The 246,506-nt window shown below is 51.4% G+C and overlaps 12 protein-coding genes and 1 long non-coding RNA gene across 45 annotated transcripts; 6 read left to right on the forward strand and 7 right to left on the reverse strand.

Moving 5' to 3' along the window:
* Positions 1-7,240: 7,240 nt before the first annotated feature.
* TNFRSF6B (TNF receptor superfamily member 6b) lies at positions 7,241-14,970 on the reverse strand. Of its 3 annotated transcripts, none has more exons than XM_049817145.1 (5): positions 14,914-14,970; positions 14,328-14,497; positions 13,395-13,773; positions 11,151-11,348; positions 7,241-8,164 (listed from the first exon to the last, which is right to left on the reverse strand). In XM_049817145.1, exons 2-5 carry the CDS (start codon positions 14,367-14,369, stop codon positions 7,887-7,889), a joined length of 897 nt encoding a protein of 298 aa, XP_049673102.1. In that variant the 5' UTR covers positions 14,370-14,497; positions 14,914-14,970; the 3' UTR covers positions 7,241-7,886. The 3 variants fall into 3 exon arrangements, with proteins under 3 accessions (XP_049673102.1, XP_049673103.1, XP_049673101.1); XM_049817146.1 differs by lacking the exon at positions 14,914-14,970 and adding an exon at positions 14,648-14,663; XM_049817144.1 differs by lacking the exon at positions 14,914-14,970 and having other exon boundaries at positions 14,328-14,641.
* A 7,910-nt stretch (positions 14,971-22,880) lies between these two features.
* Positions 22,881-75,089, reverse strand: RTEL1 (regulator of telomere elongation helicase 1). Of its 8 annotated transcripts, XR_007508071.1 has the most exons (37): positions 74,799-74,906; positions 74,534-74,651; positions 73,171-73,369; positions 72,709-72,802; positions 71,681-71,762; positions 71,007-71,067; positions 70,683-70,758; positions 69,886-69,970; positions 68,655-68,720; positions 66,670-66,823; positions 66,293-66,331; positions 65,563-65,641; positions 64,766-64,863; positions 63,384-63,439; positions 59,677-59,751; positions 58,701-58,782; positions 54,550-54,682; positions 54,277-54,390; positions 50,732-50,772; positions 49,558-49,643; positions 48,693-48,770; positions 47,900-47,977; positions 45,796-45,939; positions 44,796-44,911; positions 43,856-43,979; positions 42,600-42,753; positions 40,943-41,097; positions 37,962-38,057; positions 36,540-36,750; positions 35,137-35,274; positions 34,478-34,594; positions 32,327-32,569; positions 30,554-30,730; positions 29,789-29,974; positions 29,171-29,274; positions 28,862-29,059; positions 23,751-23,813 (listed from the first exon to the last, which is right to left on the reverse strand). XR_007508071.1 is itself a non-coding variant. In XM_049816363.1 (36 exons), exons 2-36 carry the CDS (start codon positions 74,633-74,635, stop codon positions 23,739-23,741), a joined length of 3,918 nt encoding a protein of 1,305 aa, XP_049672320.1. In that variant the 5' UTR covers positions 74,636-74,651; positions 75,052-75,089; the 3' UTR covers positions 22,881-23,738. The 8 variants fall into 8 exon arrangements, 7 of the variants coding, with proteins under 7 accessions (XP_049672320.1, XP_049672319.1, XP_049672318.1 ...); XM_049816363.1 differs by lacking the exons at positions 28,862-29,059; positions 74,799-74,906 and adding an exon at positions 75,052-75,089 and having other exon boundaries at positions 22,881-23,813; XM_049816362.1 differs by lacking the exon at positions 28,862-29,059 and having other exon boundaries at positions 22,881-23,813; positions 34,493-34,594.
* Positions 75,090-80,941: 5,852 nt separating this feature from the next.
* Positions 80,942-94,094, forward strand: STMN3 (stathmin 3). Its single transcript, XM_049816373.1, has 5 exons — positions 80,942-81,214; positions 90,621-90,716; positions 91,187-91,362; positions 92,191-92,382; positions 92,905-94,094. Exons 1-5 carry the CDS (start codon positions 81,196-81,198, stop codon positions 92,962-92,964), a joined length of 543 nt encoding a protein of 180 aa, XP_049672330.1. The 5' UTR covers positions 80,942-81,195; the 3' UTR covers positions 92,965-94,094.
* A 2,444-nt stretch (positions 94,095-96,538) lies between these two features.
* Positions 96,539-103,163, reverse strand: LOC126045359 (uncharacterized). The gene is made up of 3 exons (XR_007508072.1): positions 103,078-103,163; positions 100,474-100,704; positions 96,539-98,632 (listed from the first exon to the last, which is right to left on the reverse strand). It is a non-coding gene; the product is annotated as an uncharacterized LOC126045359 (long non-coding RNA).
* On the forward strand, positions 103,061-121,257 carry GMEB2 (glucocorticoid modulatory element binding protein 2). 4 transcript variants are annotated; one of them, XM_049816370.1, is made up of 11 exons: positions 104,137-105,067; positions 105,221-105,747; positions 106,066-106,257; positions 111,042-111,139; positions 111,946-112,073; positions 113,530-113,633; positions 115,814-115,971; positions 117,670-117,741; positions 118,298-118,435; positions 119,000-119,122; positions 119,320-121,257. In XM_049816370.1, exons 3-11 carry the CDS (start codon positions 106,127-106,129, stop codon positions 119,964-119,966), a joined length of 1,599 nt encoding a protein of 532 aa, XP_049672327.1. In that variant the 5' UTR covers positions 104,137-105,067; positions 105,221-105,747; positions 106,066-106,126; the 3' UTR covers positions 119,967-121,257. The 4 variants fall into 4 exon arrangements, with proteins under 4 accessions (XP_049672325.1, XP_049672327.1, XP_049672328.1 ...); XM_049816368.1 differs by lacking the exons at positions 104,137-105,067; positions 105,221-105,747 and adding an exon at positions 103,061-103,147; XM_049816371.1 differs by lacking the exons at positions 104,137-105,067; positions 105,221-105,747; positions 106,066-106,257 and having other exon boundaries at positions 111,041-111,139; positions 111,951-112,073.
* A 4,531-nt stretch (positions 121,258-125,788) lies between these two features.
* On the forward strand, positions 125,789-154,160 carry HELZ2 (helicase with zinc finger 2). Of its 11 annotated transcripts, none has more exons than XM_049816491.1 (21): positions 125,789-126,084; positions 126,291-126,889; positions 133,713-134,857; positions 134,984-135,167; positions 135,569-135,676; positions 136,332-136,855; positions 137,214-137,846; positions 138,902-139,685; positions 140,129-140,204; positions 141,580-145,090; positions 145,941-146,026; positions 146,420-146,551; positions 146,798-146,965; positions 147,233-147,374; positions 147,835-147,951; positions 148,528-148,720; positions 149,470-149,604; positions 149,854-150,072; positions 150,391-150,547; positions 150,994-151,161; positions 151,672-154,160. In XM_049816491.1, exons 3-21 carry the CDS (start codon positions 133,851-133,853, stop codon positions 151,794-151,796), a joined length of 8,469 nt encoding a protein of 2,822 aa, XP_049672448.1. In that variant the 5' UTR covers positions 125,789-126,084; positions 126,291-126,889; positions 133,713-133,850; the 3' UTR covers positions 151,797-154,160. The 11 variants fall into 11 exon arrangements, with proteins under 11 accessions (XP_049672448.1, XP_049672445.1, XP_049672443.1 ...); XM_049816486.1 differs by lacking the exons at positions 125,789-126,084; positions 126,291-126,889 and adding exons at positions 126,910-127,204; positions 127,291-127,339; XM_049816484.1 differs by lacking the exons at positions 125,789-126,084; positions 126,291-126,889 and adding exons at positions 127,588-128,145; positions 130,819-133,574.
* Positions 154,161-155,286: 1,126 nt separating this feature from the next.
* Positions 155,287-161,758, reverse strand: FNDC11 (fibronectin type III domain containing 11). Its single transcript, XM_049816494.1, has 2 exons — positions 159,652-161,758; positions 155,287-156,867 (listed from the first exon to the last, which is right to left on the reverse strand). Exon 2 carries the CDS (start codon positions 156,847-156,849, stop codon positions 155,917-155,919), a length of 933 nt encoding a protein of 310 aa, XP_049672451.1. The 5' UTR covers positions 156,850-156,867; positions 159,652-161,758; the 3' UTR covers positions 155,287-155,916.
* A 6,855-nt stretch (positions 161,759-168,613) lies between these two features.
* Positions 168,614-192,310, reverse strand: STK35 (serine/threonine kinase 35). The gene is made up of 3 exons (XM_049817422.1): positions 187,135-192,310; positions 180,403-181,150; positions 168,614-173,376 (listed from the first exon to the last, which is right to left on the reverse strand). The coding sequence occupies exons 1-2, from the start codon at positions 188,684-188,686 to the stop codon at positions 180,438-180,440; spliced, it is 2,265 nt and encodes a 754-aa protein (XP_049673379.1). The 5' UTR covers positions 188,687-192,310; the 3' UTR covers positions 168,614-173,376; positions 180,403-180,437.
* Positions 192,311-192,960: 650 nt separating this feature from the next.
* Positions 192,961-197,859, forward strand: PDYN (prodynorphin). Of its 8 annotated transcripts, none has more exons than XM_049817484.1 (5): positions 192,961-193,151; positions 194,197-194,307; positions 195,996-196,010; positions 196,177-196,324; positions 196,620-197,859. In XM_049817484.1, exons 4-5 carry the CDS (start codon positions 196,196-196,198, stop codon positions 197,193-197,195), a joined length of 705 nt encoding a protein of 234 aa, XP_049673441.1. In that variant the 5' UTR covers positions 192,961-193,151; positions 194,197-194,307; positions 195,996-196,010; positions 196,177-196,195; the 3' UTR covers positions 197,196-197,859. The 8 variants fall into 8 exon arrangements, 7 of the variants coding, with proteins under 7 accessions (XP_049673441.1, XP_049673440.1, XP_049673443.1 ...); XM_049817488.1 differs by lacking the exon at positions 192,961-193,151 and adding an exon at positions 193,918-193,979; XM_049817483.1 differs by lacking the exon at positions 195,996-196,010.
* Positions 197,860-198,886: 1,027 nt separating this feature from the next.
* LOC126045855 (tyrosine-protein phosphatase non-receptor type substrate 1-like) lies at positions 198,887-223,424 on the reverse strand. Of its 4 annotated transcripts, XM_049817437.1 has the most exons (9): positions 223,303-223,419; positions 210,690-210,783; positions 203,598-203,948; positions 203,029-203,343; positions 202,544-202,894; positions 202,184-202,285; positions 201,679-201,700; positions 201,198-201,237; positions 198,887-200,453 (listed from the first exon to the last, which is right to left on the reverse strand). In XM_049817437.1, the coding sequence occupies exons 1-9, from the start codon at positions 223,381-223,383 to the stop codon at positions 200,199-200,201; spliced, it is 1,611 nt and encodes a 536-aa protein (XP_049673394.1). In that variant the 5' UTR covers positions 223,384-223,419; the 3' UTR covers positions 198,887-200,198. The 4 variants fall into 4 exon arrangements, 3 of the variants coding, with proteins under 3 accessions (XP_049673394.1, XP_049673392.1, XP_049673393.1); XR_007508158.1 differs by having other exon boundaries at positions 200,395-200,453; positions 201,679-202,285; positions 223,303-223,424; XM_049817435.1 differs by lacking the exon at positions 198,887-200,453 and having other exon boundaries at positions 201,138-201,237; positions 201,679-202,285; positions 223,303-223,424.
* A 1,806-nt stretch (positions 223,425-225,230) lies between these two features.
* Positions 225,231-228,133, reverse strand: LOC126045869 (uncharacterized). Its single transcript, XM_049817479.1, has 5 exons — positions 228,020-228,133; positions 226,862-227,212; positions 226,506-226,740; positions 226,079-226,121; positions 225,231-225,816 (listed from the first exon to the last, which is right to left on the reverse strand). Exons 1-5 carry the CDS (start codon positions 228,090-228,092, stop codon positions 225,688-225,690), a joined length of 831 nt encoding a protein of 276 aa, XP_049673436.1. The 5' UTR covers positions 228,093-228,133; the 3' UTR covers positions 225,231-225,687.
* Positions 228,134-228,192: 59 nt separating this feature from the next.
* Positions 228,193-231,276, forward strand: LOC126045863 (tyrosine-protein phosphatase non-receptor type substrate 1-like). The gene is made up of 6 exons (XM_049817468.1): positions 228,193-228,332; positions 228,680-228,819; positions 229,173-229,523; positions 229,779-230,093; positions 230,228-230,578; positions 230,954-231,276. Exons 2-6 carry the CDS (start codon positions 228,741-228,743, stop codon positions 231,055-231,057), a joined length of 1,200 nt encoding a protein of 399 aa, XP_049673425.1. The 5' UTR covers positions 228,193-228,332; positions 228,680-228,740; the 3' UTR covers positions 231,058-231,276.
* Positions 231,277-231,591: 315 nt separating this feature from the next.
* On the forward strand, positions 231,592-238,828 carry NSFL1C (NSFL1 cofactor). Its single transcript, XM_049817474.1, has 9 exons — positions 231,592-231,729; positions 232,419-232,516; positions 233,508-233,582; positions 234,757-234,922; positions 235,268-235,360; positions 235,992-236,101; positions 236,552-236,689; positions 237,210-237,374; positions 238,434-238,828. The coding sequence occupies exons 1-9, from the start codon at positions 231,628-231,630 to the stop codon at positions 238,594-238,596; spliced, it is 1,110 nt and encodes a 369-aa protein (XP_049673431.1). The 5' UTR covers positions 231,592-231,627; the 3' UTR covers positions 238,597-238,828.
* The last annotated feature ends 7,678 nt before the right edge of the window (positions 238,829-246,506 follow it).

Below are 246,506 nucleotides of genomic sequence, written 5' to 3' on the forward strand. Positions count from 1 at the left end.
TGTATTTCACTCGAGATTTTGCTGGGTGCCCCCGTTCTGTGACCGAAGCCCACTCATTCACATGGGCTTTTCTATCAGGGGACCGACATGACCTGTGAGATCCCGAGGGTTATTCTGCCCTCTTGAAAGACTTTGCTCCTCTGACACAAACAAAGCTTTTTTTTACATTTGACCCTATGCGTAATACCCACGTATATTGAACACCACGCTTTTAGCAGAAGTTTTTTGCCCGGGAGATGAAAGCAGTGGGAGCAAAAAGGCGGCTGGCCACCTGTGGAAGGGGGAAGCAGCTGATCCCACCCAGCCCTGTCCTCTGCAAGGATTAAGCTCTCCTAAGTCTGCACCCACATCCTCAGTGTGGTGGAAATTTTGACAGCTCATCTCCGTGCCACGAGAAGCGGCAGGATCACAGGATAGTCTACGCCACAGGCTGTGAAAGACCTATTAAACCGTTCTCCGTGAGTACGACAGTTGTATCAAAGGGCAAGGGCTCTCTGTAAAGCAGAATTGCTGAATCACAGGCTAGGTTGTTCCTGCGTGACGTCATGTCAGTGCACGACACACGAAACTGGGTGAAAGAAGAACTTGGGTTTGATCTCGCCAGGGCTGATTTGTTCTTTCAGGTTCAGAGTCACGAAGTGGGGAATGTACGCTCCTATTCTTATCTTCCAAGTTTCCCAACTAAATAGGCCTTGTCTTAACTTCTGGGAAGACTGAGAGAAGTCCAAAAAAAAAATAAAAAAAATCGCCCACTAAGCTCCAGTATTGCAGAAGGAAGTACAGAGACAGAAATAGAAACCAGCATCAGGGAAACTCTATAATCTGACTGAGGCTGAACAAGCACATCAGCGCGTGTCCCTGAAGCCTATCTGAACTATCCAAACTTTTAGCTAGTCCCTTATGCTTCTTAGTCAAAAACGCCCTTAAGTCCCCATGCCCGAGGCTCAGCAGCAGTACCCAGACTGCCCAACGCACAGCCTCGCTGACCTCATTTCTTCATAGCGATAGCTGCGACATCATCATTCCCTGCTCTTCCATAGAAAAACGATCAAGTCTCCCAGCTCCACTCCCCTGTGTTACAGCTAAGTCACGGCACAGCTGGAGCTCTGCTATGTTCAAAGCAGCTGGAAAAGCCCCAAACCGAGCATGGGACACTGCTGGCACCTCGTGCTTCGGCTGCCTGAGGCTCTTCCTCGGGTGAGCAGCGATAAGGGACAGCGCACGCAACGACCGCGGCCTCGATTCTCCCCCTCATACATATAGCGATACGAGGTCTCTGATTTACAATCCTGCTTAGTCATTTAGGCACAGCAGGCTGTTCTAGCCTTCTCCCTAAACGTTGTGTAAGATGGAAAATGCCATTGTTTTTAAAGGGTAAGCAGAGCTGCTTTGGGAAGACTCCTGGTTTATGCTGACCCGGATCATAGTACATAAAGTGCTTGTGGTTGTCAACAGTGAGGGTGTTGTGTAAGGGTAGTATAGCTGTAGTCATTGCAAGCTTCCTGACCATGTTTCCCAGAAAACTAATGTAAGCAAAAGGGCATCAGAAGGTTTATTAATAAATTTTAATTTTGTTCAAGCTAAGAGGAGGCAGTGCCCAGACCTAATAAGTACCTTGGCAGCAAATTTGGGGGAGCCAAACAAGGGCTTGTTCAGAAGAAACACAGAAGAAACATGCTTCAGTTGTGACCCTGGTTACTGGATGAATTCCTGTAAGTGACCTTTTAGGCCTCTCAGAGCAAAAGCAAGCTTTTCTGTAAAGGATAACTGTTCTCCTCCCAACACTTGCTTGGAAGCAAACACTGGAAATATAAGTGAAAACTAGCGTTGTGCTCTGTAACCGCCACAAGAAACCAGATCCAAGGTTTTGTTAAAAAAGACAATTTCATGCTAGTATTTCTTTAGGTCCCTTTTTAACTATTGACTCGGTGCTACAGCACTATCTGAACAAGTCTTCTGCGTACTAAGTAACTGAATCTACTTAGGGAGATCGTGGATGAAAGCTACTGTCCCCTGTTCTTGCCTTACTCAGCGGCAGGCAGCAATAATTTGCTTTATTGGTACACGCTTACTGCAAAGACCTCCAAACACCTTTGAAATGTGGACCCTAGAAAGCTCATCATGTTTTACACGGGGGGAAGAAGGGCCCTTTGGGGACCCACGCAGGCAGCTGGGCAGTGAGGGAAGGAGTGGGGGGCAGCGACCCTCCAGCACCCTGAGAGCGGCCGCGGCTCTGAAGCGGGGACCCTTCGGCAACACTCGTAGGGTCATCGGGCTGCCAAAGTGTTTGAATTTCTTTAATAGGAATAATACTGACAAACCAAACTTCTGTCTTTTCATTGCTGTTTTTCATTGAGGTTTTCGTATTTTCATTAAAAGGATTTGTCAGAGTCTGGTTTTGGTTGACACAAGGCAAAAATTCTCATGTCATTAAAAGAAAAATGAGGAGAAGAGATTAGGAGGCAGTTTCACCCACCTCTAGCCAGCTGCTGGTTATGAGCCACGCTCACCCAAGAGTCCTCGGTCCGTCTCCTCCCCCGGCATGCTGAACCGATGCCGAACCGACACCAACCCGCCGCGGGGCTGCCTGGTCCTCACCTCTCGGTTCCCCTGTGTCCGACCGGCCACCCAGGCTGGGAACGGGTCCCATCTGCTGTGCCGCCTCTCGCTTGCTCTTTGAGACATCCCACTCTCAGGCAGCTCCTTGAACACAGAAGGGAACAGAAATTATAAACTGAGGAGGGGAAGTAACGAGGGCAGGGGAATGAAGTGAGACCCCGTGGGAGAAAAGCACCTCACCGGTCCCACACGTGTGGCCGAGGCTGGTGGTGCTGGAGCCCGGCCGTGGTGCTGCGAGAGGAGACCTGCTGCAGGCAAAGCGGCCGAGCTCAACGCCCCGGCGCAGCCAGCGTTGGAGCCGGTCAGCGCACCTCAGTAACCGTTTTCTGCAAAAAACAGGGATGCAACTTCTTCTGCTTGTTTTGAGACTTCACCCCCTGAAAGCCACAGGAGGTTCGGGCAGAAAGAAACGCGTACGAAGAGCTGCAGCAAAGGAGGACTGGAAAGTAATAGCAGGGTGAGCGAAAGCTGGTGCTGCGTCGCGGCAGGTCTGGATCTGGCCCGGCAGCACCACCAGTGCTGCGATACCAGCTGGCAATGGCTTTGTCCTGAGCATCGCGGCCCAAGTCAGGGGTCTCCTCTCAGGTCACATTCCCTGGTACCCCAGTTCAGATACCCCTGAGCTGAGCACAGGTTGGTTTGCCCTGCACGCTTCGGCTATCTCTCTGCTCCTGCCCTTGGACACGATGGACTTTGTCAGTCTCACTTCTGCTTCCCCGGCACGGCTGGCACTCTCCACCTGCAGCAGGAGCTTGGTCCCATCGTCGGGTCGCTGCAGAAACGGCACGTGCAGCAGCGAGGGACGAGCGTCAGCAGGGAAAGCCTGGGCACGCAACACGGGGCACCCTACAATCAGAAGAAAAAAAAAGATGCACGCTTCAAAAGAAGATCAAATCGGTACCTCTTTGGAATAGCGATGGGCAAATTCAAACGAGTTCAGTCTGTGTTAGCACTTCCCGAGTCCTCTCCCACAGGGTCTGCAGGGCTCAGGCCACCGTCAACCGCTGAGCGACACGGGAGGGCAGAGAGCGAAGAATCGTCTCTAGCGAAACAAAACCATGGGGAAATCTGCAGGCAGAAGAGTGACTTTACCTGTCTTGTGACTCGGTTGCCACCCCAGGGCCAAGGGTGGCTGGAGTCTGTTTTGACAAGCAGGACTACAAGTCTGCACTGGTCACATCCCCTCTGCACCCCTCGAAAAATTCCCCCTCGGTTTCCTCTAGCAATCCCGGCTCTCTGCGCTTGCGACGTCGAGGCGTGAGCCAGCTACGTATGACCTCACTAGAAAAACTCCCACTGACTCCTTAAACTAACGTTAATCATTTACCTAACCCTGTTTCAAACCCTCCAGCGCTGGGCCAGCGCACATAGCGCCCTCGTTGCGTTAAAGCGTAAACGTGTCGGAACCGCTCTCGCGGGGAGCAAGTCGGCTCCTGCCGACGGCGGTTTCGTGGGTTTGAGGAGCCGCTGCCGTCCTGAGTCATTGCCACACCTTGCCACAGCGAGAGGCATCGGAGTCAGCCCGTGGCACAGCCATAACACGTGGCCGTGCCTCAGCAGTTTATTTAAACTGGTGGGGTTGTGGGGTTTTTTTTCGTTTTAAGTATTTAACGGCCATCGGGTGATAGGGAAACCTGACTCGGAGAACAGTGTGGGCTTGGGGTTTTGATGTAGTGTTCTTAGTGTTTGGGGAAATTGTCTTCTGTGGACTAAATATCTGAGTCATTCCTAGGAGGGAGCTACATCCATCTTTAAATGTTACCATGTACTTGTCCTTAGCCGCAGCTTATAAGGAAAGAAGTCATTTAAATGATCAGGAAAAAGCTCATGTGCCAACTGTTCCTCTTCTCTCTCTGGGCTTTGGAAACTTCAGTGAAAACCAAACAGGGTTTTCATCCTCTTATGTTATTTCATCTTTTCAACTAATTAAACTTACCATCAATCCCCCAGTTCCCCACTGTCACATTACCCGTGAGCCCATGTGAGGAGAAACTTCACTCTGCAGAAATTCCAACTAACGTGGCACGAGGGGACCCGGCTCGGGGAAGACTGCGGACTACAGCACCAGGGAGAGCCGGGGAGAGGTCTAGCACTGCCGATAAACCACCTGCAAACGGCACCGGTGCCCAAACCGTTACCTGCCTGGAAAGCTCCCAAAGGGACGCTCCAACCTGCCCGTGGTGGGTTGTAAAACACCAACACCCAAACACAGAGCGAGCCACCGGCAGGTCAAAACCACCTCGGCGGAGCAAAACAACACGTGGGCGCTCATGAAATATCTTGGAAGACCAAGTCGTGCTGGGGAGCTGCCGGATGGCGCGGGGCATCACCTGCCTTCCCCAGACCCTCGGTCCTGGTTGCACTGGCCGACCGATGGCCGAGGGAACCCGGCAGTGCAGAGCCCATCCAACGTGGGCTGGGCGATCCCCAGTTATTCAACCATCCTCTCCTGCTCCAGCAAGCCGAGGTCTGCAGCCCCCCCACTGCAATCTGGCACGGCACACGGGTGACGGACGCCCATCGTCTCCCCTCCTGGGGGGGTCAGACGTGGTGGACCCATGCTCAGTGCTGGGGGGGCCACGGGCGCTCAGCAAGGCAACATTTCTTGGGAGAAGAGGATGGGAAGAAGCCGTCCGGCTCTCCTCTCTCCTGCACCACCTACATCTAAGGGTGTTTGACCCCTCAGAGTCACAGCGGTGGGACCTAAACCGGGACCCTGGGGACCCGAGCTGGCTGCCAGCGGAGGGAAGCCTCCAGCCCGCACCCCGGATTTTGCCTTGTTGGTGAGAAGGGCAACAAGCTCCAAGGACAACCCGAGGTGTCCCAAGACACCGAGCTCAGCCACAGTGCCCCATGGGCACTTCCATCTCAGGACTGAGGTCTTGTATCCTAAGAAGTATGCAGAAAAGGCACCTCTTTTTCTGGAAAAATCACCCAACTAAACCAGTGTCCAAGATAATGATTACCAGCTTCTCACCAATAATATTCTCATTTTCTCTCCCTCACCCCCCCCGCCCCATCTCTCATGGTAAATACATATTTGAAGAAGCCAGGGTGGTGTGGACAAAGAACCGGAGGCAGTTCCTACACTGACAACCCTCTAACTCCCGTTTTCTGTTAGACCAAGGACACTGAATCCTTAGTGCTGAGTCAGGACTAGCTGCAATGCAGCAGGACAGGAATCCCTCGAGGAGCCGTGGCCGATGCCGGAGGCTCCGGCTGCTCCAGCCTTCAACCCATCAGCGCCGGGTGTCCTGCCTTGCCCTCTGCCTCGGAGAAAAGCACCGCGCTGCAGCAGCGCTTCATTTCTCACAGGAGACTGATGGAAACCCTCCTCGCCTCCCGCCCTAGCTGCTCTTGGACCGTGCCGTCGGCACTTCGCTACTGCCAAGGGACTCGGAGTAAGTCACGCTTGGGGACTGAGCTGCAGCCCACTGGAATAAAGCAGCTCAGAAGGGCAGAGATTAGACGTGGTGATAACTGAGCATTGGAAAGGGGAGCTACGGTCCCTCGCACGGCCTCTTTTGTAGGATCTCGAGGCCAGGCTCGACAAAGCTGCGAGGGGATTGCCAGGATCAGTGCTGGCTCAATGCAGCGGTGCGAGCGAGGGGTCCCCTCTGCTGCTTTTCAGCCGTTTGCTTCTCTTTGTCTCTGGCTGAACTGACCCAGGGCAATGTCAGGATCACTGAACTTCTTCATTCCCAGAGCCCAAAACCAGGGTGAGCTGGTTGCAAGTCTGGGATGCTCAGCTGCAAGTCTGCATCACCAAGCAGACGCGAGCAGACACCCAGGGACTCCGGAGCTAGGAGGAGCTGCAAAAAAGCAAGCGCTGCCCCCAGCACCAGCCCCATTCATCCAGCCTGCCACGGGTGAAAAACTTGTTGTTGCAGCAGGAAGAGCCCAGGACATGTCTGCGGGCAGCAAGGGGAGGTTAAAATCCCCTCGTGTGCTGGGTTATGTCAGCCTTCCGCCCGTGGGGGAAGTGTGGGGACGCTTCCACATAGCACATGTTTTAGAGTGCTTTTAACAGCTCCTAGCTGCAGGAAAATATTCGTCTTTTGACCCACAAACTATTCCTGGCAACAACTCAGCTAAAAAAGAGCTATAAAAAAGTCAAACTCATTCAAGGCAGAACACGTAGGCTGTGTGTCATCATTGCTACAGGCTGAAAGATGCCCGAGAGGGTCATCCTTGTTGACTTCCCTAAGTGACATCTGCAAAGCTTAAAAAAACCCCCTGCCTGCAGTCAGCACAAATGCCCCAAGACACAGCTCTTGACCGATTAAGTGCCTCTTCGCATGCCACGGGGTCTGGTTGACTCTGGGGACAGACCTGGGGCTCAAGGTGACAAGGTTGGCTTGACCCAAGGGATGTGAGCTTCACCCTGGCCGCACCGGAGGCAAATCCCGATGCAGACAGGCTATATCCCACGTGCAGCCTTGCCGTGGCTCACGGAGGCTCGTTTTGGTGGGCTGTTGTGTCGTGTGGATGGCTGATGTCGTGTGATCTCGGGGTGCAGCACGGGCAAAAAGCGAGCAAGGGTAAGCGGAGTCAGAAGAGGATGGTCTGGGAGTCGCGAGACCACCTCTCTCCTCCAAATAAGACTAGGAAAGGACTCTGGTGACAGAGAATTGTATAATAAAATAACTTCTTTGGTTTCTTTAGAAAACACCTCTCGCACAGTATAAAAACAGGTAGTTTAGAAATAAATCTAAAGCTGGCTGTACCAGTGACAGCAGTTACTGGTACTGAGACTGAGAGCAGTCCCAGCACTAAACTCCTTTCTCAAAACAAAGCATGACAAACAAATGCAAGTGAATCCTCTGTAGGAAATACTGTTAAATAACTGAAAAAACACCCCAACAAAAACAAAACCACGCAGTTTAAAACAAAGCCAGTTTTCTAAAGAGGGAGAGCTGGGTTCTTCCCCAGAAAAAACAACCCTGGCCGCATGTTTCTCTTCTGATAAAATATTGACGCTTGCTGAGTGCTGGAAAAATCAGGGGCCAGCACCCAGGGAGCCCCCGGGAGCTGCACCGGCTGCGGGCGCAGGGATGTTGCCGCTCACAGCATCCCGTCCTGGAAGCAGCGTTGCAGCCGCACGCAGAGCGGGACCCGCTGCAGCTGCCACAGCACGGTTTAATTCTGACCCATCGCTCATCTCTAGTGCTGCATTTCAAGTTAGGTTTGGGAAGAGTAATAAATTAACGAAGCCACAGAAGAAAAAAATCAAACCAAAAACCACCCGTAAAGTTCAGTTCGTGTTCTCAGGACAGGAGGAAGCGTTCGCGGACCTTCTCCTCGACGGAGTGCAGCTTGGCAGCTCGCAGCGCGTCCAGCAGCTCCTTGGTGACCTCGTAGTGCCCCTCTTTGAGGTGGGTGAGGAAAGCCCTGAACTTCTCCTGCATGGCTGCCCTGGTCCCCAGCGCCGGCTTCCTTGGCGAACCCTCCAGGATTTGCTGCAGGCGCTTCAGCTTTCTGACGGGGATGTTCTGGTACGCCACAAAGTCTATCATGGCTTGCTCGCAGTCGTCGTCTCCTAGAGCTGGTGGGAGAAAAACACCCGGAGATTAGAGGGAAGGGGACTGTGGGACACGGGGAGAGCAGGTCACAGCCCTAACCGAGCCTCTCGGTGGGACATCTGCCCAGAGAGATGGCTGATGCCCCAACCCTGGAAACGTTCGAGGGCAGGTTGGACGGGGCTCTGAGCAACCTGATCTAGTGGAAGCTGTCCCTGCTCACGCTGGGGGGGGGTTGGATTAGATGACCTCGAAAGGTCCCTTCCAACCCAAACCATTCTATGATTCTGTGACGTTGTCCTCACCTGGGCTCCGTTCTCCAGCCACGGCTCGGACCAGGGGTCCCAGCCCAGTGAGCCCAGCCAGGACATCTGAGTCTCACAAGCCATCTTCCAGATTCACGAGGGTATTTTAGCTCACACGGCCACGTACATCCACGAACACGAGCTGGGGACCGCCTGCCCGCCTCTGCCCACGCACGCGGGTGCCCAGGCAGAGCGCGGGTCCCTGCCCGAGGATGCGGCAGCACCTGGCTTGCAGCAGGGTCATCCTTTGCCTGAGTCAAAGGGGCAAGAGGGAGGGCAGCCGGCTTGTGCTGCTGGCACGTGGGTGGTGGAACATGCAGGTCAGAATAAGCATTTTGCAAGTAGAAAAAATGAGGTTAGAAGGAAGGAGGAGAAAAGCACCAAATACGGCATCATTAACTGGCCAAGGCCCATCTCTGCTAGCTAACTGTCCTGGAAGGCTGAGCCCGGCCCTCGCCACAGGCTGGATTTCCCAGCAGCAGCCCATCATATACAGGGCAGTTAGAAAATAATGTGTAAAAGTTCCTGTAATTCTGAAAAAAGTAAATATACCTCTTCCATGCTCCTCCCTGCCGTGGAATAGGGGAAGAGTGAAACTCCAGAGGAATCTGAAGTAACTGCAGTAAGTCTTTACACATGTTATTTTTCCTGAAAGTTTCTATTCTCCCATGCAGATTTTTTACATCTGGGGACAGGACCAGCTCCAAGTGCTGCCCAGATTGGGGCTTTTGGACAGACCCAGTCCCAGCTGGCTAAAGCACCACTGGAGCTTGTCCAGTGTAAGGAACAAAATCGGAACGAATTTTCAAGAGACCGAAGACAAACGATTACTCAATCAGGGAGAGACTAGCCCAGTTTTGTGCCATTGTAAACCGAGAACGGTTTCGCTGCTGACAGTGGGGTGGGTCGAGCCCCCTTGCCCAGACTCTGCCTCTCCTGCAAACCCAGGGTTTATAGGGAATTGCTCCGGCGACTGCCGTCGCAGCAGGGAGGAAGGCAGGTGCCCGTGCGCCTCCAGAGTGAAATCATGATGAACCAGAGTTAAAAATACTCCTTGGTTCCCATTGCTCACGAGCCTCCTCTGGCTCTATAAATAGCTGAAAGGCTGGTCTGGCCGCGGGTGCCGTTGCCTAACCAGCGGCAGCACACGTGCTGCTGACGCAGCCCTCACCTGACCACCCCCCTATCCCTGGGACCGCATCCCGCTGATGACAGAGCTTTCCATCTGCTCTCTCCGGCGGGATCACGCTCCTGGCAAGGAGCTCGTGGCATGAGTCAGGCTTCGTAAGGAGAAATGCCCTGCGTTGGCAGTGCCAGGAGAGGATGGAAAGGCAAGAGTTTCTCTCACGCGCTGCTGGCGGGGGGACAGTCTCCTTGCTCCGTCACTGCAGAGGAGAAGATTTCTCTGAAGCTCTTCTATCAAGCTTTGTCTTGATGGAAGAAAGATTTTTATTTTTTTTTTATACCGGAACAACCTCTGCAGGGATGCGGTGGAGTCCCATCGCTGGAGGTTTCAGGATGTGGCTGGACATCGTGCTGGATGTTCTTATCCAGGCTCCCTTTCCCATGAAAGTTTGGATCTGATGAACTTTCAAAGTCCCTTCCAGCCTGGGCTGTTCTATAGCTCTATGACTGATTTTTTGGGTTTTGGGGTTTTTTTTGGTTTTTTTGAAGTTTAAGGGTGCAGGTTCACTACCACCCAGATCAGTCACGTTGAATTTGTCTCCCATGTATCTTGGCTGGATGCTCAGGGCAGAGGGGGTGATTTGAAACAGCTGCCTGTCTCACCTCGACCGACATCAGGCCCTTGAGATGCTTTTCGGTCCCTTTCTCATGCCCTAACTTGATGGGGTGCATGTTACAAAGCACCCCCAGAGCCAGCCCATTCCTCCCCTCCACTCCTTTGCCCTCTGCTTTTGCCAAGAACGGTCGGACCAGACGATCCTTGAGATCCCTTCCCACCTGGTATTCTACGATCTGTGCCCGCTGGTGGCTCCTGCCCAACCTTCAGCCTCCCCTGAGGCTCAGCGCTACGTTTGCACCATCGCGGTGACACAGTTGACACCACGTCTCTACTTTTTCACCTAACAGGTCAAAAGCCACCCTACACTCGGCTCCAACGAACCATGGACTCTGCTCCATTTAACCTGCACGAGACAAGGTTGCGGCCACAACAAAAGCTTCCCGGAAAACAGGCTGCAAGCCCAGGAGAAGCGAGCGCAGGAGACACGCCAGGACCCGAGCTGGGTGGCACAGCCCTCCACACCGCGTCTGCTTACGTGACCGCCAGCCACCGGTTATCACCGCGAGCTATCAGTCAGGTACAGCCGAACAGCTGCCAAAACTGGCCTGGTGCCCCAGCAACCCCACTTATCACAGTCCCTGGTAAGGACGGGCAGGATTTCACTGCCAGCTCTTTGTTCTCGCCGAGCAAGGAGCCTGCACGGGCTCTGGCTGAGCAGAGGCTGTTGCTTAAGCCCTGCACCCTACCTTTGCCCTATGGGACCGACCCTGGAGGGGAAGAAAGGCAGACAGTCTATATTTTGTCCATAATTACGAATTATTACAGATGACTTCCTACTTTTACAAGCCGCTTCACCTCATTTCCCATCCAAGTAGGAAAAAGTCACCAGAAAGTTCACTCTCGCCGCGGCAGCCTCGTGGTCCCGGCATCCCGCCCCCAGCCCGCAGAGCCACGGCAGCTCACCTGGTCCCTGCGTGCTGTTGCTTCTCCCCAGTCTGCAGGAGGTGCAGAGGGTGTCGTGGTACTGGTTGCCCTGCACGTTGGTCACCTTCCCCTGCTGCTCGCAGTCTTGGTGCGGCTGGCACGGTTTGGTGCTGGAGTTGGAGGAAGAGAAGAAGCCGCGAGGGCAGGCGCGGCACTGGGTGTTCTCGAAGGGGGTACCTGCACATGGGGAGGCAAGGGGACCCTTAGCCCGGGGTGATAAGCTGGCAAAGGAGAGGGGCAGGAGCTGGGGACGATGCCGGCAGAGCGAAGAGTGCCAGACACCATTCGAGCACGAGGGTGAGGTTTTGGAAACGGTCATTGCTTGCAGCTCCCCTGGGCATCTCGTGTCCTCTTGTAGGGGACAGCAGTTCCCCGGTCATCTCCCAGGCCAAAGCACTTGGCACGTGCTGATAAATTGTCACCAGCCTCCAGCCACAAGAGGAGATCTCATCCGTTACTGAAAAGGGCCGCGTCCCGGGCGGCAGACGCCAGCTGGGACGACGGGTAAGCTGAGTGCCAAACCAGCCCTTTGATTCACAGCAGAGTCAGGAGGCTCCTGGCCAAGTGAAAGTAAAAGTCGCCACGAAGGTGAAAGCTCTGCTCGTTTCTGCAGCGCTGCAGTTTCCCACCCAGGCTCCGGGCCAGACCCACTGCCGTTTCACAGGGACGGTGCCACGTGAGTGAGATTGCACCAGGGTGACTTGCACGTTCCCGGGGAGAAGAGGGAATGGCCCTGATGGCAGCAAATTTCACACCCCTTTTCATCTCCTCGTCATATATCTAGATAAGAACAAGGTTTCTACCTTGTTGCAACCCACTTCAGGCCATAGCTTTGGATTTACCAGAAGTCCTAGCCAGCCCAGCCGATAACCCCAACACCCGAGTCAGTATTTGCAAATGGGAAAGCCAAAAAAAGCCCGCATCCCCAGAGGATCCACACACGGATCGAAGGACCCATCCAACCCGCACAAGAAGCCATTTATAAAAAAATAAATAACAACAACAACAAATGAGCTTCTCAAATGCCCCAGCTTGCTCGCATGGCTCCTCAGCCCTACAGCCAGCTCTCCAGCCAAATTTGATGTTTACTTTCAAAGGGCTTCCCTGCATTGCTTAGAGACCTAGTTCAGCTTTTGCTGCATTACCGCGTTTTATAACAGTCACATCCTATAGAAAAATTAAACCCCGAACCTCAGCCATAAGCATCAGCTAAAGACAACAGGTATTTCTCCTCTGGCCTGTGAGCCTGGAGCTCTTCTGTGCCGTGCATGGAAGGACTTCAAAAGCCTCCATGCTTCAAAGCGTGAAGCAAGATAACGCTGTTTTTGCTGATGCTGCCCACGCTGTTTTATTATACCCAGCTGTGGTTTCCAGGCAGAGCCCAGTTCTTGGTGATTCAGGGAAGAGTGAGAGGGAAACCCGCTCATAGGCAATTTGTATTTTTAGAAAGTATGCACGTGTGCAAATGGGGGCAACTAAGGGACCGGGCGAATTTGTGCTGGGGAAACAATGGGAAAACAACGCCCCTAAAATCTTTCGTGACTTAAGTCTCACCAGGGGGCAAAGTCTCAGACTCATGAATTGAAACAAGGCTGATTTAATAGTTTTGGAACCTGTCCACATAGCCATTTCATGTTTTGAATACACCCTCTCCCAATTGCTCAACAAAACCCACAAAACTCAGCCCCAGAGCTACACACGTTCATGCTGGTGAATGTGTCCTTGCATCATTAGCAGTCTGTTTCAGCCCAGATAATTAGTGCTTTGGCTACCTGCCCGCAAGGAGAAGGGAGCTGGCAGAGAAGCAGGAGCCCCTCAGACCCTTGCACCTGCCGAGAGCCCCGGCAGGGCGAGCCGCTGTGCCGGGGATGGGTAAATCTCTGGGTGAATCAACAGGTTCTGCCTGTGGTGGCAGGAGAAGCGGGTAACTAGGACTGCCATGTCCCATGTGAGCATGGTGCTGGGGGATTTTAAAAGGCCTTCAGAGCAAAAGCTGGGGAAAAACCAGACCAACCACTCCCTGGAAAAGAAGCCAGGAGCAGTTTCACACACCAGCAAAGGTGGCACTGTGCTGGCGAGCAAAAAGGGAGTAGGTCAGGCTACGGGCAATCATTGACCACTGTACTTCTCTGTGCTTTTTAGCTCCAGCGGAGATTTCGGGAGGCAACAAGAGCCTCAGGAGCACGCAGACCCCTGCCACAGCCGCCTGGCTCGGGTACTTACCCAGTTTCTCTACGCCGGAGCCCGGTGGGCACTTGGAGTGCCTGATGCAGAACTCCATCTCCGAGTAGTAGCCCTCCTGGCACTGACAGACACGGTTGTGGGTGGAATTGCACTGCTGCACCTCCACCTGCTTCTCCCCGCAGATGACATTACAGTACCGGCACTTCTCCAGGTAGTTCCAGTACTGCGTGTAGTGCAAATCCGGGCAGGGTTCGCACACCGTCTGTCCGTCCCTGGTGCAGTGCTGTGCCACGAAGGTCCCCGGCGGGCACTGCTGGCAGGTGAGCTTCTCGTTCGTCACAGCATCTTTCCATTGGTAAGTGGGCTGGGCGCTGCAGTCGAGCTCAGCCAGGAAAAGGAGGAGAGGGGCAAACATCCACTACGGCAAGGACAGCACAAAGAGCCCTTAGCTCGTCCTCTCGCGGAGGCAGGAGCAGCAAACAGGGCTGCTGCGTTACAGAATCCGTTACTGTTGTAGATGCAAGAAACTATTTTCCCACTTCATGCTCTCCCCAGCCCCAGGGGTGAAGCAACGGTGGTACCGGGGACCAGCCGCTGCCCCCCACGTGCCTCCCCATCGCCCTCCGCTTGCCATCCCGGGTGACGAAGCGTCCTTCCCCAGCGATGCTTCTCAAACCCACTTTGCGGTGCCTTCGCAACCCTATTTCCCTCCTTCAGTACTGAAAGCAGCTCCAGCACATCCTCCTCGCCTTTTCACCGCAGTCAGTTCCCCACCATTTGGGGTAAGAACTTTGCAGGTCAGGAAACAGAAGGGAAGTTCCCCAAACTAGCAAATACATAGCGTGCTCCATAGGAACTCTAAACTGTTTTGGAAACCCAGAACCTCGGTACAGGACTGGAGAATCCCCAAGTCTCGTTTATCTTTCCTTTGAAAGCACACGGACCCAACCTTAAGAGCAGATGGCACATTACCTTGGATGGATGCCTTAAATTTGGGACGTGGCAGGATAACATAGCACCGGGGGCTTCCGAGCGCTGCGATCACAAACCCGGGGTGACAGAGAGGGTTCCTCAGAGGCTGGCGCTGGCTCTGAGGACAGCAGCTGGGTTAGAGCTCCTCTGCAGCAGCAGGGCCGATCCGGCTTTAGAGCAGAGAGAGAGAGAGAAACGGGTAAGGACTCTTAGGAAAAGCTGAGTTTTCCCTTTTGCTTTTGAGACGGCCCTTCCTCCGAGGGAGATGCCGGTTGTCCCCAGCCCGGGGACAGCAGCAGACTCTTATAGCACCGGTTTACCGGTGGAAGGCTGCGACCGACCGTGCTCCTGACGCACCCATCGCCCCGATATGAGTAAGCTCTCGGGGCGGGGGGAGAAAATCACCCCCCCCCCAAGCCCGGGCGGGACCCACAGCAGCGGCTGCGGCCAAGGAGGGGGCAGAAGGGGGCGAGATGGTGGAGCAGAAGCCTTGGCCTCCCTCCCCATCCCATCCCATCCCATCCCTCCCCATCCCCCGGGAGCGGCTGCCCCCCCCCCCCCCCCCCCCCTGCCCCGCATCCCTTACCGCACCGCACCGCTCCTCTCCCCGGGCCGGGCAGCACCTTTATAAGCCCCAACCCCTGGGAAAGACCCCTTTTGCGCAAGCGGCCGGCGGCATCCCGGCCCGCCCGGCCCCCCCCCATCGCCCCCTCCCGGGCTGCCGCCGCGGCGGGCACCGGCTCCGCTTTCCCATCCAGCCCCGCCGAGCCCCAGCGCTCGCTCCTCCCCGGTCTCCTTTTTCCCTCCCGTTCCTGCTTTTTGCACGTCAAACAGCGGAACTCTGGAGGGAGGGGGGGGGTGGGGGGGTGGGGGGGAGAGTTTTTACCTGCGAGGAGGCAAAGGCGGGGGGAGGGAAAGGCAGGGAAATGTCCCTGCGAGCGCTTCCCTCCCCTGGCTGTAAATGCTAAATAACTTCGGAAGAAAAGCACTTGTCTCTCGCTGGTGAACCCCCCCAAGATGTGCCAACCCCCGTCCAGCCTCCCGCACGCTGCGAGGGCACAAATCCTGCTAAAAAAGCCCAGGTTTTTAGTGGTCCGGTAATGCACTGCTGAAGCCGGCTCAGAGCTTCAACCTTCTCCTTTCCGGAGCGCTGGGGATGACACTAACTCCAGCTGTAACGCTAAAACACTTCTATGGGCTAACAGCACCCAGCAGCTGAGCAGGTCAGCATTTAAATATCGTACAGGTGCCACTTTGCCATAAGTCTCGGACCCCAAGGAGTTCGGGGGGAACTGAATTTCGCCTTACACGTACAGTGCTTAGCAGAGCCACGCAGAGTGCGCGTACCGGTGCCTGCTCTCTCTGCGCTGCCCCTGCTTAAACACATCAGATTTTGTCCTCCTGCCCCAGATCGCCAGGTTCCCTCTGAAGGTGAAAAAAATCCACGGCCACCTCTGCAAAGTGCTTTAGGTGCTAGAAAGGCACACACGGTGGAGAGCTCACCGTCCGTTCCAGCTGTAGCTGCTCTGGTCCCCCCCTGCTCACAGGGGGAAGGAGAAAAAGCACAGAATTTACCTTCTCTTTGGTGTAAAAGCAGGAGAGCACCTCCCCGAGTCCATGAAGAGCATAGCGTCTCCTGTACCTGAAAACCTGCTTTTTCACGTCCTCCCCGACACCATCTCTCCTATCAGCAACGGTGCAACGAGGCAGAGAAGGGGAAAGCTGCAACCGATTCCAAATAGCGAGCTGACAAAAAAGTTTTGCTTTTTTCTCGTTTTTAAACTCTCCAATCAATAGAAGAGAAGAAAACACACCTACATACAAGTCACATCCTAACGCACAGAGCATTCAGCTGGGAAATCTGATCATTTTTGTACGACACCCCTGTTAATGTCACGGCTTGCCACCTGCATCTGTGAAAAGCGCAAGAGAGCGTGCCGTGATCTGCACGCTGGGCTGCTCCCACCGCCCGTCACATAAACGCTGCCGGTTCCTGGGTCACAAACTCCTCGTGCCCTCTCCCACCGGCACAGCTCGCAGCTCCTGGGACCCCCAGCGACCCCCCTGCCTCCGGCAGGGCTCTGCCATCCCTGGCTTGGCATGTTGAACAGGCTTATGACTAGGAAAAAACCCAGCTAGTAAGTTTTATACCAGTAAAGCACCACCACCAGTACTGTCTCTCAAGATAAAATAGGGCTAACAACCATCATGAGGAGAAGCCTTGCTTGTGCAGAAGAAAAACATGTAAGAGAAGTCTGAAAACAGTAGCTAATCCATAAACACACTCGCTTAAAATGCACAACTTCTCAAGCATCGCCATGTGGAGACACTGAAGGGCCTAAAATATCCTCCCACAGGTCATTTTCCATGGAACTGCTGTTTATAGCCTCGCTGCTCTCAGGTCAGGCTTTGCTGTCTGCTCTGAAGACCTCTGATGAAGAGGACACCAGCCGCCGCCTCGGAAAACAGCAGTACTCGCCTGCCCCATGCTGGGGCTCTGAATGCATTTCCCACCATTGTTTGGGCTGCAACAAAGGAATTCCACTTGGGAATGCAGCTGTCCACAAGGAATATAGACTGTTTTTATAAGCCAGCCCAACATCCTCTAAATAAGCTTCCCTGGCAGCTGTCACAATTTGTATTTTTCTCAAGTGTCTCCCATTCCCATGTATGTCCTCTGCCCCATCAAGTGAGCAGTTATGAGTATCAGACACCAAATACAGCATCGCAGAAAAATTTAGTTTGGAAAATTTTGTACTCTGTTCTGCACTGGGAGGCTCAACACCCCAATCCGTGGTGTTCCTTACATTTTTAGAGTTGTTACACGTATGACCAAGCTGTGGGTCTGAACTGCAATCCTACAGAGCAGTACCTTTCTTCCGTGAGAACTGGGCTCCTTATGTCCTCACATCTCAACACTCAGTGTTCCCAAATACTCTTTTCACACTTGTTCCCCCCGTGCATAGTCACATCTCTTACGTTAATATTATCCCACGCATACAGCCCAGGCACGAACACCCTGTTTACACCCAGACACTGTCTAGAAGGTGTCCTGAAGAGCAACCTGTGCCATACCTAGAGCAGACGCGTGGGCACTTGTGGGTGGGAAGGAGGAGCGGAGAGCTCGACCCCGACAGCCTCCCCTCATCCTCCAGCAACCCCCGAGGAGGAGGCGGCAGCATCTCATTCTCCAAGAGCCTCTCTGGACGGGCATTCGCGAATAGTCAAAACCAGATCAGGCACTCAAAAAAGCAAATGCAGAGTCTCTGGAAACGTGAAGGAGCCATAGTGAGGAGGTGAGAGGACGTGGAGGTTTTTCTCCTCAAGAGCCAGCAGCCAAATTATTTTGCATATTGTTACAGAGAATTAACATTTGAGCATTTGCCTTCCCCAACACCAGAATAAGCCTTTCCCTTCCAGCTGTCAGTCAGTGGATCTGCGGATGGTGAATCTCTTGGACTTTATTCTTAACACTGTTAAAGATCAAATCTACAAGAGCTAAACACATGATTTACAAAGAAAGAAAATCAAACCCAGTTTTCTGCTACCTGGAAGTAAACCCCCATAGTCAGAAGGAATCCAAAGCTCCTGCCAGTAAGATCAGTTTCTACCCATCGTGGTTAAAGAAAAAGCTCTGACTCCAGCTGGAATCGAAGGGGCTCAATGTTTTGGTCCGAGAGCGCTGTTGAGTAAGTGGAGGGCACAGCTGGGGGCCACAGGTTATTTGCGCTCTACACAGAACAGATGATGGGCTGATTTTCACGGGCCACTCTAAAATAGATTTTAATTCTACTGCTGGTTTATCTCAATCACTTGCAGCTCCCCAAAGTAATCCTGATGATTTGTAACGCCTTTTGACATAATCCGTGAGCCAAGGGCTGCTAGGGCTTTGCTTCGCTTCGTCAGTATGCATCATCTCAGTAATTAAAAAGTATCAATTAATCCTCCAGCACTCCCCTGGGACTGAGGCACATCCTCTTGAGGGTATTTCTTTTGGGTGAAACTCGCCCCTAGTCTGAATCAAGCGCGAAGCCCTGCACTGCAGCTTACCCAGCCAGAAAGTTTAAGCAAGATGTCTTTTGCCCGAGGCTCACCCCGGCCGAGAACAGCCTGGAATTTTGGAGAAGCCCTAGTGCAACAGCAGCACGTTTCCTTTTCTGGTAGGCAGAAGGCTGATCTCAGTTTTCCTACCGTGGTTTTCACATGGTTCTCTAGCCTGTTATCAGCCCTCTTGCTGACACATCTAGACTTTTCCAAGAAGTTGCAACAAAAATCAGGTCATCCAGCCTTTTGCAAGCTTGGGAGTCGGTTTGAAGCGATGAACAGTCAATACCACATTTTGATGTAAAAGGATTACTCAAAAGTAATCCGAACGGCTTCATTTCTTCCCTGTCTCCCTCGGTATTCCGCTTTGATTGAAAAAACCCCGTCAAACCTCATTAACACCCTTTCCTGTGCTGCCTGCTAAGAACACCTGACGGAGGAACCCACAAGACGTGTGAAGCGAATGTAGGTGGCATCTGCCGGATGGCACCTCATGGCAGTCCTGTGTCCTAGTCTCAATAAGTGCTGGGACGGACCTAATACGCCACGAAACTCTAAGCACGCAGCTCCTCACCATACCGCAGTGTAGCATCATCAATTAATTTTGTCCTGAATTAAAGAACGACAAAAAATAGTCAGATTGATATTGAGAGAGTGAAATACTACATCAATGGGACAGAAAGGGCTTCCCCAGGCAATCTCTGCCTTCTAGGGAGATAAGAGTCTGGGAGAACAACAACCTCCAATTAATCTTTTTTTCTGTCTGTTTTTTTACTTGCCCAATGAACCTCCCAGAAGGGGTTTACGGGGTCACTACCCGATCACTGGAAAGCAACAATTCGACTCACTACTGACTTTCTGACCCACGGAGGGAGCTTAGAAAAGGAATTCGGCATCATATTCTCATGGCTCTGATTTCACTTCCCCGCACAGGACATCATTTCACACTTGAGAGCTTCAGGCTGTCCAGAAGCACAGCTTTTCGAAACTACTCTTGCAAAATCAGGTTTCTTACTAATATTTAGAGAAAAATCCAAAAAGCAAAGAAATTCCTTGTTCTCCATCAGTAGCTGCTTCTCCAGGCAAAGACACAATTAATCTCTTTCCTCACACAAGAGTTGCTTTGTTATTTTTGGTCTCTTTCCCAAGTCCTTTCAGCTTTATTTGGGAAAAACAGTGGGAAAAATTTTTTTGATGACACGTCACTAAAATTGGAGACAATATTGCAGGTATAGTCATAGCACTGCAATGCAGAGGCAATAGAGATTAGTATCTACTTCCTTCATGATCCGTAATTCGTGTGTCATTTGCTTCCCAAAATCAGCTAGGAGTGTCTGTGATAGGTTTTCCTCTCCCTGAGCACTCAGTTTGGATCAGTTCCTCTACTCACATAGAAAAACATAGATTTTTCTGAAACAATTCTTATTTTCACTTTCTGGTCTTCATAAATAATGTACGATCTCCATCTGTCATTCTTGTAAATTCAAGTAGTTTCGAGATGACAGAAGACTGCTATCTGCAGCATGTCCCGACAGCTGGTTCCTGGAGAGCCTCTTCTTCAAGGTTTCAGTGGAAGCAGCAGCACTCTGAACACATTTAGGAGGACCATACTGAAGTCACCAAAGGTTTGGTGACACACGAGCCTCTGAACATTTCTTTGGAAGATGGGGAGTGGAAACACGTATGCACTGTCCTTGGTGAGAAGTGATTCTTGAGCAAGCTGCCATGGGGAACGTGTGGTTGACACAGTGCTCGGCTGCTGGGCAGAGGCTGGAGACCTGATCGCAGGTCAGATAACATCGCTGCCAGGCATCTGCCGTAAACCAGGGAAGGATGCCCTGGAAGCCCCCAGCATAAACACTCTCCTAACAGGTAACGGGGCTGCTATTTAGTGACACCAAGTGATCTACTAGAGTAGAGGCCTTAAGACCTGCCCTCAAGTTCAGAATCGTGTTCTCCCACAAGAGGAGTTCCTTCAGGTTTACTCCTTGGTGAAGGACAACACCACGTAAAAGCCTATTTGGTCACCACCGGTCAGGGGTGCAGCAGCTTGCTCCCTCCCCCCCCCCCCCAACTGACAGGCATAACTCTTCAGCAGACATCTCCAAGATAGGTCAGGAATGACAGAATCATTAAGTTCCGTTCATTATTAAAACTAAGTGATGAGCGGATAAGGCACAGACAAGGACAACCTCCTGCCGACTGGATGCTCTCCCGTCACCAGTACGCATTAGCGTCCATCTGTCCTGCCTGAGATGCCGACAGCAGGGAACCAAGGCTTCCAGACCTGCTACAGTGCAACCCCCACCCCTCCACAAAGCAGCAACAAACGCAGACCAGCTCCAAATCAATTCCCTCTGCACATGGCAGATTCACTGACGGGAACACTGAAGCGTTCCAGAGCTTGTCAGGGTGGGTTCAGCTAGTGAAGGCACATAACAGTAAATCTTTTCAGCAAGATGATCCAACTGCTTAAGAGTAAAAGAAGGAATGTGTGAATCTCTTGAAGGCACCGAGATATTTTTAACACAGTTCTCTGCCCTGTCTCACTAGCAACAGACCATTCCCAGGTAGGAACAGTCTCCAGACCTAAAACAACTCCAGTGGCAAGGACAAAGAACAGCTAGAAAACTACTCTAGTTGAGAGGAAAAAAGAGTGTAATAATTTTTGTCCCAGCAAATCACACATACCTTTTAAGTGCTTCATTCAGTCTTGCTGGATCTTACAGCATTTTTGCAGCCCATAGCAGATGATTTCTTAACAGGGAAACCTAAACAAAACCATCCTTTCACTGCCTCTCTGAAGATGTTCAAAGCTCATGTCCTGTGCTGTGGTTTCCCTCCAGTGGCATAAGCAGTAAGCTGCAGTTCTCCCCAAAGAAAAGACTTCACGGAGTAGACAAGGCACTGAACTATCTTACCACTAAGTAACCTTTTACTGTTCACTACTCCCAGCCTTCATTCAGCTCTTAGAGTTCCCATTCCACTCCTCGCCCAGGCTGAGAGAACGCACCAAGAATTCAAAATGAGCAGCCACAAGAAGTCACAGGGACCTGCTCAGAAGCAGCTGTGAGCCTTACCCCACACGGACAATTCAGATTGCCCCAAAGCTGCCAACTGCAAAACATCAGCATTGGCCTGATCGGCTTTCCCCCTGAGAACATCAGCTCCCCCCACCCACCCCCCTTTTTTGAACTTCTGTAATGCAATAGTTATTGCTATACTCGTTAAAAAAAGCAAAAGAGAACAAGTGATGATGAAGAACACTCAGGGCACAACTTGTGAAGGCGTGACCTCAACAAAAAACACTTGACCAGCAAATAAAGTGAAGCACCTTTCAGGTATGGAGTTGCTTTGTTTTTTGGGAAACAAAGCTGTCTTCTTCCATGTTTCTGGCTAGATTTCAGTCCAGCAAAATGTAGCTTTTCCATCATTAAACGTAACACAGTCACCAAGCTACAGAACTCGGAGTCCTTTTGAAGGACGAGAGTTTAACACTACCGTCTTCTTGACACCATTGCTCCAACCCTTTCTCTGTTCATTTTTACAACGTATATACACATACATACATTTTTCTGTAATTTTTCCCACTTAAAATTCAAATATCTAGGGCTTTCTCAGCATTATTTATTCTTGTTTTCAGATTCTAAACCGCTATCAGTAGTGCACTGAATAGATATGTGACAATAGATAGAAGGTAAAATTGATTCACAGATTTAAACGTGTCAGAATACGCTAGCCCCAAATTTCTAATTATCAGTTCAATGAAGTATGGGAAGTTCCTGTTTCACTGCCATTTAAGACCACCACTTTTCTTGTTCTTCAGATAGTCTGACCACAGTGAACCCCAACTTGATTATACACGTTACTCAACACCGTAATGCCTGAGAGGCACAGCATCACACACACTACTAGGTTGTTTCTATGTAAAGTGGATTCCAATCTGGAAAAAGAAATTTCTCAAGGAGGACCAATCTCCCAGCAACTATGAGATTTGAAGTGACGCTGGGTTTGAATTCTATAACGGGGGGAAATAAGAACCTTTGAAACTTTTGTTAAAATGCAACTCACTTTTCAATTTTGAGTTATCAATTATTAACATAAAATTTTCCAAAATTCCATTGGTATGAACTCCACCTACAGGCTGAGGAAAAAAGCACCCCTAAAACTATTAAAGAATATATTCTCCCAGAAAATTCTGAAAACATTTGCTATATGCAGTGTCTCTGTCATCACAGGAACTCCAAAACTAATTAGCAAGTGAGAATACAATCCTTTGCTCATTTCTGTCAAACAAAAACATTCAAGTGTCAAAAATCCCACAGTATAAACCTTTCCATTCACTCCTCCCAGAGCCATTGGGACTCAATATCCAATGTTTTTATATCTGGTAAAAATTAAAAACAAACCAAAAAACAACAACAAAAAAACCCCCAAAACCAAACCAACCAAACAAAAAAAACCCAAACCACCAAACATCAATTAAAACAAAAATGGTTTGATTTATATTTTAATTTACAGCAGCTACTGAAGACTTAAAATTGATACAATTTTTCAGGTTAACCACTTATATCTACTACTCAGAGAGTGGAAGTACTAAGGAATTTTTTTTTAACCCATCTAACTTGATTTATTTTAAAGTTTTAAATCAATTAGTTCCTTTTTCTTCTTGGAAAGTAAACATCAGATAACACAGGGACAGCAGAAATATCAGTACTGAGCAGAAAACAGAGCCTTCTTAGAAGCACGTTCTGAAAAATCCCAGCACAATGGAAAGAATCAGGCTTTGGGGTACACAGCAGATGCAAGGGAGTGTTTCTGCTCACTATCCAACCGCTGGAATTTGTTTTTGAAAAACATCCTTTCAGTGTTTTCTGCTATTGGAGACAGCAGCTGCTGCCAAACACCAGTGAATGTGAATCACTTTTTCCAGGAATACCAGTGCGATATGGATGGGTAGCCTGGCCTTCTTATTTAGTCAGCTCAGTTCCACTGCAGTAGCTAGGGCTCTGTGAGGCTCTGATATTACCTGATGGGCCCATGAATGACAGCCACCTCTAGGGTATAAAATTTCGGCCTAAGAGCAGCCCCAGTAGCATTTACTGGGTAAAATAAGGAAGAAATTAACCTTCTTAGTTCCAACAGAGGACAATATTCTGCTTTGCCTTCTGCTGGTGGTTGAAGAGAGAAACCTTTCAGACTTGATCACCTTTGTAGGAAGAAATGGTTTGAGTTTGTGCACAGCATGTAATCCAGAGGCAGGGGTCAGAGATATATAAATGAACCTTCATCCTGCTTCCATTCAGCTTGAGAGCCAGAGTGCAGTGATTTCTTTCTGCTGACATGAAGTACTGTCTGTCGGTGAGACTATGACCAGAAGAAAACTTGGATTAATCGCTGCTTCTTCACATCACTGTGGCACTCTGGGCATTTCTTCACCATCTATATAAATAAATGCACAAAATACATAGATAATATATTAAATTTCTCTATCAAGTTTGCAATTGTCCAATATGAACTATAAGCCATGCTAGTCATTTGACAGTCCCCAAGATACCCTATCTCTTATTTTTAAAGGTGGTGTTACCAGGCAGTCATTTAACTGCTAGTAATAAAAAAATAAAATGAGGAAAAAGAAAGCCTCCCAGTGAAGTAGCAACAAATTTTACAGCAGTCATCTCATTAATTACAGCTATGACATATCTGGAAGACTAAAATACAAGAATGAGGAAAATACAGAACTGCAAGAGCTGTTGTGAAGTACAGATGTACTTGTCATTAGTAAAATCCTATCAGATGGCTGGTGAGTTCCCTGAACTCCTGCTTCCTCTTGCACAGATGAGAAGGAAGTGATCTCCTGGGCATACCAGGATATTGGTGATACATGTGGTCATGACCAAGAGTTTTGTAGGGGAACCAAGTACATTTATTTCTTCCTACCACCCCACACCTTTCTTGGTTAACAGCAGAAGACTGGGTACATGAGGCAATAATTTCTCCACCCAGGTTTCAGTTTGCTTCTTTGCTAATCTGAAATTTTGAAGTTGGTCTTCAGCCATTTTTCCTACAGATGAACCCCAACTGTTCTTTTTATATTTTGCAGGTGACTGGTAAAACTAAAATGCTCCACTTATTTCAGACATGAGATAGTAAAAAAAAATTTTTAACAATTAATCTTTATGAAAAAATTGCCAGCTCAGTAGGCTAAACCGACGGTTACCTACATCAGTGGTGCTGCACAGGCTTCCCTACAGTATCAAAGTTAATCACTGCAACAAAAGACGTAGACTGCAAAGTAGGCTCAGGCAATAGTATTTTGATTCTAGAAATATTAATTGAAATACCATAAATTGAAGGGGAGAGGAAAACTCACTTTACCTCCCAGTAGACAGTGATTTGTCAAAGAGCTCTAAAATTTTTAAGTGTAATATAAAATTGTGAAATATTATATTATTTGCCCAAATAACAGATAGTCCAAGTGAGAATAACTCAGGCTCTCTGGAAGACCTGCAGAAAGAGCATGATAAGCGATGCATTTAAACACTGAAAAGCAGCAATAGACCTCTGCACAGAAAACTAAAACTAAAAGCAGCATATACTGGCACAATCTCTGCAAGGCTTCCCCTAATGCACTGAAAAATCATCCAACATGCACAAGCACTAATCCCTCTAATACCCCTCCAGCTGCAGGGAATTCTGTCTGCTCCTCCAAAAGCTACTAAAATGTTCCAAAATTGTTCACCGCCTCTCCCTACCACTAAGCTATTTCAGTAAAATAACAAATTGGAAGACATCACAATTTGCAAAACCCAAGTCATTGTATTTTGAATGATAGGCTGTTTAGTCACTTCCTCATAGGACAATATGCACAAAAAGTGCTTTTGAGCTAAAGAAACATAGTGAGTAACTTGTTAGCAAAGCAAAAAGCTGCTTTCAAATTAATCCCAGTCAGTGGTGACAAAACCCGATGCCATCTGATGAGAGTTCAGAGCTCAGACACAACAGACATGGTTGCTCATTTCCTGCTGGTAAGGATACCTCTATCACAAACAGCCCTTGCCACGAATGGAGGCAATTGGCTGCACAACCAGCCAACACATGGGTAGGAATGTGGATGGAAGTACTGGGAGATGGTTCCTCTGGGACTGGTTTCAGAGAAACGTGGAATAATAATCTTCCTGTTTGCAATCCTGTGCTCTCAAGCAAGCTGTTCTTCCTCCTCATCTGCGTGACTAGCAGAGAACAGTTCTGTCTCATCACTGGGAGAACTATCTCCCTCCATCAGTCCTCAAGGAATATCCCAAACCATAAGACAGTTGACTTTTCATTAACCAAACTACATTTGTATTGTATCATAAGCAAGCTAATGTTACTGTTACTGAGAACCATTCATCACTACAAAGGCATGTCACAAGTAAGGTAAAAAAAGGTGATGATACCATGTAGTTTCATGTTCTCCATAACAAAGGCTATAGATGCCAGTCATGCTGAACCTTGAGGGGTGCCTGAACAGTAGAGCAAAAGGTCTCAGCTGGTGAGAAGATGCTTCTTACATCCCCCACACCCAACAGTTTGTTGTTCAGAGCAAGAAAAAGAAAACTCAAAAAACCCCAAACAAAACATTCTTAGAAATAAGGACTTTGATGTATGTTGTCTATGGAGAAAGCAAATGGATCACATTGTTGGTGTATGTAGAAAGACTCCAAAGGTGCACTTATGAAGGACAGAGTATCCATGACGCGCTTTTCTTGAGAACAGGAAGAATATCTTGTTTGCCCTTTTCAAACAAGCTGGGCATTAAACTGAACTAGCAAGAAGCAGGTTCAAAATGACAACAAAAAATGAGACGGTTCTTCACATAATGTTTGGGTAAGCTGTGGAAGTGCTTGCCGTGGGATGTGGATGACAAGTTCCTTTGTTTTCAAAGGGAATTAGGCAATGTGGTGGAAATGCTTCAGAGGTTTCTGAATATCAGAAGCAACCTTTGGCTCAGGGAGTTCTTGCGCTGCAAATAGCTTCAGGGCTGAGAGATCACCTGCAAGAATTATCACTCATGCTTGCCATGTTCCTCTTTCCTAGGTGTCATTTTTTGGCCACTGTCAGAGACAGGCTGCTGGGTTGGACAGACCTGTACTCTAACTCAGTACCTCTGCTATTATGTTCCGATTATTTGCTTCAAACTCTGTCTTTCCCTATCTTTACAAATTATAAGACTGTATTCACCTCAGAGGGCTGTGCTATGCTACCACAAAGCAAAGCTCTGATTCACCTTGCTAAGAAAAACACAGATCTTTTCTTTCCCCTGCCACCACCTGGTACAACGTGGGATGAAGTTTCACTGTAACTAGCAAGATTATTCAAGGTAGTGACTCATTTCCCCAAATACAGTTTTGTATTGCATACCTGAATAGAACAGAAAGAATACTTCCAGTTGGAAGGGACCTACAATGATCACCTAGTCCAACTACCTGACCACTTCAGGGCTGACCAAAAATTAAAGCATATTATTAAAGGCATTGGGGCATCGACCACCTCTCTAGGAAGCCTGTTCCAGTGTTTGACCACCCTCTTGGTAAAGAAATGTTTCCTAATAGCTAGTCTGAACCTCCCCGGACACAGCTTTGAACCGCTGCCACACGTCCTGCCACTGGATCCCAGGGAGAAGAGATCAGCATGTCCTTCTCCGCATCCCCTCATTGGGAAGCTGTAGAGAGCAATGACGTTGCCCCTCAGTCTCCTTTCTCCAAACCAGACAAACCCAAAGTCCTCAGCTGCTCCTCGCAGGACATGCCTTCCAGCCCTTCCACCAGCTTTGTTGCCCTCCTCTGGATGCATTCAAATACCTGAATCTGAAATACAGTCTAATCTAGTAGATCAGACTATTTTAATCCCCAGTCTAAGAGATGTGCAATCAGATAAAGGAGTGATTAAAAAAAGATATAGACTGAGCAAGTTCTGTGATTTATCTATGGGCCATGAAAATGCACATTAACTTGGGGATTAAGGAGAAAACCAGACCTCAGAATTACCAATTTCAAGACAAAAACCACAGAACAGGGCTCTAAAATTGCTCAATATACAACAGTTCTAATTTTGTGGATTCATAATTGTTGTTTCTCAGCTTAAAAGTTACATGTTACTGGCAAAAGGAGAGAGTTTTTCCCCAGACACTTAAAAGATGAAAATTTATGAGCTGAGACAACATAATCTCCCTGTGGGATAATAAATGCTTGCCTAACCAAAAAAAACTCCCCAGGGAGCTCCTTCTGTTCCTTCATCAACTCAAGTCTCAAGCAGCAAAGATTATAAACACATGCTAGTAAAATTCTTGTCATGACTTTCCTAGAGTCTTTTCTGAAGTGGAGTATGCCAACTGTCAGATGTTCATCCCCGTATACTTTGTCATGAAAGGAAAAATTGACTATTCAGTGGTAATGCCTATTCAAGGCAATTGGTTTGACTGCCCAATCTGCAGCAAACATGAGATGCCTTCCTTTGGCTTTCTTGTACTTTCTTTCATATATTCCTTATAATCCAATACTTCTGGATTTTAACATTTTTAAAGAAATATGACATAGCAGACTGAGGATGAAATTTAGTCGAACAGCTATTCTGAATTCCCTTTAGGAGATACATGTCTGAAAACATCAGTCTGGACATTATTCTATATTTCTCTTGGACCAAGTCTGTCTTGATCACTGTATTTTATTTGGATGTTCATATACTGTTTATTTTCGACACTTAGCTGATGTAATTCAGTTCTTCTGGAGAAAAAGACCTTTCTCTGGAACTCAGAATGACTGATTATTTTGTACTTGCTTATAGATTCACAGGTTGAAGAAATTTCTTTTCCTTCTGTACTGTTTTTATAGGTTCCTGAGCTCCATTGATTAGTAGCCGCCTTCATCACCTATGAATGTTTAGAAATCACTCCACTCTTGTATTAGACTTCCATACCCAGGGTCACAGATTATTAATACCTGGCTGCCGAATCAAATGTTGGGCAAGAATCTACCAAACACATGCACTGTGGGATCAGTTACATCCTTGTACCTAAAGAATTTCAACCACCAATTTACTCATCCAGGAAAACCAAAGGACAGGATAACACAAGAGATATTTGAGCATAAATTTAGAGTCACAGATTCACAGAATTGTTTAGGTTGGAAAAAGACCCTTAAGATCATAGAGTCCAACAATTAACCTACCACTACCAAGTCCACCACTAAACCATGTGTCAGTTCTTTAATGAATGTTTGAGACATTGACTATAATTTGTCAGACTATCACACCATGGCCCTAAGCGCCACATAAATTTGTCTTAAATACCTCCAGGGATGGTGATTCAACTACTTCCCTAAGCAGCCTCTTCCTGATTTGCCTCATCTCATGATAGTGCTTTACAGTAGGTTTTTATATAGGGAAAAATATGAAACTAAGCAAGGAAAAAAAAATTAAAATAAAGGTTCAGATGTAAAAAGAAAACAAACCCAAACATTTTTCAAGATGACTCCACAGCTTGTTGCCTGTGTAGCTCTAGACAGGAAGACATGTGGAGGCAGCTCAGAAGAAGATGCAAAGGTTTAAAAACCACAGCATAAGGCAGAGGTCTGCCTCTAATCACATTGCAGAACATGGTAATTAATGAAATAAGTGGTAAATCTTCCATCAGGATTTGGGTGTTCTCCCTGTAAACAAAGGAATTCTGTTTCCAGGGCTATCCACATGGTTCTCCTGAAAAGCATTAAAAAAATTCACCAGCAGTTTCAGGAAAAACTGAAACCAGTAAACAAGATAACCTTTAAGAACTGTTCCCAGCATGTTTTGCAGCAAGTGAAGTCACATAATGGACATTTAAAAGGCACATCATCCTCAGATTTGCAGTCAGAGCACTGGAATCTTCCTAGAACAGGGGCAGGGAGAGGGGGAGAAAGAAAGAGAGGGAAGACATGACTAAATTCCAATAACGACGTGTGAAATTCTCATGCATACATGTTTCCAGTGCAGTCCAGAAAACAACCACAAGCTCTACAAACTACCTTAACTGTGCAGTACCTGGCCCTGTTACATTATTTCTTTCACGTGACCTCACTCAAGCCGTTTGGTGCTGCAGGTCCCCATTCAGAAACTGGGGTTACATCCTCGCTTTACAAGGAAGTTGTTGGAAAAGTCTGTAAGTTCTCAGGAAACTATTATACCATTGTGATAAAGACAGTGAAGTACTTTGAGAGAACATATGCAAGTGGCAGAAAGTACAATTCTATTGAGCAAACCACAACAATCATTATTGCACCTTAGCAAATATAGGCACGAACCAGTCATCATGTAATAGACCATCAGCATAATTCTCATTTCTATAACGTATCTTTTTTCCAGAATATTAGAGAATTACATCCAAAAATCTCACCTATACCTACCACACTCTGGCTCCATCTCCAGTGGAAAGATAGGCACAACTCCAGAGCCTGTGGGTGCTCTAATGTTACTGGTTTCTTTTGATACTTTGGTCTCTGGCAATTCAAGTTTGCTTTTCTGGTTAAAGTAGAAGGAAGAAATCTTCCTCTGAATTTCTTCTGGTGCCTCACCCTTAAAAGTGGCTGCATCTGATGATAAAAAAAACCCCAAACAAAAAACTCATACCAGCATACAAAACACTATAGTACAGAATACAATACACAGACTCCACAAAACACCATTAGCAGTAAGTTCATTAAGTTCTCATTGTATAAGAAGAAAAACACAAGTTGAATAACTATTTTTATATCATGCTGCTCGGTAACAGAAGTTTCTGATACTAACACATGCATTATTACTGAAAGCGACTCTTTATATTGAAGTAGTTCTGTGGAAATTCTTCCTAGACAGAGCAATCTCAATCCACTCCTGCTCCCACACCACTTAGATACAAAAATTCTGCCTTCACCCATAACGCACTTCACAGTTTAAAGAAGATGGCATTATAACAAATTTTTGTCTTGTTTCCTTGCACTGCCCCATCTCACATTGCCTTCTATCTTACACCTATTTTGGTTTTTTAACACAATTTGGACATGGCCAATTGCTTTGATCTTCCTTTACACACCCAGTGCAGGGAGGCCCTAGCCCACAGCTAAGGCAGCTGGACACCACCCATCATAATAATAAAGAAGATTCTAAACTTCAGACAAATGTTCCTTCCCAACCTTGTATGGGGCTGTCTTCTGCTTTAGGGCACCAGCTCTCCAAACTCAGAGGGCTCCCTTCACCTTGCACCTGCTGTTGCAGTTGCTTCTCTCCCTCGCCACAGATCATTCCAGTCAAATCTTTACACATCTGTTTGAACTGCTCTTTGTGATGAGGGCGCACAAACATGTAAAACCCTGTCCAAAAGAAAATACAGTCAAATGCATAGGAAAATAAATGCCTGACCATGGAAGACTCCTTGCTTTGGAGGGGATAAATTCTTTGGAAGCTGGACAATATTAGCCATATTGCTCAGAGTATTTTCAGGCTGGTGGAACACTTGATGTTTTTATTGATTTTACGATTATGGGGTTTTCCTTGCTAGAAGAAAGATGAGTAGTTAGTATTGAAATGATCTCAACTTACCTCAAAAGTCTTCTGTTCTCTACAGCTAAGCATAAATACCTGATCCAGCCCTTCACCTGACAACTGATCTACTGAAATCAGGTACACACACAATATCTGAAAAGACTTTCTCAAAAAGGACATTTCTTTTTACTGTTTGATTGACAAGGATTCACAACACATATACAGAAATTCTAAAAAATCCCAATTATGACTTACTGCCAAGCACAGACAATTCTACCACAAAGTCCTCTGAGATCAAAACTTTTGCTCAGTAAAGATGCTGACTCTGTGGTAAAGAATGCTCAGGGGAGATTATGACTCATGGGGCCACACAGTTCATTTCCCTCCCACTCTTCACTGTGTCAAGACTAATCTGACTAGTTAATACACCACAAAAAACCCACCCTATTTTCTAAAAATTTGAAGACTGTGACGTTTATTCAAGGTCAATGGAATACTTACTGTTATTTCCTAAAGACAACAAATGAAACTACATCGCATTTCCCAGCATACACTGTATGCATCATTTCCTGTGGAGGAGTTCACACCAGAGACACAGAAGAAAGTGAAATTGAGGTGCTACATAGCACAGGAAAAGATGGCTCCATCAAGGTGATCAAGACAAGCATATAATCCCCCCTCCTCCTCTTCTTTTTTTTTTTTTTTTTAAAACCAATAAAGCCTGATTTCAAATTTTGAAAACCTGTAGCTTCCTAAATCCTTCCGTCATTAAACCCATGAAAGGAAAAAACCAAACCAAACCACTTCTGAGAACATAAGTATCAGCTTGAAATTTCTAGAAGATTATTATGAATGATAAGGATACTGAATTATGACACAGTTCCATAACTATTCCCAGGTAAAGCTCTGTAGAAGAACAGTGAATCAAAAGTGTGACTGCTTATCCCAAAACCTGGAAGTGATCCAAGAGCTTAGCACCAGTGCAGCAATCAATGCTCATGAGAAAAAAAATTGTGTCAGTTCAATAGTCAGCACTGTCTGTTCTAAAGAGCAATCAGTTGTAGTAATTGAGGAGAAAATAGATAATTAAGCCATTTGACTGAAGTTAGCTTGACTGAAGGTTAGGACTGGAGTTACTGAGGTCTTACCTAATATTTTTAATGAACAATTTCTAACTGAACAGAGATCTCTGAATGACATTAATTTAACATATCTTTCCCGCTGCTCCATTTTTCTGATCTGCTAAACCAAAAGATGGGAGATGTGAAGTTTACCCATGCTAAAAGTTTTTTCCTAGAAGTGGAGAATTTGCAAACTAATGACTAGTGAAAGGTTTTTACTCACATGAGATCACAGCACCTACATCTTCTTTTCAACTAAATTAAAGTGATTAAATAAAAAACCAAAAAAACAAAACACCTTACTTTGCAGGAGATGAAAGTCTTCTGGCCTCTCAGTGGTGAGGGCTGCTATCACTGATATCATAGCATCATAGTTATCTGTCTTCTTGTAAGCTAACAACGCTTCATAGAAATGGCTGTAAGTGCTTTTGTTCAAAGCCCTTTTCACATCGTTGAGATAGGTAGTCCTGAGGCTCTGGTGGTGGTCTCTCCTAGAGCTTGAAGCTTTTTCAAAGTCTTTCCTTGGAGCTCGACTGGCATTGTGCCCTGAGAGACAAAGAATGCACGTGAGCAGGGCTTGGGGAGGAACAAACAGGTCACTCCTTTGTATCAACTTCTCTTTTCATTCAGAAGGGCGTTCCTGGACTACTTCAAAATGGTAAAGCCAACACATGGCCACACACCTCCCTCTGGCATGGTCTTGGGCAGAGCCAAGACCTGCACCTGGAAATGGCAGTGCAGCAAATTAATTCTCGGGATCACTTTTAGCATCTTCTGGAGGCTTTTTTGATCTTTTAAATGGAGAAAAGTGTCAGACAGTCACTAGGGAATGAGAAAAAGGTGACACAGAAGACACTGTGCATGGAGGTCAGCAATAAATCAGGTTTTGTGATATACTGAAGGAGAATAAGCATTTTAAACAGATGGCTTAACCAACTCTGCTGGCCTGACACATGGGCAAGTAAACAGTTGAGAGCAATTTTAAAGAATAGATTTCTCACCCCTTATTAATAAGAGGAGAAAAGGTGTGCGTGTGTTTCCCAACAGGAAAACAACGTCAAAAAAAAAACCCCCTAACCTGAAACAACACACAGGATAGCCCAAGAGCAATGTAGGAGCACAACAGAAGGTAGGAGCAGCTATGAACATCCTGCTAAACTCCAAGTGAACTTCTGTTCAAAATGTCAGTCTTTGATTTATGATATATTTTAGAGGAAAAAGTTCTCATGTGGATCTTGTAGGAATGCAAATATGGATGAAGTATATGATAAGAAACTGATTTAAATTAACCAGCCACATCTTTTGGTATTTAGATCTTTATTCTCTACTAAAGAACTTCAAAAGAAGTTAAAGAAAATAATTAAGTTTTAAAAGATGGGCTTAGTTCAATTCCCCGACAGAGGAAAAACTTGGGTGTGAATTTTATAATCAGTGTCTTTTACTGCATATCATACAGCTTTCTGACACTTTCACAGGAGCATACTCTACTTAAGGAGTGAGCAACAGAAATAATACACGCATTTATTGCTATTATTTTCTCAATTACTTTTAGTGGAAAAAAGTTTCTGCAAAAATCAATCTCATGGACCTCAGGACAAAATAATCACCAAAGATTCTATTCTGTTCGAATGTTCTTAAAATACAAAACAAAACAGGAAAACAAATCAAAAGAAATAATGTGGCTTTTCATACATGAAAAGCTTTTAAAGCCTTCCAGGAAACATTGGCGCTTTTTTTTTTTTTTGTTTAAAGAAAGGATTAGCCTTTGACTATTCTTTACCCTCTAAAGAAAGACTTCTAAGCTGTCCAACTATCCTACTCATTTCCTTGTGAGAAATACAAAAAAATTCCCAGCTGTTCTCAGGAAGATCTTTACTCAAATGATAACTGAGCCTTTGACTTCAAAGATAAATACTGGACAGTATGAGATTAGAAGGATGCATACAGAGATTACGTGCAATTGTGAGAATATGTTTGAGAGTCTGTTTCTGCAGAAAAAAAAAAAGACTATCCACATGAGGAGTGTCCACATTACCAATAACAAAACAGGAACTGTTTTCTTCTTCGTACCTGGATTCATATTGACCTAACCTAAAATGGCATTCCTTAAATGGCTGTCTTTCATGAGCCCTGGACAAACATGAAGCCCAGCAGTCTTGTGCTCAACTCACCCTTTCCCTCACTGACGTATGCCAGCTCATTCCCTAGTGCAGACTTCTGGCTTTAGTTGGTTTCCTTCATATCCACCTTGATTTAATTTATTGGCTTCTGTGTTTTGTTTTGTACAATGCTTGCTGAAAATTCTGAATTACCATCACTCCTACCTACAGATAGTGAGCCACTGTGCTAGGTGAACACAAAAATCATTGGTTCCCACCAGAATTTACAGTCAGTGATGAAATAAAACAACACGTATTACCATGGGACTGTGTTTTAATTTAACATGAAGGGTACCTGCACTATTCAGACCTGCTGTCAAGTGGGATCCTCCCCGGTTCAAGTGGAGGCCAGGGTTTAGCTGAGCATACCAGTCCTTTGAGAATACAGTTTTCTGCTGACTCCATTTTTCTTCTGTTAAATCAAACCAGTCTGTTAACAGTGAACTTAGGAAAGAATGAACATAGAATGGTGCATTTCAAAGCATGCCATTCTATGCTGAAAACACCAGAAGTTGTAGATGTATTTCTCTGATAAGAGGGGATGAGCTAATACACAACTGTTTTTTATTGTTCCAGGGTTTCAAAGATTTCACATGCTCTCTGAGGACATGATTACCCTCTATTCACAATTCTGGCTGCACTATGTGGGTAGCAAAGAGGACAAAGTTTTAAAATCCACAGACTAGATTCATGATTTAAAAAGATCTGTAAAATCCCCTTTTGAAATAAAATGGCATCATTACAAACTACACAGTGACTAATGCTCAGGCATCTGCATATGCTCACAGGAAGGCAGGCAAGAGGATCATGCAGAGCAGATACTTAGCTCAATATTGATTAAATTAAATTGCCTTTCATCCTTGCATTTCTACATTAGATGCATCTTGCTCCACAATTGGGTAATGTCCATCAAACCATACAGCTGCCTGCAGAGTGCTGAAACAAGCTCCTCACCTATTTTCTTGGCTAGTATCTCTCTCTCTTCCCGCAGGAGGCTGTGCTCAGGTTTGTAGCCACAGCCCACTCCAGTCAGATTGCAACATGCTTCATCAAACTGTTTTTTATGTTGAGGTCGAACAAACTGGTAAAATTCTTTTATTAGACAGAGGGAAGAAGGGAAAAAAGAAAAAAAAAATTAAAAAAATATCAGTCCACAACAGGTAATAAATGCCACAGAAACCTACAATGGCAGGACTTCTAGGTTAGGTAACATGAAGATAAAAAAGTGCAGCTAAATAACTTAAAATCTAAGTGTCCTTATCTAATATTTATACAACAAGCACACTTACAAGTTACACAAAGGTCAGCTATCATGCAAACTTCCAGCAATATTATTACCAGCAGGCAATAACTGTAATTTTTCACTGTAAATATGAAATAGCTTACCTCTTGGTGAAACAGGTACTTACAGCAAAAGGTCATAAACTGTGGGGTCAAAGTATCTGCTAGGCCGATACATTGAATAACTGACATACTGTTAATTTTTCACCTCATCTTACTTACCATAAAAAGCTTCCCAACCAAAAGCCTAAACATCAAATGAACTTTAGGTTTCAGGTGCCTGCCACTTTTGAAAACTAGACTTAGGTCTTAATTTGGCAATCAAATATTTTCTTATTTATATATATAGTAAGATCAGCAAATTAGGAAACAGACTGTGGCTACTATTAGTACTAAGTGGTCATACTGAGCTTCCCATTCCTTAATTTTAAACAATTTACAAGATGCATAACTATGTTTTTTTATTTTAGTAGATGAAAAAAGTCACAGAAAAATCTGCCCATTTGCTCACAAGTTGAGAAGGAAATTAAATTCATAGAGAAAACACTCTGTTAAACTAGAAGAGGTGTTGGTGGGAGTCAAGTTCCTGTCAATGCAGTTCTTAAAAGCCAAGAAAATACAAACTAAACCAATAAATACCCATGCTTGCTCAGATCACTTGCTTTATACTCAGCATTATTTAAATAGATAATTTCTCTAGATAGTCTGTCTACTTATTTACTGCTTTAACACTGAACCCTTATGAATGCATCTATCCAACTCACACAACCACACTCTTGATCTTACCTTCTAGATCACAGGGAATAAGCTATACTACTTTTAGGCAAAGTTTAAAATAACACGAGCTTCCATGGAATGTGATTTTTTTTCAGGCCTGTCAAGATGCAAACTAACATATGATAATTAGATTGAGAAGATTTTCTGTGTGATCTGGGATATAGAGTGATGAACGTTCATGATTATCATCCTGATTGACCTGTACTTCAAATCTAAAACACTTATCTCTGAAATACTGAAGTCTCTTAAAAAAAAGACAAAGGTCACGGCATATAAATATACTAGGGATGTCATCATACCTCGTAACAAGATATGCTTTTTTTCATCCTCTATAAAGAGAGCACTCATTTGGGATAACATAGCATGGAAGTCATCTGTCTTCTTGTAGTGCTGAAGAGCCTTAGAGAAGAGATCATAGTTCTGTTGGCTTAGGGTGTCCTTCACCGTTGCGATGTACAATGTAGCTCGGGCCTTCTTTGGCTCCGTCAGGTCTGCTTTCTTATCAGCTTGCTGCAAAGACAGGAGGACTTTTCAGTAAACAGTATGACTTGAGGAGTTACTCTCATGTGAATTCAGATAGGAGCAATATATTTATAATTCCATCAGCACACAGAACAATGAATGCTTTCAACTAACAAGTTAATGTCTCTTGCAATTATGGTAGTCACCCATATATCCATGTACTGTTTCCACTCCACCGCCCCCAAAAACCCCCTCAGCTTCAGTACCACAGAACAAACATATCTATTTTTAAAACATTAATCCCTCTAACGTTTGTGAGCGTTCATTCCCTCACAGAAGAACAATGCTACTCACGTTCTGAAAACTGACTGCTTCAGAGAAATATTCCTAGAGAAGGGAGCCAAGTCTCATTGCACAATTCTCTTCTTAGGAGACTTAATAAGAGAGATAGCATTTACTCCAAACCTTGAAGGCTAGGCTGACTCATCATGATATCAGATAGCAACAAATTGCAAACACAACTTTCTGCAATGAACCTGCTCCCTTCCTCACACCTTAGATATTAGCAGCTTCAGGATCTGTTACTACTTTTATTAGTTTCGTTTGCTAGGTGACTGGAAGTCTGACAGACAACACCCAGTTAGGACAGTACCTTGGACAACTACTGGCACACACAATCATCCAGGGGATTCTTATGAATTTATCATGACTCAAGCAACTAGCTGCATAATGAGCTAACTGAGTTTGGAGACAGGGCAAAACACTAATGTAGAACTGCAAACATAACACACAACAATGACGCACCACACGTGGTCTTAGGATGTGATCATTTACCCAAACAAAACCGGTCAGTTATACCATTTGAGGCTCTACCAGCAGCTAGACTAGATGATCATTGTAGGTCCCTTCCAAATGAACTATTCTATTCTATTCTAATAAAAAAAACCCCCAAACCAAACGAAACCACCTACCACACCTGATCAATGGGAGAAGATGTTCACAAGGTAGTCAATGCCAGAAAACAACTCTTTTCACCTACTAGCCCTACCTGGACATGTGCTTGATTGGGTCTGTGATGTCTAGATTTGAGAAAGAGTGTGACAGAAATAGATTTCAGATGTGCACTGACAAATATTTATAAAGTGGAGAAACAAACATAATTGTTCTGGCATCAGTTGTCTGTCTGCCTGGAAATTTCCAATTCAAATTAAGGCAGTCTACAGATCAAAGGGATGGCACATACACATGAAAAAACATACTGTATTGCTGACTAGCTTTATTTTCTTCCTTCCTCCTTTCTGCTCATCTGTTAACCTCTTCTCGTACTGAAGGGAAAGTGTTGACAGACGTTGTGCCTATGAAGATTAAAAGAAAAGAAGTTAAAAAAATGCTTTTCAAAGTTACTGTCCATTTAGTTTAGCCGTTTCCAGTAGTAAAGCTTGTTAACCCAGCTTGTGACACCATTCAAGAAAGTGAAAGAAGTCAACCTAAATTATTGCAACACAGCCTGGGACACATACGTATTTCTAGAAGGCAATCACTTAGTGGACAATTCAGAAGAGACCAAAACAGAGGAAATTAAAGACAAAATTAGCCTTGAGGGTGCAGATTCCCAATTAAGCAAAGCCGGACCTACAGCTAACTGTTTCAGGGTAGCCCTGGGAGTGTACACATACCTGTGTGTAACTGATGCCTCACGTGCCCCTTCACTTTCCTGGCTGGAAGTACTTAAAACCTGTATCAGGCTTTTTTGGGTTACTGAGAAAGGAAGCTTAGGCAGTCTTGTAGAAAATATCAGGGCAGGTAGGATGAGACAGTAGCAGAAACACTTGTGGCTTGACAAACTCTTTAGCCTCTCCCATTCCCAGTAACAAAGAATTGCGCTTGTACTGCAGTGACTGGGAATATTGGTATATACACAAAGCTCCAAAAGACAAGTGAGCAGGCATAAGCAAGAAGAGTGGAACTGCTTAATAGCAGAGTCTCCAATATTAGATCAAGCCAGTATCAACCACATTAAAAACAATCACCTAAGTAACAGAAAAGTCTGTGAGATAGCCCCATATTGCCAGTTGGTTTCTACATACCTGTTGAGAAAGCAGGTATGTGAACTGATTTATTTCTTTGCTCTTGGGCAATAACAGAATTTCATAGCAAGTATGTGACTATCAGTGCATTTACAGAATAGTGTTGCTGATTTGTGAGAGGAACCAGTGAAACATAACAGTACCCCTATATATTCCACTGTGACTTCTAAATATGTCTATTCAGATCACGAAGCTTCTGAGTCAAATTTAACTAAATACAACTAAAACAACAACACTAAAAATAAACAAAACCCTAACCCAATAACCTCAGATTCGCCAGTTTGTAAAGTCAGCTGCTGATACTCAGAAATACAACCTTCAGTGCACTCATAAAACTGCAAGAATACTGAATTCCAGAAAAGCCTGACCATGATTTAAATGCACATTTAAATGTATTTTATTTAAGCATCATGCAACAGAATGAAGAATTGGAATACAAGCAGCAAGTCAAACATTTATGATACATGCCATAAGTCAGAAAAATGAACAAAACCATTTTCTTAATCCTGGACTATATAAAGGCACCACTTTGAATAGCATGATCCAGAAGAAACAAGGCTTCTGAAAGACAAGTTTCCATAAGGCATATCTCACAAGGAGAACTGATTAAGGGGAACTATCAAATTATTCTTTAAATGGATTGAGAGACTATTTCTTGTATTTTGAGATAACAAAGGCTTCTTTTCTTCTTTTTCACCCCAAGCAAATTGTTTCAGAATGACAGCAGCTAAATTTCCATTATTTAGGGAACAAGGGTACAGTATAACCTTGATGAAAGAAAAAATGGTAACACAGATACTATGATAGATGGGGAAGAAAGATATGAAAGCACATCAACCCCATTATCAGTCCAAATTCAGTGCTTATTAAAATCAGCTCAGCGCTAGACTCAAGAGTGAAAGCTGGCTCCCTCAGAAGCACCGCATGTCTCAGGACTACACTCTGCACGTCTCTGGTGCCAGAGGTCATCAATTTAGGTGCAGCACATGATGACCACAGAGTTCTCTGCAAGCCACAGATGAGTAGTAAATACCAAATATAGAAAGCGGACACAAGCTGACTCACTGCCAAGCCATTAGGACCACCAACTTCTCTGACTTAAGGAGATGCAGAACTATGCTAAAAGCAGTGCAGCTGTGTTAACAAGATACTGCAGCTGAGTTACCGAGTCCCTGGAGATGTGCCAGGCTTTCCAAAGAATAAGTTCTGGTATCTATGACATGATGGCCCATGGGTGATGGAGCCAATTTCTCAATCAGCTGCACACAAGTTCAATATTCTCTATCCTTGTTCGTTTCTCCCAGTTTGTACATTCCCTCCGTTTTGCACATGCCTCCAGCCATCTCCCTTAGGCCTCCCTGGATATTTCCGAGATACTCCTTACACCTCCACGCTTTCCCTTAGGCATTCTTCCCCTAAGCCAACTGCTTAGGTATGTTGCAACAGGCATTCCTGGAGTCCACACACTTAGTTACCAGCCAAACTGAGTCTGCAAGCCAGGAGTTTAATATTCCTGCTGATGGTAGCCAGGTAAGGGAGCTACCCCACCAACAACTGTGAACAGGGATTTTGGGAAAGCAAGAAAAACACAGCCTAATCACTGATGTATTAAAAATACCAATCCAAGAGGAAAGAAAGTGAGCAGCACAGAGCAGCTTTGTTGATCTTAATGCAATAGTGGATTTTTGATTCAGATAAAATATTCTGCAAGTCTGCAATATTCACTCTCTGGAGCAAATCAAAGATTTTCACCTGAAAGTGCAATTTTTAATTCATAAGCCCTCCTCCCACCCTTTTTTTAATTCATTAGCTGGTCACATACCAAGTGCTGACAGATTCCACCCAGGAGGAACCTCTTCTTTGAGAGCTCTTTGCTCTCCAGAGAGCACCATTAACTTCCAGGAACCTACATGGTCAGCAGCTATAGAACACAGTACAGGCACGTACCTGTTGGTCACCTAGTTGAATGTGGCAAGAAAACCCTTTGATTAAGCTTAATTGTGAGAACTTGTAGTTACCAGTGCCAACTACAGTAAGTTTTTCTTGAAAGACAGTTGAACTGGTACTCTTAAATCAATGCCAAACTTACTTTGCTTTTGAGCCTGCAATTTTTACTTATGAGCAAGTAAATTTTGCTACACCATTGCCATTACCTTTTCCTCTCCTGACAAGTCACTTTCCTCCTCTGCATCTTTGCTGCTCTTCTCATTGCGCTCCAATGCATCCAAGAGCCCAACACATTGTCTTCTAGGTGAGATGAGCTCTTGTTCATATTCCATGCATAGGCTGGATGCTCCATCTCCATTTACTGGCATCACAGCATAATACAAATGACAAATTAACATTACACATTATCTCTTGCATTTTCTTTGACTTAGTAATACCTCAAAATCTTACACAGCAATCCACAAAGATGTACTGGTTTATTTCATCTTCCACATCTTGCAAAATTGCATTATATGACTTAGTAAGAAGACTGCTTTGGTTAATCACTCCCAAAATTGCTCAAGCATTTGTTCCATAACGTGGTGGACTTCTCTCAAACTTTTCCTTAAGTGGTGGTCACATTTACCCTCCAAATGGCTTAGGATCAATGGAAAAGAAAGGTCTTACTGCAATGGTTGTCTAACTACTTTAGCTTTATGGATTTCCCAAAAATTGAGTTCCTGTTTTTAAGAGATTCTGGAATGAAATATGATTTATTATTTTTAAACAGGACAAATTTTCTTTTTTTTTTTTTAAAGCCTACATTTCTCACAGTATCAATACCAATAAGACAGTCACCCTCAGGTCCCAAGAATGCATATTCTCACTACTTTGTGAAATCACTTCAACAGTCAGTCACTAAGAAAAGTTACTATCTTGAGAAGAATGGAAGTATATTACGCTATAAATTAAAAAGTCAGTACAAGAAACTCTTTAGCCAAAACTATGATTACATGTGCAGTTTGATGTTACAGATGATGCAATGCAATTGAAAATCTGTATCAGAAGAGGCAATGCAGCTTCTTCCCTTTACCTCCAGTCACACATTCCAGCCCATCCTCTGAGATGGATCTACCAGCCATGTGGATGAAAGGTAAATTGGTTCAGCAAGCTCTGCTTGCTCTGCAGCTGCACAATAGATGGATTCAAATCAAGGGAAAGAACATAAGCGCACGGTTGGAAATTGAGGGAGGAAAAAGTGGTGGCCAAAGTAATCTCTTTCAACGACAACTTGCAGTCACATTGGCTTAGATCTAATGTGAAATCACCCACACACTCAGTCATAACTGTTTTGGAACCACAGTTTTAAACACAACTTCATTGTTCTGTTCCAAAACAGCACGCAATCTAGAATGGAACATTCCGAAATAATATCTGACATGAGAAATACTTTATTCTTTGGCATTAGCTAACCACAAAATTTAAAATGCTGTTTTGTTCCAAGGTCAATGCCCTCTTTCTATTTTCTTAGTCAGGCTACTGTGTAAGAGTCATTTATACAACAGGATGGAAGAAGGACGTATGAAAGTCAGTGCTACTCAGAAACAGACTTTCAGTTCTTACTTTTTAAGCTACCTATGATATTCCACCAAATGCCTCCTGTTCTGCAGGACACTTTCAGGCCCCATCTGCCTCTTTGCTCTGTAGTTGCAACAGGTTCCCCCATTTTCTACTGCTGAGCTATGTCCCATCTGATCAGACTTTTACATCGGTCTTTGAGCTCTCCTTGCTTTCTCTCCCATTCCAGTTTCTAGTCTCTTGCTCCTCCTTTTTTGGTTCAGCTTAAGAAAAAAAAAAAGTTTATCTGCGAGGACCCAAACCTACCTTTTCTTTTCCTCTTCAAACTGGGAACATGGTCATCCAAGTTTTTGGCTTTTTTCAGGGAATGGATCTGCTCAGATGAAGTAGATGGTACTGTATCGCTTTCACTTAGGGAACCAGCAGAGCCAGAACGGCATTGTGGCAGGGGTGGGGGCATCTGCAAGCAGTTTGCAAAATGTTAGTAGGCAAAAGCTACTCTTCCACTCCACTTCCTTTGCAACCAAAAATCTCAGCAACAACCCAAAGACATCTCCTTTTTCCCAAATAACCCCCGAAGCAAGATTGTCAACGCATTCTGGCTTTATGTGCTTTTGAAAAAAGGACCCAATAACTAGGAAGTGACACAGACAGATGAAATTTAGAAAGCAGGCTTAGCGTTGACCTGTTTAACAAAAAAAAAAAAAGGTCATGACCCTGCTAAAGAACAATTGCTTCCTAACACTGTCCCTGCAACATAGCTCATTCTGGCAAAGCACATTGGGTTGTGATTCTTATTCACCATGAAACTCTCATTTATGATCAGAAAAGCTCATCAAGTCATCCAGTATTATCTATCTGTAACTTAATATTTTGAACAACTTGTATTTGGCTAAAGCATCTTCCAGGAAGCCAGCCAAGCTGGCATGTGAAATTTTGTTTATTTTAATCTTAATGTCTGTTCTGGGGACAAAGAACTCCTCATGCTGGCTTCCAGCCCATTTCTTCTTACGACTTTCTCCAGTCAATTAGAAGTCTTTTTACAATACTACTATTTAAATCAAGGAACTACTACTGAGAAAAAGAGCTTCTTAATGCTAAAAGAGAAGCCATATTAGTACAGATGACCCACTGATGAACTGTAATAACTGATGGGTTTGTCTTACTCTTTATACCAGTCAGCTTTGATTTAAATTTAAGGGTTTAACTGATTCTTCCACACATAAACCCTCTCCCTGAGGGTGAGGTAGAAAGCTTTTTGCTTCTGACTTTAGTTCCAGTATTTGCACACCATCCAATGAAAGCTGTGTTTATTTAGGAGGAACCAGAAGAGGAAATTATTTTTGTGACCTAACCTAATGAGTCGCCCAGCATGACAACACATCCTCTCCCAGCTCGCTCTTCAAAAAAGATGAGCTGTAGCTTTCCTGTAAAGCTGCCAATGTGTGGAAGTGACAAGTGACTGCGTCGCATCTCTCAACTGGCTAAGTATTTCCAGTTTCCAATACTATCAAGAAAATTTGTTGGGTTTTTTTGTTTGCTTGTTTTTTAAAACCACTTACAATTTCTTGAGCAGCACGAAAGAAGACAGAGACACTTCGGACTGCATGCCCAAAGTTGTCATAAACATTCACGTAAGGACGGACCCATGAAGGCAGCTTGCCTCTTACATCACTCGTTGTGAACCTGTGTAGGATTGGAAAAGGAGAGAATTATTTGCCAGCTTGGCCTAAATGAATTAAACAAATGCTAGATCAGGGTCCAAAATTACAAGGGAGGAGCAGCAAGACAACAAAAGATTGAAACAGTGCAGTAAATATAACAGGGTGATGTCTTCACTCAGGAGAAAAGGGCTTTGTTGATACCACGTACCATGCAATCAGCCAATTCCCTTCTTTCATCAACAAAGTCTTTAAATGTGCAACAGTAACAGTAGTACTGAACTGTGATGCGCTCACTGTCACCAGTTGAGCCTCAGCATTGAAGGCTATCAATTAAACTCTTATTGCCTATTATATACGCATCATATTAATGTTATATTACTGGTTATTATTGCAATATTAACATAATATATTAATTTAGATTCTATTTTTTCAGTAATATAATCTTTCCTCATTTTTATCCCCCTCCTCTCAAAAAATTGCAGTGCTTGTTACTGTCTTCTCAAATGAGAGATGGAGAAAATGCAAACCCATAAGTTATCACCACATAATTTCCAGTAGCATTACAAACATGAATTCAGCAAATTAGCTTATTTTGCATTAATAGCATTAATCGCTTTCTGCAGCTCCCAGACAATACATTTTGGGAGCAGAAGATAACAATCTAGTTACTTTCTTAAAATAGTGCAGTATTTATATAACCTGTTATATAAAATAAATTTAATTACTTATGAACTGTAGCTTTCCCCAAACAGTAATATCAGCACATTTATATACAAAATACCTGTGTTGGGATATAAAGATGTTGACGTATGTTTATGTTCCAGAACCAAGGTTTTACCTGTGGTCACAGAGGAAGATAGCACCATAGTCTTGGCGATGTCTGATGACCCTGCCGATCGCCTGATTAACAGCCCGGGAAGCTTGCTGACTGTACCACTCACGTCCAGATAAATACTGCAATAGGTGGGAGGAACAATCAACATTACTTACCAGGTAAAATGTAATCACCATGCTGTAAAGTCACTGTTTCTTTCTAAAGAAATAAAATAATAATAATAATAATAATAATAATAATAATAATAATAAAAAGTATCCAACAAGATCTACTGACAAATCTCTAAAAGCCTAGGAAAACCAAATATAGGTTGACTCAAATGTCACACCTGACTTATGGTGCACAGAAAACTCAAGTAGTAGTACCCAAGTACTACACCAAGTACCCTACCAAGTACCCCTCAAGTAGTACTTGAGGAGCTATTTAGTGTATGATGCACTGACAGCTTTGGTAGTTCAATAGACTCACCATATTATTTAAGACCTAACAGCTATCCTGCAGAACAATAAACTGAATTTATAATGCCACTCATTCTCATGCCTGAAGCAGCAGAAAAAACCCCAAACCCAACACAAACCAAACCAAAACCCAAAAACCCCAAACCAAACAACACCTGCCCCCCCCAAACCACCAAAACAAAAATCCCCAAACCAGCCAGCACAGGCAATTCTTCTTGCCCATCCTCTCTCTGGATGAAATAATTCCCTTCGAAAGACAGATGGATAATGCCTACAAAGATTTTGAATGAAATTTTAATTATACCATTTTTTGAGCCTATATTTGATTGAGGCCATGTCACCGGAGACAGAATTTAGAACCTTAACATTATTAAAAGGAAAAGGTGACTGTATTTGTGACAAACTCCCAAGGTTGTTTGACTTTTTCATATTCATGGTCCCATGAGGCTGGACGGGTAACAAAAGCCAAAATCCACAGAGACAAGAGGGAGAAACAATAACACAAACCTGCAAACAGCCAACAGTGAAAAGTTGTCCAGCATTACCTGTGCACCTGCACCAGTTCTTCTCATTTCATCCAGGAACTGCATCTTTAAAATGACTCTGGGCTCCATACGAGGAGGAAATGGAAGCCCAGTAATGATGACTCCTCGTCCATTTATGTCTGCAAAGTCCAAGCCTTCACTGGCCTGAAGAGACAGTTTTTTCCATTATCAACAGGATTCGAAGTGACAATTCAGAGCAATTCAGCAGTTATTGGCCTTTTTTTGCCATTAAATTAAATCCCTAGCCAAGCGTAGTTTATGAATATGTAATGAACAGTTTCAACTAGATTTGTTGCTTTTATTACCAGGACTTTAAACTTAGCTTTTTCCTCTAGGAGGTCCTGGACAAAGCATTCCTTAGCCAATGCCATTAATGCATGTCTTATTCCTGGATAAGCAGAATATCTGTATTCAGAAGATACCTTAAAAGTCAGTCAATACCTCTGTTTAAACCTTCCATACCCTGAATTGTTATACAAGACGTGATAAGAACACAGCAAACCTTATCTGACATTAAAAGTGAATAGAATCATTTCAAAGCAATAACGGAAAGCTATCAGGAATCTGCTCAGAATCATAGTGTTCATATTCAACCAGCAACACTGCTTATTTCCACTGAAGTATTTGTCACTTACGCCCCCTGTACATGGTCATGTCCCATGCTGTGCTGGCAAATCACTTTGTGAAATGAACAAAATCAGAGTTGAACAGACAGAAAAATAATTGAGGTGGGAGGCTAAAAAAAGTTGGTTTGTTTTTCAGCTGAATCAATTCTTCAATCTCATTTACCATGCCACACAAGCAGCTGTGATGGAATATAACATCAGGGATGGATGGGTGGGTAGAATGACCAACTCTACTCTGCTTTTAATGTCAGCGCTAGCTTAAGCTATCACAGCTTGCACTGTAATCCATCTGGAGCTAGCAATCATATAGTTGTATTTATGCACATTTTATCTTGGGCACAAAGGAAATTCCTCAGGCTCCTAAGAACCTGAGAAGACCAACCTTAGACAAAACCACCAAAACAAGCCTGCCTTTCACCCGCCCAAAACAGGAAAGAAAATTCCCATGAACTTTTAAAGACACCCCAGACCAAGATACAGCTAGCAAAAGAACTAGAGCAACCGGGACAGAATCTCCTCTTCATAAAAAGGACTGTTTTTTTAGGTTTCTTTGAGGGAACAGAGAACACAAAAAGCTTGCTAGAACCTACTGCCAATGTAAAAGCTCAGCAACAACCTGGGAGGGAATCTTGAAGTGATGGCTGAGAAGGGAGCTAGTTTTAGAGCTTTTGACAACATGACTCTCTTGGTTTATCTTCTCAAATATTTTTAATTTTGCAGTCATACTATTAAACCTGTGACAACAAACTGAACGGTCTATCCTTCAACTGCATGTTACTGCAAACCATGATCTCTCCACAGACTCTACTCCTCTTGGGGTAATGCACTATTGTTGGAAGGACAGGCATATTCAGCTGAGAGTCCCACCCAAAAAAGAACTACATCTTTTCTTCACTGATCCAACAGCCACTTTGGAGACTGGGACTGAAGGTTCAAAAGAAGTTGAATCTTCTCTTGGTACGCAGTAAGCAGCACAAAAGTGATTTTATGATTTTGCAAATATTTACACTGATAATCATACATCAATTTATCAGCACTGGAAAATGTAAACAAAAGGCCATCAAATGTGTTCAGAGGACCTGAAGTTAATGTAAATTTTTTAAAGGTAAGTAATAGTTTTGGTTTTCAGCAGTGGTGTTCTAACATGCTTGATTATAAATGTTTCTCTTTAGTTCTCCTCTAAAACAGTTGTTCTCATCTAATGGGTTGAGTTTTCAGTGAGCAGCTACCAGGAAATATAAGTATGATGCTCATCCCCTTTAAAGAACTCAAAGATGTATCCCTTTAATAAAAACAGGATTGAGGCATATGTAAACCTGCCATAATTCTGAAAAGACTTTAGGGCATCCTACTTCTCATGGTTTTTTTCCACATATAATTACAGCCAGATAACAGAAATGTACTGAAATCCAGAACAATGTTTTTTCCATCAACTATATAACCTGATCTCAGATTAAACAAATTCTCAGTTACATTACCTTCCCCCGACATACTGCCAAAAAAGCAGCTCCGTTGGACTTGGGACAGACAATCTTATCATAGTAGGCATCCATTACCTGAAAGATAAACTAGTTTAAGCAAGAACAGGAATGGTATTATCCTTTGCATTTGCATAAGTAGAAAGCTGTACTAGCTAAATTTGACTTGTACACCAAGATCTAAAATGTGATTAATTTGGCTTAGTGTAATTTTCTTTACTTTTACTAACTGCAAATGTGAGAAGCAGTTTGCTTAGCAAAATCCTCACATTACTCTGAAATCGAGAATGCATCTGGGTAAGCACAAAAGTAATATCAGATACTTCTGATGAGAAGGTAAAACATGGACTGCCCTATGTTTCTTCAGATCCTGGAGTAAAATAGGCAAACCAGGAAAGCAGTTCAAGGATATTATTTACTCTAAGAAGCAAACAGAGCAGTTACAAATAAACAAGATGACACTGCACAATTCCTTAACACCCAAAGCACGAGAAGCTGGGAGAAAACATCCCACGGAACATTAAAAGATGCTGACTACTGAAATGACAGCTTTCTACCATCTTGATTACGCAGTACATACGTATGTTAGCCACTGCTACATCACTGTATTTCAAGCCAAAAGAGTAAAGGAAGGATGCACAGAAGAACTATACTTCAAAGAAGCACTTAGAGTTTTAATTTTATCCTAGGATAAAATTGGGGTGTTTCACACCCAAACACATCTTAGAGAAGGTATTTAAACATAAAAATCAGTTTCTGAAAATGTTACAGGTGTGTAATGCAAATAATCAACCTCCGCAAAGCTTCCTTTGTTCCTAGGTTCCACAAACATTGGCTTCACTTCTTCTATTCTTTTAGCAAAATCATGCTCCTGTTAAAAGATAATGAACATATCAGAAATGGCCACGTGAAAGTAAGCACATACCAGAAGGGCCCACAAGAAAGGAAGTGCTCAAGAGTGGTCACCACAGACTTCCCTGACACAGTCTGTTCCTCTCTTGCCAAACAGAGGAAGAGATGGAAGCAGAAACATACAATCCTAACAACACTAACAGCGATTCCTTGCAGTTGGTGCAACTCGGACATTATGCAGACAGGAGATCCATTTCTTTTCTTTCTGACTTGCAAGTTCCCAACAGCCACCTCCCAGAGACCCACTCTGCAGTATGGTACCTCTGTCCCAGCACTCACTTTGAAGGAGGAGGAGCATTTAAAACAGAACTGTTCTACCAAGTCTCATGAGGGACACTCAAGTCATGAGCATAGCAGTTACAAAAGTTACAGCTGCAACAGTTACAAATTAAAAATAAAGATAAATGCTCATACTGGGGTGTGTCCCCCCCAAAGAGTTGGAACACTTAGACCAACTATAGTTTGGAGGTTGAATAAAGAGAAGTCTGGTGAAATTAAATGAACTCTGAGATCAGATCAAATGAGATAATGTATTAAGATTCTTTTGGGTTTGGTTTCTGCAATGCTGCATTTCAGAGTATTGTGGTCAAAATAAAAGAAGCCTGACCTGGGTTTTTACTTCACAGATTTTATAATTTACTCATTAACAAAGAATTTTTAATGACCATGGTTAGATAGCATAACTACAAACTGTCTGAGGTGTGTAACTAAACCACCTAATAAAAGGCAGAGAGCAATTAACATACTTTCCAATATTCCAGGCTCTTATCCATGACAGGATATGACGGGAAGAACACCAACAGTCCATGTGGTACAACTCGCACAAGGTTACCTGTAATGAGATAGACAAGTGCATAACTGAGCATATTTTCATCCTGGGAAAGAGTACACAGCAGAGGAAAAATAACAGCATGGGTTGCTTCCAAAATCTTTTCTACTTTGTTGACATGAATATTCGTGTATTGAAAGTTGTTCCATTTTTTAAAATCATTTCAATAATCTTGTCGTCAACGTATAAACTTTAATACAGATGCCTAACTAGCTTTCTAAAGGGTAGTTTTAAAAGGATAAAGGATATTATGAGCTACACCAAACACCATAGACAAGATACATCATCTGCCATATTTTCCCTTGTGACAATAGGATCTATTTTTGATCATTTTCTCCACCCTTTGTGCACCGCCGTCTAAACATTCAAAGCAATGGATGAGGTACAAGATTGCTTTTGAGAGTTTTCTGGTCAAATAGTATACACTTTACTGAAAAAAACATTAATCTGCTATTTTGTGAAAGCATTTTCTTAATTTCAGCTTTTAGGCCAAGCTGAACACCTCGGAGCACTCTCCTCCATTTCCTTCAAACATTTCTAGATGTAACAGATTCTTTTCAATCATATCTCAGCCAAGCTACACAAACGCTCTTCTTTTATTCTGTCATATGTTAAAATTTTGTAGTTCGATTATATTTGTAAAACATTACCAAAAGAATAAATGCTGACATAAGGACAGGCTTGACATGGTGCCTTTAAAAATATCACAAGAAATTACATTGACTTCTTGTGATCTTTAATTGCTCTGCAAATGAAGCTTGGCTGCATCATCTCTGTGCATTGATTTTCTAGTTTGCACCACTTTCTGACCATGTTTAGGAACCACATTTTTGACCTAAACACAAACACCTGACAATAAAAATGAACTCCTAACCTAGAAATATTAAACCAAGGACTCAAACTCATTTTTGTATGTATTACAGTAGCCAGCTGCCTGAGCAAACAGAAGCATATAAAACCAGACAGCATTTAGGTATGCAATGCAATCGTTTACCTTTCCCCATCTTGTCTTCTTTAGTATTTCTCCTTCTAGGAGATTTCTAAAAATCCTGTGCAACAACCCGTTTTCGAAATCCGAACACTTCACTTACCGATCGTTTTCCCCAAAGATGATAAACAATCCTCTGAAAACCTACAGAGAAGAAAAATCAAGTAACATCATTGTATTTCCTTTTCTATGTTTTTCATACATATTGACTTCCTTTGATATTCATCTAAGATAGCATATTCATACTCACAATTGCTCCCCTTCCTATGGCAAGCACCCATACCAATGACGCAAAATTAGTAATACCTTGATTACACATTACTATTAAATATTCTTATTAGTAGTACTGATGATGATCTAAGCTTCAATATTATCAAAATATAACAAGTAGAAATAGACAGCCGTATGAGTTTTATGATTAATACTAGCAATTTAATGGTGAAAGTTCTGCCAGAAAAGCCTGCAGATGCTGTCAAGCCTGACTAACATTACAACTATTTAAAATAACTACTGATGAATTAGGTGTGGCGAGGCTGCAGGGGCAAAAAGAGTGAATATGGTTACTATGGTTATTATTTACTCGTGGCATAAGCCAAGTAAATCACTTTTGCTTTGACTGAAAAAGTACTGCTCTACAAAAAGCAGTATTTATGTTTCTTCCAGCCCTGACTGAAAAGTCACCTGTTTCCTCATGCCTCTGTTTCTTTCTTTTTATTGCCCTGTAATTTTGCATACTGTTTTCCCAGGAAACTTACATATGCAGGGAAAAAAAGCACATATTTATTTTTATAAGACCTACAAATGCCAGTATCACCACACAGACATTGTCAAAACGCAGCAAACACTATGAATTCCCTTCCTTCCAAAAAGAAGACGTTCTATGCCTTAGGAAGGGGATCTCCGACCTTGCCCCTTTGAAAGACAGTATCTTCATGTGGTGGGTTGGCCCTGGCTGAATGCCAGGTGCCCAAAGCCATTCTATCACTCCCCCCTCCTCAGCTGGACAGGGGAGAGAAAATATAACAAAGGGCTTGTGGGTTGAGATAGGGACAGGAGAGATCATTCACCAATTACCATCACAGGCAAAACAAACTCAGCTTGGGGAAAATGAACTCAATTTATTACCAATCAACCAGAGCGGAGTAATGAGAAATAAAACCAAATCTCAGAACACCTTCCCTCCACCCCTCCCTTCTTCTCAGGCACAACTTCACTCCTGGATTCTCTACCTACCTCCCCAGCAGCGCAGGGGGACGGGGAATGGGGTTTACAGTCAGTTCATCACACGTTAATTCTGCCGCTTCATCCTCCTCAGGGGCAGGACTCATCACACTCTTCCTCTGCTCCAGCGTGGGGTCCCTCCCACGGGAGACAGTCCTCCACAAACTTCTCCAATGTGGGTCCTTCCCATGGGCTGCAGTTCTTCACGAACTGCTCCAGCATGGGTTCCTTCCACCGCGTGCAGTCCTTCAGGAGCACACTGCTCCAGCATGGCTCCCCCATGGGGTCACAAGTTCTGCCACAAAACCTGCTCTGTGGGCTCCTGTCTCCACAGGGCCACAGGTCCTGCCAGGAGCCTCCTCCAGCAAGGGCTTCCCACGGGGTCACTGCCTCCTTCAAGCACCCACCTGCTCCAGCGTGGGGTCCTCCCTGGGCTGCAGGTGGAGATCTGCTCCACCGTGGACCTCCATGGACTGCAGGTGGACAACCTGCCTCACCATGGTCTTCACCACAGGCTGCAGGGGAATCTCTGCTCCAGCGTCTGGAGCATCTCCTCCCTCTCCTTCTTCACTGACCTTGGTGCCTGCAGGGTTGTTTCTCTTACATGTTCTCACTCCTCTCTCCGGCTGCCGTTTCTCTCTGTCCTGCAACTTTTTTTCCTTCTTAATGTTATCGCAGAGGCGTTACCACTATCGCTGATTGGCTTGGCCTTGGCCAGCAGTGGGTCCGTCTTAGAGCCGGCTGGTATTGGAAGCTTCCCCCATGTCCAACAGAGCCAGCAGCTTCTTACAGAAGCCACCCCTGGAACCCCACTCCCCACTACCAAAACCTTGCCACACAAAGCCAATATGCTTCAACAAAATACTAAGCTTCTGAAAATGAAAAATACAGTCTGAGGGTTTTCCAGACTACTAGTTCTCTGTACAAATCAATTACAATTGCTGAGTCCCTTTCCAGTGCTGTGGAACACCTTGCATTTTTCCCTTCCCCCTCCCTCCCCCCCAGTAAAAGCTCTCTGAGATCTATTTTTTAATTTTTCTGTATTGCTGAAAAAGAGTAAGTCAGGCCTGCAGCAGGCTAAATTACAGAATTCTCAGCCAGAGACTTGTCCATAATGTTGAAATTGAAATAGATTTAAGAATGTGCCAACACATAAAAATGTGTGCACTACAGGAAGAAAGTTAAATGGAAGAACATGTGTATCATACACAAGGAACTGATACTCATTTCAAAATACTACAGGATTACATGCCTAAACACAGTACTAGCACTAATGTGATGCCACCCTTCAGTAACTTCAGAGAACTGGCAAGCACAGAACCTTCTGCCATGTGCAACAAAGCATGAAACTGCCTTTTAAAATTATATGCAGAGATGCTAATGAGACTATCATATTGCACAACAGAAGTCAATATACAATGAAATTAAGTTTTGGCCTTCCATGCTGGCAGTATATTCTGCTGGGAGCAGAAGCACTGTCTAGTCTGAAGAACAGAAAGCACAGGCAAAATAATGGAAGACCAGAGAAAAGCAAGAAAAATAGTGATGAAAAGCTTGACAAATACTTGGATAAATTTTCCTTAAGAAGGGAACGTAGACGTAAAGGAAAGGCTGATCACGGTGACAAGCATTATAAAAACAGTTGTTGCAAAGGCCAGTCATTTTTCAAATCAATTAAGCTTTCAGCAAGGACATTTAGGATGGGGCTCCGTGTCAGTGAGGGTAGACTTCTCTGTAAGGGACAGGGCAGTGATATGAAGGCGTGCAGGGCAGGGGTCTTGCCAGCCAGGGCCCAGACCCACAGTAACAGAGCAAGGCAAGCAGGAAAGACTCAGATGCAGTAGCCAGGCTCAATCACAAGTCCAGATCATCAAGCAAAGTCATGGTGATGGAGAAGGTCCAAGGTCTAAGCCAGGAATGCAACTCAGTAAACCAGGAGCAGGTCCAGTGACAGTAACAAGCATCACAGTCCAGGGATGGTGAGGCAGGACCATAGTGACAGACAGGTCCGAGGTCAAACCGGGAAATCAATCAATAGGTCAGGGTCAGATCAACAGGGTCCATGGCCACGTGTGGTTTTGATGGAGCTGGAGACAGATAGTCCTATAGCTTGGGCAGTGACCGAAGGCCTATGCCAGACCTTAAGTGGAGCTCCTGGGTGATGGCTGTGGGTGGAGGTCCCAGCTGAGGCTGGTCAGGGCCAACAAGGACTATTGGTGCACTCAGTGCCCTGACATTTGATCCCTTCTAGCCCTCCAGTTCTAAATTTTTAACAGTATTGGTTAGAGAGTGTTGTTATTCAGCACAGTGTTTATCCAAGCAAAGAACTACAGAGACCATTTATTTCACTAGCACTGTCCTGTAAGCAGAACCCAATATGTCAGAACCCAAGACTTCAAAGCAGAATTCTGCATGGAAGTTCGTTACCTTCTTTCATAGGTAGAAGTAAGCACAGTTCCATCAGGTCCCTTAGGAATGATCCCAACCCAGAGCTGGTGTTTATCAATAACATGAGGATTCTCCAAGCAAACAGGAAAAGGGCTAAAGAAACACAAAAGTAAGATCCCAGCCATACTCATTATATGATTCCCTAATGGCTAGCAGTTCAGAACACTCAAAAATCCAGAGATAAAATCTAAAATCACGACAGCAGATTGTGCATTTTCAGTCATGGTACTGTTCACACATCTAGGTACTTACATCTGCATTTCCATTGTAAATGATGAGAGAGGGGAGAGAGTCCCACTAGTAAGGATAATTGTCCTGACACCCTGTCGAACAAGTTCATGCATGCTGTATCCAGGGCTGAAACACCAATAGCTTAAGGTCTTTCCTGTATAAAATAAAGAGAAAACACTAAGAAGCAAGTCTGTAAGTGGAAACATTAGAGTATGAATAGCATACAAGCACAATGCATCTGAACTTCTGAAAATAAAACAGCCAGCATCTGGAACTAAAATTCCAGATGTATGGTATGCTCTGCTTTGGTCCTTCCCAGATTTAATTATTACACCCATTCAATAATATAGTTTAAAAGGTCATTGCTCCCTCACACCTTAAGTAGATTATACTTTTAATCAAAAGATGGTTATGGAAAAGACAGACCATCAGATCTTTTTGTCGCCAAGTACCAGGCAGATTGAGCAGATAAAACTACTCAGTCCTCCATCCATTGATTCATTTCCTGCTGTCAAGGACAATGGGAAGGGGAAGCACAATAGAAGAACTGCAGAATACTGGGATGAAGGACAAACAACTGAAGTTACTTAAAAAAAAAATATATATATAAAAAATTCTCCAACCCTGCTCTTGCTTGAAGAGAAGAACACCTTCTCCATCAGGAATTTCCAGTGGCTATAAAACTTTCACCTAAACTTTTCATTTTCCCCACAGTCAACTGCCAAACATTTCAACTTCTGCTCAAATCTCATTCTGAGAGATGTGGATATATAATATGCACGACACTGAAAATCTAATCTATAAATTATCAACAGAAAGGATATAAAGAAAAATGGATAGATCACACTAGCCATTTCTTTCATTGCTCAGCTTATAGTTGCACCATTGCCGGTCTTGCTGAAAACTTAGCACCAGCTTTTCAGAGAGTTTTGCATGATTAGTTTCAGTAAAAAACCCCAACTATCTAGTATCCACATATCACATGCATGTCTTTCAAATGTACACACTTCATTCAAAAACTATATTTCTGAAAAGGAGCTGACAGTTTCAGGAAATCCCCACTAATATGTGCCCAGTGAGTCACTTACTGCTTAGAATTACAAAAGAACATTTATTACAAGGTAAAGTTTTATCCTTCTGTCTCATTTGGGCAAATCCATCCAGTTGACATCCAGATTCTAGAAGAATCACATTCCAAAATTTAGCAAATTCTGTATCTCTAACTCACACTAAGAATTGGTGCAAATTACAGTTAGGATCTGTATATGGACAGGCCAGTAAGTATCTACAGACAAGAGCAAAGTCACTTATGTCAGGAGCCTAAGAAATTCCAGCATAAAAGCAAACTGTGCTGATATGGGATGGCCTAGAAGAGAGGAACACCAACCACTCACATGTGTCCCCCCAATGCTCAGTTTGAAATATACCTCTCTGTAACCCTGCAGGATGACTGCCAGGCACCAGTCGCCCAGTTCTCGGAGAAGCTGGAATTGTAGTACATTTTTAGCCTGGTGTTCTGCAATTATGTCATTAAGCTCAACAGTTTAAATCCATTTTAAAGGTCCCATTCACCAGCAGGAACTGTTGGATGTTAGACAAAGTAGACTTCTGCAGCAGCTTTTTCCATTCCTGGTACAAGGAGTAGCTAATCCACGGAGAAACAGTTTGCTAATAGTTTACAATATGGTTATTTAGAACAAAACAAGATTAAGAGCATTTTATCTTATTGTAAAACTGCAACAGTTCAATATTGCATTCATAAGTGGCATCTGTGCACAGAACAGATAGCTAGGGCAGTTATCTCATCAGTTATCCCAAGCTATGCCACTTCTCACCCATTACAGTTTGTAGAGAATTACACTTGAGTGAATAATTTCCACAAAATCCTTTGAAAACAGCTATTCTTAAAAGTTTTGCATTATTTCTATACTATCTGCTATACCACTACAGGAAACTGGAGACTTGATCAGTCTTGTCTGGCCTCTTTTAGGTTTGCACATAGTGCAAGTCTCAACAAATTGCTAGTCTGTGCATAGGTACTTGCAAATACTGTTTTTATTTGAAAAGCAAATATATCAGCAAGTGTCTACTAAGTCACAGAATCCTGTGACTCCTTTGTATTGTTTTTATGTATAAATCCTCCAAATTATGCAATAAACCTGAAGTGTTTCTATTGGCCTTTTCCTGCACATGTATTTAACAAAGTCTACTTAGAATTATTCTTGCAACTTCAAACTCCAGTTGAGCAATATCTCATGAAAACAGTATTTGCAGATTACCAAACAGCATGCCTCTGTTCATAAACAGAACTTACTCCGTGGAACACTGAAGGGGATATTATATGCAAACCCACTAAATTCCTGGAAACTCATTCTTTGAAAAAATGTTACTTCTCTCCCTAAGAAAGGGACTTCTGTGAAACAAATACATTCTCAAGACCATTTAACTGAGTAATTAAGTAGATAGTTATGAGGCAAGGTATTTACAAAGATCCCTGGAGAGTATTAAGAAGGCTTAGGTAAAGGGATCTGCATCTGTCTTCTCTAATCAGAAAATGATTTGTTTTCCACCCAACTGTATTTATTAAAAAACAAATAAAAATATCAGAAAGAATGAATGTTGAAGTCCAACAAAGCCAAGCCTGGTGCTGCTTTATATGAGCCTTAGGATAAGCCTTTGATTCAGAAGCCAAGTGTCTTTTCTCCTACATGTCATTTTGAAGCATGGTTATATTGAGGTAGTTCCAGATACCAAGTTCTGCAGAGCATAAGGAACAAAATAGGTGGGAGGAGAAAGACAAGGAGAGGGAGAAATCTCAGCTGAACAAGGACTGAATAGTATAGTTGAGGCTGAAACCATCAAGAAGTGACAACATGCCCTGAAGAACTTAGGAAGTTGCTCAAAAAAAATCATATCTCAGAAGGTAACAGTGCCCTGAGGCTGTTACCTGTCATGGCATTTTCTGGCTAAGAATTCACATTCTCAAGTGTTATTTCACTGGCACATCACATGAACCTTCACTACAGAGCTTCAGAATGAGACAACCAGTTATAACTCCTCCACTATATATGAGTAATTTCAACAGAGATTAAGAACTTTCATGGAATTTACTCTTATAATACCTTTGGCACACATTTTCGGTATCATACCTATACATGAATCTCCTTCTTGTTAAAAGGTAGTTACGGCCTTAGCAACACTAATTTTGTGTTTAACACAACACAGTTACACAGAGAAATATAGCCGATACAAGGATAACAGAACATTTCATAAACCTGAACGTCAATCCTGAAAGAGGGTTTCCCGTTCTTGGGCTGGTCTGAAGATTTTCTCTACACCAATACAAGCAACCATTCCATAATGGAGATGATTTTCTTTCACTGGAATAATTGCACTAGAAGAACTCCAGCAGTGCACAAAGCAACACTGGTACAAGAATGCTTTATGTTGAGATTGCTTATGTCACCTCCCCTTTAGAACTAACTATAAAAGTGAAAAGCACTTCCCCGACGCATTTTATCCGCAACAGAGCTGTACTTGGAAACATAAAACTACAAAAGGAACACCATCAAACAATCCTAGAATTCTTCAAACTTAAAAGTCCCAAGGCCTTAAAAATCTACTCTGTTCTAGAGAAAGAGAGCTCTGGGGCAACACTAACGCTCCAAGTCTCTTCATCTTACAGAAGATGACCAAAAAAACAAAAACAAAACATTCTACAACCAAACCACACACTGGTTCTCTGCTGAGTGGAGGAAAAAAAAAAGTCTTTCCCAATCCCACATCTACTGATGGTTTTAACTTGGACCATGGCAACAAAGCATACTAATCATGCACTTAAGGCTTTCCAGTTCTGAGGAACACTACTATGCCATTTGGATTTTAAAAATTTTTTGCATATAGGCAGGTCTGGAGCATGCCTTCATCAAGTTATTCTGTTCAGCCCTTTATTCCTCAGAGTCATTTTTAACATCTAAGATAATGTAGGTAGTGTTTCACTCAAAATCCTACAACGGCATTCCAAAATTTGCCAGAGGACTCCCTGTTCACAAATGTGAAATAATGCAGATTGGGATGTCTTCAGTTGTTTTCTCTTATTTGAATCAGAAAGGAGGAGCTGAGTAGTTTCCGTGCCAGCTTTGTTTGAGCCTCTCCAAGACCAAGTCCTGTACCTTGTTTTTTTGCAGCTGATGAATTCCAGAGATCTGTCCTCTGTTTCTTCTTCTGACTACTGTTATCCAGGTGAATATGTACCTGAAGGGAAATAACAGAAACATTTCTTGAGATGGCTACAGAAATGAACCTGCACTTCATCCCTCAAAAAAGCCAGACCATATTAAGTGTAGTTAATGTAATTAGTGTCACCTTTATAGTGTTACTAAGGTCATATTATTTCCTGTCTGTCTTTCCTATTTTGTTTCCAGTCTTTCATAACATATCTAACAAGGAGCAAAGAAGCGTACCACCATTTAACCAGCCATTTTGAGTCAGTTTATAGGAGCAGCTTTTCATGGGCTGCCCTGAGCAGGGACAAAGAACCCAATTATTTGGGTATTGTCCACCAGAATAAAACATGCAGACTAGGAAAAAAAAAAGTATTGTGTTATAAAAACTTTCTTCATTTGGCAACAAAAATAGTATCAAGTCTTAAACTTCATATGAAAGTTACCTTTTATCTAAAAAAAAAAAGATCTGTTCATAAAACTCATTATAGTATCACAGCCCGTAAGTCCCAAACTCTAAATAGATTCTAAGGACTTCGGGAGGGAGATTCAGTGGCTCTCCTGTACTTGCTTGGTAGTAGGCTAAACTTAAGTCAAGAGAACGGTTATTGGAAGAGCACATCAATTCCTGCATAATATGCAGTATCAAAGTTTTCAATAATTCACATTTGCTGCACTTTCCCAATTTCATTTTAGAGTTTCTTTAAAAACTACTGTATAGCACCCATTTTTCCTTGGAACCTACACTAACCACAGTTCCTTTGGCGTTTTATTTGCTTGTTTGTTTCTGGAAGAACTTACATATCCTCCCTGTAACCAACATCATCATTTGCTATACTATCCACATCCTTCTGAGTCTTGGATACACTAAGCACAGACATTAAATGCCAGCGAGGAAGAATGTAGATCACAAAGCATCCCATACCTTATAATATTTAGATATCGACTGATGTAGCATAAAACCTGTTGTGCCTTCTGGAGAATCAATGTTGAATACTGTCTGGAAAACAGTAAACAAATGTAAAGATTTTGTAAAGATTGATGTAAACAAATGGAAAGATTTAACAACTGTTTCCAGCAAAACCCCTAAGGTATCTTTGCACTGAGAAGTATCTCCACAAGTTACTGCTGTGATAACCTTAAATCTATCTCCTTGCTCTTGTTATTAAATACAGAGAATCTTGAATAAATACATTTTTACAGGTAATTCCTGCTAACTACATGGCTTTCTCATTGTTCCAAAAAAAATGCAAGCCAGTATCTAAACATATTCAAACTATACAAATGACAGTATTATTATTCACACTGTTCATGACTTCTGGCTGTGGATAAACACAAACACGCTACACGTTCATGAGATCACAGAGTTACAACTGGGTGTAAAAGAACTTTTTGAATTTCCTTAGTTTAAAATTTCAGCCATGATACCCTACACTAATAATACTTTGCTTAGAAAAAAAAAGTTGTAATCATATCTAGTTGTCCATATATTAAATTAAAAGCTTCTATCAACTCTTCTGCATAGACTTATGCTTCTTCCCCTTTCCTGTATGTGATGTCTTATGACTAAGTGTGATGCTTTTTCAAACATATGGCATTCCAGTGCAACTTCAGTGAAAACAGCTGTGGTTTTCAAGTATTTATAACTTCTGTTAATTTTTCTAAACAAAATTTCTTCAGACATTTAAGAGGAATTATCCAAACTCATAAGAATATCAGCTAGTTGCAACAAGAAAGACCTTCTCCACCAGTCAAAAAAAAAGTACAATTCCTGCAAATACTAACTTCTGAAAAACAGCCAAAGATAGGGTGTACAAAAAAGATTTTGCTAAGTGTTATTCTAAAAGGAAGAAAAAAGAATTATTATTATTAATAACAACAAGCTGGTTATAAATTAAGTCTTGAAGACAAGGCTCTGTAACAAGAAAGCACTGCATTTAACCAGTGAAGACTCTCTGACCTAGTCCTACTTGAAAGTATCTCAAGATAACAAACTATCACGTGGCAGATGATTTGCAATAACTGTCCATGTGCATGTCCTCAGCAGCAGCAGCAGCAAAGGGATCTTAGCTTTCAGTGAAAGACTGCTCTTCCAATTCAAATCACCTTTCATCTATCCACAGGCTAAAAGAGCACATACAGACATTTAATTATTCCCTGTCCTGCAGCACACACTAATCTGTGGGCTCCAGTCACTGGGATCAGGAGACCTGGCTTCTACTTCTGAATCTTCTCATCTCTCAGCTTTGAAATGCTGTGAAATTAATTTAAATTAAGCATACCTCACCTTCCCCACAGAACAGGGACACTCACCTTCCAGTACACATCATTTTGGTATCAGTGTACGCAAATTGCTACTACTGTATCAGAACATACACATAGGTTTTGTTGAACCACTGCTATAAAAATGAAATACTGTGTATGCCGCTGCAAATACACCCTCACAAACATCCATGCATTCGATGAGTTCAGTATTGCAAACCTACCAGGACTGTTCAAAAAACAGCTAGATAACTTGTCTTTATCATGCAGGTCTGCAAAGTTTGAATACATTTCTTCATTTTTAGTTTTACATGGGGTGTTATTCTGCAGTGTCATTTTGGACATGTATGCTCTCCACCAGCATAACAGGTGCAACGTGACTTCATACTACTAGACGTACTACTAGACAAAGCACAGAAAGAAAAATGAATCATCTATAGGAATTACTGTGTTAACTGGAGCTGTCTGTTTTCTCACAAGCATCTAATGTTTTTTAAGAAAATTTTAAATTACAAAGATTATACTTTTCTATTAAATTCCAATTCTAGAAGAAGAGGATTCAAAATTAAGCTAAAGATAGCAAGTAAATTCTTAGGTGAAAACCAACGATACCGAACAATTCACACCTCCTCTCTGTAAGATTTTCTAGCAGTCAGCTAGAAAAGTCAGCTAGGAGGACTACCTAAACGTTGTCAGTAGATTTGACGTGAGCAGTGTCATTCAAAATAAATAAATAAAATCCAAGACTCAGGATAGGACTTATAGAGAACATGGCTAAAATAAAATCTAGATTATTTAATCCCTCCTAGTTTACTTAAAAGGGACACTAAAACCTATAAACAGTAATAACCTCAAGTAAAGGGAAATGTGAGACTGTTATAAATTCTTCAGCAAAAAGGGAAAAAGGAAGTACATAGTCAGTACCGCACCCAGATAGAAAAGAATTTTATTACAAATCTTTTAACAGGTGTTCTGGAAATAAGGAAGAATATTGAGGAAAGGAAAAAAAGAGTTCATTTGCTGTTGCCAAATGCAGAGCCAGACACAGAAATAATTAACTTTTCAGATTACATAAATTGCTGTGTTCCTCCTCATTTTTGCTCTTGCATAGATTTTACTCTCCTCCTGCCTGTGTTTCCATTATTTTATCACCTTTTTTGACACTCCTGTGCTTTCTATAAAGATAGATGATACTTGTAAGCAGCACATTTTCCAGAAGAAAGATCTATGACATCAAGGATTTCTGAAAAAGTCTGGCAGCTAATCTATTAGGCAGGCTACCAGTGAGTAGAACAAAACCAGAGAACTACAAAGAGGCTGAACACTGCCACAACAGACTTAACATCATGGAATTTCTTGCATCAGTGGCTGCATTATAATTTTTAACACAAAAAAAAAATATAAAAAAATCATTAAACCAAGACAGAAAAGCAATGATTAACATACATTAAAATGTCATCATTATTATCACCCACCTACTAAAGATGGGGGGAAAGAGATCTTTTTGATCCAAAGAACTCACAAGCATTTGGGAAGTAAAGGTCTCGTTTCACTGTCAGGAAAACATCTAATTCAACCTGACACTCAGTAACTCAGGCCAAGATGATGCTCTGGAATCACCAAATTCTGGGAATATAGTGAACTTAATCCCAAGTGTCAGCAGATTTTTCAATATGTAACACTATAGCTAAGATGCTATTTTGTTTGAACTTCAAGCTGTCCAAACATTACTCTCTTTCTGAGTACCACTCAAGACTATTAGAGCTTTGGTCAACTTCAGAGGGAAGCCAGAAGTTGAATTTCAGGCCACTGGCCCATTGCACCTTCTAATTTTATGGGGCCCAGGCTCTTCATAATCAATGTTTTGCAAGTGCAAAACAGGGAGAGGACTGACAGCACCATATGGATACCTACAAGTGTCACATTCAGTTCCTGTGGCACTACAAAGACTTTTATTTTACAGATCCCTTGATTTAATAATTAAATGAAAAAAATAAAGTTAAATTATCTTCTGTTTGCTTTTTTTCCTTAGTCGGTCCTGTTATTTCGTGAGAAGGTCTCATATTCCCAAATACTGCTGCTAGAAAGTAAACAGCTCAATAACCCAGCTCCACCTGGTGGAGGCTAAAACCAGACAAATTTAAATCAAGCCTCTCCAAAAAGGGACATCAAAACTGTAAAAGAACAGCCTGGGTAAAAATCAAAGTAGACCATCCCATTGGGCAGCAGCTTTCTCTTCAAAACCCCATAGACTTCCATCACTGCACAAGTGTACATACAATCAAGAATAAAAAAGGATCCAATGTCTTTCCACGATTTTTAAACGAACTCTTCTATCCTTCAGACATATGTAGAAGCAGAATTATTTACCTGGATAATATCTGAGAGCTTATGCAATCCAGACGTATTGACAAATATCCCAGTACCTAGACAGAATAACACATGATTACTTTTACAACACAAGTATACACCCGTTTGTATATATCCCTATCTCATCTGAACAGCACAACACACTGCATACAATGACTCGAAAATATCATCTGAAACAAATTATTTCAAGTTTTTCATCATTCTTCAAGATGCAAGGAGAAATGTTAAAACTGGCATTCCAAAGGAAGTTTCATGTCTCTGACGCATCGGGAAGCTGTCATCTGAGACAAATTACATAAACTTCTTAAGGCTCCTCTACATTAAAAATTGGAAAGGAGATAATTAAAACAAAGATAAGCATGATTAAACTGTTTGGTTACTTTTTCAAAAGCTCATAAAACTAATATTAGTCTCATGGAAAAAAAAGAATAGAGCATTGACTATCCCATTATGCAGAGAGACAAAACTAACCTTTGCTATAGCTATAAATAGCCCTTTACAATCATCTCCAAGCTTCTAGGAAGAAGTAGAAGAGGAGACTATACTTAAAACAGTGACTACAGAGGAGCAGTTTAAAGAACGTTATGAAATACACCAAAGACAAGAATTTGACCACAGAAATTATAAACATATGCGCCTATTAAGTGCAAACAGCCTAAAAGGAGAAAGATGCTGGGGGAAAAAAAAGGAAGGATAGATGTGTTCTCAAAGGATGCACTTGTAGAACTGACAGTCTATACTCTAGTCTCCATGGAGTGGGCTTGCTGTCTTCAATGATTTTTACTGAAAAGTCTGCTAGTAAGAACTAAATTTTCTTAGCACATGTAGAAGTTGGAGATTTTTCTTTGCAGAAGGGCAAATTAAGAACAAGATGCTGATAGACAGTAGAGCAGAAGCTTGCTACATCAAGGAAAAAAACAACCAAACAAACTCCACGTTATGTGATTCCCAGCATTCCTGTTTCATAACTCCATGACCAGGGAAGAACTCAAGATACTAAAAACACCATCAGCAAAATGTAAACAAGCTCCACCCCACAATCCTTCTGGTTTTAGAGAAAAATACTGTTGTGGGCAAAACCCCTCTGCGTATGCACATGTATGTACACACATACGTTGGTAGACATTCAGGTTTTGACACAAAAGTGGTTCTTAAAACTAGTTCTGTTGCAAGAACAGACATAAAACATGTTTCCCAGCAGAGGATCTTGCAGCAAGTCTTGATAAAGACACAGGTCCTCAGTGTCAGATTTTAGCTTTTAAAAGCTTTATAATTTAAATTTAAACAAGCCTTTCTCCTCCTCTCCCCAAACAATGCAAACTTCCAGTTACTTATATCAAAGAGAAAAGTCTGAGTGAAACAACTAACAAATTTACACTTACGGCCTGAAAGAAACTGTAAAATCTGCTCTAGTGACTCCAAGAGCGACGATTTGGTCTGGAATGTTATTTGGGCCTCCGCAAACAGATCAAAGATGTAGCTGCAATTTACAAAGAAAAAGCACAAGTGGGTAATCACTGTAAATAATCATATGGACACAATTACTGTTATTCTTTTATAACAACAACAATTTCACCATCTAGTAGCAAAACATCTTCTTGTCTCCATGACAAAGACAAATTTACAGGAATAGAAGTAAGTATTTGGTTATAAAGACAGCAGACAATATTGACATGACAGAAAGCATACTGACTACATCCTTCACATCTTCCATGATTTCTCTACAGCATACAATACATACTAATTTAGAAACAGATTCGCATGCAAGTTCCATGATATTTTTACAATATGCATTAGTTTAGAAATAGACTTACAGAGCTCTGAGGTACCTCAGACCAAATCACTGCAGCACTAGTACCTCTGTTTAAATCATGACGCAAAATTGAAGGAAGCGCAGCGAGGAGCTTCTTCCAGTTCAGAATACCCGACAGGCATACACACAGCATAGGATTTTCCACTCTTGAAACAATTTAAAAGGGACTTCCACCAGAAATAATGATTACTACAGAAAGGGGATTTAAGGAATCCCAAACCCCTGAGCAAACACTATTCCCAGAAACTAGAATAGTAGTATCAATCCTAACAGCTGCTACCCATCCTAACAGCTGACCCAGTTTCACCTGGGTCTAGAATCTGCTATACTTTTAACATGTAAACATATTAACAAGAAGAAATTTACCTTCCCTCTTTGGTGACTCCACTAGCATTCGGTGGCAGCTCTACTGCATCAATAGCGCTTTCTAGCTGAAGAAGAATTTCTTTAAGAGAACCAAGAGGGAAAGAAGTTAGGGTTCACAGAAACTCACTTTTAGGACACATCTAAGTCTTTTTTTCAAGTGTACTTTATTACAAAGGCTGTTACCAAAGACAACAACCTAGCTATTTTTTTGATTCTGTAAACAAATCAAAATGATCAAAAACAGTTTCCTAGATATCATCTCTAAATATTCATATTCAACTTCAAAAACTTTTATGACCTCAATTCTTAGAGGAAGCTTAAGTTATCAGCTCAATGTTAAACTCTTCCCTACAGAAAAGGAAAGCTGTTCTTGGAAATGCTTTGTAAACATGAGACATCAAGCCCTTGCTATTAGCTTTATACAGCACTGTGTTCCTACAGCAGAATGATGCAACTAATACAATTCCAGCACACTGACAAGATTAGAAAACAAGGGAATTTCTAGCAAAGAAGAAAGTAATGCATTCATCTGCCAAATATCTCATCTTCTCAGGAAAAAACTGTAACTAAACGTCCCACAAAATTCTCCAGAAAAAAGAGACAACATAAACTTCCATGAATTTCTCAGTTATGAGCAACGTCTACAGAAATGCTACGTGAACCTGGTTTATAGTTGTTCAGCTTTTGAAACTGTTTCAACAATTTTCAACGACACAAAAAATAACCTTACTCTTTATCTTTGCTATATCTTCAAGTTCCATGTTCAGTCCTGTTGAAGAAAGGAAAGATTTCAAAGAAGATGTTTCATGTCTGTTTCATTACTATTTTATTTACGCCTTTTCAGAAGTTATGGGCATGAAGGCTACAACTGTGTACACGGAAAGACATCTTCTGTAGTCCACTCACTGTTCTCTTTCATGACCCCTCATGTCACATTGGTTTGGCCAAATCTTTCCATGTTTGTCTGGCAGTGATGACTAATTAACAATAATTTATTTTCTAACAAGAGTAAATTTTCCAGAAATTGTTAGGAAAAGTTATTTCCCAGTTCTTGGTAGTGGCACCCTATAATCCCAGCAGAAGAGTGGTTTGTGGTTGTCAACACACCTGAATTGGCCAACTCCATATTGAATTCAGCATTTATTTCATTCTGTTGAACTACTTTTGCTTGTTCTTCCAGTACGACATTTATAGCATCCATTGCTGAAACCAAATCATAGGGTGTCAAGTCAAAAGAAGATGACTCCTCACACAACTTCTCCTAAAACAGCAAGGAATGGAAGCATTACTTGGACTGCTCAATGTACAATTTGCTCAGGCAATTTCATAGATGATAAAGTCCAGATGACCAGGCTTGATTTGATTTCTGATCTCCAGCTCAGACCAGAGGACAATTTATAAACACCTGAAGACTTCAACTATTACTAGGCATTCTTTTTTTTCTGAAATGTAGAAAAGATTTTTGCCTCTTCCACATTATCAACATTCTACGACTCCTATCTAGTAGCAAATCACTGTCATCATTAAGATCCCTTTTGTTTTTAATAGATGCCACCTCCCCTGTGTTCTTAGTGTTGCTGCTAATTGATTTTTCTTGACATCCTTTTGTTTCTCCCATGCAGTTGCCAAATAGCTTGCTGCCTGACGACAAGTTGTCCAAGTAGAACATTTTTTTAGTTAGAGAATCAGTTTGTCCTTCAAAAGAGCTACTTCCTGGTCCCTCTCACACTCTAGGAAATATATTCGCTCATATGAAAAGACGGTCCTTGCCCCTCATGATCTTGCAGAGACATGGGCATGAAGCAAAAAGGGAAGGGGGGGTCATGAAAAAAGAAAAAACCCCAAATCGTAAAATGCATATTATTCATATGTAGAATTTGGGCCAAAATGCATGCCAGAACAAATATTATTATAGACAAGGAAGGAAACATACTGACTTCCTACTAAAAAAAAAAACACTCACCAAACTGGCAAGTTTGACAAAACTCTTTTTGACCTTGAAAAATAAGTCACATTGTTTTGTCACAAACTTTTCTTTCACAAAAAGAATAATTTTCCCTGAGGAATGAAGAGAAATAGTAAGGACTACTAACCTACACAAAAATTATACTGCAATACCTATGAGGAAATAAGTTATAAAGAAAAAAAAAAGCTGAACTAGCTCCATGTGTAAACAATCTAATCAGAAATAAGTCAATTTTATTTCAGAGTAATTACCAAGTTTCCACATATTAACCTAGAACAGACAGTACCACGGAAAAACTATTGCAAAACAAGGAGTTCTAGAATAGCTGTACTGGTTAATTTCTGCATCAATTAATATTTTTTAAACACTGCAAAGGGGAAAAAACCCCAACAAAACAAAACCTAAACAACTATGACTGGATTTCCACCCATTTTTCAACAGAAAAAAAGATGTTCTGATAAAAGGAGCAAATACTGGATGCAACTCTGTGACCATCTCTACTCAAACGTAGCACACCCTCCCGCGGCCTGTATACTGAAAGAACATGCAATCAGAAAATAAACTTTGCAGCTGTTTAGCAGAAATCCCACTGGGAGGCTGTGCATGTGGCAGAAAAAAAAGGGACATGTTTCAAATGTTCCTTTGCACTTCATTATTCAGGCAAAGGGCTGCAGTTTTGAGCCAACTAAGAGAAAGATCTCATAATGCAGCATTTTTTTTTTCCTTCTTTTCTCTACGAGTGAAGACCTGGAAATATTACAAGAGTCATGTTTGCCATCTACTACACTTGGACAGCTGATGCAGCTGAGCTTCAAGAATGGATCTTTCATGATTTCTTACATCCTGGACAAGAACTCTCCAAACAAGAAAATGAGTGCCCTCATAAATTTGGAGACCCACCCCTCAGGAAGAAACTATCGCCTTGTGGAAAATCACAGTAGTGTCAAAGGACTGCTAATTAAACTACAAAGCCTTAACTGTCACAGAAACAAGAAATGTTAATGACAACGAACATTAACAACATATAGCTGAGTATAGACTTTACAGACTGTTTCTAGTAGGGCACAGGTCTGTTCTTCTCTTTGGATGAATTTTGAAAAACGGCAACAGACCAGAAACAACTTACCACATTGTGAGCTTCATCAAGTATTACCACAGTCCCCTTCAGGTCCAAGTTGTGTGCTCTCCGGCTCTAGAGACGAAAAAGAGAACGAGGGAATGGACAAAAAGGCCACAGAGAAATATAGATTTGATCGACTGAGAAGTTGGCTCATGAGACAGATTTAGGTTTTCATGTATTTTGAACATTTACCTTTTTTTTTTTTTTTTTTTTATAAAATACAGCAAGTAATCGCTGCGGCTACCTAATATATAAACCACAGAATCGTTTTCTCTGGAACTGAAGGTGCTAAAATGCATCATGTAAAAGTTTATGGAGGTTACAACTGACATCGTAATAAAGAAGAAAACAGATGTACCATACCAGGATGCACAAGTTTATCAAAATTAATTTCAGTCACTATTTTGGCTGACAGGAATGTGGAAGGAGTGGGGTGCAAAGCAGGGGCATTTGCCTTGTTTCTACAAATTCATGCTTGTGTCATCTTTGCAAGAAGAGGATGCTGTGAAAACACCCCCAACAATACCAGATCACATAACTTCATTTTACAGTGCTTCTTTGCTTAAGGTGGTCAGAGATTTTTTAAATTTTATTTAATTTATTAAACATTTGGTCTTTCTGCCTTTTGTAGCAGTAGAATGTAATCTGGCTTTTACTATAATTCATTAATTACTCCAAGTTGCATGAAGATGTCAGCAGATTTGTTTCCTCAACAGAGTTTTCAAAAGCTTCATTTTCTATCCATGAAATATGGACAACTTATTGCAACAGCTTTTTTTACAAAGCCAGCAATTATTTCCAAGAGAGATGTCCAATCTCTACTGAGAAAGTTTCCTTATTCTAGAAATCATACTGCTGGCTGCAGAAACAAAAAATGTCTCAGAATGCATGCAAAAACACTGCACAGTATGTGACTGAAGATTTGTATTCAGGAGGTGAATATCACTGAACAACAAGGACATCACATTCTGTAAAGCTAATTCTATAAAAATACAAGACCTCAAACAAAAAAGAAAAAAGAAAATATTTCTTGACTGTGGGAAAAAACTTTAGAGAGAAAAAAACACAAAATGGCATCCTCTATGGTTCTGAATTTGAACTGGGTTTTGATTAGTTTTGAAGTATACCACATAATGCATTCACTTGGTATGCATCAGTTCTTCACAGCTTATCCATTAAAAGACAATATAAGATAAATAGAAGAACAATTGCATTTAAAAGCAAAGATATATGTTACCTTTGAGTCTAGTAAGTAGTTGTAAGGCATAAAAATAATATCTGCTTGCTGCTTCAGGCTTCGAGAGAGATAATAAGGACAAGCTCTGTTTAAAAAAAAAGTAGTACAAACTATAAAGTAATACTTGCAGAAATATTAAGAGTGCTTTCAACATTCACGTACTCTCATGCTCTCAAGGGTTTCTGATCAACTTTTTAAGGAGCTGAAACTGGCATGTTTAATTTTAGGGCAGTTGGTTAGCTCCATTCACAGAAGACAAGTAAAAAGAAGTGTAGAAAATAATACCTAGCTGTGCAGCTCAACAAAACAAAGAAAAAATAAATTAAAGGAGAAAGAGTGGCATTTATTACTGCATTATCATTTCACCCCTTTAAGCTAGAAGTAAATGCTGCACTAAACTATTTTATCTCAACAAATCAGTCACCTCATCCTCTTACATCTGAAACAAAACTGCAACATCATTTATCATGTCAGATGATATTGGTAGCCTCTGCTCAAGTGAGAAATAGAACATTGGTGAGCCTGACTGATCTGATTCAGTCTTTACACAAGTAAGGATTGAAATAAATTGCTGTATGATGAAAACTGCAGTAACAGAAGTTAAGGCTTTAGTGTACACATGATTTTGCTGGAAGCTGTCTCTGCAACATATTTAGCCACTCTACTTTGCTCTCATCATTGTTCTGCTACTTTAATGTACATCAAGTTCATACCAAGGTATTAATAAAAATAAGCAGAGAAATAGTTTTCACTACTTTCACAAGTAAGGGGGAGGAAGGTCAGAGGGGATCATTCACCTGTGCTTGTTTCCATTTTTAACCAAGTCTTCAATATCCATGATTGAGTCAATCAGTTCCTTCTCTGTACTCTTTTCTGGCAAAAATTACATTAAAACCACAAGCTTAGATAAAGGTATCACACAAAGATTTGTTGTTACCCTGATCATCATGCTCATCCACTTCCTAACATTTCATTCTTGAAAGACATTAATACAGAGCAAAACACACACCCACACACGCATGCACCTGCAAGATTCTGCCAACTCTTCCAAACTTCTCTACCTGCCTAGCAAATCTCTCCCTCTCCAAAAAACAGGGCTTTACTTCCACAGCCAAACTCACCTTCCACATTGTTATAGAAATGACAAGCACGAGCCATCACTTTCATTCGGCACATGTAGATCTGTAAAACATAGTATATTTTAGCCAAGAGTTGCATAGGCCCATCAAGTACTGAAAAGCGTGTTAAGGTGTGAAGAGCTATTAGTTTTCTGTAACAGCAGCTAATGAATAAATGCTAATCATAGTTCAGTTTTAAAATTATATGTCCCTTTGTCCACCCTAAAGATTAGGCTCTCTTTTATGCAGCACAGAACACTTAGATGCTCAGAGGAAATTTTGTTGTATTTTGCCACTAATACTTTTCAACACAGTAATCTTTGATATTACTTGTAAAAAATAACAAGTAAATCAGTAACTGAAGCACTACTTTGAAATTATTGTTGTTCTTGAAAAACACTTCAGTGGCAGATCAGAAAGTAAACTGCAACTATTAACTCTCATGTTCTACACAATGACATCCTTCTCTGGATGGAAAACGCTACCAGACACTCAGAATTAAATTTTGCACTCGCAAAAGTAGAAACTAGAAGTTCCTCGAAACACATTTAGAACTACTGTCTTTCTCTACAGCCTCAAGTAGTTAAACAATGTCAGAGTTAAGAATTACACACAGTACACCAAAACAAAACACCTCCATGTTCTCACTGCACATGCTTCCAAGGCTCTGTTCTCACCTGCATGTGGTTGCTCTCCTGTCGCTTCACTTCAGGATTGATGCAAAGCTGCTCTCTGGAACCCAACACACATATCTTCGGCCTGTTCAAACAGAATACACAAAACTGAAGTTAAAAATAAAGCAAGAGAGAAGAACACAGTTGTACATGCCTAGGCTGGGTATAATATATCAAAAGTGAAAGGTTCAGGAGAAATAGATAAGCCCAAAATAAGGGTCAGAATCAGAAACAGTAAGTAAGTTTGTCTGTAACAGCTATATATGTTATTTGACTTTATGGTACTGCATTTCTACTGGTAGCAGTAGGTGGTAATAAGCAGCAGTTTACAGCAGGAGGTAATGAGTAGCAGCTTACATCATCCACTATAAAATCTGGGTTCTGTTATGACAGTTCAGCCCAATAAACTGGGACCTGTCATCTATTACAAGCTACTGCAAGCTGGCTGTGATTTTTAGAGTAAGAACTAATGCACTACAAACATTTACAATACTTTTTTTCCTGTGGCAAGGCTGTATCTTTACAAGAAACTTACAAACAAATGATTACTGCCTGTCCAAAGAGCTTGGTCAACACACTGGCACGTCAACAGCTGAAAACCGTGACAGACACTGGTATAGCAAAACCAAGTAGTTCTTAATAGATTTACACCAGCCTAAGGAATTCAGCTTTGTAATGGCTTCCCATTGCTGTACAGAAATGCCCCAGAAAAGAGAAGAAAAAAAAAAAAGGGGGGGGGGGGGGGGAGGAATTTTGGAAGTAAATGTGTGAAGTAAAGAACCAAAACCAGACCAAGATCAGGAGATTCTATAACAAGAAAGGAAGGAGACAAGAGAGGCTGTGAAGTATTAAAAAAACCCAAACCCAACCCAACAAGGAATCCAGGTTCTATACATGCACATTAAGTGAACTACATTTCAGTGGATATCTGTTTTTTATACATTCATCCACATAAATTCAAACAATAACTAAACTAGATGGGTTTCTCCACCTTTTCTTTGAATAGGAACATTATCCTAAATCATATTTACCTGTAGACTGTGTTCTTTAATTCATTAATGACCTGTGTAAGTTGTGAGTGAGTTCTGGAGGCATAAATTATTTTAGGAATGTCAGTGTAATAAGCTGCCAAATAGAGGAGAAAAAAAGCAGAAAAACATTATTAGCATGGAAAGAAGAACTAGAGATATTATTAGCCTCCTTTCCCAGCTGGTACTATGGTAACAGTTTGCCTTGTAGAGACAGCAAGAAATTTTGTCATCTAACTATTCACACGCACAAAATGAGCTAAATGAGTTTCTAATGTTCTAAGAAAACATAAAAATATGTAAAACACCTTTAAAATCTACAAAATGGTGAAACCATGCCTCAGCTGCTAAACAATGGCTCCATGACTTTTATAATTACATAATTATTACAAAAGATAGATAAATGCAAGTGTTCATTAACATTCCTGTATCACCCCTACTGAGCTTAAAAATCACAGTACATACTTGGGATATCAGCATCTGTGGCAGCATTGCCCCAGGATGACATGGGGGTCTCAGGAAAGAGTTCCACTCCATTCATACGCTGTGCAATTTTACGGGCTGAGATCGTGTCTTTGAAGTGTTCCCGCCAAGCCAGAGTGGAACACAGCAGGCAGAGGGTCTTTCCTGTGCCTGTAGGACTCTCCAGAATGCCATTTACCTTCTTTATTGAAGAGAAATAAAAGAAAAAGGGAACAAATGAGGAATTTGGAAATTCAGCTAGCAGGTCTTTGTGCAGTACTGAATTTCCTCAGTTAAAGAAACAATCATTACCTGGTAAACTCTACCATACGACAGAAACACACATATACCTCACATAAAGTTATTGTAAATATGTGACCTGCAGGACCCTCTAAACAACTTAGTGAGGCTCAAACTAGAACCTGGAGCCAGCTATTATCCTTTATGCAGCAGAGAAAGTCTCCACTCTTAGAGCAACTAGAGTGCACCACATTTCAGCATAAAATACATTAAAATATTAGAAGTTATTGCAAAAAAACCCAGAAAGTGACTCTTAGATTACAGACTGCTAGTTTCCTTCAGAATTAAGGGTATATCCCACATCATAGTTTAGGCAGAAAATCTTGCAAGCACTTTTAACACCTCATCCTACTAAATGTTATGATTTTAAAGAGCATAACAACACTACAAGTTGCAGAAAAATGAGCAGCTGCGCTTGCACTGCCATGACAATTTGTGTTCAAGTGTATGAAAAGAATTTATGTATATAATAGGCTTACAACACTTCTAATTTAAAACGAGGAGGTACCAAGCAGGAACCAAGCCATTGCCCAGGACATGGAGGGAGGCTGAGCCATGTGGAAAGCCAAAGTTTCTACCAAAAGTTTGTCTGATCTCTCAGAAGAACGGACCACCGAGATCTTTTAACCAACTCCAGAACGAAGATAACTATTGTAAAAACCATTTTCTTATTTGACATTCATTCAGTAAGATTATAGATAAAATGTTGAATTACACTAACAGTCCAAGGACTAACAATACAAAACCAAACCCCAGACAGCTAAGGACAAACTGCATGAACACACAGCCTACTTGCTCAGCTTTTCTTCCTTTTCCCAAGTTAGGGAGAAACATCCTATCTACATTTCTACTGACCGCCTCCCACACACTTCTGGGTTTTTAATAACTATATAGTAAAACAAAAATACAAGCAAAAGAAGGTCAGAGAAGATTTGCAAAAGGCGGCGTACGGACAACAAAAAGCAAACTTGAATTCTGACAACCTCTTTTCAGAGAAGCCCTTTATTAGTTAGAAATAAACCGCAGTAAATGAAGCGAAACGCCTCCGGGCGGGGGAGGCACTCACCTTCTGCAGACACTCGAGCACCTTGGCCATGTAGGCTTCCTGGCACTCGTAGGGTTGGAAGGGGAAATCCACCGTGATGCCGTTCAGCGTTATCTTGGGCATGTTTCCCGTCAAGTCCCTGCAACGAACCGCAGGCCCGCCATTTACCCTGCCGCCACGCCGGGAGGGGACCCTACCGCCGGTATCTTCACGTAGAGCCACGGACCGGACCGGCGGGGGGGGGCGGTCATTTGCACGACGAAATACCCAAAGGCCCAGATTTTACCTCATATTTCGGGACGGGACGTTACCAGCGGACCCGCACCGCAGGAAACTCACGGCCGCTTCGGGGCCCGGCCGCGGCGGCGCCGAGGAGGCCGTCCGGGGCCTAGGACCCCCCCTCAGCCGCTCCGACCCGCGTTCCCGGGACCCCTCAGCCGCTCAGGGCCCGAGTTCCCGGGACGCCGCCCCCCCCCCCCCTCAGCCACCCCAGTGGCGGTTGCCATGACAACACGAACGGCACGGCGGCAAACCCCCACCTTCCGCTCCCGCCGTTCGGAATCCCCGCGCCTGTATCACGTGGGCCAGCCCCCCTTCCCTCGCGCTGTGCGTAACTTCCTGCCGGGCGCTCTCGCGAGAGCTGCGGCGTTGCCATGGGAACGGGGTGGGGAGGTGGCCGCTGGGCCTGGGCCTGGGCCTGGGCCTGGGGGGGATCCCTGCGCCCCTGAGAGGGGCGAGGAGCGAGCGGGGCTGAGGGGATGGGTCTGGTGCCGTCTCCTGTGAGCTGCTGTGGAGGCCCGAGGGGCCCTGGGCAGGAGTGGACCGAGTCCGGTGGGGTTTGGGCCTTGGAGGGAAGCGGGCCCTGGGCCTGGGGAGAGCCCCCGCACACCCCCAACCCCTGTCAGACGGCTGGAGGGTCCCTCAGCCGCTTCTCCCCGCTGTGCCCCGGGGCAGAGGCCAACGTTTGGCCCCGAAGAGGCGGGTGATTGGCTATTTGGTTGCTAAAAGTAGGAAAGCGGCCGCATTTCGAAAGCGTCTCGGCCCTGGTTGGTTCCCCTGGAGCTGTGAGGGCTCCTGGACCAGGGTCGCCAAGGTCTGCCGTTTCTTCCCTTCATTAATAACTCAGGGGAGCATGTGATAAATGATGCCCTCGACCAGAATTTGCCTCCAGTGCACTGCTGTGCTTTGTGCTGCGTATCTGCCACCCTTCAGTGCTGCTGCATATAGGAGAAAGCAGAATACTACAGGACTCTGCTGAAATTCTCAGCATTTAAGACAGGAAGGTTTCTGTCTCATTGTGTTGAGCCTTTTAGCTTCTGCTTCAAGAACCGTAATGAATTCTGACAGGTACCTTTTGTTAGGGGTGAATGTGCTGCTCCTTTGTTCCCTGCTTCGCTTCAGTGCGATTCTTTCAGCCTTCAGTTCCCTGTCAGTGTGTCTGTGCACATGGCCAGGAACAGCTGCGTCGGCATTTCAGTTGCTCAGGCTGCAGGTTGGTTCCACATATATGTGATTGTAGTGAACTCCGAACTGCTCTAGGTTGATGGACTGCTCAGTTTGTAAGACTCAAGTGTTTTAATAAATGGATAGGCATGATTTACCTGGATCCCCAAATTTTACAAAACCATATTTTATGCAGCTGTATGAGGAAGAAGGTCGGAAGAAAATATTTTACATGCATCTCTGTATTTTATTGCTGCCTCTCATGCTGTTAGATGGTTACTGTGTAGATGTACGACAGGATGTGGCTTGTTCTGTTGTAACCTTAAAATGCCTTTATTCCTAGCAAGCTGCACAGCTTGTTTTTACCTGGAAGTGTTCTAATATTTAAAGAAAGAAAAATAACTATTAAAAGGAACATACCTTAATCTTAGTGTATTAGGTAACCTGTTCTCAAACTTCTGGCACATTCTGTGTCTTCCAGGTGTTCAGTTAGGAGACCTTATGGGTGTTGCTGTTTTGGTTGCTAGCCTTTAAACTCCTTGAGCTGAACTTGCCTGGATTGTAAACTGTCTTTAACTGTAGCGAAGGGGCTAGAGAGCACTGAATTATCCCTTCGGATCTTCACAGCGCTCCACACAAAATATAACAACTGATTTTATTCGTGTTTCTAACTGTGAACTCTTTGACTTGATACCAGCCGTGCAAGATTAAGCTGCAAAAGAAAAGACTTTGTAAAGCTTGTAAAATGAGAGTGTGGGATAAGATATTTATAATGGAGAGTAAAGGTTTAAAACTCATCATAAATATATGGAATGCTGTGTCGTTACTATTATTTCCTGTAAATATATCTTTCCTGCATTGAAGAATAATATCAATAGTGTATCAAATCAGATTATTTTAACTTATTTAAGTGATATTGATTGAACCTTCTGAGAGAGAAGAGCTGGAAGGCTACCAAACCCTAAAAGAAGTGTGAGTCAGCAGATGTGCTGGTGTCCAGCGGCAAACATGAGTCAGCACCGGCTGAGGGCTCTTTATCCTTCTGGAGGGTTGTTCCTCTGCACCATTTACCTTACTTGACCAAGGCTGCAGTGCCAGCATTGGCAAGTCTCTCTTCAGCATTGCTACACCAGTTTCTTCTAAAAAAAGAGAACAGAGAAAATAAAATTTTGTAAGTTTAAATAGAAAAATTTATTTCTTATTAAGGTTGCAAAAGAATTGTGATGTTTTACTGAGGCTACAGCATCTGTTTATGTCAGGATATAGACATGATAAAGGCAGGCATTGGTGTTACAGCTGGATAGTCATTGTGGTGTTTGGCTCCCTAGGATAAACCCTGAGTTCTTACAAGGCAAGAGTTTGGAGAGGAAGGATGAGGGAGAAGAGGAAAGGTTTAAAAAGTTGGTCAGAGCGGCACAGAGGATTATCTGAAAGGCCAGTCTCTGCACCTATAACAGCATCTACAGGCTACCGAGACAGCAGGAACCAGGGCGTCTCCACTGTTCACTCGTTAGCGGATGGTGAAGGTCTTGAATGAACTATTTTTCATTTGAAGTGGTGCCTTCATGGAAAAAAAAAAAATGCACAAAAGAAAAATCTTGGAAAAGATAATCCTTAAAACTCTGTGGGGAAGCGGGTGTGTGCATGACTGAACCGAACTGCAGAGAACCCAGCAAGCGGAAAGCTTGTGCCATACAGAAACACAAAATGAATAATCATCATTTTTGTTCAGAGGCTGCCTAGGCAGTATTTCTCTTCCCAGACAAGCAAGAATCTTCAGGAATGGGACAAAAGAGTTTGAAGAGCAGCAATGGCAGGCTGTGAAACTCCCGCAGTTCACATCAAGGTTATTTTTCCCCTTTCAGATAGGAGAGGATTAAGTTGCCATTCATTGTCTTTCTGAGGAGGTGTGATGGTTCCCATAGCAACAGTCTAAAACTTTTGTTTGACCACAAAATTATTTGATTCCTTTGAATCCAGATAATCCAGAGCCTTTCCGTCTCTCTACTGTTGGGAAGTAACAAAATAGCTTTCCACTTTGACCCTCCCATTTTAATCACATTCATCCTGTTATTAGGAGGGTGAGTAAATACTCGTTTTACAGATGAAGGTGGGATTAGTGATTTGGTGGAGGCCAGAAGGGAACCACTAGAGCAGAGTTCACAGCTTCACATGTTCAATGTTTGCTGCTCTTCACCGTTTGTAGTTGCTCAGTCATCTGGCTTGGCCCTGCTAACTTTATGTACACGCAATAGCTGTTGTAGCTGAGCAGACCCTAGGGTGACCCGAATTCCCCGCTTGCTTTACACCTCCATGTGACTGAATTAGTACAACTATTCTTCTTCCTGATCCAGATCCTTTGTACAACTTGGCCTCATTTCTCAAGTGCACATGGTAGATACTGAAGAGGAAACATCAGAAAACCCCTCTTGTTTCTTTTGCCTTCAGGGAAGCATTTTGCTGCGTTAGTGCTGATGTTGCTATCTTCAACAGCAAGAGGGTTTCTCTCCCTCAATTCTTTTTCTCCTTTCTCTTTTACTATTTTACAATTTCAGGGGGTTGACCGCTGCCCTGTGTGGAATTTTTATTATTACTATTTCATGCCAACTAAGGGAGCTTCTCCCAGCTTGAGACTGCAAACGGTACTGGGAGGTCTCACGCCGATGCTGTTGCCTGAGCACCATGAGTTACAACCTCCTGTATCGCAGCCCGTGCTCTTCCTTTCAGACCAGATGATTTTCATCCTTCGTATTTCATTAGTCACTAGATAAAATTGTTCCCCAAATATTTCTTTTTGCAAGCTGTGCTTCTGCAGGTGTGCAGCCACAAATAACAATATGAGGTGTGCAGAGCCCGTGACCCTTTTGGTAACAACCACAGCTTGCAAATCTTCCTCTGTGAACTGCCCTAGGTGAATGTTCCCTGTAACGAAACGTGAGGAAACATGAGGATTGTTACGGGTCTCTGTTTTGGGATGTGTTGAAGAGAAAATCTTTTCTGTCAGTTCGGGAATTCTTTTTCCAGCACTGTTGAAAGTACAAGTTACTGGAAGAAGCCCTTCCTATATCGAAAGACATCTAGGAATTTTTATTTGTTAAAAATGTTGAAAATATTTGCAATGAGGTTGTGAAAGAAGTGCATGCTACAAAACCAACTTCTTTGCTGATTCTCCATGAAAATCTGTTGTTTCCTGATAGTCTGCCTGGTTAGATGTCATGTGTGATGGAGGCACAGGACACATTAGCCAAATACTCACCAATTTTCCCTAATCCCTTGAAAAAAAATACCCTATGCCTTCTGATGCTCCCTAATGAAAATCACGGAGAACTTGAAAAGATAGTTACATTTAAAATAAGGAAAATATATTGCCCAGTGTTACAGACAGATCCAGCATTAACTGTATTAACATTATTTATATGACAGGTTATCTGGAAAGCGTGAACAATATTGGAGCTAAAGTGTACAATGTGTGGTGTAGCCACGTAAATCGTTTGTTCACCATTTCTCATACAGGGTATTCCACTGCGATACATGCCATGGCAGCTTGGAAGCATTCTGTACCTTTTTCTGAATAAAAGGAATAAAATGTATACCAGATCTATGCCCAGAAAATCCAGAACGTCGCAAGAGGTAGACAGATCCTCCCAGGTCTGCTGGGTGAGTCAAAGCCAGAGCTTGTCCTGAACAGAGAGGGGGAAATTATTCCAGTATTCAGGTGCCTGGGACAGCCGCCTTCATCTGTTAATGGGGAGTGTGCTTCTGAAACATAGACAATTCAGCCTGCTGGCTTCAAGATAACCTATAAAGTCTTAGAGATTCAACCCAAGGAGAAAGTAGAGGGAGTTGCAACTACAAAACAAGCCTTGGACAGATCAGGGAGCAGTTAACGGTAATTAAAAAGCTCCTGTTGCAAACATGCATTGAAAACTTGTGGATGGTGTTAATATTATTCTGACTCAGAATTATTTTCTATAATATTTTTCTTCTTTTTACATACAGTGTTGAAGGAATAGGACACTTGGACATTGGGCAAAAACATTAGGAAAAAGGGGAAATCTCTGTCTTTTTAACTGAATTTAGTAGGCACTGCCTGTGGCTTCTGCCCTGGCCAAGCCAAAGCGCCGGCAGCTACTCCAACAACCTGTAGTTCCCTGCAGCAGCTGGAATTGTTTGGGAGTGTCTGCATTGCAGCATGCTGGGAGATTTGGGGTGTTTTCAGCCAGAGGGGATGTGCAGCCGGCAGGATAACGTCTGGCACGAGAGGGCCAGAGGCGGGGAGGATCGCGTGGGATCGCAGTCGCAGGCCCCCAGGTGGGGTTTGTGCAGCCATGGTCGGATGGATGCGGCTGGGCAGTAGGGACTGGGGAGGGTTCCTTGGTCCCAAATGTGCGCGTGATACTCTACAAGCACAGGTGCGTCGGCCCCTAGCAACAGACACAAATGGAAATGATAGAAATGGTAGAAAACAGAGCAGAAAAGGAAAAGAGAAGAGGTCCTGATGCCTGGAGGGGGGAGAAACCCAGGGAAGTCCCACTGAATTCAGAAGGCTCTGTTCTGCTCTTCCTCATCTACTTTCACAGTGGTTCCCCCCCCAGCTGTGGCCCCTTTTGTGTCCCAGTGCTGCTACAAAAAATAAGATGCCTAAAAATGCCGAGCCTGTCTGGGAGCCTTCCTCCCTTCGCTATCTGCCTAAAGCTGCTGCAAGATTTGGGTTTTACACCTCAGCCTAGCTAAGCTAGACTCCAGACCTGCCCCTGCAGGTGGGCACAGCCTTGGAATGGATGGTTTTAAAAAAAAAAAAAAATTTAAAAAAATTCAATTAATTTGCTTATTTCTGCTTTCAGCAAGGGAAAAGGCAGCTTAGCCCATCTAGAGCAGACAAGAAAGGGAAGAAGAGGAGGAAAAATCATCTTTTGCCAGAGCCCGGCTGGGTGTGTCTCCTCGCCCCCCCCCCCCCGCAGTGGCTCTGTGTTTCTGGCAGGCAGTCTTGCCTGGGAGGGATCTGCCGTCAAAGCCACCCAGGAAAGGAGGCCTGATACGCTAATTAATATTCTGAACTAGTGACCCTTCTTTTTCTTTCCACCCCTTCCCTTTCTCTGGGCTCTCCAGCCTCTCCCTGCCGCGGATGGCTGCAGCCCCCTCCAGCTGAGTCAGTCCTCCCTCCCCGCAGCATTGCAGCACCTCCGCAGCTCCCTGCGCTCCTGCTCCTGCAGCACCCGCTCCGCTCCCACCGCAGCAGCATGGCCAGCACCGTCTCAGGTAGGACACCCTCTCTTTTGGGGGAGCTTGTCATCAACCCGCTTATAGAACCATCGGGTTTTAATTTTTTTAATTGTTATTCTGAGGGTTTGGGGGGTTTCTTTTTTTCCGTGCGTTTCGGGGGAGTTCTCTGATGAGGAGGCAGCTGGTATGGCAGCATTGTTCCCCTTCCTCCCCCATACACACACCCCTCTGATGCAAGATAGCAGGTGGGCTTTTTATTTTAATATGAATACACATGCGATAAACTTGCCGATTTAAAATACTGCTGCCGTTACATTGTGCCATAAGAAGATGCTGCTGCATGCCAATTAATTATTGGTTTTGTAATGTGATACAGCTTTTTTTTTCCTAAAAAAAATGTACGTGCTGTGTAGCTGGATGCAGAGAAATCAGAAATTACCTTTTGTTTTGTGAAGATCTTGTATTACTTAAATGGTAATGGAAAGAAAGACACGGACAAGAGACTGACGGTAATGCCCTAGAAAATCCCCCCAAACCCAACCAGAGTAACCTGGATGCATTTCTGTGTATTCTCAGGGCTTTCCATCCCTAGATTTCTTCCACAGCTCACGTTTCTTCGTTAGAAGATGCTACAGGGGAGCGGTCCTCTGATGGCGTTGGGTGAAATCAAATGCTGCAAGGGAAGCCCTTCCTCCCTCCTGCAGCAATAACAGGACTCACAGCACGGCTGCCCACAAGCCTGGCGCTGGGGTCAGGTTTGGCTGCAGGATGGCAGTCTGCCCCTGAGGATGCTGTCCTGCTTCGGTCCAGCCGTTTCCTAAAGATGTGTCTTGCCCCTTTTAACTGGGGAGGAGGGATTCAAACGGCTGAAACTGGGAACGTAGGTGAAGGAGAAGAAAAGCCTGAAATGGTACAATGAACAGTGGGTGGGTTTAGAGGGTCTTTTTCTTTAAAAAAACCCCAAGTTCTCTCTTGAAATGGTTCTGAATTCTGCAGTCCTTAAAGAGGGGCTTGGGCGGGGGAAGCTAAATCCTGGAGGGCTGAGATGTAGGGCTGAACAGGAACAGCAGACAAAAAGGAAAAACGGGCAGTGCTTTGTGCTGCCCCAGCCAGGGGACCAGCCAGGAGACCAGGCAACACTTCTTGCTTCTTTCGCTGGCCTTTTCCCGTGTCTCCTGCTGTGCATTTTCTATTCCTTTCTCCTTTTAAAAGACGAGTAGATGCAGGGGAGAGAAGGACAGAGAGATGGGGGGGGGCGGGGTATAGGGGTGCATCTGATCCTCTTTGGGCTTTGCATGCAATTAAAGATGATAAAGCAGCATTGTAAAAATGTGTTTCTATGATAGAAAATCTCCAGTTATTGTATATATTTCTGCTAGTATCCCTGTCTCAAAGAACGTGTGCGGCAGTGCACGCTCGGGAGTCCCACCCATCTCCCTGCCATCCCTACGGAACAGGATTGGAGCCTGTTTGCAGAGTGGGGGTGGGAGGGACGGCTCAGGCTTACCAGCCATCTAAACCAAGGTTGCATCGAACTTGAGATGGACGAGGTGGCGGATGAAACACGCGTAGGCATAACATGCATTTTCCAGTTGGTGCATTCTCACCCTCCCAACCCACCACATGCCTAATGGCATATTTCATCTTCCCAAAGACGCAGTTTTACTGTCTTAGGATCATGAGACTTAGGATCATGAAGAAACGCGTGCTTCAGGGAAACCGTGCTTCCTTGTGGCTCAGATCAAGTAGAGAAACAATTTCAAGGAGTAGAAAGTCGTGAGAAACCAGTGCTGTGGCAGGAGGAAAGAGAATAGGGCAGCATTTGCCAAGGGAGGGAGCGGGGCTGAGCCTCGCCCAGCCGCCTTTGCAGGGAGCAGCTCTCCATCACCTATAGCACTTATAGCAGGAATGGAGAGTAGCCCAGTATGGCAGGAGAAAAAGGCAAGCAAATCCTTAAATTAAGGAAAGAGTCTTGTTTGCTTTCTTCTTTATCTGCAGCAAAAGCAAATCCGTGCTGAAGGGAGAGCAGCTGCAGTTGTCTGCAGCTGATACTCGGGGGCTTATCCCCCTTGGGAAGATTTTCTTGGGTTTGTTTAAACAAACAAACCAATCCCTGGGATGAAAGAATTGGGGCTTACTTCCCTCAGCCCAGCAGTCCTCTCTCTTTTCTCCCTGCCACCTCGGGCATTTTCTCCTGGCCGAGGTGGTTGTTTTCGGTGCTAAAGCAGCGGAATCGGCGGCACATGCTCAGTGCAGGCTCAGCTGCGGTGCTGGTCCTGCTGCCGGGCAGACCTTGCAGGGGCAGAGCCCTCGCACCTCCTCCCCACAGCATCTGCACAAGGCTTTGTGCTTTTGTACATCATGGAAGGGGAGCCTGGCTGGACTCTGCAGGACTATATGACTTTCCCCACCATTTGTAGGCATCAGGATTGAATGAAGAGACATGAGATTATGAAATGATGCAGTAAGGTGACAGCCTCATGGGCTTTTCTCCGACGTTAGCGTGTCTAAGAAGGTGGAGCCAAGAGGAAACACTGGTTTGTCATTCCTGGTCTCACGACTGGGCATGGTAATTGTGCCTTGACAGATCCCGAGGTTTTCCCCTCCTACACTGAAATGTGAGAGTTGTGTGACTTTCGTAGGTCTGGGTTATCCCCTTAATCCCTTTTCTGGATGGTATTGGTGGACACCATATGGTATTGCCCTGTCCCGACATTTCTACTGCCCATGCTGGAGAGTCAGAGTCCATTCTATCAAGCTTTCCATCTTTCCGTGTTCTCAAGAAATCACTGTTTTCTCTTTCTTCAGGTGTTGATGGAGTCTATATGGCCTTAGAAATTTATGGTACTTTTATTGGGACTTCTGTTTTACAAGCCAAAAGAATCTATCATAGGCATTTTTTGTATGGTGGTTTTTTTTTTTTTTGCCACTGTATCCAAATGATGGATCTAAATCCTTGGAAAATACCTGTTCTTTCTAAAATATAAATCATGTCTTCTTTGATGGCACCATGTAGACTCTGTGAGGATCCCTTAGATATCTCAAAAGAGCCCTTTCTTGGAGCCTATTGATGTTGTTTCAGATCTGGTGAATGCATTGTTTTATCAGATGAACACATTCTCCTTCTGCAAAGGAAAAGCTGAGATTTTGTGGTCTGATGTGGCAACTGGAAGGCTGCAGATAAGACCTTTGTGACAGCAGTGTGGGCAGCAGGATGGATTGCAACTTCAAGCTTTCTTAGGGTGAACGGGGCTGATGATTCTTGATTACAGTACTTGGAGGAGCCTGAAGCTCACTAAAACTTCTACACCCCTAAATTAACTGGAAACGACATGCCTGGCTAATCCCTCCCAGTTGCCCTACTGACATGGGCTTCAGTCTTCCAGGTGTAAGATTACATTTTTATAAAAAAGTCTTTCATCCAGAAGGGAGTTAACCCAATGGCCAAATCTTTGTCTGTGATTTAGAAATACATAAGAGCTAGAGAGCAACCAAAGACCACGTGCATGTGCTGTAGCACTTTGGCACATCCCAACTGATGAAGAGCTGCTCAGCATATTTCCAAACAATCCTTTTATTCTTTGAAGGTACCTCTACATGTTTAGTGCCGTACTAGAGAATCTTATATTCTCTGAATGTGTTTATGCAAATAATACCCCTGTGTAATGGGCAAGTACAATAATCCTGAGTTAATGCAAAGAAACTCAAGATCCAAAGAGACCAAATGACTGTCTGTGGTCACACAGCATGTTTCTACCTGACATGCTGTGTGACCATGACACATCATGGCATTGGACTCCTGTCTTTGACTGGCACCTTATCTGGTCCCCAGCCCCTTTGTAGCGTTTTGTGTCATCCAAACCTGACCATCTGAACCTATGTTTGCCCCAAATCCACAAACACTCTGGGACAGCTGCCTCCATTTGGCTCCTTCCTTTGCTTTATCAAACAACCCAACCCATGATTCTCTCCTTCCTGACAATCAGTCACACACCCAGCCCAGGCTGCCGGCTCTCTGCTGCACAGCTTGGGCCCTTCTTTCTTGCTGAGCCCATAGAAGAGAAGATTTCCCTGGTTATTTTGCTGAGGGCAGCCCACATGTTCCAGTGCTACAGCTTGAGTGATTTGCAAAAAATCCATTGGCTGTGCATAACATGGGTTGATGTGCCATTCATGAGCTGCAAATGAAACCTAGGGGGGAAGGAGCAGGGCGATTGGAAATCATTCCTGGGTGATAGTTTAGCAGATGTCTGACATAAGGCAGAGTAACCCTGGCATCTGCCTGTTCTCGTGGATGATTCCACATGAGCCCATGGTAACTTCTGGGCCTCAAATCTCATGGTGAGCAGCTGAGATGGTGTTTGGCATCAGTGTGGGGTACAACTGCTGATCCAAAAAAAAACCCCACTAGTGTTTTCTGGTTGTGTGACCTGTTTTTGGAAGTTGGGGAGCAAGAAGATGGAAGTGATTTAGACTGAAGTGAAGGTCTGGCCATTATTTTTATGAAAGGATTCATAGCAGGTGAGAATATCTAGTCTGTTGTACTCCTAAGGCTTATTGAGGACTATGGTTGCTTTTGTTGTGTATGTGGCATTGCAGTCTTTGTGCTCAAGGACTCGATTCCCTGTCTCTCTAGCTTCTCTACCTTCTGTTTGTCCTTCAGCTACATCTGTAATTGGAATCTTCTCATTTTTTCCTGATATAATAACCTTTATAGAAGCAATTTTTACTTCTCCAAAGTTATCTTTGCAAACCAAATTATTTTCTTATAATAACCTTCCTTTGACCTTGCTATCAGACATAGAACATCCAGCTCATCCATTTAAATTGCCTGAATTCACATAAATTAGGCACATAAATGTGCCTCTGGTTCATTATGAATTACTCTGTATCGGTGTTGTGCCTAAATGGCCTCAAACTGTTTTGCTGGACATCATTACACACCAAACAAAAAGACTGTTCAAACAGTCTACAGTTTAACTTTATCTGGTTAGGAAGCAGTGAACAAAACTTTTCAATGAATAATAAGTGGTGAGCCCCACTGGCCAGGCACATCGCAAGCGAGAAGATGGTTCCTGTCGCTTGCGCACTGCGCCCATCCCCAGCCGTTCCTCTATCTCCTGCACCGCAGCCACTCGGGGAGCAGCTGGATAGTGTCTCCGGGGGTTAACTTGGAGATAAACACTTTACACGGTTAAACGCGATATATAGTGCTCATGCGAAGCAGCGGGGTTATGGAAATGCAGTTTGTACTGTACAGCACTAGAGGGAGCACAGGAAATGAGTCGCTAGAGAGAAAGCAAGCTGAGAGCACCCTGACTCTCTTGGAGGCTTGGTGAAGACCCAGGTAATCTCTCTTCTTCTTCTTGCAATAGGGACAATGTAATTGTGCCCATGCAATATATACAGTGCAGAGAAAAGTTAGATGAAAAATTTTAATAAAGATTAATTGTTGCATGGGGTGTGCAATGGAATATAAACAGAGCAGGATCAGACTTTGCTGATTACAGGGCGTGAAATTTCAGAAATGTTGAGAAACTGACTGCACCTTTTTAGATAGGATTGTAGGTTAATCACTAGCCACAGTCCTATGAAGCCAACAAAATGCCCCACTTCACAGGATGGGACTTGGATACATTTTCTATACCTTCTACAGTTTATTCACTTCTTAATTTACACAGCTCAGTTATTTGCAGTGTTTCACCCCAATTCTAATGTGAAAGCAGTGGAGTGTTATGATTTATTGATGAGGACCATATCAGAGTGAATGAACTTGCTACTGATCTTTCTATTGCAGTGTGTGTCTAAAAAGAAATGTAAAGTATCAGTAATTCACATCTGAGTGAGCAGTCTGTCCTAATCCTCTACCCATCGCCAAGACAAAGCTCTTGTTGCACCTCTGAGACCAAAGTGATGCTTTGATATAAAGTCCCTTAGGAACTGAGTCAGATAGCCTTACTGATTTATACACATATATAATATTTGCTCAGTGTAAGCTGAATTTATTTTTACTAACTTAGCAGAAAATGCAAATAGATGCTTAAATAAAAAGTTCAGCATTTCCTGTCTAATTGTTCTTAAAATATGTACATTTGTGCACTGGAAGACATACAGTCTTTCCTGGAAGGGACTTGTTGGCCATGTCATATTCTAGCCAGCCTTGGTTCAAGGATTTTTTCCACTGGCATAAATAATGTCCTCAAAATCTTATCTCTATTGGCAAATATGAGTGCAGATATTTCTGAAGTAAATTGTAGCGCTGAGGTTTGCAGTGCTGATCTTTTAGCCCTGAGAGTTTTAAGCATGCCCTTTCTGATGCAGCTGTGATTGAGACATAGTCTTGCTTGAGGAAATCTTGGGTTTGATCTTCTTCGACACAGTCTCCTAAATAGCGACCCAGAGGTTATGTTTCTTACTTTCATTTACTGAATCAGAGGAGCTACCTCTCCTCATAAGATGCCTTTTCTTATTTTAGCCTATTAACAGTGTGTTGGACACACGTACCCCCTATTGTTTGTCACTGAATATGTCAGGTCAAAAGCGCATGAGGACGAGAGCATCACTGTGAGTGCTCTTGTGTCCCACGGGTGTCACCGCTGGCTCTGGAGCAGAGGTGGAGGAGTTTCAGCAGTCCATTTATTTCTCGTGGAGTAGATCAGGAGTGATTTCTTCAGGGCTCGGTCCTTCCCCCTTGTCCTGCCGAACCCACTGCCTCAGTGCTGCTGCCTGGGGGCTCCCCGGCGGTGGTGCTGAACGGACAGCTCCCGGGGCGCCCGGAGGGGGCCCCACGGTGGTGCTGAACGGACAGCTCCCGGGCCGGGGGCGATGGTGCTGAACGGACAGTTCCCGGGCCGGGGTCCCCGGTACCGGGCCGGGCCTGGGGGAACGACTCGGTCCGCTGCCGGCGTTCCCGCTGCTTTCCCCGTCCCACCCCCGCCGCCCTGGAGCGGCTGGTCGGGACTCTTCGGGATCTTCCCCCCACCGATCTCCGGGGCCGCGGGAGCTCCCAGCCCCGCTCCCCCGACCCGTGTGCCGCCCGTATGCTGCTAATTGCATCTGATGGCTGGCGCCGGGGTGCAGCTGCAGGCTCCAGCGCCGGGAGGAGGACGCACGGCACTTCCACAGCTCATTAAAGCGCTGCCGCAGCTCAGTGAAGCGGTGTCCTTTTGTCCTCTCGCTCCTTTTCATTTTAATTGATGGAGAGGGACGGTCAGTTTGCTCTACAGAAGGGAAAGCGGGACGGGGAAGATCCCGATGGAATGGAGGCAGCTGCGAAATCACTACAGCAGACCTCCTGAAAGGCAGGGACTGCAGCATACGCTCATCTACACAGAGGACCGTGAAACCAGTACTGGGCAGACCTGCTGAAGTTCAAGCAATGAAATACAAAGCACTGTGCTCTGGAACAAGTGCTAGGAGACAATTAAACGAGTGGGTCAGGGGTGTGGCACATCTGCTTAATGTCTTGGTTTCACCCAGGACCAGACATAATGGTGGAGCAACGGCCTCGGTGCATAATTTGTCTGTATTAAATGACAGTGTCTCTTATTTAGCCCAGGGGACCCTCCTCAGGGCTCTTGGCAGCACATTATGAGATACATTAGCTTACTGCTGCATGCCACGACTTTTAGCACCATAGAGCACTCTCAGAGGCTTTCCAAAGACTTTTTTTCATTAAGAACAAAATCAAAAATGTCCTGCTCTGTGGCTGGCACTGCTGATGTAAACTGCTCCTCTTTGGTTTCCATTTAACAGCAGGACTGGGCAGGGTATTAAAATCAGAATGGAATGTGTTCAGTAAAGATCTGAGCTTCAAGGACTGTTGATTAGCAAAAGGCAGGTGTTAATTAGGACGAAGTTCTGTACCAAGGAGGAAAAATAAGTGCAAGTATGAAGTAGATGTATGAAACCACTGTTTTTCCACCTGAGTAGCTGTGGGAAGGCAGAGGAGAAGTTCTGAAAGGTGTTCCTGAGGGCATATGGTACACAGGATGTTTTGTTTTTTTAAAATTGTTCTGCCTCTAATGCCTTTTCATATCACAAAGTTTGGGGGATTTCCCTTTCCTGGCCCAGTGGAGGGTCTTGCCTTTAAGGTGGCATTGGCAGCCAGGTTGCAGATTCACCTCTGGTTGGAGGTCGAAACAGGAGCTCAGGGAGGAAAGGACAAACCAAGGCCAGAAGCACAAGGACATGTGGGAAATCTAGAGGCAGAGCCAAGGCTGGACACCAGAATGCCTGTGCCCTGTGGTGGAGGCAGGAGGAAGAATGGCACGAGGAGGCTCAGGGCAGGTTTGGCAGGACACGCAGCCATGAAGACTCTGTCCCCACATGCCTGGGTGTCCTCTGAGCAGCCAGTCCAGGGCAGAGCCTCACAGCATCCATGAAACAGCAGCACCCACTGCTGAGCCATCAGCTGCTGACCTGCAACATAGCAGTGATGCTGTGAGGGTTACACTGCTGAAGAACTTGACAGCCTGACAGAGCACCTCTCTGTTTTCAAGTTCTTTTTCTGAGGTTCTTTGTTAGGTGTGTGCTAACAGTTCACTGCCTTAAATGTGCTAAACTCCAAAAATAGAGGTGAAGATTGCCCTAGAAACAGACCCACTGCAAGCTGTGGGTGCTGCTGCCGTTAGGGCAGCACCTTGTGCCCTTGTGTTCATGGAGGATGCTGTGGTGTGTCCTCCAGTCACAGGAATATTGAGTAAACTGCAGGGCTCGCAGCAGCAGAGCTTGAAGGGATTATGTATTTCCCTGTCCTTGGCAGGGGATGGCATTTACTGTGATTGCAGACCAGTATCGACCTCTGCCTGCGTGGGCCAAGGTGGTGACAGAATCCACTTACATCCTCCCTTATCTCCTTCTGCAGGGAAGGAGGTACCTTGGGAAGCTGGGTTACAGCACTTCCCCCCATTAGCAGCACCCCTGAACCATTTCTTCACTCAAATGCCCATTTGCTCTCCACATAGCTGACTGCTTCTTGCCTCTTCACTCTGATGTCAGAAATGCTGAATTGTGAAATATTCCTAACTTGTCAGGGGTTGAGCAATGTTTCCAGGTGTTGATGGGCGTCATTTTACCTCTGAGCGTGGAAGTGGAATGCAGAAACGGTCTGGGCAGCTGTCCCGACATGGTTAACTACACAGGCTGCAGCATTTCAGCTCCTTTGGAGGGAAAATCCTCCACAGAAACTTATACCTCTAGACGTGGTAAATTCCTACTGTGTGTCTTCCTATGACGTTTGCCACACTGGCAGCTAATTTAGTCCGTTCTAGAACAGATGCTTCTTGGGGACCTTTTGGCAAGCTATGGCAGCCTGGAAAAGACTCTGTAGAGTTTGGTAGATGCATATGGGTTTCCTTGTGTCTACTTGCTTAATTTCTCCATGAAAAAGAGCTGCCATTACCATTAGACTCTCTTCTCATTGCTATTTCTTATTTTTCAGCCTACAAGGAGAAAATGAAGGAGCTGTCTCTGCTCTCCCTCATCTGTTCCTGTTTCCACACCCAGCCCCATCCTAATACCATCTACCAGTATGGAGGTACGTAACCTGCTCCCACAGGAGCTACAACATCGTTTGCATGATGCTTCTGCAGGCAACATGGGAGCTCGTCAGCGTGCTGGGCTGCCCCATGCCGGAACAGCAATCCGTGTCTCAGCCTGGGGTCTTTCTGTTTAGCCTCCTTTCACAGTTTATTTTATTAACATAACCCACATTTTCCAGGAAAGAAACTGCTTGCAGAAGCTGTCTGCTTCGTACTGGGGTGACATACATGATGTTAACAGCAATATGGCCTTTCTGTAATTATGCTGTGAATTTAAATTAATTGCATTGACTTGGATGAAGCTGATCACTAATTGGGAAATTTTAGAGCTAGAACAAAATCACCCAGGTTGGGACATGGGAACACCCTAATTCCGATGTGAAGAGCTCGGTGCCCTCAGGTGAATGCTCTCCTCCTGAGCGTCACAGGTCCACAGACCCTCTGTTTTTTTTTTCCCTCCCCAAAGATATGGAGGTGAAGCAGCTGGATAAGAGGGCATCAGGCCAGAGCTTTGAAGTGATCCTGAAGTCCCCTTCAGACTTATCACCTGAGAGCCCGATCCTTTCCTCCCCCCCCAAGAAGAAGGACCTGTCCCTGGAGGAGCTGCAGAGGAGGCTGGAGGCTGCAGAAGAGAGGAGGAAGGTAACGAGATGTCCTGCAGAAGCAGTGACTTTTCTGTGATGGGTACTAATTGCACCAAACCCTAAAACTGGCTTAGCCGGAGCAATCTAAAATGGCTGGGAAGACCGTTCTTACACTTATTGTTATATTCCACTGTAAATTGTCGGGTGAGACATGGGAGTCATGGAGTGAGGTTCTGCAGCCTGGTTTAGGCAGGGAATTGGACTCAGTGATCATCATCGTCCTCCTGTTCTTAAAACCACACCATATGGGGTCCTCTCGGTCCTCTGTGTGTGACCTGGCTGTGGGGGCAGTTCTCACCAGCTAACGCTGCAGGAGATGTAGCAGTTGGTCACACACCAGACTTAAACTCCAAACCAAAACACAGCCTTGTGTTTCTAACAGCTGGCTGTGCCACATTTTATTTTAAGTGCAGTATAAAATGTCTTCTGGTGAAAAGTATTGAAAAGGAGAAAACCAGCAGACTAAAATGAAGTATAAATGTTACGAATGTTGGTGGGTAAGAGGAGAACCGGCTAAAATAATTCAAAGAATGACGTGACACTCAGAGAGGGGCCTCTGCGCCCACACACATTACCTCGGTTTTGCTGAGCCAGTGGGCTCAGCATTGCATCGCCTGCCCACCCAGAGCCCCAGTCCCAGCAGACATTGCCCCATAGCAGGAAAAAAGGTGTCAAAGCACCTTCCAAGCAAGAGCGCTATGGGATAGAGGGGGGTGGCAGAGGGGTTTTGAGCAGAGAAGATGGTCAGAAAGCCTCTCTGGGGAGTTGAAGGCCAGCAGAGCCTCTTTGGTTCCCTTACACCTCTCCCGACACCTTGCCTCGGCAGACCCAGGAGGCACAGGTGCTGAAGCAGCTGGCGGAGAAGCGGGAACATGAGCGGGAGGTGCTGCACAAGGCGCTGGAGGAGAACAACAACTTCAGCCGCTTGGCCGAGGAGAAGCTCAACTACAAGATGGAGCTGAGCAGGGAGATCCGCGAAGCACACCTCGCCGCCTTGAGGGAGCGGCTCCGCGAGAAGGCGAGTGCGGTGCCCTGGGAGAGGGCTGGGTGCTGGTGCCCAGGGCAGGGTTTGGGGTCTGGTCCCTGTGGGGTCATCCCAGTGCGATGGGCACGGGGGAGCGGGCGCTTCGTTGCTGGTGGAAAGCGGGCTGTGGAGCTGCTCCACTCTGGAGCAGGACGAGGAGGAGGGGGGATGTGTCCTTCAAGGTCAGTACAGAAAATACCGTCTGGCTGATCTTGCGAAGTGCAAGCTCAAAGGCACAGGATCAGGCCCAGCCCACATCCAGGGGCTGCGTGGCCGAAGGGCTTTGCGGAGAGGAGCCACGAACGCGTCCGCTGTAGGTTTGCATCACCTCCAGGCTCTCGCAGATGAGATGCTTCACTCCTCGCAGGTGTAACCCGCTGTCCTCGGGTTGCGTTGGATGGGAAACTGTTCTCTCTTTTTTTTGTCTGGTGCAAATCCTGTGTGCAGGAGAGGAGGAAAATAGAGATTGCAAGAGCAGAAAGTGTTAGCCTGGTGTCATCTCTCCCGTCTTTGCAGGAACTGCACGCAGCTGAAGTTCGCAGGAACAAGGAACAGCGGGAGGAGATCTCTGGATAAAGGGCTTTTCTACACATCTAGCACCTGATTCCTGTTAACAAACCAACCAATCGACCAACCAACACATTTTATTTTGTTTGTCTAGATGCAACATTCGGTTCTCCATCCCCCCCTCCCCTGGTGTTTGTCCCCCAGCTACACGCTTCTCTATCTCTGCATCCTTAATCGTCAGTACTTGTGGGGATTCACAGATCATAGGGACCTCTAAGCAGAATAGCAACTAGTTCACATGAAATAGAGAATCAATTGATCAATCAGTCAATCAAACAGCTTCTTTGGAGGGTTTTGTCCTTTTTTAAAAAAAATATTTCTTAAACTGATGTAAAAAAACCTAAGATATTAATAAATTCAACCAGCAGTGTCACGGAGATACGGATTTCTTATCCGGGGCTTTTACTCCTCTTGCTGTTTGCTCTGAGCCAAATATCAGTTTCAGAAGAATGGGAAGTAAGTGATAATTTCTGTGTGTGAAGTGGAATAGGGAACAGCCCCATGTTTGCCAGTGGTAGGAGAGAGGAACGAGAGAGGGATGGATGGCTCAGGAGACGTGGCGTGCAGAACCCCCCATCTCTTGGCTGCATCTGGAGCCAGCCCAGGCAGGCAGTGACCCAAAGTCCTCATCTTTGGATGATTCTTTGATAGCCCGTGTGCAAGTAGGCGAGGGTCTGCACCCAGAGCTCGGTGCCGGGTGCCGCATCACGGAAGGTCCCCGTCATGGCAGGCACCGCCTGATGCTTTGGTTGAGCCACGGGCTGAAGGAGCCCATAGACTGAGCCGCCCTCTCCTCGGCAGAGCGGGGACCGAGAGGTCTTGGCTGAGAAGCCAGGGAGAACCACAGACAGCGATTGCGTCCCCGGCTCTGTGGGAGCCCTGGGAGAGAGTGCTCGGCCTGCGGGCTCGCCGGTGCTCCCACATGAGATTTCACTCCAGTAAGAAAGCAAATCCAATAGAGACGGTGCATGGTTGTGAAATAGCCTTTTAGGGAACAGAACAATCATCCTTCCCTCTTTCCAAAGCTGGATGTGACTCTTCAGTGCCATTACAGGGCAGACACCGAGACGAGAGATCGCCAGGTGAGCCCCGGAGCCCTGGCTCATAGGCAGCACCCTGGGAGGCAGGGCACGCCGGCTGCCTGCTGCTTTGGATGAGATGGAGCCGAGAGGGGAGCAATTCTGCAGGAAGGGTGAAAAGATGTCCCCATGCTCATTCCTTGTCTATCTTTAGCTTTTCAAGGCCTATTTTTGAGAAAAAACAATTGTCTCTTGATGGAGGTAGGGGTGAGCAGAGAAGACGCAAGCGTGGCAGTAATGTCTGATCCAAATAGGTGACGGTCAAAGCCCATGGACTTCCTCATCTTTGAGTGTTGCGGCTTATGGAGGTAGCCAAGGTCCAGGCAGCCACCGCGCACTGCGAGGGGCTGCCATCCTCCTGCTGAGATCCACAGACCTGCTCACCTTGCCCCAGCTCTGCTTCTGCTGTGAAAAATTAAGTGGAAATTGTGCATCTGAAGAGCAGGGAACGGCCACCTTCTGGCAAGCGGGGCCTCGTAGGATGCGGTGCTGGGGACTCAGCCCTGCAGGAGCACGGTCCTACAGCAAAGTTTGGCAGAGGAGACGGTGGAGGCTGCTTTCATTTGAAGCAGAAGGTAACAAGAGTTCCCCTCTGTCCAGTGCTTAGAGATTACTGGGCTGTTATTTTTTTAACAGACCAGTGCAGTGTTTCGGGGACGTGGCGCAGGGTGCCTGGGTGGTATTTGCACCAGGGCACCGCTTCCCTCCTCCTCGTGATGGCCCCTCCGTCCTGGCTGCCCTCTCAGGCCCCAGAACAAACCAAAGGGGCATCCGAGGCACCAAACTCTTTAATTATTAGTATCCTCTGCACGCTGTGCCTCCAAAGAGCCATTCTGTGGGTGGGAGGAGGGACTCCTGCGGCGGGCTTTGCAGGATCCTTGGGGAATAATTGAAGTGCAGGAGGGATGCAGACGCGGGCCGTGCCCGGGGACCGTGCTCTGCACGGCCGTGGCAGGCAGCGATGGGGAGCTAGAGCAGATGAGGGGTCTGCACGGGGAATAACGATCCTCTTGCCTCTCCTCCCCTCTGAAAAAGAAATCATCGCCGAGTATTGTCTGAAGGTGAAGTTTTCTGTCTACCCTGTGCTTTAATTAGGTAAGGAATTGATTACGGCCTGTGGTGAGCATCAGGCGGTCGCAGAAACCCCGCGGAAAGCCAAAAAGCAGCAGCTGCTGGAGATCATGTTCCGGGGCTCTTTGCTAGTCTCCCCAGAAATCCCAGCTGGATTCGGGAGGGATCCCGCGATGGCCACGCTTTGATGTTAGGGGACTCTGCTCCTAAAAGGAAGGGCTACCTTACTCCCAAACCCCTCCGCCTGGGCCGGGGGGAGGACAGGACTGTTAGAAAGCCCCAGCACTGTCAGTGACAAAAAAAAATAAGATTTAGGGCAAAGAGGCAAAAGGAAAGGAAACTGAGGGTTGAATTTCTTAACAGTAGCTAATGATCAGTTTATAGTAGCAGCTGTCTTAGATAAGCATCTGTGTAGAGCGCGGCATCACCGCCAGCATCACCTCATTCATATAGTGACGAGAAGTTTTAAAAAGTTTAAAAAAAAAATTTAAAAGTAATTTAAGCGAAATGTTTGTGTGTAAGAAATGGTTGAAACTGTCAAATGTCTGTGTCCCGCGTTGGTGGGATCTGAGAAGGTATCTGCGAGATATTAACCCTGTCCTACTCTCTGTGGTGCTGAGTGTTTGCTTGGTGTGTAATTCTGACCTGGAGCTTGTTGTAAATACTGTTTTTAGTACTATGATTATTATGATTATTATGATTATTATTATCAGAAATGTTGTACTCATGAGCAGGAGTTTAAAACAAGGGAGACGACCGTTTTCCCGCTCTCCTGGGGGCTCAGAAGGAGTCGGAGGCTGGGCTGGGTGAAGGCAGGGTGCTAGTAGGGTGGGATGCCGGACCAGAGAGCAGCTGGAAAATCACCGGAGTCAGGAGCTGGAGGCAGCTGAGTCCTGCGGGCAGGGCGGTGAGAGCGGGGACAGGCTGCTCCTCGTGCTGGGAGGAGAAGGAAAGGCTGAGAGGTGGAACAGAGGTGATGCTTCAATTCTAGTACATAGAATTTAATGTTAACCCAAACCTCCTCCTGTGAGAGGGTCCAGGCTGTTCCCTGCAGCCCCGGGGGAAGCCGGAGGAGCCGTGAGGTTTGGCGTGTGCTGAAGGAGAAGCGGTCGGTGGCAGGTTGTGCTGGGTAGAGACGTCCTCCCCGAACAGCTACCAAGTCTCTGGACTCAGTTCCTGCCTGGATCTTCCATCTCGGTCCTTTGTGCTGCCCCGTGCCCACTCTCCTCCCCTTCCCTGGAGGCCAGCCTGGATCTCAGGTGGGGACTTATTCTTGCAATAGCTTTGCCTGGCAAAAAAAATCCCATGGGAAACGCACAGGAGAGTGGCCCAGCACATGGTGCTCATGCAGGTGTGAGCACTGGGAAACTCATTTTTCTCACCTCCCTCGGGTCAGTGCCGTGAGGGACAGTGGATGCGGCTGGAAAATGTATTACTGCAGGGTAAGCTCCTGCGTCAGAGGAGCAGGGATGTGCAGGGAGAGTTTTGCATTGGTGACGTCAGGTAACTGCTGCCGAGACGCGTTGTGCCAAGGAAACAGCCTCATCCGTGGGGCCAGATGCTTTAGGTGTAGCAGAGCGATGTTTGCCCGGTGCAGATGAATGTAGTGGGGGTGTTAGGGAGCTCAACATTTGTCCAGCGCCGCTGGACGCTATCAGGGAAACGCGTGATTGCTTTGGCTGCGTGCACCGACTCCCGCGGTTTTGGCTGGACGAAGGGTGTCCGCCCACCCACCGCGCCGCTCCAAACCCCCGGGGACGGGGCTGCCGGCGCCAGCAGCTCACGCGGTGCCGCGCCCAACCGGCAGCACGCGGCACGGTCTGGAATCACGGTTATTTCATGCCTCTCCATCTCCCAGGGTTGCCAATGGTTGTGTGCAGCAGCATACTTCATGCCTCAATTGAGACTAATTAAGTATCCTCATTAACATCCTTACCGTCCCAGCCTCCCCCATTCCCGGACCGTTCCCACGTTCCGTGGTCGCGGACATGGCATGCAACCCCCCCAGTTCCCAGGGCCACCTTCCTTATGGTAGGGCTTCAGGTTCTTCACCGATTCCCGTAGATGTTTAGGAATCAAGCTTTGTAACGACAGTTAGCAGCCCCATTTTTGCAGCAGCATATGAACACGAGACTTTGTGCCTGGTAGGGCAGCATCCCTGCCCGGACCACAAACATTTGCAGTTGCGTGAGGGAGGAAAGACGAGATGGTGACAATTTATTACGTGCATGCGTACACCTTTGAAAGAGCACTCCTGGAGAAGGGCTTCTGATTCGAGCAAGACGGAGAAGCTGAAGCTAAATGAGTTCCCAGCTGCCATCGACAGCCGGGCGATGAGAGGAGCTGCGCGAGAGCCGGGACAACTGGCCTCGTATCCCAGATTAAAGCTCTGCGCTCACGTTATCCCTTACAGCAAAGAGCTCGGCTCTGTCCATAAATGGGTGTGCTGGCCCCTCAGACTGCTTCTGGACTGAGCCTATTCCTTGTCTTGTTATTTTTGAGTCATTAAAAGATCTTGCTGTAACCCAGATAGGGGATTACCTTTGAGTTGACCTTCCGGGAACGGTGGCAGTTCACGATTGCATGCATCCTACCTTGGGGGTAGGTCAGTATTGCTGCTCCTTTTAAAATGTAAACTTCAGCTTGCTTGCTTTTGCTTAGCCCGGTGTGACTCTCTGGCCCTGGCTCTGCAAAGCCCGTCTCATGGGGTTCGTTTAATTCCCTCCCGCTGCATTACTTTCCTCCCTCGCAGTGGTTGTGCACTCGGCTGTGCACATGCGCACAGAAATGCATACGTGGAAACGATATATGCACATACACTCTTATACCACTTGAAATGAGTCAGGGAACGGCTGTTTACGGTGCTAGAGATTTCTTACTATCCATGCTAGGGATGAGATGACATAGTAAGACCAATAAACTCCACCTTTGTAGTCAGTTGTCTTTAAGTAAAGCAGAAGAGGGGCACTGGCCAACGCCTACATTCGGGTGCTCCGTGGTCCCCGGGGTGCAGGGAGGCAGCCACCCCCACCCCCACCCCCCCCTGCTGCTGGGACGGTGGGACCCGAGCGCGGAGGGCAGCCGGGCATCCCAGCCCCGGCATCTCGCGTGCCTCAGTTTCCCCCCCCGCCGCCGTGACAAGGGGCACCGACACTCCCTACCCCACGGGGACCACAGGATAGCCAACGCATCCACGTCTCTGAAGTGCTCTGAAAATGGAAAGTACCAAAGTACCGAGTCGTGGTACGCAACCGTCCACCCCGGGAGGAACAAACTGGCCCAGGGCTGCAGGCAGAGGTTTGGAAGATGACTGCGTGGCCGTGGGGCTGAGCCGTAACCCCACGGCTCAGCACCCCGGCTGCCCTCCCAGGCAGGATTCACTCCTCTTGCCGCAGCCCGCGGCCACCTTTGCTCGTGCTGGGTGGGCAGCTGGGTGGGGAGCTGGCGCGGTGTCGTGGAAGGACTTTCCATCACTAACAGAGCCTTGTCCGGTTCCCTTCGGTCTACCGCGTACATTTCATTGTCAACTTGAGGTTGTTGTTGTGCAAAAGAAGTGATTATGAAAAAAAAAAAGAAAAAAAAGAAATAAACTCGGTATGAAACCAGATGTGCCCGTCTCTCTCCATAAATGGATTGTTTTAGTTCTGAGGCTTCTCTTTGTATTGTGAGAATACTAATAAAATGCATTAAATGGAAAACTGACCTAGAGATTTAACAAAGTAGACTTTAAGCCTCTGTATGCTAAATGAGTACCTTGCACCAGCATAAAAGACGCAGAGACCCACAGTTTATCACCATTCTCAGAGGAAAAAAATAATAAAATGCTTGAATGAGGGTACTGCTGACATCCCTTATGGCTGGAAAGGTGAGGGTACGCGAAGCCTTTACAGAGGAAGATCGAAAAAGGCATAAGACAATTACAAATACAATAAATCCAGTTCTGGAAAACACGTGAGCTTCTTTTTTAAATGAAATCCAGTGCTTGCTTAACGAGCTTTTCCTGAGAAATGGTCCAGCCTTCCTTCCCCCTGGGCTGGACACAGGGGGAGCGGGGAGCGGGGCTGCGGTTTCCAAGGAGAGGGGACCCGAATACTCCAAATCACATCCCTGGGGCCAGATACACAAAGCCGCCCAAAAAAGCTGCAATTGCAAACAGGGAGGTTTGTAATCCACGGGGACACCCGAGGGGAAGGTGCCTGGTTGCTTCTCCCCAGCTGCGGTAAAAAGGATCCCCCCACCCTGGTGTATGAGAAGCTAAACCGAGGGGAAGGCAGAAGGTGGTAAATTTTAATTCCCAGGGCAGCTCTTTGGTAAGAGCGGGGAGGACAGTGCTGGGGCCACCACCGCCGCGGTGGGCGAGCAGCCTGCGCCCGATGCTCTTCCCATGTGTGCGCAGGACGCTGCCGCCCACACAAACAGGAATTCTATTTTTGCAGCGTGACCTTCCTGATTTTAGAGACAAGGAGCTAATGGCAAATGCAGCGTTGCTGACTTTTCTTCCAAGGTTTGCTATAGACCACTAACCCAGGCTCTCAAAAAAGTGGATGCATAAAGTAAGCCTCTGCATTTGTCTTAGGAAAATAGGCGCAGTCCTTGGTGCCACAAAATTCAAGATACATTAGAGACCAAGCGTGGTCACCCTCTAACTAGTTAATTCAAGACAGATCCTTCATCCTCTTAGGATCTGAAGGAGAAAACCGCAGAGGAATGGGATCTGTTGGGGAGGGGGTGGGCGGGAGGAGCAGCGGGCGTTGCAGAGAGGCTCCCACTGCCCTTGAGCCTCTGCCCACACATGCAGCCCTGTGGGGCCGAGCGCTTGCAGGCAGCACCGAGAGGGCTCAAGGACACAATACTGAAGTCTTGGACCAGATTGTATCGCCCTCCAAAACGCTTCTTCCAAGATCAAAACCAGGCCAACAAAGCAAAACATCCTAAGTGACTCTTGGAAGGATCCCTACAAAGTGCTTGAGCCACATCTGAGTGAGGGGAAGGGAAGAGAACAGCGACTCTGGCAAGCTAAATGCAAAAGCATACCTGGGCAGGCAAAAAAAAAAAAAAAAAAGAGATTTTGCAGGGTAATTTGCCAAAGGTCTGAAAAATTACAGGACATCCTTTCTCAGCGACCTCACGGGCACTAAGGCTGAGAGGAGCCTGCCAGCCGATGAAGGAGCAGACCGCAACGCAGCGAGCAGAGAAGGTGCCAAGAGGCAAATTCCTCCCGGCCATGGGTGCTGGGGAGGAGGAACCCAGGGAGGTTCCTGTTGCCCAGGGTCTGACAGCAAGAGCAAGGTTTTGCTTTCCAAGAGGCCACCAGCTGCCAGGAAAACTGGAGCAGGGCAGCATCGCTGTGGGTTTGCTGCCTTCTTACCGTCTTTGTAATGCCTCTGCCGTTGGGCGCCGTAGGGAGCCGGTTACGGTGGCAGAGGGACCTTTTATCTGCCCCGTCCGGCCCCACTTTGGTCCCGAGGACACAGCTGCCAGGGCAGGTCCCCAGGGAGCCACTGACAGAGATGTTGGTAGAAATACAGACAGGCTTCCAGGGAAAAGGGTGTCACCGTTTCTAGCGGGTGAATTAACATTGCTGGTTACCGTCGGTTATCTTGGAGAAAGAAAAGAAAAAGGACTCCTTGTGAAATATCACTTTAATGAGTATTAGCTTGGGCAAACTGGAAAGCGAAAAGGAGCACGAGGGAAATAGAGCTGGCAGCTGGTTATCAGGCAGGGTTAGTTTGGATGGGGAGGATGGAAAAAGAGAAGGAAGAGCCTTGGGAAAAACAAGCATTAAATAAACCACTACAAATCTGTCAGTCAGGTTCATTAGAAGTTCATGTAAAAAAATAACTGCTAACCAGACCAAACACACATGCGATGGGCCAGCCACACCACCTGAACCCAAGGCAGAAAAAGCCACTCGCCAAGCAGATGCGAAAAGCCAACAGAACTAAGACACGTCGAGAGTGGTTCAAAAGGGCACTCACAACTTTTAGGGCCTCCGGTCTGGCTCGTCCTTTTTCAGAACGTGTTAACCACCCACTTGCAGAAAAAGTGCGATGCGGTAAGATCGCACCACAGTCCTCCCTGAAAAATCACTGCACACCTTTCAAACCCCAGACCTCTTGGGCACAGCTTTCAGGGGAAACCCAGAAACAGCAGAAATTACACCAAAACCTGCGAGAGCTCGAGGCTGCTGGAGGAAACCCTGGAGAGCAGAGTGGCAGCATGGTATTTAGCGCTGATACGCAGCAGCACGTCTTGGGTGCAGGAGCTCGAGGACGGCTCCTGGGCTCTGCAACGGATCAAACAGCAGCACCGCAGAGTGGTACAGCGCCCGAGCACATCGCACCCCCGGGCGCCGTGCGAAGCCCCCTTCCTTCCAGGGACAACAGCACTTTTCAGTCACTAAATAGCCTTTGCACGGGACACCCACCGGAGAGTTTGCAATGCTCAGGGAGGGCTTGCAGACATCTGGGGTAGGAGGGAGGTGACCCCCACAACTGAGCAAACCTGCAGAGCGTTTCTGAGCTGCATGAAAAACTGCCGCTGAATCTAGACACTTCCACAGCCACGGCCACTTTCTCCTCCAGGTACAAACCACGCCTTTCTATCTCCCCTTTTATAATTCATTGCTGATAAGTACAGTAAAAGAGTCCTCCAAGAACTTCTTTATCTCTTTAGTTTTTATTAGGCCTTCTGAATCGGAAGCAAAGCAGTGCGCCGGAGCTCTCGCAGGGCGGCAGCGTGTGCTGTAAACACAAGTGAAACACGTATTGGAAAGCAGATGCCTGAAGCTCTCCCTCGAGGCCAGTGCCAGCGCAGAGGGAAGAGGCTGGAAGGTCACCGATGACACCTTGATGTCTCCTCTAAATCCTGGCAGCCTCCAGCCCTGCCCAGCAGCGCGGGCAGGCGGCCTGCGCAGCCCGGCCACTTGCTTGGGGCCAAACAAACAGAGAGTCTGGGTGAAGAGGAGCCCGTGCGTCCTTGCCACCGGGCAGAAATGCCTTGGGCCGTGTACAGGACACCCCAAAATGCTGTGGGGACTGGTACATGCTGTACCCCAACGGCAAAGGCAGGTGCTGAAAGTTCCCCAGCCCCCTATCAAATGCGTGCACAAGCATCGCTCCGCACCCCCAAACAGCACGCATGCACCTCCCAGCCATGCACACGCACCCACAGGGAGTAAGGGAAAAAAAGATACGCCCAGCACCCCTGCTGCACTCGGTTTCGGGTGCGCACACAGCCTTGGGGGGTGAAGGGGGGGGCACGGACGCCCAAGGTGCATTGAGATCCCTAGCGCAGCCATGCCCTGGGCTGGAAAAGGGGGGGCACGCAGGAGCCCTGGGCACATTTAGGGGCACACGGTGCACGCACAACGGTGCACGCAAGGAGAAAGCATCACGCACAGGTCCCAGCGGCTCACACACAGCTGAGCCCACGCACGAAGCCCTGGAACGCAAGTGGGGAGCCACGGCGGGAGTGGGGGGGGGGACGGGACACACACACCCGCAGGAGACGCGAGGGGCGTGCAGGGCCCGGGAGCGGGGGTGGGAACACACGAAGGACTCGGGACACAGAGAGGCAGGTGCCGGCACAGCAACAGAAACAGTTAAAAGAACAAACAAACAAAAAAAAAAAAAAAAAAAAAAAACCCAGCAGGAAAAGCAGCAGCGAAGCCCCGGGCGCGGGCCGCCCTCCCCGGGCCCGGCGCGCGCGCGCCCTTGCCCCTCCTCTCCCGCCCGCCCCCTAGTGCGCAGGCGCACCACCGCCGGCCCCCGGCACCTATTTCACAGCCACTTCGGGCCGCGGCGCCCCCGCGAAATAAGTCCCGGGAGCCGGGCCGGGGCCTTTGCGCCTGCGCGAAGGCCGAGAGCCGCGCGCGGCGGAGCCCCGCTTCCCCCCCCCCTCCCCCCCGATTTCTCTCCCCCCCCCCCCCCTCCTCCCTCACCCACCCCCCCACCCCCCCTTTACCCCTCACCCTCCCTCCCAAGCCGGAGCGGTCGCCGCCGCCGAGAACCGGAGCTGGGTAGCGGGGAGCCCGGCCTGAGGTAAGCGCCGGGCCCGGCCTCGTTCCTTCCTTCCTTCCTTCGTTCCCTTCGTTCCTTCAGCTTCTCCCCGCCCGCGGCGAGGCGGGGGGGGGGGGGAGGGAGGGCCCCCTCCGCACGCGCCGTCCGGCCGCCGGGTCCCTGCGGAGCGTCAGGACGTTACGGCGGCGGCAGGAGACGGCGACGACGGCGGCGGCGGCGGCAGCGCCCGGCCGCCCGCCCCGCGCGCCCCCCCCCCCCCCCCCCCCCCTTCCTCCTCCTCCTCCTCCTCCTCCTCCTCCCTCCTTCCCTCCCTCCCGCGCGCCCGGCGTTGCCAGCGTGAGCGCGCCCACGCACCCCCCCTCCCCCCCCCCCCGCACCGTACCGCCGGCGGGAACGCGCGCGCCGCCGCGGGCGGGGTTGGGATAAAAAGGGGGGGGGGGGGGGGCGCGCGCACCTTTTTCCCGCCCGCGCGGCGCCACGCGGAGCCGCCCGTGCAGCCCCCCCCCCCCCCACGCGTGTCGTGTGTCCTCCCCCCCCCCCCCCCCCCCGGTCTGTGCAGCCACAGCCCCCCTGCCCCTTCCGTGCGCCCCCCCCCCGTGCCCCTGCTGAAGCCCCCTCCCCATGCACCCCCACTCTCCCCACGCTCGCATGCCGCCCCCCACCCACGCACCCCTCCATGCACGCCTGCTGCCCCCACGCACCTAGTGCCCCCCCCCCCCAGCATTGCCACCCCCAACTCCTCCCCTGGCAGCGCACCCCCAAAATCTCTCCCTCCTCTCCAAGTGGCGCAATGCTTTTTTTTTTTTTTAATTTTTTAATTTTTTTTCCCTTCCTTCCACCTCACCCCAAATCTTTCCTGCTTGCTCGGTGCCAGCCAAGCTGCGCCACGAGGGACGATGTGCAAACCCTGGTAGAGCTGGGGTGCCTCCTCCCCTGCCCCAGCCCTCGTCCCCCTCCCACTGCACCCCACTGCTGATGATTATTTGTCTTTTCAGCCCAATTTTTCTCAGTCCCATGCTGGTTCTTTCCCAAAGGTACCCGAGCAACACGCGCTCGTGCAGTTCAAGCCTTCCCACGGTGCCGGCCCGGTCAGCGCCGGCGGGATGTCCGGAGCATCCCGAAACCGGGCACAGTGGCACAGACCATCGTGGGTAACGCTAACGCTACAAGAAGGGTTTTTACCCCAAAAGGGATAAAGCAACAACAACAAATTTGCAGTAGTTAAACTGAATTCAGCCAAGCATCTGCGCTACGTATCCCATCTTCGTTCACCGACGCGTAGCGCTCGGAGGCTTTTATCCCGGTAAAAGGCAGTGCCTGCCATCCCGGTGCAGGAGCGAGGGGGACGGGAAGCAGAGAGCCGCAACCCTGCCCGGTTCTGCCATCGTTATAATGCTGATTTGTAGCAAACCCGCTTTGCCCTCGGTCCGGCCGCCCTCCCTCGCTTTGTTCCTTGCTGCCGCAAAAAAAAAAACCAACCACAAAGTGCTTCTCTTGGTGGCTTCGTGCTGGGCTCTACTGGACCGGTCCGCCTTTAGCTACTGGTCTCGGATAAACCTCGTGGAGGGGGGAAGATCCCCCCGTGGGTCAGGCAGGTGTTTCTGCAGGGCCTGAATCGTTTTGCAAAGTCACGTCGGGTCGGAGGACGGCTCCGGTGGTGGCCCGGGGAAGGTGGTGGGAGCCAAGCGGTTCTTCCACCGCGGTCCGTGCCGCTGCTCCGAAGGAGCCGGAGCTTGAACGGCCGGAGTTTGGTGAGGGGAGAGCTCGCGGGGCTGTACCCTTACCTGTCTGTGTAGGTACCGCAGGAGAGGCGTTGCAGTCCCCTACTTCTCAGTACCCGGGCTCGGGTGTTAAGGGGAGATGCAGACGTGGTTCGCTCGTGGGACGGGGCTGAGGATCTCGTCAGAAGCCGATTTGCAAAGTTCTGCGGCTCTAAAAAGCGTATGCTAATTTTACCGTACTGTCCTCGTAGCATTAACGACCACGGGGGGTTTGGAGGATGTTTATGCATGCGTGTGTTGGTAAAGGATGTTTATTTCCCTTTCTGACCTCTCCTGTTGCTTAAATGGCTTAAAACTGCTTTTCACTCTACAGTTACCTAAAATCCCCGGGAAAGCGGACGCAGGGCGTGAGCTGGCAGCAGAGGTGGGCCGTGCTGTCCCCGGGGGACCGGGGCTGGCCCCCATGAGTAACCTTGTGCTCGGGGTTTGGAGGCTGGAGCGGCCGGGGATGTAGCGCAACCGTGAGAGCATGAAGACGCACGGCTCCTCGTGCCTTTAGTTAACTAGGGCTTGGGGGTTTTCCCCCCAGGTTCCTTCTTGCCTATGAAATAGTGGCTTTGCAGGGGTGGGCGCTGAAGTCGGTTGTAAATGCAGTCTTAAATCTATTGCCGATTTATTAGAAACACGCACTTTGAAATAGTTTTCAGATGTCATTTTGTTTCTGCAGTCTTGAAGTGCTTTTTTTAATTTGATTTCTCGAGTATGACTTTGGAGGAGGGGAGAGTTCCCGCCGTGGAGGAGACAGTGATGAGCTCCTCCAGCAGCATGCAGTCCTTCTGAGACAGTTTGAAATAGATCTGAAAACACACCTGCAAACTGAGCCTCTTCATAGAGTTTTTGGTGAATGCCAGGACCGTTGTTTTTTTTTTTTTCTTCCCATCTGCTCCCACGCTGTGCCCCTCACCACCTGCGCCCCGGTCCCTTCCCGTGCCCATCACCCTCACCCAGCCTACAGAGCGCGTCTTGGGTTACGAGCTTCCCCTTATCCCTCCTCTCGGGATGGAGCCGTTGGGGATTTGCTAATCCCCTTCTTCTTAGGAGCACGGATTCCCTGCAGCCCCCCTCTCCCTTCGTTGCCACCGCACCGATGGTCTTTCCGTGGCCAATTTTACAGCAGGGAGACCTTTTGACGTGTAGTTTCCCCTCGTTTCTCTGCAGGCAGCTGCTGACCGAGGGCTCTCCCGCCTGGCTGCCCGTCGCTGCCCGCTCCTGCCTCGGGATGGCGACTCCGGACGTCAGCGTTCACATGGAGGAGGTGGTAGTGGTGACGACGCCAGACGGCGCGGTGGACGGAGGCGGCGTGGAGGAGGTGAAGACGGTGCTGGTCACCACCAACCTGTCCCAGCACGGGTAAGAGATGGGGTCGGCGTGTGCCGGGGTGATGTGCCGGAAAACCTTCCACCCGTGGTTGTAGTCAGCTGGGCTGGGAGTATTTAATTACCTCCTACTTAGTCCTGTGTCACTTCTCACAGTGGGGACCTCAGCGATGTCTGGGCAATCTCCGGTTCCTCGTTAGGTCCTCGCTGCTGCCCCTGGGACCGGACCCAGGGCTGTGGGCTCTGCAGCTCCGGGCTTACAGGGCAGAGCAGGCTCCCCTGTTTTTCTGTTCAAGCTGAGTTACCGCTGGTGGTTTTAAGCTGGTGTTACCCGGAATAAAAAGCAATGCAACAGTTTGGTTTGGATGTTTTGGAGAAAACAATAAAAAAAACCCCAAAACCAAACGAAAATATCTTTTCTGAGTGGATGTGGATGTTGGAAAGGACACACATCCAGTTGGAACAAGACACCAGTAGCTAAATCAATACTTTTCTGCTATTTATTTCACGATTGCTTCACTAAGCTGCGTACCTCTTGAGAGATGAGTCTCCCTCCGCAGCGCGATGAGTGCGGTGTGGCGCGGCTCCTCTTCCCAAGGGGGTTCGGGGCTGTGTTTTTTGGCAGAGCTCTGCAGGAACCTCAGCTGCCACTGCTGGCAATAGGAGTGAGAGAGGTGGCCTTGAAACCACGCGGTGTTGAATGGAGAGGCACTGCTCAGAAAACCAGAGTGAATACGTCTGATTTTTAAAGCACTGCTGCTTTGCCCGATTTCTGCCTTTCTTGTTGGCATTTCAGATCCGGGGCTGCTCTTTGTTCAGGTCCGGTCTGGTCTGTTCAGCCGGTTGGTCAAGTCTTTGCTTCCACGGCCAAAGTGCCTGGCTGGTACCTTGAAGGCCTGTGTTGAGATAGGCTCTTTGCTTTATTTCTCTACAGTCTTTCACAGGACGGTGCCCAGAGACATTTTAGTGCTTTGCTCTTGTGGTGGGCAGAAAATCCAGCTTGACACCCAGAGCTGGATCCGGGCAGGTGTGTCTGATCCAGAAGTCCCTGCATTTGAAATAAGTGGATAGCAAGCGGCTATGTCTCGCTCTCCACAAAACACGTTTGTCTCCTTTCCTCAAATACATCCTGCTGTTTCTGCATCAGGGGACAGCTTTTCCTTTACAGTGCAGGTGTCGTTCCCCTCGTTCTGCTGTAACCGGTATAAAATTTGTTAACTGCTGGCAGGGGCAGGCAGCAGCGAGCCACTGCCTTGGTGGGGACTCCGTGTCCTGCTCCCCTCTCCCCACCGAGGTGGAAGGGGGCGAGAGCCGGGCAGCAGGGATGCCACAGGCAGGAGCTGCTCCTGCTGCTTCTCCGCATCCCAGGTCCGCAAGCGCTTCCCAGAGCCTTTTCTGTTCCCAAAAAAGTGGGTGGTGGTGGGGAAGGAAGGCTCCACTCCTCTTGCTTTTGGCCCACAGTGACTTCATTAGCTCCCTTGGTGGAGAAGCAGCCAGATGTGAAACTTGGGATGTGGCTTTTCTTGGATGCAGAACGGTTTCTCCTTTTAATGTGGCTCCGAGTCTTTGCACACCCACATGCAGCAGCGCAGCATTGTCCGGGAACGTGGATCGTGGCAGGGGCTGGCTCAGTCAGTTTGTTTTCCTTTTGCTCCTATTTCCCCTCCTATTTTTCTTTGGAAACCTTTTCTCATCCTCCCAGTGTCCCCTGGATGGTCAGGAGCAGGAGAGCTCTACACAGCGCAGAGAGGATGATTTTTATTTAGCTGCAGCTACAAGCGGAGTGTATCCTAGCAGGCATTAAGAGATTCCCTGAGGGTTTTCCATGCAGCTCTCTAGAGAAGGGCCGGTGGGCAGGCTCCTCGCTCCCCCCCGTGCTCTGTGATGGCAGCGGATTAACGGGAAGGACATGGATCTTGGGCTCATGGAGCAAAACCCACCCAACTCCCGCTGCGTGTGCCAGCTGCCGGCACTCCACTCGCCGAGCAGGGCTGTGGGGCTGGTGGTGGGTGGCAGCACGAGCCACCCACGGTCTCTCCGTAGACTTGGATGGTTGCCTCCGCCAGGCTCCGCTCCTCCTGGGAAGACGCCGTAGCGGCGCTGGCTCCCTCTCCCTCTGTTTTCCCTTTGCAGCCCCAGCTGGTGTAAGGAAAGCGCCTGCAAGCACAGGCTGGGATTCCTCGGCTTTGGCTGGGTCACTGCTCACACGGGAAGCCGGCTTTGAACTCGTCTTATGTGGCACTTAGAAACCAAACTCAGCTTGGGGGTTGATGCCTTTTTCTAGTGCTCCTTTGGGTATGGTTTTGTTACTTAAAAAAGAAAATTATACAACCAATGGTTAAGAGCTTAATTCGTTCATGTGCGTTTAAGATTGAATGGAAAAGGCAGAGAAAAATGGGAAAATAGTAATAATCATCAAGAAGCTTTGCTCTTTCATCAGCGATCAGAAGGGATCTGTGCTTGATGCTCTGATAAGGTGCTTGTGTTTCTGATCAGCATCCTCGGCGCAGGTTTCTGGTGGAGACTTTCCTCTCTCAAGTTTTGAGGGGAGGCAGGAGTGGAGGAGAAAGGAGACGACGCAAGCCCACTGCTTTATCAGCACACACTTTCTTCTCTCCCTCCCATCTGGTTTATGGATTCTCCCGGAGAGGAAGATGAGAGCCATCCTCCCTCAGCTTTGTCATGGCAACCAGCAAAGGCAGGACCAGCTTGGTGGGATGCACCGTTGGGGCTTGGAAGGCGTTTGAGTTTTCTCCTGCATCTGCCTCAGTTTGTTCCTCTGGAATGGAATGGGGAAAGCAGTGTGGAGAAACTCACCTTTTTTTTGTGTTTTCTCTTCCCCACCAGTTACGGTTGTTTGCTTTTCCCCGGAGGATGGGGTTTAAGATGTGGGCTGGGTTCTTTCTCCCAATCCAGTCATGCCTTTCAGTCGTTTTTTGGAGTGGTGCGAATGCGATGGAGTCCTGGAGGGAGTTGTTTCAGGTGCTGACTTTCTGCTGGGGTGTTTCTTCTAGATAAGTCGGTGGAGGTTTTTGATCTGGTGGCAGGCGGAGGCAGATCAGAGTCAAGGCTGTGGCGTGCTGGGCTTTGCGCGTTGGAAGTGCCTGCTGCCTCCTGCAGCCCTGGCACCCTGCTGGAGTGGTATGGCTGGCTTTTCTCCAAATGCATCTGGAGAAATGCGAGAACCGAGCAGCAAACTGGCGAAGGAAAACCAGGTTACAATTCTTCCATTTTTCTCCTGTCAAACTGCCGCTTCTGTAATATTCACCTGTGTGCAAACGCGTTAGCTCTGAGTTTACCTTTTCAAAGTCCTTTTGCGTTATGTGTCACCTTTCCCTCCCTGGGGTCTGGGTTGTTGGTCCCTGCGAGCTGCAGAGGCAGTGTGATATTCCGTGGTGCCTTTCTTCCACAGCTGGGGCTGCCTTCAGCTCTCGCTTCTCTGAAGTAGCGTCTCCCAAGTTACTCGCCCGGTGAGGCTGAGCTGCCACCCATGCCGGTTCCCTTATCTCGGTGCTGCTCCCCATCAGGTACCTGCCCTGCAGCTGGCAAGGGGAGGGATGCTTTGAAGCTGCCGTTCCACCCCGGAGCTGTGTGTTAGGAGGCCAGGATGGAAAAACCAGTTGCTCTTGAATTTGCTTTTCCCTGTGGCACCACAGGTGGGAAATGTGAGTGCCAGCAAGTCACTAGAACCATTCTTTTAATTCACCCGTGATACCAAAACAGGGAAGATTTTGGGTTTGTTTTCTCCTTATAGTCTTCTTTAGGAAGTTCATATGCTGAAGTATGTGAAAAGTTAACTGTTCCCCCCCCACACCCCTGCAGGACAAGCTTGCTACAGTAATGAGACATCTTCAGTAACAAAACCAAACACACATCTTAAAACCCATTAGGAATGGTGCTGGCTGAGCGCTGGCTGTGATGCACAGGTTGGATCCGTAAGGGTACCAGTGCAGGCTTCCTTGCGTGGGTCCCTTGAAGTCGAGGGGGTGAGGAGCATGTCCTGGATCGCAGCCCTAAATGCCTTTCCCGTCTGAGTGTGCACCGAAGCTCGTTAGAGGGGCTTGGGGCTCTGTACGCCGCAGAGAGAGCTGGAATGGGCGAGCGGTGAGGGTGCAGATGCTGTGCAGGAGCAGCTGTGTGTCTCCATTGGCAAAGCACCAAGAGAAGCTGGAGATTTCTGGGATGGGGAGGATGAAAGCAGTCAGATAGCCAGCTGTTAGTTAATATCATGGGTATATTGAGTTGTAAGAGGCTCAGAGACTGGATCGTGAGGGCCTATAGCTCGTGTTGTGTTGTCTCTGCTCATGGATCTGCTGTTAGGGTTTGTCAAACTCCTCTATAGCATGTTTGCGGCTCCTTGAGGTCCTGCTCCTGGGAGCATCCCGCATATCAGGGGATTCAGCCAGTCCATCGCCCAGACAGCGGCAGCATGTTTTGCACATGTTTTTCCTGGGGAAATCTCAGGCAAAGCTGCCAGAGGTTGGCAGCGACTTCTGAGCAAGGGGCCATGCTGACAGCATCCCTCCACGCCAGCTCCCCAGCACGGGCTGTGCTGGAGGCAGCTCCATGGGGCTGGGATTAAAAGGGAGGCGAGGCAGAGCCGGCCAGGCTGCTGGCAGCAGGCCTGCCTGCCTGCTGCGGGGCTCTTCATCTCCGTACGGAAAAATGGAGCCGAGCCTCTCAAAACCAGAGCTGACTTTTAGCTCTTGTGGGAAAAAGTAGTCCGAGTGACTTTTGAATCAATGTCTCCGTGGGGCGTCGGGTGTGGGGGTGGCACATCCACGTGGCTTAACTCTGCCTCTCTGACTCTCTTACCAGCGGTGATATAAATGAAGACACGCTGGAGACCGAAAATGCAGCTGCTGCGGCTGCCGCTGCCTTTACAGCCTCCACGCATCTGAAGGAAGCGGTCCTAGGTAGGTTCAGCCCGTGCCGTAGCCCCTCGGTTGAGCCACGCCAGCTCCATCACCCCAATGTGGCACAACCCTGCGCTGGTGCTGGCCGAGAGGGTCCGGCCGCTGCTGTGCAGAGCTGCCGGCTGGCCCTGGGGATGCTCTCCCGGGGGTACCAGGGATGCTTTTCTGGGGGGTCCCCAGGGATGCTCCCCCCAGCATCCAGGGGAGCCCGGAGAGCTGCAGGGGCTGGGTGATGGGAAGGGAGCTGGTGGCTGCTGGCTGGGCCGCTGCTGCCCTCTCCTGGTGCAGGATGAGACCCTGTGTCTGGCCACCGCCAGCTTGCAATGGGGATGTCAGTTTTGCAGCGAACTTGCTGGCTTTGGTTACAAGTAAAGGTGAATTTATTTAGTGAGCAAAGACTGTGACCAGCTGAGCTGGAGTTGACTTAACAGTTTTACTCTAAAACCAAGGGTGACTTTATAGTTACCCAAACAGCATCATTCCTTTCATTTTTGTCAAGAATTGAATTTTTTCAGCCCTGGCCACTGAATTCTCAGATTTCACACACTTAGCTGCAGCCAGGTGGCCGTAAATCTGCCTATGCTGTTTTGCCTGAGAAATTTGGGTAGTCGGATGCTTTAGTAGCAAAGTGCAAGTGAGTGGTGGCCACAAAGCCCAACACACCCCACCATGCATCGTCTACTTTTTTTTTTTAATCCTGAACATCAAAACTGCTTTATCGCTGGATGTGTGCCTCGAGGTGGTGAACTGGGGCTGTGACTCATGTTTCTTTTTGATCTGTCCTTTCCTCTGTTCCCTGTGAGAAGTGAAGATGGCTGAAGATGAGGACAGCTTGGAGGCAGAGATTGTCTACCCCATCACCTGTGGGGACAGCAAAGCCAACCTCATCTGGAGAAAGTTTGTGTGCCCCGGGATCAATGTAAAATGTGTGCAGGTGAGAATAAAGACCCCCCCAGTGCTGGGCTTATGTCTTCCCATGCCTGCGTTGCGGGCTCACCTGGCTTGTCCTGGTTTTGATGAGCTGCTTTGCATCAGAACCACTTCATGGTGGGAAAGGAGAAAATTTTCTTGGGACTGTGGTACCTGATATTTGTTGTCCTGGCCAAGCTGAGCAGTCCTGGCTAGAGCTGTGCTGCCTCAATTTAGCTGCATATTTGGAGAGTTTGAGAAATTTGGGCACTTCCAGGGCCTGCTCAGTTTGAAAGTTGAGAATTTTTTGAGGAGTTTATTGGTAAGAGACCTACTGAAGAGCTTCTACTGTGTCCTGGATAACTCATGGTTAAAATTTGCATGAACTCAGGAACATACCGTGAGTGATGCTGTCATAAGCTATTGCTGGTATTTGTACACAGACTAAACAATACCCTGCTGAGGGAGTGTCTCCTCTGGGCTCTGTTGCAAGAGAGCTTTCTGAAGGACGGTCCTTGCCCTTCATCTTTTCCATCCCTGAGGCAGAGGACAGGTACTGCTGCAGATAATGCTGCTGCTCCTGCTGCCTAAAATCAGTTCTCTTTGCACCAAAGCCCATGTACTTGTTCAGAGAAGCAGTTTGTCACACAGTAATGGTGAGTGATGTCTATGTTGGTCAACGTGGGCCTTGAAAAGAGGAGGGCTGGACTTGGGAAATCCTTTCTGAGATGGGCTATAAAGCAGTTCTTTAGAGGACTGCCTGATTCTGCAGCTTGCTTGTAGGTCAGCACATGGGTTCAGGCACAGCTGGGCGTGTAGGGCCATAAAAGAAGGGGGAAGAGCTGCCTGCTGATACGGTGTATGCCAACTCCCTAAAGCTGGTTTTCGGTAGAAGTGGGTGTGTGCTGTGAGAGAGGCCAGAGGGTTCACTGATATCGATGGTCGGGCTCGGTAGCAGGAGGTCAAAGACCGAATGGCCTTCTCCTTCCCTCATGTGCGCAGGGCACAGCATGCCCGTGGACCTGAACGTCACCAGGAGCAGCCTGGCTTTCGTTGTGAGTCTGCTCATTAGTGGGAGTGTGAGCAGCTCACTGCTGTTAATGATACTTTGCACAAGCTATGGGGTTTTTTTCCTGGCCTTCCTGGCTGAGCTGAGCATTTAGCAAATTCCTTTGTGCTGCACACCCCGCCAAACCCTTGGCTTTGAGCAGCTGTTGACTAACCATCCATGAAAGCAATATTTGACTTGAATTTTTTTAACTCGGTCAATGTTCTCTAGTCTGGGGAAGTGTGTGTCAGCCATCTGTTTTGATGGTGTTATTTAAACAGCACGTTGAGGCTGTGATGCAACGGCATTCCACTGCTGGGCACCGGGAAATGCCATCCAGGCAGCCTGGCTCCGCTGCCGAATCATGCTCGCAGGGCATGCTTTCGGTATTTTATGGCCTGTCTCACTGATGTTGCACTTCTGCCTTTTGCAGTTTGACGATCACCTAATCAGTCCCAAGGAGTTTGTCCACTTGGCAGGCAAGTCAACCCTGAAGGATTGGAAACGGGCGATCCGGATGAACGGGATCATGCTCCGGTTAGTACCTTCGTTTGTATCTGCAGAGCAATAGCGGAGACTTCTTTTTTCTAGGGGATAACAGTGGGGTGGAACAAAGCCTTTGGCACAGTTGTTTCACTGCTGAGACAGCAAATGGGCCACTGAATGTTTGTCTTAATAACAGCCTGACCCCAAATGTGGCCTGTTCAATGGCTTTGCTTTATCCTTGTTCCTAGGGAGTCATTTGGGGCAAGAAATGTTTCCCCGGTCTTTTTAGGACTTGAACCACACCAAGTTCCCAGTTGGCATAAGGTCATTGAAAATTTTAATGGCCGCTGGTGGTCGGGCTGTGCTATCTACGGGTTCTCAGTGTGACCTACCAAACGGAAGTCAGTCTGGTCGTCAACTAACGCTCCCATTGCAGCATGTCTGCTTTACACCACTTTTGTTTTGCCAAGGACTTATTTAAAGCTTATTTATGCAAGCATTTCTCTTCTCTAGTCTTAACTACAGTAATTTAATTCATCTACGGTCATCTTGAACACCAGCCTGAGACTGTGATTTAATTAAAGTCTGTCTCTGCCCGTAGGCAGGATAAAAAAGCCTCACCTCTTTCCCCAGGAATTGTCAGTGGTTTTGTACTCTTTTAACAAGGTGACATTGCCTTTGCCTGTATTCTTCTGCTTCAACGCAGGCATCTCCCATGTTCCTTCTAAGCAGCTTTTGCTCCACGTAGATTTTGCATAATAGGCTTATGCTTTGGCAAGGCAGGTCTTTCAAGGAAAAAAAATTTCATGAGGAATGTGTGAAAGCATGCCCAGCAGCCCATGGGAGCAAATCTTGGGAAGCTCAGGTTGTTGTTGGCCAGCAAAGCCTGGGGATGCTCTGGAGAGAACGTGCTTAGACTGGGAAGATCGCATGTGCCAATGTTGCAACCTCCTTTGCTTAAGTGGAGGGCCCTTAGTTTATAAATAGGGTTATGCCCCTTCTCTTTTTGAGGTGTAGAGTCAAAAAGGGAAGGAAGAGACTTCTGGCTGTCTGACCCTGAACTGCGACTTCAGCTGACCCTTCTGCTGGAAGCTGCAGGCACGCACGGGGTGGGGGAAGGTGCTGGTGGGACCAGACTGGGACCCTCTCTTCTCCCTCAATGAACCAGGAGTTCATCAGTCCCAGCAAGGGTTCCTAGTTAAAATTAGAGACTGCCACGCAGCAGGGCCTGCTCAGAGAGGTGGGACCCCCTCTGAACCAGCTTGTTTGGAGGCCAAGCATTGCCCTGCCGTCCGGAGGTGGGAGAGCAGCAGGTCAGGGCGGCTCTGCCTCTGCTGTGGGGAGCCCCACGGACACGTGGGCACGCTTGGGGTAGGTGTGTGTTGCTCGTACAAAGGCGCGGGATGTCCTCGGAGCGGGTCAGGAGACCCCAGCGAGGAGGACCCTGTGCAGCATCACAGGCTGGGGATATATCTGCTGCATGGGAGCACGGCCTAGGGTGATGGGTAAAAGCTCTCCCCGCTCCGCTGCCATTACAGGAATGGCAGTGTTTGGGCTCTAAACGGTATGTTTTCCCTGAAGGCTTCTAGCCAGCAGAAGATCTGCTGAGGGCAGTGTGGTTTGTCCTGATGCCTCTTAAGGTATGTTTAGTTTTACAGGGATATATCCTTAGGAGAAGCTCATGTGTCTCCTGAGCTTCTCACCCAACTTGAGTGCTCCGGGGTGAAGAAAAGGACTTTCTTTCTCGGACTAAGGAAATTCATCCTCTCTGGGTTGGACTTGGAGAGGAACCTTTTCAGAAGGCTGAAGTCCTGCTCCCCTCCTCCATCCTGCAGGAGGATGTGGGATGTGGCAGGGAAGTGGTCAGAAACTGAATCTGCTCCAGTCCTTTACCACAGCTACAGCACGAAGGGCTTTTTTCATCCCAGCCTCCTGAAAGGCTTTACCACCACTGGCATATTGCGTGGTTGTTGGATTTGTGCGCATGGCCAGCGCAGAGCAGGCTGTGGATGCTGTTTTAATTAACTCTTAGTTAATGCTGGCTCTAAGGTCAGGACGCGGGGTGACTTGTCAAGGGAAATTTGGACTATTGCTTCTGCCTGCTCTCCTGGCTTTTGCTTTTTGTCAGGAAACTTTGAGAAGTTTGGGGGTGAAGGCTCTCAGGAGCTGTGTCTCGGAGCTCTCTGTTCCCGCTGACGTGCCTGTCCCTGTGCTTGCTCCCTGTCTTTCAGAAAGATCATGGACTCGGGAGAGCTGGATTTCTACCAGCACACAAAGGTCTGTTCCAACACCTGCCGGAGCACCAAAATCGACCTGACCGGAGCCAGGGTGTCCTTGACCAGCCAGACATCGACAGAGTACATCCCTCTGACTCCTGCTTCTGCGGATGGTATGTCCAGCTGTTCCTCACACCCTGAACAGGGGCTTTGGAGCATTAAAGCACAACGAATGTCGCATGACCAACACCCCTTACAGTTGCCTCTCTTTTTGGCTTTGCGGGTTGTTTTATCCTCTACTTTCTCTACCTGCTCTGTTGCAGGATTCCCCATAGCAGAGGTAGGCAGAGTTATTGTTAGAGCATCTCGGGAGAGATGCAATAACTCGCCTAGTTGCTCTGTAACACTGCATGACCCAAAGAGCTGCCCTTCTGGCCTCCTGCCTTACTCCAAACTGTAGCTGAAGCAGAAGACTGCAATTAATCTGTAAGAAAACAGTAGTTGTTGCTCAATGAAGTTCCCTTCTGTCCTCGCTGCCAGTAGGACACTGTGTCTGCAGGGCTCATCCCGGGAGGCAAGGATCAGCCTGGCTTCTGCTCCACAGGGTGCCAGGGTAGGAGTTCCTCCTCCCAGCTCTAACCTGACTTTTCTGGAATAATTTAGGGGTTTTCAATTAAGGCTCCCTGGCTGAATTATTACCAGGTTTGTCTGGTGAAAGATTAAAGAGAGCTAGGGGATACAACAGATATTTTTTTTACCTGCACTCGTGTATGTAGTTCATAAAATGATTTAAATGATGTTGCAGCTATGTAGCTGTAGCCCAAAACTTAATTTGACTTATAATTACAGGCACCTATTTTATTGGAAAGCTTTCAAATTTCTAAGTACTTCTATATTTCTTAACTTCTTTTGCTTCTGAGAGTTAAGAACAGCCCCCGACGAGCCCCACATCCTGAGCTCCTGCTGGTGTGTGTGGGAGCAGAGCAAGGAGAGGGCGAGCCCCTTGGCTGGCTCTGCAGAGCGTCTTCGGCACCACAGCCCGGTGTTGTGGTGGGGAAGCTGATGCCGATGCACGGTGCTCCCTGTCTCGAGCCCTCCTGTTAAACATGGACATCAGCTTGCTGATGGGGAGATGCTTCCCACGCTGCTGGGCTGCACTGGAATAACCAGAGCCCTGAAGGCTGTGGAGTAAAGGAGCAGAGTAATTGGATTTAATGGCAGTGGTCGAGCATTACAAACGCTCTGTGCAGTGCCACGGGTCCCTGGCCAGATTCCCCTTCATCCCTTTCCTGCGTGCGCGGCTCGAATGACGCCGGTGCCCTCAGCTCTATGGTAACAAAACTGTTGAGATTTGGCAGAGCTGAAGGGAGGGGGGGGGCCCCCCTGCATCCCTGCACAGCAGGGGGATGCTCTCCCCTGTGAGGCTTTAGAAAACCTCCAGACATCCCAGTCCTACAAAGTGTAAGCTGGGCGAAAAGAGGATTGCCAAAGAAATCAGACTCTAAATCTATTTGACTTTTGCCCTAGGCAGTACTAGTGTGTATGCAGGGGGGAATGGGAGGGGAATGCTGCTCTTGGGCATGTGTTCTTGTGCAAGGGTTGCAGAAGTAATCCCTGGGGTATTGCACTCCAGTGCGGAAAAATAAGTACTGCCGCACAGGAACCACGTGCGGCTTCACCATCCGCTTGGGCCTCTGTCTCCGTTCAGCTCTGAGAGCTACATTCAAATAAAAGTGGTCCTATGCAATAAAAAGGAGAAGTGGCAGAAACGCAGCAAGGGAGTGCTTTGCTCGGAAACAGCCTGTGAAAAATGCAGAGGAAAAATCAGGACTTGGGGTTTTTTTTCTTTTCTTTTTTGCTATTGGTTGCAGTGAACGGATCCCCGGCTACGATTACCATAGAAACGTGCGAGGATGCCAGCGATTGGAGCACCAGTGTCGGAGGTATGGCTTGGGATCCCACCGAGCGCATTCCCTGAGGGAAAGAGGGAAATGGCAGGGATGAGGAGCAGGACCCTTCTTGCTGGAGCAGCCCTGCTTGAGCCTCCACTGGGATTATTCATTTGCTGCTTACCAGCACATAGCGCAGCATTATATCCCGCCTGTGTATGGTCTGACTGCAGCATCGTCTTGGGATGAAATCGTTTCTGAGCACTAGGATGTTAAAGCATAGCCTGAATGCTCAGTGTGGCTCTAGGAAAAAAAAAATAAAAAAATCAGAGGGGTCCTAAAATTATTTTTGCTCCTCTGGTGTGCTCTGAGCAATGGGCTTTTCTGTAGCATCAGTGTCCTGTTTGTGTGCGACAGAGGATGGGGAAAGCGTGTCCTTTTCCAGCTGCCCCTCCTTCGGGTACATGCTCCAGCTGGGCTTTGCCCCAGCACCCTGTACCTCCAGCCTAGCAGGACTTCGCCCTTGGAGGGGCCAGAAGGGGAACCCAGAGTGGATCACAAAACCCGCTTTGAGGATTTTGGGGTTCTCCCTTGCTTTCTCTTTCTCCAGATGACACCTTTGCTTTCTGGCGAGGCCTGAAGGACACGGGTCTCCTGGAAGAAGTTATCCATGAGTTCCACCAGGAGCTAGTGGAGACCATGAAGGGCTTGCAGCAGCGAGCGCAGGATCCCCCACTGCAGCTCGGTGGTAAGGACCCGGGCACAGGCATTCAGAGGCATCTCAGGAGAGGGGCTTGTGGATTTTTTTATTATTTTTTTTTTCCCTTAAGGATATCTGGATGACACTATAGGGACATAGTTCATTATAACTCAATCCCATTTCTGGCTGCTTCCCGAGCAGGCTCTCAGCTGTGCTCGGGGATGCTTCAGGTGGCCTCAGTTCTCCAGTTCCCTGTGCCTGGGGTTTCCTATCTGCTGGCTCTGGGTCTGGACAAATGCTTGGCTCGGGAACTGAGGTGGAATTTAGGCCATCTTAGGCCATCAGAATAACGATGCAGCAACCCGCTACTGTGCCAGCAGATTTCTTATCACCCCTGCTAAGCAGGAGAGGACTGTTTATACGCTAGTGACCTCTTGCACTTTCTCATGACTTCTCCTGTCTGCTCCTCCTCCCCAGCCTCTTGCGTTACCCTCACACAGACTTTCGCCCTCTCAGCTGACTATGTTGGCTGTCGTATGGCTTTTTACCAAGCCACAAATAATTTTCGTGGGGAATTTTGCTTTCCTCAGAGATCTGTGTCTTGTTTTTAAGATGCTGTTTTACTCAACAACGTAGTCCAGAACTTTGGTATGCTGGATCTGGTCAAGAAGGTCCTGGCCAGCCACAAGTGTCAGATGGATCGCTCAAGGGAGCAGTACACGCGGGATTTGGCAGGTATGCCCCTGGGACATGCCGATGCTCCGGCACTTCTCACCACTGCCAGCGCGTTTTCTTTCTGTATAAGAAAGTGGGATTTGTGTTAAAGCTGGTGCATGCCACGGTAGGACTGGCTGCTGCTCCTCCAGGCATTGCTGTGGTCCCTGGGAAGCTTGTCCTGGGTCCGGGCTGAGCCAACCCTCTTCTCTTTCCAGCTCTGGAGCAGCAGTGTGATGAGCACCGCAAGCGAGCAAAGGAGCTGAAGCACAAATCGCAGCATCTCAACAACGTCCTGATGACTCTCACGCCCGTCTCCGTCCCTGCGCCTTTAAAACGTCCCAGGCTGACCAGGGCCACCTCTGGACCAGCTGCCATCACCTCCCAAGTCCTGTCGCAGCCGGCGCAACTCGCCGTCACCCCCGGCGTGCCCGTTTCCCAGCTTGCCAACCTCCCTCTCGGCAAAGTGGTCTCAGCCCTCCCGCCCTCGGTGCTGGGGAAGAGCCCGTCCCAGCCTCCCACCGCCAGCTCCCCGGCCTCCCCATTGCTGGGAGGGTACACGGTACTGGCCTCCGCCGGCTCCACCTTCCCCGGTACGGTGGAGATCCACCCGGACGCTTCCAACCTGACGGTGCTGAGCACGGCCGCGGTCCAGGACGGCAGCACTGTCGTGAAGGTGGTGAGCCCCTTCCAGCTGCTGACGCTGCCGGGACTTGGCACGACCATCCAGAACGTGACGCAAATGGCTCCTGGCGGGAGCACGGTCGTGACTGTCCCGTCGGGTGCCACCGAGGCCACCGGGGACGAGCACGCTGCCACCTCCATCGAGGTGACCGCGGTGGCTGATGAGGCAGAGCAGAAGTGAAAGGGGGAACTTACCTGGAGGGACGCTGGCCGTGCCGCTCTGGGTGGAACTGCCTTTTCTCTGGCTGCGCTGCGGGATGAGGAGCGGTGTAAGGAGGGGCGTGGGTTAACGAGACTCAGAGCGGCTCCTTGGTAATGAGGAGTTTCAGGTCAGAGGGAAGGAGGGGGAGGAAAGATGCCCGGAGAAGGGAAAGGCAAAAATGCTCTGCCTTGTTTGGAGGAGAGAGAAAAAAAAAAAAAAGAAAAAAAAAAAAGCTTATTTTTTTATAAAGCTCTCTTCCCCCGTTCTTTTGGAGTAGTTATTCTGTTCTAGCTCGTCAGCCCTGCCTTGTTGGCAGGCGTAGCTGGAGCAGCATCCGTTGTAGGAGCAGGCAGGAGCAGGGCAGGGAGAAGGTGGTAGCGAAAGGAAAAGCAGGTGAAGCGCTGAGCGGGCACCGATCCGGCTGCCGAGGGGTCTGGCGTGAACTGATGGGAGGCGTCAGGGAGCCGGCTGCTCCCCGTCCCCAGGGGGCTCCAGGGAGGGAGAGGGGATGCCGAGAGCAGGCTGTCCGTGGGATGCGCGTGGTCATCGAAACCAGGAGGAGGCTTTATGGCAGCGCGGGCGCAAGCCCCGGGAGCTGCTTCTGCGTGTGATGCTGGCTTTGGGTGGCAGAAACAAGCGGGAGCTCTTGTGACTGTGGTCACGGTGGGTTGCCCAGGTCTTCTCGGGTAAGGAGTGGGAGAGAGAAACCCAGAGGGCTTGGCGAGCTGTACCTTCTGAGGATTTAGGGTCTCTTTCTAGTTTTCTCCCCCAAAAAAATCCATTCTTTGGGATTTTTTTTAAGCAAACGGTGATTTTTCAAGCAAAGCCCTTTGGTTGTGAAGATCATGCTGTAAGGCAGATGCACTGCTGAATGTGCAGAGAGATGAGCTGAACGGCCGTGCTCCGAGGAGCCTGCACTTACTAACGAGCTGTGACCCTGGTGCAGGATCAGGCCGGTTCCCGGTCCCCAGCATCTCGCCAGGCACCTCACCCCATGGGAGCCGGAGCTGTTCCCACTGGGTTTGAGCAGCTGTTCTGTAACGGGGTGGTTGACCCCCCCCCAGTACCGTTCGACCATTCAACTCGCTGCGAGTCTCGTCTGGTCCTGTTCTAGGGCGCACGTGTGCCGTGCGGCTGCAGCGACGTTCACACTGTCTCCAGCTGGAAGGAGTCGGGTGCTTGAAGTGTTGGGGTTTCTACAAATTTGATCTGGCAGCAGCAGCGGCGACAGGTCACTTTAATGAGCTAATAAATATTTTTTTGAAAGAGTGCTGCTGGTTTATTGTGTTTCTGTCTCTGGTTGTGGCAGCTGGCGTTGCGAAGTGGGGCTAAGTTGGGACAGGAACACATTTGTAATAAATATAAATGCACATGTACATGTGCTCTGTGCTCGCTGCCATCCTCACGTGTGCAAAGCTGCTCCAAATCCCTTGAGGGTTGTAAGCACGTTGCGATGCTCTCTGACTATCCTGGGTATTTAAGGATTGTTTGGGATGGCATGTGGCCCTGTGTTTGGGGAGTTTATTAACCGCAGGGAAGAGAAGGGGGTGTTCTGTCTGTCTGAATCTGCTAGTTGTGTTTGGGGGTGCTGGTCTGGTAAAACACCAGGAGGAGTGAAATGTGGGGAAGAACCCCTAGGGTTTGTTTAAAGGAAGACAAGACCAGTTTTGCATTAGGAGAGGGTGATTCTCCTGTTGGAGGGAGGAAGAGAAACCTCTCTGTGCTGGTGCAGACCTGGCAGACGTGAGTTTAAGCGATTTTGGCGCAACCTCTGTTGAGTGGGAGCGGTTTTATCCCAAATGTGTTCATGGAATAAAAGGATTTATTATTTTTTTTCTTTGCAGATGATGCTTTTAATTTCAGGAACGGGAAAGGTTGGTGCCACCCTGCAAGCCTGGCAGAGCAGCGGCTGTGGGGAAAATTGTCCATCCTGGCTGCAGGACGGGGCTGTCCCGGCTGAATTAGGAGCCGGGGCTGTGTCGGCGTGTCCCGGCGCTCCGGGGAGGCACTGCGGGAGCAGGGGATGGAGCGGAGAGCTTGTGTGCATGTGCTGTCTTGGGGAAGAACCTGGAGATGAAGCTGCAGCTCTGCTTAAAGTGGACACTTGGCCCTTTCCCAGGGCAGCAGCCAGACAGACAGATGTTGTGTGTCTGTGGGGAGGCAGAGCCTGTTTCTGCAGAGTTCCTCTTTGTTAGCTGCGGGGTCGTTATTCAGAAACCTCTCGTTCTGTGTGTCACTGCCCCAGCAAAACCATTAAGTCAACCCAGTATTGGCTAACTCTGCCTCTTCAGCCAGGTTGGCTTTGACTATCACATAGGTCCTCCTCATAAGTGAATTTTAACTCCTTCCTTGTCCCGGGGAGGGGGACGGCACGGCCAGGCTGGCCCTTCTACGGGCACAGAGGTGAGGAGGGGTGTGGGGATGGGGAGCTTTGCTCTAACACGGTGTTTGCTCTGCAGCTGGTTCAGCCGTGGTCACTGGGGTGGGTGGGCGAGGACACGGCTCAGCGGTGCCCGGTGCTGCGGCAGCCCCCAGCCCCTGCGGTGGGCACGGAGGTCCCTGGTGCTCCTGGAGGCTGGAGAGGAGGTTGCGACGGGGTTCTTCTCCATGATCCTGCGGTTGGGTGAAGGTTCCTGCATCCTCTCTTGAGGGCAGGAGCTGCCGTAGCTTCAGCAACTTGGTATTTTTAGGGGTGTTCAGCAATTTTTGTGTGCCATGAGTTTTGTTTTCAAACCCAGTCCTCGTGAGATGGACGTGGCTGTCAGGAGGGCGGGTGTTGCAAAGGGAGCGCTTTGCTTTGAAACGGGCCGGTGTGGGGAGGCAGAATTGCCCCGAAAGGCTTTTTGAGTTTGAAAGGGTGCTGGGCTGAGGTGGGCGAAGCAGGACAGGGGTGTCTGTCCTGCCTGGGTGCCCACCGGTGGGTGGGGAGCCCTCAAACACTCGCCGATCTGGCCTGTGCGTCCCCAAGTCACGGTGGATGCTGTGAGCAGCAGCATCGTGCTGGATGTAGTTTAGGTGTCTTAAAAAGTTGGGTTTTACAGACTCTGTGCGTCTGCTCTTGTTCAGGGACGCTCGGATCACTTTGTGGTGTTTTATTTTTCCACCCTTTGCCTGGGATTTGAATGTGGGTGGATGCAGCATCATCCCAGAAAAAAATTCTCCCTGCAGCCGTGCCTACGCCGAAATCTGCATCCTGAAATGGCGCAGGGAGGGCGGTGGGGCCGTCGCTGGCTGCCTGGGCTTTGCTCGCGGCACTTGATGCCATCTCCAACGTCAGCAGCAAACTCGGCACCAGGCACTCACTGCCATGCTGTCCATAATGTCCTGCCTGCAAAGTACCAGTTTTAACTTAGAAAAACACCTGGAGGCTATGAAGCTGAGCCAAGCGCTTTTTGGGGTGCAGGGCTGGGCTGTCCCCAGGGTGTCCCCGGTGTGGGCAGGCTGTGTGCAGGGCTGGTGAGCCCGAAATGCGGCTCCCAAGGCTGGTTGTCCGTGGTGTGGCTGGGGCTGACCAGCTGATAACCACCGGTTCCTCAAGCTGTCTTTAGAAGAGTTACGACGCGCAGTCAGGAGGAAAAAAATATTTATTCCTCTAAGGCATTAGATCCTGTTTCGTTTTGGCTGAGCCTGAACCCGGGGCCGTGGTTGATTAGGAGGAGTCCTGCCTAATCAGAGGCTTTTCCCTCCCAGGCTTCCTGCCCTTAAGATATCACAGTCACTTATTCCTTGCTAGCTTTGTACTTGGGACAGCGTTAGTATGTCAGACTGAGGAAACACGAAGGGTTGTGATCACCATGAGCTGCCTCTTGCCTCTCCAGCATGAGCAGCGGTGCTGAGCCTGACCCAGGGGCGCGTTTCTAGCCCAAAGCCCCCCGTTCCCACGCTGTGACGGTGAGCGAAGGTCCCTCTGTAGCCATGGGGACACCTTCTCCTAGCAGTGCCGGGGGCTGGAAAGCGTTGGTGCATTTGCCCAGCCCTCGAGAGCCGCGGGCCGAGCATCCTGCACCAGCCGTGTCCGCTTGGACAAACCCGTCCAGGTTATCCAGGGGCTGCAGGTTGAGAGGGGATGGCCAGGTTGAAGGGGAACGGCTGGAGGGACCTCCTGCTCCTCTTTAAGGGGATTTGAGAGGTGGCATCTGAGCGCGGGATGGGGCAGGGTTTGCGGCATCTCCACGCTGGTGCGAGCAGCGGTGGGGACACGGCAGTGTGGGCAGCGAGTGCTGGGGCACTTTACCTGCCCTGGAGACTATAGATGGCTTTGCTGGCAAGGCGTTCCCAGTGAGGGTGTACTTTGCCCTGCAAGGCAACGCTTCCTAGGGATGCAAACAGCTCTCCAAGCAATAAAAGCTCTGCAGGCCGATTTTGGCTGGTGCAATCCTCCCTTCCCTTTGCAGCAGCTTTCAGGGCAGCCCTGTCTCCCTGGAGAGACTGGCTGGGATGCTCTGGGATGCCCCGGGGGTGTGATCGGCTTCTGCGGCGGCTGTGCCGCTCCTCAGCGTGCCACGGTGCTTCCCCGCTCTGTGTGAGAGCAGCTGGGGATTTGCAGGGCTGTCGGTAACTCGTGGTAGGGTTGGGGCTGAGGCTTGAGAAGGAAAAGCAAGGGGAAGTCCTCTACAGTAAGTTGTAAACAGGGATTATCAGTTAGCGTGCCGATAGCTGGCCTCGGGCTGGATGCAGCAAGGATGTGGCCGCTGGGGCTGGAGCGAGACGCCACGGGACTTTGCCCCCGGCCAGGGCGCGTGTGGTTGGTTTGTCTCCTGGTTCTTCAGCCCTGGTTTGGGCGGTGGTGGTAAAGCCTCGCTCGTGGGGAGCCCGTCCCACCTGCAGATCAGGGGCAGGCTCTCCCCGCGGCGCCGACAGCAGCACCGAGACCCGGGGCTCTGCGTTGGGGACCCTCCCCAGCGATGCTGCGCCCACGGGCCGAGCGCCGCTGCGGAGCCGGGGTGGGCTCCCAGGGCTGCGGTGGGGGTCGTGCACCCCCACGACTGGAGCATCAGAGTGAATCCCAGCGGGTCAGTCCGCCACGTGAGCCTGGGGTCCCACGTGCCCACCGGTGCCCGCTCCGCCAGCCCGGTGCTGCTGGCAGCTGCCTTCCCAGGGCCCCCCGTGGGTGCTCCGCCGTGCTCCCCTTTCCCTCCCGGCACGGACCCCGGCAGAGTCCCGTGGGGAGCCCAGGGCTGCTCCGCTCGCAGCCGGGCCGTGGAGGACTCGAATCCAGAGACAAATTACATAAAGGGCTGCAGATGACTCATGCGAGTCCCTGTTTTCCTCCGGATTTGTGTGGTAATGGAGACACAGCCGCTTGCGTTTTCTCCTCCAGGCATCCGCGGGAGAAGCCTGCAGCATTTGGGAAAGATCCGCAGACGCTCCCGCTGCCCGGGCATCCAACTGGCAGCGTTGCAAGCGGAGCTGTGCCGTGGTCCTGCCCGGCAGCTGCCTGCACTGCTGCCCGTGGGCTGCCAGGGAGCGGGAGGCTGTAAGAAATTGTCAGTTCCTCTGTCGCTGGTTTTCTCTGGGCTGGTTAGGGGTGTTACTGGGGCAGGAGATGCTCTACCATCTCCCTCCTGGGTCCCAGCTCGTCCTCGGACCATCGTGCAGCGCACGAACGCAGCGTACCCAGGGCTGGGGGGTGGGGGGGGGGCTGCAGCCAAGGCCCCCCCCCAGAGAAGAAGCGGTGGCTTTGTGGGGAAATCCCTCCGTGGCTGTCGGTCACATCGCCGCAGGAATGGAAACTGAAACTCGAGGCTTTCAGCTGGGTGGTGTTTGTCTAAAATCAGCAAATACTGGGTTTCGGCTCTCCCCCACCCTGACGCTGGTGATTCGGTGACGCAGCTTTGCCTCCTCCCTGCTCCGGCTGCGGCTGCCTGGCCCGGGCAGAGGCTTCCTCCGCTCTGCTGGCCAGAGATTAAGTAACAGCAGAGCCTGGCTTCTCCCCTGGGTTTCTTCTCCGTTTCTGTTGCCTTTTTATGCATGCCGAGCCGGGCCAGAAGCTTTATATACGATAGTGAAAGCTATTTTCTCCTGGCTCCTGGAGCTGGGGCTCTAGGGAAAATATCCCATCTTGAAAAGCAGAGTGAAACCTCCAAATATTTCACCTGTAAGATCATAGCGAAGCCTTAGTGCCCAGGCTGCTCTGCCTGGGTGAGGCTGGCACTGTCCGTCCTGGCTCTGGCATCTCCTGGGGGTTGTGGGAGGGTATTTTGTTTCTGTTTTTTACTGCTGTCTGATGATGTCTGGGCTATTACCGAGACATCTGCTGTGGTTTAGAGGCAGTGCTGTAGAAAGGATGATTTCTGCCCACAGGCAACGCAACCCAGGGACTTCATCGCTCTTGCACGTCCCGGCGCCTGTGCTCGCTCTGCGGACCGGAGCCGACACCTTCCCGATCTCTTTGGCTTCGCTTGGCTGCGGGGCTGCATCTTCGCAGGGGAAGGGACCGCTCCTTTCCTGGGCAGGGATGGGCCCCCCCGCACCGTCCCAACAGATAATGGTTCTCATGGCAGTTGCAAGGAAGAGGCCGGGAAGCTCATTCCCGGGCAGGAAAGCCGAGCGTGAGGGCTTTGCAGGGTCAGACGAAGGCTGACGAAAGGCAGAGAGGAGCAGAACGCAGCCCCGCGGCCGTGGCCCTGCGGCGGGCAGCCAGCGCGGCCGCCGGTCTGGCAGCGACTGGGGCTTTGGTGCACGGACCAGGCGGGTTTGCTGCCCGGGGATGGCCGGTTCCCACGACCACCCACTGTTCTGGTGGGGTCCCATCCAGCACCCACAGGGCTGGGCTGCCCCGCACCCCTCCCTGGTGTGAAAGCCCCTTTCCCTCGAGGCTCCGTGGGGTGCTGCTGGATGGGAGCAGGGTAGGGGGGTTCCCTCCGAGGCATCCCGTGGCTGCACCAGCACAAAACCGAAAGGTAAAATATCTCTTCCTCCTTGTTTCAGTGTTGACAAACATGCCAGAAACATCCCTGCCCCTCCTTTCCCCCCTGCTCCCGCTGCCGGCGTGCCCCGCGGGCTGGCTCTCGGCTCCTCGGCGTTTCCTCCTCCCGCTCGTTTTGCGGAAGAACTTTTATTTCCCTCACCAACGCCGATTTTGTGCCGCGGCCCCTGCGCGGCATCACCAAGCGCGATGTGCCCATTCCTCGACGGAGGGATTTAACAATATTGCTGTCAGCAGAGAAACTTTGCCTCCGGTGCTCGCAATCTTTTACAGTCGCTCGTAGTTGGAGGTGTGTTTGTTTTGCCTGGTTGTTTTCTAGGGCTTGCTGCTGGCGTTAAGATAATTTTATTTATCTTAATACTGGTACATTTCCAGGCTGGGGCCCGGCCGCATCGTGGTGTCAAGCACAGCATCGTCTCTGCAGGTCGGTACTTTCTGAAGCCGCGTGTCCGGGCTGGTGAGACGATGCGCTGCCGTAGCCACTGTGCTGTGGTGTGGTCCTGGGGCTGGGGGGGGGAGTTAGAGAAACCTCCTGGGCCATTTGTGTGGATGCGTGTGTTTGGGGGGGGTTCTCAGGCTGCAGCATTAGGGGGGGCTGTCCGAGCTTATCAGTTCTCCGCACGTGCTGCCCTCAATATATGGCAGCACCAAACGGCGCAGGAGGAGGATGCTGCCTTATGCCATGCTGGACCGCTGCGGGTTTGGCTTGGCGAGCTGGGAAGGGGCGACGCTGGAGGGGGGGAGGGGGGCTGAGGACCCCCACCCTGGGTGCTGAGTGTCAGGCGAAGGTGCTTGTGCGATGGCACGTGCCTGCAAAGTGGGGTGCGGGCTCTTGCCCCCCCAGGGCGTGGGTGCTGCCACCCTGCACAAAGCCCGATGCAATGGGGGTTCTGCTGCTGGGGGGGGGGGGGGTGGTGCATTTGGGTTTTATTTATTTTTTTAGCCCAAGGTTGAACTTTCTGCAGCTGGGTGCACCTTGTCAGCCAGGGAAAGAAATGGAAAACGAAAGTGATGCTGATGAACAGAAAGGAAACCGGCGAGCCCGGCCTCCCCCCCCCCGGGAGCCCTTTTTAAGCGGAGGCTGGCGGGGACGGGGATGGGGGGGACCCCAGCCGGGTTGGGGACCGCTGCTCCCGCCCGTTACCGCTTCAGCTTCGCTTGATTATTCCGGTACCGCCGCTCCCGGGCGCTGGACCGAGGCTGAACGCGGGAGAACCGCGACCCTCCGCGGTGAGCAGCGCCCGGGAGCATCCCCTCCGTGCTGGGGGGGGCAATTATGGTTGGGGGGGGCAATTATGTTGAGGGGGGAGGGTGCCTGTGCGGTGGGCTGTGGGAGGCGGGCAGCTCCCCCGGTGCCGGTGACACCCCCCCCACCCCCCGTCCCCGGTGCCGGTGCCGGCTCCCCCCGGTGCCGGCGGGGAGGAGCGGGGCGGAGCTGCCGTGATGCAATTTCCGCGAAATCCGGCCCCGGTTTGAATGCGGGGAGGCCCCAGAAACGAAACTGCCGGCGGCGACGAGTCCCGGGGTACCCCCCAAACCCACCCCCCTACACCCCAGCCCGGCGGCGGTGAGAGAGGGGCGGGGGGCTCCGGGTTGGGGGGGGGGGGGGGGGGTTGCAGGGTGCTTCGGTTCGTTGGGTGCTGCAGGGCTCAGGGTGGTCCCGGTTAGCCCTGCAGAGTGGTTTTGGGGTGCTGCACGGTGTGGGATGCTCCAGGGTGTTCAGCCCCCCCCCCCCCCCCCCCCCGCCTCTGCTCCCAATCCCGGCTCGCAGCATCCCTGTCCGGGCTGGAGCCCTTTTGGGGGGGGGGGGGGGTCAGGATGCAGGTCTTGGGGTGCAAAGCCCCCGGGGTGACAGGGGTGCACGGTTTTGCCTCTGGTGAGCGATGGCCGGCAGTTCTCCCCTCTCTGCTGCCGTTTCTGAGCTTGGGGGTTGTGGTGTGGGAGCTCCCGGTGAACTTTTTGTAGTTGGGTGAGAAGGTAAATGCTGTAACGGGGGTGCCGGTGCCTGGGGGTCGTGCATGCCCACCGACTCGGGCCGAAGCGTGGCGGCTGTCGCTTTGCGGCAGCTAGGTCGGCAGGACCGCGCCAGCTCTCTGGGTGGGACGTGGAGTGAACCTTCTTGTTGAAAAAGGCAGGGGAAAGGAGGGGGCCCAAGAATTTTGGGGGGTGGTTTTGTCCAGGAGGGAAATATCAGAAGGGGTGGGGGTTTGGTGCAGCCGGGAGGGTTAACCGCAGGCGATGGGGTGGCACGGGGCAGCATCCGCGGCGCAGCTCTTCTTCCACCGGTACCAAACCCTTCCGAGCCAGCCCGGCCGCCACCGTTTGCTCGCGGGGTGCTGGGGGATGCTGTGCTGGTTTCGCGCCGCTGCTCCGAGCGCTCGCGGTCGAGAGAGGAGAAACTCCGTGGGTGCCCAGGTCCGGTGCTTAGCTGGGACCGAGAACCGGGGCGCGGGGCTGCGGTCCCCTGAGGTGAGCGGTTGGCCTGTCCCCATCCCCGCCGGGGGCTGTCCCGGTACTCTGACCCACGTCGCTTGCTCTGATCGAGGGGCACTTGGCTTCCTCCGTTGCAGCACGTTGCCTAACCTCCTGTCAATAATTAATCGAGGCAAGACCTAACAAAAAGGCCGCTTTCCTCCCAGCGGGCCGGCATGGCAGAGGGGTGCGGAGCGGCAGGATTCGGCCGCACGATGAGCGTTTCTCTGCGAAAGGCCGTGCTTCGACTCCTCATTTCCAGGGAAATGTGATTATCCCTGGCATCAGCGCAGCCCTGCGAGGCGCTTGCCAGGGGACTGTGCTCAGACATAACACGGCTCGGCCCTGACCTGAAGCATCTTCCCCAGCGCGGAGCAAATGCCGTCAGCGAGGCGATGGCGTGGTTTGGTTCGGTTTGGTTTGCAGCGAGGCCGGACCGGTGCTGGGTAGCGGGTGCGTGTGTCCCTGTCCCACCCCGGGGAGGGTACGTGCTATCAGGAGAGAGGCAGATACTCACCCTGATGGGGTCCTGAGCCTCCGTGAGAGGATGCAGAGCTGGGCATACAATAAACCAGCCTCTCCATCTGCTAGAGTGACTTGTTTCACCCATCAGCAGGATGCAAGTGGCTTTAAACACCAGGCTGGGCTTTTCAGGACTACTGTTTTTCTTAAAATGTATGTAATTCAGCTTGCAAATCACAGTCTGTAGCTTGCTGGTAAATATCGCTCTCGATCAGCTCCTACCTTCCTCTGGGGCACTTGGCTTTTGCCCTGTTAACATCAGTTTTATTGTCGGTTGGACGGCTATCTTACGGTGTGCCTCCCCAAGCTTGCTCATGCTCTGCATCTTTCCTCCACCCAGGCTTGGATTGCACAAGTTCTGTAGCTTCTTCTTTTTTTTTTTTTTACTTTTATTGTGGGTATAAGATGGTCGTAGAAAGAAAAAGGCTTTAGTTTGGCTTCGGTGCTGGTGCTGCGCGGAGACTTTAAGAGGGGTTTGCATTTCCCCTTCCTCTTCCCTCCCACCTCCAGACCCAGAGCATGTTCTGGCAGCTTACTCAAAATCAAAAGCTTGCTTAAAAAAATAAACAGCGAGGGAATTGACCCTTTAAAGGTGGAATATTCCCTCTTAGCTTTCTCAGACTGGGATGCCCTGCCTAGACATGACTACCAGTAACAGCCCAGCTTTATGGGTAGTTCTTAAAGCATTTAACCGAGCAGGCCGGTGTCGTCGCTGCTGCAGGACCACGTCTCCTCCGGGCTCTGCGGCTGTGGACGTGCTGGGACCAGGAAGCTCAGCTCCTGCTCCATGGAGCCAGCGATCAGATTTCATCCTCTCTCGCGTGTATTACTGAGGTTATTTTGGAGTTTTCACCAGTGGCAGCGTTGCACAGATGTTGCACAAATCCTGAACACGACTGCCTTTCCCAGGAGAGCTCATCCTAAGGAGGAGACTTCCAGAGGAAGGAAGGTGAAACTCCTACCGGAGGGAAACCGAAGCGTTCCCAAAGCCACAGATGTTAGCCTCGAAATAAGCCCCGGTTCCGCCGGGAGTGTGCTGCTCACCCCTGCCAGCTTCAAAGGAGCTGAAAGGCTCTTGAAGGCTGACCGTGACCCGGGGTCCCTCTCCGGGCGTTCCTGCTGGCTGCGGTTCGGCAGCAGCCTGGCCCCACCGGCCCCTCGCTGCCGCCGTCTCCCCCTGCCCTGCCCGCTGCCAGCCCCCCGTCTTGCCAGCCCCTGCGCGGACTTACCGCCGCAAACTGAGCCCACGGGTCTGGGTTAGCTCCAGCGGATTCCTGACCTCCTGGGGAAAGAGGAGCGGGAACGCTCCCTCTTAGCATCACGCTTTGGACAAGGACAGTCTCGCCAGGCTGGCGCAGGAGGGATACTTGGCCCCCCAAAAGGTGCAGGGGTTTCCCCTCCTGCAGCTCGGCACAGGGTCCTGCGGAGCCGTGCTCGAGGAAGAGCGTGCCTCCCCAAACTGCTGCCTCGGTTCCCAGCGGCTGGGGGCTTTTTAGGCGTTCGTGACCCTGGGGGGGTTCAGCAGGAGCAGCCCCTGGGTGCAGGGTCTGCAGCCCCATGCCAGCGCTGCTTTGCCTTTGTTGTCTTGCTGGGGATCAACAGAGGATCTCCAGGTGCCCTTGGGCAGGAGACACAGTGTCCCATTCCCCCTCCTGCTTTTTTATTGCTTATAGGTGCTCTCCTATATTTTTATTGTTTCCCAAGTTATTTCATTTCAGTGCAAAGCATTTTCTCTGCATCAGTCAGCAATCAGGCAGCACCTCTACTGTGGCCCCAACCTTTTTTTTTTTTTTTTTTTTTTTTTTTTTGTGGTAGAACCAGAGCAAAGAAAGAGCTCTTGACCCCTGTGCAGCGTCTGGGCTGCAGAAATGGTTTTCTTCCGATGACTGTGACCTTGTTACAGGCAGAGGATGGGGATACGCTGGCTCTCCGCTGGCCCCAGCCCCGCTCCAGCTCAGGGGTGCTTTTCCTTAGCACTTGTGCTGCGTTCACATCCAGCAGCTCTGCTGAGGCTTTGAGCCTGGGTACCCGCAGGAAGCAGCAAGCGGGTGATGCTGCCTGAGCAGGACCACGGTGGTCCCTGCAGATGCTGTAGGTTTGGACAATTTATAGATAAGAGCCGTGGCAGGGCCGTGCTGCCCATCCGGCTGTATGTTCATGCTGCGAGTGAGGGCCGCCAGCCTGCACGGGAGTGCTGCAAGTAAAGGATTGGAAATGGAGGTGCAGAGGTGAGTCGGGGTGATTTAGTTCTCGGTGCGGAGAGCCGGCGGCGTGGCACAGTGACCCGAATCATGGCAGAGGAAGAGCCAGCCCTGCCGTGGGACTCCACCGTGGAGTCTTGCAGCTTACCGAAAGAGAAACTAGCAGTTCTGCCCAACGCTAGGCTCGCTGCCAGACCTTGGGAGATAAATAGGGCTGGTGTTTACCCGCTGAGCGCGTGTCCAACCCGACGCGCGGCAGAGAAGTACGATTAGGTGATTTCTTCCTAGAGTGGCAGCGGGTGGCTGCTGTGGCACTGGGACGGGATACGAGGAGCTCGCTAACGGTGAGCTGGGAGGGTGAGTGATGCTCCGGCCGCTTTCCCCCTGCAGTTCTGGCTCCGTGTTTGCTGCCTGGAGCTTCAGCTGGAGCAGCAGCTTCAGCACCCCCCTGCCTGCCTCCCCCAGCATCAAGCACCCCATTTATCCCAGAGGTGGGGAAAGGAGTCTTAATTAAAAGCGAAAAGTATTTTTGCGGAAGCAGCGCAAAGTCTGTCTTCCCGCTCCATTGTCTGCCGGACCGCAGCCGTAAATGCCGCTCTTCCCCGGTATCGCCAGAGAGCCGGTCCTTCGTGGCTGCGGGTCCGGAGCCCGAGGCTGATGCTCGGCATGAGGCTTGGCGGCTTTCCTTGGCAGCACACCCTGCCCGCAGATCTGCCCCGGCGTGTTCCCTTTGCCTTGAGCCGCCTGGCCCAGCCACGAAACCCTGTAGCATCATTCCCAGGGATGCTCCTGGCCTCTGGTTACCCAGGAAACTGCTGGCAAATGCCGGAGCCGGTGGCCCAGGAGAGCAGGGAGCCGTGAGTCACCTTCCTTGCCACCGGAGCCAGAGCTCTCCCAGACGGATGTTTACAGAGCTGTCGGCCGGAGGAGATGCCGGCAGATCCGTGTTTCAGTATGCCTGTCTCCCAGCCTTGGGTGCTGCATCCGAGGAGCAAAGAGGGTGGTTGCTTTGTTAGTTAATTCCGATTCATCTTTCGTGCCACAGAGGGAGATGGGCTGGGGGGTTGGAGCTGGGTTTCTCCCGCTTGGCGTGGGGCTGCCCCGCCAGACCCAGGGGAGAAAGCAGGAAAAAGAAAAAGTTGGCAGGAGCGAACTGAGGCGGGGGAGGCACTGGCAGTGGGAAGAGGAAGTCGGATCATCCGGCCACGGTCCGGGAGGAGGCCGGTGGCCGCCATGGGGACTGGGCCGGGTCCTCCAGGGCAGCCGCCGCCGGCTCTCCCGCGTTGGGCGGTAAATGCCGACGGTCTGCAGGCTGTGGGACGCCGGAGACCGAGCCGAGCCCTGGCAGGAGCCCTCGCCGCTCGGCAGCCCGGTCCCTGCGGGACGCTGACCCCTTGGATCCGGGCTGGCGGATGAACAGAGCTGGGGGAGCCGGCGCTTGGGTGCCCAGGGCAAGGGTATCCGGTGGGTTTGGGCGCTGGGTGAGGTTCCCGGCTGCTCGCTGGTAAGCGAGGCCAGGCTGTGCCGGTGCCTCGGCACACGTCCAGCCAGGGACCGGCTGATGTTTCCTGCTAAGTCGCTTGTTCCTCGTTTCTTTGTCAGGCTTTGTGAACTCGCACCAATGGCCGGCGGGTACGTAGCGAGCTAGGACGCGGGCCCTCCATGGCACCTCCTCCCCCCAGCATTGCCTCGTAGGAACTTCCCGCCGTTAATTTCGCTCCGCTCAAGCCACCGCTGAGGATGCCGACGGCGAACGGCCCGGCGGTGCCGCTGGGCAAACTCCAGCAGCAGCTGGAGCTGCTCCTGGTCTGCTCCAAGTGCAGCGTGAAGGAGAACGAGATCACCTACCAACTGCGAAAGGTGGAGCACAAGTGCATGTACGAGATCCTCCTGGCTCGCTGCCGCAGCCGCCGGAGCACAGCCTGGAGGAAGGTGTCCAGGCGGCCGGGCTTCCCCAACCCGGCCCGCTACGCCGTCTGCAGGTACTTTGCGGTGGGGCTGGGCTGCAGAAAGCACAAGAGCCAGTGCACCTTTGCCTGGAGCCCGGAGGAGGCCACGGTCTGGAACTTTGAACGGGAGCAGCAGCTGGAGCGGCGCCAGCTGAAGGCAGCGGTGCTACAGGCGCAGCTGGGGGGTCACCCCACCGCCACCCCCGAATCGCCGGCCGGCGGCACCGCCGCCGCCGAGATCGCCAGCGAGTTCGGGGGGCGATTCCAGGAGATCTGCAAGCGTTGCTTCTTCGGCTGCCCCCAGCGCATCTCGGTGGGCGGCCAGGGGCGGCTCTGCGAGTCCCACTGGAGCTGGGACCCCCTCCTGGTGCACGTGGTGTCGGACAGCCGGAGGAAGCAGCAGTACACAGCCATCCGGCCGTGCCCGGAGTTCATGCCGACCCTCAGCTACTGCAGGTTCGTCTCCAGGGGCCAGCCCTGCAAGCACAGCCCGCAGCGCTGCCAGTACGCCCACAGCGACGTGGAGATGGCCGTCTGGGAAGCCGAGAGGGAGCGCGGCTTGGTTCGCTCCGACCTGCTGCCGGCCGCGGGGACCTGCGGCGTCAACGGCGAGCCGGCGGCACCCGCGCCGGTGCACTTCTACTGCCGGCTCTGCCTGGTGACCTTCAGCTCGCAGGAGAGTTTCGAGAGCCACTGCTCCTCGGTCGAGCATATGCAGATGCTCTCGGTTGACGCCTCCGTCCAGTGGGTCCACCGTGCGCCGCCGCTCGGGCTGACCAAGTTCTCGCTGTGTAGCAGGTAAGGCACCCACCCGGTGCAGCGGGGGAAGAGGGCAGGGGCAGCGGGCAGCTGCCGGCTCGCTGTGGACCCCCCGCCCCGTGCCACCGGGCACGGGTGGCACCTGGGACGCCTCTCTCCCGACAGAGCGGAGGTGTGCGAAATGGGGAACAGCTGCACCAAGGCTCATTCCGCCGAGGAGCTGCAGGAGTGGATCCAGAGGGTGAAGGTCGCCGTGAAGAAAAAGAAGCAAGCGCTGAAGGAAGGGCTCTTGTCTTACCAGGACCGGCTCATCGCCGAGTATCGGACGTGCTCCAACGAGGTGTTGATTGTGAGTCACGGGCGGCAGGGTGGGAACGCGTTGCTCTGGCGCATGGCGAGAAGCCTCTTGTGTAAGAGTTTGGGAACGGAGCCCGCTGCTCACCTTCCTAACGGTGATGCAGAAAGGGGTGTCGCATCCTCCTTCCTTCATCCCTTCCGAGACGGCAACCCAAGAGCCTGCTCGGGGTACCCGACTGCACCGCTATGCCGCGGGCCCCTCCGTTTGCCAAGGCTGCTGCGTGGGGACGCTGAGCAGCAGCGGGTGAGGACTGAGAACGAGGATTTGCCGACAGTCCCCTCTCGGGAGGACGTAGCGTAAAAGCGAAGGATGAAGATGGCCCCGCAGAGGGTTCTGCAGCGTGTCCCCGGGATGTTGCCTTCAGTCTCGCTCCTCTCCTGCCTCCCCCACAGATGGCTGAGCACGTCGAGGGCGTCAGAGTTGTGTGTGAGCAGCCCCTGCACCTGCAGCTGGAGGACAGGAGGATGAAATACCAGTGGAAATTCAGGGTCCACTCCCAGGTAAGCCCAGCTCTGCGCAGCAAGAGGCTGTGAGCCGCTGGCAGCGCCTGCTGCTGCTGTGCACAGTCCTTGTCCTTCGGGGTTCTCTGGGTTTTTTTAATTATTGTTTCTGCAAGAGGCAGAAGGATAGGGGTTTTGGGATGCCTGAATGAGGATGTGCGTCGGGTACTGAGGAGCAGCTCGGGCCCACGTGGTGCCTGAGCTGGGGCCGTGCATGAGGGGTGCAGCCACCGTGTCTCCTGTCTCGTCTCATGCAGCGGGGCTGGGGCGGCCCCAGCTGCTCTCGGCACCTCCCACGTATCATCACAAATAACAAAATTCAGCTGCTTTCCTGCCCAGGATTTCACGGGTGTTGGGGGCAAGAGCCTGCGTCTAATTGCCCTGTCCAACATAGGAGATTTCCCGTTTACAGCAGACGGGCTCAATTGCTATAGAACTGAAACCTGAGGTTCTTTAAGACCTTAAAAAATTGCCGTGGGGTTGCATGAGGAATAAGCTCCTTCGAGGAGAATTTCTGGTGTGCTGTAGGTCCGGCAGGGCGTTCGGTTCTTGCAGCAGCTTTCGGTAGGAAATGCTGCTGGGAGGACCTCCTCAGCCGCCGGGCTCTTCCCATGGGCTGCCCTCACCGTGTCCCTGTCTTCTCCTCAACCGGCAGATGCCTCTGCAGCACGTGGCCCTACTCAAGCGGGAACCCGGAGTCAACTTCTACTTCTCGGGAAATGGACTTTCCCGGGGCCTCCACTACCTTCGGGGGGAGCACGTGGCCACCCTGCCTTCCTCCCCAGCCACCGCGCTGGTGGAGGTCTGCATGGAGTGCTGCACGCTGGGCGTCTTCGAGCAGTGGGTGGTGTTTGATTTCGGCAAACGCCCCGTCCTCATGCAGAAGATCAAGGTGAAGGTGGGCCGGCGCGATAACCCCCAGCACGTCCCCAGCAGCAGGGAGAGCAGCCGCCCCGTCAACTTCGTGCGATGGGATAGAGGTAACCGGATCATCGTTCCCAGCGTGCCGAGGACCAGCGAAGATGTGGATCTGCTGGCCAAGTACAAACCTCCCGCTCTCGCGCTGGACTACCAGCGCGAGGGTGGTACGACCGTTCCCATCACCCGTCTCAACTATCGTGAGAGGATGCACAGCTTCCTCTTCCGCGAGGAAGAAGCCGAACAGGCTCTGATTGCCAAGTAAGTGCCAGGTGTGGATTCTCCTTGCTGTGGACCACGGGTCCGCTGCTAACCCTTGGGGCCACGCTGTTACTGAAGTCTCTGTCCCTTCTGGGTTGGGGCCTGGAGCGCCTTCCCAGAAAAATGGAAACCTGCCGAGAAAGGTGCCTTGCTGGGTAGCGATAGAAGGGGAAGGGCTGGGTCTTGTCCTGCGGCCGTGGAGTAGCTACAAGCACGGTTTCTGCCTCTGTGTTCTCAGGGGGCTGGCGGAGCCTCTCTGGGTGTAGGTGGCGATCCCCGCTCTGCAGCGGGGAGGGCGGTTGCGGATGAACCGATGGGCCAGTTCTCTGCTGTTCATTCGGGTGTTTCTTCCTTTCAGACTCAACCTGCGGGTCCTTATCTTGCTGACCCCCATGCTGCAAAGCCTCTCCGTGGGGATGAAGTTTGCCCTCTCTGGTGAGCTGTTCGCTGAAGTGCCTACCCCTTATAACCTCTCGCCGGACACAGACGAGGGGTATCTGCTGAGCAGGTCTGTGCCCACTGCTTTCTTGGCGCTTGACCCACCTGTGGACAATCGGGTTTACGAGGTTAGCGTGGAGCATAAAGCCACCACGGAGAAGACCATCTGGCTACAGATACCAAAGAGATGCTGCTCGGAGCTGAACTTCGCACCAAACACGTCCCACAAGGTGGAGATCCAGTTCCAAATCGACCAGCTGCTGTTCCGGCAGTGGCACCAGGCTGTGGACCGCCTGTTGGATGAGAAGCTGGTCCTACCAGATGTCGCCAGTTGCTCTGTCCCCTACTCTCTTGGGTCACCGCAGAAAGGGAATAGCAAGCAGAAACTAGCCATCTCCTTCATCACGGGCCAGGCAACCAGCAGCCGGCAGGTCCCACCTCTTCTCATCTATGGGCCTTTCGGCACAGGCAAGACGTTCACGTTGGCCATGGCCACCACGGAGATCCTCAGGCAGCCCAACACACGGGTGCTGATCTGCACTCACACTAACAGGTTAGCAGGGCGTGAGGGAAGAGGCAACCAGGGTTGTGGGGCTGGATCCAAGCAAGCTAGTCCATTGCTTGCCTGGTGGGTTGAGAGGGAGCCGGGGTGTGTGAGACTGAGCTGAGCTGCCCTTTTCTTAGTATGCATTTCAATTACTTGCTTAAATAAACTCATTTTTATTTAATATGTCTTCAACTGCTCTAGCACTTCCTGCTGGGAAGAAGCCTGACATGGCTGGAAGTGTTTGTGGAAGAGGCAGCATATTCCTGCCTTGTTATAAAATGGGGATGGGGATGGGGTTGGAGAGATAGTTTGTTCTTTCTAGCCTTTACTGTGTACTGGAAGAAGTAGAAAACTGTTGCCTGACCTTGCTGGGATAATTTTGTGCTCTACTTGCCCTTGAAGTCTATTGTGCTCTGTGCACATTGCCGGTTTTTTTACTTTTCCAGGAAGAGTTTGGGGAAGAGGAAATGCAGATCTGGTCTGACTGCCATTGTATCTGCCTTCAGAGAAACCAGGCCAAGATTGTTAAAATTAGAGCAGTTATGCTGAAAAGAGTGTCCACATCCGATCCTGCAGGCTGTTACTGCCTTAGTTTTTAATGTATAATGGATGGGTGACTGCTAATCTTAGCCTGAGACAGGCTGCCTGCTTGCACTGAAGCTTCTTCTGCAGATCTCGTATCACCCGCCTGGGCTGGGGACGAGTAGCTGTCGGAGGAGAGGTCTGTGTGACTTGTCCCTGGAGAGCAGCAGGGCTACAGATTTTGTTGGGCACATCGTTGCATTTTTCCGTATGAGCATCAAGAGATGCCCTAGTCTCGAGTACCAACTCCTATTTTAAACCATACTCTCAAAATAGGCTTGGAATTGGTGGCTGAGTAAGCATCGGCTTCTTTGGCGATATGTGAATATCTCCTGTGACAAGTGGGTTGTCAGCCAAAGCTGGGGGAGAGTTTGGGTGCATGTTGTTGAATAATCAGATAGTGCGTTGGGATGCTGGTCACAGCGTTTGGGAACAGCACTTACAATTCCTTGTGGTTTCCCCCTTTTTTTCCCCTCCAGTGCTGCTGACATCTACATCCGGGAGTACTTCCATAACTACGTGACCAACGGGCACCCGTGGGCTGTTCCTTTGAGGATTATATCCACTGACCGTCCCATCAACCTGACAGACCCCATCACTCAGATGTACTGCTGCCTCTCGCCAGACCAGCGCTCCTTCCGACACCCCACGCGGGAGGAGATCGACAGGCACCATATCATTATTACCACCTCCATGTTATCCAAGAACTTGAAGGTTGCCCCAGGCTATTTCACCCACATCATGATCGACGAGGCTGCTCAGATGCTGGAGTGCGAAGCTTTGGTTCCACTCTCCTACGCCACTTTTGAGACCCGCATTGTCCTCGCTGGGGATCACATGCAGATAACCCCAAAGCTGTTCTGTGTTGGGGATGAACAATCTGCTGATCACACCCTGTTAAACCGTCTCTTTCAGTTTTATCAGAAAGAGAGGCATGAAGTGGCTGTGAAGAGCAGGATCATCTTCAATGAGAATTACCGTTCCACTGCAGGCATAATTGAGTTTGTCTCCAAGCACTTCTACGTTGGCAAAGGCAACGCTATCCAAGCCAGTGGGAACATCCCAGCCCATCCCGAAATCTACCCGCTCGTGTTCTGCCACGTGTGTGGCGTGGCTGAAAGGGATATGTCCATGCTTTCTTGGCACAACGCCTCCGAGATAATGCAAGTGATTGAGAAAGTGAAGGAGATCTATCAGAGATGGCCGGATGAGTGGGGTGTCCGAGACCTGAAGAGGATCTGTGTGGTCTCCCATGGGATGCAGGTGTGTAGGAGAACCATGTGTTCCCCACCTGAAGGGGCTATGCATGCACTGCTGACCGCTCCCTAAACGCTCCCTAATAAATGTTGGACTCTATTCATGGTAAGCCTGTCCTTTGGGCTTGCAAAAATAGGGAATCTGGGGTCTTGCGTGGCATCAGTGTTTTTTCGAGGCGCTCTCCATTTGGGGAGTGTGTCATGGGTGGTCGGAGCAGAGATGCCCCATGGTGGGATGGTTTAGTTGAAGATTTTTTTCAGCAGCTTCTAGGCAGGTTAACTCCAGGGCGGACTGGGAGCACCAGCTGAAGTCAGCCCAGGCTGTGTAGCTGCTGTCGAGTAACTTTCTGGGGAACCCACAGCCGAGAAGGGTGAGGGGCCTTGGTGTTGGGTGGGGGGTCATTTCTGAGCTGAAACTGTATTCAGTTGCGCCTACTGCTTTCTTACCAGGTTTCTGCAACAAGGCAAGAGCTGAGGAAGAAGCAGCTACAAGATGTGGTGGTAGAAAACTATGAAAACTTGCCAGGTTTGTGTCTTGTGCAATAGTTAGTCATGCCTGGCTGCGTTTTGAGATCTTCTGTGTGCTGGGGAGAACTTTCGCACTCATGCTGGTGGACAGGAGAGTCTACTGCAGCTACAGCCACTGTGTAATGAGCAGGGGGAAGAGATCCTGGGTCGTTAGCAGAGGTGTTTCTGGCATCTCAACCTTGTCCTGCTTGCTAAAATGCAAAATACTGGCTGATCTCGTGGCAAAACACCTCTCTGGGAGGGTGCATGCGGTGCTGTTGGGCAGAGCTCCCCTGCCCTTCCCCGTGGCTCTGCCACTGCTGCAGCCGCCACAGCTGACGTAGTGCTGATTAGGAGAGGGAGTGCCTGGAAATCCTTTGGCTGATTTCCATCCCCTTCTGGTTGCTAATTCTTTGATTTCATTTTTTTCCTTAGTGAATAAGATTTCACACCGAATTAAATCGGCACCCAGCTGTCAACTCGTTTCAAATATACGGACGTTGCTTTGTAGGAGGGTGAAAACCCTGTACGTGTGATCCCGGGGACTTGAGTGTGTGTGAATCGTGTGAAGCCCCAAGTACCAGCGGGGGAGGCTAGTAATAGAAGGGAATTGAAACCAGGATGGCCTGTGGGTACCAGTTGCAGCAAAAATCGCAGAACAGCTCACTAAAAGAGGAGTCTGCTGCTCTAGATGATGATAGAGGGATAGGGCTGGTTTTGTCCTCAAGGATTTAGTTTATGACTCATCCATGTTTTTATATTTTTATTTTTTTTTTATTGTGCAGCTGGGACTCCTCATGGTGAGAATCACTGACCCCTGGGGTGTGTTTCTGATCTCCACACCCTTTCTTTGCAGTCTCTTCCCAGCTCTGAAATCACCAGGGTGCCTCTTGCTGTTTGTTATTCGTTGTGCGATCAGCAGAGCTGTCCTTGAGGGGAGAGGGATTCTTGCGAACGGTCACCGCTCTCGTTCCTGCCAGGCCCTCGGTTCCCCCAGGAATTTGGGATTCATAGAAAACTCTACCCGCGTTTGCGAGGAGAGGCTGGCGGGGGCCGGCGGTGGCACGGAGCGTGTGGGGCTGATCCACGGGTGCTCGTGGCTGCACTGGTTCAGTGCCCTGCCTTCCGCCCCTCTCCACGCTGCCCTTCCCTCCCTGGCGCGTGGGTGGTGGTGGCCTCGTGGTCTCCATCCCGGTTCGTGCCCGGAGGCCCTCACGATCCCCAAGAGCTGCTTTATTCGCATCAGGAGACTGCCGTGACTCGGCCGAGCGAGGTTACGTCAACCCGCGGCCACGTAACACAGCGTGGATGGGCAGAGTGCCGGGTGGCAGCCGGGCAGGGTCTTGCCCGTTGGGTTCCTGTGAATGAGATCTCCCTTGTCTCCTCTGGTGCAGGGCGGGAGTTCCGAGTCATCATCATCAGCACGGTCCACACCAGCGAGAGCCTCCGCGTCTCGGCCTCCCACCACCTCGAGTTCTTCAACGAAGCCAGAGTGCTCAACACGATCATGACCCGGGCTCAGTCCCTGGTTGTTGCGGTGGGGGATGCCGTGGCCTTGTGCTCCCACGGCCAGTGCAGCAAGGTGTGGAAGCGGTTCATCCAGCAGTGCATTGAGAAGGGAAGTGTCTTCCCGGAGAACCTGACGATGGCCCAGATCAAACAGGCTGCGTGCGACAAGGAGAGCTGGAGCAGGAGGAGCCCAGAGGGGGATGAGGACGACAGCGACACGGATTCCTGGAGCTCTGAGGGTGAAAGCGTGAATCCCGACGATCCCATCCTCCAGGAGCTCTTAGACGAGAGCAAGAACGTGCTGGTGACGGTGTCTGAAGAAGGGCTGCTGAACGTGAAGTCGGAGGCTTCAAACCTGTGGGAAGACAGGCGGGAATACGTCAGCTTCTCTTCTCAGATGATGCAAGAGTATCTGCACATGCACCCCAAAATGTACAAGAGGTGCGAGCTGGTCAAAGAAGGGTTTGACAGAGCTTCTGCCTTCACCCTCAACGACTCCCCTGCCATGACCATTCAGATCAGAGGCAGAGTTCACTGCGGGACGGCCTTCACCGGAGACGAGGTGCTCGTGGAAATCCTGCAGAGCAGCACAGCTGACAGCGGCAGCCATCGCCCTCAGGGGAAGGTGGTGGGCATCTTCAAGCGCGCGAAGAGGGAACGGACCTTCATCTGCATGATGGATGAATTTGATCCCCGGGTGATGATACCCATCGATCCCACTGTCACCAAAATATTCGTCCCAGGGCTGAAAGAGAAACCCAACGTCATTCCCATCCGCAGGCTTGTCAACGGGAAGTACAGAGTGGTCAGCTGCGAGAAGATCAGCCAGGAGACGAGGAGATGCCAGTTCTTCTGCGTCCAGGTTATCTCCTGGCGGGAAGGGTTTTACTACCCTTTGGGGATAATAACGGAGATTCTGCATGCTGCATTGACTTTGGAAGAAGGCTTAAAGATCCTCAACTTGGAGTATGGTTTGGAGAAGAAATACCCAATTGCTGTCACCCAGGAGTCAGCCAAACACACCTCCAGCAGCAAACTAAACCTCACCAAGGAAAAGCTGAAGGACTGTCGGAGTTACCTGACCTTCACTGTCGACCCCCAGGGTGCCAGGGATTTGGACGATGCCATCAGCATTAGGGATCTTGGGCGTCACTATGAGATCGGGATCCACATTGCAGACGTGGCTGGCATTATTCCCAAAGGCAGTGCCTTGGACCTGGAAGCAAAGAAGCGGGGTGTCACCTACTACGCTCCCAACCAGGAGCCTCTGTGCATGTTCCCACCCCACATTAGCCAAGACGTCTGCAGCCTCCTGCCACAGAAAGATCGTCGGGTGATCTCCTTGTTTGTCACCGTAGAAAAGGAGACTGATGAGATGTTAAAGGGAGTCTTCACCACCTCTGTGATCCGCTCGGACAGGCAGCTGTCCTATGAAGAGGCAGAGCTCTTCATCAAGGACCACTACAGGGGAGCGGCAGGGGCCCTTCGTTTCAATACCCTGGAGGACTGCATAGCTGTGGCTTATCACTTCTCCAGGATCCATCGGAAGTTTCGGCTGCAGGAGGACTGTTTCTATGACCGGCTGGACGAGGAAAGCTCCCCAGGTAACAGGGGGTCCCATCAGATGATAGAGGAGTTAATGATCATGTTCAACAGTTTCGTGGCCGAGTTCCTCACCAGCCAGGAGGACACCAGAAACGTCACTCCGCTCCGGTGTCAGTGCGAGCCAAGCCCTCAACAGCTATCACACATGAAAAACAAGTACAGTCACATCCTTCCTTTGTCCATCCATCTCTCGCACCACCTGGGAGAGGTGCCTCCTGGCCAAGACTCCTCTAAAAACATGGAATTCAGTCTCCTGGCCCCAATCTGGGAGCACCTGCAGGCAGCCGCTAATGTCCGCGACTTCCACAAAATGCTAGACCTTATCGTTACTGATGACATTCACCCAAGGCTGGCCCCCGTGGCCCTGGAGTTCAGGAGACTGCTCAGCCGTTCCTATTTCAGTCGCTCCAACTCCACTGTCCAGTCGAAAGCGGGCCATTACTCCCTGCACGTTGACTCGTACACCTGGGCTTCCTCTCCCATCCGCCGGTACGTGGATGTCGTGGTCCAGCGGCACCTTCATTCCGTGCTCCACAAGAAGCCCATCGTCTACTCTTCGGACGACATCGAGTTTCTCTGTCACGACTTCAACAGGAAGAATTCCCAGGCGATGATGTACGAGAAGAGAGCCCACTGCCTGCAGATGGCCACCCAGCTGAAGGGCCAAGTCCTGCAGAAGATCGCCTTCGTAGTGGATATCGAAGGGATGAACAAGTATTTTAAAGTCCTGTTTCCCCTGAACAAAGAGAGTCTTCCAGATCCCCAGATGATTAACTACAGGTCTCTTCAGCTGATAGAGCAGCCCGCATTCATCCAGGAGCGCAGCAGCATCAAGCTGACGTGGAAGAAGAGGGTGTACTCCGTGGAGACGATGAAGGAGCACAGCCTGAAGGAGGGACCTTTCCACAACCGCAGCGTCACCCTCTTCGGCACCCAGACTTGGCAAGACGTGCTGGCAGCCGTCCGGAGCGAGAAGTTTGAGACCGCCGCCTCCCTCCTTCAGAAGAGCAAGGAGCTCCACCAGCGGCACATGGGCTGGGTAAGGAAGAGCCAGTGCTCGCACTACAGAGAGCTCTCCCTGGAGCTGAGCGCCGGCGACCCGCTCCAGTTCCAGCTCACCACAGACATCTGCCGAGGCTTCCTGGTGCCCTTTGTGCAGCTGTGGTGCGTGACGCCGGGTTTCGACATCTGCCTGCAGCACATGGAAAAGCCTATTGATTGCTTCTCTGCCTACGCCACCCTGCTGTCCAAAGACAAGTACAAGCACGCAGCGGAGTATAACAAAATATGGATGCCGATGACCGCCATGGAGTCCGCTTTGTGCGCGGTGGCCAAAAACAACTCGATTGTCCTCCACGATGTCAAAATAACCTGGGCAAAGCGAAGGACAAGCAAAGGACGGCTCCAAGGGAGTTTTGTCCTAAACAAAAGCTTTATGGAGGAGTGCTCCATTGAAGTGGACTTCAACCACTGTTACTTGTGCATTCGCTTAGGCGGGCTGAAGCTTGGGGGCCTTCAAAGCGATGAGGAATGCCTTAGCCACAGTCTCCAGAATCTGACTTTTCTTAACAAGGGCAGGTCAGAAAGCGATTTTGTGGTTGATCCAGATACCTACACCTGGGTGGCTCACGGGGTCACTGAAGAGTTCAGCGAAGAGAAATCAGAGAGGACTGCTCAGCATACTATGAGCTTTTACATCCACTATACGTCTATGGAGAACATCCCCGTGGAAGTCTCACATGCCTCTGCCAGGTTCACGGTGGAGCTCATACCAAAGATGCTGCCAGACGTGTAAGTGGGCTTAGCGGTCGGGCTCTGCCTAACCTGTCCGTGCAGAGCAACGGCTTTCCACGGGACTCCTTTGCTGCACCCAGATACGCTTTGCTTGCTGGTGCGACTGATCCCCTGAAAAGTCTGTCTTTGCCCGGCTCAGACCGGCCATGCTGTTGGGCTGTTGATGTTCGGTGGGGGTGGCAGCACTTCTCAGATCTGTTCTCCAGATTGCCTCTTGCTGTTCTGGTTGACCTTGAGAATGGGGAGATAGGGGAAGGTGCCGTGCTGAAATTTCCCTGGGCATCTGTTTCTTATGTTACTGGATTGCTGCAATATGTGTCATAAAAGGCAGTGTGAAGCACTGGATCGGGGTTTGCTTCGCAGAAGTGCTCCCTGATTTCCCAATCATTCCCCTTTGTTGTTGCTGTGAAGCAAGATCTGCTCTAATAAGAGCAGAGCTGATGTCTAGTTTGCCCTTCTTTGTACACAGCATGGACTGCTATGCACCCACAACTGCTGTAGCTTTTTCAGGGCAGAATGTGCTTCCTTTTGGATTGTGAATTTTAGGAAAAAAATGGAAGCTAATCCAATAAAATGGCATAGGCCTTAATAAAATGGAGTCGGGACAGAAGTTGTGCTCCTTGCTCTCAACATCTTTGCAGGCTCAGCTCTTTCAGACAGTTGAGAAATAGTCCCAGATGCAAAAGAGCAGAATAAGAGTTGTTTTGGTTTAAGTCCTTTGTCGAAGGACTTAATGCAACACCAAAGCAGAGAGAAAGAATAAACAAGACATTTGTACAAAGCCGTATTACAATTTTTGCTATTTTATGCTACATTCCATTCATTCTTATTTTTCCCTGTCTGTCAGACGGAAAGAAAAGGCACTCTGGAGGCTCGAGCATGCCTCTGATCTTGCTAAAAGCATCACCCTCGGCCACGAACCTCCTAAAAAAGGTAGGTGCAAATATTCACCTTTCTTACCTTGTGGCTACTTGCTTCTGGCCAGGCAGGTGCCCTGGCAGGTTCCGGGGGCCCTTGCTGTAGGGGTTACGCTCCCAGACCAGGAGGTTCCCCTGCCAAGGGGAGGAGAGGAGCTGCTAGCCTGGCAGAGGGAAGGTAATATGGGATGCCCTGCTGCAGAGTGGCACGCGTGATGTTTTAATCCCCAAGACTCACAGAGAAGGCTCATGGGCAGAACATCCTGGCACGGGACAAGGAGTACTTTTAGGTGGTCTTGTAAATGGGCCACGATTGCTTGGTACCTGCTGCATTACCTCCTGTTGGATCGCTTGTGTGCTGTCTTCAGTAACCTTCTTTAAACTTGTTTTCTTGGCTCTGCCCTAACAGTGATAACGTCCAAAATCCTGCAGCAAAAATCCTTTGATCTGCCTGGCAGCTGCAGGAGGCTTAACCAGAGTCAGAACCAGGCTATTCTAAATGCCCTGAGAAAATCCTTCACGGTCATCCAAGGCCCACCAGGTAAGGCTGGGGGGACGGCAGGAGTACATGCCTAATTTGTTATGAAAGGCAGGTTAGAGCTAATCTCTTGCTTTCCATAGGACCCTTGGTGAGACCGGGGAAGGCAGCGTGGGTTGGCATCACGCACAGCTCTTCAAGGCAGTCCTCTCGGTTCTTGATTTTATTTCATGGCTGATCATCCGGATGCTGATCTAGAGCATGGGTGTCATGGTTAAAGTGTTCTCAGCAACCTCCTTGTTTTTCTAGGCACGGGGAAAACGGTTGTTGGAACTCACATTGTCTACTGGTTCCATAAGCTGAATGAGGAGACCGTCGAGAAGGACCACATACCAGCCTCTGAAAAAGAAAAGCCCAAGGGGCGAAAGTGCATCTTGTACTGTGGCCCATCCCACAAGTGTGTCGATGTTGTTGCTGGTAACTATCGGTTTTGAGCCCCTGAAGCGGCTTGTACTGGTGGAGGGGGAGAACATGTGGCTGTGAGCAGGAGGGGCAGAAAGCAGGACTGGTCCTTCCAGAAGACACCTCACTGCTGGGCAAGGACCAGTGAAGGTGGGGTTGGCGAGAGAGGGCTGGGGAGAAGAGGCGAGCGCACGGCAAACACTGGGCACCTCGCAGGCTGCGAGCGTTCTCGGCATCGCCGGTGCCTGCTGCTGTCCGAGCAGACCTGTTCTCCTTCCCCAGAAATGCTGCTGAAGATGAAAAACCTGAAACCACTGAGGGTTTACGGGGAGGCCATTGAGACAATGGAATTCCCGTACCCAGGGAGCAACCGGAACATCTACCGCAGAGGCTTGCGGGACACAACACCGAAGCGCGAGCTCAGGTAGGACCGCATGGCCCCGCAAGCTCTGGGAGCGCTGGGGAGCAATGTTTTCTGTGCTGGTAAAGCTGAACACGTTAGACCGAATGTGCCTTCCACTCTGCTAGCGGGGAGCAGCGCTATGAACCTGCATGGTAATTAATTTTTTCAAGTGAAGTCTAGTGTAGCACCTAGTTAGGAAACCCAGGTTGTTGAAAAGATGCTAGATGTTTTCATCTCTCTTTTGAAAAGCTCTGAAAGTCTCTGACTTCATTCCCGCTTGCAAGTGCTAAAGAAAAGCGGTTGTATTTTGTGTCCTCAAGGGTGAACTAAGTGTTAGGTCTATAAAGATGGAACAGCCTGGCTGTGAATTCTTTAGCTAATGGGGTTTCTCCACATAGGCAGGTGTGGTATGCTTCACTTTAGAAGAGATCACTCGGGTCTGTGTTGGGGGAAAATATTTATATATTGACTCTCTATTCAGCGACATAATCCTGCATTATCGCATCCGGCGGCCGCCCAACCCTTGCTGGAAGGAGATTGTTAACTTTGATGCTCGGATGAGGAAAAAAGAGACGATAACAGAAGAAGAAACAAAGAAGTGAGTAGAAAGAGAGCCTGGTGAGGCTGACTTTGGCTGCGTGCCACCTCTGAGGCACTGCCCGAAGGAACGCAGTGCAGCAATCGCCTCCCCCTGCGAGAAGAGGTTTGGGGCTACACTTGCTAGGTCTCAGCTGACACAAACTCATAGACTGCGTGAAAGTCAGTGGATTGGTCCTGGCTCATGCAAGCCAAGGAACTCGGTGAGAACATGAAGACAGATTAATGAGCTGTGTGTTTTGAAAAAGTGATAAAAAGTGATTAGCTCGGGGTTACTGGTGCAGCGCAGAGCCTCAGCATCACTTCTGCTCTGGTTATCCATCTGGACCAAAAGTTGTACGATGCATGTGTGACACTTGCATCCTCCACCCTGAGCCCCTGCCCTGTTGAGTTCAGGACGAAGTACATTTCCCAGAGTGTCCACCCAAAGCCCTTTTCTGGGAACACCAGCTCATCCTGGGGAGGGAGATGGAGCCGTAAGTGTTTGGGAAAGTATAGCCTCTGCCTGGTTCCTGCATGAGGAACCTGGGGGTGTTTCCCTTATGCATAACCTGGTGTCTTCTGCATTGACCACCAGGTACAAAAATCAGTTGTCGGCTGCTCGTACATATGAACTGTCAGGCCACGATGTCATCCTGTGCACGTGCTCCGCCGCATCTGCCACCTCCCTGGAGCAGCTCAATGTCAGGCAGATAATCATCGATGAGTGTGCCATGTCCATAGAGCCTGAGACCCTCATCCCCTTGGTCAGCCACCGCCATGCTGAGAAGGTAAGTCCCTTCCAAAGATGAGTCTCTAGGCCAGCTGCTTAGGGCTCTCGAACCTCTGCATGTCTTCCACCCCTTACCATGCTGCTCTTCCAAGTGTAACCAGGATCTGTGATGGTGTATCAGTGTTTCAGCCTTCTGGGAGTTGTTTCCTTTGAGGTGTAAGTCTACTAACTGTAATTAAAATCTTGAGGCACGGAGAGGTACGTGCAGTACAGAAGCATTCTCACTAGATGCATGAGCTGTGCATTATCTGTTCATATCGCATAAAGCAGACCTGCTGGAGGCCTGAAAGCGGTGGTGGAGAACTATCGCATCTGCTTGCCTCTGCTGTGTGTATCAGCTCAGCTCCTTGTCTTCAGACAGTTACACCCCTACTATCTCCTCTAAACTTGCTCTTGGCTTTCTGCAAGAGAGGACAAGTGGTGGTGTGGCTGTATTTTTGGTGCTTCTTCACTGCCACCAAAAAATGTGCTGACCCAGGTACAAAGTATTAACGTGACACGAAGCATAGAGCGGATCTCAGCAGGCTTACTACCTGATGTCTTTCTCCTGTCAGATGGGATCAAGGCTCTGCGTTATCTGGGTCAGGATCTTTATATAATGCCCAACATGAACTTTGATTGAGGTTGCTGTAAGCGTAACATAAATAAGTAGCGACAAATGTCTGCGTACAGATAGCCCTTCAGAGTGCTGATTGCCTTCACCAGTGCCACCACCATCACAGCCAAGGTGTCTGCTCTTCGTTCCAGGTTGTTTTGCTTGGGGATCACAAACAGCTGCGGCCTGTGGTCAACAACGACTTCTGCAAGAGTCTTGGCATGGAGGCGTCTCTTTTTGAGCGCTATCAGAATCAGGCGTGGATGCTGGATACGCAGTACCGCATGGTGAGGCCCTCAAGCGCATTGTCTTTTCTCTATCACAGAAAATGCCACCATCGGGGCTTGCCTCAAGCCCGCTGGGAAACAGATATTCTCCATTAGTGCCTTCCCTTCCTAGAGTAATGAATAATGCAGTCACCCGGTGCCAGCTATAGCACAACGGCATTGCAGGTGAAGCCTGCCCAAAAAAGTCGCTGCAGGTTGAAAAGTTCCTTGGGTTTTGTTTACCTCAGTTTCTCTCCTTTTGTCTGGCAGCACAAAGGCATTTGCGAGTTCCCATCCCAGGAGTTTTATGAAACGCGGCTGAAAACGTGTCCCCAGCTTTGCCGTAAACCCAGCGTCTTCCAGCACAAAGATAACAACTGCTGCCCTATCATCTTCGGGCACGTGGAGGGGAAGGAGCAGAGCCTCATAGTTTCTACTGAGGAAGAAAATGAGAACTCCAAAGCTAACCTAGAAGAAGTGGAGCAGGCGGTGAGGAGGGTCCTGGGGAATCGCTGGAGATGCGAAAGGGAGGAGGGTGTTGCGCAGGGTGACCCCGGGGATCGTGGAGGGACAATGAGTAGTGACGGAAGATAAAGTTCAGCGGGGTGCAGGACCTGCCTGGCGTCTTCTCGGGTCGGGAGCACGTCACGATGCCCCTGGCTAGAGGCAGCTGTAGGGAAGCGTGACCCAGAGCAGGGGGAGCAGCACAGCCAGGCACCATCGCTGCCCTGGGGACGAGGGTGCCGGAGGGCTGGTTCCCATCCTGCCACCGCTCCCAGGTGAGCAGGACCCTGGTGTCCCCCCCAGGTGAGGCTGGCGAAGCAGCTGACACTAGATGGCACCATCCAGCCAGAGAGCATCGCCATCCTGAGCCCCTACAGCACCCAGGTGTCCGAGATCAACAAGAGCCTCCTGAAAGAGGGCATCAGCAAAATAACCGCCTGCACCATCAAGAAAAGTCAAGGTGAGGCTGGCAGGAGGCGGGTTTGGGGCCGTTCTGTTCTCTCCTGCCTTCCTGAGGACTGAAGAACTTCTCACAGAGACAGTCTTTGAGCAAATCCTGCAGCAGGGTCGTTTCAGCCATGGAGGAAGCATCCCTGGGCTAGATTTCTGGGTGATTTGTGCTTATAATAAATCCTTTGGAAACCTCTGGAGTGGCCAGGCAGGGCGAGACTGCTGAAGACGGGAAGGCGGAGGATGTCTGAAGGGGGGGTTAAAGAACTGCCGTAACACGTGCTCTTTGGAGAGCAACGACCAGGCACCCGATGGCCTCCAAGAGCTGGAGAAACCCAAATGGTGCCTGCCTGCAGTTTTGTGGGTCTTGCTGTAGAGAAATGAGTGGCTTGTGGGGTGGAGGGGTGGCCAGATGCTTCGTTCTAAAAAAAAATCTGGTTCAATTCTGCCGTCTAGGAAGTGAGTGGAGATACGTGATCCTGTCGACCGTACGCTCCTGCCCCCGGTCAGAGATTGATAGGAAGCCCACAAAAAGCTGGCAGAAGAAGTACCTGGGGTTCGTTAGCGACCCAAACCAGATCAACGTTGGTATCACGCGAGCTCAGGAAGGACTCTGCATTATAGGTGGGTCTTCTGGGAGTGTGCACAAGCCTGCAGGGGAACAGGATGCTTGGATAAAGGGGTGGAGATCCAAACTAGTACGACTGATGTTCCTGCTTTATTCTTCTGCCTTTTAGACTGTCTGTGGTTTTGAAACTGGGCTATCTGGGCAATCTGGGCAAAGCAGAGAGCGTGCGTGGCTTGTATGCAGCATGTATAATTAGTTTTTCTCACCCTCTGGTTCGGACCACGTTGTTTCTGTCACTTGCATGCTAGACCTCTCTCCTAACAGAATTTGGCTGCTTGTTTTCCTCCTTATCACGCAGGCGTGGGCTGTGATGCGTAGGGAAGCTGCTCGCAGATATGACAGCACTGAAAGGGGAGCTGGGATTTCACAGAGCTCTGGCTGAAGGAAATGTCCCTGCAAGTTATCCAGCACCCTTAGGCTAGAAACGTTAGCTAAAAGTTTCTGTGACGGTATTATCCGAGCCCCTTCTGGCCACTAACCCGCTGCCCCCATTTCTGCCCCAACAGGGAACCGGTACCTCCTGGAGTGCAACCCTTTGTGGAGGAGACTGCTGCAGCATTACAGACAGCGCAACTGCTACACTGCAGCCCAGGGGATTTCTGTCAGGAAGACTCCAGCCTCGTGCCGATGAGGATGGGTTGTACCTCGATGAGCTCGTCCCTCTCTACCTGAACCGCGTTACGTGTGCCTTGGGAAGGACACCATCTTTCCATTATTTAATAACCTATGGAGCCAAATGCAGTGGGAGAGCCAGGATCTTCCCCTGCACGGCGACAGCTCCGCTTCCGTGCGTGCTTTGGCATCTTGGGTGTTTTTTTTAATCCGTGCAACCTTGGATGGGAGCTTTCAGCTCTAGCAAACCAAAAAAGCATTGGAAGTGGATGAGTGTGTGACTTTATTGATGTGATGATACTATTTTTTTAACTGTGAGATGCTCAGTGGAGCTGCCATCCTATCTGCCAGTGCAGCTGCGCTTTGGGGACCAAATACTCAGTCCATCCGTCGAGGGTGGAATGACTGCACACAACGGAGCTGCGTGACAAGCTGCTATTTGCCATAGAGGACCAAAGCTTCTGAGTACTACTACTCATTTTAAAACCAAGGCCAGGGAATTTTTAAGGTTTCTTATTTCTCAAAGCAGAAAAACTTTTTCGTTGTTGTTTTGTGGGGTTTTTTAGGTGAAGGAAGAAAGCAAAGAGAGAACCGTGTACTGCTCTTTGTCTAGCCAAAACGCTGCTCTCTGAGCATGTAAATATCACAGAGCCAAGGCCGAGCTGATTTTGTAAATAGATTTACTTATTCTTTGTACAAAGGAGGTTGTCCTCACCAATATCAAGTTAATGAAAAGCAAGGACTGCTCCTACTAGGAAACGTTGGAATTTGTCAGCGTATTTTAAACTGTTCTGAGTTTTATTTGAAATCTCCTCCTGTAAGAGCCCTCCTTTCCTACCCCATATTTTTTTAAAGCTGCTTCTAATTTATTAACTTTTAACTCTGTGAATTTGTTTCACAGTCTTATGGCCTGAGTTTTTAAGAGCAGTGATGGAAATTTGATAAATGTACCACAGCATACATGTGTATAATCTATTTTTTTATTTTAAGTAGCCAAACTGCTATGAACTGGAAGCTGTGATTCACTAGAGATGGCTGCTTTTGCCTGGTAACGTATGGCTGATACAGATGTATAGCGGTGAAGTGGTGCTCTCTGCTGAATCACATAGCTGCTTTTCGAAGCATGGTAGATTTGAAGGAGGGTGTCTTTTATCTCATTTCAATTCTGAATGTATGAAGTGCCTGCCTCAGCTCTCCCCAAGACCACACGCTTGGCTGTCTCTAAATGTTCACGTGGGATGGAGCCAAGATGCAATCACAGTGGTTTTGCACCAAGTGTATACTGTGCTGGGACACCAGTCCTCCTTGGCGTAAGTGCGGGGTCCCTGTGACTTCACACTGCTCTGGCAGGGATGAATTTTGTCCTGTGTTTGCAACTGAAAATGCAGCATGGCTCTTTCCAGTGTGGAGGAATGTGCAATAAGAAAGCGTTGTGTCTGGAAAAGTCCTTATTTAATGCTGTGTTTCTTCTCATGACTCTGTGTTAGACTTGACTCAAGAACCTATGGAGACATTTTGTTGTTCTCTTCCTTATTTTAAACTACCTTCCTGCACTTCTGCATTTGGTGGGTTTGAGCTGTACGCTAGAGACCACCCAGGCTTGCTCTTGTCTTACTGAAGCATAACAACAGGCATACAGCTGGCGATTCCCTGAGGGACAAAAGCCCGTAGGAAGTAACTCCTGCTGATTCTAAAGATACTTGATAAGAGCTGGTAAGATGTAAAGTTCATTGCTCCTTTTTAAAATCCCAGCCAGGATGACTTCAAAGATTCTGCAGCAGCCTGATTTTGCAAATAATATTGCGATTCCAAAATGAGGTTGTGTGGGAATCATTTTGTGGACTACTTGAAAGGCAGTCATGTATCTCCAAGATGATGTGGAGAGTTGCAAAAGATACTGGAACTGTTGGGATAAATACTTCAGCATGGTGCCAGCATCATTCTAGCAAAGTCACTTTGGTCCCTTTAGAACCAGTGGGTGTCATTTTCATGATCTAATGTAAGTGAAAAGTCTCTCCCCTATTTTTTTTGCTGTTTATTTCATTACATGTAACACAAATGAGGAGACTCACCTTGAGTGTAGTGGCTTAGTCCAATGCTCTTGTGTGGGATTTGGCCATGTGTTTGTACAGACCAAGGAAGAGACCTCACAAAGCATCTCCCTTTGCACTCAGCAGGGAAAAAGTGTTTACTGCTACTCTTTGGATGGTAAAGCCTAGACTGAAATGCTTTGCTTGGTCACCTTTATGTTGCGAGACAATATACGTATTTTTTTTCCTTCGAACATGCATTTTGTAACTGGTGTTTAGAAAAGGCTGCCCTAGACCACCCAAGCAGCAGTAACAGCCAGGCTGGACTCTTGGGCTGTTTGGGCTGTGAGCAAGTACCTGTAGAGTTGGTCATGCAGCGGCAATAGTCAGGGATAGCAGAAAGTGCAATTAATCAAACTTTTTATAGACTGTTAGTGACAGCTGAATATTGTGTTCTTGTCCTTATGCTCATGGATAGAGAGAATCGTAGAAATTAATAGAGGAAAGAAGTTCAAAGTAGTCCGTTTTCATTTGCACACAGAGCTTTGAGTTTACTTTTGAAAGAATTTTATGTTCAAGCACATATTCTTAACATACTTATAAAAAAACCAAAACGACCAAACCTTTGGTAATTCCCATAGGAAACCACTGGCAGCACGGTGGACAGGGTATCTGTCTGAACACAGGCACTATGTTTTCCGCAGCTCACAGACAAAAGAATGTTGTCGCAGGACACAAATACCGGTTCGTCCAACAGGATAACTTAATTTCCTCGGCACTAGCTAGAGCTTGAGCCCAAGTTGAACAACGGGAACCTGTGCGCGCAGCAAGCGGTGTGCCAGGTGTCAGCCTGTGATGGTCCGTGCAGTTGCAGCCATCGCCCTGCATCCAGCTTGGCCTAGCAGTGAAATTACAGATGTCCAGAACTAGGAAACCTCTCCTTGGCTCCAGCTGGCAAAGGAGAAGCCCAGTGGACTGTTTGTGAGGGTTTGGACTGATCTGTGTAGGACAATCAATTTACTGCAATAAACTGTTGGGGTTTTTTTAAATAGAAATGAAATGTGAAGTGTCATGAAGTGTAAATTAAGGAACTTTAAATGTGGCAGGTTTTTATCTTTTGTATGTCTGTGACTTGCAGCAAACCTCAAATGACATTTTGGATACAAATATTTTTAACTGCTTCTACCGTTTATAAGAATGAACCTCAACATTCCTTTTTTGATATTTAAGCCATAATTGTAAAAATGATTTGAATTTATTTAAATAATAGATTTTATTACTAAAGGGTCTGTTTATGCGATGCTTTGACTAGAATCTGTGTGGGGACAGCTATGTTTGGACTGAACCAAATGGTAAAAAAGAAAATGAGCATTGACTGCAGTACATGGCAAAAAAGATTGTTTTCTACATATTGGTTGTGTGGATGTATTACCCTTCCCTGTTTCTTGGGGGGCTTGGGGTGGTGGTTGGTTTGGGGTTTTTTTTTGTTGTGGTGGTTTTTGTTGGTTTGGTTTTTTTTAATCAGAGTTATCTTTTCACACACTGTAGAGGGGGTGAGCATGAAATCATGCTTAGGTACCGATAAGGCACAGGGTGTAGAGGGCGAGAGGAACCAGAGATAGAAATAAGTCAGGGTGCGTGATTTGAAGAGCTTGGGATTCAGTTCAGGCGTTCTGGAGGAAGGACGTGGGGTAAAAAATAACTTGGGGTATCAAAACCAAAACAACGTCATTGCAAGAAGCTGGCACTGGGCATCTTGCAGTGGATGGAAAGCACTGTATGATGGAGATGCTTCTATCTCCTGTGCTTTGCATCCAAGGTGTCCTGCAAGACCACCTGCTTCTAGCTGCTCCCACCTGTGAGTTCCAGCAGTGGGAAGTGAGTGTTGAGTCCCGAATGCTGCCTAAAGATGTTGTTTTGTGTGAGAAGTTTAGAATGGGTTACTGTTAACCTGGAAAGATTTGGGGAAGGCGCTTGTAAAATTGTTGTTGAAAACAGAATGAGTTCAGTTTTACACAAAATGTTTGAAAATAAGGTTTACCTTTAATTTTTCTCATTCATCTTTTTCAAATGCATAAATTGAGAAAAATGTTCTTGTGTGCCACCTCATCATTCTAGTGCACAAGAGCTGCCGTCTGTGTCTTCAACAGCATTAGTTTTTGTCTTCAGTGTAATGCTGTCGTACCATCTCTCACAGACAAGTGTGTCAGTGTGTGATCTTCTAATTGTGAATTCGTATGATCTGCCGGGGTGCAGGTCCTGGACTACATATGTGTTGGAGGTGACTGCCTGAGTCCTACCGTATCCCACTTCTGTCTGTCTCCCATTTGTCAGTAACTTAACATGCAGTTCATATTGTTCGAGGTGTGGGTCTTGATTTTCGGTAAACCACTTGAGCTTGGCCCAGTTCTTGTGTGCAAATGATTCTTCTCGATCAAAAATCAGTGGTATCTTTGTACAGAGAGAAAGCCTAATGTTGGGAAGTCTAGTACCTCTAAGATCTGCATGTGACACCAAACGATGCTTGACATAGAGCTTTCCTGGCACTTGCAAGGAAAGGAGAGTTTCCATAAACTCGGAGAGCTTGGACAGTCTCTGCATAATCAAGTCCCACAAGGAGAGGAAAGTTATCATGTCAGAGGTCTTTACGTAACAACTCAGCTCCTCCTGACCTCGTTCCAGCTGTTCTAACAGCTCAGTTAAAAGTGACAGCTGGATTTCAGTCTGGGTTTTTCCCACCTTCTTCATCCTCTGGAATTGGTAGGTGTCTATTAGTTGCAAGATGTCAGTGCGATGCATCACGTGGTTCTGGTCTCTCACGTTCACATGTTTGGGCTCAATCTCCAAGTAAAAGTAACACTTCTTCAGAAGCTCAACTTTGCTCTGGTGGTGCTGAAGGTCGTGGAGGCTCAGGTTGGAGTTCAGGAACTGCAGCACAAGGCCTCTCCTTTCCAAGTACCACTCCCAGCTGGCACTGTCTTGTTCTTCACTGTGCACAGCACCCTCCGAACTGGTTTCAAACTCATTCAAAATCACAGCCATGATTCCAAAGCTCAGTTGCTGTGAAGAAAGCAGCAATAATAACATTAAGAACCAAAGGAAAAGCAGCTGTGAGGGAGTATTATTATGGCTGTGACTCTTCTCTCTTAATTAAAGCTTAGCTTATAAATTTATAGATGGGAAAGAACTGTTAAGTAGATATAGTTCCAGAGGCATTTTCCTTTATAGTTGTATGGTTTCTAATGTTTTGTATAGTCTACTGTCCTAGTTTCAGTTTTATATATTCCAACCAACTGGTCTTCTGCTACCCACCCCACCCCCACCCTCTTGAGAGGTTCTACCTCTGCTTAATAGATTCACGGTCAGGAATTATTCTCTGATATACTCTGCCAAAATTTCTCCCTATCTTATTATCTTCTGTTTCATTCTAATTAGATGCCTTTGTACTCCTGTAAGCAATTTCTTTCCATTCTTCTACATCTCTGGAGATGTCTATTTTTCTCTCTTTGTAATCTGCCAGGCTGTTGAGGTTTGAGACCCATCTTCTAAGCCAATTCCTACAGCTACATAATCACCTTGGTGATTCAGATTAACCCTCTGCCCCCCAAGCACGCTGGTATGCAGCAGGCAGAACCCTGCAATATGCCGAGTGCCACCTCACAACAGCTTTTAAGAGGAGTGCTAGCGTTTTTCCTTGCACCTCTACCTTCAACAGCGGATTGACAGTCATAACCTGACATTTCCAGTGAGGTATTGCTTTCCCTTTCTTTGGTTTTAGTTTACATAATCACCTTTGTCCATGATACCTACTTGCTTTCTTGTAGAAGAATGCTGTTAGTCTATGAACAATGTACAGTAAGAGAAGGAAACACGTGTAAAGCACCTGTGAACAGATAATGGTTTGCTGTTGAGAAGGTGTTTAGGTAGTGGTCCTTTGCAACGCCATACCTGCTGTCTTGGTCTTAGCCGTTTCATTTACTGGCAAAGGCATGCCCTGGTTGGTGGTGCCTGCTGAGCCAAGACAGAAGGTGTTTGTCTGTTGTGCTTTAGCTGAAATACCTGTGGCTCACACAACTTAAGTATCATAAACAGACATTAGCTCAATAAATGCCTGTGTCCCTGTTGTCGGTAGTATTATAATGAGAAGCCAGCTTGACGTGGAGAATGTGGCTTTCACAAGCTGAGCACGCTCAATTTGAAAAATAAATAAATACGGAATTCTGAAAGTAAGATCTTGTGACCCCAGTCAGACTGCAATGATACACGCTAGCAACAGGTAACTTTCCTCATTCTGTGTAATTTTCTGGGTATAATTATTTAAGTTCTTATAGTATCTAACTGGGATATTTTAATTCTTACATGTCTTGTAGGAGCTAGATGGTGATACCTAGTTGACAAAGGAATTTTTCTTGGCCTCATTTTCCCAAAATACATCAACAGAACTAATAACACTTCCTCGCAGGAATTTCAAGCATTTCAAGATATCTGGCCCCTAGCTGCACTACAATTTATACTAATTCACTCATTCGCAGCAACTTTTTTTTCCGAGAGAGCTGTCAACTTAAAAAACAAGCACTATTTCCTTTTCACCTTTTTCTTTCAAAAAAAACCCCAACCCAAACCCTCAACCAAAGCAGTGCCAGTTCCTGGCGTCCCCGCATGGAGCGCAACAGGGACAGCACATGCACCAGGTTACATTACCCCGCTTTCAGAGCGATTTGGCTCTCTAGCGCAGTCTGTTTGCCCACAGACAGAGCTGTGATTGTGCTTGTTTTCCCTTTCTGTTTTTATATCCCTTTTTTTTCTTGCCAGAAACGGCTGTTTTTTCCAGTAACGCTGCTACGTTTGCAGCCTGGGAGGCTGCAGTCGCCCATGCTTGGGAGGGGGCTGCGTGGCCCTGAGCTCACCCAGGCCAGAGCTTGGAAAGGGTGGAAGGGGGCACCCACAGGAGCTGGGAGCACCCACGGGAGCCAGGGCCACCCCAAAACCTTCCCCGCCGCCCAAACCCAGCTCCCTCATCCCAGAGCTGCGGCCTCCTCAGGTTGCCCCCGCTCCGGGGTTGAGGGACAAGCCCTGGCCCCTCAAGCCTGTGACCCCTCCGGCAGGCTCAAGCCTCCCTTATCGAGCCCTGACCCACCTCGTCAGGCCCCGGGGAGCTCCCTCCAGCGGCCCCCCGTCCCGGTCCCGGTCCCGCCTTGTTCTACCTGCGGCCTGGCCCGGCCGCCCTGCAGGCCGCCACGGTTGCCATGGTGACGCATTGTGGCATAACGGGGCCTGGGCCGCGGCCTGTGGTGGGACTGGGGCCTGTGGTGGGACCGGGACCGGGGCCTGGCGGGTTCCTGCCTGCCCAGGCCCTGGGAGCCACGGGCAAACCACCCAAGGACCAGCCTTCGGCGTCTCGGGCGGACGCGGTTGCCGTTCCCTCTCCCTGCGGTCAGTTTCCACCACCCCATCATGGCCCCGCTGGCAGGGCCGAGCCCCCAGCACCCACCGCCTTCTCCCCCGTGCCCCTGCTTTTCACCGTCATGCTTTTTACTCTTAGCGGCAGTGGCGTGTGGGGAAATATTTCCATTGCCTACGGGACTGCAGGCCCCAAAATGGTTTGTACTTTCCCTTGCACAAATCTCACTAATCTGATTCTCAGCCGCCTGCCCCTTCCACCTTTCGCCCTCTGGTCCCTGGGGAAATGTGGTAACTTGGGTACCTGAGGATCCCATGTCACCAGCCCAGCCCCGAGGGGAGATGGCCGCCTGCATGGGGAGTGGAGCGCGGCCGTGCTTGCTTCTGCCTCCTTAATTAGCGGCATCTGGTTTTATACCGAAAGTGGTGACTCAGGTCACTTACAGCGAGCCAGTGCACAACGCCTGCTTGTTGGAATCACGGTGTGATGCATCTGATGGTGCTGGGCACGGGGCGAGGGGTCGGTGTGACTTTTGGGCTGGGCATCGTGTGCGTTGAGGTGTGCAAAGGCTCTGTCTCCCAACCCGGGGCTGTTCCCTGGGCAGTTTCCCATTGTACCGGAGGGCATGGAGGAGAAGAGCAGAAGGGCCGAGGGCTCTGTGCTCCCCTCTCAGCAGGCACGTTTTGTTTCACTCCCATCTTGTGCCCCTTGCTGTTGCGATGGGGCTGTGGGGAGGCTAAGCCGATGAAAAGACCGTGTTCTGAGGACTGCAGGGTTTGTGATGATTTGCATCCCAAATACAATTTCCAAAGCTTTGCTTCCCTGTGCAGGATGTTCCCATTGCTCCTCCAGCATGTTTCACCTTTGTTCCATGGAGCTAGGCAGTGGCCTCAGTGGTTTATGAGCCCTAGCTCCAAGACCAACGAGTCTAAAACTGAGCCACTTCGCTGTGGGCTGCTTTAAAGATCTCTTATCCTTGCAGAGCTCAAGACTTCAGCGGCAAACTGCAGGGACGTGGCCTCGAGCCCAGGGTCCTTGCAGACAGAGATGAAGTAGGTAAGGCAGGACAGCCAGAAAATGGTGACTGCTAGCTCAGGGCAAGGTGTAGTGAGTGCAGCACGGAGCAGAAAAGCTGGCTCCATCCTGGGAAGCCTTAAGGTTGTGATAGTGGCACCCTGCACCCTGCGACGTGGCCACGGTGAAGCACCGTGCCGGCACATGGCTGCCCTGTTTCTCACACCACAGGCACCTTGCTGGGGTTTTGAGTCACCTGGTGTAGGTACGTCTCTGCCTCTGGGGCTGGGGAACCCTCACAGCCCTGCCAGGCTGCTCCAAACAACTTCGCTGTTTGTAGCATTTCTGGGAGAAAGATTGTGAATGACCCTGCCCTGAATTCCTGAGCATTAGGACATCATTGGCAGCACCCCACTGTCGCTCTGCCTGGTACCTGCTCTGAGCCCAGCGTGGGTCAGATCTGGGATGCCCACAGATAGGTTTCAGCTTTGCTCTTTGCTGCTTTGCAGATGTTAATATTCACCCAGGAAAGCACAGGTGGTTCTGGGGTACTAATGGGGTCTGCTGGGCTTTACAGTATGCTGTTGGGATGGGGGTATTTTCACTTTTCAAGGGTGAATCATGCAGTCTTTACATCTGATGCCAGACACACTCGGTGCTTTGCTCTCCACAGTGAGACTGAGGCTGTTTCACAAAGTGTCAGGAGTTTTGTTAACTTAAACACATAATCCTTATTAAAGAGATGTGTTGAAATAGAATATAAACTGCTCCATTAAGAAGTGCAGCAAGCTTCCTTTTGGGTAGGAAGGGATTTTCCTGCTCTGCTTTGCTGTGGGACCTGACTGGCCAGTCAGCTGTTTTATTGTGGAGAAGAGACTGGCTTGTCTGGTTCACAGTGGCAAGCTCAATGCCATGACCAGTGTGTTCATCAGCAAACAGGGCAGGTGTCCTGTATCTGAAGGTGCCTTCATACTCCCTGCGATTAAATCTCTGGGTCAGGGCTTAGCCTTAATGCTGTCTTGTACGCTTAGCTGGGGCATCTCTGCTAAGCTTTTTTAATTGAATGATAGGCAAGATCCATAACACCAGCCCTAAGCTTCTGCTTGAACATCAAAGGAGGAGGCGATCTGTCATTTTAAGAAATCAATGCATCTTCTCAAGGCAGCCAGAGCTTACCATTTCATTTCATAGCTGCCAAGAGATTAACTATACAATTGTCAGGTGTGATTCTCTAACAGACAAGGGAGATAACAAATATGAGTGAAAGAAGGTTGATAGCCTTGCTTGGGGGGAAGGGCTAGCAGAGATCAGTATTTGGTAATAATGCCAAGTTTCTGCAGGAAATGAATGCTCATGCTCATGTCATGGATCCCAATCCTGTCGTTCGGGCTGTGTGTGCTGGGAACTGGACCTGTCCTTTTCCCTCGGCCTGGGTGAGCTGACAGCTTAAGGACATACAAAATGTCCTGTGAAGGTCCAGCTAACCTTGCCACCTGTTCCAGCCATGGCCTGTGCCAGGTGCCCAGGGACGAGTTTAAAACAAGGCTTGAAATTTCCCTTGGCACCTTCCCATCCCATGGTTTCTGAAGATGCGATGGTGTCTTTGTATTTAATAGCTCTCAGTGGAAAGCATGTTTGCCTTCAAGCTGGTGAGGTCCAGGCTATTCAGGGTGTTCCTGTACCCCAGAACTGACCTGGAAAAGGTGGAGGTAGAAGATGAAAGTATTGCACAGCTGAGCTGAGTGCAGAGGCTGAGCTTCTCGTCCAGCAGAGGTGAAGTCCTGGGCTTAGCAAGCTTCGCTCCTCATTTTGACAGGGCTAGGATGTCACCTGAGCACTTTCTGTGATCACAGCATGGTGCACGTTTGAAACAGGGTTTATTGCTGGAGTTGCGCAGAGACTTTTGCACTGAGCTTGCTTGTACTTCTCATCGTCATAAATGCTAACCTTCATCCCAAATCTAGCATGGAAAAATGGAATCCCTTTGGCTGCTGCTATCCCGAACAGCTGGTCAAGCTGCTGTCTTGATTTTAGGAATATGAGGATAAACCTGCTTATAGTCTGCAGCTGAAATATTACCATTTTCAGTAGCTTTGCATCAGGGATCAATTCAACTATAGGATTTTATAGCACTCTATGAATCTCCTTGAATTAATACAAATACAAATGTGTTTGAAGCATTCAAACACCGTGTACCCCTTTTTCTCCCCCTCTCTCATCAGCTGAGCTGCCTCTGTAGCAGAGCTGACAGCTGTTGTCTGCCACATTTGTCATTCTGCCCTGTCCTCCTGCCCACAGCATCAAAATAAAGAACTTGTTAGTCCTGTCTTTGAGATCAAGATATAAGCAGACAATTGATTTTCCTCCCTCTTCTCATTAGTGAGCTCTGACACTTAATAAAACATATATTTCCACTCTCAGGGTAAGCAAAACACCCAGATAGCGCCTGTCAGAGAGAGCTGGGAGTAGGGATTCATCTTTATGGAAAATCAATAGCTGGAACAGAGAAATTGGCAGAACCCAAATTAAAAGTCGCTGGCAATTTCTGTCTTCATATGTCACGTCTACTGCATTTCTGAAACACTAATTTGTTGCAAAGGAAACCACCACAGGGACAGGGAGGAGGATGGACTTTGTGCCTGGTTCTTCCTCTGCTGCTTCCAGCTGGGACCTCGTGGGTGAAGGTGGGTGTCAGGCAGAGTTTGGAGCAGCTCTTTGGGCAGTGCCTGGTTCAGGGTGATTCCTGTTGCAGGGACAAAGGGCTGTTCAACACAGGCCTTTCTGCTAGAGGTTGTATCAACTGTGGCCATTGCTGGCAGCACTGGCATAAAAGTCTCCCAGTGTCACCACCTCCTCCAGGGTTCCTGACTGTGTCCCTGTGTCCCTGGATGGTACCCATAACTCATCGTGTTTGCCTGGCCCCCTGGGAGCAGGACTTTCAGAGCAGGGATGCCTGTCAGCTGGCTGCACTCAGCTGCTTCAAAGCCCGTTATCACACAGGTGTGACCGATTTACTCACTGCTTGCTCCCAGTTTCACTGGTGCCTCATATACCTGAAATAAATTATACATTCAAGCTATATCCTAAATCCAAATCATTGCCACACATCAGTGAACTTGCTTTGCTCCTCAGGCTGTGATTCAGAAGGCTTACTTGGAGAAGGAAGAGGGGTGTAAGTTTTCTAAGGAACCTGGCAAGGAGAACTGCTCTCCTGGGATGCAAAAGCCCCAGCTGGACCCGGCCAGGAAGGAGTTAATTATGTCTCCAAGGCAGCAATTATCTCCAGGTCATTACACCCACTAATGGCACCCTAGGAGGGAGCTCCACAGCCTAGATCTGCTGGAGTTTGGGGTAGCTGGTTCCCTACAGCAGGCCAAGAAGTTTGTGGGTTTGGAGACTAGTTTGGGGCAAAAATCTTCCCCGGTCTGTGCTCATCCCTGAGATCTGCTACGTGCAGGGCTGAGTGCTCAGGATTTCCTCAGGTAAGGGAAAGGGAGCCTTCTTCTGTCAGCTCTCCTTTCCTCCCCTGCTGAGTGTTTGATGGTTGGACAGCCCGGACAGGTCTTGGCACCGAAGGGGAGTCCTAGGGCAGACAGACCCTCTTTCTCCAGCGGTGACATTAATTTAAGTACTGTGACACATGTGCAGGACGTGAGAGGTGAGAGCTCGTCTGAGCTGCAGGCTACAGCAGCGGTTGGTTTACTGATGATCTAGCTCAGGAAGACAGAGCGGGGTCATGGAAGCTCCTTTATCTTGCTAGGAGCTCATCAAAAGCCCGTTCGGATATCCTTGTGCTGTGCTGCACTTTGCAAGACAGACATCTGTGAGCATAAGTTCAAGGCAGGCCACCCTGTCCCAGACCCCACGAGATGGCCCTTGCTGGCAGGCTCGTCCGAGCCGCGAGCTTACATCCCCCTTTTTCCAGGAAAACTTCCCAAGGTGGTCACGTTCGCTTGGATGTGGGACAGAGAGCGAAGATGGGAAGTGGGAAACTTGCTGAGCCTGCAGCCTTGTCCCCTGGTCATCCCCTGCGGTCAGTCCCCACTCGGGGCTGCGGCTGACGGGGACTGCAGTCGGGCTAATGTCAGGACGGCATGGGAGAATGAAAGCAGCTCCGAGGCTCCAGCATTCATCCCACTGGGAACATGGTGACCAGCACTTTTTAGTACCAGCGGGTAGAGCACGGCAGGCAGAGCTGGAGCCTGTGTCGTGTGATTTATCACCTGGCTGGCTGGCTCGTGCTCCCTTCCATTTCTCAGGGCTGGCGCGTTAATCTGCAGCGCCTATGTGATGGATAAATCAGCCCAAAGTGTTTCTTCCCACAGCAGCCTCCAAGCAAGGGGGGGGGCTGCAAACCCCCGGGACAGGAGCAAGGCAGGGGCGTTTACTTCTTGCTGTTGAAGGCTATGGTGGTTTGGGGAACATTTGTCTGTTTTCCCCAAACACAGGGCCAGTATTGGGACATTTCTGTGTTACAAGGAGGAACTGAGGCTCACGGTAAGGTAATGACCTGCTTGGGTTTGTGGAAGAGGGGAGGTGAACCCTGCACAGCCAGTTTAGTGCCCTCACCAATTTCCAGAAGGCTTTTCAGAGCGGGAATGAATGTCTTTCCCAAGACCACAGATGCTGGCCCTTCCCAGGTTAAAACGGGAATGACTGTGGGGCTGGATCCATGCAGAGGGAGCGGAGTTGGAGCTTGGAGCGGTGTGTCGCTGGGTCAGGCTTTGCCGCTGCTCACGGGGATGCTCACCCCAGGGGCCTCATCCAGCCACTGCACGGCAGTGGTCCGTGTGGTTGATCTGTGAGGGCTGGCGGGGCCACAACACAGGGCCAGAGGAGGGAGGGGGTCACTCTGGGAATACCGACAGCCCCCAGCTCCGGTGGCAGGACAGCGAGGGTGAAGTCCTGTCCGTGTCAGCTCATCCATCTCCGCCACTCACAAGCTGGTCCCGGGGGAAGCGCAGGCTTTGGCAGCTCTAAGTGGGGTTGGAGGCGGATGCAATTCTAGAGAACAAGATTCCCTTGCAAAACCTGTGGAAAAAAAAAAAAAAAAGTTCTTGGCTGAGAAGCTTGTTTAAAGATCTTATCTCTGGCAGAGGAAATAAGGTCTTAATTCCCTCCCTTGCTTCTTCCCTCCCAGCCTGTCTTCGCAAGTGCTTGGGTCCCCAGAGGAGCGCAGGCCATTAACTCTGCCAGGAAAGGAGCTGGAGAGGAGAAGCAGCTTTTGTTCATGGCACTGAGACTGACCTGAAGTGGCTCTGGGAGAAGCTGATGCCTCTGCCACGTGCGGTCCTGCTGCGGGGAGAGGCAGGAGTGTGTGCAGGGTGGGCACCCTGCGCAGCTCCACAAATGCGCGTTCGAGGCAGATAGCAAGCAAAAAATATATTTGGCTTTCTGACTTGGCCGTCTTTCTTTTCTGAAGCCTTGGTTGGAATCAGGAGGTGGTTTGGGCGATGTCGCTCTCCCTGTTCCATCCCCCGGGTCCCCCAGGCAGGGCTGGCATCCCTGGGGCTGCCTGGGGTTTCTGCAGGAGGAAGGATGGGGTGGCCGTGGCCGTCCCACGCACATTGCGGGCTGCACTGCTCCTGTCCGAGCTGGTGCTGGAGAGCTGTTGGGATGCTGTGTGCAATGGGATAAAAGGTATTTAATAAGTGGCAGCTTAATGCCATCCACTGCCTTATCCACCATGCGGCAGAGCACCAGGGCTGGGCTGTCCCGGTGCCGAGGACCCCCATGACTGTCCTGCAACCGAAGAGGGGGACAGAGGGTGAGGAGGGTCTGCCCTCCCGCCTCAACAGCACGGCAGCCGGCGGGGAGAGCAGAGCCCCCGCTCACCAGTGTGCTGGTTTTCATACCCTCGCGTTTCATCGTCACCTCCACCCGCATGAAGAGCCTCGTCTGAGTCATCTCCTGGCTAAATGGAGTGTGTGGGCTTACCGCAGCTTTAGCTGTTCATCCTCTGCTTTGCTGGAGCCTGACACAGGGTAAAATAGAGCTATTCATCAATGTGGAGATGAGGCAGATGAATGGCCTGTAACAATAAAACAGGCCTTGCTCTCCTACCGGCTCGAGCAGCTGGTGTCTCTGTGGTCCAGCAAGGACTGCTTAAGTGGCTGCTGCCTGAGGAGCTCAAGAGATCTTACAAGAAATATGGACTTAAAGTTTTGCACTGAATGACTTTGTGCTCTAGCTGTAAAATGCGGTGCCAGAGCCTTTGTGAAGAGGAAGGTCTTGAAAATGTTCCTACCACGTGTCGAAGCAGGGAGAGGGAGAGCAAAGCCGATGGCGGCAGCATCTCACCTCTGCTCTCTGATGCTAAATCCCTCCGGGGTAAGGTTGGTACTTGCCCAGCTGGCACCACTATTGGCCTCACGGTCATGGTGGCTGCCATGGGTTTCCTTGCCTATCCCACCCTCGCCCTGCTGCCTGGTATGGCTTTTGCCACGTGCAGCTTTACCCCAGCATGGAGCGGCAGGGCAGGGGATGGCTGGTGCTGGGGTACTTTTGTCAGTTATCAAATACTTGAAGCATCTTTGTGGAGTTTGGCAGCCCTCTTTGCATACGAAATAACAGGTCTCCAGAGAGCAAATCCAGAGTGAAACATTTCTCCTGGTGACTGACACCAACCTCTTTCCGCTAATGATGTTAAAAGCTTTTCGGCTGTTGCCTGTGCCGTGCGGTCACCTTACCTTACCGGCTTCTCGTCTGCAGCACGGCAGCACACGTGAGAGGTGATCCAGGCTCCCACCCCAAGCTCCTGCTGGATTTCATCTTCCTCACATTCGCAGGGGCTGAGCTAAGGAGAGCTGTGGCCCCAGGAGCTCACGGAGCACGTTACATGTCCGATCACAGAGAAGTGCATGATGCCGTCAACCCGGAGGTTGGTAAAATGATCCTTGTCACTGGTGTAGCTTAAAAGAGAGAAGTCCTGAGAGCAAAAGGAGCCTCCCTGGAGGTGCAGCAGTGTTTGCGCTGGGGAGTTTGGGGTTGACCACCTGTGGTGGGGACGGCAGTGTGGCACAGCTGCTCTCTGCAGCTGCACTTGTCACCAGGACAGGGACAGTCTCGGGGCTTGTCCCACACCCACGGCCAGTGTGACCAGAGCCAACCCAGCCCCTTCCCTGCCTGCAGGCAGGATGGTCTGGGCAGGACACGGGGCGGGGGGGATGTTTGAGCAGCCGGGGTTGCCCTCGCAGAGGGTGCCATGCAGTCAATGCCCCTCAGCCCCAAGATAACCCAGCTGGAAGCTGGTGGGGGGGCCGAGAAAAACGTAGCTTGGGCCCCTCCTTGCTTGCCTGTCAGTGAGCAGGGCAGCTCTGGCCCCTCGGCATCATTCCGTCTGCGGCCAACTAGCCCCACTGTGGCCCCACTGGGCTGAAAGCATCCATTTTAGGTCCCTGTCGGTAGCTATTAGGGAGCACAATGCTGATGGCCACGCGGGGGGAGCCCACAGCCACGCGGCTGGCAGTACTGGGGCTGCCAGAGGGGAAGCAGGAGGCAGGGACTGGCCGCCAAGCACGTCCCGGCATGGGAGCTGCAGCTGCCCCGGGTTGCATGAGGCTGCGGGACTGTTACACAAGGGCTGGCGAGCGGCGGTGCATGGCCCCACACGCCAGGACACCCCGTGTCCCGCGCTGCTTCAGGGTGGCCGCAAGCTGTTCGACACCTGGGAAATCACTGGCTGCCGTTCTCTGCCCAAAGGAAAACTTCTCATCGCTGCAGGATGTGGCTCAGCCTTGCTGTGCTTTTCCCATCATGGATGTCAGCCGTGGCACTGGGGATCCTGGCTGGAAAGAAGGCTACGGGGGGCTCCCAGCCGCTGTGACTGGCTTGGTTTTGGTCTGTGCTTCTGGGATTTGGGGCAGAGGATCGGTGCAAAGGGAGAAAATATTTGTGGCTACTAAAGTGGGAATTCTGCAGGACATTTTCCTTGCTGGGTTTGCAGCCACTTCTGGAGCAGGTGGCCAGCTGGGCAAGTAGCTGCTCATCCTCTCCCGAAACACAGGGTGGCCAGGCAAGGGGCAGGACAGGGAGGTGTTTCCACAGGCAGACGCCAAGCTTGCCTGCCCCGCTAATCGCCGTGGCTTTCTTGGTGTCTGCAGCGAGAATGGGGCTAATCCTAATCTAGGGCAAGGATAAACGGCCACAGGCTCCACGTGCCAGGGAGCCACGTTCTGGCTGGCACCAGCCACTGTGCCTTGGTTTAGTGCCCTAAGCCCCCGGACTCAGGCCGGCTAGCCCTGCCCAGTCTAAGCTGGACCTGTCCTCCGGGATGGAGCCAGTACCACTTTAGGGCCTTGGTCTACCCACCCCTGCTCGGGGACTGCCCTTCCTTGCAAGCCCGCTGCTGGCAGCATGGTTGAGGACAAACGCACAAAGCTTGTGTTTCAAGTTGTGTGTGGCTTTTCAACCCCATCAAATAGCTTTATTCACACAAACGTCTCTTAATTTACAAAGCCTCTGCCACTCATACACATCAGGGTATCCACAGTGTTTAAAGAACTTAAATAGAACGTCTCATACCAACCCGAGTAAACCAAGTACAAAAAATATTTATATAAAGTTGTTCACACATAGGTCCTAGATTACCAGCTTCTGTGCAAAAAAAAAGAAAAATACAGATTCATTTACTAGTATCATTATCTTTAGTTTGGAGTCTGGGTTTAAGCCTTTTCCTCTTGCTAGCTCAGCACAGGGGCTGCAGGGAGCAGGGGGAGCCCGGAGCAAGGCTGGGCCAGGGTGTCCTTGTTCTGGGGCTCACCCAGCGCTGCTGGGGCCCCGGCACCTCCCTGGTGTGGCAAGGAAGCGGCTCGCCTCTGCAAAACTGCTGGGTTTTGCTGGATGAGTGAGCTGAAGGCCCAGGGTGGGCTGGGCATCTTCTGGGGAGGGGACAGGCGCCAGAATGGGGACACCAAGCACTCCTATGTGGCCCCTACAAGCTCTTCCAGCAACCTGGACATCACCCTCAGAGATAAAAGCACTTGGCCAGACTGCAGAGAAACAGGATTTGTCAGGTCGCAGCTGGAAGAGAGCAGCTTCCTGCGCTTCCCTTCCAGCTGCACCCGCCGCCCCGCTCTGAAGCGTGAAATGCCTTTGGACACAAAGGGCCACATGCTGCGATGTGCCCAGTAACCAGCTGAGCAGCAGAGAAGCCGCCGGCACAGCCCTCCCCACCACTGGCAACGGCTCCCGGCAGCACCTTGGCAAGGGACCCAGCAGGATAAGCACCAGCCGCATCCCGCTGCCAAGGGAGCCGGGGGCTCTGCTTTCCAGATGCTGCTCCTCTGCCGAGCTTTGGATCCTGCGCAGCCTGGCTGATGGGATGGGAGGCTGAGCACCGCAAGCCCATCCTGCAGCGGTGTCACCAAAACAGGACCAGAAGTCCCCCCTCGCCCCAGGCAGCTGTAGTGTGAGGCTTGGAGAGCGCACGCCTGGGGTTAACGAAGGAAAGCAGCAACCTGTTTCCCTGCTCTTGTGACCTGCAGAAAGCACAGGGACACATGTCCCAGTTCGTGCCCTGAAGCAGTTGCCCCGTGACGCTTGGCAGGCTTAAACCCAGACTCGGTACTGCATACGGAGGAAACATACAACGCACACAACGGAGGATTTCCACAACGATGGTAATGCTTGTTTTAAGTCTTATTGCTCCAGAAAGGCTCTGGGAGCCTCTGATATGTGAAGGAGCTGGGTCCTGAGGAGTAAAGGAAGACCACAGGGGTAACTTATCCATCACTAGCACCGCTGAACCTCAAACACAGCAGCAAGGGGACAAGGGGGAGCTAATCTAACCCCTCTAGGCTAGAGCCACCTCTGCTCTCTCCTCCCCATGGACCGAAGCTGGCTGGGAGATCCCCGTGACACCTGCACGATGCCAGCGGTGTCAGCCTTGCTGTAGGCTGGTGCAGATAACACGTTTCCCAATCCTCCTGAGGCTTGGCTTGATCCCCCCACCCACCCCACATCCCTCTTGTAAACAGCATAGTCAAAAGTAAACAGTTTCATACAATCACTCCCCCAGCACAGGCACCGGCTGGGGCCCCACAAGCCCAGAGGGTGGCAGGGTTTCACCAGAGGGTGCTTGCCCCCCCCCCCCCCCTCCGCCACTGATCAGGCCCCCCCCCCCGGCACCTGGATGCTCGGCTTCGCTGTGGCCAGGAAGAGAGGGAGACAGCCTGGCCCTGGGCTGGGCAATGGGCTGCAGGCTTGATGCTGCTTGCTTAAGCTCGAGTTTTCCCAGCGGCGCATCCTAATACCAAAAACTTCTACAGTGGAGGGAGAAGTTCAGCCTGCAGGAGTTGGGCAGGAGGTGCCTGATAGACCCACCTGGGAAAAGAAGCCTAAACATCCTCCATCCCATAGCACATGCAGGTTTGAGCTGTTCCCTGTTCCCACCTTGTTCTAGGGGGAGTGCTTGTCTGGGCCAAAGTAACTGGGAGGAGAGATGCTGGGAGCTGTAAACACAAGGCAAGTTCCCACATAGTCTGAGGAGTCGAGCACAAACAGCAGCAAAATCATCAGGGAGAAATGCTCTTAAAAGGACAAACTAATCAGGGAAACATCCACATTGGCCAAAGGCTAGCAGCCCTAGGACTTGTCCTTGGAAGTGTTTGCTAAATCCTAAGTAAGGCACTACGGTCTAGCTCACTAACATCAAGCTGCTTTAAAAACACATCTGCAATGCAAAAGCTGAGGTGGAGACGTGTGGTTTGAAGATGGCCTGAAACAGCAGCACACCAAAGAGGGTTGATCCTCCCCGGGCTTGCCTGGACCCTGCCTGCCTGCCTGCTCTCCAAATAGGAGCTGCCTGCCAGGCTCGCTCCTGTGTCCCCAGAGAGGAGCAGGGTGCTGGCAGCTGGCTGGAGACAGGGGTCCCAGTGAGCGACCCACTCACCCCCTTCCACCTCCACATCTTGCGTTTCAAGCTTGGTTTCCACACATGGAAACCTCCTGCTAGGAACTGGGATGGTAACACCTGGTGAGGGGCCCTTCCAGCAGGGAAAGCCACGCAAGCAGGGCCGGGAGGGTAAAGCCCTCTTAATTGCATCCATTCAAGCCAGGGTTAGGTTATAACAGTTACAACAGTCAGGAGCAAAGGCTCTGTCAGGTGGAGGAAGGATGGTCCGGTGGTCAGGGCACTAACGCTGTACTTGGGAACTACAGGGTTCAGCTCTCATCTCACTGCAGCCCTCCTGCAGGATGCAGCGCTCTGCAAGCCCTCCCCAGGAGCTGGGGGAGAAACCCACCTGCGGCTCCTCAGCACAGCCACTGCAGGGATCTGCTGCTAGTTAGAGAGAAATGAGAGCAGCCAAAGCGCTGTTCAATGCCCCTGAGAATGCTCTGTGGCCAGGGCTGAGCACAGCGCCTGCTAACCAACCCCAAACTGCTCAAACCCCAGTAACCAGCCTGGGGGAAGGAGTCTGTACCGTCATGGTCTGGCTGTGGCTGGCCACAGCCCACAGAAGCATCTCTAGGAACAAACAGAAGAGCAGTGTAGGAACAGGGGCTTGGTGCTGCATTTGTGCTGTCCGAACCTTCACAAGTCACAGACAGATGGCCTGGAGCATTCTGGCATCAACCTCCTAAGAGGGACCTGGCCTTCCTGCAGTGATAGCCTTAGATTTGTGTCCTGGAATATATGGAAGAGAAAAAAACAAACCTCCCTCCTTTCCCTGCTTTAGCTCTGCCTTAGCCCACCTGAATTTCCTGCATTTCCATTCATTCCCATGAGGTCAGCAAAGGACACTGAGTAGACACAAGGAGGTGCTGCTAGTTCAGGAACCTTCCAGTGATGACACAGGAAAGCTGCAGCCTGCATGCAAGCCAGGAGCAGTTCCCACAGCCAGGGACAAGGGGGTCGGAGGGACCCTCTTCTGCCCGTGGCCCTGGCCAGCTCCAGCTGCAGTAAGGGCTGAGCACCTGGGCAGTTTGTGAGCGATGCTGGGCCAGAGCAGCCCACTCCCCAAACCGCTGCTGGGTGATTTAGCCTGGTGAGAAATGTTTTAGTTGGTTCAGAACCTGCAGGTTAGAGAAGAGGTGGTGCTTTACGTTGCATTTACAGTGAGAAAAGTCTAAAGACCATCAACACGGGGTCAGCCCCAGAATATTAGTGTTGCTCTAAATATAGGCAAGGAAATCGAGTATTAACTGCTCAGCCTGAGGTTCCAATCTCCTTACCTGAGCTGTACTGTACTGTAACCAAACCTAAACAGCAGCATTGCCTTTTGCTTCCTGGAGATAGTTATCTAGCAGGGAAAAGTGTTTTGCGGGAAGCTAGAATCCAGCCCCTGAGCCATTTAGGCCAAACCTCCTCCTCTGCCAATTATTGTTCCTAACAACTGAAGTTTGGCATTAAATGAATCAGAGTAAGTGGACTGCTTTCTGTTTCTTTTGTCTGCAGATGATGTCCACCTGAAAATGTATCTATGGGCTCCCCGTTGCCCTCTATATAGAAAGACTGTAACAAACATCACTAGTGAAATCCAGCTCAGGGAGAACGAAGGTCTGCCTTCATTCAAGACCTGCCTTGCTGAATGGCTTTCCAGCTTGTTTATGCTATTCTATCTTAATGTCAACTGCTCATAGCCTGGGCAGCATCCAGCTATTCAGAAGCTGCCCAGCTATGAAATTATTTAGCTGCTTGGAACATGTGACCCAAAAGACTCACTTTTTCTACAGCATTGCACTCCCAGTGCAAGCCTAGCCATCACTTTGCTCCTGTTTCCCCTAGGTGAAAGCAATAGCTTTAAACCCAGAGCTGTGCCCAGTAGGACTTGGAGCTGGTGCCTGGCAGCAGACCTCGCTGCCAGGCTGCCGATTCCCACCTCCTTATGGAACCAGATCTTCCCTAGAAACATCTACTGAGTCAATGGCAGCACAGGAGACATGGGGAGGGCTGGGCAGGGGATATGCTCTCTGGATCTTGTTTAAAAGTCTCGTGAGTGTGACAGTTGCCAGCTTGTGCTCTTCTACAGGCCCCTGCAGACCCCTCCCACACCCCCAGAACACCTCTTCCCAACAAAAAGTAACACCCAAAGATTTCACATTGCCAGAGATCCTGCAGACCAGGGATCTTCTGTATCATCATCTTCCCTTATATCTTTGACTTCCCTCGTTGCACGTAAATAATGGAGATTATGGGTCCCTGGTAAATTAACCTGCAAGAAAAACAAGAAAGGAGAGAGAGAGGTCAGGTACGTCAGTGGTTTTGTCCCTGTTACTAGACTATGACACCATCCTGCTAGCACCCCTGCTGCCACCCAACCCAGACTGCACATAGGTAAGGCAAGCAGGATCGCTGGTTCAGTGTGCTCGCTGCACCTCTTTCATTCCCAAGCCTTAATTAAAGCACCATTTGAGGGTCTGGGAGAACTCGAGATAAGAGCATGCCTTCTTGTTACACAGCCCCAAACAATGAGCGTGAACAGCAATGCCTGCGAACAACTGCACCGGGTGGACAGTGCAATGGTAACCAGATTGGTAGTGGAATCATCCGGCTGCTGGATGGAAGGACTGGAGGACACCACTGCGGAGAGGGCGCCCACTCCCACAGCCTTCCCACTGGTCCCAGTTAGTCTGAGATGGGTGCTGTCACACCTCTCTACTTTGCAGTGCTTTTGTTATCGATCCAGGCACTGTGAGTCTGGATTCAGTTTACAGCCATTTCTTTCACGGGAGTGATTCAGGCAGCCATGCATCCAGCTGCCCCAGCATGTGGGCTGAGCTAGGATGGGCTGGCTGGGGGTAGAGCATCACCCTGCACACCCATAAGACAGCCCCATCCTGTGGGGCTCATCATGGTGACAGCCTAGCTGGAACAAGGATGAGCATTACTGCAGCAGAGCCCAGCCTTGAGGCTCCACGTGATGTGCCCACGAGCACTGGCTCCTGGTCCTCCACCAGGAAAGTTGGAACAAGCTGTGACACCGGGGACACCCTGCACCGCTCGCCCTGTGCGTCAGAAGCAGCCTCAGCTTCTCAAGTGGCTCAGCAAGAGGTGGTTAAAATCCATTTCAGTGCAACTGAAAGCAGAGCAGGATGGGTTTGCAGCACGGCTGTGCTGTGCTTGCGACAGCCCACGAGGATGCTCAGTGCCAGGGATTTTAGGGAAGAATAGGCAGATCTTTGCTGTACCGGTCCCTGCTCTGGCCAAATCCCCAATGTACAGCATCCCCCATGGTCCCTGTAGCACCAAGGGTGCTGCACCAATTCCATCCACAGCGCTGGCACTGCACCCTCCTGTCCTCCGAGCTCAGGGACACAGAAATGCTCAACTCCGCACATAAGCCACCAGCATTTTCCATCCAGTCTGTTTGCAACCCAGCAAATTCCCTGTGGACATCCCATCCAGCAGCAGGGCTGGACCCAGCAGAGGAACAGCACACATGCACACAGTATCACTTCTGTATTGGAAATAGGTCATTGAGGATGTCAGAACCTTCAGAGGGACCAGCAGAACTGAAGCCAGGGGTTGTACCAGGAACCAGTGGTGATGGTTCAATGAAAGCTGGGACCCATCTGCCTGATGGAGGGACCCAGGGGTCTCCCCGCTGCTGTCAGCTCTGCCCACTGGTGCCTCGAGAGCTTCCTGCAGCAGGGGATGGGGCTGGAAGTCACTGACATACTTGCAAACCTTCAACCCCAAGGAAAGGGCCCTGCTTCTCTTCCTCACCCCATGTGCTAGGCACAGGTGGTAAATTTTCCAGGAGTTAACATCAGTTTAATTTTTCCCAAACTTGAGCTCTGAGTTCAGAAAGTTACATGGAAAAAATTGGTGGGGTGGATTTAGCTCCCCCCTTCAGCAGGGGCAGGTCCTCTCCCACTGGGCATGAGCGAGGGGCTCTGCAGAGATACTCAGCGACAGCAACAGAACAGCAAGAGACCTGCTGAAAAAACCTGCTACTGCCCAGCAAATTACTCAAATCCCTTAGCCTTAGGAAATCTCATTAAAGAAATCCATGCCTGAAGAACACATTTCTAAAGGAATAGGCTGCCTCTGCTGCTCGGAGCAGAAGCCAGGGCTACAGGCACACAGCTTTTCAGGAGAGGTTAACTGGGAGATGCTGCCTTTGCAGGCAGCAATCAGAAAAAAGCCTTTCTGTTTGAGAAGGCAGGCTTGCAAGAGGCACCCAGACATCAGGTCAGGGGCAATCATGTGAGGAATTTTCTGGAAGATTTCTCCTGCGGTGCAGCTTCATTAGCAAGTAGGGCAGTGTTTCTGTTTGTGCTTCCCTGGAGTAGGAGCATTTTCAGCGAAGGCGCTTGCTTGAGCAGCCCCAAGCTCACAGCTCTGAGACAGGAGAGCTCACTCCATTGACGCACGTTGTTTCAGGGGCTTGTTCAAGAGCTTTTAATCCCTCCACTGATGCTGCTTATAGTTTAATCAGGTTGAATGTTCATTCAGCATCAGCAGGATATGAAGGAGCAGCCCATAGAGTCCTCATCCAGCACCTAAGGAAGACAAGACTAATGTGTGGGTCACAGCAGAGATGGGAGGTGGCAATGCGGTCTGCGTGGTATCAGAGGACTCGGCGCAGGGGAGGGAGAGATAACCCAGCACCTTCTCATGTTAATCACATTATCTACCCCTGCATGGGAACACAGGATGCAAAGGAAGGGGGCCGAGAGCCTGCTTTATCTCCTAAGTTCTTCCTCATGCTCTGTACCTAGATTTGTGACTCGCTCCTTGGGAGCTTCCTTAAATCCAACTGCAGCAGCCTCTCCCAGGAGGGAGAGGGGGGATGACGGTGAGCAAATGCAAACGCTAACACACCTGGCCAGAGGTGACATGATCCAGTTCATCCTCAGGGCTTTGCTTCTCCACAGGTAGAATCAATGTTGCCCAAAAAGACATCACCACCCCGCAGGGTGGGCCTGCAATGCTGCACCCACTGCTACTGCCAAGAAGAGGAACTGACCTTACTTTTACTGTCCCATGGCTTTGGTCCGTGCCAAAATTCACAAACCACACTGAAAATAGTCTGAAGTCAAAACCAACACCATTGTTTCAGAAATGAAGCCACTATCCTTTTCCTTGACTGGCTCACCCGTTCCTGGCCCATGGGGTCAGGGCACTTGTACCATATGGTAAAATTTGAGTTGAGTGGTACTAACAGAGAAGACCTAGCTTGATGCAACAGCCCTGCTCACTGACATCTTCCAGAGATACTGCTGATGTGTGCCCAATCCCTGCCCTCCAGGTCTGAAATTCTGTAGGGCAGCAGTTTATTAGTGATGCTGAGGAGTGGTTGGGCACAGCACCAGAGAGCTCTCGCCAGGGATAGGCACCATCATGCAGGGAGAACAGATGAGCTTGTTCAGCATCAGCTCCTGTTGCATTTTGAAAATGCAAAGAGGAGAACAATGCAAACGCAGTTGCTTTCAGCTGAAACCAGAATGATCAAAACCAGTGACAGAGAAGGGGCAGGAGCGCTGGAGTGAACAGGGTTGGCCTTGGCTGTCAGACACCTTCCTGCAGAAGGCAGCCCCTGAGATGTGGCAGTTTGCACCACACCACATGCACACATTCCTGCCGTTCACCTTTAGCATCCACCGCAAAAATCAGACCTACTGTTTTATCCACAGTGAAAATACCATGGAAGGATTTACCAGAACAAGCTGCCTTCTACACTGATCAAAACCATTGCAGTTTGATGTCCTATGTGAACTAAACCTACAAAGTTTCTTAAATGGATAACTGTAGGTGGTGGGTGATGCTGCCACTTGCTCCCCTTGCTTCTGTGGCCAAGACCACTGGTGCAACTCCAGCGAGCAGCAAACAGGCATGTGCTCTCACTGCACAAAACCTCAATGTTAGAGGGTCTCACTGAAGCAGTGTCTGTGGGAGGCCCCTTGCCTGCCCTGGGGAGCTCAGAGGGCAGCTACAAAAAAAAAGACACGCAAAGAAAAAGATGTTCACATTGCAGGAAAGGAGGAGAGAGGTGAGTGGCCCCAACCTTTCAGTACCGACAAGGAGTGGTGACATACTCTTTGGTGTACTGCGCAGCCAGTGCTGGGCTATCACACAGTAATCAAGATGATCAGCATGTACCCAGCACAATCCAGCCACTCCCTAATTGTACTAGAAAGGCTTTTGTCCTCCTTCCCCAAAAGGCATGCTTTTGGGAACAGCAATCTCAGGTTTTAGAGATACTCCTTCTGCAGAAGGTGGGGAAGCACAGTGTTCAAATAAGAAAGAGAAGGCCTTTCTTTTGCCCAGGGAAATGCTGCTCACTTCTGCTGGACCTACCGCCCTTGGGCTACTAGCAGCACTGGTAAGGGCAGCAAAAACATAAAGTAGGCTCATCTCCACCCCAGAAACCCTGGTGTCCAGCAGAAACCAAGCCAGAAACACTTCCCTGGCTGAGAACTGACATTTAATATCTGCGTTTTGGAAGGGTAACAGAGCATGAAGCCTGCTGACTGGCAGGTGTGTGCAGCATCTGTAGCAGAACTAAAGGCAAAGCTGCTAGGACATGAAGCAAAATCAGAAGACATCAGTGGCATAACAAAGAATAAGCAAAAATCTGCTTGCCTGGGTCAGGGAAGGTTACAGTTTTCCAAGTTATGACATGAACCAAGGCTGAGCAGGGTCTGAAGCTGTCCTGGGGAAAAGCTCCTCACTGCATGACCCAGCAGCACTCTAAGCTATGCGCCAGTGCCACAATTAAGTTGGAAGAGGTTACTTGAGTTTCTCGGTCAACTTAAATTACCTGAGAGCAGAATTCAGGCCCTGCTCTAAATCCCATTTTAAGCTTCTCAAGCAGGTTTCCGATTTAAGATTTGCATTTAATAACAGCCAGGGGTCGGCTGATTTGAACGCACAAATACACAACATATTAGAAAAACCCTATAGGAAAGCACACCAAATATTCTCCTGCCCCATAAACGTAAAGCCAGAGGAATGCTCCCCACGGCACAACGCTCTGTGTTTGCGGTGAACACACGGCTGGCGCTGGGCTCCTATCTGGGCCAAGCGTCCACGCTGCGTATGCCAGGTTGCGTTATATAAGTGCATCCATCTCTGCTGCAGCTGTGTCACTGACGGAGCAGGATCGGTGCAGACTCACGGCCACGGATGGAGAGAGGCTTGGGGGGGTGGGGGGGTTGCAGAAGGCAGCTGGGTTTTAAGCAAACAGCCCCAGGGTAGGACTGTCCCCTCGGTGTTTGTTATCCCTGCATGTACTATTCTGCAGATATGCGCAGGATGAATTTTCCCCGGAGGGCACGGGCTGGTTGCATAACTCAGCAGCATCGTGTCAGCACAGAGCAATCGCAGATGGCAACTGCAATCCCCGACCCTCCGCCACGCAGCAGAGCTGCTCCCGACAGCCGGAGAGACCCACGCCTCGCCCTGGGACACAAGGTGGGGTGCCCTGGTTTTGCCCCAGGTCTTTTATCGCACCCGTCTTAAAGACTCACATTTCTCCAGATTCACACTTCTGCAGATTCACTTCCCCACCCTAATCCCCAGCCCACGCTTACACTGGGACCAGTAAGGAGCCTCAGCCCCATGCGGAAGCAGTCACATCAATTATTTGCGCTGGAGATCTTAAGGGCGTTAAATATTTTGTGCCAGGGTGCGGAGGGGATGGTCTGTGGATCAGTTTGGATAAACCAGCAGTGACAGAACTAGACCTACCCCATGGGCCTTTCCATTTCTATATTCCTATTTCTCTGCAAAGAGCATAAAGCTTACCTGGGCACGCACGCAGAGAGGGGATGGGCAGCACATCGCTTTACATAAGCTCAGGAACCCTCAGGTGGGCAGCGATGAGGGTTTTTTGGGTTGGTTTTTTTTTTTTTTTAGCAAAACCTGCCAAAATGCCTGCACCTTCCCCACTGCCCTGCTGCTGGTTAAAGCTTGCTTTCGGGAGCGGGCCAGGCACACGGCCATCGACTGCAAGGCTGAAGGCCGGGTGTTTGCTGGCTAGGGCAGCCATTTCATCCCTCTCTGCTCTCTTCTATCTGTGGTCTGCTCTGGTCCAGCAGGATCTGTGTGGCTGGAGGGTGAGATAAGGGCTGGGACCCAAGCTGCAATGCCAGCACCTGACACAAGCAGGCTTTCAGAGGTCTCCTGTGACCAGCAACAGTCAGGCAGCTCTGCAGGAGCTTAAGAAAAAAAACTGGGCTGGGAAGATATCAGCTTCAGCCCTTGTAATCTGTAATTTTTCAGTTTCATTGAAGTGTTTGGCCAAGAGAATCCTTAGTAACAGCTCCTGTTTACAGACAGCTTTGCCATGCAGGCAACACCTCCCAGTCCTTCAGTGTCACTGGTTACTGACACCGCCAGCTACCCCATGTCCCTGGGGATCCTTCCAGACCATGCGTGACCACCCAGACCTCAGGACCACAACCTCTGAACTTGGGACTATTTAGGAATCAAGCTGTGGGGGGGAGCAGGGAGGGGACTCTGCTTGAATGGAGCCGAGCTCAGTCTGAGCACAACTGTTTTGTAAGCTTCCTTCCTGAGCAGATGCAGGTCAACAAACTCAGATGCTGGAGACCAAAGCATCCTACTTCGTTTGGGCAACTGCAGTTCACACCACAAGGAAGTCCAGCCTTTAGCGAGGAAACGAAACGAGACGAGACAGACCCACAAGACGGACCCACGTGCCTCATAGGTGAAAGCAAAGGAAACAGCTTTGTGCTGAGACAGACCTGCCACTCCACTCGGTGCCTGCTCACCGAGCCAGCCAAGCCCCAAGGTGTCTTGTCTGAGTCTCAGAGGGAAAGGGGACTGTGCAAGACAGCGAGGTGCTCTCAGCACTGACCACAGATATTATACCATGCAGCAGAGAAGGCAGAACTGGCAGTTCCTTCCCTGCCCCTGGGGGAGAACAGATGTATCCAAAGTTGATGTCCAAGGGTGCTCGCAGGTCTCTGCCGTGTACCAGCCTGTCTCTGCCACTGGCCAGAACCTCTGAGGAGTGAGGCTCCTGCCCAGCCCTGCCAGCTCTGCTGGGCCTTTGGGCAGCAGCGGGATGGGCAGCTGCTAATTCTCTTTCCCACCTCTACTTTATTTTTGCAGTAGAATAGGTGGGAAAAAAAACTCAGAAGCAGTGCTCTGATGAGTCACTATAGAAATAGCTCTGGAAACATAAAAGACTCCTTTGTGCCACTACAAAGTACATTATCAGGCTGGTACAGCAGACAGAATAATACAAAAACTGCAGATCACTTACCCAGCTGCAAAGCACAGCAGTGCCCTGCCCTGAATTTAAGCAGCACATGTAACCTGGTCCATTCTGGTTTCAAGCTCAAAGGCATCAGGTCGATCCTGTGGGTTAGCAGCCAACATGTCTTTCAAGAGCTGCTTGATCCCCTCAGACATGGAAGTCCTGCGTTTCTGAGGGATGTGCAGCTCCATCTTTGGGTTTTCTAGCAGCGCTTCCCCAACGGGCACAATCTCGGTCCCCTGCTTGATGTAGGTCCCCAGCAGCTCCTTCTTGGTCTCCGCATCGATGAAAGTTATCCTCTCAATCATGGCCCAGATGATGATGCCAAGGGCAAAGATGTCAGCCTTGGCGGTGTAGTGTCCCTCCCAAACCTCGGGCGCCATGTAGAAATCGGAGCCGCAAGCTGAAGACAGCCAGTACTTGTTCACATTCACATTTTTGTTCTCATGCCCACCCTCCTTGCCCCGAGCAGTCAGGCCAGCGCAGACCTTACTCAGCCCGAAGTCAGCCACCTTGAGAACAGGGGTGCCAGACTTCTCGGTTATCAGGATGTTGTCTGGTTTCAGGTCCCGGTGGACAATATGGTTCTTGTGTAGGAAGGCAATGGCGCTGGTCAGCTGCAGCATGAAGCTCTTGTTTGTCGCCGGGTCTGGTCTTCGTGAGAGCACGTACTGGTTGAGGTCTCCCCCTTCACAGAACTCCATAACGAACCACAGGTAGCAAGGCTCTTCTGCATAGCCCAGGATCCTCTCACCTAACCAAAAGGGACAAAAGCAAGAGTGGGTTTTTCAGACACATTACAAAATGTCCACACTAACTCAATGCAGGCAAGGAACAGGTCTGGTTTAAGCAGTTAGTAAAGGCCTTAAGAACATGACTGGGACCTATCGCACTGCAGGCTACCAGCAGTGATGCTGGCACTGCTGTAGCTTCAAGTGCTTTAGGATCCCATTGAGCACCACGCACCAGCAACACATTAATCTGGGCCCATTGCCTGGGAGCCAGCTCAGGGACCTGTTCCCAGCAAAGTGCAGGCATGTGAGTGAGATCGAGCATGCTCCTTCTCAGGCGCTTGCAGGGAACCTGGAAGCAGAGGGTTATTTTCCTGTGCTACCGTCAGGCAATTCTCCCCAGGCTCTGAGAGCCAAAGCAGCAGACACTAAAAGCACAATTAGCAGCGAGTCTATGGGAAAAAAATCGGTTCTATGTGAATGCCAGCTCTCCCACCTGAGCTCTGCTGCAGGAGGCAAAGGCTGGCTCGTACCTTATGCTTTACTAGTATAACTGCAAGTGGGGAGTAAATCACACCCCTTAACGCTGTGCCAGTACAGCCTCACTAAGAGCGGTCACACCAGTGTCAAAGCCTTGCAGCATGCTGGCTCTTCTCGGACTAAATCTGTGCATTTAAGCATTGTGTTTGTGCTAGGGGAGCTCTGCCACTTCATACAGCTTTCATTAAGTGCCAACAAGTCTTTAAAGAGAGGAAACTGGAGGCCCAACTATCAAACAACATTTAAGTGCAACCTCAGCCACACTTAGAATAACTGTTGCCTCGCTCATTAGTGCTGCTACTCAAGATTATGACCCAAACAGCTTCTTCCTTCACCAGACATCTCGCTGAGCTCTTCAAGCTGAGCATCTCAGGTCCAATTCATTGCATCTAGGTTTTACTCCACAAACCCCCAGCTGAGGCAAACCACTCTTGCACATAAACTAGACACGTGGAGAAATACAACAGCATCATATCAGCAAACGGGGCCAGGTCTGCTGCCGGCGCTCCCCGAAGCATCGTGGCGATGCGATGCCAGGATGCTTCGGGGAGCGCCGGCGGCAGACCTGGCACAATCAGCTGACGCCAGGATGCAAATCCCTCTGCCAGACCCCAGGTCACCTGCACAGAGCACCTAGGTGACAGGCAGAGCCTGCGCACACAACCAGGATATTGTTTTGCTCTAGGAGCTAGGTTTTTTTACCCTCAAGCACCGTAAGGGAGAAGCTGGAGGACACCACTCGCCTCTGCCACAGTTAACAAGTCACACAAATGAATCCAAGTATTTTGAAAGCAGTTAACTAACTCCACCCATTTGACAAAGTTGGGTTTTGTTTTAGCAAAGCCCCAGAGAGCATCTGGGAAAGCAAACTTCCAGCAGCAGGTAAAGCCAAGGACTACCAGGGACACCAAGCCCTGGGCTGCCCGGCGCCCGTGCCTGCAATGGCCAGTGATCAGTGTGGGTGGGAATATTGGTTATTTGCACAAACAGTCTGTATCCATGGCTACTGCTATGGAAATGAAAGTGCACAACAGAGGGATTTGGCTGCACCTCCCTGCCCTCAGCAGAAGATGAAGGTTAGGTCTGGGGGATGGGAGGGACCATGAACAGGCTGGAGATACTGGGCACTGGGTGCACTCTGAGGAGCCAAATGAGACCCCCAAAGTGCTGGAGGGGGGATCAGCACACAAACCCAAGGGCCAACTGGGAGCAGCACAGGACAGCTTGGCTCTGGACACCAAAACGCTGACCAGGAAAAACAGCTTCTCTGGTGCGAGTCACCCTTTGGTGAGACAAGCATGATGGCATGGAAACCGAAGCAGAGGCTGCTCGTCCTGGGAGACCCCTTTGCACAGCCAGGACAGCCCCAGCTCACACTGCTGCCCCCCACACCTCGACTTCGCTAAACCCCAGCGACACCGCAGCGGGGCACTTTGCTTTCCTGCTCCCCTCAGCATCCATACAGCCCCAACACGGGGAGCAGGAGAGTTTGGCTCTTCTCAGCCAGGAACGGCACCACGATGAGGAGCACATCAGAGCCCCGTGCCAGCCACACACAGCCAGGAGCATCAGGCCAGGGGACACAGGTAGGAGGGTGAGAGCATTCACACGGCAGCGCTGCCGACAGCCCCTTCCCACAGAGAAGCAGCTCAAACACTGCCTCACCCAGGACCTGCCGGCTCCAACAAGCCAAGGCTTGTTTTTAGTGTAACGAAGGCTCCGATTTAAAACTTGGCCCCTGAACCTCAGCACGGACAGGGAGAATGCTGCTGACCCAGCAGTAGCTGCAAGCACCATGCACTTCACTTTGGGTGGAGCGCTGCTAGGAGAGGCTTAAGCCAAGAGTAATATTTCCTCATTTTCTTTCTATAATCTGAAAGTGTTTTAGTTGTTAAATCATCTTCCTGCCTTCAAAACAAACAGCTTTAAACCTAAAGAGTTGGCAAGCCGCTTCCTAAAGATGAGATGTTAGCAAACCAGAGTCAAGCAGCCAGGAGCTGAAGAGATGCAGACCACAGGCCAGACCTGTTCTCCATCACGAAGAGAGCATCCCTGCACGCTCCCTGCCCGAACACAGGATGGCACATGCTAACCAATCTGTCCCTGCAGCAGCCCTCCCATGACCTATCCTGGGAGCTCATTAACAGCTTACTAATTTGCTTAGCATCACAGGGGAAAAGAAAAAAATTAAAAAATCAAAAAAAATCTAATGACAGCAGAACCAGCATCCTACTCCCCACTGCTGCACGTAACCTCTGACTCCCTCTGTGCAAAGAGGCTGCGCCAGGGAGATGAGAGCTGGCGGCACAAAGCCTGGGTGCTTGGACTGATGGGAACATGCATGGGCGATGCCAGGGCAGCGCATGAGTGACACTGAGCACTGGTGGCAAGTTGGTGGCCCCACGGGTGACATGCTAGAAAGCAACACCTTATACCTGTTCACTTAAGGCAGCTCTATCACTGCTATGGGTTAGGAAAAACAAGAGTGGCACGTGGCTGTGCACAAGCCCTGAAGGTGTGCATGTATGAGGGCACATTGCTCAAGTACATCTCTCTCCTCCAGGCTCAGTGCCGCGCTTTCAGCTTCCTTTTTGCACTCTGCCCTTAAATTTATTATTCTACATCTCATTAAAATGATGAAGGTTCAGGCTCCGCACTGTAGCTGAGACCCAACATCGTGCGGTATCCCGACAGTTGTGCTCCCGATTCAGAAAGTCTCCGACTAATCCCCGCCGTGCCCTGAGCCCCGGCGCATTGGCACAGCATCTGTGCAGGCCCGTAAATAGCCCAGCTGCGGTCGTGCAGAATGGCACGGCAGCACAGCTACGTGCCGGCTACCTCGGCCAGAGCGACAGCACAGCAGCTCCATGCTCACAGCCCGCATGCTGTGGGCAGGGAAGGAGAGCAAGCAGACCTGGGAGGCTCATCTAGCTCTAGCTTTTGTCTTGAAAATATTTATGGGTGCTGTATCAGACCCAAAGCTTGGGAAGGCAGGGAGCACAGCCTCTGCCCAAGCCTGTGGCCAGCATGACACAACCCAAAGGGCAGTCAGGAGGAAGGCAGATGGAGTGGAGGATGCACTCTGGTTTGGGGGGTGAAACTGCAGCTCTCCAGCCTTGGGCTGGAGAGCCCAGCTCCGCTCCCCTCTTCAGAGGGCTGCAGCAGGACGGGCAGGCAAAGACCTCCCCACAGCAGGGTAGTCAGAGGGGTCTCTCCTCACCTAGAGATGGGAGGCACCTATAGCTAAACAAGAGCTTTCCCCAAGCCATGCCACCTCTTCTTGGGGTGTGCAACATGATAAAGTGGGGCAGGAAACCCTCATACCTGCTAGAAGGAGCTTGACTTGCTCCAGCTGGACACACAGCCAAAGGGAAGAGTTGGCTCCTCTCCCAGGGAGTCATGCCCGCAAGAGCACATAAAGGAAGCACCCAGGCTATACAGAAATTAGGACACTGCCCTTCTTGGGGAAGTTGTCTTGGGTGGTTGTATATGGAATGTGAAGGGAGAGCAGGACCACATCTGCATGGGGGAAGAGCCAGGCAGGTCCAGACATGTCCACCCAGGAGTGCAGAGGGGACGGGTAAGGCAGGGGCAGTCTGAGCGCCAGAGGTTTGCTCGGAGAATGCGTCTCAGCAGCCTTGCATCAAGTCTGTGCCTGGCACAGGGTTTGGAGTCTGCCTACAGCAGGGGGCTCAGCTGGGAGGGCATGGGGAGACTGAGCTCCCCAAAGAGCATACAAAGTCCTGGCACACAAGTTTGGGGAGGGGGGGGTGGTGCGGGTGAGCTGGCTGTGGCTGCGGCAAGCTGGGGGGCATGGGGGCATCGAGGATACAGGGCTCTGGTATTTTTCCACATCTTCACTGCACATTGGCAGAGCTGGGTCTGACAAGCAGCCAAGGGAGCAAAGGGAGGGAGGGAGCATTTTGGAGATGTCACCATCACAGTCATCAACTGTGGCGGAAGGTGACCCCTGCCAGCCCTGTGACGCTGCTGAGGGACCCCAGGGGAAGATGGGGAAGTCAGCCCAGGCTACAGGCACTGGTGCTTCCAGGGCTGTCCCCACAACGCCAGCACTTGGGAGGGGAATGGGGACAGGAGAGCACAAAGAACAGTCCCAAAGCCGTAAGAGCTCAAGGGAGCAGGCTTGGGGTGCTCAGAGGAGACGGGACTGTGTGTCGGGCAGAGAGAGGGGAGATGTCCCCTTGGTGTGAGTGGGGCAGAGACCAGTAAAGGTCCCCACGGGACAGGCATGTGCTGTGGTGCAGATCAGGGTAATGAAGGGAGCCCCCAGGAGTGGGGGGTGTAATGGAGGAGGAGGAGGTAAGCACCGGCAGGGAGTACAAGGAAGGGCTGAGGGCCGCACACAGGGATGCTCCCCAGGGCTGGGTGTGAGCCTAGAAGTGACAACGGGGTCCCTCAGGAGGAGGGGCTGGGGTGCTGCAGAGGTACAGGGCACAGGGAGGGACCCCACAGGCAGGGCACAGGGCTGCCAAGGCACGGGGTGGGGGCTTAGGGAAGGGTGTCCCCAGAAGCAGCACACAGAGGAAGGGCAGTGAGTGGAGGGGACACACAGGCAGAGCCCAAGGGCACGGCACGGGGCAGGGCCCAGGACAGGTGATGCTGAGCAGGGGCCCCAGGGTGTGCTTGGGGTGGGTGGCAGCAAAGAAGGGTGCTGGGGGCAACAGAGGGACGCTGCGGGGGAGCCCTAAAAGGACAGGATTGAAGCAGATGATGGGAGCGTGCCTGGGGCAGGTACTGCTGCAGTACAGAGGGACCCCAGGGCTGGCAGGGGTGACAGAGGAGACTGGGACAACCCGGGGTGCAGCCTGGGGAGCCCAGGGGTGGTTAAACTGGTCAAAGCAGTGAGCGAAGGTAGAGGGAGAGGTGTTGCGAGAAGCCGGGGGGCAAACTTTGGGTGCTCCTCTCGAGGGCAGGTGATGCCAAGGAGGGATTTCAGCAATAGGGAGATGCTGGGGGGGGAGGGGGGCAAGGGGTCTGCCCAGGGTGGGGGTGTCCGAGAAGGGTGCTGGGGGGGTGGTGGGGGTGTCCGAGAAGGGTGCTGGGGGGGTGGTGGGGGTGTGGTGTGTCTGAGACGGGTGCTGGGGGGGGGGGTGGGGTGGGGGTGTCTGAGAAGGGTGCTGGGGGGGGGTGGGGGGGGTGTCTGAGAAGGGTGCTGGGGGGGTGGTGGTGGGGGTGTCTGAGAAGGGTGTCCCAGCGGAATGGGGTGTCCTGCAAAGGGGGGGGGGGGGTTGTCCCAGAAGTTAACCTGCTGCTGGGGGGGCATGGATGTGACATCGGGGAGGTGGCAGAGCCAGGCTGCTCAGGGGTGGGGGAGCTGGGGTGACACTGGGGTGGGCAGGAGGCCTTGGGGGTGGGAGAGGACGCCACCGGGGTGACCGGGAAGGGGGAAAGGAACAACTCCTCGGCACGGCAGCAGTGCCGGGGTGCCCCGGGTGGGGTGGGATACCTTTGAGGGAGGTCTCGACGAGGCGCAGGTAGAGCTGGCTGCGCTTGTTGCCGTGGCTCATGCGCTGCCCCAGGCCGTGCCGCTGCAGGACGCACTCCTCGAAGCGCACCACGTTGGGGTGCTGCCGCCGGAGGCTCGTCAGGGCCCAGAATTCCGCCAGCGCCAGCTCCACGTTCTCGGGGGCGTCGCAACGGATCCGTTTCACCGCCAACCGGGCGCCGCTACGGCCCGACACCGCTTCGTACACCACGCCGTAGGCCCCGCGGCCGATTTCGGCCAACAGGCTGTACCGTGGAGGACCGCGACCACCACCACCACCACCACCACCACCCGGGCCGGGCCCCGCCGCTACCGCCGCCGCCTCCGCCGCCATAGGGCCCCGCCGCGCTGCCGCCCGCCGCCGCCGCGCTGCCCTTTGTGTCCCACGGCGGCCGCCGTCCGCCGGTTCCATGGCGCCGCTGCGGGGGGGGGGGGGGGGCCGCGCGCCCGCCGCCGTCGCTACCGCTGCCGCCGCCCCCCCCGCGGAGCGCCGCGCCGGCGAGGGGGCACGCGCCGCCGCGTCGGAGGGCGGAAAAGCGCGCCCTGCCTGCCCCTTTAAGCGCTCGGCCAATCGCGGCGCTGCGGGACGAACCACGGTGGCGGGTGGGGGTTGGGAGGGGGGGGGGGGGAAGGTGGGAGCCACACCGGGATCCCGACCTCTCCCCAGCGGAGGGATGCGGTGGTCCGGTTCCCCTACGCTACGTCCGGTAACCGGGAAGCGTGAGCCGCCCGGGGGCGTCTTAGCGCGGCGGGGGCTTCGGCGTGGCGGTCGACCCCCTCCTCCCCCCCCGCCGCTGTGGTACGCGCCGCCCCGGTGTAAACAGGCCGGACATGGGGGCGGCGGTGCCCGGTGGCGGCCGGTCCGGTCCGGTCCGTTCGCTCTGCTCCCCGCCGGGCACGGCACGGCGCGGCGCGGGAAAGGCGGCGCGGGCCCGGGTCCACGGGGCTCACCTGGGGCACGGTGGCGGCGGCGGGAGTGGTCCGAACCGGGCGCTGCGCGGCGGCGTGTGAACGGGCTGGGCGGCGGCGGCGGCGGCGGGATAAGAGCGGGGCTGCGCGTCCTGACGTAACCCCTTATGTAACGGCGGGGGTGACCCGCCCCCCCTCCCACCGCTACGGGACGCTCGGTGCACCGGGGAGGGGGGTGATGGCCCCCGGGGGCCGTGTACCGGCAGCACTGGCGGTAGCCGGGACGGGATGAGGAGGGGGGTGTCGGTGCACCGGAGCTGTACAGCCGTACCGGGAAGGGCGAGAGCGGGGCTTGGGGCCGGTTTGAGAGCCCCCGTGGTATTCGGGGACCCTTCCCGGGCCCTACCGGGGATGGTCCGATCCCCGCTGCTCCCGGGGCTCCAGCTGGAAGTTCCCCGGGAAAGTCGCTGAGATCCCGGGGGACGTCACCCCCGCCGCCCTGGGGACCGGGACCGGGCGGGTGTTGGTGCAACGGGGGATTTTGGGGCCCGGCAGGCTGGCGTGGGGTGGCCCAGCACCCACTGGGTGCCCGTGGGAAATGCATCGGTCACCAAAAACGGGGCACGGTGAATGCCGTACACCGGGGGCCGGGTGGGCCCCCCACCGGGATGAGCACGTCCCCTGTGACTCGGGTCCTGGCTCCCCACGGGACTGGTTTGGCCACGTTGCTCCCGTGGGCAGGTGGTGTTGGATGGCCGTGTCCCCACGCGGGGGTCCCTGTCCCGCACGCCGTCCCCAAACTGCTCTTCACCCCCCCCAGATGGGGATTTCACGAGCATCTGTCCACCCCGGGTGGTGCGGGGAGGGGAGGGTCTAATCCTGCCACTGGGCAGCTGGGGCTGGGAGCTTTGCGCGCTGCCATGCTGCTCCCCATGGGCTTCTTGGGGGGCAATGGCAATCAAACCCCTAATAGTTTTTCTTCAAGCTGCTTTTCCCGCATTTTCCTGCCCCCCGCATGGGTGACGTTAGCGGCTGACACTGCGGACGGTCAAGGAGAGCTGGTTTACAAAGGAGCTCTAAAAATGACTGGTTTCTTGACTCACTTCTGAGGCATGTGCCGCCGCGAGCGCACAGCCGCAGCAGCTCTGGGCTGCGTCGTGCTGGTGTGTGTGTCCCCCCCTTGGGGGGGACGGAGACCTCCGGAGCCACCGATACCCAGGGCTTGGTGTGTGGGGCGGGCGATGGCTCCCACGGTGGGGCTGACCCTCTGCAGCGTGGTGGCACGACGCAGGCTGCAGCTCCTGCAAGTGGTTTGAACTCAATTTGCTTTTAAATGGAGTCACTTCACCTCCCAGGCCGGGAAATGAGCGGGGCCCGTGCCGCAGCCCCGTGCTCCTGGTACCGCTCGGCAGCCTGGCGCGGTGCGTGCCGGCGGCGGGGACGATGGCAGCGGCACGACTACGCCCTGTTTACGTGGGCTCCGCTTTCTGTACTGGCGTCGAGTGGCCACTTGTGCCGCTTACCCACGCAGAGAGGTCACCGCGTGCCTGCACGTGTGCCCGCCTGGGCTGCGTGGTGACCTCAAGCCACCACGGCGTGACACGGGCAGGGGCTGCGTTGGCTCCTGGTCCCACGCCACTCTTCTGCCAGCTGCTGCGTCCACCGCAGCGGTGACCTCCCACGGCTCCGCGCTGCCCGCCTGGCATCTGCCTTGATCGCGCCGGTGCAGCTGCCGGAGGTTCGCTCCGGTGCTGTTGCGGTCAATCAGAGACCGCACGGCTCCCGCGAGCGGTTGGGAGCAGACCCCCACCTGGGTTTAGCCCCCCTCCGCGGTTCTTCCCACAGAGCTGTCGGGGCCTCCCGTGGCCCATGAAAATACAGCCGGCGCATCCCTCGCCCGGCAGCAGCTGCAGGCAGCCCTTGCTGCCCCATGCCTGCGTCTGTCTGCAAAAAGGCCGCTTTTCTGCCCTGCCCGCAGCAGCCTGGCATCGCTTTAGGGCCAGGAGAGAGAGTGAGCAATGGAGCCATTTCTGGAAAAGTCCTGTCCCACTCAATAGGATAAAGCTGACGGTGCTGGAGGAACCGCAGCGGAACGACTGCTATCCCATGGGATGCTCCCACTGGCAGCGCTGGGTCGTGGTCCCCCTGCTCGAGGACAGCCCAGGAGGCTGGCAGAGCTCGTCCCGCCCGTAGGGATGATTTACCCCGTCCCAGGACGGGGAGCCGGACACCCTCGAGGTGCCCTGTCTGGTCTGGGGGTGAGCCCCCCGGGGAGGGGCTGGGGGTGTCAGGGCAGAGTGGCAGCGCCGTGTGACGTTAGCTGCCATTAACTCCCACTTGCTTTCGCAGGAGCCTGGTACGCGCGCACGCTCGTCCCCCTCCTCGCCGAACCCGCTTTTCACTCATGTAGTTAAGAAAACTTAACTTTTCTATTACCGCACATTTCTCTTACCCAGGTGCTTAATTACCATTGTCCCAGGGAAATGTCAGTGTGACTCAGAGACAGTTTCCCATTAGGAAGCGACAGATGAATATTAATTAAACTCGCTGGTGGGTGGGCTCGCTCCCAGCTCCTTTCCCAAGGGTGGGGGTGGGGGGACACACAGGACCCTGTCACCCCCCACGCCTGCCCGGACCGCGACTGGCCCCAGGGAGGACCCTCTCGCCCAGCTCATCGCATCTGCGGCACACATAGAAAATAAGACGACTCCGCTCCGGGGACAGGAGTAACTCGACCTCCCTCCTGGAGCAAAGGGAACCAGCCCTGAGGAAGGAACCTTATTACAACTGACTTTTCTCTCTGCGCCGGTGGGGTTTTCTCCATCTCCAGAAGAGCATCTCCCTCCGGTGCAATTACCCTGCTCGGGGAAGGCAGCTGCACCCCGGCCCTTTGGGCTCCGAGGGGGTGCTTTCGGGTCTGCTTTCGGGGTGAGGAGCTGGTGGCGGCTGTGGCCGCGCTGCTCTCCTCCACGCTCCGTGGTCCTCGGGCGGGCAATAGCATCCTTTGGGGAGATGCTATTGCCGTCACCCAGAGACGTGGCTCCTGGATGGGGCCGTTTGCCTGCGTAACGCCAGGTTGAACCAGGGAGGCCAGGCTTTAGGGATGGACTTCATGGGTTTGGGAGGGTTATTTGTTAGAAATAATGGGTTTGGTGTAAGAAATCCTTCTTGCCACCATGTCTGCGGTGCTTACAGGACCGCTAGTCCTGGCAACAAGGGTTAAACCTGCCCGGGGGATGCCCGCAGTCCCTGGCTGAGGGAGCCTGTAGTGGTTTGCAGCTGCGTTTTATTCTTCTCGGCTTTGTTCTGTGCTTACACAGCCCAGCACACCGCAGTGAGGGGGGGACCATGGCTGTCCTCTGCCCTTGCCCCCTGTGGGGCCCGAGCTCTGTCCCCTCCTTGCCGCAGCACTGCCACCTCCCAGGATGGATCCCGCAGGGATCCTGTCAGCCCTGGGGAGATGCAGGATGCTCTGCCCTTGCCTCACCCCGCCAACCCTTGCCCTGCTCCCTTGGCCCCTCCGTGCTGGTACAGCCCCAGGCGACCTAAAAATGCACCTCCGAGCAAAAGCTGTGGGGTCCCACGTACTTTCTGGGGAGCAGAGCCTGGTACCCCAAACCGGGGTGCTAGCGGAGGCAGCCACCAGCCTTGGGGATGGGGGACCACGGGCGGCTGGCGCAGGCTGCTCTGCTCGCCCGGCCGTGGCTGCTGGGTGCCCAGCGGAGGGTCCCAGCCATGCTGAGAGCCCCCATGCCCTTTACCGGCACCGGGAGGGCTGAGCAGGGGGCACCGGGTCCGGCAGCTGGTGTTCAAGCCGGGGAGAAAGGCAGGTTGCTGGGAAACATCCCTCTTGAGCTCCGATAAAAATAGCTCCGTCTTCAAGGTGAGAGGACGGGCTGCGCTGCCGGCGGCACATGGGATGCGCTCGCACCCACCGGGGCTGCAGGGGATGGGAAGGGCTGGCCTGGCCCCGTGGGGTCTGCACCCCGGACCCCCACCTTTGTCGTGATATGGCGCAGAGGGACGGTGGTGCATGGGCTTGGGTGTGGGGGGGGGTTGCATTGCCCAGTGCTGCCGTCCTTCTCCCCTAAATCAGGCTTGGAAAGATGTGAACAGGAATCGGGGCTGAGCAGGGAAGTTGTGTGGGCGTCTCTGTCCCCCCACCCCGCTCCCCCAACCCCTTTGTCTCATCTCTTTGGCTTTGTCCCCAGGGGTGAGGGTGGGGGTCCGAGCCCCGTCGGTGCGGAGGTGGGGGGTTTCCGCGCGAGGGTTTTGCTGCCCAACCACAGCTGGGCTGGCTGGGTTGGGGGGGGGGAACGACACACCAGCCTTTCCCGGGGCGTGAAGACCCTCTTGCTCTTCCCAGTGGCCTCGGACGGGCTCACTCCTCTCCCCAGCATCGCCACGAGGACACTGCCTGTCCCCAGCCTGGAGAGCGGGTTGGGGAGGGTTGGGGCTTCACCCCCCCCCCCCCCTTCTTCTTGGGCAGGATCTGAATTTGGTACCCAGGGAGGGGATTCTCACCCCCAGCAGCCAAACTCCAGTATGCAGTTTGGTGTGTGTGTGGGGGAAGACGGACCCCCATCCCGGTCCCCTGCCACCTCCCGTGTTTGGGGCACGCGTTTTGGCCCCGAGGACCGAAGCTGGCGCTGACGGGGGGCTCCGAGGGACGCAGCCGGCGGCAGTGCAGCAGCAGAACATGCACCCAGGTCGCCGGGGGGGCTGCAAGGAGGCCCCGGCACAGCAGGAGAGCCTGCTGGGGAGGTGGCGAGGATGCTGCGAGGCTGATTATTCACAGCTTTCCCTCACCCCGATTGGCTCCGCGGTGCCGAACGCAGCCGGGCCCCGCTGCAGGAGGAGACTCGGTGGCCATAAAAGCGGGCTGGGAGCCGGCGGGCGGCGAGTCCGGTGGGCAACCCGGGTACCGCCGCGTGGCCACCAGCCGGCGCGGCCTTGCCACCGCCACCGATGACCGGCTCAGCCTGACGCCCGCGGAGGGACACCCACCACCCCACGACTTGTCCTGACTCGGCGAAGCGGGCGCTTGGCGGGACGGGGAGCAGCGGCAGGTAGGGCTGCCGGGGTCACTGTCCTGCTCCCATCGCGCGGGCGCAGCCGGGCTATCGCTCCTGCTCACCAAAGAGTGACTCTAAAAACACCCTCCTCCCCCCAAAGAGCTGAGAGCGGCTGGTGGTTGGGCTCGTTGCGTTATTTTGAGGGGCTCCCGCCTGGCCGCAGGTGCTCCTCTTGTCCTTCTTGCGGTTTCATAGCCCGGGAACCGGTGTCCAGAGTTTCGCTGGGGTTCGTTTCGATGCCGATGCCGTATGTCTGCCACGCTGGCAGCAGGGACACCCGGGGCTCAGAGGGGTGAAGGGAGCAGGGGGAGAGGATGGGGGGGAGGTTTCTGTCTCCCCCACCTTGGCTCAAGCAGCAGCGGCGGCTGCAGGGCTGGGTTTTGCTGCGATTCTGTTCCAAAAGTCATCGGCTTTTTTTTTTTGGAAGCCTTGTCCTGAAGGTGTTTCCAGGTCATTTTTAAAGGTGAGGAAAGGAACTGCTGGACGGTGATTCTTCTTCTCCACCAGAAATACCTGCAGGGTCCTAACCTGCCTGAGGTAGACCTGTGTGGGAGGAGAGATCTGCTCAGCCTGGGAGAGCTGTTCCCATCCCTCACTAGAAATAACCACAGGTTAATCGTGACGAGGGGGTCGGTCTCTGGGCTGCCTGGCACACACAGTCCCAATTCCCCATCCCTCCTTGGGTCACCGAGCCTGTAACTGGCCTCTGGGGCGCACGGATGCAACTCGGGGCTTTTCCACACACTAGCAAAGCCGAGGCACCGAACACTCGAGTGGAAACGGGACGGGGGAAGAGGGGACCCCGGCAGACGCCTGGCACAGGTAGGATGCGCTGAGCGTGGCCGCAGCGGCCAGGACCCACCGCTGGTATTGCCGGACGCTGGCAGGATCCTGTCGAGGCGACGGCTCCGGAGCCTTGGGACTCCTCCAAGTAACACAGGATCAAGCTCTAACTCTGCAAGCAATGCAGGATCGAGCTCTAACTCTGCTTTTCTTCTTCCTCCCTTTGTGTGCTGCTTCTTTTCGCTTTTGTCCAAAGCCCTTTGTTTTCCTCCCCTTTTCCTGCCCCAGTTTTGCCAGTTCCCCCCCAACCCCAGCCGCAGGAGCAGGCAGAGCACTGCGGGGACATTCGTGGCACCTCCTGGAGAAGGTATGTTTGCAGCGGGGCATCCCAGGATGCCTGCGCGTGGAATCTCCTTGGAGCTGTGCCCCGGAGAGGTGCAGCTCCCCTGAGAGCCATGAAGTCCTCTGGCTGCTGCAGGGCTTGGGTGCTGGGTGACAGGGATGGGACACGCCGTGTCCAAAATGCCAGAGGACGGAGCTGTGCGGTGCCGGTCGTGCTTGCAGCTTTTTCCCCGGCTGCTGGACGTATGGGGTGAACGTTGCCGATGCGGTCCCTGCACGCTGCTCCAGCGGCACCCGCGGGGCTGCCGGCAGCAGAGGAGCATGGCAGGGGCAAGGGAGGGAAGCAGGTGGGGAAAAAAAAAAAGCAGGGAAAAATATTCCCTGTGGGGCTGCTGGGAAGCAGCCGGCAGTTGTTCTGGGGAGCTTTGTTCCCCTCAGTTCTGCAGCTGGCACCTACCTGCGCGGCCGGCGAGTCCTCGCTCGCCGTCTCGGTGGCGGCGAGGCGATAAGGGACCGTCGCTGTGTCTCAGCGGCGAGGGCTGGCTGAGGTCCCGCGTCGCCTGTGCCCATCCTGGGCATCTGCCTGCCCTGGTGCCTGCTGGTCTGCCAGGGCGAGTGGAGGTGGTGTGCTTAGAGGGCTGCACGGAGCCAGTGCGCGGTGCAGCCGAGGAATGCAGACAGCTTGACACACGATGCTGCAGATAATTCAAATTAAATTTTAATCTAGCATGAATTAATACTGTGGCATTAACATTTCTTCATCAGTACCAATTACAGTACATTAGCAGATACTGCTGGCGAATACAATAGTCTCTAATATGCGTCATTAATGTGTAACAGATCCCTCTGGGTCATGCCTTTCCACCCCAGATAAAAGCAGTCCAGGAGGCAGGCGGGTGTTTGCTGCCAGCACATCCCGTCGGGGTCAGCTTTTGCTTCCAGGGCCGTCGTGGTCCTGGCAGCACCGCAGTCCCGCGGCACTGCAGCCGGGGCTGGCACCGGCCCCTCCAGCCTTGCCCAGGGGGTTCTGGAGTGGCACCAGGCGCTGCCGCCGGCACAGCCCCTCTCCCAGCCGTTGCACGGCGTATTCAGCCCTCCCTGGCCTCGTCCGTGGAGGTGAGGGGCTCTGGCACGGCTCCTGGCAGGCTGAAGGACAGTGATCGTGGCTTGCAGGTAGGCTCGGACCTGAAATCTGGCTTTTTCCCCCTCCCTCCTGCTGCACCAGCCCAGCAGAAGCGGCGGGTGGGAGGGAGGGGAACCGGCGCTGGCCTGGCATGGGGTGCAGCAGCCTGGGGTGAGTCCGTACTGGGTGATGGCATCCCCCTGTCCCCTTTCTGCTGGCGGCTCTGATCATGGTGTTTTTCTTCCCCAAGGCCAAGGGGGAGAGCTGGTGATTCATCCCCTCCGTACCGCGCGAAAGCGGTGATCGCAATATTGCAGAGAAACTCGGTGCTAAAGAAAAAAAAGGGGGTTTTCTTTCTAATGGTATGGAAGGAGCAATGGAGGAGATGGATGGGATGGGATGGGATGGGATGGGATGGGATGGGATGGGATGATGGGATGGGATGGTGGGCCCTGCCCCAGGGACCTCAGTGGCCTCGCCATGGCTCAGGGCTTGTACCAAGGACCAGGCTGCAGCCAGGGTAAGGGATCGCATCCTGCGGCATCCCCGCCGGTCACTCCTGTCCCCTTCTCTCCTTGCCTGGGACCCAGGAGCAGCACCCGGAGGTGAGTCCCGTGGGCACGGGCACAGGTCCCAGTGCACGTCCTCAGGAGCAATGGCAAGGTGGAGGCGGTGGGTGCCCCACGTTAAGGGTGCCAGCGGGGGGGTGACGGGCTCCCCGGGGCTGGTGCGGGGAGGGTGACGGGCTCCGTGCTGTCTCTCCCTCCCCAGGCAGCGGTTGCGGGGTGAGATGGCGCGGCGGGCGCTGGCGCTGGCGTTCTGCCTCTCCCTGGCCGCGGCGGCATCCGCTGACTGCGTGACCCAGTGCTCCCTCTGCGCGGTCCAGACCCGCGGTGCCGACACCAGCGTCTGGCCCCTGGTGAGTGCTGGCCCCACGCAGCCGTTAGCCAGGGTTATGGGGGGAAAATCACAGCACTGGGGGCATCGCGGGTGCCGGTGCATGGTCGGCAGAGCTGGGTGCTGCTGGCGTGGTGGTTGTGGGCACCCCAGGGTGCTGGGAACGTGCAAGCTTCGGCTCCTCGCTGAGCCTGGTGGCACGGCGGGCACGGACTCCTGGGTGGGGTGGGAGGAAGGTGGAAGGGGGGGCAGGTCTCCCCAAGCAGCAGGGTGATGCCGTCGGGCACCCCGGGGCCGCTGTGGCCGTTGTCTTGCAGATGTGCCTGCGGGAATGCCAGGGTTCCTCGCCGCCCAGTCCCGAATGGGAGACGTGCAGGAAGGCGCTGGCGCTCCTGGCTCCGCTGGTAGCCCTGGCCGAAGGGACAGATCCGTCCCCTCGGGAGGCGGAGGAGGACGAGGCAGAGCCGGAGCAGGAGCTGGTGGGTCCTGGGGAGCTGCTGCTGGCACCGGCCAAGCGTTACGGGGGCTTCATGAAGAAGATGGCCAAGGGGAAGCTGCTCTCCTTGCTGCGCGAGAACGCCCACAGCAAGGGCGGCCTCAGCAAGAAGTTCGGGGGCTTCGGCCGCAAACCGGGGGAGCGGGCGGCCCCCGAGGACTACCCGGGGCTGGGGCCGGCAGGCGACGGGGGCGAGGAGCCCACGGGTGCCGGGGCCGAGGGGCAGGAGCTGGCGGAGCTGCACAAGCGTTACGGCGGCTTCATGCGCCGGATCCGACCCAAGCTCAAGTGGGACAATCAGAAGCGGTACGGGGGCTTCCTGCGGCGGCAGTTCAAGGTGACCACGCGCTCGGACGAAGACCCCAGCACCTACTCAGGGGAGGTCTCGGACCTATAGAGCCGGCAGCGCGACGGGCGGCATCACGGTCCCCGCGCTGCCGGCCCGGACTGCGCCGTCACCCCCAGCCCCTGCCCAGCCCAGCGTCATCCCTGCCTCGTCCCCCCCAGGGGACCGTGGGGTCCCCATCCCCGGTTGTCCCTCTCCGGTTCACCTGCCCATCCCTTAGGGACCCTTGTGCATCGAGGGGACAATGCCACCCCTCCGGCTGCTGGTGGCGTGGCTGCGGGTCCAGCCCCAGGGCTCCTGGGGGCAAATCAAGGCGGGGGGGACCCCTCGTATCTTCCACCCTCCCGCAGCTGCAGAAGCGCAGCAGGGTCTGGAAACCATCAGAGCTGATGTACGGGGCAATGGCCTCTGAGCACCGGGAAGGATGAGCTGGGGCAGGATCAAGCCCTCTGGGCCGGTAGGCGGCTCACGCGGCCAGCACGGCCGTGGGGAGAGGTGGCTGGGCAGGGCTGGACCCGTGGCACCATCACCGGGGCAGACAGCCGGCCGAGCACGACCCCGACTCTCCTCCCCGGAGCCGCTCGCCGAATCCCACCCGTCCCAGCGCCCGCCTGGTGCCCCTGGGCTTCCCACCTCTCTGAGAAGACCCCCGGAGGCAGGGTCCGACCCGCACCCCGGCCCCCGCTCCCTTCCCCGCAGCCAATAAAAGGCAGATGCCAACGAAGCCGAAGCCGTGCCGGGTGCTGAGCAACCTCCACGGGGCAGACTGAACCCTTGGTGTGAAGGACCCACGCACCCCAAGCTGGGGTCTACAGGTTGGGCCGGGGGTCCCAGCTGCGAGACCTGTGGGCAGCACACGGTGGTACCCTCCCCATGCCATAGGTGCCAAGGGGGATGCGGGACCCCATGCACCCTATTGCTGCTGCCCCTGGAGCCGTGCTCCGGCGAAGGCAGGGTCCCCCCTAAGCCGAGCAAGGGCAGGGATGCCTAGCCCAGCCGGGGTGCTGGCCGGGGACCTCCCGCAGCGCAGCAGAGCGGATCCCTTGGGAATCACAGCAGCTACCCCAGCCGGGAAGGGGCATCCGAGGGCAGTGACCGAGCTGTCCCCCCATTCCTGCTCGTGCTTTGAGGATGGTGTGACCCTACCGGCAGCAGCTGGGTGCTGAGAAAGCCCAGCGTGGTCAGCACATTCCATTTTGAACTTCTTCGTAGCCTTACCCTCCACGTAGCTCGTCACCACAGGAAGCCTCACGCCGCAGTTCCCGGCCCCGGTGAGACACAGCTCGTGTGCCAAACACAGCCGAGCCACCAGCTCCGCAGGGCGAAAGGGGGGACGTCGCTGCAGAGCACTGGCACGCTCAGCTCACCCATGGCACAGGCTGCAGCCAGCACCCAGCCTGCCTGCACCCCAGTTTGGGCACCCCCAGTTCCAGCTTACCTCCCAGGGAATGGGGGCACCCAAGATGCAGCAGGGCTGTGTGGGGGGAGCTGGCCGGACCCTGCTCTGTCCCCCTGCTCCCCTCCCTCATGGGGCCCAGGGGGACCAGCACCATAGTCCCCATCCCAGCCTCAGCCTCCCGCTGCTGCTATCTTCCTCCTCCTCCTCTTCCCTCCCTCTGTAGCAAACCACAGGGCTGTGCAGGATGAGGCCCCCCCCATGTAGGACATGTGGACCCCCCACCCCACCACGCACCCCCAGTACGGGTGACAAGGTGACTGCCCTGAGCACGGGGACACGCTGATCTGCAGGAGCAGCACAGGACTTTTCACTTTTATTATAAAAATATCTTGCAAGCAAAAAGAAAAAAAAAAAAAGAAAAAAGTCTGTACAAGCAGTCACACTGTTCTCAAAGCAACGCCAGGCCCCCCCTCGGCCCCCCACCAGCCCACTGCTGCAAGGCCACCCGGGTGCTGCGGGAGCCCATGCAGGGTGCTGGCCCCATGCAACGGCCCAGCGAGGGGGCACATAGAAGACACTCGTCCCCACGGGTGGGCTGGGGGAAGCCCACCCAGCCCCGATGGCAAAGCTGGGGGGGGGGGTCGTGTAAGTCTCTCCACGGGGTTGAGGGGTCGTTACCGAGGCCTCAGTCTTAATTTTGCACTTCTTATTCTAGTGTTAAGTACACAGCAGTACACCCACGTACAACACGAAACATTGGGTTTTAGCTCTAAAAATTAACAGTTACATGTCAAACAGTCAAAACATGTTACACGGTACCTGCGGGGAGCTCCTGGGGGGAGCCAGGCTGGCGGGGGCACCCGCAGCCCGGCCGGCGTGGAGCCGCACGCTTTGTACAAGCTCGGGGCAGCGCTGGTGGGTCCCGGCGCGGGGCAAGGCTGTGCAGATGAAGATGAGGAGGAGGATGCTCGGTGCCAGGGAGCCGTACCGGGACCCTCCCTGGGTGGCAGGATGGGGGAAAGCCTGCAGCAAGGGGGGCTCGGCTCGCCGGCCTTCCCAGCCTCATTGGCCTTGGTGCAAGACCGAGGTCCTGCAGAAGGGACACTTGGGAAGAGAGAGGTGGACGCTTAGGTCCTTCCTTTAAAGCCAGAGTTTGTTTTCCAGGCGCCGGTGGCAGAGAGCCCCAGAAGGCAGCGCGGGGGCCCCGGCCGGTCTCTGTGGGGTCAGGGCAGCTGCGGGAAGCCGGGCAAGCCTGGCCGGGCAGCGGCATCCCCGTGGGAGCCGGGCGTGGAGGCACCGTCCCTGTCCCTGCAGTCCGGCCGGAGCTTCCCGAGGAGCTGCTGCTCCGCTGGCTTAACCCGCTCGCGGGCAAACCCGGCACACCGAGGCTGAGCAGCCCCCGTGGCTGCGGGGGGATCCCAAATGGATGGAGCCGGCAGCCCCGGGACCAAGCTGCCCCGCAAAACTGGGTCTCTGCGGATGGGAGCCGACCCCCCCCCCCCCCCCAGTATCGCGGGCTCCATTTCCATCCCAAAACGCGGGTACCGCAGCACATCTTCACATCGCTCTCGGTGCTTCCAAGAAAATCCTCCTGGCGAGGAGCGGAGCAGCTCCCCGCGAGGTGGGGGGGTTCCCGGCAGCCGCTGCAGCCCTGCTCACTTCCTCGGGATCTGGACGCTGGCGTACTCGGAGCCGGCCTCCTCAGGTTGAGGGGCCGGTCGCCTGGGTGCCTTGCTGAGGTGTACCATGTCCAGGTCGGCGTAGGTGAGGTTGTCGTCGCCGGTGGGTCCCCGGTTGGTCTGGATGCAGGCGTACTCCGACTGCTGGCTCATCTCCACCATCCGGCGGATGGTCTTCCTCTCTCTGTCGAAGTTCAGGTCCGCGTAGGTCAGGTTGTTGGGGTCGGATTCCTGCGCGAGACACCAAGAGTTCCTCCTCTGGGAGGACGAGCGAGGAGCCCCCCGTGCCCACCCGTGCCCCAACCCGAAGTCCCACGCTGAAGTCAATCCCACTGCGGCTCGACCTGGGGCAGCTCGGTCCCTGCTTGTACAGGGGGAACGATGCCAGCAGCCGGCTGGGACGATCCTGCAGCAATGCTTTTACCCTGCTCTACGTCTTCAAGTCACCAGTCACCACCGCCACCGCCAGGCTTCAGAGCCTCCACCGCAATTCAAGAGCCACCACCGCAGCTGCCCCGTCACCCTGTCCTGGCAGGGATGGGCAGGGGCCAGCCTGCCCAGCGATGCCCACGCAGGAGCTGGCAGAGGCTGGGTGGGATGGACAGACTGCCGCTGATCACGACTTTGCTCGTAACTGCGTCACCAAATGCAAAATAACTCCGCAAATAGCCTGGCTGGCTATCGCACAGCTGGTTCTCCAGGCAGCACAAACCCAGACTTCCCTGGGAGGAGGAGGAGGAGGAGGAGGAGAGAGGGCGAAGGCAGAAAAGGCGCTGGGAAGTGGCTCCCCCATCCCTGGGGCAGCTTCTCTTCCCTCTCCAGCCACAGCGTGGAGACATTGAGATGTTTCACAGGGGAACCACCACCCTCCACTGGAGACAGATGTTTCATGCAGGAACCACCACCCTCCACTCCTGCCGCTGGTGCCTCCCCGGCTGCTCTCCCTCCCCGGGTCCCGGCGTTAAAGCAACACACCTGGGTAGTGGCCTCGCTGCTCTTCTCCGGCTCATGTAACCTGGAAGGGGGAACAAAACAAGTCAGATTGACCGACTGCTCTGTTGCCTCTTCCCTAGGGATGGAGCAGCTGGGGGCGGGGGGGGGGGGGGGGGGTGTCAGATGCAAAACAAGGTCCTCGCAGCAGTACCCAGCAGGATGAGTCTTCACCAGTGAGCATTTGCTCATGTACTGGTCCAGCTACATCTCTGCGTGTTGGTAACCTGGCTCCCACCCACTTGTTCAGCCTCACCAAAAGCCAAGTGTTTGGGTACAAGATCACGGCGGGGGCAGAACCACAGCTGGGGAGACCGGCAGAGCCTGCACTCCTGCCTTCCCTTTCACAACAAGTTTTGGGGGATCCAGCTCTGTCCCGATCCCAAGGGATGCTGTTTGCAGCCTGGAGGCATCTGGCTCAGAGCGCCCGCCGGTTACTCAGGGACTAGAGGAGACCAGCACTTACCTAGCAGATGGTGAGCTTTTACCTGCCAGAAGAGAAATAGTTTAGGAAAGAAATAGTTCAGGAAACAACATAACCCCCACCCCGCTTCCCTGGGCACACGAGCCCCCATGCAGAGACTGCTGCGAGAGCAGATACGTGTCTTTTCCCAGAGGCACGTGTCTGCAGTTTTCTGGAGTTTCATTCCCTTTACCACAAGACTGCTCCTGGCAGAGGGCAGGAGGTGCGGGGGGGGGGGGGGGGGGGGGGGGGGTGTCAGACATTTTACATACAAGGAAGAGCGAGCATGTTTGACTCTGCTCCTGGCAGGCATTGGCATGCAGCAGCAACCAGGCAGAGCTTTCCCTGCAGCCTGCAAACAACCTGGGCAGCTCTGCTCCATCCTCCCCTTTGGGCAGGAGCTGCAGCAGCACAGCTATGAATTCAGCATCCAAGCACTGATGCTCGAGACAGAGGGAGAAGGGGGTCGGGAGCAGCTGCTTCCCTGCCACGTGCTTGGTTTCCTTACCCTTGCTCTGTTTTGCTCGGATGAGGTAAAGAATTGCAGCCACCAGCAGTGCCAGCACAGTGCAGACCACTCCCACCACTATATAGATGAGGAGCAAATTGTCTGAAACATGAACGAAAAGGGTCACCACGGGCCTGAAAACGCTGGTACCGAGTGAGTGCCAGCAGCCTTACAGCTGGGGTCGGGCTGGAGACACCTGAAGCACCAAGGATGGCGGGTCGGTACCTGCCAGCATCGCACACCCCCGGCCCCCCAATATTTCTGTCCTTGAACCAGACTCTGGTGGGACTTTGAGCTTTCTCGGGGGGGACATCTTACAGCCTCCCCAGCAGGGACCGCATCCCAGCAGCTCTCACGCACCGTTATTTGTCTGGGTCCTGTCGCTCAATTCCCCCTTGGCTGCGACAGCGATCCACAGGGTGGCCGCCCTGCTGATGGGGTCCTGGGCATCGTGCACCACTCGGCAGGTGAACACGGACCCGTTCTTCTCCTCCGTCGCTTGGACCTCCACCAGGCTCCTCAGCTCAAACAAGCCCCGGGGGGTCTCCACCGGCTGGGAGACGTTCTCCACCTTTATCTCCATCCCGTTCTCCAGCCAGGCGACGGCCACTTCTCCTGGGTAAAACCCCTTCACGTAGCAGGTGAAGTTCATGGTCTTGTTCACCTCAACGGGGCTCGGCACGCCAGCGACCACGCTGACTTTGGGGGAAACTGGGAAGAGAGGCAGCGCCTGGTGCCCGGCATCCCCTGGCTCTGCTGCCCGCAGGGTGCCCTCTCCCTCTCCTGGGACCCCCAGCCCCACAGGAGCTGGGCACCCCGAGCACCAGTGCTCCCCCAGCCCTCACCTCGCAGGGCTTTGCTGAGCTGGTACATCCCCCTCAGCGGGGCCGTCAGCGTGGAGTGCTGCACCTCACAGATGAGCTGCGAGCGGACATCGTCCTCCTGCAGTGTCACCACCGCAGTGCTGGACATGTCGTAGGAGGATTTCGTCTGTCCAAGGGTGATACTGGGTGGCTGAACTGAGATCCGGTCCTTGTCCTTGAACCATTTCACATCAATCTCTTCGGGGAAGAACCCTCCGGCCGTGCAGGTGAAAGGCACCCGTTGCCCCGGCCCCGTTCTGTTGTCAGGTCCAGACACGACTGGGGGGGTGGGTTTGGCTGTGGGGAGACGCGTGGGACCGTCAGACCGGGCTCTGCCACCCCCACCCAGCCCGGGGCTGCAGGGACCGGGGTCTCCCACGGGGGCACGCATGTGCCTGGGGATGGCCCGTGGGACCCTCTCCTGGGACCGGCCCCCGAGCCCCTTCCCCATCCCCGCTCACCCGAGCCGAACCCACCGGGCTGGGATGGGTCAGGGGCTGCTCCCGGCAGGGCTGGTTCCCACCGGGAGCTGCTGTGGGAGCCCCACTCACCGTGCACGGACACCACCGTGCCCTTTCCATGCCGAAACACATCAAGACCGCCCACCCGTTTGTCAAACTTCACGCAGTAATAGGTGCCGGCATCCTCGGGGCGAACATCCCTGATGTGGATGCTGAAGTCTGTGTCGGACTGACTCACTACCCGCGTCACGCGGGGGACGGTAACCGTCTGGTCATAAACGGTCTCGTTCCCATCACCCCAGCCCTTCAGCCACTTCACAGGGCCAAGACGACCAGTTCGAGACGTGGTGCAGGTCAGGTTGAGTGTGTCCCCCGCTGTCACCGACACCTTGTCCTGGGGCTGCTGCAGCTCAAATTCCAGACCCGCCTGGGCACCCGCACCTGGGGAAAAAAACAGACCGCGTCTCATCTGGCACCGCAAACCCGGCCAGGTTCCCCACCTGCCCTCCCCAGCCACGGGACGGGCTGAGCACACGGCTCTGGTTAGCAGGGACCACGGGTGACGGGGCTGTGCCAGCCCCACGGAGCCCAGGGGAGGGAGGCCACGGTTACGGCAGCAGGCACAGACCTCTGCCCGCAGGTCTCGGCAGCGGAGCTTTGCTCGGTGACCGCACGTCGTGCTCTGTACAGCTAAAACATCGAGCAAATCCCAGCTGCCCACACCTGCCGGCCCCCCCGTGCTGCCTCCCATAGCCGCTCAGCTTTGTCGGTCAGGAGAAAACGAGGAGCACAAAATACAAGAGACTCCAAAAACCAAGCTCCCCTCGCAGACGCAGATGTGATACCACGTTTTCCACCCTGAATCTGTCCCATTTCTCCATTGAATCCCAGCTCTGATTTGTTCCGGCAGCGCACAGCCATTAGCCGAAGCCGGTGCCAGTCAGGCACACGCCATTCCTGCTCGTCACCGACAGAGGAGAGCAGTCCCCTTCGAAGCATCTCAACACCGAGGCTCCCTAATCCAGCTGACCGCGTTGCACCACCATCCCAAGTGACCCCTGCCTACGCACCCATGGGTGCCAACGCACCTTCCCGCGTGCTCGGTCAGGCGGGGAGAAACTCCCAAGGTCTCCAGGAAAACTCCAAGGGCTCCGCTCTGCCTGCGGGCAGGCAATAACAAAATCCCTCTCGGGTGGACCTGCAGCCAGAGCTGGCGGGGACGGGGTCCGAGCTCGCTGCCGTGCAGGCGCGAGGCACCAGTAGCCGGCCGGCTTAGCCCCCAGTAACCAGCGATGCCGCTGCTCCCCGCTCCCTAAAAACAGCTGCGGCAGCAAAGCGAGCCACCCCGTAACCTACGCAGCCCCTCAAGGGGTTAATTTTGGCAACGCTTGCCATGTCAATATAGTTACTGCAACTGAATCGAATAAGATTTCAATACAGGTCACTGTTTAAAGGAACATTTTTAAGCAACGTTGGGGAGAGGTGGGAGAAGCACTTAAATCCGCCTGCTGATAACAGGGGCCAGGCACTGCTGACCGCTGCAGTCCCGGTTCTGGCAAGTGGCACGCAGAATTGGTGTCACGGTCACGCAGAGACCGTCATGTTTGAGCAGGTAACTCCTGCTGCAGCTGAGCAGCATTGGGAGCACATGGAGCAGCATCCCGGGCGGGTGGGAGCTACGCCAGCACAGCCAGCTCTTCAACCTTGTTGGCTGGAGGGCTGCAGCTGCACCCCACATCTCTCACACCAGAAAAACCCAGGGCAGCAACTCCCGCAAAGGCAGCCCTCGGTAATCCCGCAGCCAGCCCCAGGATGGGACAAAATCCTTGGCTGGATGCTCCCAGGAGAACCCGCTGTAGGACGAGCTGCTCTGACCCCTCCCGGTCACAGCTGGCTCCCACAGAGACTGGAAAGGATTTTTGGCTGCTGTTAATCCCTTCTGACTTCCAGTGGTATTTGATGTACCCACAGATGTTCTGTCTGTGTAATTACTCAATCTCCATGGCCAGAGTTACCAGGAGCACAGTTTCTCCAGACTCCCCAGGTTAAGGGCTTTTTGCCCAGGGCATTAATCGGCTGCATCCCCAGCGCAGGCTGATGCTCGCAGCCGAAACCTTCAGCCCTTGGTCGAAGCCACGTCAAGGCTAACGTGGTAGCAGCACTCGACACCAAAACAAGTTTGTCCCATAAGACAAGCGCGGAAGGATGAAAACCTAGTTTGTGTCACGTCCGAACGCGGCGTTCAGGCTGAGCCTCGGTCTTGTGTCTGAACAGCGGCGGACCGGGCTTTTTGCAAGGCGAGCACGTTTTTCTGGGGTGACACCCAAACCGAGGGGACCAGCCCCGGAGCAGAGCCCCTGCCCTCAGCGCGGGCTCGTGCATCCCACATGCAGAGCACGGCGGGGACGCAGGGCACACGCCGCCGGCTCCGCAGCTGCGGCATCTCCTGAGCTTCTCCATCGCCTGCTGCCCCCGGACCTTTCGCAAGAAGCGGTTGAGAAACGCACAGAGGAAGTTTGAAAGCACAGAAGCACCATCCGCCTCTCATCATCCGCCTCTTGCCGAGCCCCCACGCGGGGATGTGACACAGGCTGGGGACCGAGCTGCTCTGGGCACAGGGATCGGCACCCCCAGCCACCCACCGCACAGACCCCCCCGGCCCCTTTGCGTGCCCTGAGCGGTCGTGTTGCTAATTGCTCGCTTCACCAAGTTGGGCAAACGAAGCCCACCGCTCGTTAGTGGGTGGCATCGCGACGCGCACCCCACGCGTGGCCACAAGAAGCGGGGGGGGGGGGGGGACGGGGGGACGGGAGCCAGGCCCCCTCCCCACCGCAGGGGCTCTGTGCCCCACGATGAACACATCGCTGCTCCCCTCCGCAATCCTCTGTAAAACCAACTTCTGCGGGGCGGTGACCCCCCGTGTCCCCTCGAGGGTCTCCTGCGCTGGAGCGAGCTGCCCCGCGCAGCCAAGCCCAGCCCAGCCTGCAGCGAGCCGAGCGCTTCCTCTTCATCCTCCCTCTCTCCATCTGTTATTCCCCCCACGAGACACACACCGTGCCGGAGGGGAGAGAGATGAGGAAAACACCCGCTTTGGGGTCCCGGAGCTGACCCGGAGCATGGTCAGGGCGAGCAGCACAGGCATTGCTCAACCCCGAAGGACGTTTCTTGGTTGCAGCGATGGGGTCTCGGAAAGACATCCGCAAAAGCACCGGGGAGTTAAACTGAGCGTGGCTGGCAAGGGCTGTAGCTCCCCGCTGCCTCAGCACAAGGCTCCTGCCTTCCCGGGAATCACAGGGATTTATCTTTGCGGGCAGCGGGGCTGCCTCTCCGAGAGCCCAGGTTTGCAGTCGGGCTGCGGATGATCCGTGAGCATCTCGCGCCGCCGAGCCCGCATCACCTCCTCGCCTGGCAGCGGCGTGCGAGCACCCTGCCCGCTCCCTGCGCCGAGGGATTTGCAGGCAGAGCACGTGCTGTTGTCCAGCGGCGGGGCTGCCGGAGGTGCTGCTGCAGCGGGGCCGCTGCCACGCGGGGCTTTTCGGATGGTGCTGCTGCTCCCCGAACAGCCCCGAGAGCAGCCGAGGAACAAAGGGGCTTCTTCACCCTGCCTCTGGTGCCGCCTGCCAGGAGGCTTCACCGGCAGCTCTCAATTTCTCGGTCACTGCGGAAAAACGCTGCGTGGCTCTAGGTAGTCTCTCGGATTAGGACTAAAATGGGGCTTTTGGGGTATTTTGCTGTGTTCTGCCGTGAGCCGCCACGCTACTTCAGAGACTTTCACACACAGCGCTGCTCGGCCAGCGCTCTCCAGATCACCCCGTCCGGGGTTTGCAGGAGATCAGTTATACACGAGCTTCAGCCACGATATGCCACGTTAAGACCACACCGCCTTAACGAGACCCGCTGGCACCTCCCAGCCGAGGAGCACGAGTCCCCGTCAGACCACCCGACTTCCCCACCTGCCTACCCTGCACCCAACAGCCAGGACCAGCCCGACTCGCCGCCTGCTCAGAACCCCCTTCAAACTCCAGCAGCGGCACGCAGAGCCGTGCCCCCACCCCCCTGCGATGGGAAAACACAAAGGGGAAGTTGATAGAAAACCCCAGAATATGCAAGTTAGAAAATGCAAAGTTTCCCTCCCTTCCCCCTGAATGCAGCTTCTCCTTGCACCCAGCAGAAGATGCCTCTCCTCCTTCCCCTTTCTGGGTGCTCGCCCCAAGAAGCGGTGGGGCCAGGAGCCCGGCCGAGCCCCCTCCCAGCAGGTATTTGCCAGCAGCATTTGTGCATCAGGAGCGGGACGCGGCGGGGGGGGTCTTCGTGCTGCAAAAGCACGGGACACGCCACCATTTCTCAGCGCAAGCACCGGTTCGGTGCGAACCTGCTTCCCACCTGCCCGTTCACAGAGCCACCCGATGACGCCGTTTTCCTTCGACTTCAAACCACCTAGAGTTGGAGTGTGATCCTTTTGCCCCCAGGATCAAGGGGACTTCAGGTACTCTGACCCTGTAATCTGCTCTATCCTACACTCCAGAATTAGCAAAGGGGTTTAGTGACCTGAAAATCACCACCTGACAGTTCCCACGTAGGTGGAAGCACCCTCGCAGCACGGACCCAGCGCACTCCCAGCCCAGAGAAGAGGCACGAGCACAGGCATCGTGCTGCGCCTGGTCTGGCAGAGCCTCCCTCCCGTTATTCAGTTTAATTTGAGAGCAAAATAATCCCCAGCTCTCTCGCTGGGGTGCAAGTTTCCATCTCAGTGACACATTTTTTTTTTCCCTGTATTCCACCTTTTGAAGTATTTGATACTGAACAGATTGCAAGAGGCTGGGGTTTAATTCAGGAGAGGCTGCTTGGATGCTTCCTGGTAAAAATAGATAATTTTTTTTTTTTTTTCTGAAGAAGAAGCCGGGTGATGAGCTCTGGGATGGCAAGGGGAGGGCTGCATGCTCCAGAAGCAACGTGCAGCTGGTCACCGGCATCCAGAGCCCCACGGACGCTCACTGAAGGAACGGGCCGACAGGCAAGAGAAGCCCCAAAATAATCCTGCTGGAATTTCACCTGCAGCAGGGCTGCCTGTGGGGGAAACTAACAGGTGCCGCCTATAAAAAGGGCCTGGAATCTGCAGTTCAGGGGAAGACAAGAAGAGAGACCCAGGGATAGCTGTCGAGCACTATGCAGATCCCAGAGCAGCTCAGGGACGGTTATAGTAAAGGCTATATTTTACATACATGACATCAGAGGAAGCCTCGGATCACACGCAGCCACCATTTGCAAGCTTCCCTCCTACAGCATTAGCAGAAATTCAGCTTGAAAGTCAGAGCCCCACAACCAACAGATTTCCTCTTCAGAGGAAGCTCTGGGAAGTGCAGCCGAAACCCTCCGTTGAGAAACACCTGCACGGAAGGGTTCTGCACGAGACAGATTTTGCAACAGGGCTTTGCAATTTGGCTTCCCAGCACCTCGCTCCTCTTTGCGCTACAGGAAGATCTCCTGCAGGACCTTCCCTTTTCCCCTTCGCTTCTGCAAAAGCGCTCTCGGAGCAGCCGCCCTCCGGCAGCGGGAGCCTGGGCCAGCTCTTCTGGAGTTCAGGCTTAGATGGAGCCGTGGCCCAGGAGGGTTCACTGCAGGGTCTCCACCACATGGGGGAAAAAAAAAAAAAAAAAAAGAAAAAAAAAGATCTGCATGCTTGCACCTGAGATCAGGGATGCAAACCACCTCGCAACCCAGGGCTTTCTGCCCCAGGATGGTTCTCCTATGGCTGGCTTGAAAAAACGGGGCTCTTACTCGAAGGCCACATTTAAACAAACTCAAGAGCTTTGCTCGAGCCATTCTTTCATGGCATGAAATCACAGCGGTTCACTGAGAAGCTGCGCTCGCCGCCAAAGCTTCTTGGCTTTCAGCAACCGGGAGTTTTCAGCTTGGGGCCAACACTTCTCAGTTGTGATCAGGCAACTCAAAGCAAGGAGTGTTGTGCTGAAAGCATTTGCTTTCTGCTCAAGTTTGCGCTCAACTCTCTGCCCAAGTAAAGCTTCGCCGGTAAACATTTCCAATGGGCCTGGAAGAGTACAGTTTTCCCCCACGCGGGATGGCGTTTCACCCATGTGGGAGCCTGGCCTGGGCTCTTTGCAGCGGGATCTGGCCGGAAGGTGTGAAATTTGGACAGACCAGGCAAAAAAACTCAGCAGCAAGATGCTCCTGAACATGCATTGCTATTGCCCCAGGAGGTTTGCACAAAAGCACCTTCCTGGAGGCGCAGACAGTGCTGGGCAGGAAGGAGAGCGATTCCTTCGCAATATCGCCCGAGATGAAGAGCACCGAAACGAAACATCCTAGAAAGAAACGTCCTTGAAAGCAGCAGCCACCACAGGGCTTCGTTCCTGGTGGGGCGAGAAACTTCCCACTGCTGGCGAGGGAAGGGAAACAGCCAGGGAGCAGCACCCACTCCGCTCATCCCTTCTCACGCTGCATCCCCAAGCTTTTATAAGGGACCGGCGGAGCCGCAAGCCCCGGGGAGGGCTCGGGCACCCGAGGGGCCAGCAGCAGGAGCCCGAGGTGACCCAGGGCGGTGCTCGCAGCAGAGTTGGGTGGTGCAAGGTGCCTGGGAGGATGGTGCAATCCCACCGCTCTGGTGCTCAACAGTTGGGTAGAGCAGCGAGAACTGCATACCGTTGAGGGTAAAGCAAGGGGATAGCAAGAAAAACAAGTTCCTGGTAGAGGAGGCTGGCAGCCCTCGCTGCAGTCTCCCCTCGCCTGCCCTGCCATCCTTCCCGTCTCCAGGCAGCCTCCGAGCGTGAATTTGGGCTGCCTGCAGAGATTTACCTCTCACATAGCTGGCAGGGGGTGCTAGCAAATGGGTGGAAACAACATGCCTCTTCACGTCCCTGCCTAATTCCCTCATCTCGCTGGCAAGGGGAATGTCTGCCTCGAAGTTTGCTTCTGGAGGAGCAGCCGAGCGAGGGCCCCTCTGCCATCGCCGCGCTCTAGGTCATCTCGCCGAAAGGTCAAACCAAACGCGCGCGGCGAGACAGCATCATGTCGCGTACGGGAGGCGTGCGGCGGAGGGGCAGCAGAGAGGAGGATGGAGGAGAAAGGGGAGGAAAACAAAATAAAACAACAACAAAAAAAACCCACAAAACAAGGTGTGGGGGGGGAAATAAAAAGCCAAAACAGCAGGAGAGCATGGCTTACCTGGCCAGCCGTACAGGGAGAGCAGCACCAGGCAGGTCAGCGGCCAGGCGGCACGGCCGGGGCGGCGGGGAAGCGGCTCCATCGTCGGCTCTTTCTGGGAAGCAGAGATTAGAGTGGCTTCAGAGCGCGGCTCCGGCTTTGGGTTTGGCTTTTTTCTTTTTTTTTTTTTTTTTTTTAAAAAAAAAAAAAAAGCAGAATTGCAGCTGGAGAAGGAAACCGCTCTTCTCAGCCCCAAAATGAGGAAGGAGCGCTGGGCTCCCGCCTTCCCCCGGCCGCGGGCGGAGAACACACACGGACACGGACACGCGGGGCCCCACCGCCGCCCGTGGGCACCGACCTGGCCGGGCCCCGGGCTCGGGCTCCGCCGCCGGGCGGGCGCATGCCCCGGTGCCGAGCGGAGCCGCGCCTGCCTCCCCGCCGCCGACACCGCCTCCGTTGCCTTGGCACCGGGGTGGGATGGGACCGGGACCGGGGCCGGCCCCGGCTGGGAGAGGACCGACCCCTCCCCAACCCGAGCAGCCCCGGTTTAAGGCCGGTTTCCCGGTGGCGGCGGAGAGAAGCAGGGGGACACACACGAAACCAGCACCCCCAGAGCAAACTGGGTTTTGTAATGGCACCCCGGTGGGCTTGCTGCTGCCTTAAGGTGGGCTGGGGGAGACCCTCCCGGGCCGGTCCCGTGGACCCCCGGTTGCCCCCGGGGCAAGCCAAAGCACCCACGGCTGGCAGGACACAGGGGGGGCCGGGGCACGGAGGAAGGATGGGGCAGTGGCCCCAGTGCCTGGAAGAGGGTGGCTGGGGTCCCCGCGTCCCCCCCACCCCCAGATTGCCACAGGCTTCGTGTGCCAGGGCCACAACACGCAGCCCAGCATCCCTGCGCTAGGGCTGGGGAGCACGCAGATTTGGGGGGGGGGCCTGAACGTGCAGGGTGCTTTGTGCCACCCAAGGGACCGTGGAGGGCCAGCGGCTGAGCTGGGACAGCCCGCGGCAGAGGCACAAGCAGCGTTTTGGAGGTGCCACGTGGACAGGGCAGCTCAATCCATGGGGGTCGGGGCAAGGAGGGGACTCTGGTGCAGCCCAGACAGTTGGGGGGTGGATGGGGAGGGAGAGGAGATACCTGCACCCCTCTCAGCAAGGGGGGCCGGAGATGCACCCCGGGAGCATGGGGACATCCCTCTGGTGTCCCCTCAGCAGGACAGGCTTAGCAGGAGCTGGCGGCAGGGAGCGGCGAGAGCCCGAGGATGAGGCAGCTGCAATGGGAGACGGGACCGAGGAAGGGTGTGGAGGAGGGTGTCTGGATGCGAGCACCCATGGGACCTATGTCCCTGCACCGCCCTGCTTCCCCCTGACACAAAGTCCTTCCCAGGGGATGCACAAGGACACGTTCCCCACCGTCCGTGCCTGCTGCGGCTTCTCCCACCAGCCACGGGCACTTCAGCAAGGCCAGGCCAGGGACCAGCTTGTTCCCCAGTGCCCTGCATGGGAACGGTCACCTGCAGCCAGACCTGATGCTGGCAGCCCCCAGCAGGTCCCCAAACCCCCCTGCTTTCCCCTCCACCTGCCCAGGGATGGGGGATACACACTGCTGAGCAGGGGCTTCCAGCCCCAGCACCACCAGGTAGCCCCCAGCAGCACCCACCCGCGCCGCAGCATCCCGGCTCACACCCAACCGCTCTCCAACACCGGGCCGGACCCCAAGGGCAGCATTGGGTGCTGTGCCGGGGGGGAATCGGCTGCCGGCTCCCTCCTCCCTCCCTGGGCAGCCGCTGGGGCTGTCAGCTTTATTTAGAGCTTCACACAAACAAACAGCAAAGATATCTGAAGTGACTTGGCACCGTCAATCTGCGCACGGCGTCAGCCTGCGCGTGTTCCCGCCAGCCTCCCCCTCGGCCCCAGCTACGCCCATGTGTTGCATCCAGCCTTAATTTAGCTCACTTTGCTGCTGGGAGCCGGGACCGACCTTCCCCAGGCATCTGCACCGCACCTCCCTCCGGGAGCTGCCCCCGGGCAGCTGGAGGCCAGTGCTGCTCCTACTGTAAAATAATTTGTGGCCAGTGTTGCTCCTGGGGAGCCCAGTGCAGCAGTTGTTTTTATTTCCCCTTTGCACAGCTGGCGAGGGCGTGAGCAAGCAGCAGGGACCCAGAGGAGACACTGGGGTTGGCCTTTGGCCTTTTGCACATGCAGCGTGACTTAGAAATAAATAATTCCTTTGCACAGGGACGGGACACGGGTTTAGCAGCGGTTCGGGCAAGCCTCGCAGCTACGCCGCCACGGGCAGTGCATCCCACCCAGGCCAAATCTGGGAGCAGGCACCCTCGGGGCAAGCGGGTGCCCAGCAAGAAGGCAGGTGCTGGGGACGCGCTGCTGCCGTTCGCAGCCACTTTCGTGGTTATTTTTAAATGGAAGCACAGTTCCTGGAGGCCTGGCTGACTTCAGCCTGTCTGGGCTGTTCTCCCGCTCAGCACTGAAGGTTCAGACAACCTGTTTCGAGGCGATTACAAAGCGGAGACAGCCCGTACGCAAGCAGCCGCCGCAGAGCGCTTGGGAAGGAAAGTTAAGAGCTTAAAAAAGCTCTGCGAGAGAAGGTACCGCGGCAGAGCAGATGGTGCAGCGTGAGCTTCCCAGCAAGAGCTGCTATTGCTCCCCATTAGGAAGCATATGGGCAGGCTCAGCTGCCTCCCCTCCTGCCCACGGCCCTTCCACTTGGCATCGCAGGGGCCGGCTCGAACACGGGGAGTTTGGAGCATCCATCCCGGGAGGGCAGCCCCTGCCCCACGGGCTGGCAACGAACCTGGGGAGAGGAGCGCTCCGCTCCTTCGCGTGCCCGAGACGGAGCGAGAGCGCGGCATTTCGGGAGGTGCAACGCCGTCATTAGTAGCTCCCTTCTGCACCAAACACCCACGGCGAGCAGGAGGCTGCCGCACCGTTTGGCAGGGCAGGCAGCGCTGCCAGCACTTGCTCTGCCAGCATCTCCATCCTTCAGCTCAAAACCCCTGCTCTCCCAGGGATGATTTTGGAGCCCGGGTCTCCCCAACCCCGAGAGCCACGCAGCAGCCGACGTGGGGGACCGGGACAGCGTTTTTCAGGAGCGCTTTTTAAGAATAGGTTGTTTTTCACAGCTTTGAGGCAGAGTGAGGAACTTGCATCATGCTGCCAGCACCCTGTTGGGGAAGGCACATGCTCCGGCTGGTCTGGGCTCACCCACTCCCTGCAGGGTTGGGTGCTGGAGGGAGGCTGGGCCAGGCAAAGGCTCCAGCCAGAGCTGCCACTGCTCCCAGCAGGGACCCAATGTGCTTTTTGCATTTCCCCATTTTCAGCTGGGCAGCAGGACCGGCTGCACGAGTGGCTTCCTCCCGAGGAGGAGGAGGGGACCCTTCCCTGCACAGGGACCCCCGGCCAGGGCAGCAGCACCCCCTCTCTGAGAGGGACCCAAAAGGACCCTCTTGTCTGAGCCCTGCAGCTTCCAATGGGGGCAATTACAGCCTCACCAGGGCAATCCCAGCTGAAAGTCTTGCAGCACTGGTTTTGCCCAGACTGCTCTTTCATCCCCTAATTAGCAGCTCGTCTGATCCCCTCCCAGCACTGAGAGCCCATGGGGAGAGCAGCGGCTCGCTCCGCTGAAGGGGGATTCACAGGTGATGGGAGAGGTTTGAGTTCCTGCCCTGCAGTGCCAAACCTGGGCCTGTTAACGAGCCATGTTTCACTAATGACGGAGGTGACTGCAGTTCTTTCCCTGCCCTGGACTTTTCCCCTTGGGATCCCCACTCCCCAGCCCAGCATGGTATGGCACAGTGGGGAGGTCACCAGTGACCAACTGGCCACACCGCACCAGGACACAGCGGCTGTCCCAGAGGGCTCGTGGACTCAGTTCAGCCTCAAAACCCAAACCAGCAGGGAAAGCTTGGAGATAAACATAGGAAAAACACGAATACTTTGGACATCAGCCTAGAAATCACCCTAAAACGAGCATCCAGCAGTGCTGTTTTGGGGCCACAGGTGCAGAACCGTGCCCAAGCACCAGCAAGCAGCCAGCACCTATGGGAGCCCTCCCCAATAAACCCAAATAACACATTGCACACCCCTGACAGGGCACTCAGGGTTACAGGCACTCACTACCCGAGGGAAGATCAGAGCCACCCAGTCGTGTCCTGGCCCAGTCCCAGCACCCCAGGAGATGCTGCTTTCATAGCTCACCCCAACAAAACGGGGTGCGTGACCACATCAGAGCGCTGAGCCCAGCCCCAACACCCGCACGAGGTCTGCTCCCATGCACGCAAGCCAGCACAGCCTCGCTGCAGCCAGAGCGCGACACGTGCACAGGGCTGGGCACGCTCACCCCATCTGTCCTCCAGCTCCAAAGCCAAATTTCAAGACCCCTCCAGCCTACGAGCCAGGTGGCCACATCCTACAGCCCTCCTGCCTCTCCCCAGCACCCCTCAGGCTTCAGAGTCAGCACCCTTGCAGGGCTTTCAGCTGGGAGAAAAACACACAAATGTCTTCTAAAGTAGGTAGCACCAATTACACTGCTGATATTTAGGGCTTCCAGCACAACAAATGGAGCTTCAGCTTCATTAGGTACCATGCCAATTTAATCCAAGACATCCAGTACAGAAGCAGCTTAAATTAGTTTATCTGATATTAACTTATAACAAGCAATATGTTAACACGAGGATGGAAAGAAATGACCTGCAGCCAGCCCGTTTGCAAGGAGCAGCACACAGGAGCAGCCGAGCCGGACCGTGACCCGGAGAAGGGACAAAGGCAGCAGGTACCCCCAGCAGGAGCATCCCAGCCCTACAAACACAGATTTAAGAAACAGGGGTGTGTATCATACCTGTCTGCTCGCTGCACAGTCCTGCTGCAGCACCCACCACCATGAACACCTTGCAGCCAAAAATATGGGTGCCCAGGCACCCTCTTATGTGGGAGAGGCCCTGGGGGGGGTAATGAGCTGCAGGTGCTTCGTTAAGGCTGCAATTGCCAGAAGAAGGGCAGGTGTGGGCTGTAGAGGCTGCTGTGTGAGCAGCCTGTACATGAGCTTTGTCCCTTACCCTTTTTTTTTTGGGGGGGGGGGCTCACAGGAACTGTCTGTAATTGCTTTGGTCAAGATTTGATTGTGTGATTTAGGCTTGAGCTGAGATACCACAAATATTTCGGATCCTCGCCTGAGCTCTTGAGCCCCGGCGGTGCAGCTGGTGCTGGGTGTGAGCGGGGAGGAGGCAATCCCCAACACGGGGGGATTTCCGAGGAGGCCACCTCCACGCACACCGGCCGGACCTGACGCCTGTTACCGCAGCCTCCTCGGGGCCCCGTGCCCCTAATCGCAGCCCACTTAATTTTAGTGGCCTTTGAGTGCTCTGCTGCGATCGGCTGGTCCTCTCCAAGTCCATAAAATAATTTTCAGGGAGGATGAGGGAGGGATGCCGGGACTGCCAGCCCCACGCTGGCCTTCGCTGGGATGAAGCAATGCTCTGAGCGCCCTCATGGTGTTCACGCACCGTCGCCCTGGGCTTTGGCAGAACCGGCAGAGCCCAGCCACCGTCAGACCGTCCACCGTCATCCGCCGGGCAAAAAAAGAAGCATGTGGGCTGCAGCAGGGACCATATCCACACCGCAGCAGCTCGCCCGTCCGTGGGCCATGCAACGCTCCCGGGCTGCTCCCGCTCGGCAGCGGCACCCTGCGAGCTGCTGCAAATTGGGTAACTCGGCCAGGCTTCCTTAATGCAGCCCTGCAAGCTTCCGACTGGGGGAATTCCTCCTGGCTGTGTCAGAGCAGGAAAGGTGGTTTATATCCTGTGCCTGGCCTGGAAGTGGCCCAGGCTGACCTGGAGGCAATGGGCAGAGGGATGGGGTTTAGGATGAAAGTGCTGACGCACTGGGAAAACCTGGCCGCGCGGGGCAGCTCGGAAGGATGGGACCCGGCAGGGCCGGCGCTCGGTGCCCGGTTAGCTGCCGTAAGCAGTCGGAGAGCTGTGATGACCTTTGTTCGCAGGCAGGATCCTGTCCCTTGCTCTGGAGGAGGATTTGCTCGCCGTCTGCGGGTGCAGCGAGAGAGCAAAGCCCGAGCAGTCCCACGCTGCAGCCTCCTGGGTCCGCAGCACGTGCACAGCACGGGGATGGGGATCGGGGCGCGAGGCAGCTCCCACCCAGGGCAGCTCACTGGGGGGCACAGGGTGGCCCCAATCTTGCACGCCTTGTGCCAGCGATTGCAAAGTTCAGGGGCTGGGGGAATATCCGCACGGTCTGGGGGGCACAGCCAGGGCTCACCCCAGCTCTCGTGGGCTCCAGAGCCACAGGCTGCCGCGGTGGCAGCCGAGCGGTGCCTGCCCTGGGAACATTCCCCATCCCAGGCTGGGCATGGGAGGGATGCTCAGCCCCGGGAGCAGCGGTGCTGTGGAGGAGAAAGTGGCAGAGAGGGGAGGGGAAGGGATGCCGGGGCAGCCAGGGAGCTCCAGCCGTACAGGGGACATTTTGGAGCTGGGTGTTAATTGTCGTTGAGCTCCTGGGAGCTGTTTGAGCCGAAGCCTCCATCCCCGCTCTGGAGGGGGATGCTCTGCACCGCGCTGGCCCGCGGGGACGTGGTGGCGGTGCCGGTACCCAGATCCCCACGACGCACAGGCGGCTCCCCCCAGCCCATGGCCAAATTTATGTACTGGGGGCTGATGGGAAGCCTTGTCACGCTGACGCCAGACAAATTTACTTCACCGTCTCGAGCCTCTGGAGCCGTGGCTCTCCCCAACGGGCCAGGTCCCTGCCAGAGCTGCTGGCGGTTCCCCGCATCAGATGCAGCCCATCCTCCTCCGGCTGCCCCCTGCTCTTAATTTAGGGGGTGCCAGTGCCATGCTTGTGCCCAGGGCCGTCCAGGGACCTGGCGGGACAGCCTGGAGGTCGAGGGCTGCAGGTGGGTGGACAGGGTGCAGGTTGTGGGGGTGGACGTGTGGACTGCGGGTGCCTTTGAGCCTACGGCCCCATGGAGCGATGCTAGAGAAGACCTTGCTCTCCCCTTGGCGGTACCACTAGGACCATGGCAGGGTGAAGAGCCTGGCCGAGGGAGGAGTGATATCATCTCGGTTTTCTTCTGCCTTTTTTTTTTTTTCTGCATCCTCTCAAAGTTCTTTGTTGATTGCAAATTGTTATCATGAAAGCGCATCCAATGCTGCAATAGCAGATAATGCTCCGCGCGCTCTCAGGCACGGCTGCTGTAACTCATTGCAGGCTGAGCTGCCTGATAAAGTCCTGCGGCAGCTGCGGATGAAAATAAAAATGCTAACGCGGGGGGATTTATCATGTTAAGCTATCTCAGCCTATCGCTTCCTGCTTGTCAGAGCTCTGGCTGGAGGCACTGGGACGGTTGCGGGACTTTGAAGCCAAGGCTTGGTGCGGGGATTTGTGCTGTTGGGTCTTGGCCGGCCAGGCGCTCGCACCTCCGGACCCAGGGAGATGCCCCAGTGGAGGGCTGAGCCAGGGCGCATGGGGTGCGGGACACCTGGTATAACGCCACGTCACCCTTTACCGAGTGTTATTTTCAAGGCTGCTGAGAGATAACAGCGTGGCTGGCAGCGAGGGCTTTTACCACGATTATTTGTGCAAGTGCCGTATCTAACGCATGGCGGTGAAAATGGCAATTGCATGGCGGCTGGGATGCAGGGGGGATGCAACCCCCCAAAACGACCGGACCCAGCCCTGGAGGGGGGTTCCTGCTGTCTTGACCAGTCCCCAGCACCACCAGTACGGTCCCCAGCCCTGACACCGGGCTGTCCCCGTGGTGGCCATCCCCACGGTGGCCGTCCCCGCAGCAGCCTCGCAGCTCGGGGGCCACGTGCCGGAGCTTGGGGCTGTTTGCTTTGGCCCCATTGAGACCAGGCACATCCATGCTGCCTGACCCAGCACCCCCAGCTTCGCAGAGCCAGGGCCATTCTGGTCCTGCCGCTGGGAGCTTCAGGAAAACGCTTCTGCAAGGGGTTTGTGTTGTTTTGTATATTTTTTTTTTTTTTTTTTTTTGAAGCTGAAGGGCAACAAAAAAGCAGGAGGATTAATTCCAGCTCTGCAAGATCCACCATGCTCCTGGTGAGCTGCATTAGTCCCAAGGGTCTGGCCTGGCCCTGATAAGGAGCTGCAAATCAGAGCTGTGAAACGCTGCCGTCTTGCCCCGGAGCTCGGTCTCGAGGCTGGTGGGACTGGCACGATGCAGGGACGGGCAGCTGGGCCACGGGCCAGAGGACTGCCGGAGCTGGGGAGGGGGCTCAGGGATTTAGAGGGTCTGTGGGATGTCTAACAGGTTTAGAAAATATTGCGTGGGATTATCTACTAGCAGTGGTGGCCAGAGAGGTCTGAGCTGAGACCAGCTGATGTCTGCTTTGGGGGGGGCGCCTGCACATGGGAAGCCTGTTCTGCGGCTGCATGCAGGTGCATGCATTTGCATTTGTGTGCGTGTACACGTGTGCGTGTGTTTGCTGTGTCCGCACACATGTGCGTGCATGTGGAGCGGCGACAGCTCTGGGATGGGGCTGTGGGTGCGAACGGGGCTGCTGGCCCGGTGGTACTGCAGGGTCTGAGCCGTGCGCGGACCCCCGTGGCTGCCAGCCCTGTGCTGGGTCTCGGGTGCCAGGACAGAACCCGGAGAGCCAGTGGCAAAGCATCTGCCCTGCGACACGCACGAGGGATGCTCCAGCCTTCATTGCGCCGCAGCCCTTTGAAGCGGCTCCTGACCGCCAGCATTAATGATATCCACCCAATTAGCCGCTGCGAGCTCTGCCTAGCCCGAAGGATTAGCAAACGAAATCATCATCCCAAGGCATAAGCAGTTAACACCACTAATTAGTCATCGTGTGAATCCTAACCCAAACACTAACCCGGGCGCAGGCAGGGGGCTGCTGCTGCCCACCTGGCCAGGGCCCCCCTCGGCTCCTGGGGATGGGAGCTGTTTACGGAGAATTTGCCGGGCTCGAGGATACATTATTTTTACACGTTGCCATAGTTACTGATACCATTATAAAATTAAGCCTGAACCTCGCAGAAGAAATGGATCTGTCAGAAGCAATTATTTTAGCGAGCGCGTTGTCGATCCCGCCGCGCTGCCCACCCCGCGGCCGGCTGCGAGGGGCCGAGCCCAGCCGGGGCGATGGAGCTCCCCACCGAAGGGTCTGCAGGGGCCGCAGCCCGCAAACGGGCACGTCGCCGGGCTGAGGCGCCGGGCAGGCTGCCGGAGCACCGGACTCGCCTGGCCGCACCGTGTTGGGAGCCGCCGGCGCCGGCACAGCCCCTCTGGGCTGGCAGCACCGTTGGGCACGTCTAAGGCGAACAAAAGCCCCGCTGAGAGTGTGCTTTCAGCCCGTTCCATGGCTCCCTCCCGCAGCGCCTGCTTTCCCCATCCTCCTGCCTCTCTAAATATTTTTTCCTTTCCCTGCACTTCTCCTCAGAGGGACACTTGTGCCAGGCTCGGGGCACTGCCAGCACCGGGGCCGCCGCCAAGCACAGCCAAGCTTTAAGGTCGCTCCGTGCCGGGAGGAGCCGGGAGCCCCGGGGACCCCCACAGTGTCCTGCCCTCGCTGGCGGATGGGGACACCCTGTGCTACCCTTGGGAAGGGGAGCTCCCCAAAGGTTTTCCCCATCCTGAGCAGCAGCCCCCGGCTCTTTTCCCCAGACAAAACCCTCCAGAGCATCCCCAAGGAACGTGCGTGGCTCCGGGCACGATGCACATGTGGATGTTGGGGGGACCAAGACCATTCCAATGTGCCACCGACACATTGTTGATCCAACATGGAAAGCCCCGGGCATCCCCAGTGCGGGCAGGACACCCCTCCTGCCTGCCTTGAGACCCTCTTTCGGGTGCTGGCAGGACTAAGTGCCGCAGCTGGATCTGCCCTCCCCGAGCCAGCTCAGGAGGGCGATTGTCTCTGAGCAATGTCCCGTCAAACACCAAAAGCACAAAATGAGTCTTTCTTAAGCACTGGATGTTCCTGTTTGTCCCACGGTCCTGGAAATCCCTCTTTAATAATTGCCAGAGTCTTGGCCTCCACGACATCCTGCAGCGAAGGTCCACATGGGCCAAAGGACTGTTGGGCACAAAGGATTTCCTTTGAAATGTGTTTGACACTTTCATTTTCACTGCCTGCCCCGCAGGGTAGAAGATAAAAGAGATGGGGAATGGCCCAAGGGCAGCCCCCAATCTGCCCCACAGCCCCTCAGCTCCAGGGATGTAATGAAAATTCCAGGCTGGGCAGAGAGGTTCCCAGTAGCAATAGCTGCAACAGCACAACCTCCTATTAGACACCAGAGAATCCACTCAGACAAGCAGCATCCTCCAAGCACCTCCACCTCTCCTGAGCTTGAAGTCCTGGACCGCAGCCCCGGGGGTCCTGGTTCACTTCCCCCTGGCCGCAGGGCAAGGCAGCGGCATGGGCATGGCCGGGCAGTGCCTGGGAGCCCACCTCCTCCCCAAATACCCCGGGGGGTCCTGCAGGGCACCCCAGTACCATGGGTCGGCTGTCCCGTAACGCGGCTTTCACTGGGGCTGTGCTTGGGGGGACTGGAAAAATCTCTGCTGTGCTGGCGAGAGCCCTCACTACCTCAGGAACCCCGGGGGAGGACGAGGCTGGCAGTGAGGCTGTGGCACTGAAACAGTTCCTATGACAACCCCAAATCCCAGACCTGTTTATCCCCTTTAATAAAAATCCACAATAACCGTGAAACTGGGGAATAAGATTCAATAAGTAAGATGCGAAATAAATCAGGAACAGCGTAAAGCATGTCACCGTTTTACTTTGGCTCTATTCCTTGCTTTCCAAGGAAAAGCCTAAGAAGTGAGGAGCTGCGAAGGGGTGAGCTGGCCGGTTTGGAATTGCTGGGAGCAGGGTCCGGCTGCGCAGCATTCCAGGTCTTCTCCCTCCAGTTCCCTCTCCCAGCAGCAGCACAGCCCAGGGCAGTCAGTGGGCACAAGCGAGACCCGCGTGGCGTTTTTTGGGGACAATCAAAGTGTCTCCAAGACCCTCTCGCCCTTTCCAACCCCCTCAAAGCTCCCCAGCTCTTCCTCCAACTCCTCATGCTGCTCCCTGTCAGCGTCCTGGCTCAGCACCCCCATGGCATCACCTAGTCCCCAATGGCATCACAGGGTCCCCATGGCATCGTGGGGTCCCCGTGGCACCACCGGGTGCCTGTGGCATCGTGGGGACCCTGTGGGGTCCCTGTGGCATCGGATGCTCTTGGACCTGTGACTGTTTGGCTAATGGCGATGTGCAAAGAGACCAGCCTGTCTCTCCCTGGGGATGGGCTTGTGGCCACCACGGTCTCACGGTGGCAAGGACAGGGATGGAGACAGGGATGGGGACAGAGCAGGAGCGCAAGGGCATCTTGGACAGCCACAAACCAGGCCTTTGGCTGGAGCTGCTGCCCCATCAGCCACTGGAGGGGACAAGCTGGAGCGATGCTGGTTCCTGGGAGACACGATGGCCCCTGGGCACCCATCCCTGAGAGAAGCACTGCCAGTGGTGGGGGGGGGGGGTGTCTCTGCTTCTCGCCATGGAGCTGGAGCATCCCGGGGCAGGGCAGGAGGCATTTATCCCCGTCTCTCCCCTTTTCTCCTTGCTCAGCCCTGGCTCCAGCACAAGCTCAGCTTTGTCCCGCTCCCCTGCGAGCGCTGCCAGCCCTCTCCTGTCCCCCCAGGACACCAGGGAGATGCCCACATCCCCCTGCTTCAGCCAGCCCCATGTGCTAGCTGAGGCCATGCTCTTCCTCAGCATTAATTAAATCATTACTCCCCCTCCCCTTGCTGCTGGGGCCAGCCTCCTCCGTCAGTCAGTCGCGCTCTCCAGACTAATTGCTCTCTGTTATTCCATGTTTTCCATCAGAAGCTCATGCTCCCTGTTGGCTCTTGGCACAGCCCACGCTGGCTCCACGGCACAGCACGGCACGCACCGCTGCCCCGGCAAGACCCTGCCAGGCCTCTTGCCTCGGCACCTCCAGGAGCCATTTCCCACCTCCCAGCACTGGAAGCGGAGCAGATGTTGGGGTACCCCCCCAAGCATCCCATGGCCCTTCCCCGGCTCCTGCTTTCTGCTTCTCCCCAGGGTGGGGGTCCATGCAGACCCCCCTCCATGGCACAGCCCAGCACAGCCCCTCCTCAACCCTGTTGCTCGGCTTTGCCGTCCCATGAGGTCCTGGCACCGGGCTGGTGGGAAGCAGGAGCAGAACCCCGCACCGCGCTCCCCTGGCTCACAGACCACGCAGAGGAAAAGCCTGGCTAAACCCCCCGCACCACCACCCACACGCTGGGAACTTCTCGCCACGGCGGGGGCCCGCTGCCAGACCCGTTTTGCCAGGCCTGATCTGCTCCGCTTGCACCCTTACCCCGGCACGGCACCATGTGGGTTTCCATGGAAAGGGTCCGGCGCTGGGACACAGCCCAAACCCCATCTGGAGCTGGTGCGTCCCCTCCCCGGCTGGGATGCCGAGCCTCTCCCCACCACCCATCCAACCACCACCTCTGCTCCGCACAGCGGTGAAGCTGCCTTTCCCCAGCCCCAGCTGCGGGCAGAAGGAGCCCGGTGGGTACCGGCCCCAGCATCACCCAGTGCCCCACCACAGCCATCGCAGCTCTCGACCTGGCACAAGCACCCACCTTTCTGACTCGAGCACCCAGCGGGTGACTCAGCGGGACGTGACACCCGGCAGATGAGCAGTAAATCCCCGACCCCAGCATCGCCCGGCGCTGACGCCCAAGCAAGCGCAGCCCCCCGAGCGAGGTGCTCCCCGGCACGCTCCTACCTTGTGTCTGCACTCGGGCGCTTGTTTGTGCTTTCACTGCCGGCACACCCTGGGCTGGTGGCTTAAAGGATTTTCCTATAATAACTACCAAATCCCTCCTCTGGGCAGTAAGCTGCAGACCTGGGCCCTTTCCTAGGTACAGAGCACTCCACGGTGCTCTGCTCGCTCGCTGCTTTGCATATGCTTTTATCAAATTGGATTTCCCCCCTCCTGACCCAGCCCAGTGCTTAAAAAGCCCTAAATCCCCTTGAATTTCATTTCCCCTTGTCTGCAAGGTCTATCCCCAGTTTCAGTCTCACCCACATATTTTACATACTCCCGCTCGCGATCCTGATGTGAGCTTTCCGCGAGCTTCGGTGTCTTCCCTGCGCAGAAGCCGGGCAACCTGTGTCCTGCTCAGAACAGCCGCTGCCTTGGCTGGGAAATGAGCCGCTACCTGGTGCAGCCATGGCTCCACTCAGGACCTGGTGCTACCGGAGGTTTCACCCCAGCACCCCCACCCCACGGCCCCTCACTGCCACTGGGGCTGGTGCAGAGGGGTCCAGGCTGGGGACGGGTGCTGGGGCGGCAGCGATGGACCCCTGCCCTGGCAAACTCCCCCCGCCGCCTTGCCCACAGGGTGCTGAGCGCCCATGAGAAAGAAATGACACAAAACTGTCCCCAGGGCACATCCCCCAGAGCAGAAGATGCTTATTCAGTCATGCAAATGAATTTCAGTAGTGGCTCCTCTCCCCCATAACAATTCTCTCCCCGAGAGGATCTCTGCTGGCAAGCAAGGTTCCCCTGGGTACGTACACACACGCTGCTATTTCACGCTGTCTTGTTTCACTTCTCTTTTTGATTTCACAGTAAAAAGTAGATAAAGTTGGAAACTGACAACTGCAGCAGCTTTCAAGGTTACAGGCAGCAGCGGCGGCAGAAACAGCAGGTTCCTCTACCTGAAAAGCATGTTTCACCCTTAGCCCGTGCCCGCGAAGCGGGGGGTGTTAGCTGGTGGTGGCACACGGTGCGGTGGGAGCACCTGCCGTCACGGGTGGGTGGGTGCCGGCACGTCGTGCCGGGGTGCATCCAGGTGCTGCAGCTGCGGCCGGCGTGGAGCATAAGCTCTGCGGCTTCCCACCACCGCCACGCTCCGTCCTCGGCCGCCGGCCGCCTGCTGCCCTCAGAGGTTGGCACTGAGCACGCATGCACGGAGCAGGAGACGTGTGTGGAGCAGATGTGAGCAAAGCAGATGTGCAAGGAGCAGATGTGCACAGAGCAGGGGTGTGCGCAGAGGAGATGTGCATGGAGCAGGGGATGAGCGTGGAGCAGGAGACTTGCACGGAATTAGGGGCTGTGCATGGAGCAGATGTGCATGGACTGGCTGGGGCCGGAGCAGGAGATGGGCATGGGTTAGGGAGAAGGGGTGGAAGGGCAGGCAGGCTGGTGCCAGCTGCCCTGATTTTAACACAGCATCAGGACCCCCGTTCCCAAATACCGGCTCCTTCAGGAGGGCAGGGAAAGCCAGACAAGGGCCGGTCCTTGGCCCATGAGCTGCAGCAAAGTGGCACCGAGAGCTGTTCCTGAGAGCTGCCCTGTGTGTGGTCAGAAGATGCAGGTTTGGTGGGAGCCGGGCAGCCACCCTGCCCGGGGGAGCTGCCTGGGGGCACGGTGGGAGGTGGGAGCTGCCCATGGGGCTTAGCACGAGCCCGGCAGCAGCACAGGCTGAGCTGGGACAGGGCTGCGGAGGGTACGCATCTCCCAAGGACCCTTGCTTGGAACACAGCGGGACCGGACGGCACAGCTGTTTGCTGGCTTTAATGAGGATGGGCTCGGTACGGTGACAAGATAACACAAATGACAGACCTGCTGAGCCAGGAAGGTGCCAGTGGTGGCCCGTGCTGGCGGAGACAGGCACGCGTGAAGTCCTCTTGGTGTAATTGGCACCGAACAGCTTGCACAAGGCAGAGGTGCTCAGCCTCATGGCTTGATCCCGTGTTTGAGATGGCTGCGGGGTCCTGGGAGAGCTGCTGCTGAGCCCTGGCACGGCAGGGGCTGAGCGGCCCTGAGCCTCAACCCGGCACCGCTGCTGATATGGAAATGAATTAGGGGAGCTTTGCCAGCTCCGAGCACAGGGTGCTGACCTTGGGCTGGGGCGTGCCATGCAAACAGATCCACTTCTTTATTGTGTCCTGCAGAAACGTCCCTGCTTCCTCCCCTGAAACGGGCTCTTTGGCCTTGCAGGCTGCGGTGCCACACATCACTTGGCAGCTACCCTGATGCTGGCGTACTCGGAGCAGGCTGTGCCGGGGGTCCTGCTGTGCCGCGGGGCTGTGGGCAGGGGCTGGAGATCGGCATAGTGGATGTCATTGTCCTCCTTGCTGCTTTGCTGCAGAAGTGCACACAAATGGTGAATGCTGTCACAAGAAAAATCTTGCAAAAATAACCCGAACGGTAGGTTCAAACCAGGATGGTGGTGCCACGACTGCGCGGATGGCCCTGCGTTGTGGTGCGGAGCGTGCTGGGACGGACCACATGCAGGCAGCTGCTGCTCCCCCAATGCCCACCCTGGCCCCGGAGCCTTGCAGAATCCCTGCAAGCCGGGGCATTGGCATGGAATTCTCTTCCCCATACTCATGGCTCACTCTTACCTTGCTGGGCAGATGTGAGGTCTCTGCATCCACGATTTCGTTGCTGGGGGGGGGGGGAAGGACAGCCATTAGAGCTAAAGGAAGCCAGGTGCCCTCCCCAGTCCACTGAGCATGGCACTCCTCAATTCCCCTCCCAAATTTTAGGTGGGCTTTGTGGCACATGGCCACACACAACGCCCGTTCTGAAGGCACAGAAGATGGACAACGTGCTGTCTGCCCGCCTGGGCCGGGCTCAGACACCACGGTGAGGGGCTGCAGGGAGCTCCCCAGCGCTGGGTGCTCCCCACCATGTGCTCCTGTGAAACGCAGAGAGAAGCGATGGAGTGCAGCGATGAGCCTGTGAGTAAAGGACTTTTTCTGGGGATAATCACTGCTTCGGAGGGAGAGGAAACCAGGATAAAGCAGGTGGATAAGGCAGTTTGCTCACCTTGGGGTGCAGAAGGAAGAGGTGGTGCGTACGGACCTGGGGGTGCTGGGGGTCCCTGCACAGCACCGCAGATGGATGGGCAAGAAGCTGCCCGCGGCTGCCAGCCTGGCCAGGCGCTGGCTTTCTGCCTCGCCTCTGCGCTTCCTCCTGTACATGCAAAGGGTGACAAAGAGGCCAAGGAGGAGGAAGCAGAGCACTACAGCTGCAGCCACCATGCTGGGAACCAGGGCTCTATCTGTGGAGATACAAGGCAGAGCAGGCAGAGGGTGGTGGGCAGCTTGGGACCCCGCCGCAGGCAGGATGGGGGCTGTGGGATGGGGACCCTGGAGACGAGGATCCCGCTGGGCTGCACTCACCATGCAGGGAAACCACCGTGCCCTTTCCACGTCGAAACATCTCCACACCGCTCACCGTTTTGTTGAACTTGATGCAGTAATAGGTGCCGGCATCCTCGGGGCGAACATCCCTGATGTGGATGCTGAAGTCTGTGTTGGACTCACTCACTACCCGCGTCACGCGGGGGAAGGTGCCTTTCTGTTCATAAACGGTCTCATTCCCATCGCCCCAGCCCTTCAGCCACTTCACGGGGCCGAGGGGACCGACTCCAGACGTGGTGCAGGTCAGGGTGAGCGTCTCCCCCGCTGCCACCGACACCTTGTCCTGGGGCTGCTGCAGCTCGAAGTTCGGACCCCCCTGGGCACCCGCACCTGGGCACAGTGACAGGAGGGTTTGGTGCTGAGCGACGGAGCGAGGAGAGGCCTCGCTCCGCTCACCCCGAGCGGCACGGGCAGAGAAGCCCCAGCTCGCTCCGAGTTTGCAGCAGTTCAGCTGAGAAATATCCCTGGATGTGGCAGAGGGAAACCGCAGGAGCAGCGGGAGCCGGGTTCAAACCGAACAAGGAGTAAATTTGCCTCCCCTGTCGTGTCGTTAACAGGAGGTGCTGCGGGTGCTGGGACTCCAGAGAGGTACAGAGAGAGCCAAGGGGAATTCCTGGCAGGAAAAACTCCCGAGTGCTGTTAAACATTAACGCCCCGGCTCCGTACAACAGGAGCCAAGATGACCGGGGCTCTGCGAAGAAGGCTTCACGCCTCGGGGGGGCCAGCCGGGAACCGGCTCTGAGCGGGGATGTGCAGCCCTGGACCCGAACGCAGCCCCCAAACCCCTCCTGCCCCCAAACCCCGCCTGCCTAAAGCCCCCCCCCCCCCCCCCCCCCCCCCGACACCGGCTCGGCGGGGCTCGGGGCTGCACGTCCCGGTGCTCGGCGCTGCACACCCCGGCCGCCTCACCCCCCGGCATCCCAAAAAGGCGGTCGGAGGAGGAAAGACCCCCGTTCTCCGTCCGTTACCGATCTGCCGCGGCTGCCGGGCCTCTCCCCCGCCGCCCCCGTTACTCCCCAAGCCCGGTCCCGGGCAGCAGCAGCAGCAGCCGGCGGCGGCGGCGGGGCAGGGAAGCGGGAGAGGCGCCGGGGGGGCGGGTTGGGGGGTGCCGGGGGACTGTCGCCGTTCCGGACTCACCCGAGAACCCCAGCGGGAAGAGGCTGAGCTGGCCGACTAGGAGCTGAACGGCCGCAGCGGCACGGCAGGCCATCGGCACTGCCCAAACTTTGGGCTCCGGGAGAAGGAAAAAGGAGAAGCTGCACAGGAAATGGAGGCGAGCGGGAGCGGGGCTGTGAACGCTTTTGGTGCCTGCCCCGGGGGCGGGCAAGCGGCGGAGTCGGCCGGCAGCTCCGCCGGGCTCTATCCCCGAAGGGCAGCCGCCGAGGGCGAAGCGGCTCCGGGTCTGGCCCCGCCGGGGACGGGGCAGGAGAGCGGCTCGGGCTCCTTCTCGGTTTGGCGAGCGGGGGGGTGGGGGGGTTTGGGGGGCTCAGGCGAAGCCCTGGGCGAGCTCTGGACCACCGGCCTGTCAGAAAGGCCAAGCCGTGGCCCGATCCTGCTGGCGAGGGCCGGGTGTCCCCCCGACAGCCCGGGGTGCCGGGATCGGGGCCCCTCTCTTTGGTTGCCCCATGCCGGTGGTCGTGGCCCACATCCTTGGGGAGAGCGGGACCGACATCATTGTCGAGGACCAGTCTCGTGACGTTGAGATGGTGCCAACGCTGTGGGAACCAGCTGGGTCTTGTGCAAGGGGTCTGTGGAGGAACTTGGCTGGCAGCGAGCCCCTTCCTTCCCCTTTGCTAGGAGAGCGCCCAGCGCCCTGCCCTGCTGAGCCGACCCGAGCCGAGCCGTCACAGAGCAGGACATGGGAATCACCCCGGCTCTGGTGACATGGGCACTGCCTCTCACCTACTTGATGCTGTTTCTGCTCCGGAGATGCCCAGGTGAGTGGGGTCCCCGCACAGCCCCAGCACCTTGCCCACGGCACGCTCCCCTGCGCCGTTGGCAGAGCGATCCCCTGTGCCCGTGGGTATCTGGGGCTCTTCTCTCACTGCCTCCCTTCCAGCTTGCTTTTTTCCCCAGCTGAAGAGTTTGGTTTACTCCAGAATGTCCCAGAAGCCCTGGGCTCTCCCCATCCCGCAGTCACCAGCCGTGCCTGCTGCCCCGGGGGGCGAGGGGCAGGGGTGTCTCTTTGTCCCCTTCTCTGGGCTGGGGCCGGGTGTCTGGTGATGCCCCGTGCTGTGCCCCAGCTCCAGGGCCCCTCATCAGCCCCAAACCCTCCTGTCGCTGTGCCCAGGTGCGGGTGCCCAGGCAGGCCCAGACTTCGAGCTGCAGCAGCCCCAGGACAAGGTGTCGGTGACAGCGGGGGAGACGCTCACCCTGACCTGCACCACGTCTCGAACTGGTCCTCTTGGCCCTGTGAAGTGGCTGAAGGGCTGGGGTGATGGGAACGAGACCGTTTATGACCAGACGGTTACCGTCCCCCGCGTAACGCGGGTAGGGGGTATTTTCGACACAGACTTCAGCATCCACATCAGGGATGTTCGCCCCGAGGATGCCGGCACCTATTACTGCGTGAAGTTTGACAAACGGGTGGGCGGTCTTGATGTGTTTCGGCATGGAAAGGGCACGGTGGTGTCCGTGCACGGTGAGTGGGGCTCCCACAGCAGCTCCCGGTGGGAACCAGCCCTGCCGGGAGCAGCCCCTGACCCATCCCAGCCCGGTGGGTTCGGCTCGGGGTGAGCGGGGATGGGGAAGGGGCTCGGGGGCCGGTCCCAGGAGAGGGTCCCACGGGCCATCCCCAGGCACATGCGTGCCCCCGTGGGAGACCCCGGTCCCTGCAGCCCCGGGCTGGGTGGGGGTGGCAGAGCCCGGTCTGACGGTCCCACGCGTCTCCCCACAGCCAAACCCACCCCCCCAGTCGTGTCTGGACCTGACAACAGAACGGGGCCGGGGCAACGGGTGCCTTTCACCTGCACGGCCGGAGGGTTCTTCCCCAAAGAGATTGATGTGAAATGGTTCAAGGACAAGGACCGGATCTCAGTTCAGCCACCCAGTATCACCCTTGGACAGACGAAATCCTCCTACGACATGTCCAGCACTGCGGTGGTGACACTGCAGGAGGACGATGTCCGCTCGCAGCTCATCTGTGAGGTGCAGCACTCCACGCTGACGGCCCCACTGAGGGGGATGTACCAGCTCAGCAAAGCCCTGCGAGGTGAGGGCTGGGGGAGCACTGGTGCTCGGGGTGCCCAGCTCCTGTGGGGCTGGGGGTCCCAGGAGAGGGACAGGGCACCCTGCGGGCAGCAGAGCCAGGGGATGCCGGGCACCAGGCGCTGCCTCTCTTCCCAGTTTCCCCCAAAGTCAGCGTGGTCGCTGGCGTGCCGAGCCCCGTTGAGGTGAACAAGACCATGAACTTCACTTGCTACGTGAAGGGGTTTTACCCAGGAGAAGTGGCCGTCGCCTGGCTGGAGAACGGGATGGAGATAAAGGTGGAGAACGTCTCCCAGCCGGTGGAGACCCCCCGGGGCTTGTTTGAGCTGAGGAGCCTGGTGGAGGTCCAAGCGACGGAGGAGAAGAACGGGTCCGTGTTCACCTGCCGAGTGGTGCACGATGCCCAGGACCCCATCAGCAGGGCGGCCACCCTGTGGATCGCTGTCGCAGCCAAGGGGGAATTGAGCGACAGGACCCAGACAAATAACGGTGCGTGAGAGCTGCTGGGATGCGGTCCCTGCTGGGGAGGCTGTAAGATGTCCCCCCCTGAGAAAGCTCAAAGTCCCACCAGAGTCTGGTTCAAGGACAGAAATATTGGGGGGCCGGGGGTGTGCGATGCTGGCAGGTACCGACCCGCCATCCTTGGTGCTTCAGGTGTCACCAGCCCGACCCCAGCTGTAAGGCTGGGTGGGGGTGGCAGAACCCGGTCTGACAGCCCCACGCTTCTCCCCACAACCAAACCCACCCCCCAAGTCGTGTCTGGGCCGGACCACAGAACGGAGCTGGGGCAACGGGTGCCTTTCACCTGCACGGCTGGAGGGGTCTTCGCTGAAGACACGCTCATGTCCCCTGTCCCCACCGCAGGTGTGAGCCTCCTGTATTGCTCTGGCTTGTGGCTTGGCATCCTGCTCGAGAAGGGGCTTCTCGGCGGCCTCCTCATCTTCCTCTTCAAGCGCGCAAGGGCATGACGAAGGAAACTCCGGTGCCGACACCTCAACCCACTCCGTGTCGATCCCCGGTTCCTCGGATCGCAGCGCCGGGAGCGGGTCGCGGGACTCGGCTGCCGCCGTCTTTGTCGTGTATACCGGGAAATAAAGGGGCTGCGATGCACAGGTTGCCCTGGACTGCTCCGCGCCACCGGGTGGCCCCGGGCGCAGACCCCCGCGGCAGCCCCGGCCAACGCCGAGAGCGGGACGGTGGAGCCTTGACGGGGGGGGGGGGGGAACCGGGACAGGCCCTGGCCGTGTCACCGGCAGCGGCAGCGCCGCAAGACCATCGGAGGGCTCCGGTTAATGGCGGGGGAGGGGGGGTGCCCGTCCCGGGTCTCGGCGTTTCGCATCGCGGTGCTCGGCGCTGCACACCCGGTGCTCGGCGCATCGAACCGCCGGGCCGCCAGGGGTCGCTGTGCCGAGAGCAGAGCGGGGCGGGGCGCTCCTAGGTGTTTCCAGCCGGTAGCGTTTGGCGGCGCACACGGAGGGGCGGGGCGGGGCGGGGCTGTCGCGGGCCCCGGCGGGGTTTAGGCGCTGCACCGCGGCAAGATGGCGGACAGGGAGGAGGCGCTGAGGGAGTTCGTGGCCGTGACCGGCGTCGAGGAGGAGCGAGCGCGTTTCTTCTTGGAGTCCGCCGGTTGGGATCTCCAGGTAGCCCCGTCGTCCTCCCCGTCGGCGGCGGGAGCGTTGGACCGGGAGCTCGGTCTCCTGCAGGTTCAAGGCCTCTCCCGGCGGCCGCTCCCGAGTCCCCGGCCCGCGAGGGTCGGTCTCCGCCGGTGCCGCGGGGGCTGGTTGGGGCCGAAGCCGGTCCTGGTTCTCTCGTTAATTTGAACATAGTTAATTTCTAGAAGGGGGCGAAGAAGCGGGGTCGGGGGGGCGTGGGGGGGTTCTGGGTTTTGCCGGGTTTCCGTGGGTTTTCCTTGAACGCTCCTGCGGTTGTTGGTGCTTCAGCGTTTGTACTGTCAGCAGCAGTCCCGGCACCCCCAAATTAAGGGGGAGATTGGCCACCACTCTGACCCGCTCCTGTCTCCCATCCCCCTCAAACGATCCGGCTGCGTTAATCTCCAAGTCTACTCACGGATGTCACAAAAGCAACTGTTTCAAAACAGTAATTTTAGCGCAACCCCTGTAGAAATATTGCAGAATAAGGGTGAGTCGCTCTGGCATACCTGTAGTGGTGAGTGTCCTACCACGACAAAGCCAAGCGTCAGAAGCTGGCAAAGCCTCATCTTTGCTAGGACCTCCAAAGGGGGAAATTACATGAAATGTCTATGTTATTTGGGTGTGGTTTTGCCATTTTTGCTCTCACCCTGAAAAGCTCCTGTGGTGTTCCTTTCCAGATTGCGCTTGCCAGTTTCTACGAGGATGGGGGTGATGAGGACATTCTGACTCTTCCCCAGCCGACACCCAGCTCTATATCCAGAGGCACTGCAGCCAGGTGAGGAGGGAGCTTCAGCTCAGGCTGATCTGTTTATCGGCAGCTTGTAAACCTGACAGTGAAAACTACTTGTGTAAAAGCACAAGCTCTGTCTAAAGCACCGGTGTATGTTAATTTTCAGGAGAAATAGTTCTGCGTTTAGGTCTGCTTCACCTCATATACCTCTCTAGAAATTGTGAAAACCTCAGCATTTATACATCACAAGCGCAGATGTTATGGCACAACCAATCCAAAGATCAGTTAGGACAACTTGCCTCACTGCTTGGGAAAAACTTGATTTGTCTTTTGAGGTTAGAAGACAATCAGTTGGTGACACTTTCATTTGAGCAGATTGTATCTCCACAGGAAAAATATTTTCTAATTTTGTGTGACACCTGATCTGATGAAGTCGAGCTTTTTACCAAAGGAGGTTATTTTTGCCTTACCAAATCCCTGTGCAGTAGGGAAATACTATCCAGTTTTAAAGAGAAGGAGTTACTGACTATATCCTGAAGGAAAAGTGCTCTCTGTTCAGGCTTTGGTGAATAAAATCCATATTGCAGAAGAACCCTGCTTCAGTTTGGATCACAACTAACAGCCTCGGCAGAAGAAACAAGAGGGGAAGGACGTGGAGGCTGGACTGTCCTGGGGCCTGGAAGAGAAACCTGTGCTTGTGCAGGTTCAGAAGCGGCGGCTCTTTGGAAGAAGCAACAAAATCCAGTACATGAGCAAAGAAGACTGAAGACCTGCTGCTTTTTCTGTGGCTGCAGCTGCCATCTCAGCCTCTTCCAGTGCCCCCAACTGCAGTTTTCTCTTTGGTGTGGTTGGCAGAGAGGTCCAAGAGCTCAGTTTACCACTGGGTTACACCAGTGCTGACCTGTCATTTCATAGAGTAATGAATCAGACCCTGAAAGTAGAACAGGGTCAATCTAACTGCTGTGTTCAGGAGCTTTTGCTCACGTTGTTGAAATGTGTCATGAGGCTGACGTACTTCTCCAATTGACTTTTGCAGTGACCACAGAGTAACATCGTTTAGAGACCTTGTTCACGCGCAGGAGGAGGATGATGAAGAGGAGGAGGGACAGCGGTAAGTTTTCAGTTAAAGACTTAACACCTGTGTGTTTATCCCTGCCCTTTTGTGATGGCTTGCCACTTGTGTACAGTGTTTTTTTAAAAAGCAGATTTAAGTCGATACAAAATTCCTGTATTGAGAAATCTCAGATTTGACCTGGTAAGGTTGGTCAGTGCAAAGTCTGTACATGGCTGTATAAACACCAGTTTTCATTGCTGAATTGTGCTGTTGAAAGCCTAAGGTAGGATGTGGAAGCCTGAGGTTAAGAATAGGAAAAAGCCCAGATCATCAGTTGTGTCCGTAGAGAACAGAAATGTGGGAATAATGCACGGATTGCTTTTCTTTCTGCCTGGGTTTTGGGGGGGGGGGGGGGGGGGGGTGTGGTTGGGTGTTTTTGTTTGGTTTTGGTTTGATTTGGTTTTTCAAGTGCTGCTTAAGGGTAATGTAATGGAGTGTGGAGGTGGAAAGAAAAATGTAGGTCCCCTTTCCAATGGGAACATGGTGTACTAGTGGGAAAGCTGTCTACGATGTCAGCTGTAAGTAGTTAAATACCCTTAAGGTTAACAGGCAAGGTAAATTGAATGGAACTGATGTATCTTAAGGTGGCTCAGTCTAGGTAGACTGTGTGGTCTTCTGCAAACAGATGTGAGCTTGCTCTGTATGTGTTATGAGCCATCTGGAAGCTAATAAACCCGATCTTCCAGAAGTGCTTAATTGCATTTCACTGTGTGTTCATTGCTTCCCATCTAGATCTGTCCTGTGCGTGGTGATCTTTCAGTGTGGCACAGACATGTGCCTTCCCTCAAAATACCTGTTAGATGTTGCCCATTTTCTTCCATCTGACAGGTCAGAGACGTGCTGGAAGTCTTGTTCAGCATGGTAATATAGCATTCGAAACTGAGCCTTGTCAGTCTGGACTGTTTCTCTTGCTAGGGCCGAGAGAGTTGTTATCACTTTATTTCTGTTGATCAATGGATAATTTTACAGTAACTGATGTAAAAAGAAAGCCTCTGCAGTACAGGAACTTGTAAGTGGCTACAGGAGATCCACTGGTAGTAGCTAATATTTGTAGATGCAAGTTGGACAAAAATGAACTGAATCCTGATATAAAACTGCTGGGTCCTGTCACATGTGTCTCCTGGAGAAGCAGTGGTCCAGTCTTACCCAGAAGCCATGTGCTTTCTGTTAGGTTTTATGCCGGTGGCTCGGAGAGAAGTGGACAGCAGATCGTTGGTCCTCCGAGGAAGAAGAGTCCCAACGAACTGGTGGAGGATCTGTTCAAAGGAGCAAAGGAACATGGTGCAGTGGCGGTTGATCGGACAGCCAAGAGCGGTGGCGAGACTAGCAAGCCTAAAGTGAGGAGTGATGAGTTCTTCCTTCTGTTCCCTGTTTCAGTTAAGGCTCCCACTGTGACAGCTGTTTGGTACTGTGGAGTCCTGGAATAACCTTAAAAGGGCAACTAAGTCTGGACTTTTCTCTTAATGCAGCTCCAATTCGTGTGCCACACCGGCAAGAAAAGCTGCTTTCTTGTGCCGTATTTATTAACATGTTCAAGCTGGTCACTGTGCCTGCAGGACAATAGATGTTGCTGATGCCATGAAGGCCCCTTGTTCATCCATAACCTTGTTGGGGAAAGGGAAGCATGCTGTCTTGGGTTTGTGTCGCTCTATAACCTCGTTGCCTGTCCCTCTCTCTTGCAGCCTTTCGCAGGGGGAGGGTATCGTCTCGGGGCTACTCCAGAGGAGGAGTCTGCTTATGTGGCAGGAGAGAGGAGACAGAACTCTGCTCAGGATGTGAGTATCTCTCTGTTCTGTTTTGTAGATGTCACCCGAGGGATTTCTCTGCTGTAGCTACACAGCTCGCAAGCCCAGAGAGTTATAAAGCTTGATAGAAATTCAAGAGTATGGAAGTATGGTAAATCCTGCTTCTCGTGGGATTCCTGATTAGAAAATAATAGATGCTTGGGTCTTGCGTAAGCAGTTTTTTGATGATCTTTTAATTAAGAATCTGAGTGTTCCTTAGAAGGGCAGATTGTGAAAAATAGTGTGCAAAGAGCACTGGGTAATTAATGCTTCTTTATCTATTGAAGAGATGCGGAGCTAGCAGCATCAATGCAAGACTCTCTTGTGCTTGGCTTGTGAGCAAATACCCATCTAGGCTGTGGTGGGAGCTTGGATTAGGCTCCTCGCCTAGCACGCTCTTGGGTCTTCAACCATATTTATCAGAAAGGGGTCTATGTTGCCACCTTCTAGCAACTGATGCGTGAGTGTTTTGGGTTTTTCCCTCAGCCCAGAGGAACCTGGCTGGAACATTTTGTGCACCTTGAAATTCCTCTGCTGGTCAGGAACTTTTCACTTTGCGTCCGGTTATTGTTCTTACTAAGATACTTCAGTGAGGCTGACTGTTGTTTGGGGGCTGCTGCAGGTGCATGTCGTACTGAAGCTCTGGAAGAGTGGATTCAGTCTGGATAGCGGAGAACTGAGGAGCTACCAGGATCCGTCCAATGCCCAGTTTCTTGATGATATCCGCAGAGGGTATGTAGTGAGAAGGGAGAGAAAGAATAGCTGTTTTCTGAAACACAAGCCTTTGTGGAATCCAGGATGCTGAATCAATGGCACGTTTTACCTGAGCTTTCTTAAAAGAGCTAGATTCTTAATGTGGAAACTATGGAAGGGCAGATTTGAACATTTACTTCAAATAAGTGGGAAGTAGCTTTGGTTTGTGTGGGGCCTTGAGAGTTTAAAGTGAACAGACTTTCGTATTTGGGCTGAGGATTTCTGTTGCATTGTGTCACTCCAGGTGAGGGCCAGGGAAAAGTAACCTTTAATTTGTGTCTGTTAGTGGGGAGGTGTGCATCTGCCCTGTTAATTAAGCAAGGGCTCACTGCGATTCCTGAAATTCTAGAGGGTTGTGGCTGGCACTTTTTCTCTGCACTTTCTTGACTTGCTTCTTCAGGCAGCTGCCTTAGGACACTCTCTTTGCAGGGAAGTCCCAGCAGAGCTGCGCAGGTTAGCACGGGGTGGACAAGTGAACCTGGATATGGAGGATCACCGTGATGAGGAGTATGTGAAACCTAAAAGTGTCTTCAAAGCTTTTACTGGAGAAGGACAGAAGCTGGGCAGGTAAGAAGACGGCAGCGCTGGTTTGCTATGTGTGTGATGTGAGAGAGTCACTTTGGGAGTTTTGCTGGTTTGAGCCTTTTGATTCATCTTTCTGAAGAAAAGGGACTTGGTACCTGCAGTGTGTGAGGTGTTCCTCTAAGAGAGGAAAGTAGGTTTACTGGCGTGTACTGTGAGATGGCTCAGCCTTTCCGTGGCAGGAGGCGGATCCCTGGTTTGGAACCACCATGACATGTCACGTAGAAGCAGTGTTTCAAAGTTACATTGTCCCTGTTCCTGTGGGTGTGTGAAGACCTGTGATGCAGTGCTGCAGAGGGAGATGGCAGAGGTGAAGTCCTAGACAAGTTCCTGCTGACTAGCAGACTCCTAAGTTCTCAATTCCAACTTGCATTGGTGTCTCTTGACTAGGAACCCTGGTAGTTGGGCCCAGCAGGCGATAGGCTCACTGCCTGACTCCTGGCACCCTGCAGCCAGGTGAGTCGTTTGGTTTTTAACAGCTCGCCTTGTGTCTCCCTGTTCTCAGCACTGTGCCCCAGGTGATGGGCACCAGCTCACCAGCCCAGCAGGCAGAAAATGAAGCCAAAGCCAGTTCTGCTATCGCTATTGATGAGTCGGAGCCTATCACCAACATCCAAATCCGGCTTGCTGACGGTGGGCGACTGGTCCAGAAGTTTAACCACAATCACAGGTACAAACACAACAGGAAACACAGGTTACTAACTGCGAAGGCCTAAATGACACTGCAAACTGCACAGGTGGAGCAGATGTTAAAATCCTGGCTAGCCTGCTACAGGGAGCTCTGGGTATCCTTCTATATAGGTGAATAGGAATAAAGTTATTGTGGGGTCTTAAAGCAGTCGTTAACTGTTGGAAGGATAGGATTTGCTTTCCAAATAGTGATAGATTATAGCCAGTGATACTGTGCCTGGGACCTTCAGTATTATCAGCAGAACTTTCCTTAATGTCACCTATAAAAAGCTGAATCTCTTCTAAGGGCTTTAGCAACTGTCAGATAATTAGGAACTTGGTTTAGTTATTCTGACTCTCAGTTCAGACTTTTCTACTGGGCTGTTCCCTGCGCTGAATGGAGCACCAAGGAGTGCTCTTACAGCAGTTCAGTTCCCTTGGACAAATAAAGGTGGCTTATATACCCTGCTGCTTCGTTAGACTTCTCTCCCGAAGTCCTTCTCACCTACTTGATCTCAGAGAGTGTGGCCATTTGTTTATACTCATTCCTCCAGTTTCTAGAAGAGAATCAAGCATGATGCAAAAAGTTACAAAAACCTTCTTCTATGATCGGGTGCAGGAAATGGATCCAGTGTCACTGTTTTGGCTGCTCTTGGGAGTTGAGATCACCTAGATTATGCTGCATGTGATGAGCTCAGTCACTTATAGCAGCTAGTGTCAAGCAATTTGTTAATCTGTTCATGTTGAAGGATTCAGAAGCTTTCAACTTCAACGAGCCACCTGACAACACAAACGTTCCCATTGGGCAGTGTAAAAGAACATTTAGCTGTAAGTCTTTAGCTTATAAAGCAGCTTGTGTTATTTTCACTGAATGGGAGCCTACGGAAGAGTAGGTTAAATCAGAATTGTCTGGCTGTGGCCTCTACTGTTAGCTGAAAAACAAGAGCAGCGACTGCAGGGTTGCGTGCTCTGGAAAGGGTGAATTTAGGCTGTTGCCATGCATTTTTTCCAGGATGTTTAGTAACAGGATCACCCTTGTGTGTTTGATCCCTTTGGACAGGATCCGTGACATCCGACTCTTCATAGTAGATGCTCGGCCAGCAATGGCTGCCACCAGTTTCGTCCTCATGACCACCTTCCCAAATAAAGAGCTGACTGATGAGAACCAAACCCTGAAGGAAGCCAACCTGCTCAATGCTGTCATTGTTCAGCGGTTAACATAAAGGAACCCACCTCTCGCCACACGCCTGCCTGCAGTGCGCATGTGTCGTCTCGTCCTGTGTGTGCACCTGCGCTGTGCAACACGGGCTCACATCTACTCGTAGCTCTGGGTTCTTAGGTCTTGGTTGGACTTTTTTTCTCTTTAGTTGCATTTCCCATGGTTTCTTTTTTTTTTTGTGATGATGATCAGTGGACTTTAAAATAAATAAATGAAACGAATCCCTTTTGAAAGGAGCTGCAGCCTATTGTGCCGCAAATTCTCCCATGAGAGTTCAGTTACCTTTGTGGATTGCGTTACTACGCTCTTTAGAGGGGAGGAAGGTAAGGGGGAAGGGAGCTCCCAAGGAGCAGTTTCTGACCGTTGCCAACTGACTGCTCATCACAATCTTTTTGCTCTTCCCTCTCCTCCAGGGACTGCTGCAAAGTACTCCCTTTGTTTTCACACTTTAAATATAAACTATATGAGAATAGGTGATCTGATTGTCAGGATAATGGTTACACTACTGTAAAAGCATTGTGGGGGAAGTCTTTGTGAAACAGCTGTTGCTCAGTGTGGGGAAAACTGATGTGTGTGTGCAGGTGCAAGGTTTAACACTCTTCTTGGGCTTTTCTGGAGAGAAAGTCCTGACTTCCCTTCCCTCAGCAGAACTCTTAGGGGCATTCACTGCAGTACCCGCCTGCTCTGCGTGCACTTTCTGCAGCAGTCCAGACTGACTGCAGTTCTAATTTGCTGTATTGCATTTCTCTGAGAAACCCTGCTGCTGACTTTTTCTTTCCAAGAAGGCACAAAGCTGAATCAGCTTGAAGTGACTGAAAGGGCAAACAGAGTCTGTCTTACTGGAAAGCAAGTTTTATTTTAAGAGGTGAATTATTGAGAGGATGGAAGCAGCTCAGGTGGAAAAACTCAAGGCTGTAGTACCCTTTGATTTATTTCCTCTCCTCTGCTGAGGACTAACATAACTGAACACCTGGAATTCTCCAGCTTTGGCCTGTTCTGCTGTTAATGTTTTGGGCTCAGGTCTCCATATTTTTCTTTCCTTTGAACAGAATCCCGCAGGTGAATTTGTTATGCCTAGGCATGAGGGACTGGTAGCTCTGATGTAGCATCACGCGTACGAGTTGCCATATAGCGTTGTGCCATGGCACTTTGCACTGACCCGCAGCATGCTTGCTATCCTAAGCCCTGGGCTTCGGTGCAGAACTCGGAGCTGTGCTGAACAGTGGGCCTCCAGACATCGGCTAACTGGGAGCTGCCCTGCGCCCAGCGGTATCCCTTTGAGAGAGGCTGGATTGCTGCCGTGCGAAGGGTTGGAGCACGCCATCCGCTTCCTGCCTTAGTCACACTGGAGCCCTGCGGCTGCTGCTGTGCTGTAAGTCCACCCCCCTCATCACTCTGAAGCTTCCAGGTCCTCACCTTGGTGTGAGCAGAGAACAAGCTGTAGGGAAGTACAGGCTGGGGGAGGGCCAGCAGGTTGGACAGGTTCAGCATGAGAAACTCGCTTGGCTGGCTGTATTAATACAAAACTGTGGGAGTAGATACCAGACCTTAGCAAGGGCATTTTTACAACAGTTTCTCAACCGAGAGCTGAATTAACTTACATTTTTCATTACTAAATGGATATATAATGTGCGTAACAACAAATTTGTAAATTATTGTGAAAATTACCATTAAAAGGCCGCAAAATAGGAAAACGGCGTTTGACCCTTTCTAATAGTGGCTACCATCTGTTCTCGTATTTTGGATGATGTGCATGCGTATGTCTACTCTTACTGCTTTGGGTTGCTCTGCAAGCAGGCTTCCCAGTGCTGAGCTGTCTTCAGCTAAATGAGATTAAAAATCTCAGCAGCATTTTTAAAGATCTTTTCTGACAGGTGAACTTGGGGTTTGCCTGCCTGCATCACTTGATGTTGCATATTATGACCACTTAGTAACTTCTGTGAAACAGTCCAGAGAGAATTCAGAAAGGGAATTTCCCTCAGACCTAAATATAGCCACAACTGCCTTATGCAAAGTCACTCATTTTAATTGCTCATCGGAGGATGTTCTTGTATCATGATCTTCTCCACATGTGCCATTTTGGGGACCTGGGACAACACCTTCCAGAGTCTGGCCAGCATGCGCCCCTAGAGCCAGAAAGTAAGTTTATCTAACAGAAAGAGTACAAATTATTTGTCTCCTGCCTTGGTTAGCCAGTGGCATCAGAGGACTGAGGTGGTGACTAGCTGGTGTCCGTGGTCTTTGGCTGGATGAGCTGGACACATTGGTGCCCCCAAATTAAATGAGGGTTGGCAGCTAGACAGCAGCTCATCTAGCTGCTGACCTCAAGGATTCTGCTTGCTGATGGGAAGTTTCATATCCAGGTTTCCTCCCAGCTCTCTTTTTGCCAGTGGCATGGAAGGGTGATAAATTCAGTGGGGCACTGGGCTCAGAGACGCTTCTGTGCTAGGAAAAGCGAATTTTCCCCCTGAGCCGGAGGGTGGCAGTGCTGCAGAGAAGCCGCTCTCCACCCTGAAGACTCCTGCTGAGAAATTCTGCCAGTTCCTGCTGTGTGCAGGAGCTGTACCTTGTGCTGCTGTGTGTCTGTGAGCCCTTCTGGGACACCGCTGCCGACTCATCCTTCCTCTGGTTCTTTTCTTGCTTTTTGTTTTTTAAGTAATGAGCAGTCCTTATCTCCTGGTGAGCAGGATCAGCTCTGCCCTGCCGCCAGGCTATCTGAAGTGTGCCGGAGTGGAGCACTGAAGTGGTATCCAAGATAGGCGTGTCTTCTTCCAAAGTTGACAAAAGAGCCTGTAGGACAAACTGGAAGCAATGTACATGCAATCTCCTGTATGAAACTGTCATCTTCTGGGAGCTGGCGGAACATTTCACTATAAAATAAGCTATAAAGCAAAAATGACAGCCAAGCTAATTAACGGGGAAGGGATAAAAAAACCAACCAAACAAAAAAAAAACAGGAAAAAGGTGGGTAGTGGAAGGAGACACCTTGATTTTGTAATGAAAATCACCTTCCTTGTCACTTGTGCATGCAGCTCTTTGGTGTTTGCCATGCCCCTGCAGGAAGGTAAATGCTCATTTCTGACACTCCTATAGTTTGTGATGGTTGTTAGCAAGCTTATTGGACTTTAATAAAATCCCCTTCCTTTATCATTCCATTTCTTTGTTCTAACAGAGTCATAGTCTGAGATTGGACTTTTCTAAAACTGACACTTAACGCCTGTGGAAAAAGTATCTTTTTCTCCTTGCCCGGAGAAGTGTTTCACTTTGAAATTTTCCTTTTTTCTCTTATCGTTCCCTTCACAGGGGAGTCTTGCCTGTCTTCCTGGCCTTTCACACACTGGTGTTAAGGCAGTGTTCTACATCTCATGTGAAAACTTGCTTCTTTTCCATTTCTATATGATAAGGTACAGCCCAGCTTTACAACTGTGCTGTCCTATCTGGGGCTGATGTCTTTCACTGTATCAGCATGTTTTTCTCCGAGTGCTGTAGTTTAACGGTTTTCTCTTCCTCAGATAGGTAATTGTGAGACTTCCTTGGATTTTTTTTTTCCTTTGTATGCAGTTCATTGTTTCCTCTTCTTCCTTTTCACATGTCCTCGTTGCTAAGATTTAGTTCCTGTGTTTTCTGATAGCGTTTTGCACCATTTCCTGGGAATTTTACCTCCCCTCTGTAATACTGCTTTTGCCATGGGATGTTTCCTGGTTCATGTTTCTTGCATGGTCAGTGGTCTGCTTGCCTCAGGAGGTTCTGCTATCCCAGTGCCTTTGGTCAAGTAGTTTTTCAGTGATCCTGGTGTAGGAACATCCATTTGTAGGTGTAGCTGTACCTTCAGCTGCCTGTTCAGGTAAAACAATGTTAACAGCACAAAGCAGCTAGTTGGTTGGCTTGTTTTGGCACAAAACTCAGGTAGCTCAGCCAGCAGATAAATGGAAGCAGCGATGAGATAGGGAGCAAGAAATCTCAGTTAGGTATACCTGCAGCTACAAGAGGATGACTGTAAATTTTGGCCTTTTTTTTTTTTTTTCTTGTTGCCTTTGGTTATAATCAGTTATATTTAATTTAGTCTTTGCTCCTTATTGCTGGACAACACTAATTCTTTCCAGAAGGAGAAAGTGACCTTCATGCCATGGCTGCTTCTTGGGTGGGTCTTCAGCTCTCTGGTGTCTTTATTTAGAGGAATGATTAAAAGGATGTCGTTGTGCTCCTGGGATGCTCCTCAGAAGTTCAGTCAGGAGGGTTTTCTTTTGAAAGCAGCACTGCTTTACAGATCCTTTGTTATTAAGAAAAAGGACCTTGAGTTGATGTTTCTTCTGACTGTAGCTACAGCAGAAAACTGGCTTGGGGGATTGTTGTCATAGTCACGTAGAACAAGATGCTTATGGGTTTCTTCAAAGATCACCACCATGAGGGGAGGACCTGTGATACCTGTGTTAATCCTTGGGCAGGAGCTGGCGTCTCTTCAGGAGTTTGCTGTTTTAGGTAAGCCTGTGTGAAGGATTGCTACATTGTGAAAGCAAGAGTGCACTACCCCCTTACTGCTTCTAAATGGTCTTGTTTCTATTGGTGAACCAGGACGTTTATAGATGGAGACTGGTAATTTTAAATGACAGATTCAATTAAGCAACAAAGTTGTTTTTCTTATCAGGTTGTGGGCTTCCATTGCCACTTGTATGATAAACAACTGCCAAGGAAGTGTGTCCGACAGTCACTTGAGGCAGAGCTGGGAAGCCAGAGCCTGCGGTTCTCGGCCATGCCTGCTGCCAGGTGTGCTTTTCTGGTGACCCAGCTGCATCCCCGATGAAAGAAAAGCCTTTCAGCTCCTCTTATGCTTGGAGACTCAGACCAGACTTCTCCGAGCTGTGTGTTTCTGTATCTGTCCTTCAGGCACAGCATCAATGAACGTATGCATCAGTGCTCTGCCTGGTGCAAAGGGAATTAACCATTGCATGCACACTGGCTTGCTGAATTGTGCAGAGCTGGGTCTCCTCACCTACAGTCCTTGTTAATGAGGTGTGATCACCCTGCCAACTTTCGTGGTGTGTTTTAGGCAGGTTTACTTTAGAAAGGAAAAGAGCCTAAAGCTAGTTGATGAGAGTTCAGCTGCAAGTCTCCTTCTTGCTCTGGTAAATAATGCACATGCTGTATCATGTGGCATAAACATACACAGCAGGCACGATGGCGGTGAGTGGCTCTGGAAGCTGGTGGAGTGTGTGTCACTGCAGACTGCTTGGGGACTTTCATATGTTGGCTGCTGCCAAAGTGCTAAGTGGGCTCCTACAGCAACACTGATGGAACAAATAAGCAAACGCACACTGTCTAAACCAAAACTGTAGCAGCTTATTGCAGCTGCTGGCCAGGTGATTGGGCTGGCTGTCAGCAAGGATCCTGCGGAGTTCAACAGAAACAGGAAGATAAATCCTTTCTAGTTACCTGTTAGCAAAAGTTTTTCCAAACAAGTCCCACATTTCCCAATTACACACTTCTACAGAGAGTAGTATAATAGTAATTATGCAACAGGCCCATGTCTTTGGCAGTTGAACAGCTCCTGTGTCAAGCACCTCTCGATTTACTAATTTATCATTTTCTGACTTATTTACTACATTCCTAAATGCTTATCTTATTTGCTGTTCTGTCTTGTCTGCACTGAGCCTGTCTGTCCCAGTGCTGGGAGTTCCTGAATAGATTCCAGATGTTCTTATTTACTCAGGTACATTTCATGACTCTTCATTAAATTAACTCTTTATTGGCTTACGGGGCCTACTGTAGCAACAGCCCTTCCTCTCTTTTCTCATCCATCGTGGTGGCTGTTGAAGTCATGACTCCTGTTCCACCAAGAGAAGGCAGCTGTGCTAAGGGGAAAATGAGAGCTGCTGGCTGTGCTTAGAGCAGTCAAGGAGGGGTAAACCTTCAGAGGACTTGCTAGTGGAACGTATCCAAATGCTGCCACTTGCTTCTGTGCCAAAAAATTCCCATTTGCTGGCTTTAGACTACTTTTTTTTTTTTTTTTTCCATGGGGCTCCCTTGCCTGAGCCACCCGTCTCTAGGTCATAGTACCCTGAGAAAAGCTGTTCAGCTAGCATGGCTTGGATTGGAGTTGTTTGTATCATGCATTCCTGGGCCCTGGGCTGCCTTGAGAGATAAGATCTTATGCTTCTGCAGTGGAGAAGGGGGTTCTGGGGAGGGGACCTTTCCTTTGCAGTCAGTCAACTCCAACATGACCTTGTTTCTTAAACTGCAGAGCTTTGGCTTCTCTGAGCCTTTTGCTGAGTATTTGCGCAACATAAAAATGGCTGTAGCTGGAGTGTTGCTGAGTGCTTTCCTTATTCTTTGAAAACCTATTTCTAAGCAATTGATAGCAAAAGATCAGTGTAGTGATAGAAGAGGCATTGTCCTTTTGCTCCAGACCCTTGGTGTGTGCAGTGTACAGTGAGCTGGTTTGGTTGGATTTCAGGCCTTGGCACATGGCATTATTAGAAAGCTCATTGCTTGCAGCAAGTAGCCCAGTGTATAGCAGTGATTAACACCGAGATTGGTGCTTTTCATTGAAATCTGCCTTTCCAGCACAAAGCTGAACCCCGCTCTTGCGCAGAGGGCTGAGAGCTCCCCATGCTGCACTAGCAATCGTGACATCCTGTCTAGAGCCAACGGGTGATGCTGTCTTCTGTAAGGCACTGAGCAACATGACAAAAGGCTTTGGGAGGATCTGAGCAGAGCAGAAATAAAGCTTTCCTCTGTTGAAGATAATTGTGCACTGAACGAGCCAGGGAGCGAGAGCTGCACAGCTACTCTGGGAGGTAACTGTTGGTCATCTGTTGGCTTTCTAGTCTGTGAGCAGAAAATGCAGCTATTTGTACCTGGAGAGTAAATGAGTGCCAAAGAGCCAGAGGATTAAGTGCTGAGTACAGTTTCCAAAGGTATCTTGTGTCTGTGCAAACATAATTGTGTATGATGAGTGGGTACAAAATGGCCTAGAAAAAAAATAAAAATCAGTTTTTTATATTTCCTTTTGAGTTTCCCCTTTCCTCTTGGGTGGGGAGAGATGTATTTTGCTTTCTTATAGAGATGTATGCTTAGATATGCTGGTGGGAGACAGGGATTTGGCTCCCACTGCACTGGCTGTGGTCCAGCGTGAGTGATATTTGTTATCTGGGATGTCAGTAAAATAGCAGTAAAGAGAGATGCCGCTGACTCAGTTGTACTGTGGCTTATTAACCAAGTTCTGACTCAGCCTGCAAAATTCAAGGGTTTTTTTAGATTAACCCCCACTGGACACGGCAAGGCTGGGCTGAAGATGACACATTTTTCTAACAGTGTTGTGATGAACCTTGCAGAATGAGTTGCCTGTGTTCTCCTTGGGTATGGGTGGTGGTACAGAGACACTAACATGGGTTTAACACACCCAGCGGCTCCTGGCAACCTGGGAGGAGAGCAGGGAGAAGGTTTTGCCTGTGGTATTCTGCCCCAGCTGCTGCATATGAGTTCGGTTTCGGAGACTGAGTTTGATCTAGCTAGAGAAGCCTGTTTTTAAAGGGCTGCCTGATGAGACTAGATGTGCCAAGCAGATGATTAGCGGGGAGAGTGGCAGTGCAATCCCTTTCCTGCCAGCCTTTTGCTGTGTGCCTTCTGTCCTCTGAAGCCAATTTCTCCCTCTGCCTTTTCTTTGCCAAGTGCTTGTAATGGTGATGGGCTGCGTGCTGTGAGCACTGCTGCCTTGGGAACTCAGCTGCTCCCACACAGCCAGTGCTGAGTAACTGGGCTCCTACCGCTCTTAATGTGGGAGTAATTTTTGGTTTGTGATACTGAGACTGCTCGGCTCTATGGGCTGTGAAGGGTCTGTGAAAGGGGACTAAGAAAAGCACATTTCTTGTCACCACACTAAAACATACTGTGTGGGGTCTGCATTGCCATGGAAGA

The sequence above is a fragment of the Accipiter gentilis genome, chromosome 14 (assembly GCF_929443795.1).
Source record: "Accipiter gentilis chromosome 14, bAccGen1.1, whole genome shotgun sequence".
NCBI lineage: Eukaryota > Metazoa > Chordata > Aves > Accipitriformes > Accipitridae > Astur > Astur gentilis.

Coding starts and splice junctions, on each gene's coding strand:
- TNFRSF6B (XM_049817145.1), bottom strand. CDS start 14,369: ATGTTATCCTGCCACGTCCCAAATTTAAGGCATCCATCCAAG. Junction 11,349..13,394: donor CTCCGGCGTAGAGAAACTGG/GTAAGTACCCGA, acceptor CCCCATGTGCAG/GTACCCCCTTCGAGAACACC. Junction 8,165..11,150: donor CAACAGCACGCAGGGACCAG/GTGAGCTGCCGT, acceptor TTCTCCCACCAG/CTCTAGGAGACGACGACTGC.
- RTEL1 (XM_049816361.1), bottom strand. Junction 70,759..71,006: donor TTTCTATAACAATGTGGAAG/GTGAGTTTGGCT, acceptor AATTTTTGCCAG/AAAAGAGTACAGAGAAGGAA. Junction 50,773..54,276: donor ACTTCTACCTATGAAAGAAG/GTAACGAACTTC, acceptor TCTTCTCTGTAG/GTTTTCAGAGGATTGTTTAT.
- STMN3 (XM_049816373.1), top strand. Junction 91,363..92,190: donor CTGCAGAAGAGAGGAGGAAG/GTAACGAGATGT, acceptor TTGCCTCGGCAG/ACCCAGGAGGCACAGGTGCT. Junction 92,383..92,904: donor GGGAGCGGCTCCGCGAGAAG/GCGAGTGCGGTG, acceptor CCGTCTTTGCAG/GAACTGCACGCAGCTGAAGT.
- GMEB2 (XM_049816368.1), top strand. CDS start 106,127: ATGGCGACTCCGGACGTCAGCGTTCACATGGAGGAGGTGGTAGTGGTG. Junction 115,972..117,669: donor GACTCCTGCTTCTGCGGATG/GTATGTCCAGCT, acceptor TATTGGTTGCAG/TGAACGGATCCCCGGCTACG. Junction 117,742..118,297: donor TTGGAGCACCAGTGTCGGAG/GTATGGCTTGGG, acceptor CTCTTTCTCCAG/ATGACACCTTTGCTTTCTGG.
- HELZ2 (XM_049816488.1), top strand. CDS start 133,851: ATGCCGACGGCGAACGGCCCGGCGGTGCCGCTGGGCAAACTCCAGCAG. Junction 135,168..135,568: donor GCTCCAACGAGGTGTTGATT/GTGAGTCACGGG, acceptor CCTCCCCCACAG/ATGGCTGAGCACGTCGAGGG. Junction 146,552..146,797: donor GGTCATCCAAGGCCCACCAG/GTAAGGCTGGGG, acceptor TTGTTTTTCTAG/GCACGGGGAAAACGGTTGTT.
- FNDC11 (XM_049816494.1), bottom strand. CDS start 156,849: ATGGCTGTGATTTTGAATGAGTTTGAAACCAGTTCGGAGGGTGCTGTG.
- STK35 (XM_049817422.1), bottom strand. CDS start 188,686: ATGCATTTCCCACGGGCACCCAGTGGGTGCTGGGCCACCCCACGCCAG. Junction 181,151..187,134: donor CGTCGAGACCTCCCTCAAAG/GTATCCCACCCC, acceptor CCTTTTGGTTAG/GTGAGAGGATCCTGGGCTAT.
- PDYN (XM_049817484.1), top strand. CDS start 196,196: ATGGCGCGGCGGGCGCTGGCGCTGGCGTTCTGCCTCTCCCTGGCCGCG. Junction 196,325..196,619: donor ACACCAGCGTCTGGCCCCTG/GTGAGTGCTGGC, acceptor GTTGTCTTGCAG/ATGTGCCTGCGGGAATGCCA.
- LOC126045855 (XM_049817435.1), bottom strand. CDS start 223,383: ATGCTGGGGTCGGGGATTTACTGCTCATCTGCCGGGTGTCACGTCCCG. Junction 203,949..210,689: donor CTCCCTGTACGGCTGGCCAG/GTAAGCCATGCT, acceptor TTTTTTCCCCAG/GTGCGGGTGCCCAGGCGGGT. Junction 203,344..203,597: donor CACGGTGGTGTCCGTGCACG/GTGAGTGGGGCT, acceptor GTCTCCCCACAG/CCAAACCCACCCCCCCAGTC.
- LOC126045869 (XM_049817479.1), bottom strand. CDS start 228,092: ATGGCCTGCCGTGCCGCTGCGGCCGTTCAGCTCCTAGTCGGCCAGCTC. Junction 226,741..226,861: donor CACGGTGGTTTCCCTGCATG/GTGAGTGCAGCC, acceptor GTATCTCCACAG/ATAGAGCCCTGGTTCCCAGC. Junction 225,817..226,078: donor CCTCACATCTGCCCAGCAAG/GTAAGAGTGAGC, acceptor GCACTTCTGCAG/CAAAGCAGCAAGGAGGACAA.
- LOC126045863 (XM_049817468.1), top strand. CDS start 228,741: ATGGGAATCACCCCGGCTCTGGTGACATGGGCACTGCCTCTCACCTAC. Junction 229,524..229,778: donor CACGGTGGTGTCCGTGCACG/GTGAGTGGGGCT, acceptor GTCTCCCCACAG/CCAAACCCACCCCCCCAGTC. Junction 230,094..230,227: donor GCTCAGCAAAGCCCTGCGAG/GTGAGGGCTGGG, acceptor CTCTCTTCCCAG/TTTCCCCCAAAGTCAGCGTG.
- NSFL1C (XM_049817474.1), top strand. CDS start 231,628: ATGGCGGACAGGGAGGAGGCGCTGAGGGAGTTCGTGGCCGTGACCGGC. Junction 233,583..234,756: donor GAAGAGGAGGAGGGACAGCG/GTAAGTTTTCAG, acceptor GCTTTCTGTTAG/GTTTTATGCCGGTGGCTCGG. Junction 236,102..236,551: donor CTTGATGATATCCGCAGAGG/GTATGTAGTGAG, acceptor CTCTCTTTGCAG/GGAAGTCCCAGCAGAGCTGC.